The 229,011-nt window shown below is 42.0% G+C and overlaps 5 protein-coding genes and 1 long non-coding RNA gene across 15 annotated transcripts; 4 read left to right on the plus strand and 2 right to left on the minus strand.

Annotated features, from left to right (window-relative positions):
• Nucleotides 1–872: 872 nt before the first annotated feature.
• Nucleotides 873–194,484, minus strand: LOC148318396 (uncharacterized). Of its 7 annotated transcripts, XM_088282998.1 has the most exons (8): nucleotides 194,343–194,484; nucleotides 192,422–192,550; nucleotides 177,586–177,686; nucleotides 169,059–169,258; nucleotides 112,989–113,080; nucleotides 21,706–21,767; nucleotides 1,988–2,065; nucleotides 873–1,318 (listed from the first exon to the last, which is right to left on the minus strand). In XM_088282998.1, the coding sequence occupies exons 4-8, from the start codon at nucleotides 169,082–169,084 to the stop codon at nucleotides 1,118–1,120; spliced, it is 459 nt and encodes a 152-aa protein (XP_088139124.1). In that variant the 5' UTR covers nucleotides 169,085–169,258; nucleotides 177,586–177,686; nucleotides 192,422–192,550; nucleotides 194,343–194,484; the 3' UTR covers nucleotides 873–1,117. The 7 variants fall into 7 exon arrangements, 1 of the variants encoding a protein (XP_088139124.1); XR_015839909.1 differs by lacking the exons at nucleotides 873–1,318; nucleotides 1,988–2,065; nucleotides 21,706–21,767 and adding exons at nucleotides 70,264–70,414; nucleotides 114,737–114,824; XR_015839908.1 differs by lacking the exons at nucleotides 873–1,318; nucleotides 1,988–2,065; nucleotides 21,706–21,767 and adding exons at nucleotides 89,485–91,039; nucleotides 114,737–114,824.
• LOC148318397 (phospholipid scramblase 1) lies at nucleotides 68,293–72,436 on the plus strand. The gene is made up of 7 exons (XM_088282997.1): nucleotides 68,293–68,394; nucleotides 68,807–68,886; nucleotides 69,316–69,358; nucleotides 69,443–69,663; nucleotides 69,819–69,980; nucleotides 70,301–70,462; nucleotides 71,217–72,436. The coding sequence occupies exons 2-7, from the start codon at nucleotides 68,818–68,820 to the stop codon at nucleotides 71,244–71,246; spliced, it is 687 nt and encodes a 228-aa protein (XP_088139123.1). The 5' UTR covers nucleotides 68,293–68,394; nucleotides 68,807–68,817; the 3' UTR covers nucleotides 71,247–72,436.
• Nucleotides 74,500–91,952, plus strand: plod2 (procollagen-lysine, 2-oxoglutarate 5-dioxygenase 2). 3 transcript variants are annotated; one of them, XM_088282994.1, is made up of 20 exons: nucleotides 74,500–74,956; nucleotides 79,607–79,698; nucleotides 79,942–80,078; nucleotides 81,397–81,560; nucleotides 82,945–83,057; nucleotides 83,139–83,202; nucleotides 83,388–83,485; nucleotides 84,011–84,112; nucleotides 85,502–85,627; nucleotides 85,742–85,863; nucleotides 86,072–86,176; nucleotides 86,657–86,782; nucleotides 87,133–87,274; nucleotides 87,826–87,888; nucleotides 88,694–88,807; nucleotides 89,008–89,073; nucleotides 89,232–89,336; nucleotides 90,186–90,332; nucleotides 90,602–90,727; nucleotides 90,889–91,952. In XM_088282994.1, the coding sequence occupies exons 1-20, from the start codon at nucleotides 74,854–74,856 to the stop codon at nucleotides 91,042–91,044; spliced, it is 2,271 nt and encodes a 756-aa protein (XP_088139120.1). In that variant the 5' UTR covers nucleotides 74,500–74,853; the 3' UTR covers nucleotides 91,045–91,952. The 3 variants fall into 3 exon arrangements, with proteins under 3 accessions (XP_088139120.1, XP_088139121.1, XP_088139122.1); XM_088282996.1 differs by lacking the exon at nucleotides 74,500–74,956 and adding an exon at nucleotides 78,178–78,199; XM_088282995.1 differs by lacking the exon at nucleotides 87,826–87,888.
• LOC148318399 (uncharacterized) lies at nucleotides 97,971–98,542 on the plus strand. Its single transcript, XR_015839937.1, has 2 exons — nucleotides 97,971–98,234; nucleotides 98,478–98,542. It is a non-coding gene; the product is annotated as an uncharacterized LOC148318399 (long non-coding RNA).
• Nucleotides 99,547–104,236, plus strand: LOC148318400 (uncharacterized). Its single transcript, XM_088283533.1, has 3 exons — nucleotides 99,547–103,177; nucleotides 103,634–103,728; nucleotides 104,129–104,236. Exons 1-3 carry the CDS (start codon nucleotides 99,547–99,549, stop codon nucleotides 104,234–104,236), a joined length of 3,834 nt encoding a protein of 1,277 aa, XP_088139659.1.
• Nucleotides 194,485–202,634: 8,150 nt separating the features above from the next.
• Nucleotides 202,635–228,225, minus strand: dipk2ab (divergent protein kinase domain 2Ab). Of its 2 annotated transcripts, XM_088283379.1 has the most exons (5): nucleotides 227,493–228,225; nucleotides 227,259–227,330; nucleotides 220,349–221,226; nucleotides 207,913–208,216; nucleotides 202,635–204,627 (listed from the first exon to the last, which is right to left on the minus strand). In XM_088283379.1, exons 3-5 carry the CDS (start codon nucleotides 221,000–221,002, stop codon nucleotides 204,287–204,289), a joined length of 1,299 nt encoding a protein of 432 aa, XP_088139505.1. In that variant the 5' UTR covers nucleotides 221,003–221,226; nucleotides 227,259–227,330; nucleotides 227,493–228,225; the 3' UTR covers nucleotides 202,635–204,286. The 2 variants fall into 2 exon arrangements, with proteins under 2 accessions (XP_088139505.1, XP_088139504.1); XM_088283378.1 differs by lacking the exon at nucleotides 227,259–227,330.
• Between the last annotated feature and the right edge of the window lie 786 nt (nucleotides 228,226–229,011).

Genomic DNA, 229,011 nt, shown 5'->3' on the forward strand with positions numbered 1-229,011 from the left:
CGTGTCAATCACGTTGAAACAAAAGCCGGCTAATAGAAGCAAGGCGATGCAAAAGAGGGAGTGCAAGCCTTTGAGCAGACAGCAAGTGTCACTTTGATGGCCAAAGCATATGGATGTCCCCCCGGTGGAGGGTCACTGCATCTTAATCATGCCCCCCCCCGCCGCCGAAACACACATAATCACAAACAACATCAGAAACATGTCCAATGTCGCAAGGGTCTACTTTTTGACAGCGGAGGAAACGACTGCAGGTTTAAACAGAAGAATTTGCGTATCCTTGGCTTTTTTTTTAACAAAACGGGGGAAAAAAAGACAATATTTCAACATTCGTTCCAAAAAACAGAATTAAATAACGGAAAAAGATTGGTTTTACGAATTCTGATTTTCCGAAAAATTATTTTTATATAACATTTATCATATAATAAGCATAATGTGCAATATTTAGGTGGCCCAAGAACTGCAAATTTGACTCGCTTAATTATGGTGTGGAATGTTAAAAAAAAAAAAAGAAAAATCCTACAATTTATTGCGAATGGGTCGATTCTGTTTTAATTTTTTTTTACATCTCCGTTTAATGAATGAATGACACATGGATTCAAAACTACAACTTTCATCTCAGTTGAAGAAAGAAAAAAAAAACTATTGTTACCATTTTCAATGACACCATCTTGCTTTTCATCTTTCCTATCAAGGCGATGCAGTCGTACTGAAAAAAAAAATTTTGCACGTATGATAAATATTCCAAACCTTTTACTCTCAAACTTGAGCACAATGCAGTGCTGCTGCAGACTGCGATTGAAAATGTGTCAAGAAAAAAATTGGGCTTGGGTCTTGTCTAATTCCTGGCCTGCGTCATTAAGTTGATGCCCCAAATCAATTGTTTCCTGCACACAGCCAGGGTCCGCGGATGCAAGCGGCGAGAGGCCCATTTGAGCGTGCCGGCGAGCAGGAAGCAGCGCCTACCTGCCACTCATTAAAGCCACCAGGAGTCAATAGCAAGCGGGGGGAAGGATTAGACCCCCTCGTTATACCTGCCGCGCAATTAACACTACTTATTCTCCCTAACAAATAATCAAGCGACTGCGCTAATCATACAAACGCTTTACTTTCTTTGTCGTTATTGTGGGGGTTTGTCGCCGGTGGTTTCCAGGCATGAAGGAGCGAGTGTGGACGTGTGGGGGTTACTCAAAAAGGATTTAATGGAGTCTTCCCCCAAGAACAAGGAGTTGCAGCAAGTTGTCTCGTTGAGGTGAATAGAAAAGCAGCACACTTGCGGTGAAAGGGGACTTGACCTTTGCCTTGATGTGTCCCGTTGCCCCTAAAACCAAGCCACCCAAATGACAATTGTCTTTTGTGAAGGGGCGCGCGCCACCGTCACGCGACCTTTTGAGCCTCCCGGACTTGTTTGTATGTTCGTAAACAATTTCTCTTGTAAATCGACACTTGGAAAATGTCGATTAAATCGGATGAAACGTAATGAAGAAATTCTGGGGCTGTCCTTTCTGTGACTCTTCCAGTCTCTCTGTGTCAGTGTCTGAGAACGTTTGGTCCGAGGCCTGGCGATGGCGGGAGTGGAAGTGACCCCAGAGTTTACAGCATTGCCATCAACAGAGAGAGACGGCGGAGAGTCGCAGAAAGGCATAGAGGGTGATGATGTTCATGGGTGATGAGAATTGTTCTTTTTAGCTCCTTGTGGAAAAAAAGTTTCAAGAGGCTCAAATTAAGTCGATCTGTCCAGGTTAAAGTGCATTTTTAGATTCATCCTGAGAATAAATCTTAAGTATTTAAATTGGGTCACCTTCAGGAGGACATTGCCGGATTGATTAAGATACTCATATTAAGTAAAAGGTATTTCAGTGACCATTGTGTTTTTTTTGTCCCCCTCTTTCTTATAGAAGTACGAGTACCAACAATTTTTTGTTGTTTTACAACAAAACGCAATACAAATTCTGTGTGTGTACACTAAAAAAAAGAACAGTGTACATACTATGAAACATGAAGGATGTCCGCATCTGTTCTGGGGTTGCTTTGCTACATCAGCTCTGGTTGACGCCCAGTTGCTCATCTGTGGAAGGAGTTGAAGTTAACTTTTGGTTCTTAAATGTGATTTTGAAGGGAAGGACAGTTGAGGCTAAACCTCCCCCCTTCCTCGCCCCCTTCCCACCCTCTATCGCCTTCTCGCTATAACGTCGTTGCTTTCGCTGGGTGGATCAAAGCCGGCGAAAATTGGTGTCGCCGGGATGAACATTGTTGGCGTGACAGGTTGACAAAGCGGCGGGAGGCGGCGCGCTCCGTCAGACACATCACGCCACAGAAAGGCTGAGAAAAGGCCGAAAGGTGTCGATTTAATACCTCCATTTGAGGAGTGCCAGGCTCCTGTGGCAAGAGGTCAAATTGATGCAGGATGTTTAGACTGGAAAAGTTATTTCGCTCACGATCAAGAGAAAATCAAGGAAGAATGATATGAACCCAATGTATAACCGAACGCCAAAAAAGTAATTAAAAACAAATAAATACACCGGAGCGAAGTTCCAAAAAAAAAAAATAATAATGAAATAGATAACACAACCAAAGCAATAATAGTAACAACAGGAAAAATTTTTTCACCACAATAAAATGATAATATAAAATAACATACCTACAACAATAAATTACAAATCCACCCCAAAATAATAGTTGAATAATTTAAAAAATTATTTATTTTTTATTTTAATGATGAAAAAAAATAAAACTCAATGTCTAACAAAACACAAAAAATACAATTAAATACCACATCATTAAATTAAATGGATAAGTGGAAAAACATTGATTTAAAAAAAGACAACCAAATCACACATTCAAAATTCTTCAATACAAAAATAAATAATAAATCAAAAATAAATAAGAAAAATTATTTGATGTTAAATATCGCATACACAGCCAAAGTAAAATAAAAAAAAAATACAAAGAGCTAAATAAATAAACGCATTCAAGTCAACTTTAACAATGCATAAATAATAAAGGGGAATAATAATGGATAACAAACAATACTCAAAACCAAAATCATGCAATTAAATAATAAAAGATGAAAGATATAATGGGACCAAATAAACATGTGCATGAAGAAAAGAATGGACTGGTCTCCCGACTGTTGTTGCTCCAACAAAAGCTTCAGAGGTTACTGCAGCGCTTGGATAAATATTTGTATTCATTGGAGAAATGAGGATATGAACATGACACATCAGCCCCTCCCGTCCCCCAAATCGTCCCCCCAAGCATGAATGCTAGCATTGTCAGCGGCTTTCTGATTGTGATCCACCATATCATAACCCCCGCGAGGCAAAAAACATCAATATCCCCGAGGAAAAGACGCGTTTCTATGGACAAACTCAAGAATTCTCCAGCATGGCGGGCAGAGAAAAAAAAAAAAAGGAGGTGGGGTGCAAATGAAAGGGATCAAAGAGAATCCACCCGAGTTGTGTGGGGGTTTTAGAAGGGGCGAAAAGACTTACGACTACTTTCCAAGTGTTTTTAAAAAAACTAAATAAATAATTCAAATAAACCGATGGCCGCAGATTTAAGTTTTGTCTGGGTTATCGCCGTTTTTTTACCTCTGACGACACGAAATGTTCCGCAATAAGAATTCATGTGAAAAAAGTTCAACTTAAAAGTTAAATACAACTGAACTGTTCCTTAAAAAAAAAGATATAGATAAATAGATAAATAAATAAATAATAAATTAATCAATTAAATAGATAAATAAATAAATAATAAATTAATAAATTAAATAGATAAATAAATAATACATGAATAAATTAATAAATTAATGTATAAAAATGTACTGTATGCCCAGTACAAAAATGAAAAAAAGTCACTGGGGTCAACATTCACCACAGAGTCTAGGGGTCAAGGGATTGAATCCATGCCCCCTGCTTGCATCATTTTTCTCCAGGACCTCTAGCTTCCTCCCACATTCCAAAAATATGCACCTTCGGTTATTTAAAGACTCGCTATTGTCATTTTTTCTTTTTTTTTTTTAAAACCATTAAAAATATGCTTTAAGTATTTATTTTTAAAGTTAACATTTCACCAGAGTTTTTTTTTTTTTTTTTTAAACATTGTTTTGTCATTGTATTAGCGTTCGCTATCTAGTTGGCAAAACACAGCCTGGATACCCGACGTGAAAACGAAAATGAAAACGCGGCCTGTAAATGAAGTCAAGCTGGCGTGATCTGACGTCTCAATTGTGAGCGCCTCCCATTAAGCGGACGCATCCATCCAGGTAGTGCGTCTGCATGGAAACAAGGCGAAAATAAACAAGGCCTAACAGGAGACTGGTCCCTTTGTTGCGGCTCAGACAGCTGGCCGGCCCTCTATTATCCTCCGGCAGACTGACCGCATCCGTCCTTAAGACCCCCCGACGCCTCCCCTTGCACTCCTCCTCGCCATGCACAAAAAGAGGAGAGGGCTGCTGTGCTCGCTCGGGCCCGGACCTGGGCCTCTCCGGGCATTCCTCGCACTTTCCGGCTGAAAGGAGTGGGAGTTCCAGAGGACGTGGCCCGAGCGGCGCGAGCACAAAGACACCTCGGCATGCCGACTCCTGGCCGGGTAAAAGACATGAAGGGGCTGCCGGGCGTCTGGAGGAGGAGGGGAGGGACCAGCGGAAGTGGTGTTGTGCTTGATTTGTCCTCCTAACTAGCCGTGGAGTGCATTCACTTCACTCAACTCCCAGTGAGGGATTCACTCAGACAACCCCTGACATGCTGTAGTTTTATCATCAACGCGTGGCATAATACACTTGCACCTCCAAAGTGGAACGCCCCGCAAAAAATGTGACAATTTGGATTTCGCGCCATCTAAAGTAGCGTACGGATAATCGGAGCAGTTTCCCGCCTTTTTGGTCCAAGCCCAAATCCATGTCTCTCAAAAAAAGGGGTGTGTAAAGATTATTTGGTTCCTGATTGGTTTAAAAACTGCTTGGGTTAGACTTTACAAATTTTTGTGTGCAGTCAACATTAGTCGGGCCGAGCCACAGTTTCCATGATTGAGACAGCGCACGAAAAAATAGCCAATTAAGCCACACGGATAATGACAATTGGGCCGAAAGTTCACCGAAATGAAGTGAACACCGCTGATAAAGCCAGTTAAAGTAATCCAAGCATTGCTCGATTGAGTCATTGTGACTGACGGCAACAGCATGAGAAGAATTCAAAATGTAAAAAAAAAAAAAATGCAGGGTATGGCACAGATGACAGGTGGGGGGCAAGGTATGTGTTTATGTGGACACGCGGACCCCAACGCCGTTTCAAAATGGCCTCATGATTTACACCCATCATGCTTTTAAAGGGCCCGGATGGTGTTGACAGCTCCACTTGACGGCTTGTCGTTCGCACTGTTTTAATGCCGGCGTGCGTGGCGCGCGGGGCCGCCATTATGCCGAGGAGCTTATGTGCCGCTCCCGCCGCGCGGGCTTGGACGCCATGCGTAAGGCCCCCATGCTTTTATCCTTTTTTTTTTTTTTAACAGCCTGGCTGCTACTTTCCAGCCGTCTTACACTTGGTGTGATATTTCAGTTCATGCAAAATAGACGGGTGAGATTTGGGGCGAAGCGCGGAAAAAACACCGGTGCCACGGGAAAGGAAATCTCCTGACACAGACCCAGGAGTCCTCTTTTGAAGGCGCATTCCGCAGGTCACAGTGCAGACACCACGCGGTTGCCGTGTTTTATCTCGTCAACATTTGTGTAGGCAGCACAAATGCCCCTCGGGCCGAAAAGAGTCCCGCCGCTAGATATTTCCGTCTATACTTAGCCAACGACTTTGGCTTACTCACGTACTTACTTTATCGCAATAAAACATATCGATATTAATTATTTCATATCTTTCTGTGCCTGAAAAAGCAAAACGTGGAGAGTCTCTGTCACCAAAATGCAAGGGTGAATGAAACCATTCAAATCTCCTTTCTCTCTCGCTTTAATTTCCTCTTTGAATTATTGTAATATAGCGACGGCAGATATTGCAACCCGCTTCTTCCTTCTAATTGCACCATATTCTTTGTGTTTTAATTTTTAAAAAAAGGATAAAATACTACCTGTATATGTAGCGCCTCAAAATGTGGTTTGTGCTATTTATTGATTATTATGATTATTTTCTATAATTATTATTTGATGCAGAGATAGTATAGAGATGAGAGTGAAACAATACAATAATTTACCATGTCATTGTTTTGTACAATCCCGACGACTTTTTATCTATTTTTGTAACATGTGAGGCATGTTCAGGCCATGGGTGACAATATTTCAGCTTCTCCTTTTTTGAACATTGACACAGTAACCTGGATTTGTGTCATTACCGGCCTTTTTAACCAGCATTTTTGCTTTAATGTTGTGGACCAGGAGAGGAAATCTAAACCCAGCTGGCTTTATAAAGACAATATAGAAGCAAAGCAAAAAAATTAAGATCTTACTCCGTGTTTTCAAAGTATTCAGTCGTCTTATTGGACATGTGAGGGACTGTGAGAAAAGCGCCCTGAGTCATGTGGACCATCTGGCCGCTACAAACACAAGTGTCCTCTTCAACCCCGCGTGGGAACGGCGGGACTGCACGCCTGGCCTCCGCGCACTGGCCCTTACTCTTCGCACATGTAGGTAAACAATCCCGCCTTGTCTGCGGCCGGGGCCCTCGCCTTTCTACATGGCTGCAGAACATGTGTTGCGGCCACCGTCGCAGCAAAGGTCGGGCCGGTGAGCTATGCTTTGAACACTTCAAAGCTGAAGGATGGGACTGTAGCTTTTAAGTTTTACGGCAGGTGTAAGCAGGGGTTGCTGACCAGCCCAGGGTGGTCTGCTCCCCGGGGCCGCAGGAGGCTGCCACCGGTGGTTCGGGGTACTCTCCGGCAAATAGTGGTGCTGACCACAAGGCCTCCTGTGCAGCAGGGGGCACATTTGGAGTCTTGGATGGTGAGCAGGAGCAGACAGGACACTTCAAGGGTCTCTGGTTTCAGAGGACCCCAGCAGGGAACGTCTGTGGCCTGCGTCAGGCCCATTTGGAAACAGATACATTGGCCGAGAGGATGGACAGGAACCCGATGGCCGCGGCACAGTGACCAGGACGGCGGACTCTCAATGCCCCCCAACCGAGCACAACCGGACCTTAGAGCAAGTTCAAAGGATCTGATGGTGTCATTTTCTGCATTTCATTTGTCTCAGCATCTTCAAAGGTGTCTCACTCTGCTTTAACGCACCTTCTGCGACTTCAGTTTACACATCAATGCCCGAGGATATACACCGACTGATAACTTGGCAAAACGTTTAACCGTTTTAGTTCAAAGTGACGAAAGGCCTAAATATGGGATGGCTAAAAGATTATCCTGAGCGACTATCCTGTGCGTTCGTGATTGTTCCCTTCCCGACGCTTTGGACAACAGTCAGGCCGACAATCGTAAGTGTTAAACCCGCTCCATATTTCTGATCGCGGTCAACACAGAGTTGGCTGGAGTCAGACGCTCCGATTGTGACATGAAACGGGATGATCGCCAATTAGAAAGCTCACACTTGGCACCATGCTGCCTTGCCGTCTTGTTACAACGACAGACGTGTTAAAATGTCGCCGTTTGACTACAGAGTTCAAACGGGCTTAGCTGAAACAATTGGGTCGGAGATATAATTGGGAGAAACGCAGTTTTTTGTTTCCTTGATGGAGACGTGAGGTGGGATTGAGGTTATCTGCCTGCAGTTTGAAGGTTTGCATGTTTTACATGCTTGTAGCCATTTCCTTCAGGTACCTTGACTTCTTCCCACATTCCCCCCCCAAAAAAAGTTAGGGAATCGTCGATAAGTGTGAGACGGGATAACGAGTACAAGCACTCCAAAAAAATGGATGCTTGGTTTCTTCCGTGTCATGACTGTCATTACCTGGCATCCATGTTGCGCAAATACCCACCGTCGGTTGCACTTTAGGTGCACCGAGGCGTGAGCATTTAAAATGGAAACAAAAGTGGCGGAATCGCTCCGCTGGCGACAGAGTCGTTGAAATGGATCATTTCCAAAGTCTGGCAATATTCATAATTATGCGAGCCGGGTACTTGGAAGGCGCCATGTCTTCCGCTTGATGATCCCGGAATGACAGCTCCCATGACAGGCCGCCGCGCAGAGGCGGGAATCCATTACAAGCATAGGGTGAAGCAGGTGTGTGCTTCCCAGATTGATGGCGGTGGCGGAGGTAGGTGGGTGGGGGACGGAGTGGTGTTAATGACACAATAACAAAAAAAAATAAATAAATAATAATTCCTACCATGGCGCTTTTACAAAGCAGCACCACAAGCGATGTCATTTTGTCCTTACAAGATTTTCTTCAGATTTAAAATCAGAAAGAATACAAGCCGATATAGAAAACGGACGGGTTTGCGACGTCACCTACGGGTTCGGAGACGCTTCTTCTGCGACACGGAGATGATCAAGCCGTCGTCGTATCAATTTACAGAAGTTTTGGAAAAGGAATTGCTGAAGCACAAGTTACCCGTGTCAACATTAGAAATCGCACCGGCGTTGCGGGCGATGATAGCATCCCTCTTTATCGCCTCTCTATTAATTCAGTCTTGTTTAAAATGGAACATTTTGCACCACGGAGCCCAAAAATTCTCCCCCCAGAATGTTTAACTTCTCTCCATGTTACTGTTACGCCGAGCTCCCGGCGAGGCATGATTAAAAGTGCATTACCTGGGCTGTGTGATTCCCTGAATGAGGGATGCTAAATTGCTCCTTTTCTCCACCTGGTGATTAATTGAACTTGCCGGGCCACATTTCAAGGCGCTTTGTTTTCCCGTCCACGTTCATCCGCCGTTTATTCCAGACACGTTTCCAACGTCTCACCGGGTGTCCAATTAAGGATTTACATTGTGACAGAATTTTTCACTTTAATTACCATACGTTGAGGGCGCCTTTGACGCGTTTCCTTATTTATCAAACAACACAGAAGAACGGAATTCATCAAGCAAATGTAATTGCGTCTGCTTTTTGTCTCAAGAAAGCATCGAGATGATGATGAACAGCTGAGTGCTGTCTTCACCGGTAACACCGACTGCGGCTCGCACAACTTCAACTTGATGACATATATTGGAACCAACAAGTGACGTGATCCCGTCTGAGCATCCGTCTACGAATTATTTTGCTTAAAACATCGCGTCACTTATCACCTAAAAAGCCTACAAAGAAAGCAGCAAACTTTCATGTGTACTGCAGTGTCAGGAAAAAAAAAAAGATTTTTCTGATTTTACTCATTCACTCCCATTGACGGGTATATACGTCCATTCATTTTACCGATGCTGGCAGCGAATGAGTTTTAATATGAATTAATTGGAGCTCATTTCAAGTGTTTATTTCAAGTTTAAATATCCCGCATACAATCCCCAAAAACCGCCATTGGTGAATTTAGTGATACGACTGGCGTGGTCGGCATTTTCATGCATCTTCAAATTGTCATTTCCTGTGCGGCCTGCACGTTCGAACCAATCAAAGACTGCTGGCCTTGAATAAATGCTAATTGCTTCCTGCTTCCACTTCTTGTGGCTCTGCGGGCTGACGGCACCATCATGACCCATGCAGATACTCCATGAATAATCATCTCATTTCCAGAAAGGAGTTGAATAAATAAGATGGGAATGCTCAGCGACCCCGTGCCTGCAAGTGAGGCCGGCGGTCGCTTGAAGCGAGCTGTGGCATTCCCCGCCTAATGCCCAATTTTCTTGTGGCACATCCTTGGCGTGGCCCTGCAAATATCCTCTGGGTCTCTCCATTAGTCCAGCAGGCCCGCATGCAAAGGCTCCCCACTTAATTTGGCCCGGCAGGACTTTTGTCTCCCCCCCAAGTGGGCGAAACCTGGAAGGCTATGTACCGAGCAAATGTAACAAATCTCTCTCTCTCTCTCTCTTCACCAAGTTCAATTTAGTCATGCCCTGCTGCATCATCTTTTTTTTTTTTTTTTTTGGGGACCACTTGCTGCTCCAATTGACCTGCAAGCGGAGCTGATGAGAATGACGAGAGACCCCAGGAGGGGATCACATCAGGGAAAGCCGTGCGGAGGACGGCTAAGCTGCCATGTCTTTTGGTGGCCTCGCAATGCTTCCAGCCTTGCAAGATCTGTCCAGGCTTGATTCGTTTTCATTTTTCAGACTTTTAGGGGCCTTGATTACATTTCAATCGTCTATCTAACGGGATTTGGAAAAAGCTTTCAATTTATTTATTTATTTATTGTTATTATTATTTTTTTTTTTTGAACAGGAGGTAGGAAAACCGAAATTCTTACATTTTTGCATCGTACCTCATTTTAATTAAGATCATCAAACAAATGTAAATCTCAGACAAAGTGTACTTGCCCGCTAAAGTTAATAAAAGTTTGATCCACCCTCAACAGCAAAAACTGAAAGTCGTGACTTTTGACGAGGCCACTCCAAAATGTTCCCGTCTGAAAGAGTTGTCACTGCGCTCTCGGCGTAATTTACTCGGGGCGGCTGCGCACTACTCTTGCACGTTTTCTACATTTGTGGGTGTGGGGTCTCTCTGTGGTTGATTGGCGCTCGAAAGCTGTATGCTTCACGTGATTTTCACAGTCTCGGATTAAAAACTGAAAGTCAGACGGAAATTTTACAGTTTTGCTGGAGTCACAACTCGTTCCCGTCATCTCGGTCGTTTAGTGTAAAGTGGCAATGTCAGCTGTTTTTTTTTTTTTGTTTTTTTTCTAGTCTTGGCCTTACGACAATATCAAACATGTTTGATATTATCACTAAGCTTTCAGTCTTTGCGGTACACATGGCACTACCAACAACCAATAGATGAGCTCGAACAAAACCATTGGAAACTTTGCGAAGAATCACGAAAGATGATAATTTATTTAAATAGAAGATTTTAAGAAGAGGACCAATATTTTTTTGCACAGAACTGTAGTTGTTGAATCGGTCTAGCGAGACTTTTTTCAATGAGTTGAAAAATAAATCATCTTTGACATAAATATATTTGCTGTATTGACTACATTAACTACTTTTTGACTTCAATATCCGTCAATGGCAGTGAAAGTTAATTGATTTAGTCTTGTCGTTTCCACTGTTTTATAAAGTGAGTCTTAAAAGCAGCCTGCTCTCCTCCGAGTGGACGTCAAATGTCGTGACGAGAACCGCCCCGCTCCGCACCGCCATCCATCCCTCCCTCACTTTCACAGCATCCCACCTCGCAGGTTGCTGTCTGCTCTGTAATTAGCACGGTTTCCGCGGTGACCGGGACAGGGTAATGTAGCGATAATGAGGGAACATACAAACCAGGTGGAGGATGTGGACAGAGCTGTTAAAAAAAAAAAAAAAAAAAAGCGTAATGAGGCGTCGGCGCTTGACCTTAAGATTGGCTGAGGAGAGGTGTTGGTGTTAAAGATGTATGGCTTGGTGGAAAATAGTTCATTTAAGGGCTCACGCTTTGACTTTTGCTTTCGGCGTTGGATTTTTTAGCTGGGAGGCGGTGTGACTTTCTGTGCTTATTTCAATAGGGAATTTATTTATTTATTTTGCTCCAATATTAAAATTAGTTCTCATTGTTGGCTCACTCGTCGTTGCTTTGTAAGGAATTATGAACAGTTCAGAATAGAAATCAGTGTCAGCGCACAACTTTCAGGTTTTTAGGAAGCAATAACAAAAAAAAAATAAATAAAAAAATGCCAGGAAAACCCAACGAGACGAGACTTTTTTTTATATCCATTGGTATGATGCTCGGTACAGTACGAAGGTCGGTAGGTAAGAATACGTATCGTGGGTCGGAAAAAAAGGTATAGATGATGAAACAATGTTTAAAAGAAAGGTTGGTAAGAACTCGGGTCTTCAGATTGGCTCTGGTCCGAAAGATGCCCAACATGGGGGCAAGACAATAACGGGGGTCCCGCTTTGATTTTGCTTTGACTCTGGATGTTATTTGAAGGCGTTGTTGTTACTCAAAGTGCTGACAATGTTCTTGTTTTTGTTTTTACCCAAAACAAAACAACAACAAAAAAATTGCTTCCCATTGGTTCTCAGTGTTTGATCTTTGTTGACTTCGGACTTTTACGACATTTCTGCTTCAGATTGAAGTTTTTCCTAATTTAGTTGAGCAGATCTTCAAACACTCCGGGATGATCGAGTCGAGTTGCTCAAGCGGACCTTTTCTGTGCGCTCATCCCGGAGAGACCCCTGCAGATTTACGGGGGTCTCCGATGTGGAAGGTCTACAGATGTTTGCAAGATGTTTTTTTTTTTTATTCACCCCCCCACCCGCTCTCAGATTATCCCCTGTAGCAAAATCTCATTAAAGCGCAATTTACAGAGCCGCACTGATGTTGCCATCAAGCAAAATTAAAGGCATTAATTTTTCACAGACACACACACAATAAATGATGAAGGACGTTGTGGGGGGAAAAGTATTATCTTGAAATGAAGTCGCATTAAAATAAAAAAAAAAATAAAAAAAAAAAAGACTACGGGCGGAGCAATGGGATTGGACGTGAGGGAAGATGTGCAAATGTGGCCCATTTAGTGGGAGCGTGGCGGTGCGGAGACGTGCACATTACGGGGCCTCCATGCTGGGCTGGCATGAGGGACGAGGGAAATATGAAAGCCCTCATGGAGGCTCGAGCAGGCTGGAGGAGGCTGAGGCGCATGCATGGACACTCACAACTTCGCTTCATACAAGAGCAGAAGTTTTGCAGGGCTTAAGAAAGCAGGAGGCCATTTTGGGCCTAAAAGGAAATAAAAAAAAAAAACATAAATATTGGATAATGTGTAATATATTTTTTTTCATCCATTCGTTATCACAAATAAAATTATCGCCTAATGAGAAAAGCTTGCCCACAATTGAAATTGTGACTATCAATATGTATAGTAAGTAAGGATACTTAAACTCAAAAGTGTACACATATTTATTTTATATTGATTAACTAAAAGTAAAAATGCATTTTTATTTGAAAATCTCAGTCCAGGCAGAACAGTTAATAATTCGTTTTTTTAATAGAAAAATTAATGTACCATTCAAATGGTTCTCCAATGGGAAGAAGGTTGCCCACCATTAAAAAGTGTGTATTAGGTATTGTAGTAAAATATATATATTTCTTTGTTTTTGAGCTTGTGTTGAACACTGGATATCAATAGCAACGGGGATAAAGACATGAAAGAGGTTGGACATTTAATAATTCATTTTTTAATATTACATTTAATTTATTTACTAAAATGATCATCCAATTGGAAAAAAAGTGTGCACACAATAATATAATAACTAATAGAGTACACTAGGCTGTGTTAAAAAAAAAACGTCAATATTTTAGTGTTATCGAAACATTAAATAATTCATTTGAGTTATTAAGATAATATATTATGACGTTTAATTTGTTTTCATCAGATTTTTTTTTTGGGGGGGTGGTGGCTGATGTTCCTACTAAATAATTATGAAAAGTATATGTTTCCATCAAACGTATTATAGAAGCCTCAGGGGGAAATTTAGATGCAAGTTTAATGCATTCATAGTGTTTAATATTTAATTGGAAATATACCCCCACTCCCCACACACAATTTGAAACTATTTTATTATGGCACGTCATTTTAAATATTTAACGCGTGGGAACGTCCCCATATTTTCCAGATAATCATTATCATCCTTTTCATTTGATGACACTTCTCACGAACCTTCGTGCCATCGTTGACGGATGAAACGGAGCACATTTGAATAATAACAACAATAAACTAGAAAAAAAAAATCAATGGAATGTCCATTGATGATGAGGCCTTCATCTTTTATGCAGCGGAAAGTACGCGGAAAAAGCGAAGGGCGTGCAAATCGCAGGCTGACTTCTTGCAAGCTTGCAGACGCAGCACGCACGCGGGGCGGCGGCGGTGATTTATTCCGCAGCTCCTGCACACCACGTAGGGGGACATTAAAAAAGTGGAGCGTAATATTGTAGTCCGCTGATTTATGTCCGCGTTTATGATTCGGAAACGCTGCGATTAACATTCAGGAGGAGGAGGAGGAAGATGAAGAACATTGAAGGCCCGCGAGGCTACCGGCCGTGCTGCATGGGACGACTTCGCATTCAGCAGAAAAACATTATTATTATTATAATTATTATTATTGATGGGCTACTCAAAAAGTAAAAGTCGAGTAAAGTATCCACGTTTTGCACAAATGTGTATTAATTACTCCGGAATTAAATGAATTCAACATTTATGAGTTACAACCATTTGTCGAAATCCTAAAATGACACGAAATTTTGTTCTAATTTAAGCCTTATTCAAGTTTTTAAATCGTGTGCAAAATAATGATGATTTTATGATGAGAAAATTGTTTGATTGACTGAAATTAAAATCAAGACAATTTTATATTAATGCTGCTTTTTTTATACTTGAATACATGTTTTATTTGAATGTAAAATGTTCGATTAATTTTTGTTTTAAATGCAAACATTTTAACTAGAAGAGAAGGCCTATACATGACGCTAAACACTAGTAATCATGTGATCATGTTTATAGACTAAAATATAAAATAAATATCATAAATAAAATATATTCATTATTTTATCAACCCTTTTCGTTGTTCAGTAGTGTAAATAATCGTAATAAATCAATTATTTGAATTACATGTCTTAGGAAAGTAATATTTTAAAGCTATTAATTAGATGTTGTTGCCCTATCACAATTTCACAATTTCAGCGCAAGTGTAGTTACGTTTAATTTGGTTTTAGTGGAGAAAAGGATGCCTCAGCATGCTGCACATTAATAATCCCGAGGTGTGTGTGTGTGCGCGCGCGCGTGTGTGTGTGTGACAGAGACAGAGCAGCACTTGTTTTCGTCCTCAGCTGCGCCATCGAATCAACTAAATATCAAAGATGTTTCCACGAGGAGTGCCTTCTCTTCCTTCTTGCATCCCATCCCACCTGCTGTCGCGGGTTAAGTTGTTTTCAATGCAGCTTCCATTGGGAGGCTGCACACGTCTGCACGCTCCAAATTCCATTGTCTTTTTTTTCCCCCTTCTTCTTCTTCTTCTTTCCCATTTCCTTTCCTCCCCCTCAATTCATCCTCAGATATCATGATAAGCCATCTCTTTTGCATACTAATTTTGTTAGACTTGCCTCCTGCGGTCAGCGTGACCATTAGTGAGAGCACTATGGAATTTATTTGGATTCAATTTGAGGAGGACATAGTGTTTAGAGTAATGCACCTTCTGGCTGTTTTTTTTTTTTCTTCTTCCCAAAGATAAACGTGAGGGCACAATTAACTCCCCCCTCCCTCTCTATCCTCCTCATATTGAGTTACCTCCTATTCCTCACTTAAATGTTGCCAACACCCCTGGACAAAGTTTTTTAAAGGTGAAAGGAAATAGTTTAACATTCAGCAGTGGGATTTGTTTAAAAAAAAAAATAAATAAATAATGAAATGTTGGAAGGGAGGCTGAGGGGTGTTTGAATGGCATGGGAGGGGAGGAGGGAAGGCTTCAAAAGCTGCTTACCAGCAGGGGGCGGCAGCATTGCATTGGAGTGCCCCTCCCCATCACCCCCTCGCCTCCTTCCTCCTGCTTGTGGTCTTTTCAGGCATTATTGGCAGGTGTTTCATGGCGGAGGAATTAAGGCTGTCAACATGTCAGCCGACATCCTACTTGAAGTTGGTTCTTATTCAGCATATCTTTCAAATGTTGCACTCCCGTGTGACAAGACGAGCGTTGAGGAGGAGGAAGTGGGACAGGGTGGGACGTAAAAAGTGATTCAGGTTTTTGTTTTGGGGGCGAGGTGCCCGGCTGGCCCGCACAAGACAAAGGACAGGAGAGACAGTCAGGGGTGCCTTCTCCACTGACCTCAACACTGAAGCACTGACCTTCATTAAAAATGGCAAGTGCAATATTTGTTCCATGAATTGAATTAATTTATTCCCAATCGTATATTCTCCGCATTTTCTGTGGCTTTTCTCAGGTGCGTTTCTTCTAGTAATGGTATGTGGATGTTCAATATTTTTGGTCCAAACAGATTTCGTGTTACCAGATGACTCTAATCTGACCTAGGTTTGAATAATCAGGTATTAAAATTGGTCCGAGATGTAAAGCCACACAGGAAGTTCAGATAAGGAAAATACACCACTGGAAACTCAAACTCACACCAAGCACATGTGAAAATGTAAATTAGGCAATTTCTTTTTTTTAATTTTCTACACATCATACAAACTTTGCTGGTTTTGCGATGTATCACCCCATTATCAGAAAAAAAATCATACTAATAGTGGAGGGCTTTTTTTTTTCTTAATTTTTATGTTTTTTTTCCCAGCCACTAGTATCAGGATTTGTCAGGCCAAAAGAGAGAGCATTTGCAAAAACCAGTCAAACCCACGCGAAAAACATTTTTGATATTATTGAAACTGTCCTTTGGCAGCCGTGCTCAGCGGCCAAACAGCAGAAAACAGACAAATAAACTAATGCAAATGTCCACGTCAGCCAATTGCTGATTACTAATAAAATCTTCAACTGTTGCAACCCTGCGTGCCAATATGAGCAGCTCATTAGAAACGAGTGGTCCAATGAAGGAGGGGGCGGGGGGGCTGAGAGGGCTGGCCGGGCGGTCATTCACAAGATGAATCACACGATCCATTTTTTAATTTCCATGCGGTGGCCTCGCTCCAGAAGCCGGTATGGGTCGCCTTGGAATTGGACGGCGGACAGGCCAGGAGTCTATGGTGGTCACTTAAAGGCGTGATTTACGAGGGTCATTAGAAGTGGGAGCAGCCGGGGGTGGGGATGGGGCAGGTGGGGCGTCTCGGGCACCCTCTGCAGCGAAAAGTCTGCTTCAGAAAACACCATGTGGGCCAGCTCGGGCGGTCGAGGAGTTCGATACCCGGATTCCGTGTTATCGTGTCCATGAGGGATCGGGTTAGGCCAGGTACGAGGGGGGTTCACCGTCGTCCATTTCTTACTGTGTGTCTTGACACTCTTAGTACCCGACGTACATTTACTTTACCCTTCGCACCTGCTCCTCACATGAGATTATGAGCCATCCTCACCTCCGCTCTTACGTCACACGATTATGGCGTTGCACACGGGCCGCTCGTCAGCACGTTTGGAGATGAGTCAGCAGTTGGCACTTGGATCGCATAGGTTGCTGTTCTTTTTGGGAGAATTGGGGGCGGGGCATACACGCTCGATGTCCTTTGACAGATGCAAAAATGCTAGAACATTTCCCGGGGGTTGATTGTTTGCTATTTCAGTAGTTGACACACAAAGAGAAAAATTCAAGTGACTTAAAAAAAAAACCTTTTCAGTTGGGTCCACTTTGCATTGTTTTTCTGTGTGGTTGCAATTGCAACGCAAACATGCTGACCACTCGGCCATTACGCCGCCCAAGAGAGAACCAAGCAAGGTAACAATAAAATCATACTTTTGCCAAAAATGGCAAGAAATTGATGGGACCACCTCCAGAGTGTCTACAAGCCCAGCATCTGTGTCAGATGTTGTTAATTAACGTCAGTATGTTCCTGCCTGCCACTTGGCTTCCTGTCCTTCGTACGAAGCAGATTCCCAGTGAGGAGGTGACCGGGATGAGGGCTGGATCCTCCTGGCGGGGGGCGTTAATCCAGCTCATTAGAATTCTAGTCTTGGGAAAAGGAGACCACAGCATCTTATTTATGTATTTAAATCCATTTTTTTGTCGTTGTTTCCAAGCCAACTGTCTGCTCTTACAGAAAACAAAAATCAAAAATAATGTTGGGGTTGCTGGGGAAAATCGCTTAAAATCGCCCTCGGTAATATATATATATAATTAATTATTATTTGACTTGACGGTCGGTTGCACTCATTTCGAAAGCCCGTAAGAAGTACAGTTCAAACTATTTACTTTGAAAAATCACAAACAAAACACACTCTGGGCTCTGTCATGTCTTGAGGGGATTTTGAATTTAAAGACAGTAAATTATTTTTAATACCCACACAAAAATAATAGGCTATTTTCTAAACGATGTGCCACGCTGGCGCCCGGCATCATCAGGACGCCATTTTCGCCTCCCTGTTGATCTGCTAATTTGCGAGCAAGTGCACCTGGTGCGTGATACGGCGTGCACGGGTGATCGGGAAAATGTCTCGATTTTCCGTCGGCTTTGCTTATTCCCGTGCGGTGCTTCGTGATCAATTGTTCCGTGGTTTTTGCTCTTGCGTTGGGGCTTGGGCCTTTACCAAATGACTGTACGAAACTTCCGGTTTGGAATATTGACTCCCATCAGGCGCTTATCTTGCCCAACGGTGTTTCTTTTTTTTCCAATCCGGCTGGTGTGGGGGTCGAGCACAGTTTGGGGTGGCGCCGCACCTTGCCACTAATTTCAGGGTTAGCAGGAAAAATGCCCGACAGGAGGACAGCGTCACCATGGCAACCAGCTAAAAAAGCACAGTCCACAGTCTTGACAGGGGCCCTCGAATAATCAGTGGTCCTGTGGCATACTGGTCTGCAACCAGTATGGAACAAACATGTAACGCCACATTCAATATGTTTTTCAAAATACATATTTTTAGAGGCAGTGCTGAGGAGATGCCTTTTTTTTTTTTTTTTTTGGTACTAGATGATACGGCAGTCAGGCAGAGGAGAATGACCGCCAACCTTTCATCACGTTCTGAGATGATATAAGCACACAGGTATTTTTTTTTCCCCTCCTCCCCATCCATCTCCTTTTATATTTTTAGATGTGAGCACAATGGACTCCATATCAAACATTTTAAATGATGCTTGAAATACCACTCGCTTGACTTTGATGTCACAGGCAATTAAATCCAACCTTACTCCCTTTTTCCACTGTTAATAACAGCAATCTCGCCGGGGCCCGGTGCCTAATTAATATGTGCTATTTGTCACTTTGCCTTGACACATGTATTTCAAAGTGGGGGGCAAGGGTGGGGGTGGTTGAGGCAGTGGTTCGGGGAAAAAAAGGGAGGGGATGTATGGGAGAAGAGGTAGAACGTCGCTGCTTAGTGACTGTGCAGGTGTAGTGGTTTTCTGAAACGTTTATTTATTTATTTACTTTAATCGCATCTTCATTTCAATTCAGTGAATGCTGATGCCATCTTGTAAAAAAAACAAAAAAAAAACACACAAATCCATTCATGCCAGTAACACAATACAAATTAATCCATTATTCGTGAATGGCTGATATTTTGAGTGACTAATAATTTAATATGTTGCTATATTTAAAAATACTATTACTCACTGTACATTACGCAACAAAAAAAAAATAATAAAGGGAACCAATTTACGTCTTTAACTCATTCACTGCAAGCCCAGGTTAAATTTTTTTTTTTTTTACGTATATATCCGTCAATGGCAGTGAAAGAGTTAACGTTGAGGCATTATGGAATGACGTCATCTACACCTCATTGTCTGGGGGGGGAGGGGGGGGGGGGTGACTCAACAAATGTGCCAAGTCAAATTTACACTACGTTGACGTCACACTTGTACAGATCAATGTAGGAAGTAAAAAAAAAAGCATCCAATTTGAAGAAACAAATGTACAAATGTACAAAGAAGCTGACAAAAATCCAACAGGTTCTGTGAAGCAGAACTACAACGAGTCCTGTAGGTCCCTGCTGCTTTTTTTTTTTTTTTTTTACACAAGCAACCAACTCAGAGATCCGGATAAAACTGAAAAAAAAAATTCAGTTGTCAGAGGTGCCAGCTGACAAACAGCAATCATTCATGCATTCACGCACAATGTAACACTCCCGCGAGAGCTCGTGCCAGCCTCACACGTCGCTGCCGAGCGTGAATTGTATTCCCGAGCTCTCGTCTCGCCGTCAAAGTCTTCGGGATTCACGTGTGAAGAAAGCAGTTTTATTGGATGAACAGACTAATGTAGCATGCAGTGTACTTGCACTAGCATTTTATGCCACATTGAAGGAGTCAATTAATTTGCATAATTCCAAGCGAGCGTGCATTCGGAAGGCATGGCTAGGCGTCCCGTCTTACTCACGCGGCTTCTGCGAAATTAATCATTTTGCCACACAATTAATTACACTTAGAACAATTTCCAAACGCCGTACCCCCACCGATCGGCGTGGCATTTTTTTTTTCCTTTTTTTTTTTTTTTGCGGGAGCATCCCCGCCTGTGAATGAGAGAACACCTAAACAGAGAGACCGCACGCCTCGGGCGGAATAAAATTAATATTTTGTTTCCCATCTGGTGGAATCAGCAGAATTAATGAGGGAAAGAGGCCCGTAGCGACGTACGAGCCAGGCTTCAATCTGCCTCTCTCTCTGCTGCTTGCTGCAGAAAGTGGGCCCAGTTTGGGGCGGGGAGAGGGGGGGGCGCATGGGATGGGTGGGAGGCATTCGATGGACTGCACCAGCATCCGTCAACCACGATGCACTCCGGTGATCACCACCGTCAATTAATAACTGCAGTTGTGTCAATCACAGTCCCGCGTTCTCGATGTTGCCGACACATGTTGGACTAGATATGTCTGCACACTATAGCAGTGGTCACTATCTTTTACTGCAAATATCCATATGAAGAAAAATCCTATTTGACAGTCTCGATTGTTTGAAACGAGATATGACGGCATGCCATTTGTCGGTTTAAGTGATCTAGTTGCGTGAAAACATCATCCAGACTCGGAATTTTAAGGCTGCGGTTTTATGTTAGGGGATCTCATTATCCCCTTTTTTACCTTCAACTACCCCCACCTCCCTATTCGGGAAGCACTTTGGCACCACAAGCAGCGGGTCTTTTGCTTGCATTGTGATGTGAAACGGTCACATGTTCATTTCATTCATTTGCGGCTTCAATTTGCCTTTGAAGGGGGGGGGGGCGAGGGGGTGGCGACACTTGTATAGCAGGATGGGCACTCCAACGGTGTCATCCAATCTGGGCACTCCATTACCTCCATCTTCTACTGAATGTGTGTGCATGAGCGCCCCCCCCCAACCCACACAGACCCCCCCCGCCCCACCATCACCACCACACCCGTCTGTATCGCCCGCTCCATGCGGCACGACGCAGCCTACAGAAGGTGGCAGTCGTCTCTTTGAAGCATCACTTCAATTACAGGGTTTAACCCCACAGGTCAGCCCTTGATTATTTACACAAAGCTCGGTGTCGTCGGGCTGCAAACCCTGTTTTTGGGGCTTTGCCACCACTAAAAAGACGGCCTTCACTTTGAATGGATTGAATTGCACACCGACACTCATCCCTCTCTGACCTGAGGCTGATATTAAATGGTTACACCTCACATACACAAAAACACACCGGTCACGTTGATTTTGTACACCCAAGTACCGCTTGTTCAACTACAAAAACATCCACTTGAGCACTGACCTCACAGGGATTACGTTTACAGTAAAATATCAACTAGTGTTTAGACAGCTATCCTATAAAAAACTATTTTTGATAAAGATGTACATCCAAATTGCTACCATAATCATGTGTGCTACCGTAGTACGAAAGAAAAACTGTAAAGTCAAGTTGATGGAGTTGGTCAAGGTCAAGATCAAAGTCGAATTTGACAAACACCAAGACAGATCTAAATTAAATAATCATTAAATAAAGTCATTTGGTCAGTCTTAACGTTGCAGTTGATGCTGTTGACCTCCAGTCCAGTAGATGGCAGTAATGTTACAACTAGTTACTGTTTAACAAATGTTTTACGGGAAAAAGAGAACAATTTACAGAAGTTACAAACTTCTCTCAGATAACTAAGGAGAAAACAATCACATACCTTGTAAAAACGTGTGGTTGATGCTGTTGTAATCCTGTGACACCTTTTAAGCTGGTCGAGAACTACAAAACATAGAATTAAAAAAAATAAATGAATTAATTATCATGCAAAGAAAAGACTCAAACATTTGTATTTTATTTTTTTCTTGAATGAATGATTACCCACGTCTCATCTCCTGATGTAAAACGTGATCACACACAAAAATGTCTGTAAATAATAGATTGTTTCTCTTATCGGGTTGCTGTTTACCCACCCTCTTCAGTCCCCCCCGTTCCGGCTGCACGCAGCTGGCAGCCTTCTATTGACATGTTATTTTTTTTCATGAGGGCGAAGTGGAGCTGTTATCACTCCTTCTTAAATAATATAAACAGGAGAACGTCAACAACCCAAAAATGGGACGCGTCTTCCATTTGAGCCTTGGATGCACACTCAGAAAAATACCAGGATGCCTCTCTGCACCAACCCCCATAAAAGTTGCAACTGCCAGCTCAGGTGGAAAAATGTAGCTGAGTAAAACATGTATTCAATAAATAGCACGGGCCAGCATGGGGCCTGGGGAAAGTGTGCATGAGACGGAGGTCTGGAGAGAGGAATATAATGGAGGACAAGGTAGATGAGGCATGAGTGTACGTTAAACAGCAGTGTTTGATGCCTGGGAGAGCAAGCATACCGCTGGGAATAGAACTCTTAACTAGCATTGTCTGCTTTCAATTTGAAAGGGGAAGTCAGGCTTGGAATGCATTGTTTATTTTAGGTTTTTAATTGTATGGATCAGCTTCAAATGTGCAAGAGTGGAATAACCGGTCAAAAATAAGACCAATGATCGATCACTGATTTGAAAATGAATCCAAATTCATATTGAGGCAAAAAAACAAAAAAAACAGGACCAAGGAAAATTGAGACCAAATTAAGACCCAGAAACCAAGATTAAGCCTGATCAAGACCAAGCCAAAACCAAGAAAATCTAAGATAAAGGCAGAAGCCACCCAAAGGCAGATCAAGACCAAGAGGCCATGTAGGACCAAAATAGCCAAGACCGAGACGTATTATTTCTCTTGACTGCGATTGAGAAGCATCAAAAAGAGAAGAATGAAAGGCAAGTAAAAACGTATAAATTCCAAGAAGAAAGACATCACTACAAGATTTGTTTGGGGCTAGCTTGATGACAGCACTGAAATCCTATTGGTCTTCTTTTTTGGGAAGCGTCAGAAACCCGGTCTCCTCGTGGGTTAAGAGTTTTCAACAAAGACAAATACTGATAACGCGGTGAAAATGACTCGCGTTTTCCGACTGCATGGAGCCTTTTCCTGAAAAAAAAAAAATTATCTTGAATTCGTACCACCGAAATTGTCTCGCCTGCATATTGCGGACAAAGCATCAATTTGAAGACGTGACTTCTCAGAGTGTGCCAACTGTCATCATTTCCACTCGCTTGTGTTCTCTTTTCCGCCGTCCCCGGACGGAAAAAAAGTGGCCTCGGCATGCGTCACTGCCATCTTGCCATTCCCCACGGAGACATTGGAGTGCGAGATGAGTCTCACCATGTTCCGAACACCAACAGAAGAAGGGCAAGTTTTACTTTACAATGGCGTCACTTGGAATAATTTATCTTGTTTGGATGTTTTTTTTGGGGGGGGTGTAATGGTCAGATTTATAGAGGAATTAATATGGGGCTCATGGACGGAAAGGACGGATGACATCGAGTTTGAGTAAATCCAATCCTTTGGATGTAGGATTTAGTAGCGTTTCGCTTTTTAATTAAGGAACATGGGAAAGATCGATCACTTATTGTTTTACACCACATTAGCATATTCTGTTAAAGAGTCAGCCAGCATAATCGATTTATAACTTTATTCTTCGCTTGTTAGCGGAGTGATTTAGCTCGGTTCCCCGCGCCACGTTTCTTCGAGTTGAGTGATTTTTGGGCGGCATGAAATCAAATGACGGTGACTCCCCTGCACATTATAGTTGTTGTCATTACAGCCCGCAGACAAAAGCCTAATCAGAGACGAAGCAGCCACGCGGCTCCGCTTTATTAGCATCCCTTTATCTCTGATATCATCAGCGGCCGATCATCAACTAAAAGTTAACAGCACAAACCCTAAGCTCCTCGATCTCCTCGACACGACGCACCGCCATCATTTGCAGTGTTGCCCCTCTCCCTTCTTTTTTTTTTTTTTAACATCTTGCCCCCGTGACGGATTATCATTACCTTTTCTTGCAAATACCACGCTCATTACGTTAGTGTACAGCCTAAACATTAGCAGAGCCAGCCTCTCTCTCTCCTGTGAAGAGCGGGAGAGAAGGAGAAGAGCAATGGAGGCAGATTTTTTATTTATTTATTTATTTTTTTTTCCTCCAGCCTCAGCTTTCCAGCCCTGGCGTGCTCGGCTATTAACCACAATGAACGCGGGCTTTTGTTATTAACATCTGTTCATCAGGGATCAGGCCCAGGCCTAATCACCCCTCACACCTTCTGTTTCTGCACAAGAAGAGAGGCAATCAAGGGCATCATTTGGCAGCTGGCAGGAACTACTAATGCTTTTCTCCGGCTCTAACACCCCCCCCCCCGACTCCACCACTTCCTCATGCTCTTCCTCACTCCAAAAAAAAAAAAAAAAAAAAAATCGTCTCCCATCCGCTTATGGGATTCTTTGAAAAAAAATGAAACAAGTCACAGAGAAACAAGCGTGAAGCTTTGCAATGGTCAAAAATGCTCCGGCGCCCTCCGTGGGAGGCTCATCCCGATTTCTAATGTCCGTCCATCCCAGGCAGATGTTCACAGGTTCATATCAGCGACGCCCACCCACCCTCCTCCGCTGCCTCCCTTCCCATTCCATTCCCCTAAACAACATTCAGCGTCTGTGCCAGAGGGAGGGTGGAAAAAAAAAAAAAAAAGAGACTGGCACAGGAAGCGGTCGAGGGGGGGGGGGGGGGGAAATGATGACAGAGTCCACTGACGGACACTGAGCCGGAGACGATAACGAGATGTCAGATTAGCAGTGGGATATTTCGTGTCAATAAAAAGAAAAAAGAAAAAAAAAAAAGACGGCGGGGGGGGGGTGGAATCACAGTCTGGGATTCGCTGTGAGAGCAGAGGGAATGTCTCTCTGAACGTAATACGGCCGCTCAAGTATATGACACACACACACACATCCTCGGGAACCGAAAAGCCATTTTGGGTTTCTCCTCCACCGCAGTGACTTCATTCTGTTGGCATCACGCGCATGTTTATGTGCCACTGTGATGTGTGTTTTTCCGCCCTACCGAGTCTTCATGCCAGACATGAAATTGTTCAATCGGCTACAGCACATTGTGTCTCCTTCTGTTGCCCCAAAAAGACGACAACCAAGAATAAGAAAAGGGAAAAGGGGGCATCTGTGCTTGTCAATAGCATTGAGGACATGTTCTCGTTCCGCATCAGAGGGGATGTACTTTTTAGAGCACAAAGTCGACTCTCGGATGGTTCGGAATAAATCATCTGGCGTCTTTTGAAGATCGCTGACAATTCGAGAAACTGCCATAATCGATCTTGACAATCCTCCAATTAGGAGTCGATGGTCCTCTCAAAATGTGTAGAATGTGTTTTAAGATGATATCTCACTGAGCGGCGAATACTTCTGAGTGCTTGCGAACACAGCAAATTGTATTTAGTGAAACTCCTACTCCTCTCTTTGAGCGTGGCATTTATTTGTTAAAAAAAAAATAACAATTTGGATAAAATGCAAATATAAAAAAATAGAGGCCTCTTGTCATTTTTTTTTTTACATCATATGGCGTCATAATTGCTATCATTTCAATTGACTTAAGTCACCATCCATCCATATCCAAGACAAATGATGGCCAAATGCTTACGTGCACGTGTTCGCACGGGATGCGTTTGCCTTCCTGTTCCAGCAACCTAATTGACTTCAGACTTTGGCGCCAAGACGGGGCTAAAAACAAGCTTTCTTACAACACTTAACCCCCACACAAACACGGCCCCCCTACCTCGTACGCTACTGCTAAGTGTGAGCAGGAGCTCTCTCTAATTAGCCTGTTTGCAGCCTTCCAGCATCACTTTTAATGAGCTATCCGCTCCTCAAGGTCATTTTCATTTCTCCAGCTTGTGTTTAGGTTTGTGTGCATTTTTATTTTCGTCTGAGCTTCTGTTTGTTTTTTGTTTTTTTTCCTTCAATAGAAAAATGTCAACAACGATGCGACCATTTATTTATTCAAGCACTGATTTTTTTTTTTAACTGATTTTTATTTATTTATTTTTTTTAAACCTGAAAGACCCCCCAAGCATGACAAGGGTGGGGGAAGATAGTGTATGGTGTACTCATGTTGACCAACAAAAGCTTTCTGTGAATTTGATTGTGGGAGGGGCATAATGCTCATATTTGGACGGATTTTCCATATGTTCGTACCCCACAACAGAAGCTACAATTATGGCCACGGCCATCTGTCTTCTCTAGGAATGTAATTCGCCGATAAAAAAAAAAAAAAACAGCAGTCACAAAGGAAAAGTAACCAATGTCACACTTTCACTACAAATACATTACCAGATGATATTTGCGTTTCATTTGGAGGAAAAAGGTCCACCGTAATTCAAATTCTAAAGTGTTTCCCGTTTTCCATTCACAGCCGCGGGGGTCAAAGATGAAGCACTCGCTTGACATTAGTCACCAATAGCTTTTTGGTCATGGCTCACGACGTCCACGCTTTACCCCGAACAGACAAGGGTCGTCAATTTTATTGTTTAAAAGTCATCGCGCCCGGGCTGTGATTGACTCGATTTTCTTTCATTTCTTGACCTAACTACCCGTTCAGCTTTCATATGTATTCAAGACCGCTCATTTCCCCGCCGCCGTCGCCGCCTCATTCTTCACTGACTGCTCTTTTCTCCGTAATGGTGCATGGTCAACCATTACCCTCCTGATGGATCTTTTCACCTTGGCGTCACCTACACCTAGAATTCCAATCCTCGAAACTGGTGCAAAGCGCTAAACCTCTGCGTAAATACACGTGCACTTCCAGTGGGAGGCGGCCTGCCCACAGTGGAAAAGATAACAGCCGTGTGGGTCGAAGCTTAGATAGCCGGGGGAGTTCTGGCATCCCTCAGAGGTGAAAAAAGTACTCACAATCTGTATTTAAGATTAAGTATGGACACTTGCGTATAAATAAAAAAAATAAAAAAATAAATTGAACATAAAATAAAATAAAAAATAAATAAACAAGTAGAAAATGATTACAAAAATAAGACACTGATAAAAGGATTTGGCCTACTGATTCAAGTCTTAAGTAAAAAAAAAAAAATTCAGAAAAGGTACTTAAATACAAGTGAATTAAATTATTTTTTAGTTCAACATTTTTGGGATGAAATAAATGTTTAATAATTAATTTTATTTTATTTTTTTAAATCCAAGAGCTAGCTATTCTCAAGCTTTTATGATATCGACACAAGATGTGCAAACTTACAGTTCTGTACAGTATAGTTTCGATATTTTCATCGACAATATAAATCATTGAAGCCAAAAGTATGTGGAAAGCCAAAAAATAGGAATGAAATACATTTTTATGTGATCTCATCATATTGCAGATTTTCACCGACTGAGGGTCGTGTCTGGAAAATATACCGCGTGATAAACAGAGGTTCGATGTATACAAAATCAGTCAAATCGGCCATAAAACTAAATACTAGAGTGCAGATACCTGAAAAATCTACTTAAAGACAGCAAGTATTTGTATTCCCCATCACTGACATCCCTCCTCTGTCAAAGTAAAAACAGTATGGCGCAAACTGCTAAACACCCACCATGTCAACACAAGTAGAGGGCGTGTCAATTCCTCCACGCTATCGACACCAGAGAGGGGAGGGGCGTAACTCTTGTAATGATCTGAAGGGGTAGGGGTGGGGAGGCGGGAATTGTTGACGACGAGAAAGTGACGGATGTATCTACTGAAAGTCACACTAATGATTGATTATGTGCAGATGTGCACATAATGACAGAAGCATACGCCTACGACTGACACGCAAAGAGCACGATTGCGTGAGCTAGCAAAGAAAAAAAAAGTAGGCCGGGCCCGGATGGGTTAAATGGCTTCGATACCCCCTGTGTCGAGGGGGGGGGGGGGGGTGGTGCTCCTGTGCTGTGAGCGATCGCTTCCGCTCTCCAGGGCTCCCGTGTGGGGCCTGGACTGGTGGCTGTTAACTGGAGATGGATGAGCACTCATCCCGCCTTTAGCCGACATGTCTTCCACAGGCACAAAACAACAAGGAAAACCACAACATGGAACCAGGAGAAAGGGGAACCCGCAGGGGCAGACAGAACGATGACGTCAAATCTCCCCCCCCCCCCCCCCCCCCCCAAAAAAAAAGAAAGAAACATTGGAATCTGGCATGTTGTTTCATGGACGGCGCCGCAGAACAGCTGCTTGAACCGCCCAATAAAAGAAATTGCTTCCATGAAAGTTAGCATGCGTAGCAGAGGTTGCCTGTTCCACACTGTTGCCGCTAAAACAACACCAGGCGAAAGTGTGCGTCACGTTTTAGTGACGACGGACACGTTGAGGTGTCGGGTGCACACTGACCCGAACTTGGGTCAACACACAAATTAGCGGGTCGTTGGTTTTTTTTGCGCTTTGAAACCATGTGACTCTCAGCTGACTCCGTCGGTGCGGTCTACGTGTGAGGCCAAATTGTCTTGGATTGTTTTTCTAACCATTAATAGTGTTGGAGTTATCCTTTCAAGACTGGTTCAAACGAGAGTGGAGCTGCTGAACATCTTAACAGCCATCGATGGCCTCCAGGTGCTAAGCCTGGCCCTCTGGCCCAGTGACTGATGAGCCCAACTTGACCCCTTCTCGCAGCTAAAGGGAAGTACGTTGAAAACATCTCGGCACTTTCACGGGGCCGGAGAACCATCCTCGGCCAAGTGATTTTTTTGGGGTGAAATTTGTGTTGATCGTTGACACTGATAGCATGACGGCTTCAAGGCTCAAGGGTGAGGAAGATTGAGCATGCTGGACGGGGATCAGAACGGCATACATCCCTGTGATCAGCTCAGTGATATGGATGGACAAGAATATGAAGGGGGGAAAAAACTTGGCTGGAATTTACCTCCAGATGCGGTTTAGAGTTGATTTAGATTGCAGGATATTGAAAAATCAAACATCGACCCCCGCCTGTACAAAATGACCTCTTTTTGGACCATTACAATCAAAGCTGCTTCAATCGTTACTTCCCTTCTTCTGTTGTCGTTTTAACTTTAGCTATATCAGGAAGAATAGTGGACTGCACTTCTTTATTTGTACCTAAAATGAATGATCACTGTTTTATAGAATGTAGTTTTAGGTTGAATTTTTTTTTTTTTTAAAAAGGCAATTAAATCAAAATCCCTCTTTATTATCATAGTCATCCATTCCCACCGTGGGGAAAATACGCTTACTATTTTTTTTGCATTACTAATAAAAAGGCAATTAAATCAAACATCCCATTTATTTTTGGTTTTTTTAAACCATTATTTGCCTTTTGATTTATTTATTTTTTTAATAATATAAATGAATAGAAAATGTATGTTATTTACATATATCTATATATTCACACACCTATCTATATATTATAGCTCACAAAGCCATTAATATCTAAACTACTAGCAACAAAAGTGAGCCCACCCGTCAGTGAAACAGATCTTCCGTCCCCAATGTCATGTGACTCAGTGTTGCAGGTGTTAGGTGTGAATGGGGTAATTTTTCAGTGTCGTCATTTTAACAAATACCTCTCAGACATAAATCCAGTTCTTGTTATTAGATGTGCACCTAATGAAGTGTCCACTGAGCATCTCCATGGATGCTGCGTATAGTGGACGCCCAATTTATTTGCCGCCATATGATATGTATAAAGTAATTCTGGGCTTGGCTTTTGCAGGCTGTTGTTGCCAGTCGTTAGCCACAGATTAATACTTGGATGGATACTATATATATTGAACCCCTGCAAAAAAAATAAATAAAAATAAACACCAGAATGATGTCACCACTCTTGAGCTGGCGTCCATAAATTGCAGAGATGTAGTGTCGCCAGATCGCGGGCATATGGCCGTGCTAGGACAGTGCTCCTTGTAATGGAGCTCCAGAGCAAGCGCTCCATAAAGATGCCAAGACATGCTTAAATATTTATGTAGATGAATGGAGTCATAAATAAATGGTTAAATGAACGATGGCCCCGGCCGACTCAACGGCAATAGATACGTTATGTTTTATTCAGGGGCCCCCTCGACCGCAGAGAAAGCGCGCTTATTTCCCCAGAAATCTTTTAATACGCCGGCTATCTTTATATTCGATGTTCAGTATATTAGTGCTCCTCTATCTAACAAAGCCCTTTCCTCCCTTTAAAGACACATGAAAGTGGCCCTGTGTGCGTCCCCCGTGGGGCTATTGTGTGTCTGTGGGATCTCCCGCTGCGCTAGACGAGATTGCTGCTTTGGCACGCCCTCTACAGGCCAACACGCGAACTGACAGTAGGGACAAGGTGGCTAAAAGTGTCATTTGAGACCTTTTTAGGATTGGAGTCTGGCTGCATAATTGAAGCAAATAAATATAAGTGATATCCATCATTGTGCATTAAGCTTATTAGACTGTTTTGAAACATGTTGAAGCAGCATTTGGCAAATTATTCTGTAGATTATTGATCTCTATTTAACGACACTTAAAGAACTTGAAATCATTTGCACTGGTTAAAATTGCCGATCTCTCCGGCAGCAATGTGTTTGAGACCTGATGATAAAATTATATATCTTTTTTCTCCTTCCATCGTATTTTCTACCATTTCATTTTAGTTTGCAGTATACTTGATAAAAACAATGATTTATGCGTAACTTTGCCGAGGTCATGACAGAAACAATTTTGGAATGATGTGATAAATTGTCATTGACTGATGCCAAAAGCCAACGATCATCCATCTGAATTTTGTGCTAATCAAAATTAGGATTGTTCACTTCAAGGCTAATGCTAAATTACAATAAGTCATATTATAATTTCATAATTGTGGCCATCTAGTTTTTTTTTTAGCTGCATACAACACTACACCTTTTTTATTTTTTATTTTTTTTAAAAACAGCCTTCCTACCATGCTCGATCACTGTGATTGATTACATTGATTAACTAAATTGTAACGATGGGCTACATTTTGAGACACACTGAATTTTTAAAAGTTTTTTTTTTTTTTCTTTTTTGTTTCTCCACTTCTGCTTCCAACTTTCTTAACGGTATTAATTTGCTGTTGAATAATGCATGGATTTTAATGACAAAATTCATCTCTCATCCTTATATGAATTTGGTTGCACATCCAAATTAGGATTGCTTGGTCGTGGAGCAGCTCTGCACCCTAGTTAGATTATTTACAATTATTCCTGACCTCAAACATGCAATAAAAGTAAATGTATTCACACATTTAGTGCAGAAATGTCACAGTTAACGTGTCAATTGATAAAACATATTTCCCCCTTATGTCCTCTTTGACCTGATGTGAACTTTTGCTTTAGTCACACTAGCAGTTAGCAGCTGCCTCTTAATTGTTCAGTATTTCAACTTCTATTTGCACTCTCCGTCTCGGTGTGCAAATTCAACTTTATGTGCGTATTGGTGTTTGCAAATGACTCCCCGAGGGAACTAAGCTGTGTTTTTATTGAGCGGAATTAAACAAATGCAAAGAAGCAGTCCCGACATCAGAGCAAATACATTATTTTTTTTTTTTAGGGGGTGGAGGAAAGACCATGTAGAAATGTAAAGTAACCCAGCAGCAGTTTGGTGCACAACAAAAATGTCAAAAAACAAAGTGATGTTTTTTTTTTTGGGGGGGGGGGGGGCTGGTGGGTGTTTGCTATCTGCGTGTGTGTGGAGGCTTTGAAGCCGGTGCCGTGCCCCGTGCATCTTTATAGTGGAGCAGCTGAGGCCCCGGCCTGCAGCTCGCCCCAGCGCCGAAGCTCAGACACCAGCTGCATTCACCGTCACAGACCTCTGGCGGGCCTTTTGAAGTACAGACCCCGAGCCGCCTGGACACCGCACAGCCACAGACCAACTCTAGTTAAATTTGTTTAAAAAAAAAAAAGTGAGAAAGTCACTATTTACATGTATTTTCTTTTCTGAAGGAAAAGCAAGAAGTTGTTTGATATCCACCGACAAGAAAAACAACAAGCTGCTCTGCTTTGGGCACTCTGGGGTGTCTGACTGATTGACTGCATGGGCAAAGTTCCCAGGGTCCGTCTTTGTGTCCGACTGCTTTTCAAACAGCCCCAGGCTTGAGAGAGTTTAGCCTCAGGCTGAAAAATGATAAATTAGAATTACATTTTCCCAAATCAGTGTGTCTAGGTTGGACTTGAAAAAGGTGAGCGAGCGAAGACGAGGCTGTGCTTTTTATCACACAGGAACTGAATCAAATCAAAGTATTTGTTCATTTTGGTGGGGGGGGGGGTGCAGGGTGATATTAACATGCCAGTTAAAAAAAAAAAAAAAAAAAGAAAGAAAGTACCTCCTGCTGCTGCGCCCTAGCAACTGATAGGAGACTTTTGGGATTGGATTTGGTTGCCAGTTGACATGTTTGTTTGCATATTAGCAACCAGAAGCTTTGACATTGAGAACGGAGAGTTAATGCATAACCTTGAATGCAGTATGTATTCATGGTCATGAGAAGCGAGGGCAAATTCCCGGCGGACATTGGGCGAAAGGCTGACACCACCAATGACTAGTTGGCAGTCACGACACTAAAGCCACTGGGGTAAACCCAGTTTCTTGCAGAGGATATATTCCAGAACCAAACGCAAAAGGGGTGTACATGCATATGCTGACTAGCTATGGATGTTGTTTAGTTCAAGAAATGTTGCACAAAAACTACAACTAAAATAAAATGGTTTAAAAAAAAAAAAGGAAGGAAAGATCAATGATACTACATTTTACAAAGCTAACAAACTAGAACTAGTGAAAATGGTTATTAAAATATTTTTAAATATTTAAATATTGCTCACAAGAAATACCAAAAAATACAAAAAATGTAATTAAATTTAATTAACTAAAACAAAGCATTTTGGAAAAAAAAAACCTAAAGAATAAAAACTAACAACAAAAAACTAAAATTAAATAAAATTAAAAACCAAATAAAAAAAAAAAAACAACTAATGAAAATACCAAAACAATAATCACGCTGCTAAGGATGGGTTTCAAATAAAAGAAAGAGGAATACTGTAACTGAAGAGTGAACAACAGATATGCAAGGATAACTGTACATAATAATGAGCCAAATGCTGCTTCACCAAGTCTCAAGACAGTCATGATTATCTGCCATGTTCTCCATCAGGTAACGGCCAACCCATCAAAGGTGCACAGCGCCAGGGAAGGATGACACCCGCGTCCAAGACGTGGCTCACTTCACGAGCGTTGTTAGCCTTAAAGCCCTTAAGCAAGCAACCCGCGCATGCTTAATAGTGTTGTGATCGTAAATGCGAGCGCGGCAAAGGTTACTCGTTTGACGGATACGCATGCTGCCGCGCCCCGATTGGTCGTGGGGCAACACTGCTGACTGATGCTGCTCTCCACCGTCGCGCGGGCATGTTGATGGACGAGGCTTACTGCTAAATAACAAGTCGGCTAAGCAGGTGAAATATCTGCTGTTGCGTAAAGGTTATCGCAATATAACTTGTGTGCTGCGATGCAGATCTGCTGCCATAGCACGGAACAACCGCGGTGGGACAAAAGTCGTCGTTGAAATACATTGGGACTGTACTTAAAGTCGATTTTTCAGAAATCTTAACCTTTACTTGAACATGTATTTCTCTGACGATTTTTTTTTTTAAACTCCTTTGTCGGAATAGACTTGTTACGTAACGAATTGAGATCTCAACTTTAGAAAATGTTCCCCTTCATTTGACGGTAACGTCAAGTACAGAGTGCTTTGTTTCGCCACCTCTGAAAAACAACGAGACCTTTGACTTATGTCTTACGTGACTGACTTATAATCACATGATAATATCTATCGACCACCATTGATTTGCTATTAGAGGACCGCTTTAACCCAGATTGATAGCAGCAGATCTGTCAAGTCCAAGGCCATAAAGAGATCATTGACAAGCTCCAATGACCCGTCGTAATGTGCCCCACAGGTCCCCTTCATGGACCGATCAATATCTGACCTCCACTGGTATTATTTACTGGCAACCGCATTGAAATGCCCATTTGGAACATTGATGTACAGTATCTGTCTGGGAGCGAAGGGGCTATTTTGTCCTTAACCTTGAGCTAATAGCCTTTACGCACGTGAATAATGGCGGGTCAGAAATGATTACAGTGCCTCGGCCAGAGCATTTGGTACATAAACTACAATCCAATACAAGAGCTGTGTAGAAAATTCTGGAGTGCTCAAAGAAAATACAGACGTCACCAAAATATTTTCTTTGCGCTGTTTGTCGCTCCAAGTTGGAGTTTGCTGTCAAATTAAAGAGCAAAGTGATTTATTTACGTGTGTATTTAAAAAAAAAAAAAGATTTGCCTTGGGAAAGATTTCTTTGCTTCATGCTAGCAAACAATGCACAACACTCGAGAATGAGTCGCATGAGTGAAACGCTGTTTTTGCACAATGATTACTTGAATACAAGCAGTGGAGCAACACATGTAGACAGAAAATGTAACAATACTCACAGGCATATATATATATATATTTTTTTTTTTGTGAAAACAATAATAATCTCCTGGCTCTCTTTATTATTTTTACGATATTCTTTTTTAGAATTTATTTTGTCTTTTTTTAACATTTATATTTTAGTGATTAACTCATGATGATCAATGACAATATTAACCTGTTTATCTACTAATTTGGTGTTAATCCAAATTGGGATTTTTTTGTTTGGCCGCCGAAGAAGTCCACACTCTGCTCAGTACCATTTTAGTGACAGTACTCAATTTATTGGCAAAGAATTCATTTTAGCTAAAGTGTTGGATCTCATGAGATCAAGCAGGTGTCGGTTCCAATCTATACACAAACATTCAGGTTTGTGTGTATGTGCACCGGAGGTACAGCCGAGTAGGGGGTGGGGGTGCCCCATTACCTGTGCCCTGGGGGGACAGAGTACCTCTCAATGAGTGACCTTTATTACGAGGCAGGCTAGTGGGTCATTGAGTGTGACACATATGTATTAGTCTGATTAGGGCAGTGGCCTAAGCGAGGTCCGCAGGTGTCCAGCAGCATGACACCGGCCTCTCTCGCTCTCCCTCTTTCTCTCCTCTCTCGAATTACGAGCAGATGACTGAAGCAGCCATGTGACCTTTTCAGTTAAGGGAGAAAATGACTTTACATGTCAAGAAGGCAAACGAATGGGGAGCTTTGTTGAGCATGCGTTTTTTTTTTTCTGCGTGGAAGACCAGGAAAATGCTGCTACTGGTGCTTGAGCTTCAAACTAATTCTCACCTCGGAAATGAATGTAAATTAAGTACTCCGATGTCTAAAAAAAAAAAAAAAATAAGTTAGTGAAGTTAAGTAAAAAGAAAAATTGGAAATCTACCATTTAAAATCTAGGTCAACAATTTTATCCCACGCCGATCATAATAATTTAAAAAAAGAACCGTTGAATTTTTGTCTGTCGGTCAAGACAATACGCTTGGACAGGTGACGCGGATGAGTAATCCATTAGAAGGATACCGAATCCCTTGCTCAGCAGAGCACAGTTTGAGCGCGCCCAGCAAGACCCCGACGCGCTCCCGGAGCCAGGGTCTTGTCAAAGCCGAGAGGCGGTATGATGGAGAGCCCTCACCGCGGTGCGCCGGACCCCGACCCTCACCCGCGTACACGGCCACTCGGGCCGCACCCGCGGGCGCCCGACGGTCACAACACAATCCAGATGTACTTCCACCGCTGTGCGTGCGAGGACGCTCGGTGTGCCTGCTCTTCGCGTCAACAAAGGCTTGATACAGATGAAGACATTTCCCGCTCGTCTCCTGTCTGTTCGTCTCACGGGCCTTGGGATATTTCCATTATCGGGGGGGGGGGAATTCACTGGAATCCCTCAACCTTGTCAGCCAATGGCATGTGGCCCCAGAGGACGCCAGGGTTTAACTCAGAGGGACATTAATGAAAAGGCAACCTGCAAAAATATCACAAGTGCACCAGATAATGGCCAGGAGACCCAAAGGCAGCATTTCGTCTCATACATCTTCGCCGATGACATTCGCATTATCCTGCATGACTATCTGTAAACATCGCAATGATTTCTACCAAGGCTGAGAGAAGTATTTTTAAATGAACACGAAATTGTGTGAAAAGAGTCACTGCTATTTCTGTTTTATACTTTCTAACATGTCATCATTCATTCATATTTGTACAGCTGCATTTTTGACAGTAGCACAAGTTAAGCAGACCTCATCAAAATACCATTACCAGTAATTGGAACTCTCTGTGTCTGGCTGCCCTCTAGGTGTTAAAGGCTGTCAAAATGAGTTACGTAAAGGACATGATGACAGTAGATGACAGCGCGCGCATGTGTGTGTGTGTGTGTGTGTGTGTGAAAGGTCGGTCGCTTGGACAGTTCGCGACCCAGCGGGGACATTGGCGCTCCGGCTGGGTAGGTAATGATATCAGATGCTGCACTACACAACAACAGGTGCCTTGGCAGTGCCACCTTCTACCTCCTCGCTGCGTCAATGACATCAGCGCTGACCTGCCGGTTAATTATAGCTCACCCATCCCTTTTCTTTTTGCTCATCAAACGCCAGGCATATTTTTTCGGAGTACAAAGGTACAATACTTTTGCAGAGTTGAAGGGATAGCTGCAGTAACCGTTTACATTATATGTTGTCCATAATTCCTTTAAAAAAAAACAGCATTGAGTCGTAGGATGACCTCAATCTGGGCCACAATGACACGAAACTACTCGAAAAATGTTTGTGATATTATGCTTTCGGGGATGAACCGAACAGGGATGAACATTTCCGAGGACGTCCAATTCTATGCCTTTCTGTGAGTCTTCCAGTCTCTCTGGAGCAAATGGCGGATGACATTTTTTGACAATCTAATTTCAGTGTCATCTTTCATCATTCATGATGTCAAAATGTGAAGAGCTATTTAAATATTCATTCCAACTGAACAAGGACATCCATTCATGGATCCAACACCTGTGAATTTTGCATCAAAGTCAGACGACGTTAAAGGAAACTTGTCATATTTCGGTTCTTTCATAATGTATCGCAACACCTGGCACTAATGACATTAAAGAGCGACTCTGGTTTGTCTTATCAAGAACAATAGTGAAAGGTAGAGGTGTGAGACCCCCCCCCCTTGAATCCTATCATGCTGATTTCCATCTGACCAATTGTGCTTGTCTTGGTGCATTAGGATTCTTGGTCTGAACCAGTTCCATGAAGGACGGTATACAAATCTGTTTGAAAGCCTGCTTGTCTGACCTTTTTGCAAGTAACGTTCTCCAACTATTTGTTTCAGATGTTCTTCATTTGAACAAATATTATAGAGTAACTGCTTACTGAATATAAAATTACAACCACAAGAGCAATCCCACCCCTAGTGGTCAGAAATGGTGGGACGTGCTAATCCAAGTGAGGTTAAAAAGGTATTTAAAAGTCATCAATTTGGCAATCTTAAACTTGCAGAAAGACTGATACTTGGACCATGATGTAACATGTAGGATTCTAATTGACGAAGCGATAACATTGGCAACAGAAAGCGTGACATTGTACTCTAATTATCTGCAAGTACCGCAAACATAAAATCTAAACAGAAAGAATACTGAATATGCTTAAAATGACTATTTAAGGACCCGTCAATTCTGTTGCCCCCGTCCCTCACATGCTCCAGAAGCCTTGTGACTAATTCGGTGGAAGGGGCTCAGCTCCAGGGTGGAGATTGGGAGCAGATTTAGGCGCAAGCATTTGGATGACCATATGGAACTCTTTGTGGCGCCAAGAGACCATGCGGCTCGGAAACCCGATCACCGTCTCCCTGGTGACAGCTGGAGCCTTTGCACCATCAGAACATTTGTAGACTTCTAATTTGTCATAACCAACCTCCTGGGGCAAAGAAATATGCTGCGAGAATTAGGTAAACAAAGTTTTCTGGGACACTGAAAGCGATTGTGAAAAGGGAAGCAGACAGGAATGGGACACAGGGGAAGGGTGTTTTCGGTAATCTCTTGACATAATCCCTCCCGAACCCTCGACCTTGTTCAATGTTGGGCTGACATTGATGAACTGACGGTCTTGAGTATTGGCAATTTCACAACGCAATGAAGTCATAGAGGCTAGGACTTTTAAGCGCTGTATACACAGAACGCCGATCACAGTCAGCAAAGGTCCAATTCTTGCATATCTCTGAAGGACTACCCTGAGCGATTATTCTGTGATGTGGGACACGTCAAGATGGTTGGGGCCAATCGTAAAAAAAAAAAAAATTTATACATATATATATATATATATATATATATATATATATATATATTTTTTTTTTTTTTTTAAGTAAATAAAGTTAACTGAATAAAATATTTAATTGCATGAATTTATTTTTTCGAGCTTAAATTTTGACAGTCCTAATTATATATATATATATATATATATATATATATATATATATATATATATATATCGTGTGTGTAATCGATTTGACCTTGAAATACCGACCACCTCAACACCCCGCCCCCCCCAAAAAAACTAAAACAAAACAAAAACAAAACAACAACATACGTTCATTGTGTTTTCTTGAAGTAAAAGAATGACCCGTTCCAGTCCCTGCATAAATTAAACACGAGAACGCATGAGTGTGTTTCTGTGTCGGGTGTGTGCATGTACCGCTGAACCAAAAGGGTTGTCAGTCGCGCTCAACTCAAAGATCCCGGAAGAATACCTTGGTTATAGCTGCTTGTCTGTAAATATATCCCATTAATATTTCATTGAACTGTTTTTACTCTCAGTGCACCTTGTTGTTTTCTCCCCATTTGTCAGAATGGACCGTGTACTTTATGCTCATCAACTAGAAAATCCCCCACTTCAATCTCCAGCGTGTAAAATGCTTTCTGCCTGAAGGCACAATTCGCTTGTCATTGTTGCACACTCGGGGCCTTGTTTCGCTGTGATGTAATTGTTTTGCAAAACAAAAGGTCTTGCGATCTATAGGGCACCGTAGCTGTTTCAACTCACAGTTAGAGCGCTTAAAACCCTGATTGTTTAGTGAACAAATTAACGACTCTTTAACAGAGGCTGGCGGTAACAGGGGAGTAATTGCTCGAATGGAACCGAGCGTATACCAGCGGGTCAAATAGGTCTTTTGGGCCGGCGGCGGCGGCTCTAAACGAAGACTCCAAGTCTCATTGCACTTAGAAGAGCTCTGGGAAAGGCTTGTAGCCGTGGCATTTTCTACAGGGAAATAGCCTGAGTGTTTTTTTTACTTGCACAGTGGTAATGTTCGCTAATGCTGATGGTCGACTCTCAGCGGGCGGCCTCACAATTCTCAGGTGGGCCTTCCTAAAGCACCAGCTGCATTAAGTGGATGTGAGATTTTTCAAATGCACCACTGCAAACAGGCTGCCGGTTGTGGCGTGACGCTACTTGGGCTGCCAAGTGTTCTTGTATGTTGCCGTGCGTCTCTGACGAAGCAGAATGGGAGGGCTATCAAATCCAATCAGGTCCAGAAGCGATGGATCCTGTTTATTTGCTTCAAGCTGCCACCTCAGGGAGAACAGCAGACGGAAGAGACATGTTCAAGTGGGCATCGGGGACGGTGTAAAACAATATGAGAATAATAGACGCTTGCAGGCGAGTGAGTCCTTAAAGACTTTGCAAACATGACTTCTTCTCAAGTACGCGTTTTTAACGTTAAAACATCCAAGAATTGTCCACACTAACTGCATTGCCTGCTCTGGTGTGCACATCTTAGCCTGACGGTGGCAGTAGTGAGCTACAGGTAGAGTTGAGCGATTATGTCAAAAGAAGTCGATGTAGACTGCACATGTTTTGGTAGAACATTTCTGGTTCTTAAAGATATGATGTTTAGTCATACTCAGTTAAGAGTAGATGTGACAAACAACTTGATGCAAGAAGTAGTCAGTATAAAAAATAAACAAAAAAAACAAGTTGACGTCATTGCGGGGTGTGTAGAGTTTTGATGCAAAATAGTAATTTATTGCATTCTGGAATGAGGGTGTAACAAAATGAGGAAAAAGTCAAGTGAAAGTGAAAAGTCTAAATACTTTCCATCTGTACCGTACAAGATGCAATGATTTATAGCTCAACGTCAACTTTGTGTGACAAAAACAGCTTTAAAAGTGTGAACTAAAACGGCAGTTCTCATTTGTACACAGAAGGACTGCAAATATTGTTGGGTGTTCTATTTGTACCAAGCGAGAGCACTTTTGTCTCTCTTTGAGAGAACTGTTAGTTATCTGCCTGTTCAGGGAAGGCAGAATAAAGCAGTTTCCTGTCGAGAAAAATGTTCCACGCTAGCAGCCAGCCACAAAAGTTGCCGTGAGATCAGAGAGAGGGGTTGAAGAAGAAGAAAAAAAGATGGCTTTAGAAAATGCCTCAGTGGCGAGAGCGAAGAGGACTGTAACTTAGATATGTAGTTTTTCGAGAGAAAGAGCTCGAGAGAGAGCGAGACCGCTATGGATTTTAATCCGTCAGTCGATAAAGGTCAGTGCTCGAAAAGGGCTTTCTTCCCCGGCTCCACATCAAAGTGTAAATCCGCTGATTGCGGGACCGTGAATGGGTAGACAACAAGGCTCCATTTGTGGTCCGTTTCTATGGCGCAGTGTGTGTAAGACCCCGCGTGCGTTGCCACCATAATACAGGGGAGTTTCTATCCGGGGTGCCCCCCCCGCCTTAGATCAATGGGCCGCGTGACCTTTGCATTGTGCTGCCAGCTTGGCCTGTGATGTCATGCCATCTATCCAGTGCTCCACTTAAAGGGGGGGTGCAAAAGAAAAAGCAAAGCAAAGTCCCACACCTTCCTCCCACTGGGCAACAGAAAGGATGGCATGAAAGGCGTCGGCTGAAAATGTATCCACCTGAAACGCGACTTTAAACTTGGCCGAGTAAAAGATGCCACATGGCCACATTGTCCCTTTTTGCTGAAACCTTTTACACCAAGTACCACCTAAATAGTACCAACATCATCACAGCATTAAAATATAGTAGCACAGGACAATGTTGTACCTAAAAAAAAACATATATAAAAAAAATATATATATATATATACAAATAAAATAAAAATATATTTATAAAAATATATATATTTTTTTAAATTAAACATTGCGATCCACCAAAAACCTGTAAACTTAAGAAATATGTCATCAACTGATGGCAAAATATCTGCCAAAATGTTTGTTGATGGTCTGCTAAGATAAATCTTACCAGACAGATTTTCACATTGCACTATTTATGCATTTTTCCTTAAAATCTTCAGGTATTACAAGTATATAAATACAGGACACTCGTATTTATTTATTTTTTAAAGATAGCAACTGTTTAAAAACTCTTAAGCAAAATGTTCCAGTTCCATCTGCAAATATGTTTTCTTAAATTAAATAATATAGTGCCAATTCCATTCCTTTTTTTCTTGTTTTCTTTTGTCTTTTCTTTCTGTTTTTGTAGCGTGAGCCCCTATCACTTTTTTTTTTTTGGAGTGTTGTTCGCCATTGATCTATGGCTATTGAAATCAAAACGTGGCGGGCTGTAGAAAAGAGGAGCCTTCATTGTTCCCGAGTGAAAGGTCCTATTTATAGGCGAGGAGAGACGATGGCAGCTGGTAGGTTCTTCCCTCTATAGAAGATAGAGAACTGTTCACAGAGTTGTGGAGTGTGTTTGAATGGCAATCTAAAGAGGTAGGCGTGAACCATTTGTTTTGCTGTGTTTGTGTTTGCTGTCAACATGTCTGTCTATGTTGTGGGCCGGCCCCGTTTTTACCACCCCCCCCACCGGAGCACCCCGCCCACCACCCCATCCCCTGTCATCAACCCCAAACCAAACTCAGGCGTAATTGTGGCGAAGGACGGGTCGCCCCCGAAAGAGAGCCATCTTTGTGGTTGCGACAGATGTTGTAATTGCCAACTGATGGATCGCTTGTCCGAGACATCATTAGGACTTCGTTGGCCCCCACCGACCCATTGGAGGGGAGAGAAGGGGTTAAAAGAACGACAGAGTAAAGATGGAGCAGGCTCAGGCGGGTGAATGGATGGGAGACGGGGTCGCATATATCAAGCCTTTTGACTGCGGCCTTGGGGAGGTTAATAATGTGATTGGCCACGCGTCAGAGGAGACACCGTCTGGGATAAAAGAGTCGCCGTCCTCTGCCTCAGTGTGATGGCATGAAAACGTCTCGAAGGGAAAAAAAAAGAAAGAAAAAAAAAAAAACAAAAACAAAACTTCAACGGTTTACATCAAAGCCCGATTATGCCCCCTGACGTGCTTGATGAATGGTATGCACATGCACGAGCTCCCACAGAACTTCATCATTTCAAATTGGAACATTCCATAAGCAATGTAAAATTTGACCCTTTAATCCCATAGATAGTTGCCTCCCATAATAAAAATAAAGAGACAATTTTTTTTTCCAGGAGCAGACGGATGGAGTGTTTTGGTAACCTCACCTCATCGGAGAAAAAAAAATACATTTAATTTTAAATGAAAGTGAACAAAAGCATTATAAAAATATATCTGGCTTTGAAAAACCACTGTATTTAGAAAAAAAAAAACATTAACAAGGTTTATTCATTTCATTTTTTTCAAGTTCAACGGGCCGGATTAAAACTTTTAACGGGCCACATGTGGCCCCCGGGCCATAGTTTGCCCACAGCTGGTCTAGACGAATGTTCAGAAAGGTGCATTGCTCATGATATACTCCTCACATTTAAAGAAAAAATAAAAACCTGAATTTCAGCGATAGTTTTATTTTTAAATGATTTGAGCAATAACGCGATATGAAATTCATAATTCATCACCGGGTGGAAATGTGCGTCAGAATCTAAAAAAGAATTCCAAAAAACAGAAGGGGCCACACCAAAGGTCACCGCGGTACGCATTCAGCCAATGCAGTCACACTTCACCCAAGATACATTTGTTTATGCATGCCACTGGATGGCGTTAGGCCCCGCCCCCAAGTACACACACCAAAAGCTCCCCAGAGGTCAATTAGGCCAGACAAGGAGCGTTCAAACAAAGGGTGCGAGAGGCCTGGAGCGGCGAAGGGAAGCACGTAATTAACAGTTATAAAGTACTTTAGTCTGTTAATTAAATTAGTTAATCCTTTTATCAGTAATGCTTTGTTAAGGGGGAGTCTTCTGCCAGTGTCAAACATGGACTCCTCTCTCTCTCTCTCGGTCGCTCGCTCGCCCGTGTGCGCGAAGCATGACTGGCTGCTAATGGAGACATGCTTATGTGTCGTAGTCAAACACTTGAGCACTCCAAAATGACATCGGCGACGTGTTTTTTTTTTTTTGTTTTTTTTTGCTCATTAACTCGGTAAAACTCAGGCATGCTGCAGCCAGTCAAGCTCCTCGACGACTTCTGACCACATTTTATCCGTGATTTGGACATCCAGTCAACAAGAAAACACGTGTACGGATCAAATGCCACGGGAGCATTTGCCGCTTCTTGATCAAATGCCGACATTTGAAGTCAAACGATCATTTTCATGTGCTGCCAAGTCTCATTCCTTTGTCCCTTCTGAAAAAGACCCCCCTCCCTCCTGCCCCCCCCCCCTTTTTTGCCCAAAAAACCCTTCTATCTGTCTCGCACTCCAGACAGTATTTAAATGAGGCCAGCTCACCGTCACATTTATTTTACAGCGCTACTTGAAGTCTTAACAATAACACGCGTGTAATCCCGTGTGATGTCGCCTCACACAGCGCGCGGACGCTTTTCAGGTGCTGCAACCTTTGAGCATCAAATCTTTTTTTTTTTTTTTATTTCTCTAAAAAAAGTGTTTCAATAATCACCTTTTACGGCATCCTGTCGGGCAAGGTGGACTTGCTGGATAGTTGGAAACAAAGCCCTTTGAGTTTTCATTCCATATTCTACGAGAGTGCTGAACTGTTCATGGACTCGTGTCCTGACTTGTAAGACAATTGAGCACGCTAACTGTCGGATAATGAGAATGGACAATTATGGAAAAAAAAAGAATCACGATTATTTCTGATTGAGATTGAAATCCCGATTGTTAAAATGATTATTCATTAATTTAAAAATGTGTTGCTAATCTCACGCTCTCATTTGTATGCGATCGTCCAATGACTTTTAGGGACTAGCGGTGCTTTAAAAATTTATTATTATTTATTTTTTATTTTTATTTTATTTTTTTTCATATAAAGGTACAATGTGCTTAATTTTTTTTGTGTGTGTCTGGTTTTACAGATAACTACAACAAGGGTGTCAAAGAGCTTAACTCATATTTAGGAATGGAAAAATCATATTCACGCTTTCATTTAAGGGACATTCCCAACATCGGGAACTCAAACGCTCCGCGTCGTTCTGCACATTAATAATTTTTCGTCTATTATAACCTTTTCGATCGAGAGAAGCCATATTAAGTTTCAATTTATGGTCAACCCCTACGAGTCTCCACACTCCCGTCAAGACGTTCGGTATCAAAGCACGCCGTGATTGATCGGAGACGTTCCGCAGCCCGGCAGGTCAGCACCCGAGAGAAAGGAGGAGTTTGCAATCAAACAAACACTCCACTCGCACGGAGCGCAGCGCTTGATTTGTTTACTTTGCGTGACGAAAGCGCCGCGCTGATTGCAATCACTCTCGAGCATCCGCCGCTTCGTTAGGCCCGGCGAGCTGGTGATGATGCAGATGTGGAAGCACCTTATGCTCGTTACACTGTGAATGCTGATGTGAATTGTGAGGTGGGGAATTAGCTGGAGTTAATTAAACGCAATCCCCAACATCCTCCGTAATTGTGGCAACAAAAGACAGAACAATGAATAAAATGAAATTAAAGCTGCAAGATGCTCAATCAACGCAAAAAAATACAGACGAAGAAAGCGTGTCTGGAGAGACACATCATATTTTAACACGCAGTGAGCACAAAATTTACATTTTCACACTTAAATGGCAAAGCTCTTATGCTTTGTCCGGCATGGATTCCTCAGATTTCTTTTTTTTATTTTTTTTTTGTGGGTCTACTAATGATGGACATGCCTAACAACTAAGCTTCTACTGGGATGGAGAATATTTATTATTATTATTTATTATTTATTTATTTATGCTCAAAATGGCACTTAACTCATTCACTACCAGCCAAGTAAAAAAAAAAAAGGAAAAATACGTCTTTAGCCGTCAATGGCAGTAAGTGAGTTAATTTGGCCTCTGATGATAATGAACAAACCACGTGAATTTCAAATGTGCAGTGAGAAACGTAATTGTTGACGAATAGATGATCGCTGATGTAACAGATAGAAAAGAGCACCTTCTCTCGTGAAAAAAAAAAAAAAAAACTATTGTTGTTTTGACCTTTTGAAAATTCTTTTCATTTCTCTACCAATGCAATTCCCATATCCCGCCTCATTTTCTAAATACAGAATCGAAAATGTACTTTATTGCTTCTCAGACTCACCCAAAGTCGGCTTGGCATAGGCGACAGCTAACGCGTGAGCCCGCGCAGCATCAGCGTTCAAAAAAGGATGGATGCAAAGGCACTTTACACACGTAAATGTCGATTTTGTGTTCACAAAAGCGCACGCATCTGCTTTTGGAAGAAAGACATTTCCTTGCTTTTTACTTCGATTAAACTTAATGACTATGGGAGAATGTCGGCCCCACGGTGAAGCCAGTTGAGAAGAACTGTCTTATTAGGTATTAAATGTGCCGTCTGTGAAATTGGATTTACCATTTTCGAAGCGTCCAACAACAATGTAACGCGGCGTAACTTGAGGCTATACGTTCTAGTTTACAAACTCCCCCACGCGTGAAAAATTGCTCCCCTATAATTTCTGGCGCTCTTTGATGGGGATTTACGCTCAAATGAAAATGCATGCGAAATGAGCTAGCCCTCTGTGGCCCCCACAGCGTGCAAAGATGGCATGCCGCAATAATCTTAAAAAATGTAATTAAACACAGATAAGATTAATACAATCAGGGAGAGATGATTGAAAGATGCTGTTGTCGTACATGAGGGTGGCGAGGGCCCCCGGGCCCCTGGACCCCCCGAAAAACGAGGCAGCTAGCTGTGGGGAAGGAGGCCCTTTTGCGCTGGGATTATCCTGGGCCAGGTGGGGGATCCTCGTGGTTGGAGCATTTAAATTAGCGCTGAGATGACAACCCCCATTAGGAGGGATTAAAGGCCCGCTGGCAAGCAGAAATGCGCTGCCACAGACGAGCTGGGGGGGTGGCTGGGGGGGGGGGGTATCAGTCATAATGCAGCCCAGGAGGTGTGGCCCAAGTCACTCGCTGTCATTCACCGCATCCAAACTGCACTTTCTGTACAGTGAACTCAAGGTTATTGTGAGGAAGTGAGATGAGGAGCTACCCTGTAATACTGTAAAAACCCAAAAGGATTGAAAAACGAAGACTATAATCACATTCACAAAACTGGTAGCACATCTTTTTCATTCTATTTTTAGAAATGGCATTTTGCGATGGAAAAAGGTTTCATGCGCAGCTGCTCCACCTGCGCAAATTTTGTGGTTAAAAATAATTTCCTACTAATTTCCATTGTGACTTAATTTCAGTCCCTCTCTTGCAAGCTTACGTACAGATGCGCAAGAGGAAACAGTGGGGGTAATTTTGCAACACAAAGTACATTTACAGAATATGGGGAAAAACACCCATCCACTGAAGTTTATCCCAAATCATTTTAGACAAGAGGCGGGATAAAATCAAGGGCAGATCCCAACCCATGCACCAATTTTCTCTCGCACTTGTCCTCATTTAAATTGGAACCTATCCTATCTGAATTCGGTGAGTTAGCTGGTCGCCAGTCAATCACAGTGAACGCAGACAAACGACAAATACGTCCACACCACAGTTCAGAATCTGTGGCTATATATCTCATACGTCTCCACACTTGATGCCATTAATATGCCCGACGAATACTTGAACGCCACTTTATTTGATGAATCACAAGAGGAACACGGTGAAATTTTCATGGTAGGAATGTTCAGAGATCTGTCAACGGGCCCTGTTTTAAGGTATCTATGGTAACAGGGCAGCCTCTATCCTCATTACCCCTCGGTTCACAAGTGAAGCCGCCCAAAGAACCGGTCACCGCAGAAGTCCCTGCAGAGTCTGTCTGCCTAGCGGGATTGTGCAAACGTCAAAAAAAAAAAAGCCCTGTGAAGAATTACTGGCTTATTGCCACCTGACAGCGTCACTTTAATTATTTATTTATTTATTTTTTATTCCAGGAAAACAAAACAATGAACAGCAATCCGATTAAAACAATCTCCCCGAGTCCTGATTAACATAAATCTGCATGAGAATAGCGCTGCATGATGAAACAGTGGTAGGTGAATCCACCGTACTATATGTGGCGCTGCGGTCCTGCAGAATGTTCGGCGGGTAACGCATCGCTCAGCGGGCCTCGAGAGAGACGGGGGGGGGGGGGGATCGTCCACGCTTGGTCGCGTTCTGGCTCGTTGACCAGCGCTGCTCGTCGTAAAAATGTCATCTCCCTCGACGACAGCTTACAAACGAGAAATTTGACCGCCCGCTGGAGTGAAGTGGGATACAAACATACTATTTTTTAACATCTTAACTGACTTTTTATTTTTGGTAAGATCCCACATGACTATAAAAATACAAACGTGTGTCCTTACAGCTCTCATCTTATTGGTGTATTTTCGACGGCCAGCACAGCTCACCATTATGATATTTATAGCCGTACCCGGCAACAGCTTTAAGCTTCAGATCACATCCTGATTGGCTATCGTTCCGTTTCATGTCTTGAGGATCGTAGCTACTCGCAAACGAGCGATGGCAACGAAAACAGGCGAGGAACGAGATGCCCGAGTGTACAACTTCAAGACAATGTATCACGCCATGCTCACGGACGCGGTAGAAAGGATGGGAGTTCAAACAACCATCGGTGCTGCTCGGATGGAGACAAACAAGGAGATGATTAAAAAAAAAAAATCCACAAACAGAACAGAAAGACAACGTCAGATGTCACAGTTTGGTATTTGTACAAATCTCTGAGGAGAAGCTTGCCTGGAGCCATCGCGCCGCTTCCGACAAAACCGAGTGAAGCCGGGCCTTGTCCACCCCCACCCCCACATGGAGCTCTCCAGCGGCAACAGGAAATCAAACAATTAGCGGGAGGGAAATAAAAGGTCCCGTTTCACCCTCAGGCACTTGTAAACACGGTTGTGGATTTTTTGTTTTTTATGCAAAGAAAAGTACAGAGTCATCCTGCAAAGTTTGTGATAGATGTGACATGATTTTCAAGTAAGAAATAGTCTTCCACAAAAAAAATCCACATAATTTAAATAGAAATGTATTTTCTAAGTATTTTTTTTAATGCCACGCGGAACTGTTTTAAATTGTGAAAAAGGGGGTTCGAAAACTTTCTTTTTTTTTTTTTTTTTTTCATAATTCGAATGAGAATTGGCTGTGTTATGAGACCACAAAATAATGTAAAATTTTCAGGACACTTTGAATCATTCTATGGAAGCGTGTAAAAAAAAAAAAAAAAGTTTGCGACTACAACTACTGGTAAAATAAAGACCATTGTGAAATTGATTACAAATGTGGCACCTAATTAAGATTGAAACTACTGTATGAACAGATGTTTGGCTTGGATAAACAACAGTCAGTGACTCTAAGTTGCATGTTTCATCGTCCGTAAATATGCTTGGCCAACTGGGCATTGAGGCTACATTTAGAGTAACATGGAGCAGCTTTAAAGCGTTCAAGAGAAGAAAACATGAATGTTGCCATATTGCTCTCTCTAAGTGCAATTCTTAACTATGGGAGCCCTTCACAGCAAGGAGTTTTTGTTTACATAGAAAAAGAAAAAAAGAAAGCTGGACCGAGCTTGAGCATATTGCACACGGGACCTACTAGGGCATCCCACTTCGACCCCCATGCCACAATGCAAACCCACCAGCACCATCTCAATGGAAACATGGACGTTAATGCAGACGCGAGAAAACGTAAATGTGCTCTCCGTCTAATAAGGAAGTTTGCTGCCAGGGTTTGGTTTTGAGGGACTGTACACTTCAATAGCACAATCTCATTATTCCTGAAAATGTGCAAACTCACTCATGTTTAGTTACGTTTTTATTAAATACCTGACTAATGTTCTATGAATCTAATAAATCTGGATTTGTGGAAAATATGACCAGTGATAGAGAGTAAAATTTTAGCAATGTACAGAAATCTGAATAATTTAAAGTTCATTACCTTCAAATAGAATTGCATTAATTGGCTACAATGATATGAATGACATACAATTAAACTCTTTGAAATTAAAATTAAATAGCAGGGTGAATCTCGAGGTGAGTGAATGGAATGTGCAGAAAACCAGTTTAAGATGGTTTGTGGAAAAACAAAATGCCTGCGTTTGTACCGATGTGGCTGCATCATTAGATTAGAATTATTCATTTACAATCTTAAATTTGTGGGTGTTTATAATGAAAACGACACCAAGATTCGGGTCCACTGACTGACTAGATGACATTTCCACACGAGAGCGTCACTTTTCTAGTGGTGGTCTGGCCTGTGCAGTTTCGATCAGTCTTGGCTGTGCTGGTGCTCTACTGCCCTCCAATGGCAGAAGGACGTCATTGACAGTGTGGTACCGCTCGTCTGGCTGACCTCCTTGTTGCACACTGGAGACGGAGCCAAAGGGGGTTGGACTGGTTCAAAGCCGAGAGCGTCATGCCAAAACCGATGTATTTTCACAGTAATAGAGTCCTATCTTTCAAGAATATACTCCCACGTTTTGAAGAGTAAACGGTGTGTTTTCCAGAATAAATATGACTCCTCTCTTTTTACTTCGGTATCATAATTTTACAACTATCTTTCCGACGTTCAACTTTTTCCTATTGGGGCTCAGGTTCATTTTCAGAACCCCTATTATGCATATATTTTTAATAGGATTCACACAATTTTGAGGCAAGTTGAGAATACCAAAAAGTCTGTTCATGTATATTCAGATTTTACATAGATAAAAAAAAAAAAACAACATTATCTCTATTTAACAGGTGCAGCGACATAGCTCGACAGACTAGAGATTCATGTTCCTACGAGTACCTCAGGTTTGCCTGGTCACTTGTTGCTGGGCAGAATCTATGTGGCTCAATACTTCTGCTTTGTAGTCCAATGAAAAAGGGGCGAATTATGACTCATAATGTTGTGCATTTATTTTCTCAATTTAATCACTATTCTGTGTTGAATATAGTAAATCATTCTAAAGAACATTGGCATTTGTTTAGTGCAAAGTTTCCACTGGTCAAAGCATTAGATAAACACTCGCACGGCAAACTTGCTCATGTGGAGTGTGGTGAGTTTAATCCTGCTCGCAGAACTGTTGGTTGACCACTTGTTGCTGAGCAGAACTCAGATTAGACCAAAGAGGGGGAAAGTAAGGAACAAATAAGAGACCGGCAATAAAAGGAACAGACAATCAAAGAGGTAGGCAAGCACTTTAAGGGCCGCTGCACACTGTGCGATGCGGCGGAACTCCACTCAACCCTCGCGCAGTGTGCACGGTTTTGCCACAAGCTTTCACGACAGGCTGAGTCTCAGCCACTGGATTGGAGATGATTCGTAATATGAATCGCAGTTGCGTGATGTGGTGATGTTTCTAATGATAGCTGATCAAAATGCATTGACGCTTTGATTCAGGCATTTTTTTTTTTAATATCTTGAATGAGGTGCATCAGAACGTGATAGAGGCTCGCACAGGAGTCGGTATGCTAACCTAAGGAACACCTGCCACTTGTGTTCACCATTTATACTTTTTACTTGTTATTTTGAAAACAATACAAGTTTGGAGAGAGAAAATGAAAAGCATATTTTCCCTTTGATATGTTTGGGATGCTTCGAACGATGAAACCAACGCGATGCACAAAGGATCTTCGGCTCATGACGGATTTCTTTTCCTGAAGCGACGACGCAACCCAAATTTCTCAATTTGTCACGAGCCAATTTCACTTATTTTCCCAGAAATCGTGTAAAAGAACTTTTTCCGTGTATCCCTATTACCATATTTCAATCAAAATATTTAAGCGTATTTTCATATTCAGTAATACGTGAGTCATTATGGATGACTCTTTTTTTTTTCACGGCACAATTGCTGTTGGTATTGTTGACAAAAGATTTAAAAATAGTCCTTCTAACAAGCCACTTTTCCCCGAAAGCTTCAAAAACAGGCACAAAGTATGTAGAGTTTAACTGTGCTAAACTTTTCATCGTTTACGAAGAGAGATAAATGTGGAAATTTTTATTTTTTTTTTCTTGCCCAGGCCCAGATGGCCGCGTCACAATGGCGGTGCGGGGCAGGCAGCTTTGATGGCTGTGAGTGATTGATTTCAGGCTTGACTGGCTCTGATAGAGTCCCCTCAGGAGGCGCCTGGCAACCACGGGCCCGCGCCAGAGGCTCTCGGTGCGGGAGAAAACGAGATTGAGCCAAAAATTTCACTTCGGCTCCATCGGCGTCCCCCCATAGAGGTCCAATACACCCTGACCGCTTGCAAACCGCTGGAATTGGATGGATTTTTTTCCACTGGCCTCCCCTTCCAATCGCAAAGTGTTTTTAAAGCAGAGTAATTGGTCCTTCAATATGTCACAGCATGTTACTTGCAACACCAAATGTCTAATTTCAAGTACTATATCCCCTGATAAACTCCCGTTTATGGCTTCAATGTTATGAGTTCAGATTTAAAAATCATTATTAGAAAAAAAAAAATCATCCAAATGTCACAAATGTTTTCCTTATGTTATCAATATCTGGCTTCTTTTTGTCACTCGTTCTGTTCACAACTGTGTTGAATCGTTGTAATTTGCTCTGATGGCAGATATTGACTGATAGCAATAATGGGATTGGACTGTCATCTTGGCGTGACACTTTGAAGCACTGCTGCGGACCCACGAGTTGCACTCATCTAGCCGACAGGAGGACACCTCACACTTCGACATCGACATGTTTTGGTCCACCCGAGTCAGCTCACTTACGCTGCTCCACTACGACGTGATTTGACAATTGATTCACCGTAAAAGTCCCAATCTCTCCCTGTGGAGAATAAGAGGGGGGGGGGGACATTATCATCTGGACCTGCTGGACATGTTTATATGTGCTGGAAAGTTTTGATAAATACAATGGCAGCACAGTGTTCTAGTGGACATCTGTCTTAAAGTTCTGAGGTGCTGCTTTTGAAAATGACTCCCCACTTCCTGTGTGGATTTGCATGTTTTCCTGTACTTGCATAGATTGTCTCGTAATTCTAACAACATGCATGTGAGGCTGATTGAGGACGAAATTGTCACGTGCAGGATGAAGGCCGAGGTGGTCAAGAACAAGACCAAGGCAGATTAAATCCAATCAAACAAACAGCAACAAAATCTAAGAGCAAGACAAGACCAAACCAAGCCCGATCGAGACCAAGAAAAAGATTTAAGACCAAGTCAAGAACAAGAGCAAGCCTGATAAATACCAAGTCAAAACCAAGGCAGTATAACACTGGGCTGGAATCCACAGGACCAGAAGGGATCGAGGTCGTCCAAGAAATAACTGGCGATGGGACCAGGAGGCTATTGTCCGGAGCAGTGTGGGCAAACTTTTTGATTGGCGGCCCACAATGGGTTCTAAAATTTGACAGAGGGGCCGGATCAGGAGCAGATGGAGTGTTTTGGTAAACCTCACTTCATCGGAGAAAAAAAATCAATTTAATTTTAAATGAAAGTGAACAAAAGCAAAATATATGTATTTGACTCACCACGGTATTTAGAAAATAAAACATTAACAAGATTTATTCATTTAATGTTTTTCAAGTTCGGCGGGCCAGATTAAAACGTCTGACGGGCCGCATGTGGCCCCCGGGCCGTAGTTTGCCTACGCTTGGTCTGGAGGGTTGTTGGGGGAATCTTATTGGTGGCTCATGTTCCAGAGGGATGATAGTTGTAACTTAACTAATTATGCTTGCAGGCATTGCGTTTTCCATCACTGATGTTTCTAAAGTTACCCGCTACAAAAAAAAAAGCCATAAATAGAGCAACCCCTCGAAGCGAAAGATTAGCTCGCAATTATGTTTGTACAGCGAATCGCAGCGGCTAATTGCTTTAACCAAATAAACACACTGTGATTGGCCGCTGAGGTGGCGTTACTATGGTAATAATTGCAGTGTGCTGACATTGACATCAGGCAGGAAGCTTTCACCTTGTTTGAGGTATTAACATACTCAGAGAATCTGCTCACTTATTTCATTAATAATGCCTTTAATTGTGAATTTATTAAAGAAGAGATTTTGCAACTCTTTGAAAGGCACTCGTTAAAAGACAATCAGTGTATGTTGAGAGAAACCACAATGCTTCACTATAATGCAGGAGAAATATGAAATATCCCCAACCAATCAGCGATGATCATAGTGAGGTTCTAATTAAACGGCTAAATTGACAAAATATTATCTTATCCTGTTGTATCATTGTTATAATAATGACAAAACACTTTCCCTGCTTTACAATCCATTTTTTTTTCTATTTTAATTCATTCTTTACTCCTTCGTTCAGATATTTGCGTAACCATTATTATATTTCATTATATTATTTATCGGGAGAAATTAAGTGATTTTACTACCTTTGTGTAGGATCAACTTAAGTTACTAAAATTGGTTCCATGGCTAATTAAAGATAAAATAATGTGTCCAAGAAGTTACCGAAGCGATTTGGTTAGGTAGTGGCATTTAAAATACAGCACAATAAAACTCAAACTTCTACTTCACAGTGTGACATCCATTTTGGAAACCTACCTAAGGAACCAAAATGGTTAATTGTCTAAAGAGCAAACACAAAAAAATTGTATGAGTGTTGTCTGGAGATTCAAATGGGTAGTGACAATGAAAAAAATAAATAAATAATAATAATGCATAAGATGGTTCGGTTCTCATGAATGCCGGTTCCTCAGCCGCTGCTGATGGATGAGTTGCTCCAAGAATGGCACCCGGCATAAAAACGGAGCCAAACTAATAATGTGTGTGGCGACATCAGACGGAAGTCACTCCATGAAGTAAAATGAAACACATTCTTAAGACAAACAAACACGACAACAAAAGCGCACATGAACAGGTCATGTCGTCCTGCGAAAAATTTTCACAGACACGTCGAGAGAAACAGGAGGAGGGTATCGTCGTCGTTCATGCTGCCTCGGTTGAAAAAGCGCTCATAAATCTACATGGAGACGGAGGGGCGGGCAGCGAGGTGAGCGAGAGGGCAGGGCCCGCTCTGCCCGCCTGGGGAGTTTGGCATGTGCCCTCCCTGGGCCCCCCACCGACGTGGGGTCAGAGTAAATAAAGGGGGAAGACATGGCGACCGCTTAGCAACCCTTTTGCACCCCCACTCGCTTCCATCCCGTCGCTAGCAAAGTAACAGGAAGTTCTTAAGAGCGCTGACCACGCCCTCCTAGCTCAAACCTGACGCCGAGGTCCGCTCACCAACACATCGGCGTTTCCAATCGGAAATCCACACATATGAGGCAACTTAAATGAGACTTCCGAGAGAGGTGAGCGAGCTTGGACATGTGGTCACGGCAGAATGGCCGAGGAAGTGATGCGAGCCATCCCGGATCAAGTGCGATGACGACTCAGCAAGCTGGCAACTGCTTTACACGTAATAAAAAAACAATAGGGAACCGCGGGGCCGACTGAGCCCGTAGGATTAGCAGCGTGAAACGGGAGCTTAAGATGTTTTATAACGCGACATTTAATGTTCCGTTCGTCTATGGCGGCTCCAAAGGTTAACGCGCTCGCAGCTTGTCCGACGTAGCGCCGATATAAAGCACAGCGTACTCTCGCCATGTGTATGGCGACGGGACAATAATGTACAGCCGGCCCTCCCCGCTTCCATGCCTCCTGCTGGAGGAATTCCCAACCCTCTCTGCAGGTAGCCAGCCAGCCAAGACCGGTAGAACATATGTTTTCCTCCCCTGTTCGGGTCACAACGAGGTCGCTGGTTGCTAGGAAGATTGTGGATTGCTTGCTCAGGCTCGTAAGAATAATACAGTCATATCGAAAAGTGCGAATATGTCGGCATAGTTACAGCAAATGGGCAATGAGAGACGGTCCATTGGCAATTATCCCTCATTGAAGTAGAAAGCGAAGCGAACGTGAATAAATGGATGCTACAGGTGTATGAACAGCAGCAACAATAGTCGGCAGCGTTATATGTAGCAAAAAAAAACAAAAAACTGTTACGCCGCTTCCCCACTACCCCCTCTCTCCACATGCTCAAGCTGGGAAGCACTCTGAACTTTGACCGTTGAAGTTATGAATTTTCTTTTAAGACACAAAGCAACTTGAGGGAAACTTTTTTTTTTTTTTTTGGGGGGGGGGGCGCAATGTACACAGGATATTCATGTTTCAAAGCAAGTGTGGAATTCAATAACCCTTGCCGCTTTGAACGCGTTTGTTTTGGTCCCTCGAAAGCCAAAGTCAAAACCCAAATGTTGTTGACGATACCGCTGAGCAAACATATGCTGCGACTTAACACCCATCACTCACACGTCATGAGACGCAATCGCATTAAATGGGACAGAAATTGACCGCAATACGCTGCTACTTGTGATCAGATAATAATGTGTTTGTCTTTGGACATGGTGAAGCAGCATGTGGCTCATTACCCTTGGTACGCAATCTTGCTTTATGATGGAGTTTTGTTTCTAGGGGTGCGACGTGACCCACCTGGAAAAAGAATTCTTACAGCTTCTTGAAAACACTATAAATGTTTTTTGGGCTTTCACAACCACGCAAAAATGAAGACAAACTCGGACTTCAAAATGCAAAGGAGTGAGATGTCCAATGTCAACATAATTGCTCTGAAAATGACAAAAAATAAATGGGTTCATCCATCTATCTGGCGACAAACAGATTTTGATGATGAATGCCACGGTTCTCTTGTTCTATAAAACATGAGCAAGTCAAGTCAAAGTTTCACAGCGTATCCTTTTTCTGACTTTTTATTTTGGCGGTGTGCAAGATTTGTCTCATGCAAAATGTGCTTTGGCTCCATGAAGGTTGCAAAACGTTCATTCAAAAAGCTACCGCGTCCACCTAGATCGTTTCCAAACACTCCAGAACTAAATTATTCAATCCAATTAACTATGGACGCGGGTCTGAAGTTGATCCAGCTGCTTTTATTTCCCTTCTGGTTAAAAGTCATTTTAAATACATTTAAGTTCCCGTATGGTTTACTTGTCTTCCTGGCAGACAACTAAGACGACCGCAAGACTCCCAGGGCCCGTTAAATGACTAAACAACAACAAGCATCGCACTTAGCCAACCTGTGGTTAATGCTTATCAGGTGGGTGGCGGCCATGACACCGCGTCGACCGCCGCGCGCGACGGGAGGCCTCCTCTCGGCCCCCGTCGCCAGCATGTGGCCGGCGACGGGAGCTGCGAAAAGGCAGGACGAGACGCCCCCCCCCCTCCAACACCATCAACGGCACACTTGCACCTCACTTCCATTTGTTCTTATTACCGCCAGTGCGGAAAGGTGGAGAGGGGAAGGGAAATACGAAAATCGGACTTTCTTAATGTGTCTTTCAGTCCCCAAAAGCCGGAAAAGAAGCCACTCACCCAATCAGTCCTATTGAGGACTAAAATTTAGTCCATCATGCAGTGTGGCCTGGACGCGGCGGATGAATTCGGGGGGATCTTGTGGCAGTGTGCGAAATGCGAGGTAATGGGAGGAGAGTCGTCGTGGTTTGAGTGGAGAAAGCCGGCGGAGGAGGTAGTTAAAGAGCACAAGTGTGCCTGAGGGGTACTCAGTGTATCTGGACTCACACTGGGAAAAGTGTATTTATCAACTTAATAGCGGGTGTCTGATTGAACATGACTATGATTACAGTAAAGTTGTTTCTTCTTTTGGCTCCGATTCCTCCCGCTGCTCTTCCTCGTACTCCCACACGCCCTTCCCGAAACCCAGAAAATTGGTTTCATTTATCGTAAAATGGTAAAAAAAAAAAAAGAAAAAATATATATTTATATATTCATGGGTTGAATGCTAAGAGACAAGCATTCGCCAGTCAAAACAGTTTACCCTTTATGCGACAGAGGAGGTTTTGTTTTCGTCGGCATGAATAAATCGAAAGTTACCAAATCCAAGAAGATTGCGGCGTAAAGCGGGTTCCAGACATATTGACAATAGGGTCTTGATTTGATTTGTGATCAGTCACCTAAGTGCAGATTTGGGGATGTCTTAAAAATGATCCTCTGATGTGACTTGTGGTGTGAGTGCTTTTTCCTCCTCGATCTGCTTAGTCAGCGCCGACAATCGGTGTCAATATTAAGCCTACATGTGACGATTTTATTTATTTATTTTTTTACAGTATTAAAGATGTTTATAAAGCGTATGTTCCACACTTAAGGAGCAAAAGAATAGGCATTAGTCCCAATGTAATTTTTTTTTTTGTTTATTTTTTGGACATTACATTTTATGGAGTAAGAGAATTAGCATTGAGGGGTTAACACATCTGCCTCAAAGTTCCAAATGTTACCATCTAATTTTATTTGAAAGATAAGTCAAAAATACCGTAGTCGTGACTGTTTAAATGAAGTACTAAACTCAAATTCAAATGCGTGGTTAGCGAATCTGCCTCGCAGTTTTGAGGTGAGTATGAATTTCAGTTCTGGTCTCCCTGTGAGGAGTTTGCATGTCCTCCCTGTGCTTGTATATATATTTTTTTTTCTCATGCGGGTACTATGCATTCCTCTCGCATCCCATAGACATCTGTGTTAGGTTTATTGCAGACTCAAATTTTCCATAGTTGTAATTATGAATGGTTGTTGTTTTATATGCGGCCTGAGATACGCGACCCAAGCGAGGGATAAGCACAATAGAAAATGGACGGATGGCAGGATGAACATTTCGAGGCGATGACATAATCCGTCAGCGTTCATAAAAATTTTCAAACTGCCTTTTCTCACAGTTGAATTTGACTTGTGGCTATTTAAAAAAAAAAAAAAGAGGGGGAAAAAAATACAGAGTGAAGTGTGTGACACTTACAGCAAACATTTAGAGCCAAAATAAGAAGACGAAAAGTCCAAATAGGCAAAATGAGAAGTGATGATCGGGGAAGAGCGGCAAATGCATTAACGAGACGAGGAGTCTGACTGGTACAAGTGGTAGAGAGGGAGCCATTTAGCTGATAAGGCAGCCAAGGCCCTTCAGGTGTCTCCTGCTCCACTGCTGTGTAAATGAGCTCCAATTAAACAGGCGGGCCCCCGTGCTCCGGGTCTCCCCGCAGCCCTCCCCAGCCCGACGCATCCCCGAAAAGCAACCACCCCCCACCCCCCCTTGCCCCTCGCTGCTCGCCCGTAAGGCCAAACCCACCCCACGGCTCCTGCAGCTGCTCGCTCACTCCCACTTTCTGTTTTTCGCTCACACTGTGACCCAAAGGTCTGCTTAACTTCTGTGTGTGTGCGTGCTTCTCTACGCTAGTCTGAACGTGTTTGTTAGCCCGCAGCATTTCCGCTTATTGTCAGGGCTCGATAAGTGGCGGCATGGTGGGCGTGCAGCATGGCAGGCTTTGGTTGTTTTGCGTATATTGCAGTAATTTCTCTCAAACTACAAAGTAAGTGTCGATGAAAAAAAAAAAAAATAATAAAAACTTGCAATGGCCCGTTTTATTTGTTTGTTAGTTAGAGGGACTACAAAAAAAAATACTAAAATAAATGAGACATGAATGGGAAATGTACTTTTTTTTAACAGTTTGAAAACAAATATTGGGTCTGTTTTGGCTCATATAATTTACATAATACTGGTCACAACTTGGCAGCTAGCTAAAAAAATGTTAAAAGATTAGTTTTTGCATTTATTTTTTTTGTTTCTTGTTCAGTGGTTTTGTGCCATCCTTGAATGGTACTTTTTAAAATTTTTATTTATATTTTCTTTTATAAAAGTGAGCCGTTTAGACTGGGAAACAAAACTGCCGTTATTTTGAGCACCGGCATATACTTGAAATTTTACGATGTAAGACTGGCATATTGCAATTTTAATTAATTTCATTATCAAGGATATGAAAATGAAACAAAAATAATAATAATAATAATAATCTACCCTGTCTGTGTTTACTATTTTCAACAAGCAAAATTACGTTTTGAAAAATAAATTCAATTTAGCTTTGTGATTGGCCACCATATGATTTGGGCTTAGTAAAAGGTCTGTTGGATTTAATAAAAGCTTTTAACAATCTAAGCATATGAGCCTAGTTTGTACATTCTGGCCTAAAAGTCTGCTGTATGAAAGTGGCATTGGCAGGTACTCAAGGCCCCTGTGTCAGACACAAAAAGCCTTTGTTTCATTCTCTCCCCTAATGTCGGAACAACTAAAATTAGCAGGGTTTTTTTTTGTCCACAGCTTTTGGAGAAGCCTTCAAGCCTTGACCAAACACGACATTAACAGTTTGCAAACATTGTTTGATTCCTCGCAAAGGCCTTTGCCATGCGGCGGCTGCGGGGGGTCCTCGAGCAGCGGGTGATTCGGGCCAATTAGATAAGGTGGCGATTCCGCCGGCCAGATTGGGAGAGTCGCCGCTTGGCTGTGGGCCAGGATGCCGGGGGTGCAACCCCTGATCCTGCAGGAGCCAAGTTTAAATGACCACAGCCTGAAAAAAAGCGACGGAGGGAGCGTTGGGGAAATTAACATTGGATGAGCAGAAGGTTCTGGATCATCACAGTGTTTTGCCGTCTGCAACAAAGCCCAAATGCGACTAAAATATGTTCATTTACGGACAATAAACCAGGTTTTGTAGCCAGTGGAAAACATGCAAACAAAGTCCACATCTTTGGGGGGCCTAAAAAGCACGATACATTATTTCCCTAATTATTATTAAAATTCGGAAGACTGTTAAATAATTCTCCACACAGGCTATTATATAGTGTGCAAAATAAATTCAAACGTATACTGTAATATATAAATACTGTTAAAACACTTTTTTTTTTTATATATTTGAAATGATTCAAACGTATTCTATAAGGCAATGTCTTTAAAGTTCTGGGCGGTGAAAATGAAAATGAGATTTTAGCATGAAAGGGGGCTTTTGTTCCCGGTGGTCGCATACAATTGTCGGGCTTTAGTAGATGTGAACGGACTGTTGGCGGCCTCCCGCCGATCGGGGAAAGGACAATTACCCGTTCTTGTCAGCGCCGCCTCGTGCATAATACATACCTGACATTCTGCTAGCGTTACCTGCCACGTGTAACCAGTCACACTCCAAAATAGTGTGTATTTCAAATTGATGACCGTGATTATGATACTTTAAAAACCCCCAGAAATGCGACATTTAAATATTAAGCCACATGTAATTAAGCAGAGAGACATATTCATCCCCGTTGTTAGGGGCAATTATAGCAATTTCCATCAAGGGATTTCTCGCAGCTTGACTTTGGTAAGGAGCAGTATTGATTAACTTTACACTTAATTGAAGTCATTTTCTTTATTCTCGGGAAGAAGGACAGCTTGACCCGGTGGAGTCGAGTCCCGCTTTGTGTGCCTTATAAAAAAAAGGCCGTTTGCAGGTTTTAATATCCAGCTATTCATTTTCTGGACACACAATTTCACTCAACCACACGTTCAGATCTACAGACAATTAAAAAACATTTGCTTTTTAATTTTGGGAGGAAGCTGACAAACTCGTGCAAGCACGGGGGAAAAAAAAAAAAATGCAGACTCCAACACAGTTTGGCCAGAATCTAATCTCGCCATCCATAATAACTTTGGCCATCCATTTAATATGCCAACGGGGCATCTGTCCATCATTTAATCACTGGTATCCTATAGTTTTAATCAGGTAGCCTGATGGGTTGGCGGACATTATGTTGGAAAAAGTCAGCGTCATTTTGCGATATCGGGGAAGGACAGCGATCGCCATCATTCCCGACAGTCCACTCATTCACCTCATCAACCGCCAGGGATGCAAGCGGTTAAATATGCTCATCATAAAAGACTACAGGTGATCATCACCGTTAAGACTCCACAGAGGAGTTCTGCACAGGTTCTATTTTTAACGTCGACAATTAGTATCAGGCAGTGGTGGAAAGTTTGTTACTGTAATTGATTTGTTGTGATGTTTGGAAACAGTTCGGTATTTTCTAGTTCTGATTTGTTTGATTGATTGATTGTCAATCACTTGTGGAATATGTTATCCGCTCAATGCTGATTATTCTGTCGGAATTCACCAAGGCTGAGTCCAGTGATTTTTTTTTTTTTTTTTTACACTTGGCAAGTTAATGAAAGTGCTGAGCTGGTCATCTCGAGTACACCACACGTGATGTTGATTTCAGGATTTTTACCCAGTATGTGAAGAGGTTTCTTACATTTAAAAAAAATAAAAAATAAATCAATTTAGATCTTCGAATCCCGATATGTGCATACTTCACAAGAATTTAAGATGACATTGTCCATCAAAGTGACAAAGTGCCTCAGTATTTTCATTTACATTACAGCTGCTTTACATAATGACACACTAATGTGTCTCCGTCAGCTCGCTCGATGGCGTCCCCCTCCAGTTGAGACACTCAAATCAAGACATAATTGTCCCCCACTCATAGCACCCACTCACTTTCCCCCCAAATGCATTTCTGTGTAAAGCAATATGGCCGCGAGTGAGTGACACGGGCCTCTCCTGGGCGATGGCGTGACCCGTCGAAGAGATCAACGCCTGCACCCAGCAGTGGTCCCTCCCTCGGAATGTTATTACAGAGAAAAAAGCAAGGTCGGATTGCAGGGATGATGATTCATGGGAAGGCGATTCTCAATTTCTGGACTTTCTTTTTTTTTTTTTTTTTTTGGTAGCATATTGACCTTGGCGTTTCTGACAACAGCATCCATCACGCGCGAAGGCGCTCCAACGGGCAACTGTGCGGCCAAGTGAATCCGATTAAGGGATATTAGCGCTAGATGGATGCCGGACGTCAACGCTGCAGAGGGATAGAGCTCGACATTCTTCATGCATTCCACATTGCACACACAGTGATTTTGACACATTTGATCAACGGCCACATTCGGATTTTGACTCATTTGACAGCGTCTCGGTTTAATTAATTGAATTTACAGGTTGTTGAGGAGGTTTTGCAGACGACGTTTTTAAATAAGCATTGAGTCGAAAAACGAAACGTGAATAAATATATGTATAAACAAAGAAGCGAATGTGGAAAGCAGCGAGAAGATTCAAGAGTATTTCAAAACAGCTGTGTATGAGTTATCGAGGACAATTGAAAGTATTCCGAATGACTGCGACGGGCAGTAAAGCTGATCCACAGCTTTGGCAATATTTTGGCCGGGATACGATGTTTTCTTTTCAGAATGCTCACAAATAAAGTTGATTTTTATTCGTTTTTTCTGGATAGTCCAGAACCACATAAAAGTACGAACGTTGCTAATAATAACAAAAGCAGAAACGGGAGGCATTCCGAAACGTACCGGGTGAGAAGGAAAAAAAAAAAACGTAGCAGCATGGAATAAGACATTAATGTGTGTTGTGAGGACTTGCTGTTCTCTGTTGGGAGCATCCAGCCAATGATCCTTGTTTTCCAAGCGGAGTTGAGTGTGTGTGAACTAAGGTCTGCGTGCGTGGGGGTGTGTGTGTGTGTGTGTGTGGTACACCAAGAACAGAGGAGCATTGTGCACACTGCAAACGTGCCGTCCACATGCTCCCGCCGCTCACGTTTAGCCGACATCCATGAACTTTGAACCCGGCGCCAACACTGATGCACGTCAAAGTGTGTGCCTGTGAGTGTCAGGTTGAACCTTGACATGAGAAACTATAAAAAAAAAAAAACGGTGTAAAATAACTGTATATGCACTGTATTTTTTTTTTTATAAAATTTAATTGTGCAATTGAATATTATATTGAGTGACATTTTAACGACATTATATTTGTCACAACAATTTATAAGGCAGATTTTAAATATACTACAATGGTGCGTACATACAATGTGGTTTAAATTATAATGATATGAACAAATTTTCCAAATCCATAACGCGTTGTAAAATATTTACAAATATTTTCCATTTGTTTAAATGCGTCAATAAAAATTATAAGTGATAGAATTATTCAAAAATATTTCGAAATGATCCCTTTAACCATAATTCTGAATGGTTTTACACGGGACAAAAAACATGTGAATTCAATTTTCTTTTGTTAAAATACACCTTTACAAAATTTTGTAAAATATGACTTTTAAACTTTTGTTTTTTATTTTTTTTTTTAAATAAAATCTTTTTGAATTTCTTCCAACTATACTGAATCTTTAAAACTGAAAATAAAATATTTTCCTAAACTATATCTTGGTCCTTCAATTTTTTTTTCCTCTTAGCAACTGATTTAATCAAAGGTTTCTAAAGACATTTTACTGTATTGTTAGAAATCTGATTTGCCTCAAGCGCACACACACACATCGTAAAGAAAGAAAAAAATAGAAATCCTATTTTCCCTTTTTTTATCAGCCTCAGCGTGATGGTGTTTTTCCACAAAGGAGTTTTACGGCGTGCCAGCATGGCGTCGTGTCCGCCCGAGAGGTGAGTACCAGGTGCGGGGGATTGTTCTCGTGCTGTTAACGCCGCACTGTCCCATATTACGCGCACACACACACACACACACTCACAACCTACAGTCAATTGTATGACAGCACAACAGCTGCAGGTTCAGCGGCTTTGCATTTGTTTCTTATTATTTCATACAACAAGAGCACAAAGCACAGATTTCACTTGCTGTTGGCGGGGGCTTTGGGCAGGGCTGGGGGGGGGGTGAGTTGGTCTTGCTTGAGTCCCACTGCTTCTCAAACGTGGACTTGGAGCACCCCCTACATTCAGGAAGCTATAACGCATGCACTCCTCTCTTCACCAGTGTGGAATTTACTGGGAGTCGGGAGGAGGCCCACCAAGGGTGACAGAGCTCCATCATCAGTTATATAGGCCGGCGTTATGACACCTTCAAAGGGTAAGGAGACTACGGGACAAGCGGGGAGGTTTTTGAGGTTGGACTCTGAGGAATCCCCCCCCCCCTCCCACGAGACAGTCATTCTCTGTTCTGGGCATTTCAGATCCTAGTCCTCTTGTTTTAAAAAAAAAAAAAAAACTAATCTCACACAGCACACATCCCTGAAGGTTTCCATACCTGTAAATGTAACGTGGCGCTAGCGTTTACATAATAAAGTCAGCGTGAGTGCCAGTCGGAGAGCGAAATGGCCGCGGAAGACGCGACTTGACGTTTGCCTCCAAAACAGCTGTGGTGCCTCTTTTTTTTTTTTTGTCTTGTTTTGGAGGGCCTGTTGGCACGACTCCATTCAGGGCTTTCACACCAGTCTCACTCACTTCTCACTCCACGGGCTCTGCCTCGCAGGTCATAAATTAAGCCGGGGATGGAGTGAGGGAAGGGCGTGGAGGTGGGTGGGGTAGCGTTTGGCTCAAGGAGAGATCATATATTCTGTGACGGCTGATGTTTCAAAAACAGGAGAGCGAAGCAGCACTTTAGTGGCTAGAATGCAAAAACAAAGCAACAGATCTGAATCTGTTGCTTTGTTTTTGCATTCTAGCCACATCTTTCATTTTGGGTTATTCACTACAGCAGTGGTGGAGAAGCTTTTTTTTCCCGAAAGGATCACATTTGATTGATGTTTAAATGGACAGATGAGCCAATTTATTTGTAGATAAAGTGAATATGTGTAAAATATTATTAATGAAATCAATCATTTAATAAAATAAAAACGTTCATTCATTCATTTTCCAAATTGCTAATCAATCAATTGACAAATATATAATTATAATAAAGAAATCATAAAATAATAATGTAAAATATAGAATTCATGGAAAATAAGTACAAATTAAATACATGTTATCAAACCAATTTTGGTAAATAAAGGTGTGCAATGAACCGGCCAGGCCAATCGGTTCATTTAGCAAAAGCGAGAGAAAAGTGGGTTTGGAAAAGGATGGTTGTAATATCAGTAAAAAGGAGAAAAGATATTTATTTTCAAAAAGATTTTTACCAAAACAAAAAGAACAAATCCATTTAGTTTGAAACAAGTAGATAATTTGCTTTATGAGTGTAATGGCCTTGCGTGAGAATGCGTACGGAACCATATGGACGCCCTCCACGTCTCCTCATTTCATACACGTTTCTTTTGACATCAATAACGCCGAGGCGTCCAGCAGCGCTTGGGCCCCGTCCAAAACAATTATAAAGTTGCCGTGGAAACTGAGGTCCCGTGCCAGAGCGAGGCATACTGTCTCCGCTCAGATAACCCCCGTCGGAAAGTCACGGCGCACAAAAGCACTTTACGGGGGTTGGCGAGGTGGGGGGGGGGGGGGGGGGGGTGCAGTAAAAAGCAGGGAGGATGGGCTGAGGTGAGGAGACAAAAGCTCGGACAACCATGGATGATGCAACGACATCACGAGAGAATGTAGACTGCACGATTCACTCTAAGAAAAACAATACTGTACAGAAATCTGCACCAAATGGATTTCCTGATAGGAAATAATTGGAATACTGTACAATCTCAAAAACATGGCATACAAAAGGGGTGTGTAGACTTTTTATATCCACTGTAAAGGACCATCACAAAATGCGAGTTGACGACTGACATGCTGCCGTGGAAAAGTACAACCCTGCAAGTTTTGAGGCTCAACATACAATATATTGCACAGTATCGCCGCTTTTATCGAATCATAAAAATGGCATGATTGTCAAGGAAGTAGGATAAAATAAAGATGGTGGATATTCAGAGGCTACCTTGCCCATATTCACCGACTACAACGTACATAGCAGTGATAATACAAAAATGAAGTATTGTTGTAAAAAACAATATATCTATACTATATATCGCTTGCATCAGGCAGAGTCCTTGGAAAATCGTCACTTTTGAGGAAACCACAAAAAATATCTTGTTCAACTATGAACATATCTGCAAAGAGAACAAAAAACAACGTTTTTATATTGGTCAATTATTTGAAATAAATAAAATTTAAACAAAAAAATTATAAAATAAAATAAAATAAATTGCTAATTGACCAATTGTAAAAATTTGTGAAAAAATTTTACATTTACCAAATTGTGACATAGGAGGTTCTGGCCCGACATCGGCGATATACTGTATTTGTATGGCGGCCGGCCAGGTCTTAAAATCTAGTATCTTAAAACCCAGCAACATCCAGGTGCATTTTTGATCAGCTGTAACAATTGCGACGTTGCGATAATGTGCGCCGGCACAAAACCATAGGCTGACTGTGAGCCATTCATGAAAACTAATTGCCAGACCAAGCATTCTGAGTGTACAGGCTACAGAAAGGTTTAATAATTAGCCCCGTGGGGGACATTAGCGTAATAGAAATGGACTCTGACTGTCGCACTAATTTTGACAGTGCAGTGAACAAAATAAAAACAAAATATCAGGGTGAAGTACAACCTAGCCTCTTTTGCGACATGTGCAATTTTGAGCTGGGAACACTGGGACCGGGCGTAATGTATTGTAACCTTACACTAACCTAATGAACAACAAGACAAAAGTGGCATAAATGGGGGATTTTTTCTTTTTTTTTTTTTTTACATCCATCTCGGGGTGTCCTCATTATGCGGCCGACGCGACAAGCTCGTTAGGAGTGCACGAAAGATTACCCGCGCGGCTAAAGAGCATGGCGCAAACGCAAACAGACGGATTGTAAAACAGGTAGGAATGTGGCGAGCACACACACAAAGAGAGAGCGAGAGAAACCCCCGGTGGGTGTAACTGGGCTCTTAGAGTCAGAAAGACAATCTGAGCGGCTTTCAAAGACCCCCTGACTGTCTGCTGTGTTTATTCAGATGGGAGCGGAGAAGACCGGCATTGTACTGCTTTGTTTTGATCTCACTGATGAAGAACATCAGTGTCAGTGCTCTTCTCGGCCATTCCAGGTGATAAAATGCTCCCTTGGTGGTGCAAAGACTTTTTGGTGTGGCACAGTTGAAACAGTTGATAATTCCATCGCAATTCTATCTGAGGAATTGTCGAGCCAGATTTTTTGGGCAAAGGTATGATCACATTTTTTTAACTCCACTTCTTATAAAGATTTCACCTCCTCCACTAATTGAGTTGTACAGGTTTATAGGTCACATTAACTGTGGCAAACAGTTAAACAATTTTATTATTATTATTAGTATTTAAATATTAATTTATATCAGGATAAAAATGTTAATATCACAAAATATTTGAACACGGGGAAGTATTTTTTTTAATCTGCGTAATATTAAGTTGGGGATGCTGTCAAGTTGCACTTAATCAATATGCACAGTTTAATGTCATTGCGTAAATCACCTTTTACTATTATTTTCTTTTCTGTATGGCCCTGAAACTCATTGGTGACAAACACATTTGTCTTTGTTAAACCAGAATTGTTCATTCAGTTCTTGTTTTATACCTCATTAGAATGCCCAGGCCTTTTAATGATGTGGTGATGAAGTCTTCATCAAAAACATGGCTCATGTGGAAAAAGGCATGCATTTCCACATCCACATTTGTCTTTTTATGGCAACGCACCAATGATGGTGCTTGTATTGTTTTTCTGGGTTACAGGAGGTCACTCGGGCAAATTGTGTTACACGAATCAATTAAAAGAAGGTTTAAGCCGTCCGAAACCAGCTGAAGTGTCAGCAGATCTGCGCCCGAGTCATCATTTGTTCTCATTAGCGTTTCTGGGGAAGAAATCAGCACTGCTTGGGGGAATACGGTGATTTTTTACTCGCAAATAGGGAAAGTCGACCCGCTGGCGTCACACAATTTGTAACACAGAGGCACGGTGCACAACTGTGTGTAGATGTGTGTCTGTGTTCTATGTTTAATATGTTGGAATACTGTTGTTTGGAAAATGGAAAAAGGCCATTTGTGCATTCGACTTAGTGGCAACCATGAGGGTGTGCATTATAGGCTCAATACTGTCCTCTAGTGGGCATTAGACAATAATGTTTGACAAGAAATGGTAAATAGTAAATTTGATTCATAAAACTAAAAAGCTAAGTAAAAACGAATGAATTAATTTATTCATGAATTTAGAAAAATAAAATGTAAAATATATTTATAGAATACATATTTTACTAATTACTTGACAATAAAATATAAAAACCAAACAATAATTAATAAATACAATTATAGTAACGTTTGTAGTAAAAGATGAATGTTGCGTCCATGCAATCATGTTCATCATAAATTAACAACTAACTATAGACACATTTCAACTATGATAAAATACACTGTACACAGGAAAATATTCAGAATACGTTTTAGATTAAAAACTTCAATAAATTAAAAACAAGATATTAAAAAATTGCTAGTCTAGTTTTATAGCTACATAATCATAATATCCTATTCGATTTTTTTATTGTATTTGATTGCGTAATCTACAGTCGTAATCGACCACACAGCAGTCTCATCATCATTGGCTGCCCCGAGCAGGAAGTGCTTTGACGTCGACCAATGGGATTAGACGTTTATTCCAAGGGTTTAGTTCCGGAGTGGTCCGTTATTGATGCAAATCGCGGCCCGAAAATCGGTGAGTAGTCGCACTTTTAGCGGCTGAACAGCTGCGTGCATGTGACGTCATCTGACACGCGTGTCCACAGCTGCTCGCGGCGCGTGACAGTGACAAGTGGGGCGCGCGCGCTCTTACGCTCATCTCACTCCTGACGTTGAACGTCGCCATTCGATTGACCCACTTACCCGCCCCGAAACGCACACTATTGCGGACCCGAGTCCCCTTTGAACGTCGTTATCTACCGCTACACAAATAATTATCTTATCTAATGATTATTTATCATTCAATGATGTCTCTCACGTCACCTCCCGGCAGAGCCATGGCATGATTAAAAAACACCTGCCGTGGATCGGTTTATTTATGACTGTCACCCCTCCAAATGAACAGAAGAGGGCGCCAAATGTGACTTTTTACTGTCATTCTTCAACAGGTTGAGAAGACATGAACATGTACGAGGGTCCCAGCCCGGGAATACCAGGTTGCCCACCTGGATTGGAATACCTCACTCAGGTAAACACAACATATCCTCATTCATATGTTATTTTTATGAGCATAATACGGTCACCAAAATACAGAGGTGGCAAATAGATCTTGTGGCATCTACAGTACAGCATAAAAACGTGGTTGAACCAATTGATCGACTACAATTGAAATGCTTTAAAACGTTGTAAATGTAACATGGACATTTCAAACTTGCAGTCAACTAATCAGTCACGTTTTTGAAGTCGTCTTCCAATCGGAAGTGGACTTTTGACTTGCCCCTCTGCTGCAGACGCAGGACTACAGTGTCCTGTGGAGCAGCAAATATGTCGAGCCAAAAATGGAACAATTTTCAAACATCTGTCCAGATCAAAGGATACATAAATAAGACGGTTGTGGAGGAATACAAATATTCACCAATAGTGGGTGTTCACCGCACTGTCGGCGTCTGCTTTTTAGGTGGACCAGCTACTCATCAAACAGAAAGTTGAGGTTGTCGAAGGTAAGAAGCAATATTTCTCTCACCTGTCTTCAAATGATGAAAATCACCCGTGAACAGTTGCTTGTTAACCGCCGTTCAATTCAGCTCTCGTCGGATTCGAGAGCAACAACAAGTACGAGGTGCGTAACTCCATGGGCCAGAATGTGTTTTACGCCGTTGAGGAAAACGACTGTCTGAGTAGACAATGCTGCGGTCCCATGCGCCCCTTCTCCATCCACGTTCTGGACAACTTTGGACAGGAGATCATCACCGTCACCCGCCCGCTCAAGTGCATGTCCTGCTTCTTCCCATGCTGTCTACAGGAGGTGAGATCAGGCTCACATTTCTGCCTTAGGTTGTTGTTTCGTTTTGCACTGAAACCCTTAAAAAAAAAAAAAAAACACTGTTCGCCTAATGGCATAAACTTTTATCAATTACATTGGTCCCAGTTTGCTAAGTGACGTTCAAACAATTCTTATAGCTGGAAGTGCAGGCTCCGCCAGGAAACACTGTGGGGTACGTCGTGCAACAGTGGCACCCCTTCTCCCCGAAATTCATCGTCGCCAATGAACACACAGAGCCGGTCCTGAAGATCCACGGGCCCTTCTGTGGGTGGAGCTGCCTTCCAGATGTGGACTTTGAGGTGGGTGCAGCCAAACACAGCAAACCATGAAACCACCATTCAGTTATGGGCATTTTGTGACGTGCTCAGAGGTTCTCCCGGTTGGTTTTGATTCCATGGCTCAGCTCATAATTTTTTGGGATTCGGCTAAGGTCATTAATACGGAGGCGTACGCCGTCTTTTTCCTCGCGGCCTTTAAGAGAGACAAAACTTAAGTCTGCGGGCAGACAGCCTGGAATTGTTTGGGAATTTTGCCATGTTTAGAAAGCAACAAATCCAAAATTTGTGTCTTAAAGATCCAGATGTCAGCAGTTTGTATCTTTATACGCCTCATCTTTCAGATTCTGACCATGGATGAGGTCAGCAAGATTGGGAAAATCAGCAAGCAATGGACGGGCCTCCTTCGGGAAGTGTTTACAGATTCCGACAACTTTGGAATCCAGTTTCCGATGGACCTGGATGTGAGAATGAAGGCTGTCATGATCGGGGCATGTTTTCTCATTGTGAGTATCCCACTGAGACAAAAAAGGATTTACGGTCATTCATCCGCCTTTCCAGATATTTTTAAGTTTAGAACACTGCTCGAGCACTCAGCATGGTTCCTTTCCTTGATTTTGCCTAATTTATGACATTTTGACATTTTACCAGAACATCCTGAAAAAGTCTGGAAGGCTCAGGGCATCTCAAGGTTTTAGAAAGCAAGATTTAAGTCCTCTCATTCATTCAATATGACATTGGGACTCGGCCATTTGGACTCAATGTTGCATAATAAGAAATAACTGAGTCTATTTTTACGCACTATATTTAATAACCAAGCAATCTGCCAATGTAACAAAAATGTGAATTATTGTTGAGGGTTCTGTTGGCATATTTAAAAAAAAATATTACTTTACATATTGAAAGGTGAGCCGTTATCAGCAAACGTCTGTTCTGTGTCAAGTTAAAGTTGAACGAGCGTTCCTGTGAGATGATGGTTCTCTTTGCTGGCTGGTGGGCGGAAATTTTCCTGTAGTGACCACTCTTTGTAGCGCTTAGCTTACATTTATTTGCAAGTCTGACATGAAAGCAACCGAGCTTCACCATAAACTTTAAAACAGATTTTCAGCTCTCTCTGCTTCTTCCTGGCATATTTGCTCCAATGCGACTTTTCACAGTTAATTTCGAGGACATGGCAGACAATTTAACTTCAGTGCTTGCGTCACAGTCACTTTACCGTTTTTTTTTCCATTAACATCCATTTCTCTCCTTTTCTTGCAGGATTTCATGTTTTTTGAGACAACTAACTAAGGACGTTAAAAAATAAAAAAAATAAGTTGCTGCTGGAAGGAATGAGGCCACACAGTCTCAGAAAAGGCCATAATGTGTCCCAACTGTCCTCCAACGAATTGTGTAAAGAAAAGAACATTTTCACAAATTCTAGGAAAGTATGCCATGAAGATACATACGGTACACGTCCTTAGGTGCTGCAGTTGTTTGTTTGTTTTTTTTAAACTCCTTTTCAGCTTGTTAACATGAGGAAGCCCCTCCGAATGGACTGTATAGCATTATGTAACACAGTCCTCAAATTGAAATTGTGAACTTATGTAGTGTTTTAACAAAAAAGGACTTATTGAGTGTGTAGTTTGTGATTCCACAGCACGACACGTTTCTGCACTTGCTTTATGTATGTGTGCTTTAAGTGAACTTTTAAGTGGAATTAAAATGCAATACTTACAAAAGCTAATTGGTATTAAGGATCTCAAGTGTAATTTTCAGTCTCCGCCACATGAGGTCGCTAGCTCTTCATGTAAGGCACACTGCCAATGAGCGCTTTTTTTGTCATTGAAATAGTGTATATTTTTGGACAGACTCAGGTTTGAAATGCATGCTACTTGAATTTCGTGTCGGTGACTGCTCACTCACTTGCAACTGACTATGGATTGTACACCGTTGGTTCCCTGGATGGTACACATTACACGTATTGTAGCAAGAACTCTGGAACAATTAAGTTACAAATTGTAATTACTGATGTGATTTTTTTTGTGCTGCAAATGAACGTTCTTAATGTTTTTGTTTGCTTTGGTTGAAAAGAATATGTTCAGTTCAAGAAAAAATATTATTATTAATAATGTGTGTATCCCTCTGCAAAGCTTTTTTATTTATTTATTTTTTTAAATCAGGGATATTTTATGGATATTGTTGATGCATTTTGCTGTCTGTTACAATTTCCTGGTGGCATGATTTATAGAAATAAACGTGACCAGTGTTCTTTGATAAGCTTGTGCTGATCATGTGTGTCCTGTGTGGTGGATAAAAGATGCTACGCCACCTTCAGGCCATTTTTTTTTTTTTAATTTACTTTGTGAGTAAACTACACCCATAATGTCTTACGTTTAAGGTACTAATCAGTTTTGTACAAATGCTAAGAGCTTATACGTAATGAAACGACCCAATGAATGTGAATAAATGGTGCAAATAGTGGAAATGTCAATTAAAAAAAGCAATTGTCCTGAATTGAATGACTGTGCACAACCATCATCTTATTTTGTGTATCTGTGCACAAGGTCAACAAATAAACAAAGTCAAGATAGTGACAATTTCAGATTCAGGATGTAAAAGAGGGATGTTTATTTGCAAACAATCCAGACGGACTCCACTGATGGAGTGGGAAGTAACTGCGCATGCAGAGAGACCAAAGCTCTAAAAATAAAATCATTCTTTACCAGTTATGGTGCAATTTCGGTAAAGAGGAGGGAAGCGGGTGTCTTGGAAAATTGACTCGCCGATGCAATTGAAAATGCAGCCTTACCACCAAAGAAGCGTAACGTCATACTCGGATTTTGCCAAACCACAGACGGTTGCGTGGCTCAAATACTCTATGAAGCAGATCGCTCCCAAGAACAGATGGAATTTTTTTTTTTTTTCAAATGACGTTGATGGCATCCATCTTTTGAGGAAGCACTCAACTCCACCTGGTTTGTCACTTTTCTTGTTTTACGTTCCTCATCCCTAAAGGAGGTTTTCTCACTCATCTTCACGGTAGACGTCTCCTTGGCAGTCTGGTGCATCATCTGTTTCTTCTTTTATTTGATTAAAAACAAACTCCGACGGATGGTGCCAGGAATCGAGAACGTTCCATGTAGTCAGGAAGCCGCCGCACTTTTGCTCATGTGAGGACAGCACGGTCTTGGATGTTTGGGGCTCGGTGACACCCAAATGAGCTTTAATCAAAGTGCGGCGCCAAGAAGATGCCACCTGCGTTTCAGTAACGTTTGCGCTCTGCCGTCTCAAGTCTCCCGTTCGCCAAGTAGACAGACCGTGAGCAATTAAACGCAGGTGCTGCTCGACATCAGGGTTTTCACACGACCTCCTTTACCGCAGCAGATTTCCTGCTTCTGTATTTCGGATCTTTTTTTTTTTTTTTGCGTGGATAGTGGTGTTGTATGGCAACGGGATTAATTATAGGGTCACGAGTGCTTTAGAAAGTATCTCACAGTGACTGTTCCGGCTGGAATTGCCCCAAGAGCTTTTGGACACTTTGTCAAAGCTTAATGAAATCCATCTTTCTCCTAATGTTCAAAGTTCGTTTTTTTTTTTTTTTTTTACACTGGATCCAGTGCATTGAGAGATGCAGCAAGGAGTTTGAACTGTGTCATATTATGACACAATAATTTCCAAACATCATCCCAACACTCACAGTAGCATTACTGGCATGCTGAATTATGGCAAAAAAAAAACAAAAAAAAAACTCAGTCGTCGTCACTTTTTGTATTGTAAAATTGTCTGGCATTTTCTCACTGGACAATTTCAAGGTATTTTGGAGAAGTAATCTGTCTTGTTAAAAAAAAAAATAAAAAATTAGCTGCCCCACATTCAGACCACAGCCTTGTGATGTCATTAAGAAAAACAATTTGAGCAGAGCCTCGCATAGGAACGATTTGCCAGATGGGACAAGTCAGTCATAATGAGGAGTGAGACCTCAACGAGCCAAAGTTGCGGTTTCAAGTTCAGGAGGATCTTGCGGCATACGCTGCATGTACTCGGTAACAGTTTCATGAAAATTGAATCGTGCTGTTTGGATGGTGGTTCGCTTTTCAAAAAAAAATACAAATGTATGCCCGGAGTAAGAAGTGTGTTGACGCGTTCCTTACAATCCGAGCCAAATCCATTTACTGTCCACTTAGACTCATTACGGACTATTTAACAGTTGGGTAAATTTAATTGCAGTGACAAACGTCATGTCAAAGCCCTAAATTAGTTTTTAACAAGGATACATGGGGGTGCAAAAAATATTTTTTTTGTCAGGCATGATGAGGACAAACATTTACACTCACCTTCCATTCTTGGAAATTCAAGTTTTATTATATTTTCATGCAAGTATAGTTGAGGTGAGATTTTCTGGCGTACAGTATCTCCCCCACAACTGAATGAACAGTGTAGTAGTGTAGAAGAAGGGGGAGTGGTGTGGCAAGGGGGAGGGTGTCATTATGAGTGTGGAGTTTGTCAAGAGGAAAGGGGGGGGGGGGGGGTCTGTTGGGGTCTCAAATACAGCGGCGCTCGGCCACACTTTCACGCTGGACGTTCGCGTGTCAGGCACTGCTGCTATCTCCCTTCCTCCTCATCCAAGAATTCAAACACGCTCTCGCCGCGACTGGACCGCGCACCGCCGCATCAGCAATTAACTACCGGAGTCGCACCCTCAAAAGCAAACTTGGAGCCAACTCCTCATGCCTCCTCACTATTACTTTTAATTGCAAGAGAGCGCAGTAAGAAGAAGAAGAAGAAGAAAAAAAAAAAAAAAAGGACCTTCGGGGGGTTTTACTTATGATTCAGAGCACCTCGCGCCGGGCTTGGAGGCAATTAAGTAACGTCCACTCTAGACCACCTCATTCGGAACCACGCACCCTAAACAGCAATGGAGTACCTCAAGTTTTGCGTTGTCTTTTCGTGCTGGATGGCGTGCGCACATTCGGTTGTGTCCACTGACACACCCCGGGGTCCTGCGCCGATTCCTAATGGTAAGACCGCAGCAATCTGCACGTGATGTACGTTTGAGATATGTCAACACCGGGGGGGGGGTAGGGTGGGTATTTTTCACAGTGAGGGATTTATTCATTGTCAATCCCAATGCATCTGAAAACTGTTGGACACGCTTTGCACAAATGACTCCAGAAAGACATTTGAGTATGATCGCCATTATTTGTGTGATGTAAGAAGTGCGGAGGCAATTCAACTTTTACGACTTTCATTGCTCCTGCAACAGGTTACGATCCCCTGCAGCCTGTTTAGTTGGTCAAACTGAGGGTCGGGTCCAAAATCGGATCCGTTTTAATGCTGTGACTTGTTCTACGAATATTCGACAATTTATGATAAAATGGAACTGCATTTGTTTGCGAACCATATCGCAAAGTTATGTCAATAAATGACTTGTTTTATTGTGGTCCACGAAGAGGAACCGCATTACTAGCGGGAAAATGTGAGTTAAGTGTGCTACCAACTCATGTAGAAACAGGCGCCAGCAACATTTAACGACCCGTTTCAAAGTTATTATCTCATTAGCGCGTAAGGAGCACAACTGGCTCCCAAAAAAAAAAAAAAAAAAAAACATCTGTTTTTGTTAGCGTGTTTTGTCAAAGTGAGTACTTTTCGTTTTGTACTTTTTCATGGCAGTTTCGCCAATTTTAACTGCTGGGAGCGACACGTAAATGACCACAGTCCAGTGATGCTCGCGAGATGACCAACACAACACAACAACACACGCGATGACAAACCTCGGCTGACCATCTGCTTGCAAAGTTTGCAGGGTGCACTTGGCTGTCGGCTAAATGCCACCTCTGCAAGTATTTGCCTGCACACTGCTTCTTTATGACTCGGAGCACAATGGGGCTGATTCTGCAGGGGTCAGGCCACCTGTTGGCTCGCCCCGTTTTGGAAAGTAACGTAACATTCAGAGAGCGGCGAAAACACCCTGCCCCCAACGCGCCGTTTGACTTCCTGAATGAAGCCTTTGACTAATTTTACTGACGTCATGGACGTCACACCTTATGTGTTAGAACACAGCAATTTTAAATGTCAATATGGCAAATATAAAAGCAAGTATTAAACAAAGTGCGGAATACTGTCAATCCAATTTTTTCATGATATTTAGCGCTACTTCCACCGCGTTAACACTCACATTAGCGTGGCACTTAAAGAGGCCAGGCAATCAAAACAGAATTTTCTTGGCTAAATATTTTGCCACGTTTCCGAGTATAGAACGTTTTTTGATAACTACCAACTAAGAAAATAAACGTAAGTTTGCAATGTGGTGTGAAGGTTTGTGGTTGACTGTGACAAACACTCAGCTCACAAAATCGACATGCTTTTCGAGATGCTGCAAATTTGTCAACTGTAATTTTCAAGGAAGGAACGGAAACTCCTCCTATGGTTGTCCAAAATGTATAATCTCACTCTCAATTGTCTGCAGCTCCTTTTTAACACACCAACAACTCTTTTGGCAGACAACAGCTGCAATCATACAAAAGAATACTGCCAGTAGCTCACCCAAAAAGTCTGTCCAGTGTCTCCTTTTTAAGGCAAATATGCACAGTATTGTCTCGTCTGTTTTTTTTTTTTTTGTTTTTTTTTTTAGTTTTAACTGACTAAAAATGGTTCCTTTTGGCAGCCTGGCACCTATTCTTGTGCTTTACATATCTGATGTGCCACTTTTGGCCACGGTAGACGCAAAAGTCCACATCGGTCTATGGCACAACCAAATGCAATCAATCCTGTTTCATTTGATAATTGAAGGTTTAAGTTAACTCAACAAATAAAGACCTTTCCGAATTTTCATTTTCCTGCAAGTTTTACGGCGTTGCTATTATATTAATTACAATGACTTTTTAATTCGAAATAGACATTTTTCATCCAGTGGACAACCAAAACAATGACATGGCAGTCTGCAATCTGTTTTTTTTAGTCCTCCCGTCGTCTGTTAAGCCAAGATAATCGCAACCACATGGAGTACTCGACTAACAGTACATGGGAACGGGCTTACAAATTGAATTGCCGATTTGTTACACACTGAATAGCATTTGAAAGCTACATATAAGATGTGCCGTACAATATATTTCATCTTATCGCAAAATGCATATCATGCATATTTTACAGGCAACATGCAAAGGTCAAGTCTATTAAACAGAAGGATTTTTGTCCTGGACGTCTCGTCAAACAGGAAATATTCTGTTATTCCCGCGTCCGGGTGCAGATGACGTTCCCATGCTCCACATTTCCACCCATCTACGTGGGTTTCGCGGGAGCCTGCGAGTCACACCGTTTGCGCATCAAAGTGTGAATGTTTACTTTGGACAGATGTCTGCGGTACAAAGAGGGGTGGGGGGGAGCTAGAAGTCCAATGCCCTTCTTAGACAAGAGAGCAGTGAGAGTTGCATTCCTCACCTTCTGTGGACACTTTGTGTTTACTCTGACGAAGCATTTGTTTATTTATTTATTTTTTTTTAAATTTAACTTGAAGAGTCCAATAAAAGCCAGAGCCAGAACTAATGAAAGACCCCCGCCCCACACAATATTTTCGAACAGCTTGCATAAGAGATAAATAGCCTGCGATTTACTACTTTACGTATCAGCAGCTCATTTAGATGATTCGTGATGACATAAAAGTTGTCATCAAGGTCTTACTGGATGAGAATAAATGAAAGCCAAGTGGATCACAAGACAGTGTAATTGTGCACACCACTTCAAACGTATCCCACGGTTAGTGTTAATCACTGCATAGTTGTTTTAGTTTTGTCTTCGAGTGTTCAATAGTGTTTATAGTTGTGGTCATAAAAAAAAAAAAATTAATTAATTCTAGCAACATTCCTGACTGTGGATTATTGTGTATTTCTTACGTGCCGAGTAGCATTAATAAATGGCGGGCGGAATGATCACATTATTTTAAAAAAAAAAGGTTGAGCGATCAGATCATTTACACGAGACAAAGATGACATCATATTCATCTACAAACAATGTTATAGTATCGACACGCTGTTTCCAGCCATTGCTCGCACAAGGCTACTGTGAATCCCAAGTCCCCCCCCCCCCCACCTCAAAACTGTGCATGGAACATTTGAGAGACTTTCCAAAAATGTCTTGTCTCAGTAGTGAAGGAAAAAAAAAAATGCATCTGTTACATCTGTTTTGAGAACCAAGACGGGTTGCTTATTCAAGGGAGAGAAACAGCACTGACATGCATGTTCACCTACGTGTTTACATGGAGCAAGGTGTGTTTAATTTCTATTCCCCCTCAGTTGTGGAAATTCACTAAAGTTGAGTCAAAGGCAACTGAACTTCTTTTTTGAGAGATAACTGGAGGAAAATGTCAGACTAAAGCTTACCAATTGACACGATGAGCCGGGTCATTTTCAGTAAGTGCACGATGACCGTTGCGAACCAGAGTTACTGGCGATGATTTGTCTTTATTCGGTTCAGTTCACTTATCTGACTGTAATTACAAAAACAGACCATGTTACAGAGTTGACATAAACCTCTTCTGGGAACACGCTGATGTGTTTTTTCGTCTCACATGAGCCAGGAGGTCAGCGGGTGAGATGACAGCATGCCTTAACGTCTCGCATCTGCATCAATTCTAAATCGACGGGCCCCATCCTCAAATTTACACAGTGGCCGATTCTCTCTGCTGTGCTGATGTTGCTTTTTGCCACAGCAGGCAGGTGTTTTTACAGAAAACACCCCCCCACACACTTATTTTGAACAGTAGACTCAGTCTTTGACCAAGCGCTGAAAAATACATCACACTGGCCAAGCAAACACAGATCCAGAGGGGAGCAAGTGGACATCAACATGATTCCTGTTCCCTGTAACGGTTGCATCATCTGCCGCCATGTGCATTTCCTGGAACCTAGTTGCAAGTTGCATTTAATAGCCCCGATGGGAAAACATTTCAGATCTCATGTCGGCAAATACTTTACAAAGTATATCAAACCCTCCAAGAACCATCAATTTCCAGTATGTTATAGACCAGCATGACAGCACTGAAAATGTTTCCCAGATGTATTTGAGAGGATTACCCTACTGACACTGCACTACGTAGTTTTACAACTTCAAGCCATCATAGATTTGCCTGTGATTAAAAAAAAAAGACAGTGCGGTGTTGCATATGAAACTTACATTGTCTGAAAGACCCCCCCCCCATTTTGAGGGGGTCTAAGAGTAGCTCTGTGATACTTGCAACACTCAAGCAAATTAATCAACTGGTTTAATAAAAAAAATCAATAAAATTCATGAGGTCAGTGTCAATAATTTATATTTGGTTTCACCCTTCCTCAACCTCATATTTCAGCACAGAGTCACTGGGATTGTCGGCAGTGGTTTGTGGGAGTTTTGGGAATTGAAGTATGATAGCAATCCATGTCCAAAGGCATCTGTTTTGGTATCCAATTGAAACAGCCACTGCACATGCACATCTTGTTTTTTTTTGGGAAGGAAGCAAGTTGTCTGTGTCCACGCCCACAACGGCGCAAATGCCCTTTTCCAAACTGTGAAACGGCAAAAATATCAAGAGAGGAAATGCTACCTTGGCTAAATATGGCGAAATGTGTTTCTAACAAATACTGTGTGCTAACTTTACCAAACAAATACCTGATTGAAAAAACTTTTTTTTCCCCCAGAGAAATTGCTCGTGCTAACCGTGGCTACAGAAGAAACGGATGGCTTCCTCCGCTTCATGCGATCTGCAAACTTTTTCAACTACACTGTGAAGGTGAGAGTTGTTTTATTGTAACAATGCAACAATGCATCATTTCACACTCCTCAGCGAGGGTCTATTCTACACTTTAACAGTTAAAAAAAATTGCGAAAAAATTGATCTTGCAGGGAAAATCCACTCAAAACCCTAAATGTCTCCTTTAAATAAAGATAAAGCAATGGGGGGGGATTTTATCCCTACTTAAAAACTTTGACTGTCTTGTGCTTGACTTGATTCGTGGAATTTGTCCTGTCACAGGTGTTGGGAATGGGAGAACAATGGAAGGGCGGTGATGTTGGCCGCTCCATCGGTGGGGGCCAAAAAGTCAGACTACTGAAGGAGGCCATGGAAGGTCTAGCTGACCAGGAGGACCTTGTGGTCCTCTTTGTAGATAGGTACGTGGCATTTTAAGCATTTTCAACTTTGATTGACGGCATATCAGGAGCACAACACCTTTCATTTTTTTTTAACACCCATACTGAGTCTGTCTTTATATTGCGACAGACAGTAGCAATTACTTCTGAGAGGTGTTTCCGCAGATTTGAATCTCTTTTTATTCTCGTAAAGTTGTTATTATAGGGCAAAGCACCTCACACAGACTGCAGGATAATTTATGAGTTTCCAAAACCGTGTCAATGTAGTTTGGAAGAATGACAGCTTTATGAGCCAAATATGGCCAACCGAGGAGAGCGTGATAATGTATGTAATGTCTTGAATACAAGTCGGCAGAAGCTCTTAAAGCAAAATTGTATTTTTAATCGTAAAATGAGATTTATTGTGATCAGCGTTGTTTTGCTTTGACAGAACAATCCAAAAAAATATTTCTGGATTAAGAAATCAAATTTACATTTATTAGTGACTAAATTGTGATTGAACATTAGCATTGATTTCTTCGGACTTCTCAGAAAAGTCTAGTGATCCGACAAAAAATTAAGTATAAAAGAGGACGTACTTTTTTTAATTTTTTTTTTTGAAAGCAACCAAGATAATTGTGCTTATCCAGGAGTTGTTGCAATTAATTAGCAGTTATTCAGTGAGCTAAAGGAGCAAAATCGACGCTGCCATTTTGCTCTCAAAGTCAACTTATCTTCCAATTTCACCCGACCAAACATTTACACTTCTCCAATCAGTAAAAAAAAAAAAAAAACACTGCAGACTTAATTAGGGTCCAGTGAGTTTTGGCTTTTTTAGGCCCACTTTAATTTCTACACACTTGTTTTTTTCCTATGTTTAAAAAAAGATTATTGCACTCAAAGAACTCTCTCAAAATTCTCAAAAGCCAGAATGGTTAACCAGAAACCATGAACATAAATCATCAGTATTCTTTTTGAGATAAGAACTTAAAATGCATTCACTTTCTGCCAGTAGATCCCTAAAAATATTTCTTCTCACTTATCTTATCTCGCAGGGTTAATAAAGGCGTGGTTCCTTGTATATACTGAGTGAGCGCTTTGTCACTTCAAACATTTGGAGTTCCCGGGTCGTCCCGTGCAAACAGTCAGGCCCAATTTCTCCTGTCTGTCACAGAATTCTAAAGGCCGAGCAAGCATCAACATGGTTTGACGAAAGGTCATGGAAGGAATGCTCACCAATGTGAAGAGTTTACTCGTTTAAGAAAATATTTGTATCAATGGGGCAATAAGGCGCAGCGCTGTGTGGGACTGACCTAAAAAAAAAACTGTTATATTTCATCTTCCCCTTTCCCCATTCTAGCTATGATCTTATCTTCGCTGGGGGACCACAGGAGATTCTCAGGAAGTTCCAACTAGCCAATCACAAAGTCATTTTTGCTGCAGAGGGGCTGATATGGCCAGATAAGCGACTGGCTGACAAGTATCCGTCGGTCCGCAATGGCAAGCGGTACCTCAACTCAGGAGGTGGGTTCCAAAATATTCCAAGTATGCTAGGAATTTGCATTTATTTTGGAGTTGTTGTGACTCCTTGCTTTGGTCACGATTCCGGTGACCAGACTGCATGATGCAAATGGAGCATAGAGTTGCCTTATCACGTCACACCCGCTTTTTTTAGGACCTTTCCCGGACAATCCAACTCATGTTACTTTTTTTTTTAGTTTTCTTCAAGACAAATATATTTTGACTGTCATTACTGTTTTTTGGAATGCACACTCATAGAAAAGTAGGAACGACTCACAACTTGGCCAATGACTAGCTGTTACGCATCACAGTAAAATCATACCAAAATGCTTGGAATTATATCGCGCAAGATGAAATTTATTTTACATACAAAAATTGGGGTAAATCAACGCAGACAAAACTAATCGCAAAAATATTTATCATAGTGCAATCAAAGTGTCATGGCTCCGGCTGCATTCTGCTAGGTCTCCAGTACACATAATTACAGCTTTTACTGTGGTCGTCAACATGGTGTGACCTCCCATACTGGAGTCTGGCCGCCTTCACTTTGATCACAGACTACTTTTAGCTTTCGTTTTCACCGACATGACATGTGGCTTTGTCTTGGCTTCCCATAGTTTGCATGAAATTACTAGGTATGCTAGCATTCTTACGGCTACGACCAAAGTGAATATTTGAACGTTTGAGCCTCTTGACTCGGTACAAGTGCAGTCAGTGTTGTTCGATTGGAATCAAAATTCAAAGTGTGTGTGAGTAGATGCAATGCCACTAAAAAAAAAAAAATAAGGCTTTAAATGTGTTCTGGGGTTACATATAAGAATAGGATTGCTAAGTTTTACTTTTCTAATATTGGGACGCACCCCAAAAGGTAATTATTTTCCAGCATTTCTGGCCGTTGCTTGGATTACACCCAAAAAAAAAAATTTAAAAATTTTTTTTTTTAAAAAAGCATCTGCAAAAAATAATAAATAAAATTTAACTTCACTTCATTCTCATTTTTTGGGGAACTGAATTTGAATTGCAACCTGTTCACAGTTCCCGAAGGCTTTTCTAAATCAAAGTCTCAACCCTACAATCAGTCCATGTGGTCAGTATCCTCGAGGTATACGATCACATGGGAAGAAAGTGGGCGTGGAGATCGCCATGAGAACATACATTGAGATGCGTTTTACGAGCACACATTGTCCTCGATGTGCTCCCGTCAGACATTCAAATCATACGGTATCGTACGTTCAGATTTCCTGAGGGATAAGAAAGTCTCGACTCGGGAACAGTGGTGACAATTACACATCGGCAGACTTTATGGTCCTGGCTCACAGAAGTGACGCAGATATATAATTTGAATTCAGCCGCACTGTTTTACACTGAAAATGTGTTTCACTTGCAGGAGTAATTGGGTATGCTCCATATATAAACCGAATTGTTTCACAGTGGAATCTTCACGATAATGACGATGATCAGCTTTTCTACACCAAAATATTTGTGGACCCACTACAAAGAGTAAGTGTTGAAACTCTAATAATTCTGTGAAAATAACATTTTTCTCCGACAAACAAGACTCACTTCATCCACGTCTGTTAGGATTCGCTCAACATGACACTCGACCACAAGTGCCAGATTTTCCAGAACCTGAATGGAGCAATTGGTGAGAAACCTGAGAGAGTTCCTTTTTCGTTTCCTGCTAATGTGTGCTCTTTTCAAGATTGAAATACAAAGTACAGGATTGGCTTTCAACTCTAAGAAATAACTTCTGCTGTTTGTACCCATGTGTTATGACAATTTCCATAACCTGCTCTGACATACCGTGTCTCGTGTTCACACTTTTGGCAGACGAAGTGCTTCTCAAATTTGGAACCAACCGGGTGAGAGTTAGAAACACGGCGTACGACTCTCTGCCAGTGGTTGTCCATGGCAACGGGAACACCAAAGTGAGTCACAAATTATACTTGAGTCACGCATCAAAAATCCAGGCCGGAGATCGATAAATCTGATCGAAGATGACGCCGCTTATGTCGAGCCTGACACTCATTCTGTCGACGCGCCGACTTAAAGATTTCTAATGCGTTTCCCACTCACTGAGGAAATGTACACACTGTTCCTTTCTATTCATGAGTCACACAATTATTCATTAGGGGGGAGAACTCTAAACCCAAGCTAGGCCATAATGCCTCTGTCTCTTTCCACTGTTCTTTGGAATAACAGTTTATAGCTCATACTCTGGCATTTTCTCTTGACTTCCTGTGTTATCAAACCAAAAGTGCTCAGTCATTCTACCTAGACGTTTCAACAGCTGCAGAAAAAACTCAAAATGGTACACAACATTACACCAATTCAAGCACGCTGAGCCCCACCAAATGTTATATATATATACTGAACCAGGAAAAATGCTTGAATTGCTTTTCATGCTGACATTAATCGTCCGTAACCGGCTTTGAATTCTCTCCCACGCGCAGATGTACTTGAACTACTTGTCCAACTACGTGCCCAACACATGGAACTATGAACAAGGCTGTGGCCACTGTGACGATGATGTCGTGGATATGTCTCAGTTGAAAGTAGGTCTTCCCTTCCTTCGTTTTTGTCTGTGTTATATTGGTCTTGTGGAAAGTTTATCTCCAACCTACCTCCCAGTGCTTGTAGGAAAGGCTGAAACACAGCCAGCCAGCCATCCATCAGTGACTGTCTAGACAGTTGGAGGACGGCCCTGCTTGTCCTATTTCTATAGATAAGACAGATTGTTACTGCCACCCACACCCCTTTGCAAAAATAATCGGTTATTTACCGACTGGACCCTTTGGAGCCTTTTGAAAAAATGTTTAAATGCAAGGGAAACTACTCCGGTAAGAGAAAGCCAGGCACCGCTGTGGCGCAGGATATGGCTTCTGTGGTTTTCTGAAGGGCTCATTTAAAGGGGTGTCACTGCTGACTGCTGACTGCTGACCAGCCTTCCTTTTTGCGGGCTTGTCAGTATAGGTTTTGTCCACAATCTCCAGTTATAGTGGTCATGTGGAAAATATGTTGCGGAGTTCAGCCAAGCGTGGCAATGCATACTGGGACCGGAATGGTAGGAACTTGGAAACATTTCAAGTTATGTGGGGGTGTCCGTTTGATGATAACCAAAATTGGAAGCATATCTACGGTTCCAGTTTTTGCATAGTAATAAAGGTGTCCTTAAGGAAACCGTTCAACGATGATTTACAATATTTGCGATAAAAGCCCTCAGCTCTATGCTTTGCAAAAAAATGTGGGTATCTTGTCACGGAAGATGACAAGATTGCGTTCAGAAAGAAGTTCTGCTTGATTCTATGTATGTTTTTTCTTCAGAATTGTGATACACAATTTGAGTTTTACTGCCAAAGACAATAACCAGTTAGGCAACCACATCCCGGTGCTTTATTTTGTGTAAAAACACAGCGTGGACAGTTGTCTGCTTTCGGGTCAATTTCCGCCTCCCTGCACACTGGCAGAATTCCCAAAACTCCCATCGTGTGCGTTAAAGCCAGACATTGCAAACCTTCAAATTAGTTGTCTTTTCATCCCTGTCCCAAACCCTCGCTGTGAACTGGTCACAAGGAGTTGCAGTCCAGGGTGAACGTTGAAGCACAGTTGTTTGGGCAAATGTTTCCTCTATAATCCTGTTTTTTTTTTCCCACTAACTGCAGAGTATATAGGCGCGTCCCTGAATATAAAGTTAGACGTGGCGACGTGGGGAAAAAAGTTCTTGTCAATCCCTCACAGGAAAGAAAAGAAAAATCTGAATCGGAACTTTGCATAGATGTCACGAATATTTTTCCTTGCAAGTTATTGTTGAAAATGTCGACACTTTATACCATATACAGTACGCAAAGCAGATTTTTGCAAGTATGGTCTCTTTATTCCAAATAGTGCTCCATTTGCCGGACCTCATGTTTACATTTTTTTTTTGTTCCGTCAAATTTCAATAGGAGTACCCCAATGTGCTTCTCGGAGTCTTCATTGAGCACCCAACGCCATTTCTTACTGAGTTCTTCCAACGATTGATGACATTGGATTATCCCAAAGATAAACTCAAGGTTTTTATCCACAATAATGTGAGTACTTGCAACCGGAGCCGATGCCCTTTTCTTTTTTTTCTTTTTTTTTTTATTTCAAACATTCATCCTACGCATGGCTAACTAATCTATTAATGTCCGCCCAATTGTCAGGAAGTTTACCACGAGAGGCACATGCAGAGGTTTTGGGAGGAACATCGGAACGTGTTCAGCAGCTTAAAGGTCGTTGGACCAGAAGAAAATCTCAGCCAAGGAGAGGCCAGAAATATGGCTATGTATGTATAAATGTAAACCAAAAAAAATAAACGCTGTCTTTGGCGTATTTTATATTAGAGACTTATTCCAAAAATTGAATAGAATCCTTTTTTTTTTTTTTTTTTTACATAGTTTTGATGCATTAAAAATTAAAAAAAAAACTAATTTGCTAACAATTTGCAGCTTTTAGTGCTGGATTTTAATAATGATTTATTTCTTGGTCTTTAGGGATCTTTGCCGCCAGGATGCCACGTGTGACTTCTACTTCAGCATAGACTCAGACGTGATGCTCACCAACACGCAGACGCTGAAGCTCCTCATTGAGCAGAACAGGTAATGCGTCCGAAGCTGGAAAAACCTCCCGTGTTGCTGTGAAGTTCACAGGACTGTTGAATTTATTCTCCGTGTGGTAAAACCGCAGGCACATTGCAGCGGAGTGACACGAGTTTAAATATAATCTGCGCCGGCTTCCTGTTTTTTTGCCGACCACATGGAAATAGCGAAAGAGTCGAGTGCGCTCACCCCGAAGTGCCACTTTGCTTTATGCAAAAAAAAAAAAAAACAAACATGCAAACTCCTGTCTCCTTTCTGCAGGTCATAAAATGAAAAGAAAGCATCCCACAAAGTATATCTCGTCGCTGTGGCCGTAGCTTAGCGTTGCATGCAAAGCAACAATCTTCCTGGTTTATTTCAAGGGACTATGTGGGAAGTTGCCAAATGAAAAGCAAAAAAAAAAAAAAAAAAATGGCCTAAGTGGAGTCGCATGGTGACTAACACTGATTTCTAGTACACCTCTTGCCCCGCCCCCTACAGGAAAATCATCGGCCCCCTTGTTGCTCGCCACAACAAGCTGTGGTCCAACTTCTGGGGAGCGTTGAGTCTGGATGGCTATTACGCCCGCTCCGAAGATTACGTCGATATCGTGCAGAGAAAACGAGTGTAAGTACGACGAGTTTTAACCTCCGCATTATCCAAACGGCATTCCGGTCCGTAACAGATTCACTAAATACTCTCCTGACCAATGACTGTCAAATGGACCACATTTTACTGGCACAAAACACTTGTCTGTCTAAAAATAGACTTCTAACTGCATCCTGATGTGAGCAAACGAATAAACCATTCCCCCTCGCCAGCCCAACAACATTAAAATATATCATCCATGCAATAAGCAGCAAGGCCAACACACATTTTCATTCCACCGCCATACCGCACACCTTTCGACATGGCTTGTAGATCTCCAGATGGACGTCAGAAGACTGCCTCATTTCACGACGCTGTGACGTTTCCAGGGGTGTATGGAACATTCCATACATGGCGCATATCTACCTGATCCAGGGGGCTACTTTGAGGAACGAGTTGAAAGAACGAAACTACTTTGTTCTGAAGAAAATGGACCCTGATATGGCTTTGTGTAAACACGCCAGAGAGCTGGTAAGGACTACTTTTGATGTCGAGGTATTTTTGAAGCCGAGACATCTTATAAATGATGTGAATCGTGACCTTATAAAAGTCAACATCGGAATGGAAGGTGATGAACGGCAAGTATACGTTTGAAACGCCTCTTATGTGTTGTGACGGCATGATGTTGCGTTCATGTGACGTCAGCTTTGTGTGTCCCGCTCTTCTGCCTTTCCTGATCACGCGAGTCCCTAATGTTTTTTTGTTTTTTTTTTTAACCAATGGCTGACCTGATCCAAGTTATCCATTTCACAATTCCAACATATAAACCGTTTCTCATCACTGCTTCACGCTATTTGCATGCCACCTGCGCCCTGCACGGCAGTCCAACTTGGTCCCTTTTGCAATCCTGCATGCATTCCGCCCGCTCTAACAAAACATCCGCTTCGGAGGGAATCTTGCTTCTTTTCCAAAGCAGCCCCCCCCCAAACACACACACAATGTTGCTCTGGTATACCCTGTGTCTCATTCTGAAATAATAACTCATGTTATCCTATTTACATGATGCTTCTCCTTCGTTTTAGACCAGTCAGAGAGAAAAAGAGTCCCCTTCTCCGGAATCATTCCATATGCTCAGGCCCCCAAAGGTTTCCATTTGTTTTGATTACTGTTGTTATCTGAAACATCAATTTCCAACAGGTTAGCACTCAGAAGCCATTCCAAGCCTCCAGCTTGTGATCATGTTTGGGTGGATGCTGACGTGTTTCATAAGCACACTTGGATTTCATATGAGTTCTTCGGGAACATTGATACATCATTGAGTTGATGTTGAACAAAAACAGGTTGTTCTGAAGCTTAACCAGTTTTACTGTCCTAATCATCAAGGAGAACGAATGTCAAAAAAAATAAATAAATAAAAATTCAAGACCCCTGTCCTGATGCTTGACCGTAAAAGCAGCTGTTTCATCTTGATACACCAATCAATATCAGACTAGGCTCTTTTCAAACATTGTAAACCAAACTTTTTATGACGGGCATTATTAAATTCATACAGCAAGATTACGTTTATAAAAGCCTAGTCTGATTTTGAGTAAAAAACCTCCCTCTTGCCTCCCTATAGAGGAGAATATTGCTCCTAGAATTGCATCCCCCCTGTCACTGTTCTCCCACCCTTCCTTTCACTTCAAGAAATGTTCCCGCCCCACCAACACCCACGTGAACGCCCCCTCCTGAGCCACTCTTATACCACCCATAAATAATCTTCGATTATTTATATGGCTTCTGTTTCTGCTCTCCCTAAATCAGACAAACAAAAACATTTCAATTTGCTTTCAGAGTGCTAACCGATTATTATGTTCAAATACAAGATCGAATAATGTAAAGCTGGACCTTCCTGTGAGACATTTCTTTGAAGTGTCTTAAGTGTAACTCACTCTTTCCTGTCTCCTGCAGGGAGTCTTCATGTACTTAACAAACCGCCACGACTTTGGAAGGCTCCTTTCCGCAGCCAATTATAACACTTCTCATTATAACAGTGACTTGTGGCAGATATTCGAAAACCCCCTGGTAAGTCGCTACTGCCGTTACCTTTAATTTGCAGAGCTAAAGAGTAACCACCTGCGAAGCTTCGTCCCCATAATGAAAAGTCATGAGATGCGACTCCGTGCCATGTGGCTCCACACGAGATTACTTGTAGGGGGAGAGGATTAGTGGTGCCTGGTATTCAGGTCATCAAAAGGCCTCTAATATGGAATTGCTCTTTGCAGGACTGGAAGGAGAAGTACATCCATCCAAACTACATGAAAATCTTCACAGAGAACTACTTGGAAGAGGTTTGTGGGTCTTTTGTTTGCTGACAAGAATACAGTATGGCTGAATTCCATGCAAGGATTCCAGCATCTGTTTTGAATATAAAGAATTCGCATTGCACTACGGACAACTCAAGGTGAAAGTGGGACTTCAAATGTAAGTCTGTGTGTTTGGTCCGCAGCCTTGTCCAGATGTGTTTTGGTTCCCGGTCTTCACAGAAAAGGCCTGTGATGAGATAGTGGAGGAGATGGAGAACCACGGCTCGTGGTCCGGTGGCAAACATGAGGTCAGTCCTGTTAACGGCTGAAGACAGCGCTGCAGTCAATACACACATACACTCGCCTTTTCTTCATTCACACAGCAATGCAAAGTAAACCAAACAAACGCATTCGTGTTTTGGAAAATTTGACCATTTATTGCCTTTGGTGGGAAGGGTGGAGCATGGTCTAAGAAAGAGACTAATAAGTCTTTGGATCTGTTAGACATTGCAAAAACAGTCCAGAGACTCTGGCCAAAGAATACCGATGGTATTCTCATTTGAAATAAAAATAAACCATTTCGTTGCCTCGTTGCAGAGAAATGGTGCCTGCATCAAATAATAAAGGGCAATTAAGAAGTGAGAGCAAAGAATTAGAGGCATGCCCCGTGATGACTTGTAAGCATTTTTTTTATGAGGGGGGTTTCTTTGTTGTCTGATAGACGGGCGGGCCATTACTCTGAAGGTACCATTTTTTTTTTTTTTGCAGGAGGCGGCTGGCTCGTATATAAAGTGGCGTGTCTAAGTTTATGATTGCCTACACTGCATGAATACAGTCATAAACGGTGTTATGATGTTGCGTTGATTACACCTATGATGTCTTTACGTTGTTAAGACATTGATAATTAAAGTCCGGCCACTGGGAGCAGTAGAAAGGGGGTTATGTCGCAAGAATTGCAATAAAACGCAAGATAACTGACCAGAGAGGCTCATTACAGCACCAAAGCTCTCATAAGTAAATTGTCAATTAGCGACTCAGCGTATTTTAAGAAAACAGCAGCCTGGAGGAACAACCAGCAGGATCTGTCCACGAGGAGGTTTAATAACCAGCGTTTGTGTATTTTTTTTATTTTTTATTTTTTTTTTGGGGTTCAACAGGACAAGCGGATCGCCGGTGGCTATGAGACAGTCCCAACGGACGACATCCACATGAAGCAAATCGGATTTAACAAGGAGTGGCTTCACTTTATCCGAGAGTTCATCGCACCTGTCACGCTAAAAGTTTTCTCTGGATACTATACCAAGGTCGGTAAAGACTCCAGAAAAACAAATGAGGTGCTTAACTGCCCTTTCCTACTCTTCACCACTGCGCTGTCCTGCACATCTGGGAGGATTCTTCTGAGAGTCTTCCAAATAGGTTCCATATATGACCCGTTAGAGTTTAAAAAAGAGTTTGGGTTTGAGGTCTTGTGACACCCGTGCCATTCAACTTCAGTAGCAGAAAAGTTGTCAAAAACAGGTGATAGGTGAAGACAGCTGACAACTAAGTTTTTTTTTTTTCCATGCCATTGCAGGGTTATGCACTCATGAACTTTGTAGTCAAGTACACTCCTGAGAGGCAATCCTACCTGAGGCCCCACCATGACTCGTCCACCTTCACTATCAACATTGCCCTCAATAATAAAGACACAGACTTTCAGGTAAGACCATGCGTAAAATAGCCGACAATACGCCGAGCCTTTGAGAATTAAAATTAAAAAAAAAAAATCTGAAGGAGTAGGTTAAATTATTTGTTGTCAAATAAATAATATTCTGCAGCACAGTGGTTTCGAGTCACTAAAGTCGCACTGCTTCTTCTTAGGGTGGCGGCTGTCGTTTCCATCGGTATAACTGTTCCATAGAATCACCTAGGAAAGGTTGGAGCTTCATGCACCCAGGAAGACTGACTCATCTCCACGAAGGTCTACCCACCACCAACGGCACGCGCTACATCGCTGTGTCTTTCATCGACCCTTGAAAAAAAAAAAAAAAAAAAAATGTCGGATTCCACTGTAATTGAAACGTTTGACTCCCGTTTGTTTTGTGCATTTTTCTGCCACTGTTTTGTACATAGGAATTTTTAAAGCCATTTGCTTTAAAAAGATGAGTGATTGCATTAACCCAATCTCTGTCAGACAGAGTGTTGACTGAAAAAGGGACGTGGCAAATTTTTCACGTGAGGTACACAAAAGAGAAAGGCGTATTGCTAGCGGGGTACATCAGATCTTCATTTCCAGTCATTAAAACAAGTCACAGTTGGCATTTTGGCGGTATCAGGCTAGCGTGCAGATTTTCTTTCGTGTATCTGATGTATTAAAAGTTGGAAAACTGAACATGATTTATTGTGTTTAAAAAAAAAATAATAATAAACTAACTGGTGCTATCAAAATTCTGTTTTTAGACAAAATGTAATCGGTGACGCAATTGAGTCGAGATTTTTGTGGTTCAATCTATTTTTTTATTTTGCACAGCAGAAATATAAAACCGGTCAGCAGAACTCACTGTGAGTTTTGTTTCAATTAAGTCTGTTACTTGAACGTTTGTCACTTGTCACGTCTTGATTTCAGAAACAGAAATCTGAGAAAAGAAATGTCTTGTGTAAATGAATTTTGCAACTCAGCATATTTCCTTTTTAATTTATTGCCAAAAAGTCATTAAAAAAAAACAAGGACATTTCATTGATTCCGATTATTTCTATTTTGAAAGTGCAACGATCGACAACTAATCGATTCTCAAATTGAGTGAATATGGAAAACCGATGAATCGTTTATTCAGCATGTCAATAGAAAATATGATTTATGTAGTCTTCCATGAAAGTGGACTGATTATATGTGTTGAATCAACATTCTTGCCTATTTTCTAACATGTTACTGACCAAACCAGTAACTCTATCATAAATAATTACTGTGCATTTTCTGCACTGTCATATTGAAATAATGTCAAGTTTTTTTAAATAAAGAAATGGCAATTAAACCATGTTCTTTTTTAAATCCGATTAATCGGTTAATCGACAGAATGATTGACAGGTTAGTCGATTATTAAAATGATTGCTATTTGCAGCCCTATTTGTGTCGAATGAAAATGACGTATTATTTAAAAACCCCGCCCTCCGCAGCAATACTGCTCTATGTATGGAATGGATGACTCACAGCTGGAGACAGCTGTCCTCTACTTACGCAATATCAACTTCCTTTTAACATGTCACATGCAAAAATAATCACGCATGCTTCTGAACTCATGCGCTGTTTAGATGTTGACTGATGAGCTCCACTAGAGCAACTGCAGTTCAGTTTACCTTGGGGAAAAGAATATACACACGCATGTGTGCACATGAAAGTTGCACACATAAGGAATGTTGGAAGAACACTGGAAGTGATGAGGCAACATATAGAAAGTTGAGATTTGTTTATGTTTGTGCACCACTGCGATGAAAGATTTCTTGGAATGTGATCTGGTTGGATAGACTCAATCTAATTTCTTGATGATTATGCTCACCAAGAAAAAAACGGAACACAATTCGACCTCCCCATCACTTATGGTTACATTCTACATTGAGGCCAAAAACACACACGCTTCTTCTTCACCTCGACCGAACGCAAAACGTATGAGGAGCAGCTCTTTAATGGGTGAGGCGGGAGGATTGGGGTCAGCTCTCTTCCTCAAAGAGCCCTTTGTGGCCATCACTTCCCTTGGACTACCTTGTATCCAGCCCGTCTGAAAGGTGACATTGATTGCAGAAAAACCTCCGCAAACTAGCAAGTTTCTCACAGAATTCTTTCTATCTAGGGGAAAAAAATAACCACGTTAAAATCATTCCTTAAGATATAGCGGGCGGGTTTTAGTAATGAGATGATTGCATGCTGAGATCATTTTCTTCAGTGAATTCTGGGAAAATCCAGCTGGAGACAATGTTTTCATAGTCAAAAAGTTTAGAGGGCTGCAAGCTCAACTGGTAGCCAGGGCGTGTGGGCTCGAAGGATGGGAAACATGCTCGTATACAAGACAATTGGGCCGTCATGAACCATGGACTCGAAAACAGTCCATATGTTTTAAATGAAGTCGATGAAAGATATGGCGTTCCACAGAAAATTATCCATAGTGAATTATCATCCTCTGTGGCCCACGACTGGGAATACAAAAGACACGTCAACCTGAGGACTTTGCGCACTTCTAATGATATCTATTTAATATATATACACACTTTAGAAGTTTTTTTGTTACCCCATAGTTACAAAAAAACTGTAATTTGGATGTTCCTTGGCAACAAAAGACAGAACATGCGTTGGTCATTATCATTTATAGCCAATTACGAAAACTCTTGATCTTAATCAGGCGTTGTCTCATCACAGCGGAAAGACGTCAAAATCAAGGATTTGTTATTTTTGGTGTTGTCATAATATAAAAGATTAATAGCGGATCACGCTTTTCCCAGAAGTGCTTTGTTAAATGAATCTGCAACGGAGCAGCCAATACACCAACACTGCAAATAATAAAAAAAAAAAAAACAGTTCCTAATTTGGGAAGTTGCCACAATCAAAAATAACAGTACAAAGTTTAATGCTTTCTAATAGGGATGGCATTGTAAAGGATTCTCAAGAAGAAAGAATTTTTTTTTTTTAACCTGCTGACTTTATCTTGCACCTAATGAAGTTTCCCGACAGCTCGAAACATGTCAGCCTTGTTTTCAACACCTTAGCCAAGTCAACTTTTGAAAGACCTTCTGTTGCTTTATATATTCAGCGACAAGGCACTGCAAATGTAAATCCAGACGGTGCCTTTCACTTTAATTTTTGGGAGTTTGGCTTTAAAGGAAATTCCAACACTTCATGAACTTTCTCTTTTGAAAGCTTTAATGGGCTTGTGAAAATGATATTAATTTTTGGTGAGGATGTCATGTAAAACCGACTGTGCTTATAATTGTCCCATCAACCTTAAGAGGACCTATGATAAAACAAAATCAGTCCCAAAATATCAACTATAGTCGGGTCTACGCTTTGGAATGGTCTTTTTTTTTTCTTTTTTTTTTTTAAACAAGCCAAACTGCTTACCATCAGCAAACTAGGTGAAAGTACCACTTAGTCAAATTACACAGCGGCCTCGTCAAGCGTAATCAGCGACTCCACCCACTTCGACAGATATTGATTTACGAAGAGGACAACATAGATGAGAGATGGGGAGTGGTCCAAAACCATAGAACCTCCGTTTAGAGCCGGCAAAGAAAAATACAAGTTACACTGCAAGAGCTATTCGGGGATACTTTTAACGATCAGTCAGTCGGTTGGTTTCGGTTAACGTGCCTACCGATGAAAGAATGGGTGTGTTTGGTGTTCCGGTCGAAGGATCGTTGTGTGGATAAGAGGAGTAGGAACCCAAAAGTTCCAGAGTTAGTGCAGACATTTTGGAGCCACATGCAGAGGGGGACTCGGGTATTTAAAATCTAAAAAGAGATTCTTATGATATGACACAAAGTCAGAAATGCATGGCAGTAGACAGTTTAGGTTTTTGGGCCACTTGCCGGTACAATCTGAAAAAGGGGCGATTGCAAAAAGCAGGATGGTTTTTTTATCCTTTGACGACGCGGGTGCATATGCACCCCATCACAGGGATTATTTAAGTCAACTTGACAACAAACAAATATCCCAAATTAGATGTTCACCCAAGAACAGATGTTCACACTTGTGCCACGTAGCTCGATTGCAGCAGCGCAGCTTCACATCCCGTATTCCTGGTTTGGGTTCTGTCGGAGTTGCTGTTTATTCATCGCTACGTGGTAATTTTAGGTTCTGCTTCTTTGGCTCCTGATTGCGCTTCTTCCACAAGTCAGTCCAATTCGGAAGAATTGCCCAGAAGGGGCGTATTTCTTCATTTTTTTTTTTTTTTTGTCAAACCTTTTGCCCTCTGAGAAGTTGACAGAAACATAACGGCAGTGGCAGACTGACGAAGCGGCAACCACAAGAGCCATCTGAACAAAACCAGCAATGATCCATCTTGATCCTCCTCCATGGCACTCTGGCTCGGACATAAAAGACAAACCGCAAATGTGGCATTTTTCTCTTGGATACTTCCACTGAAGAAAGTCATCCAAGCTGGACATTGCGATCCGTGGCACGATGCCGAGCCCGTCTTGCTTCACTCGGGTCATCTCACCGTGGACTTGCTTTATTTTTACTTTGACAGGTTGTCGTGAAAGGATGATTTATGATCATGGTCAAAGGCTATATAATGCCCACGGAATGCATTTCCAGAGCCCCGATACCAAAAAAAAGCTGGGTTTTTTTTCCTCACAAGGTGTATAGCTTATGCACTAATCAATCCTAAACACAAAATATTTGAGAATTATTTATCCAATGTTTATAGTACAGTACGTAAAGTACCGAAAGGGAGGAGCTTTACATGCTGCTGTACAGTGACTGCTTGAATCAGAATTCAGAGCGATTTGGAATTGAATTGGAAGAATACAAAATGCATTCAAAAAAAAAAAAAAAAGCATATTCCAAGGGAATCTCCGTTCTAGTTCTTTTTGCGTTGTCATGTCTCATAACTGATAAAATTGGTTGATTTTGTGTGATGATTTTGCACTATTTATTTTTAGTGAGTGAGTGTGGCTGTTTGTTTGTTGTCAGTTTGAAGAATATTTCAATTCGCAAAGGCTGTCCATACCTTCACATAGCCCACCTACAACAATTGCAAATTGGAAATGATCTACAAGTACTATTTTAAAACAACAGTTGAATGCATATTTGTGTGTGACATTGCACTAATTTGTCTTTATAATCGCAAAAATCACTCCACTTAGCCTTTTAGCGAATTTTAAGATGTCAGGAGACACGTGGCAGTTATCATACAGTATACACAAGAAAAGGTGCCGCACTGTGTAATAACCATGTTATAACAGTCTCGACTGGCGCCACATTTAGTCTCGGAAGGTCAAGTTGTGAAAGCGCGTGCCGAGCGCAGTACCAAACTTAAGTGCCGGTCATTACGGAGCACCAAGGACCACCCCCACACGCTGCCTCACTTCCTCCCTCAACACATACTTAATAACAGAGGTTAGCTACCAAAGGGGAGCGAGAGGAATCCCAAAGCTCTCTCAAACAACACAACCTCCCAAGAATGAAAAACTTTAGTTTTCCCTTCCTCTGCTCGTTCAAGGTTCTTGTTGCTGAAGCTATACCACCCATGATTCTCACAGAACAACTTTGTTCGTAGGGGTTCCTCAGTAAGGCCAAATATTTTGGTAGCAGCCCGTGCGCTTATTTACATGGCAACGTTTCTCAATAGCTATGATTTATTGCCAGAAAGTGGAGCTGCCTCACACATCTGGTTCCACTTCTGGAACTATGGCTTAATTTGCTCAAAACATTGTTAACACAAACCATTTTAACGGATCCCGAAGTAACTTTATATGAATACTGAAAATTAACCCAAGAATCTGATTTTGGATTGGGTCTTATTATTCGGATTCTGTCAAATAAAGCTTGAGGTCACAAAGCTCAAAGACAATTTTGCTATGAAATGTTAATCTCATGGCACGTTTATGGTAAAGAGTAAAAATACCGCCAGGTAAAAATAAGATGCAAGACTAATTTAATTTAGTCACGAGGCTGAAATAACTGAGGTGAGTTTGTGGTTGCCGAAGTGCAAATCCACTGGCAACTTCCTCTAATTTTCGCTTGACGGCTGAATGTAACCACCAACTTATGTCCAATTGCTTTCATAGCCCAGGCGCTGTAAATCACGATAGAATCTACCCAAACTCTCTTTAGTAAGCTATCACCTAAGGCACATGAATCTTTTTTTTTCTGTTGATTTATATTGATAATGAGAGGAGCGAGTGATTGTCGAGGCCAGACCTTTTCTTCAAACTTTCCGGGAATTATTTTGTTTGATCAAAAATAAATAAAATAAAATAAAATAAAATAAATAATTGAATAAATAAATAATTGAATAAATAAATACAAATAATGTCCATATCACATAATTTTACAATGTTGTATACCAAACGAATCGGGTTAAACTGCATATGAATTAATAATAACCGGGTAACGCAATCTTGCATCCATCTATCCAAACAACCTTTAAACTATGAAACAAGTCGTGATGGGATGAAACGTTATAAGCAATGATGAATAAATATGTCTACTCTCCATTATGTATCAAGTTAAATATTGCAAGGGGGTCAGAAAATGTCGATTTTACCTAAAATACCAATTGTACCAAATTAGGATAACGTACTGACCAGTGATTTGAAATGTTGCGGTTTGGCGTCATTAAGATCCACATCGAGACCATTAAGGAGTTCATCATTTTTCAAGCCTTTACCCTAATAGAAAAAGTGAATGTCCCAACTACAGGCTTGCAAATGTGGACCAATACGAAAAGAAGGCATGAACATAATGAGTCACGGTAGTCTGGGCAGGCCTGACATCATTTCCTGTCAGCCACAGTAGGTCTGGAATGCAACACCCCCCTCCCCACACCCTTCTTAGGCACACAGACACTCACCAGTCACAAGCTCAAATGCAAGTTTTGATGGGGCTTTAAGTAGCACACAACAACAATAAGCCACATACCCATTTTGGATGATTTTCGCGACGGCTTGTTACAGAAATGCACTATAATTCCGCCTTGTCAAATTGCAGGATAATGCCCTCCTCTGGTCCCACAAAAACAGGCTCTGGGTGTTTTTTCTCCATTATGTCCCAGTGTGGATGGAACATTAAGCTTAATGCCAAAATGGTGATGTTACAACTGTGAAGTGATGAAGTACTGTTGCCATCCCACAGAGAGGGAATGGAGAAGAAAATACAACACTGAAATGATTTGAAGTGATATACATCATCCACAGTTACTCACGCATGCACTGCAGAGCGTGACTCACTAGTTCACGACTGTAACGAACTCACAAGTGCATTTGTTTGATACTTTATTTTGAAGTTATAATTTGGATGCCATATGCTTTTAGTTTGGTGCGCTTCCGGTATGAGCAGGAAGTATACATTAACATTACGCTATTTAAGGGGGCGTTTCCAAAGGAAAGGAAAGGAAAGGAAGGAAAAGGAGAAGGAAAAGTTTAACGATCTTGACATTGCCGATCAAGAAATCAGTTTTACGCAATCTAACGGAAACTTTCTAAGGCTGCAAGCACCTGGCTGGAATGGGAACAAGGTATTTAATTGTTGTTTTGTTTCATCGTTATTTCGTTGGCCGTGATTTACCCATGCACAGGTGTTTCATGACATAATTAACTGCTGTCACTCTGACAATAGCGTCCATTTGTCGATTTTGTAGTATTGCGGGTTTTTGTTGTAACTTTATTTTCTCACGTATGGCCAAAGTAGTTACATGGATTTGATTGCATGCCGTTGAGAGCTCTCATTTATGTTTATTATGGTTTGTTTTACACTGTAGCTCTTACGGTGTTTCCACAATGAAATCAAGACAACAAAAGGAATAAAAGACTCTGTGGAACATCAGTACGCTTCACCATTGTCTGGCTGGGTTCGCTACAGTAAGAGCTTAAACTACACCGCTCCGTGACGACCTGTTGCTTCCACGAGGGGGCGTGACAGCGGATCTACACGCCATGCCCGGCATTGCTGCTTCATCGCCTGGGTACCTGGTCTCATCAGCAGAGCATGAGGCAGCACACCAACGCTGAAACTGGGCAACAGTCTCATAAACTCGGTGCAATGGTCAAGTACAGTCACGATCACTGACTTTGATGCTGAACTTCCGGTAAGCTGAACACATGAACAGCTTCCTCGACTGGAACACTGAACATTTATAAACACATCAAAGGAAGGAGACTGTTGAGATCTACAAAAATTGGACTATTTTGGCATACTCTTTATATTTAAGGATTTGTTCTATTTGCATTGATTCAACAGCATGTGCCATTTCAAGTTAAAATATTTCATTCATCCATATTTGAGCGTGATAAGTGTTAGTATATAATTACTTAAACTCTAACGTTGTCTCTTGCACTACAGTTATTTGAAATTGGGGCTTAATATTCACTGTTATTTGAAAGCTTGCACCTGTGTTTAATATATGCTCGTTAATAGAAATTCTGGCTGTTGAGGGCAAAATTAGTAAATAGTGACTGAGAACAAATTCACTCCTGATTTGATAATTCTGAGGGTTAGTGATGTCAAAGTCAGATAACACTAAGGAAACAGAGCAGATGGATAGTTCCCAGCATAAAGTTCCCAATCTCCAGAGTGAGCATCATACAGCTGTGAGTGCACTTGAGGAATCACACTTAAAAGAAATGAACAAAGAAGGTCAGTCTGATAATCCAGGTGAACTTGCAAGCACAGCGGCTGGTCTTCGACGTTCTGAGCGTGCACGGAATCCTACTCAGAAAATGCGTGCACTACAAATGGAAGAATTTAGCAAAAGGGAGAAAAGACGCATCTCCATGTATGAGAATTGGAAACTCACGGTACGTAAAGCAAGACATCAACTTAAGTCGCCGATGACGGAAGATGAGCTCTGGCCACTTATTGAGGATCTTAAAAATGCCAAGGATGATATTATGGACATATATTTTGCAATTAGGGAGCTCTCCACCCCAACCATCGCAGTAAGAAGACGAGTTGATACTTGTGAATCCGTTACCACAGAACTGATAATCATCGCCCACAACAGAGCAATAGATGATGAAGGGATGTTCAATGAGGAACAGGAGAGACACCGCCTCCATGAACTACTACACCGCGACTATGGAAGGTCTGTTTTTGGGTCTTCTGTCTCCTCCACCTGCCACAGTAAGTCTGACCAGCACTCTGCGACTTCAGACATGACAGCTAAACGTGCAGAGGCAGCAGGCGAACTATCGCCGAAGGAGATAAATTATGAGTTGATGATAGCAGAAGAGAAACAAAAGGCAGTGATAAGACAGCTAGAAGAGCAACAATTGACAGCTTTAGAAGCACTCAAAGCACACAGGCATGAGTTGCATCGTTTGCAGGCAGAAAAGGAAACACAAAGACATGATTTGCATTGTTTGCAGGCGGAAAAGGTAGTACGAGTAGCTAAAGGCAAGCTGAGCATGTACAATAAGGAAATGGAACGTGAAGCTCTTGACTGCCTGGGCAAGGAAAAGGACCAAGACGCCAAAATACTGCCGGCAACTGCTGTCCCGCCATTGCCGGCTGCAACTGCCTCTCATAACGAGATTTCCACTCTTGCTCAAGTCTTTCAAGATAGCTTAGCATTGAATAGGCTCCCAGTTCCTGAGCCATTCATTTTCACTGGTGATCCCATGCGATTCACTGAATGGAAAGCAGCATTCTCCTCTCTTGTTGACCAAAGAGTAATCACTCCTGCTGAAAAACTGTACTATTTAAGGAAATATGTTGGTGGACAAGCACTTCATGTCTTAGATGGGACCTTCTTCCGAACTGATGATGGGGCCTACCAGGATGCCTGGAACAAATTAAACCATCGCTTTGGTCATCCATTTAGCATACAAAGAGCATTCAGAGCAAGGTTATCTAACTGGCCCAGGATTCTATCTAAAGATGCCGAAGGACTCCGAAACTTCTCAGACTTCCTTAATGCCTGTCGAGATGCCATGCCTCACGTTAAAGGCCTTGACATATTGAATGACTGTGAGGAGAACCAGAAGCTGGTCCAGAAACTACCAGATTGGGCAGCTTCGCGCTGGAACCGGCACGTAACACAAAGCCTGAATGAAAGACAGGAATTCCCGAGTTTCAAGGAGTTCGCAATATTTGTGTCTAGCGAAGCAGAGATTGCCTGTAATCCAATCACATCCCTCCATGTACTTCGTTCATCAGGTTCTAATCCTGAGAAAAGAACAGCCAGAGACTTAAAGACAAACAAGGCTAGTGTTTTCGCAACTAACACAGCTACAGATGAAATCCCAAAGACAGAGCAGAAAAAGTTGAAGTCCATATGCATACTTTGTCAAGATGCGAAGCATCAGCTCCATTCATGTTCCAAGTTCAAAGAAATGTCACTGTTCGAACGACGCAACTACATAAAAGAAAATAAACTCTGCTATGGTTGCTTGAAATATGGCCACGGTGCAAAGGAGTGTCGTCATCGCCTCCTCTGTGACAATTGCAAAGGGAAGCATCCAACAGTTCTTCATGACTACAACTATAAAAAGGAAAGGTCTTCCACAGAAATTAGGTCCAGTCATGATGCTACTTCACTCAGTGTCACGAGCAAGGGCGTGTCCTGCACAACAATGGTGGTGCCAGTGTGGGTGTCTTCCAAAGCTGATCCAACTGTGGAGAAACTTGTTTACGCCATGCTGGACACCCAAAGTGATACGACATTCATCAGCCAGGAAGTGAGCGACAGCCTCAAGGCTGAAAGACACCCAGTTAAGTTGAAACTGACTACCATGAGTGGCACAAACATAGTCATCCCTAGTCAAACTGTTTTTGGCCTTCGTGTGAGAGGATATAGCTCTGCTGTTCAGGTTGATCTTCCAGTTACCTACACAAAGGATTGCATACCAGTAAATCGCGCTCACATTCCCACTTGCGAGACTGCTGAGCAATGGAGTCATCTCAAGGGAATAGTAGATGAGCTTCAACCACTGAAAGACTGTGAGGTAGCACTTCTGATAGGCTACAACTGCTCTCGAGCCATGGCGCCTAGGCAAGTAATTTTGGGAGGTGATGAGGAACCCTATGCTATACGGACGGATCTTGGATGGAGCATTGTAGGGAGATCATCACAAAGCTATGAGTCACAGAGCATGAGCCGCCTGTGTCACAGGGTAATGGTAAAGGAGCTGCCTCCAGCGACACCGGCCGATGCTATTCGTATCTTAGAATTCGACTTTAAGGATGGCAAGGAAGACAGCAAGACGGTGTCACAAGATGATATCATCTTCCTCAATATGATGCAAAAGGGCATACGGAAAAACACACACGGCCACTATGAAATGCCTTTGCCCTTTAAAAACAGGCCCCTATTACCTGACAACAAAAATGCTGCCAAAATACGCCTCAACCACCTTAGAAGAAAACTGCAGCGGGACGAAGAGTATAAGGAAAATTACGTCAAGTTCATGGAGGAAGTAATTGAAAAGGGGCATGCAGAGCAGATCAAGGATGATGGAAGTGATGGTGAGAAATGGTATATTCCCCATCATGGCATTCGCCATCCAAAGAAGCCTGATAAGCTCCGCGTTGTATTTGATTGCTCTGCCAAATTCAAAGGAACTAGTCTAAATGACCACCTCCTCTCAGGACCCGACATGTTGAATAACTTGAGCGGTGTCCTCATTCGTTTTCGTATGCACTCGATTGCATTCACCTGTGACATCGAGAACATGTTTCACCAATTTCACGTGGATGAGTGCGATCGCAACTTCCTGCGCTTCCTGTGGTGGAAGAAAGGAGACTTACACTCACCGCCCTCTGAGTTCCGTATGAAGGTACACTTGTTCGGCGCCGCCTCCTCCCCCGGCTGTGCAAACTTTGGGTTAAAACATCTGGCTAAGGAAAACAGCAACCTCTTCTCAAAGGGTTCAAAGTTCATCATGAGAGATTTCTATGTTGATGACGGCCTTGCAAGTGTTGGGAGCAAAGAAGAGGCCATTGAAATTGCTAGAGAGGCTCGTGAACTCTGTGCCATAGGTGGCCTCAGACTCCACAAGTTTGTGTCAAATGACCGGGATGTCCTAAAGGGCATTCCACTTTCCGAACGGGCAGTCAACGTGGCAAATATGGATCTCTCATTTGATAACCTACCACTCGAGCGAGTTCTTGGGATCCAGTGGAACGTAGAGTCCGACTGTTTCCAGTTTCGTGTCAGTCTCAAAGAACAACCTACCACACGACGTGGAATTCTGTCCACAGTTGCATCCCTGTTTGATCCCCTCGGGTTTGTGGCGCCAGTCTTACTCCAGGCGAAGATCATTCTTCAGGAAATGTGTAGACGGGGCACAGGCTGGGATGATCCTCTTGCTAATGAGCTTCAACCAAAATGGAAACAATGGAGGAGTGAGCTTGCACAATTGCATAATGTTACTATTCCCCGCACTTATTCACCTGCCGGATTTGGGAAAGTCATGAAGATGGAGCTGCATCATTTTTCAGATGCTAGCTCGAAGGGGTATGGCCAGTGTTCCTATTTAAGGCTTCAAAATGAAGAGGGAGATATCCACTGTGCATTAGTTGTAGGAAAATCTCGCGTAGCACCTTTAAAGGTCACAACCATCCCAAGGTTGGAACTAGCCGCTGCAGTTGTGTCTGTCAAAATGAACAATATGCTCAAGGAGGAGCTGGGATCTACAGTTGAGGAGTTTTTCTGGACTGACTCCAAGGTAGTCTTGGGGTACATAAAAAATGAAGCTCGCCGATTTCATACCTTTGTGGCTAACAGAGTACAGATTATTCATCTCGGCACCACACCTGATCAATGGAGGCACATTCCGACCAGTGAAAATCCCGCTGATCACGCTTCCAGAGGCCTCAGTCCAAATGAGCTTCTGTCCTCCACCTGGCTCACCGGACCAAAATTTTTGTGGGACAAGGAAATTATATTGACAAATGAAACCCAAGAGTTGATGATAGGAGACCCTGAAGTCAGACAGGGCCTAACACTCATCACAAGAACGGTGCAAGCAAGCCTGATCGATCGTTTGTCCAAGTTCTCATCCTGGTCACAGGTTACACGAGCAGTTGCACGGATTCTACGACGCATCAGCAACAACAAATCTAATAACCTTACCACTGTAACAGAACGAGAAGCAGCAGAACGTTGCATAATTAAAAACCTGCAAGAGGGTGTTTATCAAGCGGAGTTGAAATTGTTACATAAAGGGAATTTCTTACCATCTCGCAGTCGACTGCACTCTCTTGATCCATTTCTCGATAAAGATGGCATCCTCAGGGTGGGAGGAAGGTTGTGTAACTCTTCTCTTCTGAACTACATCAAGCACCCGGCAATCATCCCAAGAGATCATCACGTTACGAAGATGATTATTGGTCATTTTCACGAAAAGATAAAACATCAAGGCAAAGGTCTCACAATTAATGAAATTAGATTCAACGGTTTCTGGATTCCAGGGATCAACAGGGCAGTATCATCATACATTCATCAATGTATTACTTGTCGACGGTACCGAAAGCCCACTGAGGAGCAAAGGATGGCTGATCTGCCTCCTGAACGCGTAGAACCATCACCCCCCTTCACTTACTGTGGCATGGACTGTTTCGGCCCATTCGCCACAAAGCAGGGAAGAAGGGAGATTAAGAGGTATGGTCTTCTCTTTACTTGCCTTAGCTCACGTGCAGTTCATCTTGAGATGCTCGAAGACATGTCTACTGATGCTCTCATCAACGGTCTCCGATGTTTCATTGCCATACGAGGTGCGGTTCGACAAATCAAGTCCGATCAAGGCACTAACTTTGTGGGAGCCAAAAATGAACTTAAGGAGGCTTTAAAGGAAGTCGACTCGGATCGGCTGGCTGAGTTTCTTTCAGAAAACCAATGCGATTTTTGCATGAATGCACCTTACTCGAGTCATGTTGGAGGGGTCTGGGAAAGGCAAATAAGATCAGTGAGAAGCGTTCTACGGTCCACACTTGCCCATTCACCTGGCAGGTTAAATGACGCCGCACTGCGGGCCTTCTTCTACGAAGCTATGTCAATCATCAACAGCCGACCGCTGACTGTTAACAACCTCAGTGACCCCCATAGCCTTGAACCACTGACTCCCAATCATCTTTTGACCATGAAGACTGTCAAGGCCTTGCCTCCACCTGGTGTATTTGTGAGAGAGGACATATATGGTAAGAAGAGGTGGCGACATGTTCAATATCTGGCCGAGCAATTTTGGAGTCGATGGAAACGAGAATATCTGTCCAACATAGCTCTCAGACAGCGTTGGCACACACCAAGGAGAAGGAAAAAAAAAAAAAGAGACGCACTCTGGAATCAGTGGAGATTGAACAAAGTATCTGAAACTACTATTGACAAAGATGGGCTTGGAAGGAGAGTTAAGGTCTGCCTTGTAGACAAGGAGCTCGGAAAGATAGGAGAGCGTCTCCACAAGCTGTCCACAGTGGAGCGCCCAGTTCACAAGCTAGTCCTGCTTTTAGAAGCTGATTAGACTCACTCGATAACTGAAAGTATTTTGCTCTTGCCCAAGTTATCTCATTAGAGAAATTCTATTTACGGTCAGAAATCATTCGTACCTAATGTAAACCAAATACCCTTCCATTATTTACTAATGATTTGGTGGGAGTGTAACGAACTCACAAGTGCATTTGTTTGATACTTTATTTTGAAGTTATAATTTGGATGCCATATGCTTTTAGTTTGGTGCGCTTCCGGTATGAGCAGGAAGTATACATTAACATTACGCTATTTAAGGGGGCGTTTCCAAAGGAAAGGAAAGGAAAGGAAGGAAAAGGAGAAGGAAAAGTTTAACGATCTTGACATTGCCGATCAAGAAATCAGTTTTACGCAATCTAACGGAAACTTTCTAAGGCTGCAAGCACCTGGCTGGAATGGGAACAAGGTATTTAATTGTTGTTTTGTTTCATCGTTATTTCGTTGGCCGTGATTTACCCATGCACAGGTGTTTCATGACATAATTAACTGCTGTCACTCTGACAATAGCGTCCATTTGTCGATTTTGTAGTATTGCGGGTTTTTGTTGTAACTTTATTTTCTCACGTATGGCCAAAGTAGTTACATGGATTTGATTGCATGCCGTTGAGAGCTCTCATTTATGTTTATTATGGTTTGTTTTACACTGTAGCTCTTACGGTGTTTCCACAATGAAATCAAGACAACAAAAGGAATAAAAGACTCTGTGGAACATCAGTACGCTTCACCATTGTCTGGCTGGGTTCGCTACAACGACCAATCAAGACCGAGAGCTCTCTCCAGGTGGTTGGAAACTACGTGCGAACCTGTAATGTAGTCATCGTGGCTGTATCTCTACAGGCTTTCTGCAGCGTGGGATAGACAGCTGGTTAGTGAAGAACAGCGGTGGATGGCAGCTAATCATGCTAGGCTGCTCTGTATGGATCGGATATTATGGAAAGCCCGTAAATCATTTAGACACTATGGTACCAGAAAATGATTGATGAGCCTATATGAAGCCATATTTTTTTTTTTTCTTTAACCCAGCCTTTTGAGCAGTTGCGTTATCAAGAGTCCTGTCCTATTTATTGAATTATTTTAGCAATTTATGCCGCAAATTTGGTTAAAAAAAAAAATGTATTTGATTATCTTATTACATTTTACTGTAAATAATAAAATAAAAAAAAGAATACAATTTTAGTAAAGCTGCAGTAAAAATAAGTCAATAAAATATTTCCCAAAAATATTTTAATACATATATTTTTAATAAAGATTTTTTTTTAATTAAATGTGTACCCTGAGAACAAAATTTAGCCCATCCCTGACTAGTTAGCAGCCGCAGGGGAGCTGACATATGGCAAAACACATTATGGACTGGTCGCCTGTCAATCACAGTGCACAAAGAGACAGAATGTAATCACACTTGTCACTGAATCTATATTTTTTCTTCATTTTAGTACTTATACATCTAATGACACCGGAAATGTTATAACAGCTGATCACGGAATACAGAGAAAATGCGTCACAATCTATACTATACTGGGGCCACAATTGTGTCCGTCCCTCCAGCCCCCAAAAGTCAACACAGCTGTCCAAACTAAACGAAGGAAAGAACAACACGTTTGCTTAGCAATATACACCTGGTGCCAGTATTAATGAGAATTCCTGTGCGTAAACTGCAGAGTTAATTGGGGTCAATCCCAGGCCAACAAATTTGCCTTCAAACAAACTCCACAGCCATCTCATTTTGTCTGTCCACACATTAAAAACATGGAGTTAAAAAAAAAGCTTTGAAAAAGTCTTCTAGAATCAAAAGTCTAATTAACATTTGCTTCATCCAGTTTGCCTTCAAAACTTGGGTGTGAAGATGTGGTCAATATAATTAACAACAAAGCAAAATTCCAAATAAAATACTAGTTAGGGACTGCGTGCCTCGCAGCAGGTACGCCCCCTTGTGGCCAACTGAGGTTATGTCTCAGGTTTCTTTAGATCAGAGGTTCTCATACCGGGGTCCCTGACCCCCTGTAGTCGTCTAGCCAAGCTAAATAGTAATAAGAAATAAATAAATAGTGCTGTATCATTCAAATACAAAATCATTGAGGCCTAGCAAGCCAATAAAACAGACTTTACTTAATGTAAAGCAGTGCACGGCGAATTTCAATTGAATTTGGTGAAACTCTTTTTTATTAAATGTGGTAAGAATAATTGGGTTGAAAAGTTAAAAAATTCGTGATTTAAAGGGCATTTAATCATGCTAATTGGAGTCATGTTAAATTTCCTTGGAAAAAGTTGTCCCATGCAAAAGGGTGCCTGTAACCACAAGGTTTAACAGACGAGGTTCAGTAGCTGAATTTCTCCACACTGAATACGCAATTTGAAACAAACCCTCGCGCGTAGTTAATGGCTCAAAACATGCAATCATTCAAAATGTTAAATCCTATAAAACAGCAGCGCCGCTTCCTTTGCAGCACACAAGGAGGCGCCAACGAGCTGCAAATGGTTCTACCAAACTCCCAAGCGGCTGCGAATGCCACAAATAACTGAGCACCTAATTGATGATGTGGGTTTTAAGTTTATGCTCCATTCATCCGGGGCAAACTGGGTCATAATGTATAAACATCATTTAATAATAATGCCAGTTCATTAGTGCAATAACCAAGCAATCTCTTTCATCAGCTGAGTACGAGAATGCCAGTGGGGACCTGAAAGCCACATGAGCTGGGGGGTGGGTTGTGGAGAGAGATGTAGGAGTTGGGGACGGTGGCGGGGAGGCCAGAGAGGGGCAAACAGCAAACAGTAAATGTGGCGGCTTGGCGGAGTTCTGCTCCCTCCGAATCGGTGATCAAAACTGAGAGTCAACTGTAGAGGAACCATTTGGCACTCAGCGATTTCGCAGACAAAGGCAAAGAACGATTGGAGCATTTGCTCTCTGTTTCCTTACACGCAAACTATCTATTTTCAAACCTGCATCAAAAAGATACAGAATAGAGGCATGGAGCAGACAAGTTGGCTAAATTACCTACGGTAGTATCGAGAAATTATAGACTGCTGGAGTATAAAAAGATATTAAACGGCAGAAGCCATGACGTGGCGTGCAAGCGTTGTCTGCGGTGTAATAGGATGTGAGGGATTCTTCTCAAGGTGGCTTCCAAATCGCTTGGAGATGAGGACACTTATCTACCAACAGTGCGGTCCTGAGAGGCAGCTTCTGGTGGCAAAGGGATAGAATTGGCTCTTGGCTGCTGATTTATGGTGGCACCACAAGCACTTTGCTGCCATGTTATTTTAGCCGCTTGCGAATACTGAACACTGACTTATATGGACACCGAAAATGTTATGTGCGCACGAGCAAACAGGCAGAGGAACTACATCCTTAAACCAGAATGGCACCAAGTAGAGCTCAGTCGTCCTTTATACAAATATACAAATTTCCCGTGTCTACCTGAATATATGTCATCTGTGTCCGTAAGGCAACAAATGTCAAAATGAAATATCGATGGATGCTAGATTGAGACATTCCACTTCCTGCACACGCTACACCAGAATCACCTTATCTTCTTCAAAATGCTTCCAGAGTGATTCTTCTGAGGTTGATCCAAACAAATAAGCAATAACAGGCAAACTGATCTGCAGCCATCCGTTCATAAGCTCCGTTGTCAGTGCTGGCTGCAGGAGGAATTTATCCTGGCCAGAGGAGGCAACACGAACGGAATAAAAAGATATGGAGATGACAAGTTGCGACACGGTCACAAATTTCCGAGCGCCATCATCATGAATAAACGGCAGATGGGAGCATATCGCTCATTGCACAGCCGTGCTGACCTGAGTCACGCTGAGCCATTCAATTACATTTGTTTGGCTGCGAATAAAGACGACACGGTGTTCAGTTTTCGACCATATAGCTCAGCAGTATGAGCATGAATATAATTCCACTAATGGCACAAAAATGGAAAATAATTCGATTTATTAATGATTGACAAAGTCTGCAAGGCGAACGCAAGGGACCTTAATGGCTGTATTTAAAGAGCAATGTGAATCTTTCATTCATTTTTACAAAGGGAAACATGGCCAGTTTGAATCGACTCCCGCAGAGGTATTCATGACAAGATTTTTTTTTTTTTTTCAATTATTCAATGTGGCTTCAGTTTGTACTGAATCACACCGATTGCAACGAGGTTGACCGTCTTCCGGGGAAGGAAGCGGGTCGCCGTTACCCGGTCAAACAGGACTTTGGGGGTGGTGGTTGGGATCCATGTTTGTCTACATCAAAGAGTATTTCGCTTGGTATGTTTCGAACAGATGGCAGGAAGAAATGAATCATGCACTGAACATCCTTAATGCACTGTCACTCGCGCCGTCGGGAGAGCCCAGAATGCAGTCTTTAAAAACAGAGTGTGTGATTGTGACAATGACGGACCACTATCAAATGACACGACGAACCAGTTTTGGTGAGCACCAAGAAAAAGAATTTCAAATAAAAAAATGTGATTATTTTTATAATAATAATATAATATTTATTATATAATATAATTAAAGTGAAATTGGTGAATAAGAGGATTTTGTATTTAATTTGTAAAAAAAAAAAAAAAAAAGAAGAGTGTGCTAAATGATGACCTACATATTCTTAAGGCGCTGAGCAAACAAGTTCATTGCACGTAACTTGGAAAACATTGAATGCAGTCTTCGCCAGAGACCCCTCATCATAAATTAAACTTAGTGCGGCACAGAATGGTTTCACCCGATGGAGTTGCCGTATGACCTCTGCGGCGAATAAGGTTGCCACAAGCATGACCGTCTCATTTATTAAAAATCTTATTATTATTTATTTTATTTTTTTTGTGGAGGTACTACAATATTTGACACACATCTGTTATTTAATGTTTGGTCATCAAATGGACTGAAAAAGTGTTCCAGTGCTGTCCTGCTGACATCACCAGCAGGGAGGAACTATGTTGGTGTGGCTTTTCTCACATGGTTGGACTCATTATATGCATGAAGATAACGTGTTTTATTGCTCATGCGATATGCCAGTATTATTGTGTATGGTCCAAATAATAGTATAATAATTGAATGGCAAATTATTCTGCAATTCCCACTGCCGCTTTTCCGTCAATGTGCTTTTTTTTTTTTTTTTTTTGTCTGTGTGTATTTTTCCTCTGGAGATCGACGTTATTCAACAACGCAAAGATTATCTGGTTCATTATTCTTTTTGTTATGAAGATTCGGTTTTCGGTTTCATGCCGTTGAGACTCTCGTTGTTGGGACGCGCGCAGTGGGAGGAATGTTGTTTACGGAAGTAAAACCGCAGCCACTCTCTGAGGTACGCAAGCACTTTACATTACAAAAGAGGGAAGCCGCGACAGGGAAAAGTAATTATTCACCTGATATTTTCCATTCAGTCAGACAATCTGACTTCCTGGGTTGTTCATTCTTCCTGCCTTTGTATGTGAAATGATACTGAACACAGAGCTGACTTTAATAAGGGAGAAGGCGGCGAGCTCTCCACGCCCCACCAATCAACAGTCCACCAGAAAGGCAAAAAAAAGGCATACCAATTAGGAAGTCATTATTTATATTATTCACAGCTAAGAAAAGACATGAGGTGATTTTTTTTTTTTTTTTTTTTTGGTAGACGACAGACAGTTTTGGTCGAATTTACCGGGCGAACTCTTCATTCATATCTGTGCTTGTCACAGACAGAAAATGTCCCCAAAGCATCACTCGCGGTTGCGCAATGAATTCAATAACCTCAAACATGGCCTCAGGCACAACTGGTATTGCTTCCTAAATAATGCAAGTTAATCAGCCAGGCAGGCATTTGAGTTGCAAAAGAAGTTAAAATCAACAAATCACAGTGTTAAAAAATTTTTTCTTGGAATATAAAGACCTTTTAAAGCTAATTAAGGTATATAATACTCAAAAGTATTTTTTTTAACATTGATGCTGACCCACACAATCAAATGTATTCATACTATGCTTCAGTCATTTTTAAATCTAATCGCTTAAAGTAACAGTCCCATTGGTAAAAACTATTGATCCTTTTTTAAAAATCCATCTCAGCGCACTAGAAGCAATGTAGCCAAGAGAAACCCAGCAATTTTAATTTTGGTCATGAATATAGGTCGGTCCCACAGAAGAAGCAGCTATTTGCTCAAATGGGAGGGCATTCCAAAATTTGGGAGGAACTGACGGCAGACCGCAGTGCAGCCAGAACAAAGAAAATAAACATGATATTTACCCAGAATGGAGAATAAAGACAATCGTGGGCTCTGTAAGTGACTATAAAAAAAATTGTGACTGGATCCTAAAATTAACAGCAAGACAAAAAAAAAAAAAAAAAAAAAACCCAGGAGTGACCCAGGCGGACCTATGAAATCTAAACAAAGACAAGTGGCAGCATTCGGAACTATTTGAAGATGGTCGAAAACATTTTTGACAAGATGGCACACATAGAGTTTTGAAACGGTTTTACATTCTCTCCAGTGGAAACCATATTTAAGACCCAAACCAGATTGCTCTAACACGCGGATTCAAAAGGACACCTTGCCCACTTTATATTTCAAATCAAAAAGAATCCCAAGGCCATAACTGCTCTCAGAAAGAAACAAAAATACTTGAAATTTCCAGTCCATTGAGTGCACTAGTCTCTACTCATACTGTTGGAAAATGAAGGCGTTATCTAATGAATTCATGTATTAATCATGGCTGGCTGCAAATGTTCTTGTGCGCCACAGTTGAAAAAGGTCAGATTGCTCTTTTCCAGTTAGACACTGCATACTAATTCTTCAAACAATGCACAGACGATCTCAATGAACCTTGAATTCAATGTTTCTGTCGCTCAACAGTTCCACATCACTTGGTTGAAATTACGCAGAAGTCTATATGCGTGTTAGTCAAATGGGACGGCAGCAATGTCGAAATACGGTTGGGCTAACTCATGAATACAGAAGAACCTAAATGAAACGCCGCAATACGGTCCGGGACGCAATTTGTCGGTTTACGTATATGTGTATATATTAAAAAAAAAAAAAAAAAAACTCATTTTGTCATTCAAATTGCAACTTATTCCGATTTGAGTGCATAGGGAGAGAAAGAGAGAAAATTCATTTTAAAACATAAATATAAATATTCCAATGATCCCAAAACAATGATTACCTTTAAGAATAAACGCTTTACATTATTGACTTACCTTTTTGACTTACCTTCTCAATCCGTAAAAATAGCAATTATCAAACACTAATGAGACCGCTTTCATTTGTCAGCTAAAGGTTTGCATAGCCACTCAGAAAAAAAAAAACAACAACGCCAACGACACAGGCTTAACTTGACAGCTCACTGATATTCAAAGATACAGAGAAGAATCACAATCACATTTTGAAGTAAAACTACAACTGATTTAAATAAAAATCAAAGGATGGTGTAAAAATATTATAAAACGATTGACAGCCCCAATTTCCTAAATTTCAAATTTTCATGCATGTTGTCAGAATCATGTTATGATAAATTCCGGCAATACTGTATTTTGAACCGGGCTCCACTTTTACCAGCCAATACTTGCTGCCATAAAACGTTAATAGAACAATAATTTGCACTGACAAATTTCGTAGAGGTAATAAATCTTCCCATGAGAAGGCGCTCTTAGAATAAAAATCATGATGCTTCTGTCAGCATTCCTACAAGAAAAATCATTTCACTAGCGTCTATTTATTTATTTTTTTTTCATGACTGTGCGTAACCATGATGAAAGATGCACCAGGATCGACGCTTCAGTTTGGAGCTTGACTTTTCTTTTGACTTCACGGTTACAGAAAAAAAGGTTTTTAATAAACTTACTTTTGCGTTCTCTCGCTTCCACAGGATGAAGAAGAAGGCGGCCACTCTTTCCTGGTGGCCATCTCACTTGTGACACGCTGCTTGATGGCCATCTTAAATCAGAAAAGTCAAATATGATTTATCCTCGCGCTCCTTTGAATGACAAAAACAGAAAGGATTTTTTTTTTGTAAAAAGGACAGCAAAGTTAGCCTTTACTGGTTAAATGGTTTGACTATTTGAATGTTATGTAGTAGCGTTTGTTTTTGTCTGTTTATTCGTTTATTTTGTTTTTTTGCAAGACATTGCATTCTATGAAAACTAGTAGTCATAAAAGATATTTTGAATGTTATTTATTTGGCCACTTGGTATTTGCTTTACTATATTTTTTGCAGTTTTCTTCATAAAACGTGTTCTGTTAATAAATGGAGATTAGACTATTGTTGTGGCCGCTCCGTCGTGTTGCACAATCGCTCCTCTTTTTTGCAAGAGATTCGAAAGACAGCTTTTGTTTACTAGGGCATTGCAGTTGCTGCTTCTTCTTTTTTTTATGTTCTATCAACATACTGCAATGTAATTGTTTGATTTTATGACGTCATCTGTCAACCATCGACTCAATGGAAACGTTGCTCAAGTATACACTATACAAACTAAAGTTTCAAGTGTGCGTCTTGCAACTGTTTGTGCACTCTGGCTCAATATATTCAGTTGAATCGAACTCAAAAAGATGAGAGCAAGGGTTAGCATCTCAAATACAAGGCGTGTTGAAAGGAGAGATAAATATCAGTGCGCTTTAAAAGCAGATACACGGCTCCAAAAAAAATAACACAAAACTCATCTCAAGAGCTACAGTACATCTTAATGAGATGGAGCACTGAAATGGAGTGCGCATTATGGATGAAATGAAAGCGAGCAGATTGATTTTAGATCCAAACATTAGCTTCTCGCATTTGGTTATTTCTTTTTTCTTTTTTTTTTGGCGGGGGGTGGAGGAGTGAAGCTTTTGAAGTTATCTCTCACTTGAGAATTCATTCCGGAATGAGAGAGGAGCGATTCAAAAGAAAAAGTGTTCTCTATTGAGGTTTCAAAAGGTAAGTGATGTCAGCGCATCAGAGCCGACTCAATCCGACCGCTATAGCTAATGGGCTAAGCGCTCGAGATAGAGCTTTGGATCAAACAAGTCATTCAAGGGCTCACTTAGACAAGTAAATATTCCACACTCTAGTCCAAAATAATAGGAGGCAGCACAACACCGGAAGATGCAGTATGCTCCCTTATTATAGAAGGGCATGAAAAGGTTATTCCCAATCAAAGATAGAGAACATCAGGAGTCAAGTGGAAAACTGTTTTCACTTAATTTGTATGAAAATCATCTTGTGAATCACTCACATATCACATTTGATACTGTGAGAACAAAACGCCCCCAAAAAATGGGAGCGTTTAAGGACATTTGAATATTTGCAGAGAAACAATGTTTGAAGATCTGCCAAAAGCATATCACGAGACATAAAATGAGATGCACAGTTTAAAAAAATATTTAGTAGGTGTGCAGCGAGAGAGTGGCAGTCACACTTTTGTCACTTGCACAATGCTTTGTGTAAGAAACCAAATGAGCACAACATCATGTAACATAATTGTCCCTGCAATTATCATTTTTATGAAGCTGGGTTAAAAATTGGACCGACGCATGCTGGCCCAATTTTGGCCCATATTGGGTTGTTTTTAACCCAGCAGTTTTTGAACAGAATAGTTCTTTTTTTCCCCCCCTTACCTCCATCCACTTGTTCTTTCTCATTTACTTTGTACTTGTGCTTCAAGACGTGCTCCTTTTTGTAAAGCTTTTCCTGTGAATGTGTGCCCTAAAGATACAGTGAATGGAAATTGATTAACTCCGTGAATCAGGTGGCTTTGCATTGTGGCTAGGAACAAAGATAAAATGCCACGAAAAACACAACTTCACATTTCTTTCACCAACAGTATTTCGCGTCGTTTACTTATTTGTTTCGTATAACACCGGTTTCTTTTTAAATTTTACCTGGATAAGGAGCGTCACTTGGTGATTTGAGTCAAACAAGCGTCGTAGGGAATAGCGTAGCTCTACAGCGCGTGAATAATTCGACTGTACCAAAAGTTCCAATATCATAGGGGGGTGAGGATTTTTATTTTGTTTGTTTGTTTGTTTTTCGGCTATTTTTTTAAAACATTTTTTTCTGAAATGGACTGATCAACGTGCGTCGCTTCATTTTTCCATTGATATTTGATGATTATTAGTTATTCAGAGATGGCAAATGCAGTCTAAAAAGTAAAACCCCTGCCACAGTTTGGGTTTAGCCACACGTGCTTCTAATCGATAGGGCGCTTATCTGCCGGTTGAGTAGATGTTTAATTGTTGTTGTAAATATGCATTGTACATTACATTAGTATATTATTTACATTTATTTTCCGGAGTTCATTCAAGCATGCACACATCCAAATATTGTGAATGAAGCATGTTCTTAATTATTGACCATTCTAATTTGTGTCCTTATTTGTCACAATATTTCCTAGTTAACCCAATCAATCGATCAATAAATCGCATTCTCTCTCTTTTTAACTGTTTACAATATTTACAAAAGGAAGTCTTATTTGAATATGTCCTAGAAATACAATAATTGTCCAGATTTGCACCTACAGCAGCATACAGTAGCATGAATAACATTTTTAGGCATAAAAAAGGCAATTAGTTTTTTTTTTAATTTATTCGGACCCATTTGCAAGAGGTGTGAAAAGGAACAACGAAAAATGAAAAGTCAAGTTGATACAGTTCATCCAAATGTAATAAGGGATACAGGGGTACTAATGAAGTTACGATTATATTTGGACATAAATGTTAGGGGAATAATATATTGGACAGGGCACATTTCTGAATGATAAAGTGAAATATTTTTTTCAAAAAACAGGGAGTGACTCTTACACTATATAAAATTGACCTGTTTTTCAGTGGCAGTGGTTAAAACGAAAGACACTGAACAGATAAGGTAACTACGCCTGATCCTCAGAACTCATTCGCCTGTCCTCCAACTCCACAGCACAGTGAGCAAGCAATGGTTGAAGCACTTTGACATGAAATGCAGAGCAGATGGCACTCTGCGGGTGGCAGCTGGCCATCTCTGATATCGGAGGCCATGCTGCGTGAGGCTGGGTCCGCCTTGATTGGTGCCTGCCTGACCCGCTGCTCGCTTGATTACCAGTGTCACATGCGGCGGGACGGCAGGTCTTCTTGTTTGTGTGCTGACAAGATGCCTGTAAAATTCACTATCAGTGTGGATGTGAGCGCATGTGGTCATCACATCGTTTGACAGCAATGCCGTGGCTTGACATCTCTGTCAAAAAAAAAATAAAATCATGCAGAGTGAGGGAGAAGATCAATTCTAATGTGCATTTTAATGTGATAGTCAAAATGAATTGCAGGATGTCAAATAACGAGGTGTTTTCATATTCTCCATCCACTTTCTTTAGCGCTTGTCCTCATTAGGGTCACGGGGTTAGCTGGAGCAGTTACAGTAAATCCAGTGAAGCTCAATATGTCATTTCTCATTTTTTCCATTTTTAAAACAGTTCCCAGTCTTCTTCCCCAGTCCAACACTTATAGAATACAGTATGCAGTATTTTTCCATCATATTTCTTGCCATGATTTGGGGCGAATAAGTCTCAAGTATTGAGCCAGATTTGTTTGTCGGTTTAAATTCACACTTGATGGGTGTGTAGGTACTCCAGAGACCTAACTATTTGTGAACAGTCAAATTTCCATAATAATTCCTCGTTCGGTGCTGTTTTTTTTTGTTTTTTTGACTCCCTTCATTTAGCCTTCACGTATCATCATTAGTGTAAAATGACTGATTCCCTCACTCGATCTTGAAATATGAGCAGATGTGGGCGTTGATGACATTTTGAGCCGATCGTTGTCCTTTTGGAAATGTTCGAGAAGTGCATAAATGTTTGCTTTATGTAAGCGATCCATCAGGTCAGCCGGCACGGCTTCATGCTCATTAGAGACAGCTCCTCTGTGTCGCTTCTATTCACAGGTGCTCCTGTCATTCTGTGACACGTATCGATATTGCTATCGATCCTCTTAATACCAGTAATCAAACCAATGAAGGCTGAAAAAAAAAAAACATACGGGCTCCATTTTGACTGAAGGAAGTCTTGGGCGAATTATACTTCAACAGCTCTAATTGGATTTAACTGACAACGTGAAATGAGCCACAGACAAGACGCCGGCTGAAAAGTATTTGATTTCATCATTAATTCTTCAACAGAGCAGATGATAAACCCGATGAAACGTTGTGACATGTCGTCATCTCTTGTGTTATTCTTAAAGGCGGCGTTCAGTCCCTCAACAAAACCAGGCCGCCTCCCCGCAGATTATATCGTCCCCCTCGTGGGGAAGTGGAGTTTGGAATATTGATGCGTGTCGGAATGTGATGCATTTTGTTAACAGCACACAGCCAAAAGACAGTAAATGTAACGTGAGCCCCCGGGAGGTGGAGTAAATGGCCCAAGCTTGCAGTTAGTTACTTCACATTCGACTAGAATGGAATTTAGTGGAGCACAGACCTCAGCACAGGCCACAAAATAATGATGTAGTAATCCTGACAAGGACGTCGTTTTTTTAAATTGCAGATCGTTGATATATGGGAAGTGTCTGGTTTAGTATAGAAGGGCACCCGGACCACATCAGGACCAAAGACCTCCTCGTGAGCACCTCTGGCACACTATACACCAGGGGGGTGGGGGGGCAAATTTGGGTTCTAAAATTTGACAGACCAGGAGCGGCTGGATGGAGTGTTTTGGTAACCTCACCTTATCGGAGAAAGAAAATACACTTCATTTTAAATGAAAGCGAACAAAAGCATTACAACAAAATAAATGTCTTTGAAAAACCACCATATTTAGAAAATAAAACATTAACAAGGTTGATTCATTAAATTTTTTTTTAAGTTCGGCGGGCCGGATTAAAACATTTAACGGGCCGCATGTGGCCCCCGGGCCGTAGTTTGCCCACGCCTTCGATACACGGACCTCACAAAGTGAATCCCATTGATGATAGGCAGTGGGCGTTTGAAACGAAGGCTCCGGGCTTCCTACAGCATCGAGCTGTCCACAAATCTCCTTCCATCAGGGATGGTACGACCCTGCAGCCCTCGGCTCAGAATGGCCGACGCATCAACGCTGCCCTTGCCTCTTTGCTGCCTGCTCGCCACCGCTTGCCTCTCGCTGCCACGAGCAGATGTCGCACATGCCTCCTAGCAACCGCTGCAGCTGCTTCGCAACCAGCCCGAAACACACATACGCACACACTTTCTCACCTGCTCTACTATAGCACTTGATTCCGCAGCCGCAAACGTGCATATAACCAAACATATAAACACTTAATCTCTGCTAAAAGCTGAACATGCATAAATAAGAGCATTTACTGGGGTATTTGGTTAATATCCTCGCGTCAGATCAAAAATATGAGCAAGTATTTGTCACCTCACACAATTTGCATGCTCATACGTCGGAAAATGTCACATCTCTGCCTCCATGTTTGCGCCCAACTCACGGAAGCTCACAGTCACTGTCGAAACAACTCTCAACTTTCATATCAAAACAATTGTCGTGCTTAAATGTGGGCCATTTGGATTTTGATTATTTTATGTTAGGCCCCGCCCACGAGCAAGAAGAAAACAATTCGCGGCCCACAACCACCACCCACCGCAACGATAAATAATAAATTTTACATTGCGAAACAAACCGACACTGTACAATTCATACACGCTGCACGCAATGAGCAAGGAGAGCGCCACTGCCAACTACTGGAGGGGATGTGCAATTACACTTTATTGTGGTATGGCTGAAAAAAAGCAAGTGGAGATATAATAAAGTGAAATATAAAGTGCACGTTTGCTTCGCGATTAGGGATCTCGAAAATTATTTTGGAAGGCCTTGGCTATATATAGAACCAAGGAGACATTCTCAACGCTTAGTTAACCAAGTGTGAAATAGCTCCGGCGAAGTTAAGGAGGGGAACAACTATTAATGCTGATAAAAACGGGACGAGGTGCTCTCAAGGTGAAATGTGACTGAGCACCAAGAAAGTGATTTATGTCACCTTCGCCTGCAATCCGGGATAAAGAGCCTTCACACACCACAACACACACACACCCCCCCACACACACACACACTTTTTGTAGCCTCGTCTTACTTGGACTTATGATTTTAAGGGCACAATATTAGATCCAAACGCTGCCGCCGATCCACTTCTAATAACACCATACAGCTCAGGTCTTGATTCTGGAGCTCAGAAATTCATTTTAACGTGACCCTGCGCGTAATCTCTACAATCTGTCGTTTCGTCAGCGGTTGCGATATTTTGTCTCCCAAGGCTTTGTGACACCTGACTTTGTTGTGGTGATAAAAGTTATGACTTTACCGAGAGACTATTAACGGGAACTCGTAACTCTTTATGGCATCTTGAATGTTGTAAATAAGGATTTTTCTCATCGCTGCAACCGGGAAAAGATTCTGCTCAAAGGTTGTCATAATGGAAAGAGAAGCCTGTTTTTGAGTGACGGTATCGCACGTTTGATAATAAAAATAAATCTTGTCAAACTGCTTGGCATTGTACACTTTAGATACGTTTGAGACATTTGGTATGTGCCAAGTTACGTACGTACAAATAGCGATGTGGAAATGAAGCTTCAAATTCGCTTCATGAACCAGTTGTTGTATTTTTGAGTCCTGTAGATGGCACTGTTTGATGAAATAAAGGGTTTAAAAAAAATGTGCTTTCAGCCCAATGTTGAACAGAGAGTGCCATCGGCTGGAGTTCAAAAATACTACAACTGGTTCACGAAGCAGATTTGAAGCTTCATTTACCCATCACTATGTAGAAATATCGCCATTGTATTACGACTTTGTAAACTGCATCAAATGCTTTGACAATTTATGAACGGAAAGACAGCACCGCTGGCTTTCTAGATGCCAACGCTTGCTCTGGAAAACTGGGTTATATGTAATCCTTTTCTTTCAAGTCTGGTTTGAAACATTGCTCCCTTGCGTCATTATCCTAACATGAGATACGGAGAATCTTACATAGAGGACATGTCCAGGGTTTGTCACATCCCTAATTGGGCAAATCAACGTGCCCCGTGGATCTGCTTTATTAGCCTAATCAGCTCTCTCGGGGAGAGACCCGTAGCATAAGACCCTTGTCAAATTGTTAATAAGGTCCTTGGTCAAGATCAGGTCGGAGCGTTGCAGACTTCTGGTAACTTAGCAGAAGGGCGGAAAGACAGCGGGGGGGGGGAGTCTTTGGAGAGGAGGTACTGAAGCTCGGGCTGAGCTTGAAAAAGAACCTTGCATCGGAAATCTACGCTCAAGGTTACATCAAAGCTCCTGGACAACAGCTGCGCTCTCGTCCGCCGTCCAAATGAGCTGGTACACTACTCTGAGGTTTATCCCCCACATGTTGCCCCATGAATAATGAACGCCTGGGTAGAAATATGCGCATGCACATTTAATTCCGCCGACAAACGTGGGAGGATATTGCCTCGGCGAGCGGCTGCTCATTTCAATTAAACAACATAACGCTCCTCTCTTACTTACCCTGATGATTTCTGGTGGCGCAATAATATAAGTTGAAATTGCTGCAGTTGCTTACCACGACCCCCGCAGATAGCGCCGGAGTTCACGCAGCGCGCGGGAAGGGTTCCACTTAAAGTTTTCAAGGAGAAATGGAATGTGTTCATTACCAAACAGAATCACAGTCACAGATTAAAGGCGTGTAATTGAATCGAAAGAAAGATATTGTGGCGCAACAAAACACAATTAACCATAGTGAGTGGGGTCAAAAGGCTCCTGTTTAGTAGACTCATGAAAAGTTAACAATATTTGTCTGTTTGTGAAATTTTGGAATAAACTGTAAATTCATTATATAACTTAAAGGTGCGCTTGATTTGACCTTTTCTACACCTTATTAGTGAGGTATAAGAAATGTTTGGTCCTCACCACAAAATATTTCGACTTTCCTATATTAATACTTGGAAAAAATAATATAATTTCCACTAACAACCCAGAATAAAGTTAGCTGGCAAATGAAGCTCAGTCAAGAATTGATCAACATACTTCATTGGCCTCAATTACTACTTTCCTATTTTGCCAGCGCTTTGGCGCCATTTAGTGGCATCTGTTAGGGCAGTACAGAAAAAAGCACCCAAAAAAATGTACGAGATTTTCGGCAAAAAGGAATTGGAATAAAGAAGTCAATTCCCGAATAGCAAACTGCACTGTAGTAAGGTTTCAGCGTCCGGGTATATTTTTCCACAAAAATCGGAGTCAAACATATTGTACATCTGAAGCCTTCCAGGTACCTTCCACAAATATTCTGAAAGCTGTCACCTTCAAAAAAAAAAAGAAAGAAAGAAAGACACATGGATGAGATTTATAGCGAAAAAGCGGTGCAGGAGCGGCTTCCCAAGGAGAGTCGAAGCAGATCTCCCAAGCAAAGCCACGGAATGATATTTCCCTTAGTAGAAGCTTTGCTGGCTGGCTCTCGCTAAGCCGCCGCAAAGACGGCCTTCGTGTCTCACCTCATGTGGCCTTCACAGGGGCAGCGGCAATGATCCACTGCACTTCCAACTTCAACAAACACTCGTCTGATGACAATAAAGGGAATTCGGATTCTGATTTTACTTCAGGCACTCGTCTCCATCGAGGCCAGTCACAAGTCCATATTCATTTACGTTATAACATTCTTATCCAGCCACCACAAACCGCTTTGATATTAAAGCACCTTGAAGCTTCGTTTTTGATGTTGTCCAAATACCGACTTGTATTTTTAAAAAGTCGGCTGCGCAGACTACCGTTAGCATTAGCCTTAGCTTCCGGTAAGCAACACGGTCGACATGACGGACGTCGTGGAGAATTTGTCTTTGACCATGTGTTCATACATCTAGACGACAAGAGCGGACATTCGGATGCCTCGAGCATCATGGATTTAAGTGAGATTCGATTATATTCAACGTTCAAGGTGCAATGACGTAAGAATAGCGTTCGGAGGTTAGCCGATCAAAATTCAGGTTTCGTTCAAACCGCAGGAACAGAAACCGAGTCTCCCGCCCATCGACAATTAAGTTAAATGTCATGTGATGGCCGTCCCTCATCCTGTCACTTTCGCCTTGGAGGAGCTTTGCGCTCTCCAAGTGTCCTTCCCATTTGGACGCCAGCCTCACGCAAATGTGAGTGAATAAATTGCCTCTCACATTAAGTGAAATCTCACATCATGATTCGGTCGTTTAGAGGAGGAAGTGTGCGCGCAGTGAAGCCAATTGGGATAATATTAACCCAATGACCCTATTTTTTTATTTTTCTTTCCGCTGCCGTAAAGTAATTTCAATTTCCCAGCGTCCCTTGAGGTCATCGAACTCGCCACGGGAAGGTAAACTTCATTTCCATGCTACGGGATATAGCTTTGCAGCACATGGCTATCTCCTCATAATCAATTATCTGAGCTCTCACGTCAAAGAACACACAATTTTGATTGGAGCCCTGTTTTCCCTTTAATTGCAGAGAGAAAAGACAATTTGATCCGATACCCTCGGGCGGGATTTTTTTTTTTCCCACACTCTCCATAAAAGAGAATTATTCAACGAACCCTCCAAGGGAAAAAGTCGATCATTCCCAATAAGTCACAGAGTTGTTGTCATTTTTCGGTCACGCTCAGGAGGACCGGAGGGTAATGTGGATTTTATGCCAGACGCTTGGCACTGTTTTTCCTTAAAGGCGGCGATGAAGTGACGTAATGGCGAGATTGTATTCATCAAGGTGTGGATGGACTGCATGTCTTGCGCTTTCCCAGAAATCAGCATTGCCTGCGTGACACTTGATTTATATTTTTAATGGTTTCACCTGAATTGTGGTCAAGGGTAAAAGTTTTGGGAAAAATCCATTATCGGATCCGTTTCTCCTCACAAGGTTCACAGGCTATCGATAGCACAATATAATTTATAATTATTGAATTGGTTTTAGCGGGTTTCATTAGGCGATGTGGTGAAAAGTTCTGACATCTCTGCTATGGATAAAGAATAACCCGTCCTGCCAAGGACAATCATAGATTCAGTTTGTTTTGTTTTTTTGCGTTGAAATTTGGCTCGCATCGCAAGCGTCATAAGAAACTGACAAATTAGGCCCCTTCTGCTTTTTGATTTCAACACAGCGCCATGACTCAAAGTCGTGCTGACCTTTTACAAGCAACATCTGTGGGGAATTTGGATTTATGTTTGCCCACGTGGGCCTTGTGCCAACGCACTGGCCGCTGTTTTTCTACCATTAAACATGAGTTATGTCACACTTCGCATTTAATCACATGCTTTTTTTTCTCATTTTATTTCATTTTTTTTTTAACACCAGGCCAAAGCGCAGACCTTGGTCAATGATTCACTGCGAGCCGCTCATTTGACAAATTATACCTGCAGACGCACTTAAAGGTAATGTTTGCGGGCCCGGAGGACAAAAGACTAACAATTCCATTAAACGTTTTCAATTGACCTTCACGGATGTTGCTTTCTGCACAGTCAATGTTCACAACAATCAATATGGCTGCTATTAAGCGATTACTCATTATTTCCAGAAAAGTCAGTGTTGGTTGGGCAAACTACTTTCAAACCTGCAATATATGACATTTGACTACTGACTTTCTCTTGAAGCTAAATTATTTTAATGACAATTTTTGACATAAACATACAAAAATATAAATTAATATAATATAATATAAATATAAATATATATATATATATATATATATATATATATATTTATATTTATATTTTTATATATATATATATATATATATATAAATAATACACACACACACACACACCCACACACACAAGGGTACATCGGCCAGCTTCGAGGGCAAAACACACTTTCACGGTCCACTGGTGTGACGGAGGCACATGCATTACCGCCACGGAGACTCCCCGAATTGTCTCAATGGCAAAAGTGACAAAGTGTGTTGTGCAAACCCGTTTTACACTTCAACATCAGAGTCAAACGTGTCCACAAGGAATTTTGAGAGGGAAAAAAAAAATAAAAGACTCCCAACAAGGTTGATCACATCGGTGAAATTAATAATATTTTAGGCCTAAATAGCCCCGAGGGTGTGTAAACTTTTGCAATGGTGTCAGTTATAGGATGCTTTCAAGTTCAAAACGTGAATTTGTCAGAGGAAAATTTAAGGCAAATTTCACAGCAAATAAACATTGCAACAAACTCTATTTCATGCATTGTTATGTTTTAAGAGTAACACAAAAGTTGAGGGTGTTAGAATACCTAATGCGGAATGTTACATTAATGGACTGAATCAGGTAATGTGCATTGTATTTAATGGAACATAAATTTCAGAGCTGGTCGTATCACGTTAGCTTAACAATATAATAAAACTTTGTTTTACACAAAATGAACTTTTTAAGCAGGGTGCTTGGCCTCATTCCATACATATACATAAATACATTTCAGAACCATTCATACCTCATTTGTATAAATTATTTTCTTATGCAACATGAGGAATTGCGGGTACAGCCTTCGACAATATTCTACTTTATAAATGAATATAGTAATGACAGAATTGTTGCTTCAATTCATTGGACATTGCGCCGCTCCTTCTGATGTGCACGTTTTAACCACCTGGGGGCAGTATTGCACAGACAAACTGATAAACTCTACCTGGACATGATTTAAGATCCTCAGTAAGATGCTATATTAGTTAAAAATACCTGTGAATATTTTTTTGATTATCTGTCTACACAAAGTTCTTTTTTTTTTAACGTAATATTCAAAGAAAGTTTATGAAAGTGGTTAAGCAAGAACTCCATTGATTTTGCAGATTACTCAAACCAAGAAGGAAGTGGGGAATTTTTTTAAGTACATTTTGTCATTTATTTTAAGTGCTCGAACATGATCTGCACAACATCTTAAAAAGTCAAGGACTGAGGACACTTGTGGACTCTGTGAGGTTAACCTGTGAGAAAAACCCAAGTAAAAGCAATCTGCATTTTATTCAACTATTCGATACATACATTGCTTGTTTATGGATGTTTCGAGTATCTACTGAGGGACCTTCGGAGATGAACGACCCTATTAAGAAAATAAATAAGAGCCCGGAAAGACACTTAGCTTGACCAAGAACAAGCATTAAATAATTACTGTAATTCACTTAAGTTTTTTTTTTTAAGCCGTGTAATGATTTTCCGTTTCCCTCCTTGCACAAAATTGATCCAATGAGAAGAGGCCCAAACAAATGGGAATCTTCATCTATTTGCAAGAAAAGCATTCAAAGGAGACATAATATGGATTTTTGCACAATTTGAAAAAAAAGTGTTTTGTAATTTCTACTTTGTTACTTTCCCCAACTAATCCCAGGATACAAAGCTGAAGTTGACGAGTCAGTGGTAAGGGTGAGCGCGAGCAAATTAAAGGGGCAACTTCTCTTTCTCCTCTACGGCATCAAATCAAACGATCGTTCCAAGGTGGCTGACAGCCACCATCCATCTTTCCGAGCTGATGTCCGCAGGCCGTAATCACGCGGCGGCGCCACCGTGCCACCCATCTCCCGCTCACCTCAGTCGCGGATCAAACGAACCTTTTGAAGAGTGCGCTTCCTCTGTACTTTCCACAGGCTAATGAATCAAACCGGCCTGTTAATCATTGCTCTTGCAATGCAGGAAATTGAAATACATGATAAGGTTTTTTATTTATTTATTTTTTAAATATGATTCTGCAGGTGTTTGATTCCGGCTTGCAAATGTCACAACACTGGCATAATAGGAATTGTGGGTAATTGTAAACACCGTGACACCAGCAGGCACACATTTGCATAGGCAAAACAAAATAAAAATCTCATTTGCAAAAATTGGTTTATATAATGATTCCAATAAGACGTCACAGCGGGGGAGGCGGGGTGTTGATGTCGCTCATACTGATAGTGCAATTACTACGATTATTTCCAGATGAGCACAACTAATGTAGTCAATACGTGGTTACTGAAAGGTAATTACACCAAGGTGACGAGTTGACTGCTGAGGCATGGAGTTGGGAGGTTGGACGACATGCGGTTACATATTTTTAAAGAGAAATTAACAATGTGTAATATATATATATATATATATATATATATATATATATATATATATATATATATATGTAAAATAATTCATCACATAGCCATTTACTGTCTGGCTTAAGCCGTTGCAAGAAAAGTGAGTACACCTCTGAGTGAAAGCATCAAAAAGAGTATTACTTCAAAGAAAAAAAAAGTGTGTTTGAATTCGTTACCATGTGATTTTTTATTTTTATGTTCTCAAATAGTTGGTTTTGGAAGGTAAGCACTGCAAGAGTTTTTTTTTTGTCCAATATATGTAAAAATGTAGCATACCTATAGATAAAAAATTAAAAAGAAAAACATTCCTTTTTTATTTAAAAATATGGATAAAATACAATATTTCATTTTTATTTTTGTATTTTATTTTAATTTTTAAAGAAATTTTTAAAGGCTTCTACAACAGTAATGTGTTAAAAAAATGTGAATATATATTTTCTATATATATATATATATATAAGTGTAATGAATGGTGGCCCCAAAGGCCTCCATTATAAATGCTGTGATGATTTAAGATGTGCATTTTAGCTGTCAAACATACTTGGTGATTTAAGTTAGTAATGAGTAATAATGTGTCATGTCGACTACTTCATCCCCAGTACAAACCCCCAAAGCGAACCTTTTTCTCTCGGGAGATAATGAAGAAGTATCTATTTTACGGCGTCAACAAGCTGCAAATGAGGTGGAAATGCCAAATATGAAATTGACTTAAAGGACGCTCCCATTCTTGTTTTGGATCGATACTCGCTGCCTGAGTCATGATGCTAAATGAGAAACAGGCGCCAAAACACAATCGATGACACTGGCTGCCATTTGTTCTCCTAATTTTTTCCCACCAACCCAAAACGCTCTTATATCATATACCGCACTGACATTTACATTTCTATGCTCGTCAAAGAGATGATGACTCTTCAGAAATAATTTTAGTAGCCTAAGGGGGGTGGGGGGGAGGGAGATTTGTGTCCAGTTCCTGACTGTACAACCCCAGTGGTCTTGAGCGTTAAAAATTCGACTCTACACTTTCTGAGTATGAAGGTGGCCACAGTAGATTTTGCTGACATAGTTCAATCCCTAGTGAACTGTCAGCCTTCTACAGGTGAGAAGCGGCGGCCCCAAACAGTCAATCATTCCTAAAATACAATGTTTCTCGCTTTCCTCTTCCTCCTACTTAAATGTGAATTTGGGTGTCAAAATTGTTACCTGCCTCAGTGATCGATGACGTGCACTGTCAGGTTTGAAGGAGATAGTAAACACAAAGAAAGTTTGGGCAGGGGGCACTTTTTAATGGCTTGTTTACAAATAGTTGGGACTAAAACAAGAAATTAATCTATTTTTTTTTTTAAACTATCTTATCATTCCAAATCAGCAGTCATCAAATCAATTTGTCGTCAGTGGCAGGTGGACAGAAAAGCAAGTCAGAAAGTCCGAGCTCACCGGGGGCGCGCCATTCTCCAGAGGGTTTGGACATGGTGCTTATATTTGTCAGACAGAAAAGCCATCACACGGCGTAACGAGATGTCGGGGAAAACGTAGCATAAAAGTCAATGACCTCATTCGCTTTTTTTTTTTTCCCAATCAGGCTCTTTTGTTACACTTGGGGTCAAGGTTGAGATGGTCACAATAAGATTGTGCTATTTTTAGCTTGGCAGGGGTTCCAGATTGCGGAGCATCTGTGCTGCCGGAAAATCGCTTACTTTTGTCTGAGGCGGAAGCGGAGTAATAAAGCAAGACCAGTCTGGAGCTCTTCCTTTGGGGTCAATTTACACACAATTTAATGTCGAGACAAAAAAAAAAGTGAAAATGGAAAATTGTGAGAGAGCGGTTGGTCGCATTTTCTTCACATCCCGGCATGGTGGCGCACCACCGATCGCCCACAAAATCGGGAAATGAAAGCATGCCTTCCTCGATAACAGAATCTCTCACAAAAAAAATACATAAATAAATAAATAAAAAGGTATTCCATATTAGACATCTCGACATCTGCAAAAACCTGGATTTTTTTTTTTTTTTAAATATATCCGCTCCCTACACCATTGCGAGAAAGCTGGTGCACCCCTTATTCACTGCAAAAACTTGGACAAAATGTAAAACATATAGTAAGGGGACCGGCATTGATCTAAATTTAAACAATCGAAACAAAAGTTAAAAAAAAAAAAAAAGCAATTACTGCATCTACATCATTTCATACCCCCCCCTCTCAATTGCCTTCATGACGAAATAAAAAAAAAAAAAAAATGAAGATAGGTGACCTTTGTAGAACTTCACAACAAAGTTGGGACATCCCCTGATCCTCTAAAAAGCAGGCCACATCCCTCTCCACCGTACAAAAAACAAAACGTAAAAAATAAAAACAAAACAAAGCTTTCAACATCTCCAAACCAACATTCTGGAGACCTCCCCACTTCCATATCTCTGACCTGCACATACCTGAAAAAAATCCAAACAGCAACATTGTTGGGGTTTTCCAGCAATACATCAACTATCGCCCCAACACTCAACCGGGCGACCCAGAAGCGAGCCAATGGCTTCCATGAAGCGTTCTTTTCACAAAATGAAATAAAAGCTGGCCCGTCTTCCAACACGGGAAGAGCGATGAGGTCTCTTGAACAGAACACGAAAATGTCTTTTGGCATTTGACTGCCAAGTAATAAAGCTTAAACGCCAACGGGCTTTATTAAAGCCGAGATCCCATTGTGGCAGATTGTGATGAATCACCTCTTTCAAACCTCTCACAGCCTCGTCTTGTTGTTTGCAACGACACAGCTGCCAAAGCGTTGACCCACCGACGGCGTCCAGCACCTTTACTCGACTTCCAAATTGGCTCCAAGCACAAACTGGTGTTCTTGCTCTGCCCTCACACACGCAGGAAAAACATCTCCATGTTCCCGACATCTAATCCCATTTGACTGTGGACGGCGTGCTGGGTCGGTGGGTGGGGGGGGGCGGTAAGCCGCTCTTTCTTGCGGGCAGCGTGAGCCGTGTTGATGACGAGGTGGCAAAGGAGCGTGCGGCAAGTGGCACGCAACGGAGGCACCTGCAGACCGAGGTGGAAAAGGTTTCTGTCCAGCTCTACAATTTGTGAAATCCGCAAAATAGAGCTAAATTTAAATTGCCTTTACGCGTGTATTAAATCAGTTCGGGAACGTGATTTATTTTTTTTTTCTTTAGGACTTTGAACACACTTTCTAAATAATACAGACACATTTAAATACATACAATATAGGCCTACAGACTGACCCAACTGTGTTCACAGTAAAGAAATCCAGACAATAAATATCAATAATCATACCCAAAAATGTACATTATAAAATGAAACGACAGCTGTTGTTTTTTGTCGGCATAAAATTCAGGATGAAAGACGATTTGACTCAATTGTCAGCAAAAAATATTCATCCATCCATCCATTATATGTCCTGCTTGTCCTCACTAGGGTCTCGGGGGGTGCTGGAGCCTATCCCAGCTATCTTCGGGCAGTAGGCGGGGGACACCCTGGACTGGTTGCCAGCCAATCGCAGGACACACATAGACGAACAACCATCTACGCTCACAATCATACCTCAGGGCAATTTCGAGTGTCCAATCAACCTTCCATGCATGTTTTTGGAAAGTGGGAGGAAACCGGAGGACCCGGAGAAAACCCACGCAGGCACGGGGAGAATATGCAAACTCCACACAGGAAGGCCGGACCCGGAATCGAACCCACGATCTCTGAGCTGTGAGGCCACCGTGCTAAACATTTCATTTGAAAGATCAATCTCCATCTCCATTTTTTTGTTTAGGATATTTAGTTTTCTGAATCGGTTCTCCTGTGGACAATCCAAGCGTGCAACGTTGAAGCAATTCGTCTGTCTTTCCAGGGACTTTTTTTTTTTTAAACAAGTCAGCTCAGGCTGGAGTTAAAAGGTTCGCACTAGTTAAAAGCCCACTGCGCATCGTACGACGAGCTGCCCCGGGGTGTCTTTGAAAAATCTTTCGTTTCAGACAATTAGGGTCAAAGTTCTTTTTTTCTTTCCATCTTTTCTCAATTTTTTTTTTTTTTTAAATAAAGATTTGATCGTCTTCGCAATTGGACATTATTGAATTAAAGTATATCTGGGCTTCCCATGAAGATGTAATTATACTGTCACAATTTTTTTGAAAAGCTTCTCTCAATCCTGACACCACAAAGAAAAAAAATGACAATCTGATCTGTCCGTTTGCACGGCTCAATTTGCCGAACAAGCCGACTAATGGCCACTTAATAACCATCACCATGGTACCCTCACTGCTTGAGCTGAGTGAAAGCACTCAGATGGCTTTGTTTTCTTTCTCTTTCTTTTTTTTTTTTTTTTTTAAACCAACGTTCATCAGAAGCTTTGGACTATTTGAACTCAGAGAGGCAGCGCATAAGGGGCTTAAACCAAGAACCTTTTTTTAAGGCAGCTGACTGATAACGTCAACGGATGAAAGAATTCTTCAAAACAATTGAGAAAAAGCATCAGGTCGGAGCTGGCGGAAATATGCTCACTATTCCCGGGATATTTAATAGTTAATTGGCCAAATGTGGTCTTTCAAACACATCAAACCCCTCTTTAAAGCATTCATTTCCAAAGCCTTCCACTGGTAGCCGAACGGACCTTGAATCATCTGTTTTTCCAGTGACGACGGCGACAGCAGGGGCACGGACGGGAAGGATAGAATATGTTGCAAATCCTCTTATCTGCAATGAAACTCGTTTTCTTGCATTTCTTCCTTTGCGACCACACAATGACTGCGAGATAAAAGGCATCAGGAATCACGGAGTGGTACGTGTTACCACGGCAGCAGAACATTCGACCACACTTGCGCTGGTTAGACAAAAATATTTTCATTGAGTTAAAAAATGTTTTTCGAATATAATTCATGCGGTCGTGCTACTTGACAATGTCTGCAGTTTCAAAAAAATTGCTGTCGACAAGGATTTTATGCTGAACCCTCCATATTTTTTAGCTATGGCTATTTTAGGAATAGCGATAATTTGCAATTGTCTTCAGAGTTCAGAGTTCAAAGTAAACATGGTAAAGTTGCAATTAGTGGATATGAAGCATGCAAATAAAATAAGATGCCAACAGAAGTGAAGGCAAAATGCTTTTAAATGCTGGTCAAAAACTTTTCTTGTTTCCTCATACCTTTGTTTAAATTCCTTTAATGATTTTTTTAATTTGTAATTTTTTGGGGGTAATTTTAGAGACATATATATTTTTTTATTTATTTAAAATGTGTATTTTCTTATATATATACTTTAGTTATTTTGGTAAGACAGAAATTTTTGGGGTAATTTTAGAGATTTCTTTTTAATTTTACGTTTAAAATATTTGTAATTTTTTTCTCCATATACTTTAGTTATTTTGGTAAGACAGAAATTTTTGGGGTAATTTTAGAGACTTTTTTTAAATTTTATTTTACGTTGAAATATTTGTAATTTTTTTCCCATATACTTTAGTTATTTTTGTAGGACAGAAATTTTTGGGGTTATTTTAGAGACATATATTTTTTTTTATTTTACCTTTAAAATATTTGTAATTTTTTTCTATTTACTTTAGTTATTTTGGTAAGACAGAAATTCCCTTTGGATTGATTTATTTACTGTGCTGTGTAAACGACACCAAAGCTCCCGCTGAGCCACTTACGCAGATTCGCCTCATCTTTTGGGGTGTTCCAATACACGTCCAATGTGTTTAAAAAGTGTCTTTGGAATAAGTTTCAAAGTGTGCACGAGGGGTGAAACTATTATTCTTCCCACAGTCCAGTGTAACGTCTGATCGACAGGAGATACGCAACACGCATTGTAATAGCGCAGCACTAAATCAGTGTAAGACCTGCAGGAGCTCCACTTCCATCTTTCCAGCAGCGGAAAAACCTGCTGAAATTTGGCCCCTTAAGCCTCAGCTCCGTACGTCTCGGCATGCTCTGATTTACCACAAAGTGTGTCATTACGGCGAGATGTGCGCATATACTCTGCACACTACTTTTGAAGCACCGGGGGCCTACTCCTCTAAGAATTGTTTTTTTTTTTTTTTCCTAAAGGAGCTATCGAGATGTTTACTTTTATCTCTTGGCATTGACGCTGCACCCACTGAAACGTCCTTGTTAGTACACGTACACACAAGGATGACTTTGCGCCGTGCAGCATATGGAATGCTAAACAGGGATTCTGCAGCCTATGAAACAGGAAATGGTGATACACGGTTGTTGCGTGATTATGTATTTGCTAGAAATTTTTGTTCATCTATCAGTGCCAGTGACGTACGGTGACGGGCAGAACAATTAAACGGTCACAGGTATAATTAATTGGTGTATCCACCCACCTGTTGCCATTCAAACAAAGCATTTTTCATGCGTTTTTTTTTTTTTTTTTTAGATTAAGCATTCCCCTGATAACAGCAACGTCTTTTAGATTTGCTTTGACAGTCGGCAAGTTTGAAAGCGCAACTACTCTTTGAACTTTACTTTGCAGCCGCGCTTGTGCATACAAACCACATAGCCATAAAAAGTTGAAAAACATGAAACAAAGAATTTCTACATTTTGCTTATTTAAAACAACCACATTACTTTGCATATATTTACTATTTATTTTTATAGTTCATATAAAAGTCAGCTGGCTTAGGGCTAAACATGCAATACAAAATACCACAGATTGGCTAACGAAACTTGCAGTGCTATAACCCTTTAACTCATTCACGACCAGCCGAGTAACAAAAAAAAAAAAGGATCTTTGACGTCTTTAGCCGTCAATGGCAGTAAGCGCGTTAAGCTTATATTCTTTATCTTCTGCAACAAAAGACTGCTATTACTGCACCTTAGTCAGTTGTGGTTTGTTCTTGCTCATTACTATTATTAAAAATAATGAAAACTAGGTATTGGTACAAATAATTTTATTTTCTTGTCTGCGGGTGGTTGAAATGTTCCCTTGACTTGTTCGTGTACTTTTGATACTTTATTAAAGTGTTACTTGTGTGTAGTGGAAATGTATCTTCTTATATTTGCTTTGACGGTTGGCAACATTTGGAAAGCATGCGATTGCTTATTCCCTGCATAATTAGTAAAGTATTCCTTAAACAAAAACACAACTTTTCACCCGTCAACACATTACACGTCAACAACGGGCAAAACATCCGGTGTGACAAGGGAACGAGAGCGATATGCTCAATTTTTCTCCGGGTGATGTGACAATGCAACGAGGGGGATTTAGCTGTTAGTGCACTCAATTAGCACGTCTTGTTCAGCTGCACGATGGTAAGGTCTCGGCGGGGGTTACACATATTACGAGCCATCACTCAACAAAACGGGCGCACGAGTGGAGGCGCTAAAAAGAGGCTCTCTACCACTTTGCAAGTTTAATTGCAAAAACAATGGTTCAGGTATCATTTGTGACGTGTTGATATTTTAGATGACATCCCCCCAGCACAGAAAGTGCATCTTCACAGCTTCAAAGGGTAAAAATAAATAAATACAAATTAAAAAAAAAAACAATGATCAAGAAATCCAAAATAAATTGTAATAAATTGGCCTTTACAATATTAATACATCGCATAGGGGTGTAATAAAAACCAAACTGAGTCGGAATTTTTTTTTAATTTTTTCAACCAAATGGAATCGTCGCACTTTAAAATGTACCATCCTTCAAATGTTACCTTGAGATATGTATTAAATCAATTTTTATTGGCGGGAGACTCCTAATGTACAAATTATATATACATATATATGCATATAACTATACCAGTTTTCTGCAGAGACTCTCCACACTTGGCTTTCTAGTCACAGCTACAGTATACATGAATTCATAAATCTAGTTCAGTATTTTTCTAAAACAATATACCTATAAAGCTCATCGACATTTTCAGTGGGCTGTTACTTCTGAGAGAATTCAAATTTTGAATCGCAGGGAAAAAAAACAGTCAGCCATACATAAATCGTACTGTAACATATCTCCTCTCAAAGTTGCAGTCAGTACTCTGGCACCAGCATTTTGTGGCAGCTGGAGAGTCATTAGAGACTTTGTGGAGCAGCCTGCTGGCGAATAGAACATTACCACGAAACCAGCCTATAGAGGTCTACAAAAGAATGAACTACTTTGTCAAAAATTGCTGTCAGTTTTAGTCGTTGGATTCTAATAAAAGCATACGAGCAACTCCCTTCTGGCGTGCAGCTTGCAAAGGTTTCCAAAAGCAGATATTTTCAGCGTCATGCTGTTTTGGCTTTCTTCCTCTTGAGTCATCGCGCACTGAACCACACGGCTGCGTGTTGTCATGCTCGTGTAATTTGAAATAACGACAGCTTGATCTCATCTAGCGAGGCAAACACCATCGCAAATCCTATTCAGATGATTTACTATGACCGTATTTTTTATTTTTTTTATTTGGTTGGGGGTGCGCGACGCTTTTATTCCATCTACGGAATGTCACCTTGGACCGCATCGCACAATCACTCACAGGGATAAACAGGGAAAAAGAGATGCCGGGAAAGAACTAAATGCAGGTTTTGAAAATGCATCAATGATGGCATCTGGAATGAGACCTGTCAGAATATCCATCATCCTTGTCAGAAATAAAAAATAATCACACCATCCCTCTAGAGGCCATTTAAAGAGGTCACATATTAAAAGTCAAACAATACCGCGATATGAATACTAATTGTACTAAATTTGCCGCCACATCATTAAAGGTTTTATTTGCGCCAGCTGTTTCCATCCAAAGGCTCCAGGATACAAATGATTTTGTTAAGTACACAAGTAGAAATGTTAAGAACGAAGGCAAAGCAAGCACACTGCTTGTCACACGGGCGACAAACACATTACGAAGTAACCTCACAGCGCCGGGGTCGGCAATCTTTGAGGAAATGGAGGCCACTCTGCATTCAGAGGAGCGCATCCCCCCCCCCCGCCCCCCGAGCACGACATTAAGTCAAATGCCTCCTCCTCATCCCTCCGAATAATTTGCCTAGCCTGACCTCTGTTGAGTTGATACCTGCCGAACGGCACATACGCCGCAGTGGTGAGCAAGTCCAGCAGCCTGAATGATACATGAGCTTACGAGTAAAATTTAGTGAGGACCGCATTATTCTTGCGGTGTGGGTAAAATATTGCAAAAAATAAATAAATAAATAATAAAAATTACACTCTTAACTCATTCATGTTTTCAAAAAAGTAGTCCCCGCCTCCCAAAGACGTATTTATACGTCTAAGCCTTTTTTTTTATTTTTTATTTACGTCACAGCTCCATGTTTGTATAATATTAGAACACAATATTCTGTTCGCCTTGCAAAATCCGTCAAAATCCAGTAAAACGCTGGAATTGAGGGGTTTCCTCTTGTGAACATTTCTGGGATTAAATGAGTTAAAACTATTGGGTCTAAAACAAGACAATTTTGTTCAATAATTGGGACAACCCACTATAATTCTTTGAAATTAATTTTAGAAAGAAAAATTAATGTGGAATCAAGTGAGTCAAATGAGTTGGTCAGTCCACAAGTGTGCTATTTTTACGTCTTGACCAATCTAAAGTGTTGAAAAAGACTTGAAAAGTGATCATTTTGGAGGTACAAGGATTCGGCCTGACGCCAGCGATATGTAAATTATCCAGTATATTGTACCCTACGTATATTTACTACATTGTATCATAGTAAAAATATTCAAATCCATTAAATATTAAAGAGGGTTCCAGCCCCTTCTCAGATGTACTCATTTAATTAAATGTGGCTCGGCTGAAATTGCAGAAACTGTTAACAGTGGTGCTGCCGGGTGGGCGTCTTGATTGAATAAGGATTTTTCTGTCATGTGTGAAGGCGAGGTAACTCCAAAACCTCCTTTCTTTAATCCCAGCAGAGGCCCCCGGTCTACTGACAGATCAGGAAAGTGCAAGCAAAAGAAAAGAGCCCGCCTGCCAATTACCTCCCCCCCCCCCTTTCCCAATAACGTACGCTCAATGCTTGAGTGACAGCGGCCCGCCTCCGAGGACCTGAGTGGGCTGCCATTAAAAAGCTGAGAGTCGCAGGTTCCATCAGTTTACACACGACTCTGCCACCGAGCGCTTTGACGTCGTAGGCGGCGTGGCAATAAAACGCTATTAGAACCGCGCCGCTTAGCCCCGCCGTTAATGGGATTATTTCACCATGTGTGATTATGCCTCGGGGAAACTAATTCACATTTGATGGAGAATACAACATGCTGGTCGACTTACAGTTTGCTCTCTTAAGATATCCTGAGGAAGCTCTGGCTTGAGTCTTGGTGGTTTGTTCCTGGACAGCCTACCTCAGGGGTGGGCAAACTTTTGGATTGGCGGCCCACAATGGGTACTAAAATTTGACAGAGGGGCCAGAGCAGGAGTGTTTCGGTCACCTCACCTCATCGGAGAAAAAAAAAATACTTTTACATTTAATTTGAAATGAAAGTGCATTACAACGATTTATATGTCTTTGAAAAACCACGCTATTTAGAAAATAGAACATTAACAAGGTTTATTCATTTCATTTTTTTCAAGTTCAGCGGGCCGGATCAAAACGTCGTTTGCCCACGCCTGGTCTACCCTATTTACATCCATCTGAAGGAAAAGGTGGCGAAGGTGCGCGAATAGTCGGGATGCTAATCCATCAGATTCCTCGATGAAAAAAATCCATCGGATAAGATAATCGCTTCGAAAAAGATTCACAAGCCTTCAAATAACAGGACTGTGAAAAGTTCAGCCAGACTTTTCAAATGGTGCCATGACCTGGATTCCCATCATGGTTGCTGTGGACTATTTTGAGCAGCTTCACAATGTTTTGCGGCTCCATCCAAACAAGCTGATTTAGCAAAGCAGCCCCAGAACACAAGAAAGACTCGTTTCACACTTCTTTACTGTGTTTAAAGAACCGCTATCTTTTTGTCATTGTTTGTCCACAATTTTCCTACGCTTGTATACATTTGAGCTTGTAAAAAGACATCTAATCATTTCACCCTGAAGAAAAGAACACCAGTATACGTGTATTTCTTTTAAATGGTACATGGGCCTCAGGTCAAATTGAGCAATCGACGAACGATATACAATAAGTGTCAATTTGAGAGCCAGTGTGACAAGAAACCTGTTGCGAAACTTCCAAGAGGCACAGAGTACAAAGACGTGAAGAAGACAGTGGAAGTCGCCCCCCCCCTGCTGATGTACTGTAAGTGTCCACTTTTAATGGGCCATTTAGTGCTCATGCCTCGGCGATAATACTGAGAGAATTACAGCTCGGGCATACAATGGAAGGCATTGAGAGCATCAGAAAGCGACCACCTGTGTCTACTCGGCAGCTGTCAGCGTCGAGCACTTTACCCACAACAGAGAGCTTTGTTGACGGAACGCAAACAATGACTGAACTGTGCCAGAACAAACAGTGGAGAACATTTGAATGAGTAGTGTATCAACACATCAAAACAAACGGGGGTGGGGCTAATCACAGGAGTGAAGTGTTATTAGTATTCTTTCTTTTTTTTTTTTTTGCGCTGTCCAAGGGCCTTGAACTCAATTCCCTTTGTCCCGCTTACGGATCGATCTTGGACGCAAATCTCATTAAGTGCTCCAGTAAAGAGGCTCGTGCATCCTGTTTCATCCCGAGTGGAAGGGCAATGCGAGCCTGCGGACCCTCCAGGAAAATCAATGGAAAACAATGAAGGCACACTGCCAGACTATCCCAGATAGGAACTATCAGCACCAAAATACATGTAACAGGAAAATGAAAGATGAAAAACAACAATGCACTCTTTCCATGTTGAAAATAAGAAATGATCGTCCAACTTTGACGTCATACAACATCCGGTTTGTGACGCTGGTAAAGCATCGTTTAATGGCGTTTTATTTTGTTTCCTCACTGATTTTGGTGCTCTTCCTCTAAGATGCCACAAGATGGCGCCATATGCCTGGTTAATACGAAAGTAGCAATTCATGTCGAGGAAGTTGAAGTAAGAGAAACATTTGCATGGAAGGAAGGAGGCAGGTTTAGTCTGGATCGTTAGTGGAGAATGCAGAGTGAGCCCTGCCACGAATAGCGTACATCTGCTAGTAGTTCTCAAAAAGGTTTGGAATTGCCTATAGGGTCATAAGACGGTCTCAAGTTCTATTTGACACTGCTATGGTCTGACAAATTGAAGCCCCTCCCCCTTAGTTCAACATTGCTTGCAATAAGATATGGTCTATTTACTGTTCAAATTATTAATATAGGAAATTATAAGTATTTTTAGGGAGGCGGTCAATGACTTTTCATGTGGGGGTCAAGAGGTTTTTAGTATGGTCGCGCATGTATGGACCATTAAAGGAGTTTCTCTGAAATGTTGTTTATTTCACTCGCAATGATGTGACAATATTTGCTTTCAAACATCCGCTCGGCAGCGACTTGACTTAAAGCAGAATCCGTGGCCAAACTCTCCAGGGAAAACTCATTTCGCTCCCACCGCACGGCCCAAATTACACTGCCAATTACTCGGAGTGAAGCGCCGCGCCACGGCGGGTTACTGTCAAATTATTTTTTTCTCATTTCCCCTCCTTTTCTTCGCAGGGAAAACAAAATATTTCACATGATTACATGCAGGCGTGAGCACCCGCAGCATTTCAGGCTGAAGGCTCGAGGAATTATGTCTCGTGCCAAGCCTGGTGGCGGATATCGCAATATTGCATTAGTGAGGCCTATGCCAAAACACCAGCAGAAGATTTTAATATTTCGTACATGGAACTCTATTAATTTATTCCCAATATTTTATTCGCATCATTTTGCTGCGTTGATTTAGTCGCACTCCTTCCAGAATGTGTAAGTGGTGGTTAGATTTTTTTTTTTTTTTTTTATAGATCGTCAACCCCGTAGGTCGAGGAAAAAGTAACGAGCCCATTTTATCCGTAGAATAAAGTCAAATATCATCAGTCCTCAAGTGAAGTACAGATACTTGGAAAAATGTGGAAGAATGAGAGACATTTACTTTTCGTAGGCATTTCTGTTCCAGGAGCACCTCCTCCCTTCATGCTCGGAATATGAATGTTATTTCCACCGAAAATATGACGAGCACACATTGTGGCCTTTGGCTTCTAATAAGTGACGAACAAAAAAAAAGTGGTTAATGGCGTTTTCCCGGCAGATTGGGAGTCGAAATGAATCTATAATCGACAAGAACAAATGGATCGCGTCGAATGTGCAATGCTGGTGAAATCTCGGTGTTATGATATAAAGTACACTAAACATTTCCAGTGGGCGTTGGAGTGAAATATGGCTCCAGTGCGAGTCTTTAAAACATTCCGATTAGTGTTGCCACTCGCTGTGACTCACCGGGGCGATGAATAAAACGCTTTGCCTATATTTAACATCTTATCATGAACTCACAAAGGGAGCATTTCAGTGCGCCACCAGCAAAAAAAAGCGTATTCAGCCGAGCGTCACTATTTCATCTTCCCCCCCCTATCAGCAGAAATTCAAAGCGTGCAGATTCCTGCCGTTTCCCCGTAATCTTCATGACTGTTACACAGGAGAGAAAGAAGCTGCATCATCTTCATTTGTTCAACTTCTCTGTCGTGACTGCGGGAAGCGAGTAGGTGATGCATGTTATATGAGTTCTTTTTTTGTTGATCATCAAAAATGTTTTTTGTTTTTTTTTTATACCACTGGTGATGTGTTTTTCAATTTTCTAAGAATGAAAGACATTTTTAATAAAAGACATTATAATATATGCAAACTTACTACACATGAAATCCCAAAGACCATATACTCGAAAATAATAATAATATCCGCTTTTCGAAGAGGATAAATAAATAAATTGCTGCTTGCTGTGAAGTTTGCTGCCAACATAGTTTGTGCATCGTGTGTGCACTCACCCAACACGGAACAATATAATCCATAAATTTCAAAAAAATAAATAAATAAAAAAACGTATAAAGATTTGAAGATGAAACACATTAGAACAGGGGTGTGCAAACTTTTTGATTGGCGGGCCACAATGAGTTCTAAAATTTGACAGAGGGGCCGGACCAGGAGCAGATGGATGGAGTGTTTTGGTAACCTCACCTCATCGAAGAAAAAAAAAACAAAAACATTTAATTTTAAATGAAAATGAACAAAAGCATTACAGCAAAATATCTGTCTTTGACTCACCACGGCATTTAGAAAATAAAACATTAAAAAGATTTATTCATTTAATTTTTTTCAAGTTCGGCGGGCCGGATTAAAACGTTTAATGGGCCGCATGTGGCCCCCGGGCCGTAGTTTGCCCACGCCTGCATGAAATTATATTCATTAATTATAATAGTCGATTTTTGCAGAGGATAATGCTCTCTCTGCACAAGTCGACATGCCATTTCACATTATTATCAATTGCGGCATCCTGCTGTGGGCTATTTACATTTTAAAGCTATGTAAAGTTCCACTTTCCCAAGTAAGGGTTTACACTGCAAACACGCAACCTCTAACCTCGAGCGCAAGCGCAGGGATGTGATGCCGCGGCATACCAATCAAGCCACTTATCATTCAAAGCTGAGCGGAGACACTCGGATGTGCACAGTCCCACATGAAGATGTTTTTCCCAGTTAATGAAATGTCAGTCAAGCTAATGAAACGCTACAGCGCTCGACCTACAGACGAACCCGGACGCGTCTGTGCTGACATTTTTTACCTGTGTCATCTGGTTAGGAAATTGTCTTTTATTGTATAATATGCATGACCATTTTTATTTATTTAGTATTTTATTATTTATTTTATTTATTTATTATTATTAATTTTTACCATATTTTACTATTTTTTTATTTTATATAAAAAAAATATTTTCCAGGATTGTGAATAACTTTTTCAAATTTCAAAAACTGTTTGAACATTGAAGCTCATTTGTCACAAAATACACCAAAATTTTTCACCAAATTGTTTGCAGGAGACACGATTGAACCCATAAGAACGACCCCAAATGACGTGTAGCAAAGCCACAGGAAAAGGTTTAACAGGAAACGGCAGCCCATCGCATTAAGGCGACAAACATCATCGGCTGCTGTTAAAGAGTTCAGCCAGGCTAATAGGTTTTTTATTGACTGGCAGTCGGGTGGCGCAGGGTAAACAGAATGTCCTCCCAACCCTGCCGGGGGGAGTCCACGGCCCCCAACTCTTCCCCTCTTTTTTATTGATACAAGGCCGGCAGGTTAAGATTCGCCAAAATGTTTGCACTGCGAGATAAAAATCACTCCATCCGAACCAATGGCGTGTCTTTTCTGGAGGGGCAGTGGTTAGCATGCCACGGGGGGTAACACCACCATTATTGGACTGCACTTTCTTTCCAAGAGGACTCCATTTATCTCCGTGGTGGTTGATTGGTGGAGATGTCTTCGTTTCGAAGCCGTGTTTGGGTTGACATTTTGAAGACTCTCAGAATGTCATGTTTGGAGTCTGGCCGAGCGCTTGCTGTCACGCTGAAGGCAAAGCAATCCTTTAAGAAGAAATTATGTCGCGGGGGAAATATTCGGTCCTCTTTGAAATGTGGGAGGAGTTACAATGCAAGGGACTGGCCCTTGGACTTCTCGTCTCACCACTTGCCCACCGGCTGCGCTTGAAATGAGACTCCGGATAAATTATTTGACTGTCTGACTCATGTAATTTGAGGGAATTTAAAATTCTGACCCGTGGGCTTCATTCCACACCGCTTGTCCGACTTGCACACACCCACTTGCACCACTTGGAATCAGCTTGGAATGAAAGTTTTGATAGGCTAAGTCATGTTACCTGGAAGGAAGGAATTACAATGCAAAGAAACGGCCGTCGGTTTTCTCTCCTCACCGCTTGCCAACCTCAAACCCACCTACTTGCTCTGCTTCCAAAGCTACTCTGAATGTGATTGGCTGAGTTGTGTGACGTTTTATTGAGGACGTCTCGTCATCCATTATGCATCTGAGAGAAGGCGCCACTCCGCCGCCGATGCAGGCAGAATAAAGATTCCGACTATACGAGGCAACGAAGACATAAATAAACAAAAAGCTGACACCTCCTGTATATTTATTGCTTTAAGCAAATGCAGTCTGCTGTGATACGATTCTTCAGAAGGGAGAGGTCAAGATTCAAGTACGATGGTGAGGCTTCCTGCCAATTGACAGCCTCACACTCCGGCAATTGTAATTAGGTCCGTGGAGACAAAAACAACGCACCGGCAGCAAGATATCATTATTTTCTCATGCCCCTGTCAGGAGCTACGCCTATACTCGCTTCTGGAATCATTCAAATTACATCGCTTACCACTGTATGATTTAAAACATCAAAAATATGGCTTTGTTGTCCGTGCTTGTTTTCATCCACAGGAACAAAATATTGACATTTTCAATTGAAATGAGTAGGTGATCACAGATGAAGTCGTCCGGCGCATGCAATCTCTTAAATTCAATAACGCCACACCGACAATAAATTAACATGGTGACAAATTGGATCTGCAGAGAGCACACTGCACCATTACAACCAGCTTTTGGTCTAATGTCTGGTCTAATATAGTAAACTAGTTCATTTTACTGTAATTTCATTTTCTGGGAGGGATTACTAAAAAAGACAAAAATGAATATATATATACATTAATTTTCTTCCTCGATTTAAAAACCAAAATTAAATGAATCAACAAACATTACATGTTGTTGCGACAGTGACAATGTCAACGTGACTGAAGCACATATTTTATTCACGACAACTCACAGACCCATCACGGCTTTTCTGTGTCACGAACTGCATGTCTTTTTGTCCCATTAGAGCCACCATACATTCTGCATGTAATACATCAGCCACAACACGCTTGTTGTCAATTTACACACGATGCATAATGTAAATGTCACTCCACGAGGGGGAAGAAACTCTTTTCAGACGTTGTAGCTCGCCCGCCCACGCAACTATTTCTATTTTTCCTCCCTTGCGGATTTGTGACCCTTATGCATTTTTAATAAAAACAGAGAAGAAACATGATGTGAAGCCACTTTTCGAGATCTCAAGTAGGGTTATAAACAAAAAAAAAAAAAGCAGAGACAATTTACATCAAAAACTTTGCTTCAACAAACAGATTTGCTCCTGTTCAGTAAGCAGAGTACACAAATACTGATAAAATGGCCAAATTTGAGCATAATTGTTCTTTCTGATCAAAGTAAAAAAAAGGCCGGATTGTCTGATGTCGCTCAATGATTATCTTGAGTGATTATCATGTGGTGTGCGAGATGTGTTTTTTTTTTTCCCCCTCGCCAATCTTTTTGGGGAATATGGTCAAGGATGAAATGTTGGTCATCTTGATTACACGACACACAGTAATTAATCAGAAAAGTCACATTTTGAAAATCGGTTAAAATGTAATTCAAATGCAAGGCACAAAATAATTATTTTTATTTGATCATTCTTATTTTTATTTTTTTTTTCTTGCTCTTCAATTACTTCATTTGAGGAGCAACTTTTTAATTTTGAGGAGATTTTTTTTCTGCCGCAGGCTTTTTTTAAAAATATGAAAATATACTAAATTAACAATCGGCTTCCTTTTTCAATACATTTTTTTTTATTCACAATGTGAATAGCAGAAATCTATATTTTTCCGTCTAGAAACATTTTCAGTCGGGCAAATTCAAACACCAATACACAATGTAAATTTCCGATTTCTGAAAGGGTTCAATACTTTTCGCCGTCAGGTTTTTTTTTTTTTTTTTTGCGCTTGGCGGAGGACGCTTCTGTAGTCTGTGACTGCCTTGAAATAAATGTTGAGACAACAAGTTGAAGTGCAACTTTTTACCGCTGCCCTTCCTCAATCAGCGGAGATCATTAAAGGGGGTTCATTGACTCATTCAAACATTACCCAGAGAAAATGAACCTGCTGAATTAGCACCAAAAGGAGCATGTTTCAGCAAAAATAAAAGGAAGTTAATAGACTCGCAAAGCACAGCAAAGAGGCAGCAGATATTCTTTAATGGAAATAATTCAGTACATCCTAATTCGATGGGATTAACATTAATGTTTTGCAAGTTGTCTACATTTTCTACTCGCGCCTGTTCAACATGCAGCATGACAACTGAATTTGCAGCATCTTCAGACCGACGCTTTTTTTTTTTTAATGCAGTGCGCTCGTTTTGAAATATCCCGGGGCAATGTTGTCTGCGTGGACAATAAATCATGCGGTAAAATCATAGGTGTCGGCCTTGAAGCAATCGTAGGCCTATAAACGTTTCCACCGGGGAGCTCGCTTCCGTCCGATGATTTGCGGAGAGAGAACCGAATCAAAGCTGCATTGTCCTATTTAAGATTTAGAGAATAAAACAAAAGATGGTTTTATATAGTCAAGTCTTCTAGTTCGAAATCCTTGTTGGTCAACCTTATGAGGACATATGGCTGGACACCTTCAAGACGGATCAAAATCTGACTACAATCAACCATGATTCAACACGTCGATGTGAACCCGAACACCAAAAAGCGATCAAAAGAGTCTCAACTATCCAAGGCCTAATCCCGACATCTGAACTCTTACCTTAACTGTCTAAGACTCAAACACTACATCGCAAACTTCACCTGAGCATCTAAAACCTAAAACTTACATCGCACCAGCACAGCTCATTCACTACCAGCCAAGCAAAAAAAAATTAATAAATAAAAAAAAAAGATTTTGGACGTCTTTAGCCGTCAATGGCAGTGAATGAGTTAACGCAGGGACCTTGAAATGTGGGCCCCGAGAACCTCATGAGAGTTTGCCCCACATCATATGTAAACGCATTTCCTTGTCCACACGTCAGCAGATAGGAGTAATGTTTGTCGCGGGGTCAATTGCCGTCCCACAACATGCTTTGCTTGCGTTTCTATTTCAGCTTGCTCAACAAACTCTTGCGTTCGATCAATAAAACTAACCCCACGACACACCTTAACCCAATGTTACACGGTTTCGATTTCATAAAAAGCTGGAATAACCTCAAATTCAACTGTAACGGAGCATGTAAGGACTTTGTGTTTCACTTGTTTTGATCACCTCCTCCCGAGTCGTCTATTGAATGCAAGCATCCATTTCCTCGGGTTGTGCTTTAGTATAATATGTTCTGCGGGGAGTAACTGAAGTTTCCGACATAAATGATAAATGTTCACGGAAGCTGGAAAACAATACATCCACTCATCCTTAAGACGGTCTTCATCTCTCATCTATAAGCGCTTCTTCCACACATACATTAAAATCCACTCGTAGGTGATATGTACAAAAGTGATGGCAAGCAACGTGGACTCCATTTCTTTGACAAGTGTAATTTGAGGCGCTTGGTTGTGATCGCCTGAAGACTGCCCACAATCTCCATCCCTACTCTTTATGACACAAGCAAGTGCCGCTCCTGGTTCACACTTCATTACCCGCGGTAATGCAGCGGCACAATGATGTATGGAGCTCTTCGCCGCATCAAGACTCGCTTCCGGCACAAATGGTCCAAGAAACTTGTAAAAGGGCTACAAAAAAAAAAAGTACTTCCAACACCGGACTGGAACTTTTTAATTCCTTTTCAAAGTTGGAATCACAGCAGGGTTACGAGGCGTACATATATACCGATTTTAACATCTTCACTGATAAAAGTGGTGAAATGTGACCTGAAAAAAAAAAAAAATCACTGGTAACACATCAATACCACCAATTAAACACCCGGGAACGCTCTAAATCGTCCTATAATTGTGAGTGCAAATGTTTTTTTTTGTCTGTGTGTGCGTCCTGCGATTGTCTCGCAACCAATTTACCCCGCCGACTGCCTGAAGACAGCTGGGATAGGCTCCAGCCTGCCCGCGATCCTTGTGAGGAGAAGTGGCTTGGATAATTGTTGGCTATTCAAACTTTGTTGACGGATTGAAAGAGAGAGACAATGCTGTCACATTTTATGTACAAGAGTCTCAAAACACCTTCAGAAAACCGTGAGAACATGCAAACGCCGAGTAGGATGAGCTAACCATTAGCGCAACATGATGCCCCTTAAGACATTGCAAAAAAACGTTAGCGTCAATCTAATGAGATTGAATGTACCTACAGATAAATAGAAAGACCCCTAACAACAAACCTAAAATTGTTTGACAGAAAAAATTCTATCAAATAAATCACCATTTGCTTCTTCTCCAGTTGCTTAGGTGGTAGCGACATGGACTGTCAGGAAATAGACATTCTTGTAATTCAAGTGTAGAAGTGAAAATATAAAGCTAATACTCTTCTGGAGGTGCCTGCGGTGGGCTCATTTTATTGCTTAGAAATTGAAATAATGACACCAAGCTAGTCTGTGAATTGTGACATCCAGGGAAGATGCGTTTTGGGTTTATATGCACAGCTAGCTAGCTAGCGGCTAGCTAGCTATTTACATGTTGCAGTGCTTCCTATTAATGATAAACTCAATTATATTCAAACAGGTAAAGTATTGACAAACAATGCTATGATTTTCCTTTACAGTCTTTAATCTGAAACCAAATTTATTGTTATTTTGTGGCTGTGTTATTTAATGATCCTGCGACCAAACCAACCAGCCAACTAATGATGATCAAGTCATCTTTCTCTGCTTGGTGTAATATTGTGGTAGTTGTTCACAGTAGCGCAGCATTGCTTTCCATAAATGTTGAATTTTACAATGTGCTAAATGCTCGCAGACATTCTTTTAAGATTAATATTTCACGCCAACATCGAAGCATAGAGAGTCATTAAAACCAAAGTGTGGCATATATTTGCGACAATGGGAACTGAGTGCGTCGTGGCGACACGCAGTGCAGCATGAGCCGCTTCGGTTGGTTTTCACGACCCGGAACGTTATAATCCCCCCGTCAAACCTTGCCGGCTCTTGTTTTATTCTCCCCTTATAATTTTACTGGTCCACTCGGGCCGCCTTTTTTTTTTTTTTCATGAGTCACCTAATTCTTTGCCCAGATCACCCTCCAGAGAGTGTCACGCTTGCGGTTTAATTGGAAGTGTGTAGCGGCCCATACAAAGTGTAGATTGAAGACGCAGTTATAAAGATAAAGGGGGATTTGGAGGATGATGCGACACCAGGTGGTGTTTTCGCCGCAACAACCTGAAATGACCTTGTAGGGCAAGATAACAAAATTAAATATCCTATAGTTGAAGCAAGACATATGTACAGAGGGTGTGTGTGCGTGTGTGGGGGTGCGTGTGTGCGTGTAACATATATACACAGAATAGTTTTGTTTTTTTTCCAGCCTCATTAGAAATGTTTTGGCTAGTCAAAAATGATCTCCTGCTTTAGATATTGAATCATGGTGGTAAATTGACTGCAAATATGCATTAGCTTCAAGCAGGTGCGCAGCCTTATTGGAGGTGCAAATTTCCGAATTTTAGTTTACTGGAGTAAACTTTTTTTTTTTTTCGGTGGGTGGCTGAGATCAAGATACAAAAAGCACAAAAGTAGGATATACTATACATATAGTTTATATACTATAATATATTATATAATATATACTATATATATACTTATCATACTTTAATTTATTTGCTTTTATAAAACGATAATGGCATGAACACAAACAATTACTTAAATGATTCATAATTATTGTTATTAATATTGTATATTATTGTGATATTTAATTTAGATCTATGGTCTAATTTTTAATCAAGAAAAAAAATATATATATATATATAATAAATGCAAATATTAATAATTAATATTCTAAATTATATGTAAGTACACAAAAAGGTTCAGAACTATACAAATGTTTTTCCATTAAAATCAGTGTTGTATAAGGAATCAAGTCTTAAGTTGGTCCATGGTGCTATGGAAGCGAGTGAGAGAGAATACTGTGATACATTTTCCAGACATATTCATCATTAATACTGGAAATTTTTAATGAGGCCGCCACATTAGCCGTCCAAGGGTTAGTTATATGTCGTCCTCCGCAGACTGATTTATTGAGCTATTTTACCAGGAAAAATAGCGGCGGCATGCAGTCGCACACGTTCTGAGAATAAACGTACAATTTTAATACACCAGGCAAGGTGAGGCAATGTGCAGCGTTTGATCAGGCAGGACTTTGAAGCCTGCCGAGGGTCCTGACGGCCAACGCTGCACAGAAAGAAGACCATCTACAGATATATCACAATATCAAAAGTCTACACACCCCTGGAATTCCAGACGGGCTGCCAATTTTTTTTTTTTCATGCAAAAATCAATGAAATGAAACCATCAATCATTCAAAACTTTTTGGGTTGATGGTTAATTTAGTCAGTGGTGAGAACATTATTCCGATTTTTCCAATGACCTTTATGATCCTAATAATTAAACATAGCTGTCATGTATGTGAATAAATGCCATGGGAATTACTAAATTTTTTAACGTTTCAACCTAACGATTCATGATATATTTCTCAGCATCCACGAACAAAATTTTTTTTACACGAATAACACTATAATGTACAGCATAAAACAATTTAAGCAGTTGGTGCATTACAACTAATTAATTGCAGCTCGTTCTGCAAAGTAAAGCATATTGTTTGTCTACGTGTGTTGCTGCACCGTTTGAATTCAAATACCAGTTCCTTAAAGTGTTACATATAGAAGCTAACTATTATCTCTTCAATGGCGTTAAACTTTCATCAAATGTGTTTTTGTTTCCAACAGCGAGAGGAGGCCGAACCGCTTGTCAAAGCCTAACATCGGCTTCAACTTGAGCGGGATCAAACGATGCCGATTATCCCCGCTTTAACCCACAAAGGCCTGCAAACAATGGTCACATCGCAGCATCAAAGTCGGGCTTCTAATAGCTCTGTATTTGTTAAAAGCTGCGGTGGAGCTGAGAATTACAATTATTACCATTCCCCAGAGGGCACGCGGCCCGTTTGCGTTTGTGAGAGGGTCGGCGAATTGGGCGCACAGTTGGCACAAAATGGCTCAGAGCAAATAAAAAAAAAAAAAAGAAGGAAGCAATTCAGCAATTATGTTGATATAATACACTCATTTCAGGGGTTTCAACACAATAGTTGCAAACAACATTCAGCCTTCGAGCTGCTTCTAATATTTTGATCGTGTTATTTCGCTATGCTAGAAAACGAGACAAAATATCGGACATAGCTCTCTAACATTATGCAGGCGGCCTACGCTAGTCTTTGGTGAAGCAGCAAGTGGCTCAACAGCCAGGTTGACTTTTTGATTAATTTTTCCATGTAAATGAGAAGCTTTGGTCACGAGTCAGCTCATATTTTTTGGACATGATTAAGAATTTAATTTAAGTACCCACTCACTGGGTAGCTGTGGATTTGGAAATGACCGCGTGACTTTTACCCAACATTGGGTTAATTTTTTGACCCATCACATTTGGGCTGGTCTCCCCGAAAAAATTACAAGAGACCAAAGTGGCATAAAGTACATTATATTTAATATCCTTTGAGGTATTTTTATGCGAGCATCTCACAGACGTATTCAAGACACATGACTTTTAATAAAAATAAAAATGACTGGATGCAGATGAAAGAGGCAGCTGCGAGGGAATGATTACGAAATGGCTTGTGCATTTGTTTTGTGCCAACCTGAAATTTACGCCCGTGTGTCCCGGCAGCTGGTTTAATTTTTTTCATCTCACTGCAAATATCTCAGCGAAGAAGGCCGTCTTTGTTGCGCCGTATCGCTCGTTACATTAAAAGCCCGAGAGCGGCTCATCAACTTCACTCAGAAAAATTCTCTTTTTTTTTTTTTTGGTTTGGTTTGTCGCTTTATAGTCGTCACTGAAACCATGATGGAATTTGACAAAAAAAGCCCTTTTTGATGTCTCCAGATGTTTCTGCTCTATTGATTAATAGCGGGAAAAATAAAAAGGCTCTCCAAAAGCACAAATTAATAAAATAATATATTAAAAAATACATATAATCGCATTTTTAACATTTTTGTGTTTAGCTGTTCGTCCCATTCACCAAACGGCTGAAAGTGTCAACTTCTCTCTCCTTTCCCACAAGCAAAGTCATTACAGTACTTTAAAATCTGTGCACCAAAAAAAAATGGCCGACTCCCTATTACTCTACAAGGACCTGACTTGACAATGTCCAACTGAATGCTCGACAAGTTTAAATGAGCCCATCTTAAAATTCATGAGCATTCAGGCCCCTTTGTCCCGCGCGGTTCCTCTCAATTGGTAGCGCCGCGTACAATAGCGTGAGGCTTATTATCATACCCAAAGGTGCGAGCGTGGATCAAAGACAAGAATGTCCTGTTTAATATTTCGACCTCATTAAAGGACACATTTTTTGGGGGGGGGGGAGCGGTGGCCTTTAAGTGTCTATGTCAGTTGCAAGCGGCGGTGTGTCCTTTGCTCTGGAGCAGAAAGTGCAATATTAATAGCCAAGGTGAGGGAAGCCCTTCGTGGATGAAGCCCGGGAAGTGCGAGGGCCTGTAATTGGTCTTCATGTGTCACCTGCTTGACTTTGACATGTTCTCCCTCTCAGGGAACATACTGCAGCTATTAAACTTACCTCGCCGTCTATATTAATCTCACTTTTCGAAATGGCGCAATCCACTTTTGCCAGTGCATCGTTAATGGAGAAAATTCGGTCGGGCAAATCACAGTATGAAAATGTGTACCGAAGCCCAGAATTTGCTGAACAGGAAGTAGAATACTGTCAATGGATTTGAAGACAAACAGCATGAAAGATTTCAACCTAAGCAGCCACGACAACCCTCATCTCAAAAGTACACAAACCAGAAGAACCGTTGACAGTGCGTTTGAAGAGCTTGAGGTGTTACTAAATTTGTCGCATTCAACAATTGTGAATTTGTATGTCATGACTGATGTTGAAATCTCACACCAAATCCTTTCCAACCAACAGCAGTGGATAATCAATTATTTTTCGAATACATTAAAACTGTAGCGATCTGCCTTCCGCTGGGGACTATTCTCGTCCTACTTCAAATTCAACCGGTTGTTATAAAGTAGACCTGTTCTCTTTGTCATAGAAAAATCAGCAACGACAACACAGGTCACTGTTGAGGATGGCGACAACAACAAAATATAATCAGCGCTGCCCCGATGCTCCTCCTGGCTTCTCGCTTGTCAACACACTGTCACTTAGTGGCAACAGCATCATTTGAGCGCTTGTCACGATTATGCATATGAGTCCATTATGTGCACATTCGCCGCTTTTTGTGTTTACAGGACCTGCTCTTCTTTTGAGAGTCAAGCTCGACGCTGTGCACGCACCCACAATCCAGTAATTACCTGCACATCAGATAATGATGATGGGATGATTTAATTTAGAGAAAAAGAGAAAGAGAAAAAAAAAAAAAATCTAGATTTATTTTGCGTATTTTCTGAATTATGGTGCGCCCCCTAGTGGTGAAAGAAAAATCCACAGAAAAGCTGCACCGTTGTATTAGCCGCATGGTTCAAAATCGAGGAAAAAAGTTTGGGGGGAAAAAAAAAATGTCGCATGCATTGTTGGGGCTATTCATCATGATGTCAAGTAAATTTCAAACACGACTCAAGTGGTTTGGCTGAAAGTAACAATTGGAGAAAATTGGCCCACGTTCTCCTCCCTGGCATGAATCGCATCGGCGCATCTCCCATAATGTGAATGCACGCTTGGATTGCAGCCGTGCGACGTAATCCCTTACGCGGTATAAAGTGAAGCAAATGGTTTATCGACCGCTGCCCGGACAGAACATAAGAGTGCGAGGTGAGATGTTAATAAAGGATGAAGCTTTAATGAGATCACGCCCACACTCGTGTCAGTCAGACGGCAACATGCTAGATCAGAGGTGGGCATATTTTTGCTTTGATTTGTAAAACACATGTGCCTCATCGTTCAGAGGTTTTTTTTTTGTTTTGTTTTTTTAAGTAGTTCTCAGTTTCAAAAAGTCAGGAATCTCTGGTGAGACTTGGTTGGCCGGATTAATAGAACAGAGCCATAATTTGCTCAGCCTTGTGCTCAGTGGTACGACCCAGTCAAAGTGGTGGTACGGCAACTTAAAAAAAAATCCATTGTCCGCGGGACGCCAGCAGTGACAAGTGACATTTTGCTCCCGTTTTTTTTAACACTGTTTTTCTAAGACTCCAACACAGTCCAAGTTGGCCCGTATAAGTTTTATTAATGAGATGAATCCAAATTGATCAGCGGGGCCTTAGAGAAGATTATCAAAAGCATTTGAGGAGCGAAAGCGAGAGAGAAAAACGATCGATTCCCAGGATGCTTCGCAAGCTTTCCCACTGAAATCTCATTAAGGATGAGGAGGCACGCCGCAGCCCGGCTTTGAGCACTGTTTACCATCTTCCGCATAGGATTTTCTAATTACGCCAGCGGGATCGATAGCGACCTAGCTAACATACTTGGTGAGTTTGACTGTGAAAGAAAAATTAAAAAAATACTTTTCAATTGGAAAGAAAGTGTCCTTCAGAGCTTTTGTCTGACAGGCCTGGAAACAACTTTTTTTTTTTTTTTTTTTTAATGCGACGAGGAATTCGGGTCAGGTTTGCGCTGATAGAAGCATGATTATCTCAAGGTTAGCCCACTTACATCTTGCCGTCTGCATTTTAAATCTTTTTACAAGCCACTGTTGGAGACAACATTGAAGTTGGCACTGAGTTAAATGACTGTTTATTTGAAAAAAAAATATCAGCAAAGATGCACCATTGGCTAATTTGTCGATTGACCACAACCTGCCGTCGGTCGCAAAAACGGCTAAAGAAGCTTACTTTTGACAGCCTAAAAAATGTTACATTGTTGAAAGTGACTGGTTAAAAAAAAATTTAATACCACAGTCATATTATTTTGACCAACATACTGTATGTTGACGATTATATTTTGTCCATTATGGATTTGAACAGCTGCCGTTTTAGTCATTAGTCTGTTCGGCACATTAGCGCTAGCCTCATGAGTCCAAGTTGCATGTTGTATCAATGTCAAACCTGGTAGGGTATTTTTATTTTTTTTTTAATTCAGCATTGGTTTATTTATGATAAATCATCAGGAAACGTCACAATCCACATGTTGACTGTCAAAAAGGCGTTTGTATGTGAAAAGTGCGAGCGAGTGGCTTTACAACCTTTCGCATTCAACCCAGGCAATGCGGCGAGAGACCTGTCAAAAAAAATTACTGCCACTTCCAACATGCTGAAGCAGTCAATTCGAATACGCATAAACGTTTGCTTTATGAAGCGTGTCGCCACAGGCTAATCAAAGGGAAAATGTCAACGCCGATCACAGCCATTTTTCAACCACCGGTGGTGCATTATGTACATATTGATGAGGATGAAAATTAATTACTCAATGATCTGAAATAATGTTTCCTGATCGATCACCGTGATCAAACTGGCATCCGCAGCTAGTCAATTGACCGCAGACTGTCTATTCGGGCATTTTGAACACACAGAGGAAAACTGGCTCGAGGTAAAGCAAGGCAACCGCTGGCATAGTCGATTGAGAAAAAAGTTACATAAAGTAAAGATTAAAGCTCAAAGACAAACAATGTGCTAAGTGTTATGTATAAAATAATGTGACACCGCCGTTAGCTTGTTAACCACAATGTTAATCTAATGCTACACGCTGCCTTGCTAGGCTACTATTCGTGGTGTTAGCTTGTAACATAGTTTCCTCCCACTAACTTATGACTCATACTTTTAAATCCATCAAAAATAAACAGATTAAAACAGACGCGCCTTTTCTGCTTCTGTTGTTAGCCATTTCAACAAACAAACAAACAAAAAAAACCACTACCTGTGATGTGAGGCAGAATTACTAATCTTGCTGCTAGCAAGTTAGCATGGCGCCAGCAAAGCTAACAAGGTTATATGTTGACTGTTATAAAGTTTCTAAAGGCTTGTTTGTTTTTAATAATTGTTCTGTGGTCAAAAAGGTCAATTATGACATTGCCCTTTGCAGTGTAATCCTTTTTGGGACACAAATAAGACAAAGTCTCAAACCCTCAGTGCAACACAGCCTGCGTTTATTGGGCGCAGACGCTATAACGCAGGGCAATAAAAGCAGGCGGATCTTGCTGAGTACGAGCGCGAGGGTGCAAGAGGGAGCTGTAGAAGCAGTATCGACACGCGGCGGATATGCTGCCTTGAGGCCCCTCGTCAAACTGTCTGCTTTGAAAGCCATCTGCTCTAATTAGCTATGGATTGTGCAGTACAGTGGCTCGGGTTCATTGTTTTGGCGCTGTGGCATTTTTCCAAAGAGCGAGTGTTTGAGAGCAGCTGCTACTAGCCTCTGCAAAACACCACAAAAGATAAATAAATAAAACAGTGAAGTTGGCCCGAGGATTTTCTTCGGGTTAGCATGTGACAGACTATTGCCCGAGGGATCGGCCATTTGTCACATTGCAAAACGAGAGATTCCTCATAAGCAGGCAAATATTCGCAATCCTGCAGCTTAAACCCTCATTATGACTGTTTTTATAGACGTTTGGAAGTGACAGTGGAAGAAAATACACCGAGTCTTTCCACAAGATTTTGGTGTGTGTCTGAATGTTGCTGTCGGTTCCCCACAAAATTGGCGCCTTGTGTCCCAGATTTTTACTATGTTTAATAAAGTGAGGCTACATTGAAATTTCTCCCGTTTTAAACTCACTCTACTTCAGCATTTGCCTTTAACACAACTATCATGGTGCTTCGACTTAAGTGTAGAGTGTGAGTACGTTCGCCAGCCACTCAAACAGCATTCCGAAACATTTTGCTTTTGGACATAAATTAGAAAGTGACGACTTTAAAGACCCAAGTGCTTCTGGTGTTATTACTTTTAAAACAATATGATATTCTGTATTGTTCATTAATGACCGACCCCCCCCCTCTTTAAATAGATTACACTATCCCGCTCCCCATTAAAGCCCCATTAGCCACCATTACAGCGGCCCAACAATAACACTGGAATGGGGATTGCAATCGCAAAAGCGTGGAGGTTACATCACCAGCTCGCCGTGCGTTAGTTGTAGCCCGAGCACTCTCTGTCAACAGCGTGGCTAATGACGAACGACTGCATTCATTTTGTTTAAGTGCAAAACATCCATTCTGAAACGGGCTTTAAAAGCGCCCGTGTCAAGACGAGAAATATTGACTCTGCGCCTGCAATCCTTTTCCTTCTCATTCCGCAACAGTGTGATAGATTAGCGGTGTACCGAGTCAACGGACGCTCATTACCACCAGCGAGAAAAAAAAAAAGAAAAGGGCTGAATTCAAAAGGCGAAATGCTAATGATTTGCCGCAACTTTTGCATTTTTGTATGAATATTTAAAAGACAACAACCAGGGGGGAAGGCAATTAAAGGGGTGCAAGTACACAAGGCGAGTTATTTAGCCTGCCTTGATTATTTCCCATTTGAAAGCCTTTTAAAAGACGAAAATAAGGATGTATGCCACGTTGTTGCGGTGACATTACAGCGCCGCTTCTCCTCTCCTTAAAAATCACAATTAAAACAACATTGGACTAATTTCGAGACGACATTATGGCATCGTTTGTGCATTGCGGCGTGCTTGCTGCATGATTGCGGAAATGCAAAAGAACACTCGGCTTGTGCACTACAGCTCTCGTGTGTATGAGTGGGTGTAAAGTGCAAACGTTACAGTTGCAATTATACATTATTTTACAGACATTATAGAGATGAGTAATGCAATAAAAGCACACAAACTTTCTAGTGGGACAAACCTACAAAGTACAAATTAAAAAAAAAAAAAATTTGTAATCAATTAAAGGTGGAAAATTATGCATTGTTTCTGCAATTTAATCCGTTCCCATAATAATAATAATAATAATATACAAGAAGGATCAAGAATTAGAGTGCTTCCTATTCACGGGTTAACCATCATCTTGATACCAAAAATTATAATGATTAATATTTTGAAGCTTCATTTCGTCACAGCCATGTTTATTTTAAAAGTAATGCTTTGACGCCAGCATGAGACATCAAAACGCATATTTTTAGGATACCATGTTTAAACTAGTGCGACGCATCGGACGTATTATTGCAAATGATAGTTTGTCTTCCACTTTTCAGGATTCAGAGAAGGACGCAACACGCGTCCCGTACGAATAACGGAAGATAACTGTAACGCTATCACGTGACTGATGCAATGCAGCACAACGCTTTGTCTTCCCCTTGAGCCACGTGAATATATTACCGGGCTGGCATGCGTCTTGTGTTCGGCGGTAATAATAAGTGCTGATGGATGTCGCTTAAGGCCTATTAGCTGAATCATGTTTGTGTATTCGTGCAGGAGCTGGACGGCTTTTTATGAGAGGTCCTTGCCAAGCGCGGGACAGCGTGGGCGGGAGGAGACGGCGCTGTTTTGGGAGGACACGTAGGTCGAGGATTACAGCCGTTTGCGGTTGTAGACGGGGTTGTTTTGCCACTTCGCAGATGGAAATATGCAAATTAGTATTTTGTGATTTATGTCTTTTAATGCGTTGTGCATAATACTAATGCAAAATATACATGCGAAGCGAGGATATTTCTGTCCACTTGGGGTTGCCAGCCTCACATTCTACACTTTTGTATCTGTGACTTGAATGTGTGGCTTTGGCTACCGTATGATTTTGCAGTAACAGTGCAGCTGTAAAATACGATATCGCGAAAAATTCACGATATAAAATTAGCAATGAGCAACTTCCAAATTCACAAAACAGTGAGACTAGGGAGTGTTAAATGTGACCCGCAATCTGAGGGGTATTGTTGAGCTTCTTTTTGTATATAAAGTTTGAAAAAGTGTTCTAACGCAGTAATTACTGAGTAATTACAAAGAGGTTCACGGCCTCCCTATTGTGGTACGTGAAATGAGACTCTATGTTACTTTAAAAAAAATGAGGACATTTCAGTTGTATTTAACTTTGAAGCCCAATACAGTTGCATTTAATCTTTTAGAAGTCTAAAAAGCTGTAGAACCGCTGGTCGAAAAGAACCAGAGTTAAAAAAAAAAAAAAAATGGAAAAAGTCATCCCTTGCAATCAAGCGCTAATTGAATTCCTAGTGAAAGGGGCGGTCCCGAGTCGAAATATGACGGCACATTTTTCTGACCGTCACTCAACACCCCTCGCGTTACTTGACCGCCAATATGGCTGCCATAGGAGAGCTACGCTACAACCAAGACGCATTCGGTGATATATAGTCCTCAGCCCCCCTCAGCCAAATTGCACAAACACCATTACAGTTTCCTCCCATAAAGGCTCGTGCAGGGAGTATACATTTTTGATTAGTGTTCTGCCAGGCAAATCTTTTAATGCACTATTAAAAGCGCCTGTAACAAATAGGCTTGTCACCGATATCCGACGCTTGCAACTACTTAAAGTAATTGGGTTTCCGTGCTATGAAAGAGCCATTTCGATGAAGAGTGTGGGCTTCCTGCTCACAACGGGGAAAAAGGATGCGACGGTGGCGGGAATTTATGGATGTGCAAAAACAACGTCGGGATCGCAACGCAAAAGCGGCCGTAACGCTAAACGGGCCATTTTATTTCCGCTAGGATATGCGAAGATAACCGATGCTTCTGCTTCTTGGTATTATTACAGTGATTACATCTCGTACATCTCAATGCTCTGCCTTAACCAATCAGCTTCACTCTTACAGGACGTTTGGGGGGAAAAAAATGATTAATGTTTGGAGATCCATTCATCTTCCACGAGGCGTTCGGCGGGTCAAAGTGGATTGAAAATATCAACCAGCCAACTTGACGATCTCATCTTTTGACTTTTTATCAGTGTTAATATTCCAGGATTTTATACACACGTCAGTTTTTATTAGCGCCAAGTTTTGCCCGTGGTCTTTTAAATATCTCATTTACGAAGAAGAGGGCAGGATTTATTTCTTCTTTTTTTTCAGGACGCTTCAGTTTGGGGGAGGGGGGGATTGTGTTCCCTTTTTGTAACTGTGAAAATCTTTGAATAATTATCATAAATTTCTTAATTCTTTACTTTTCTTTTAAATGTCTTAAATCATTTTGTTTGAAACGTTTTTAGACACTGTATTTTTTTTTTGTGAAGCACATTGAGTTATCTTATGTTTGAAATGCACGATATATTCAAAGTTGAATTGCCTTTTTTTATGATTCAGAAGTAATAAAAAAAAAAAGAAATGGAGATAATTTAATATCGCAAAATATATATTTATTTATTCATTTTCATAAAATGCTATCTGTGGTGCTAGCAAGCTTAGCAAGCTAAAATTCAAATTCCTTGCCGATATCTCGGGCCGATAACAAGCATGACCTGCTGCCTAACTAACGACATTCCCAACACAACTTTCTCACAAAGCGTGAAGACATTAATCACAGTAACAGCGAGAAACACCCACTCCGATGATCAAATCCATAACGGAGAGGCAATCAAACGGCGAGTAGTGCTCTCGAGCCCACTTGGGGGAAAGGGGCTGACATGTAGGAGTGTGACGGCTTCATCGCTTTGCTCAATTAATGTGACAACCGTGCTGCTTTGGGTTCCTCGCCGTTAGTTTGCTATTAAATGATCAGTATTTCACAATAAAGTGGGGCTATAATCAGGCCTTACCTGATTTCGACCAGAAGCGGAAGGAGGGGTCGGTGGCGGGGGGGTGGTCTTATACGCATTTCAATGCGGCGACGGACTCTTGAATATCTGCAGGCGGGGCTGTGCAGTCGATCAAGGAAATTTAACAAGACGGAAAAGTTCACATCTCGAAGGCCAATCTGATTTCTTACTCCTGCTTGAGTATTTTATTCATGAGGCCTTTAGCGTGAATGGAAAATGAAAAAAAAAAAAAATCTTGGGTTGCTCTGTTATTGGTTGCTGGCAGGGTCACGGCTCAGTCATGGCTTTTTCCCAACGTTTAAGCGAAGCCCCTGTGAGTTTTATTTTTACAGTGTATGACATCACACTATGGCTTTTCTTGGTTTTATATATTTATATTTATATATATATATATTTTTTTTTTTTTGCTGGACAGGCTTCAACCACGTGGCGAGATTGCAACCTCAAGGTGCTCATGTTATCTGCAGGACTGCGTATTCCAGACTGACTGAAGCTTTTTTTTTTTTTTTTTTGCTCCCAGCCTGGCTTGGAAACGAAAGTTCTCACGGGGATGGACACGACTTCCTGTTTAGGCAACAACAAAAAAATGTTGATGGCGAGTGACATCGACTGTAGCTGGCTGTTCATCGGAACAAGATTTGGATTCTTCTGCAAAGGAATGTTTGCAGGATCTCTAAAGGCGTATTGGAATGGACCGAGCAAATATGTTTTTGCAGTTGATTTGAATTATGTGTGGAATTTCAGCAACTTGCCGTGTTAGATAAATTGCTTGGCGTTCTTTAAGGATGAATAATGAATATCTCAGAGGGGAAATTATTTTATCCTACAGCCTTCAGCCAAAAGCTGAACAATTTAGCATCAACTCCACCCGCTGCATTTCATATATATATATATATATATATATATATATATATATATATATTTTTTTTATTTTATTTTTTTTAAATTAATTAATTAAATAATTTATGTATTTATTTATTTATTAGGGGTGGTCATCTCAAATAAAATATAAAATACAATTCAATACATATATTGAGACATGGCATGTATTCATGAACAATACATTTTTATGTCTAATATTTCAATTTGGTTCAATGAAATCCAATTTTCCGATGAATAAATCACAGTGGACTAGAGTATTGCATGTTTTTTTTTTTTTTTTTTTTTACACACGCTTGACTCATATTCTGACAGGTACCATTATCAATAAACAACCGTGGCAATTAGCCGGTGAATTTCTTTGTAAGTGAGCAAACAGGGGATGAAATAATGAATTTCCCCACTGTAGTAAATACTGCTGTGCGGCTGAGAACAAATGACTGTAGCACCAAACAAAACACTGCATTTGACTTGTGCAAAAACAATCCGCTTGGGACACTTCAAAGAGTTTGCTCTGAAGCAAATAAATGCGCAAAGGCAGCTAACCAAGTTTAAGAATTGTATCCTTCAGTAAGATGGGGCATAAGCTTGGATTTAAGGATCGACTAGCACATTGGCTTCATCTGCTGCTGACAGGCTGTCAACATGTTGAAGTGCCAGCGCCATCACAAGTTGTGCAGTTTGGAGCTCGGGCTGTTTAGTGGAGGCAAGTGTTTATTTTTAGGTGGATGCCAAGTGACTAATTGGGATGCAACATCTATTATGAAACAATTATTGTAAAAAGAAAATGGACTTATTAGTCTACATCGGCGTGTAAAGTAACGTGAAACTCAGATCATCTTTTTTCCCCTGATGAGTAAAAGTGGCGTTATCGGAGGGAGCCGTTTATTTTCCTCAAGTGGATGATGCACCAAATGACACCTTGGAATTTTTTAAATGGATGAACACGAACATTAGTTGCAGCGTATTGATGTTGTGCATATTGTTTAGGTGCTTGTTTTGACTCGCGACACAGCTCAAATGGGCTCAACGTTTAAATATTTTATGTATGTGTATATGAGCTGAGATAATTGCAGTCGCTGCTGTTTTATTTTCCTGAGGAAACAACCGGGCCATTAATTGGAGGAAGGTGTTTACTCTTCTAAATCGGACAATGCACCCAGCGTCAATTAGAGGAATGAACGCTTCTTGGAGAAATATGTTATACAGTGTTTGTTGTTATGTTTACTGTTTAGGTGCTGCTCTTTTGCTTAGCAATAGAGTCCGAATGGTCTTGACTATTTATTATTGCGGTATGAGCTACAGAATCTGTGAAATGAGAGAATTAAATGGATTTTTTTTCCCCTTGGTGGGCATAATTAGCATATATTGGAAGGAGGCATCCATTTTTCTAAAGACGATGACGTAACCGGCATCTAATTGAGGCAGACTAAGATCATAAAAATTGTCTCTGGATCGTGTAGGCTTCGGAGACTGTTTAGGTGCTGCTGTTTTGGTTTACAACAGAGTTCAAATCAGTTTTATTATATTATTTGTCCGAGTAATAATGTCTATAAAATGCAGTAATTTCAGTATGCACAGTACCCTTTTTTAATTTTTTTTTTATAACACCCTAAGGTGAACTAAACCGGAAAGTAGTAATTGGTGAAAACAATCACACATATTTTTTTTTTTTTCGCGGTGGGCAAAAGGCTTTTTTTTTTTTCAAATCATGCAAGATAACATTTGTGGAATCGAATAGAAACATCCTTGCCACGCCAATTTCCGGTCCCAGAAAACATTTGCGATAAAAGCATAATGAAGGCCGCGCGTGTGTATTTGCGCCGGTTGTTCAGACACAATTTTTCACTTCCCACCACCCTGCTGCCGTGGGCTGCGATTCAGTGGCGCTGACCCACATGTCACCTCTCCCCCTCCTCCTCCTCCGACATTCAGCAAGGCCGCCGGAGCGTAAGCAGCGCAGTGGCGGCGGATTAAATTTAGGGGAGGGGGGGTGCGATGTGGCGCCTGATGTGAAAAGACATCTCTATTTATTCCCCAAAACATTCTCAAACGCGCTGACACGTGACGTAACGCGAAGCGACATCGCCGCCGCGGCCGCCGAGCGCAGTGATTCGCGCTGGAAGTGTTCCACATCGCAGCGTGGCGGCGGTCGAGCGTGCACACTTCAAAGTCGCGCACAATTTGCTCCGGTTTCATCCCATATCAAAGGATTCCGAAATGGAGCTCAGCAGCGCCCCCTAACGTCAAATTATTGAGAGGAGCTCAGACACTCTTTCTGTCTCTCGCTCACTCGATCAATATTGTAGAGTGGCTCGTTGTTTGTAAGCATCCGCAGTCTTTCAAGGGGCCGCCTTCACCAATAAAAATGATCGACAGCATTTCAGTAAATGCACAAGGAAGATTATTTTGCCGCCTCTCAAGGAAAAATACACAAAAGTGATTCACACACGCAAACACTCACGCAGTGTCTGGGGTGCAATTTAAATGTAACAAGGCCTCCAGGTTGGTATTCATGCGTGCCACGATGTTTAAGATGAATTACTCCGCAGCATGGAAGAATGCAGTGGATGAATTTATTTATTTTTTTATTCTGCTCATCTTACATTTCCCTGACATAAATATTGTTTTTTTTTCTTTTACCTTTCCCTCACCTTGCGCGGCACAGAGATGGTTGATTGTGCGCTTTAAGAATAAATTCAGTTGTATGATCACTGCTGTTCAAATGCAATCTCAACCAAGCGGCGGGAAATTGATTTTTAAATGATCATTTTTGCAGTGGACTTACGACTTACTGTTATGACCTTACATGTGGGACAGGACGGCCACAGGTGCAAACGCCGCCTCGTCAAGGTACAGCCACTACAATATGTACAGCATTTTTTTTTTTTGCTTATACACATTTTAGGCACGTCATTTTTGTGTGGGAGTGTTTAAAGCATGTTTATATGTCTCCGTTTTTTGCAGCTTTTCAACTATTTCAAGTGGGCATGCAACTCATCCGACATGATAAACAGGGTTTGACCACGGTCCAAATGAAGAGGAAGCACCCGACCGTGTTTTCAATCAAGTCCAAGCTCACTTCTGTTGTCTATTATAACTTCCGGCTTGTGAGGCCTTTCCTCCACGGTCACGCCCTGCAGATCAATGACTAAACTGGCCCAGCCTGCCAAGAGACAAGATCAAGTCTATAATAACACCGTCACTCCATCTTGCTCCGCTGCAGTACATTACCTACACCCCACCCCCCATTCTCAGCCCCGCCCCCCTTTCTTCACCCTGGAGGGATCTTCATTAATGCCCGGGATTTAAATCAAGTACAGTGCGCTGGCCTGGTAATGAGATCACAGCCCGAGCAAAATGCGGCCCGATTTCAATGCTAAACACCGGTCAAAGACAAGACGGCGACCTCAATGGATTCCGGTGATGTGCTGAGAAGGAAGAGTAAAAATAAATAAATAATTACAATAATACATTTTGATGGTTAGCTGACTTTAACTATCAAAATTATTTAATCTATATAATAAAAATAAAAATCGGCATTCAAAACCAGCATATGTTTAAAAATTTTAACTTCACTTCACATTTAAAATTTCAATTCAGTCACCTTTACATTGACTCGATTAAATTATATTTTTTAACTTGCAAAATTATACTCCCACAACTATGCCTACAAAGACATTTTTAAATTATTATTTTTTTTTTTTTTAAACATGCTTACTTAATTTTGTGATCTACAGGTCAAAACGTTGTAATTGTACAGGAGAATATGGATTAAAAAATTAATTTCATGATAACCCAATGTCACTCCCCACTCTGATCCCTCAACGAGCTCGAGGGGCAGACAGGGAGGAGGTTGCTGAAAAGCCAAACTGATTCAAACTAAAAAAAAAAAAAAAAAAAAAATGTAAATGCACTAATTAAACATGGAGGCCGGGTTGCAAAACTTTCCTCCCAACTGCGCCTGCCGGAGCGCACCCCGCCGGCTTTTACGCTTTCATTACAGCGCACAGTCGAGCGGAACGTACCATTGTAAGCAAACAGCATCCCTAAACCTGTGGCCAAACTGAGGTCATAATAAGCCCAGAGGTGGACAAAAAGTTCTCAGAAACAATGTTTTATCCTCACGATCAAGTCTCAAATCAATAAGATCATTCCTTTTATTTTTTCCTGTCACCTTCCAACATTAGAGGAAGCCTGCTCGGAACAACAAGCCCTCATCGACTGCAAGCTGCTTGGGCCATGCATTGCGACAGACAAGGATCAAAATCAATAGACGTCTTTGTTGTCAATTAATCGGAGGGAGCAACGCGTCGGTCCGAGCGAGCATCTGTCAAGCCGCTAATGGGATCCCGAGCTTCGTATTTCATCGGCTGATGAATTCATACGGCTTTCAATTACGCGCAGCAAACTAACTTATTCATGTCAGCCACAGAGGACGAGTTATACACTCGATAAGGGCAATTGTTTTTCTCTCCCTTTTCTATACAGATCATTAGCTTTTAAAATAAGAAAATCGATTCCTGGAATCCATAAAGTGGACCGCGGCGGGGGATTTTGGGGGCTAAATGTATTGGCAACGAGTAGGCAGGCACACAAATGTATGAGTCAACTGCTCCAACGCCCACCTGGTTCATTGCCACCGGCGTCGGGTGTTTAGTTTTTAATGAAGGGTCGAAGAGTGAATATGAGGTAACTGCACGGCAACGACTAGCGTGTAAACGTACGGAAAAAGAGAGGAGGAAACCACATCTAGCAAGAGCTGTTTTTCATTTTGTCAACACTCCTGGTTATTGGGGTTTTTTTTTTTTCACACAATGATGGGTCAGTTTGTTTCTAACATTCCATAATGTATTTATGTTAATACATTTATTTTATTGAACTACTGTATGCTAGAAAAATACAGTGCATGTGTATTTATTAATATTATTTGACCATAGTACACCTTATAAAAACAAATATCTCCATTTATGGCTTCTTTATCTTCCACATTACCGTATTTCTGGACTATAAGGTGCCCCCGTATATAAGCCGCAGCAACTATAAAATAAATAAACTTTGCTCATCAAAACAGAACAGAACCAAAAAAAAAAAATTTAAAAAATTGAGATTTATTTAGCATATTTTCTGAACTATAGAGCGCCCCTACTGGTGAAAGAAAAATCCACAGAAAAGTCACACAGCTGTATTAGCCGTACGGTTCAAAATCTTGGAAAAAATTAGCGGCTTATAGTCAGGAAAATATGGTATGTAAAAAAACTAAAATCTCTATTTTTAATTTGTATTTTCATTATTTTATGATAATGTAAATGTCGGGTTTAATCAGGCCCTATATCAGCTTGATTCTGAATTTTGAACACAGCCGCATTTACAGACCACAGTTATAAGAGGGTGCGCAACCACTTTATTTTGGTTATTGTTCATATTCACGGTAGAAAAAACATATTGAAATGATTTATCTTGATTTCATGTTTCATACTATGCCCAAAAATGCATTTTAACAGGGGTGTGTAGACTTTCCATATCCATTTTGGCTACACGCATCTCCTCCATGTGCGTAGTGTCCGCTCCAGTCGAATAGGATGGAGGTAAAGACAACAAACATCCCGTCACCGCGGCTATCGGGAACTCATTTGTCGTGCCATCAAAACAATGCGACGGCAGAGACCTGTGGCTGTCATCGGCGCTGACGCGTGAATGGCTTGCGCAGGAAACAGGCCGTGTAATTATCCTCTCCACCACTTGTTCCCACCCGTCGCGTCCCGACATCAGTCACCGAGGTCCGCGGTATTGAATTCTGATCGAATCTCACTAAACAAAAGCCGCCGTGCTTCACGCGTCGCCGTCGCTGGCGATCGCTCCCGCATTGGAACATTGGATCAAACACAGACGGGCTCTTCCTCATATTGGTATTCCAATCATGCGCTCGATACACGATGAAGCAAGCGACCAATATGTAAGAACAACTGGATTAGACGGCGCTTTCACAGCTGATAGAAGGCATGATACATTGATTCCATCCCCGGAGCGGCGGCGCTGTCACATTATCAGCAAAAACTTAGCATAATGTGAAAATCCCGCACGCTAAATTGAATGTCAAAATGCGACAAAGACGGCGTGCTCACCTTGGACGGAATGCAAATGCAAGCGGCGCGCAGATGCATGTCCAAATCTACTTAACGCTGGCGAGTCGGCGCCAGTGTGCGCCGACGTTCTGAAAAGCGGCAACAGTGACCTTTCGTATGCTAATGCAAACGTGTACAGTGGCCTACAAGAAGAGACGGGGGAAGGATGGCGATATTTTATGAACATGCCGGCGCAATTGCAAAGCGAACCGAATGTCACTTGACCCGGGAAAAACACTGTTGTTATCCCAGCCTGGATAAAAATGCATCTTGAAAACAGATTTCAAACTTTAATGCTGTCACATGAGCGACTAGCGCTGCACACAACCTCCGTCCGATTTGCTACTTGTCTCACATGACAAGAGTACACCAAGGATTGGTCGTCAGCCAATCGCAGGGCACTTAATTAAAACACATTCAATACCAAAAAAAAGAAAGGATCTTTGACGTCTTTAGCCGTCAATGGGAGTGAATGAGTTCAGAACTTGGAGGCAGAAGTGCTGCTGAGGTTTTGGCTTCATCAAAGTTAAATAGCAAAGAAAGTCCTAGTCCATATTTAATCATTTGTCTCTGGGAACGGAGCGACCAATGAGGCCAACGACCGCAAAGACAGCCTTGGGAAAGCGCGTCACGACCAGTGACTCGGAAGGACTCGGCATGACGCCGAGGCAGTGCAGCCAGTCGTGACCAACGACCATCACGGAAACGGCCACAAGCGTTCGCCGGGGAACTGACCTTCCCTCCGTCCAGGGCGTCGGGAAAAGTTAGATTTGGATTTTTTATTTATTTAATTTTTTTAATTCAGCGTGCAGATGAGGATGGGAAAGAAGGGCGAATGTGCCGTGGGTCAGCCGTGTCGAAGTCAGTTAGCACCAAGCGGTCACACTTGTTTCAGTCAAGGTCCGTCGCGTACCTCCACCACCGTCCGGACAACTTGTAAGCTTGGATGTTTTATTACGCCCGCTCCAACAGAGCCGTCAAGATAAACGTGAGTAAAGAGAAGGCGGGGGGGGGGGGTGGCTGTCAAAAGCAGCTAAAACCAATTACTTTTAAATCAGAATATCACCATCTTCATTGCTGCTGTTGCCCGAAAGAAAAGCAGGGCCCTCGAGCGAGCGCGATAAGGACACCTGACGTCTGCCGCGTTCCCCGCAAGTTGCTGAAATAAGGAAAAAAAAAAAAAAAAAAGGAATGGCAAAAAGACAATCTAGTCTTTTTTCTTTTTTTTTTTTTTTAATATTGTCAGGTTTGTCCTTTTAAATTAAACCTAACTGACAACATTCACATTCATTATTCCGAGTCTACGGGCTTTTCTTTCCGCTATCAGCTCGGCTTTGCCTGTTGAATTATTCAAAGAGGCGCTCCACTGTGGTTCTGCAAGGCCACGGAAAAAAAAAAAAATAAAAATGTCACACTGTAATAGTGCATGTGTCATAATATTAACACATATTGGATTATATTTCGGTTTTATAAGGCAAACATTTATAATATTCTAAAAGCAGTACTTTTATTTAAAACAAAAAAAAAAATCGTAACACCAAATGTGGACTTTTTATCTGAAAAATGTCTTAAAATGAAATGTTCTCCATTAAAAAAATTTTTTTAGCTTGGTTGATATCCATTGAAAAAAATCAGGTCGAAAGTTTGAGGTAATTGAAATGCATTCTGGTTTGACATGATTTTCCACTTTTGAAAAATAATTTGACCTTGTTTAACGGATAATATCTCTCCATCAAAAATTTCCCAAACCATATTGCCACTTTGCAATAAAAAGCAAGGACACACTTTGTTGAGCATTTTGAGCTGAAAACAATAACAAAAAAAAAAAAAAGATTTATATACTTTCCAAATGGACCTGTTCCCAAACACGCCACCACATCCATGTCGACAACAATCGAATAAGTGCCGCCGTAACTATAATGCAGCTCTGCTTAACTTAATAATTAAACCAGATCCCAAAACTTTGAAGATCCTTGTATCGTTCCTTTCGACAGCAATACCTCGCATTCACACACTGGTGGCGCTATCGAGAAAATCTACGATAATTTACTTCTCTCGTCTTTGCTGTGCTCGACACTAATTTGTAACCTATCAAGGGGCCACAAAAGACAAAGGTAGTTTCCAATTACGCTTCATCACAGCCACCCATCCCTTGCAAACGATCCGTGCGCATCATAAACCTCGGATGCAACCCTAAAACAAGTGTGACCTTTATGCAAATCCCCAAATCAATCAGCGAGGCCGTTAAAGCGTTAACAAGCTCGGGCCGTCCCGTCGTTCCCTCGCCCTGGTAAACAGGTCGTCAGCCTTAAGGGGGGCCCCCCTCGGCCTCGGGTGCCACCGGAGCTCTTAATGATGCGGAAAATTAAAAAGGTTTCGGCTGGAACAGTCAAAGCTTGTTACCTTGTGTGAAGGGCTTGTTCGCTGTTCACCTGCTTTGACGCGCCGAACGTGGACCGGAGCCAACACGCAAGGTCTAACAAGGTTTATTATTAGCATTCCAAAGACACAAAATGGTAAAAAGCAATGCAGTGGTGCTAAAAATTTCATTATACTGAGTTATTCCCAACAGTCTATTCCAACTGTGGGCAAACTACGGCGCGGGGGCCACAAGCGGCCCGTTGAACGTTTTAATCCGGCCCGCTGAACTTGAAAAAAATTAAATGAATAAATTTTGTTCATGTTTTATTTTCTAAATACTGTGGTTTTTCAAAGACATATATATTGTTGTAATGCTTTTGTTCACTTTCATTTCAAATTAAATGGGTTTTTTTTTTCTACGATGAGGTGAGGTTACCGTGCAGAAAATATATGTATATATAAAATATATATAAAATAATGTCAGTCCATTGAAAACATTTTCTATATCGTTTTGCGACCGGCCTCACCCGACTGAGGGTCGACGTCTCCCAAGGAAAAACATCAACAACCAGTTGACCCTCAACCATGTAATATTTACTAGCTTTTTCCTCCCCTGGCGTCGCACAAGGGTCTCCACTCATGCTCGTAATAAGTATCCCCATGCAGGAGGCCAAATGTAGTGTCACGTCCAAATGCCACTTGCCAGCGGTTTAATAAGTACAACAAGTGATATAGTGCTCACCATCCCTGCGGACCACTTAAAATCTAACAGCCAGCTGCTTTGTCTTCATATTTGTCTTTTTTTTTTTTTTGCTCCAAAGTTTCAAATGAAGCCTTAAAGAGGTTTTTTTTTTCTCCAAGCAGGGGGGAAATATGACAAGTGTGTCAATATCACAAGCCCTCACACGCTGGTTAAAATTCAGAAAGAAAGGGGCGGATTGTACCGCTGAGGGTCGCCAAAGGGGCTCGGCGGCTCCTCTGATTGGTTGCAAAGGGAGCGGGAAATTGCGCTGAAAATGAAGACCTTTTGCATCGACCCCAATCATTCCGCTTTGCAGCTTCCCGACGTGCCCCTCCGAGTTTTCCCGTATTACTGCCTTGGAATTTACAGGCGGGATTATGAGAAAGATTTACCTTGTGACCTCTGTCCAGTCAGTCATTCTGTAAATATGTCCAGGCGCTGGGAAATTGGCGCCTAAGAGGCGTCGCGGTTGAGTCGGGATTTCGCTGCCGGAGTTTGCTGGTCGGCATCAACAATCGTTACGGCTCAATCTTCCAGGCCCATATTGTCTTTTTCTTTCTTGTTTCTTGTGTTTTGAGCACACTGCGTCGCCCTGTGGGTGGGAATGAAATCAAAAATGTGAATCTGCAAAAAAAAAAACAACAAAAAAAAAACGATATAATCGCAGTTAAGTCCTTAGCCTTGGCGGAGTTCAGCACGACATCACAAAAAGTACTTATTTGTGTTTGAAATATGTTTGAGCATGTTTTTGTCCAATTTACTAATGTTGGCCTTTTCAAAAAAAAAATAAAAAAATACCGCAAATGTACTCAAAGGGTGTTGGAAATGCATTCTCTGCAAAGGCATAGAAGATCCCGCCGTGCTAAAAGCATCACTGTCAGAAAAACTCAAAGCATCAAGGTCCTGAAGACTGTGGACAATCCTGGCAAGGAAAAAGCTTCAGTAATGGACAGAAAGTGAAAGTAATAGCTGAGAGCCTTTTCTCGCTCAAAGCACATGTTGTTGATTTTGGCAGAATATCATATTTCCCCAATTTAGGCATTGTTAATTAAAATCCGATTTGTGCCGGGATTGCACGTACAAGCCTAACTACCTGCATGGTCGGATGCTCCTTTGGCTAAATGAGGAAAAAAAAAAAAAGCATCGCGCTTGTGAAAAAGCCGTCTTCCGACTAACTGACCTTCAGCTCGATGCGTACGTGTGTTATCTAACGGAATGTTTCCTGGACACATCAATTCCCTTGATAGTGTGAGCTGAACTTCCTCTGGCTTTTTAATGTTTGTTCCATCGGGACCTGATGCCATCATTGTAAGACGATAAGAAAGTGACGTCACCCACAACATGACGTCAACGTCCCACCCGAGGGACCCGACATCGGCCACCCACACACACATCCAAACTGCAACAAAGTTGTCTTCAAAGAGTGTGTCTTAACATCTTAAATGGACATTTTTGTGCCCAGAAAATTCGGCCATGCGACAGGCCGCTTAATACCTAAAGCAGGGGTGGGCAAACATTTTGATTGGCGGGCGACAATGCGTTCTAAAATATGAGAGAGGGGCCGGACCAGGAGCAGATGGATTGAGAGTTTTGGTAACCTCACCTCATCAGAGAAAAAAAATATATTTAATTTTAAATGAAAATGAACAAAAGAATGACAAAAAAATATCTCTCTCTCTCTGTCACACCAAAATATTTAGAAAATAAAACATTAACATGGTTTATTCATTTAATTTTTTTCAAGTTCGGCGGGCCGGATTAAAACGTTTAGCGGGCCGCATGTGGCCCCCGGGCCTTAGTTTGCACACACCTGAGCTAATGTATGATGTCACCAGGTAAAGGAATCCCAAGCAATAATGTTGATAAACGTTCACACATCAGTTAATCATTCAATCAATCAATCAGTCATTTTTGATCGCAAATTCTGCCTAGCAACAAGCAGTTCATAATGAAGCATACGATGTCACTTAAAAGAATCCTTAGAAAAACCCTGAATCTTCTTCTGCCGAGCAACAAGTGTTGCTTCATACAACATGATTTGTGATTAATATCCCCGAACTATCCTGGAATCTTTCAGTGGGATGAGTCCATTTTTTGCCCACCCAATTCTGCCTAGCAACATGCGATGACACCATGAAAACAAATCCTGAGCAACACTGCAGATGACGTGTCACAGTAAATGTTTGGAAACATCTTGGAAACTTAACTGGAGAGTCACATGCATCATATCTTGTAGTTTGTTTGAATGGCTCGGTGGGTGCTGCTGTTTTGGTTATCAAATGATTGAGGAGCGCCAATAGCCTCAAAACTGAGCCACAACAAATACCTGTTTATTTCTTTTTCCAATAGAGGCGGAATGGAATGTTTGGATTGAGTCAGGTAGTCTCGAGGGATGACCACTAGTTGACGCAATACGGTAATAGAATGGAATAAAATGGAAGGAACAGCAATAGAAGCTAAAATCAGCCATTCTGAGTATCTAATTGGAAATGTGTTGGAAAGCCATGTCTAATAAATGTTGCATTAATGGAAAGAAAATGTTGCGATCAAACACAGCGGCGGCGCGGCGCGAACAAAGACAAGCGCTGACTGACACCTTGATGCTACCGCTCTAGTTCATATAACTCGCACCGGAACGCACATCGGCTGGTACATCACTCGCTCTCTTTTTGTGCGCTTGATATTTGAGCGGTGGGTGTGATCGGAAATCTCTCTCATCTACTTCCACCATCCAGAACACCCCACCTCACTTCGCCCCCCCACACCACCCCCCTGCTCAAATGGAGAGCTGCGGGGGGAGGCGGGGAGGGGAGAGTGGCAGGCCACGGCTGCTTCCTTCACTTACCCACCACTCATGCATGATTGAGAGGCTTGTGCAAGCTTGAAGGACTGCATCATTTATACTGGGCTCCTTCAAAAATCAAGTGGCGAGCGACAGCTGGTTAATATTGACAGAGCGAGGGAAAAAAAAAAAAAAAAAAAGAATAACCGCAAGAGCAGGTAAAGCCAAAATGAAGCCAAAGTTGATCCCTTCTGCTTTCCCAATGCTACGGTACCGTAACAGAGTAAGATAATCCAGGGATGAGAACTGCTATGGCTTCGAATCGTTAGCTGTGATCAACCAATCAGAAGACAGAAAAATGCAGATGTCAATCTAAATAGTAAATCTAAATAGTAAAAGAATGTTTCTAATAGTTTGTATGAGGTACGTGACATATGACAGAATTCACGATTCCGAAGGCCATGGGAAGATTATATTGAAAAAAAAAAAACACTCAAAGAAGCTGAGGTGGCATCTGCTGACAGGCAAACACACTTTAAAAGCTTCATTCTCTTTTTGTCGCAATTTGCCGTCGGGAGAAAGCAAGGCAGCAAATATTGATCGTTTATGTGTGTGCGAACCGCTCGCACGTCAAACGAAAGACGCATCTGTTAGGTCGATGCGTGGTGTCAAACCTGGCGCGCAAGCCACCTCGGGCCATCGATGACATTTGAACTTCTGCTCAATATTTGTTATCTATCAAGTGGGGAACGTTTACCCTTGAGTACAAACGAGACAGGACAAGCACTATGATAATAACGTACAATTTGATCATAACTTGTATGCAAGGAGACAGCCGAAATACAATCGGATGGCAATTTGGGAGAAGTGTTTTTTAAAGCATAATAAGCACTTTTCAAACCGCTATTGTTCCACTTGTCTGACATGTCCGAAATAGATGCCGCACTATTGCTGTTGCACTTTCGAAAAACAGAAAAGCTGTTGTTAAATGTCATTTTCCTGTCATTAAATCTGTCCGAATGAGAAACAAAGCCAGGGTACATGCCGGACTCTGATTTTTGGCGTCACATCCATAGCGGTGATACATTTATGTGAGTTATAACCGGCCCGCTGAGGGCAACTTTAGCGACAAAGTGGCCCGTGATGAAAACAAGTTTTGGACCCGAGATCTGAGGAGTGCTAATGTAAATGGGCCTAAAGTAGAGTTTCAAAATTTTCCCTCCTACTTGCCTGCTATCGAGTGATGTGGTCATTGAATGACCTGATTAATGATTGGAAGCAATTTCAAGTAGCGCCACTTATCCTTGGAAAGTAGATAGATCTGTCCAGAACATTACCGTTGCAGAATTCTGAGATTCATCATGTAGAGCAGTTGAACGACCGCCAACCCTCAGAGCGTCAAACACCGATCACTCAACTCTGCTTTTTTTGTTGTTGTTGTTGTTCTTGCCGAAGCTCTCTTCTCCTTCCCTGGTTGAAGAGATGCAACGCTTGCACCTGTCAGTCACAGCTAACAGTGGCAGTTTGATGCTTTTAAAAGTGTAACACGGTGCTGTGATAGGGAATAGAAAGCCCACGCTCAGGTTCTGGCTGCTTACTTGTCGGCTTTCCGGTGGGAAACGGAGGCCATTGCTGTGTTTACCGTTTCCTCTTTGAAACCTTTGCTCGCACTTTACCGATCCCCCAAGACTGGAAACAACAATGGAGAAAACATCAGACGGCTTTTCGTTCTCAAAAACAGGACGCATGAATCAATACATGCTATCCCAGTTTGTTGCGTGTGCACTCTGACATCATGTAACAAAGGTCACAAAGGCTAAAGTTTCGGAGATTAAAACTACAAGTTGATGAAAATCCATAAGAATTTAGGCAGGGGCATTTGAATTACTGTATTTTTACAACCATAAGGTGCACTTTAATGTCCCTTAACGCATTCCAGACCGCATGTTAGCACACCCTGCTTGTCAATGTCTGCTATTGGTAAAGATGCCTGGCTCTAGAGCTAGCATGCGCGAGCTAGCATGCGCGAGCTAGCATGCGCGAGCTAGCATGCGCGAGCTAGCATGCGCGAGCTAGCATGCGCGAGCTAGCATGCGCGAGCTAGCATGCGCGAGCTAGCATGCGCGAGCTAGCATGCGCGAGCTAGCATGCGCGAGCTAGCATGCGCGAGCTAGCATGCGCGAGCTAGCATGCGCGAGCTAGCATGCGCGAGCTAGCATGCGCGAGCTAGCATGCGCGAGCTAGCATGCGCAAGTCACTTTTGTACTGCATGTATTATAAACAAAGGAGAGCGAAAGAGAAGCACAACGGACAAGTAGAACGAGAAATGAACTCAATGGGGTAGTCCATTGCGGCTTTATTGTTTGTGATTGCAGTAGTGCATCACTGGGAAAAAAAATAGAGCAGGTTAAACAATTTTCTCTTCTTACTGTCAAGGGACTCATCTTGAAGGAGAAAATTTGTCTAAAAGATCTTTGCAAATGCAAATGAAAGCCCCGTCGGGTGAACCCTGACATCCGTTGGGATGATATGATATGCAAAACATACTCAAGCAGGAAAATGGAGTGTCGGCTCCATAAATCAGCGTGAAGTTCCGTCAGATGGAATCCCCGAGAGGAAAGCGGACGGGAAAAGATGGGCCGAGACCAAGAGGACGGCTTACACCCGCAACTACGCTGAAAAGACTGTGAAGGGCAGCGAGGACAGTCATAAATAAAGAGTTAAAAGGGGATGAATAAAAGATCCAGGGTGGAATTCTCCCTGCAAAAGCAGTCAGGAGTGGGACCATCCCCTTCACTGACCCACCGATTCGGAAGATTCAACGCACGAGGTTGCATCCTCGAGGCCGTGACCTTCTGTGCATTGTTTCAGATGGCAACCAGTGCTCCACAACATCCAACTTTGAGGTAACTAGGCCGCCACATCTTGAGGCTTCTTGAGAAAAATCCACAACATGGCCTTTTTTCTAAATTACTAAAAAAAAAAAAATAGAATAAGAACCGCTCCAGTATATTCAAGTCACATAGACGCAAAGCATTCAAGTTTGCTATCCCGCAAATAGCATTCAACATCTGGCCGACATTTTTTTTTTTCTAGCCCACCCTCATACAACTTACATGCATGTCGTTGCCCTTTACCGTGTCACGCCGGTCCATCCTGATGGATCACCTCCGGACTGCCTCCCCTGCATGATCCGTCTCAAATTTCTTAACACATCGTTCATTTGCATTTGCCTGCTTGCACCTTGCTCGTTAGCAGCAGTTGGGTTGCCGCCCCAACATGGCCCCCGAGGGACTCTGTTGATCCTGAAGCTTTTTTTTTTTCTTTTTTTTTTTAACTCTTCGCTCAATACAACCGCAGCCCAGATTCAAATTCATCCCAGATCGAGCCTTCTCACAAGATTACTGCAAAAAAAAAAAAATAATAAATACTCGTACTTTGTATTATTGAAAGGTGTAAATTGTTCCGGCAGACTTGGAGAAAAAAAAAAAAGGTGCAAAAATGCTCACTGAGCATATCATAAGTGGTGATAAATGATAAGCAACACCTTTATTCTGAGATGTTTAAAACTTTCTGGTGTGTGAATAATGAAAGCCTGAGTCAAGAACTTTTTTTTTTGTTTTTTTTACTTTAATTTCTTCCAACTCAATCATAAAAATAGATTCTACGAGAACATAACGGGATCCTAATCGACAGTGTGGCATTATAATGACCATCCAACTTGCCGAATTTAAGAAAAAATGCGTGGCGAGATGAAAATGCAGGCCGCAAGGGGGGAACTTGCCCACAGCCTCCGAAGCCTCAACAGTGAACCGAGCGACATGGCGCATCAAACGGGCTGTGGAAAACAAACTTCAGCTTCAGCCCCGCAGCTGCGCAGCCAGGAACCTCCACAGGAAAATCAAGGAAGCCGTCAAGCGGCCGAGCGGATCGCTATCAAACACAAACAAACTCCTCAGCCTGAGGAAATAAAAGATCCATCTTGCTCCTCGGCCCTGCCGTGCTGTTTTTCCGTCAGCAGGTTAATGCTTTATGGTGCCGGCGTCGGGATTGTTGTGCGTGGGCCTTTGATCCACTGGAAACCCAACAGGGACTCAAAGGCCAAAAAAATAAATAAATAAATAAAAACCCTTAGGATGATGTGAGGTAACATGGATGTGCTTTTTTTCATTTTATGGTTTATTTAGGTAGGCAAGCCTGCTTCGTCGACTTTTGTGATGCTCGCTTCCCCTCCGGGCGACAAGCTGACTTCTTAATCGTGAAAATTGCGGCTTGATTGCTTGTGGTCTTTCTTTCTAAATCACTCCAGCGAATGAGGTCCACAGGTGAGCAATTTCTCAACAACTTGGAGGGGTCAGTAAATAGCCAGTGAGCCGTGGTTGATTCTGCGTTTTTCACATTCTTTCTCATGAGGGTTTTCTGTATAAGAGTGATAAAAAGCCATTTCAATGATTTTTCCAGAAACTTTTGTCCTCACAAACCTCGACTGAGTGCCTTGATTTGTTCCGGAACCGCGATTGTGAGTCAGAAGGCTTGAATCTAGGCAGAAAGCTTCGTGAAATTTGCCAAAATTTTACCTGTGCGTCTGACAATTGGTGTAGTCAGGTCAGGTTGACACCTCGCTCCGCCCACACCCGTGACTGGGGCTTACTTGGGCAAATTTAGCTTCAAAGCAAAAAGACAATTTTCCAATTTTGTGCATCTTGATAAACATGTCGTCACGTTTTTGTGTTAATCAGAGAATCTTGTTTCGGCGAGCAATTTCTTTTTATTTTTATTTTATTTCATTCTCACCAAAATGGCAAACATATACAACAAGGGTGTGTAAACTTTTTGATTGGCGGGCCACAATGTGTTCTAAAATTTGACAGAGCGGCCAGACCAGGAGCAGATGGATGGAGTGTTTTGGTAACCTCACCTCAACGCAGAAAAAAAAAATAATAATAATTTTAATTGAAAATGAACAAAAGCATTATAACAGAATATTTAGAAAATAAAACATTAACAAGGTTTATTCATTTCATTTTTTTCAAGTTTGGCGGGTCGGATTAAAACGTTTAACGGGCCACATGTGGCCCCCGCGCCGTAGTTTGCCCACACCTGATATACAACATAAGCTTAAGTCCACAATCCTGTTCCTCGAGGGCCGGTCTCCCACCCGTTTTGCATCCCACCTCGCTGCAACACACCTGATTCAAATAATCGAACAATCAGCAAGGTCTGCAGAAGCTCGATAACGATCACGTGTTGCAGCAAGGAGGGACGGAGAATCGGCAGGACAGCAGCCCTCGAGGAACAGGATTGAAGCCCCCTGATTTAGGTGTCCTTGTGACTTTTTTGCGCAACCTGCCATGATAAACAAGTCACACAATATCATGTCAATCAGGGAATCCAGTGTCGGGGGTGGGGGGAGGGGCTAATGTGGCAACACTGGCACCATTTAAAGCAGTTTCCCAGTTCTGTGCCATTTGAATGCATCAATTGTGGAAACAGGCAGTCGAGGAACAAAAGCTGCCTATCCCTCAGCGCTAGCGCGATGTTCCAAGGGGTTAAAACAATATCCGCAGTGATAACTGCAACGGTGAATGGGAGTGTGAGATTTGCACCGGTGATTATTCCGTTAGACGCTGCCGCCACTTTGATGCGTGATCATACTGTCGATGGCTCGGGGAGCGCACAGATAAAATGGCACCTTCCGTAGTCGCGCCACCCACACTCGCTCGCGTCGACGCTCCGCTCTAAATCCCCAAAGTGTTTGCCCTATATGCAGGAGTAAAGGAGAAAGAAAGTGCGCGGGAAATGTCAAGGCTGCTTTGAAAGCAAACCGGGTCGCTTCGTGTGCCCGAGGGGGGTCGCGGGAAGCGGAATGACGTTCCTCGCTAGCGGGGAGGAATGTTTGTAAAACATCACTGTTTCCACATCAGCCGTCCTATGCCGTCTTGTTCTTGATTTTTCGGGACAGGAGGGACCAAAGAGGACACAGAGGTGTCGAAACACGCTGGCAAACACGCAAGTTGCGTTCGACTTGTTACCTGACACACAAGTCGGAGGCAGGTCGTCAAAAAGTGCTCTCGCATGCGATACATCGAGGCCAGCGCGGTTTAAACATTATTTAAGGCCAGCTCAAAGTTACTCACTCTCAAAATTCATCTCTAAAGCCTGTGCCAGGCGTCTTCAATCCTGTTCCATCGAGGACCGGTTTCCTGCTCGTCGTCCATCCCGCCTTGCTGCGACACACCTGAATGAAACGATCAAATAATTAGCAAGGTCGTCAGAAGCGGGATAACGATTCTGATTACTCGAATCAGGTGTGTTGCAGCAGAGAAGGGACGATTGGCGGTGACAACAACAAGTCCCCACCGTGCCGCCCACTTTCCACTCCACTCTCGGCGATGGCGCCACGTCGCTTCCAATGAAGAAGCCGGACAAACAAATTTCATTTGCGCTCATGCTTGGTGGCTGTTTGGAATCGATCTACCTGGCGGAGATTCGAGCCGCCAAATTACAGACAGCTGCATGGAGGAAATGTTAATAGACTTGGCGTTCACTGCATGTCGAATGATGTCGCATTACGGGGGAGGGCAACCTTTATGTCAAGGTCATGCTACGAATAAATTCATGAAAAAAAAAAATTGCCACAAGATATCCACCCATTTTGTGTTCCGCTAATTGTCTCCCGGGTCAGCTTGAGCCGACGACAGCAGACATTGGGCGAGAGGCAGTGTCAACCCTGAAGGCAGCCGAGACGCAATTGAAGGCGCAATGAAGCCATTTTGCAGACGATAAGCCACTAATTTTTTCCTAGATTTTGAACCATGCGGATAATACAACGGTGCGGTTTTGCTGAGGATATTTTTTTTTCGCCACTAGGGGCGCTCTATAGTTCAGAAAATAAGCTAAATCTTGATTTTTTTTTCCCTCTTGGGTCTGTTCTGTTTTAACTAGTAAAGTTGTTGCCATGTTAAAAGGCACAATCTGTTTATGCACCTTTATGTGCATTCGCAGTAGAAAATTGTTCTGTACATGCAGTAAATAACTACTTTGGTCAACATAGAAAACTGTGGCTTATAGCCTGGCGCAGCTTGCATATTATTATTTATTTATTTATTTATTTTATTTTTTTAAAAAGAGTTGATACTGTTTATATAAAGTGTGTCTTATAGTCCGTAAAATACGTTATTTGTGGAACTGGTTATTTTGGCTTCAATTCCACAGCTCCTAATTTTGAGCCTAGACAGCTGGCGACTCTCAACTGCAATGATTTTTAGCACGGGGGTCTAAATTTGATGGGCGTGTTGATGATTTATTTTTATGAAAAGGTATGCAAGGGCGTGATTATCCCCATTGGGCTTTTGATATCGTTGGAAGCTCCAGTTTCACAAAAATGTCTCGTAATGCACGTTAAAGATGAATCCAAAATTGCATCCGCAAAATGATAAACGTTAATTTATAAGCCAATAACGCTCGCACGGGTTTAAATGAGCTGCGACAACAAGATGTCCGTTTGCTGTACGCCAGCAGGGAGGTAAAAAAAAAAAAAAAAAAAGAGTGAGCACAAAACTGTCGCCGTGACGATTATGTATGTTTTTCAGGTGGGTACGTCCCCCGATGCCAAAAAAAAAAAAAAAAGTGTTGTCATTGTTCGATTACCCCAGAGGGGCGTAAAACACAAAATGTACTCGCAACATGTTCCGAGAATTGTGAGAAAAGCAGCATTTTGAAACAAAAACTCACTGCGCCCTTACGTCCGCAATATTTTCCTGGATGCCAACTCGGGAAGCCTTATTCTTTTTCCCGTCTTTTATCCATGAAAAAAACAGGAAATTAGCCGATCACCACCTTGCGTGCGTTTGTAAACAGTACAGGCGGAAATGCGAAAACAAAAGCATGCTTTTGGACCATGCTCATTGCAATCTTTATGGAAAGGTCAAAGGTGAACAGAAGCGCAGAGATTCTCATCCTGAGTCGAAAAGACGCCAGCTGGGTCCAACCACGGCTGTTTCTAGGTCATGTTTTGCACCGTTGCTGGGTTTATATTTTTAGATTTCCACTTCCTGTTACCGGTTCCAGCATTCCGAGAACAAAAGACTTTCTCATTCTCATTTTTTTTCTCCATTTGCAGCATTCACCTCAGTTATTATACTAATTTGCATACAACTGGTGTGTGTGGATTTTTTTGGAAAAAAGAAATCTATATTTGTTGCATCCTTGTAGCCAAATCCAATTGGCAGGCCTTGGCTAATATCTGCACCTTTGGTTATTAAGCCACGCATCGGCGAAATGAGAGCACGCTGAGGTAAATTGAGGTGAGTTATTCTTGCGATTGGCTTATTAGTGAGGACTCAAAGCAATATATTACAAAAGACAGCGCGGCTATCTGTAATAGGAACGGAATAAGGTCTTTGTCAGCAGATAGGCCATGTGTCGACTTCCTTCACCGCCGCCGCTTGCCTTAGAGATTAAAAAAAAAAAAAAAAAAAAACATCAGCAAAGATAGCAAACGGGATCTTTATGAGGCAAATTAGGCCTTTGCTGATAATTGCTTTTCTCAATGTCGTGTAAGTGCGCTTTGAATTAGCGGCCGGGCATTCACAGAGCTGATTAGCTGGCGACGGTGCGGCTCTCAATCAGCTCTTTGGATTGGACGATGGCCACGGTTTGGCTCGCCATTTCCGACCTGAAAGAACACGGGATGCTTACAAGCCAAAAGAAGCGAAGAGGAGGAGCTGCCAAGAGAACCTCGACCTTCGCGAACGGCGTCACATGGTGCGGTTGACCGATAGAAACGTATTCATCGTGCGAGCGAGAGGAGGAGCCGCCGTTATCTGATCTGAACAGACAATTTTTTATTCATGTGTGTATTTAGGCACTTTTGCGGTTAAGACACGCCACTTTATTCATATATGCTAATGAGGCTAATTGGTTTCTGGGATTTCATAGTTTGCTTTTTGAATTGTATGTCAGGACCGGACTTTCTTTGATTTCTTTTTCAAATTGCATCGCAATTCAAATGCTCCAACGTCTCGAAGAGATTCAGAAAAGACAAGCCATGCTTCTTTTTTTTAATTAGCGCCCCAGCGGACTACACCCTGCCTCATCATTCCACCTGAACTCCAGCCCTCGGCATTAATTGACTCGGCGGAGTTGTCACCGGACTTCATTTCCTCGTCGCGCACCTCCGGGCGACTTCACAGCAAATATCGAAGTGTTTAACGGTGACATATGGGAAAAGTCCTGCTGGGGCTAATTTATTTTTTTTTTTGGACGCTCCAATTTTTTCCATCCTCGCTGCATGCTTTATAACTTGCGCCTCCCTCTCTAGCCAAGTCATTACGGATTTAATTGTTCTTTTGAACTGCCAGCTCGTGGCACGCGGCCCTCGCTCACCGTTTCCATGCAACTGTCAAGAGGATCTCCATTCTGCCTTTTGAATGATCACATGGGCTGTGTTGGAGGCAAGTGAGGATGAAACAGGCCAACAGCAGCTTTGGATCCAATGATACAACCAATGTAACTTTTTTTTTTTACCAAGCTGATTTATTTCCGGAATTAATTCCGTTTTTTTTTTCCTCCAAATGACCCAGCAACACATTTTAATGGTTTCATTTGGCCATAAACAGGCTCTTTGTTTCATGTTTTGGCAGCTGTCAAATTCATGTACAGCTCAACACAAACTGTACCAGAGAGGATGGAATCTTGACAAGAATATAGTCGGAATATTTCGAGCATCAAAGTAAAATAAATAAAGTCATCTAAAAAAAATCTAAAAAAGTATTTCCTCTCTCTCTCTCTCTCTCTCTCTCTCTCTCTCTCTCTCTCTCTCTCTCTCTCTCTCTCTCTCTCTCTCTCTCTTTCTCTCTCTCTCTCTCTCTCTCTCGGGGGTCACTTGTACTGTATGTTGTGTGTGCTGTGTTGGGGGGGGTTAGCAGTGGGGGGGGGGGCAAAGCAAACAGATATGTTCCTGCCTAAGGCTACACTTTGGGCCTATTTTTAGAGTTACTACACACTTAACAGTCATGTGACCCGGCAGGAGTTCAGCCTGACAAGCCCTGTTGAACTTGGAAACTCTTGAGGGGATTTTCTCAATGAAAGCCAGCCATTTTTTTTTCCCTTTGGCTGAACCTTCTAGCCTTCTTATTCATGGCTATTGGGCGGTACCATCAATCCTGGCCCGCTGGAGATTATCCACTTTCTTTGGTGTAAGCTGTATTGATCATTTCTAGTATGAAATAAGATGTTGCATGTAGCGATAATTTTTAAAGCAGTACTTTGCTTCGCTTGCGATTTTTTTTTTTTTATGCTACAGTATTGTGAATTCATGTGCTAATGTTTTTTGTTACTTTATAGCCAGATTCTAACTTGGATTTCTGAATCATAAAAACTGAAATATCACTCATTCTTTCCACATTTATTTGACATTAGCCATATTTTAAAATGAATTTTGACGTCTATAATGTCACTGCCTGACTGATAAGTGACGCGCTTAAGCGGCAAAATGAATGGCAACAAAAAGAAGAAAAGCTTTGTTGACATTTGCCGCTTCCTGGGTTACAACCGCACTTTGAAGGGCTTTTAGTCTAATTACTTTTGCCACCTCCACGACTACTACTTTTCAAATTAATGGACCCCCCTAACCGTCTATCAGCTGAGCACGTTTAGCAGCGTTCGCACTCATTACAATATCTCTGGATTTAATCCATTGCAGTTTAACCCCTGCAGCACTTGAATAAACTTTATGCAGATGTACTAGCTTAGAAGATTGCGGCCTTTTTTCGTAATCAGTTATTGGAGAGACAAATATGTCAACAAGGTCAGCTTGTGCTTTGTTGCACTTTGTTCCGAGACCTCATTTTTCCGGAACAAGTGTTGAGCGAGCACAAATACAGCTGCTTACGTTCTGGCGACACAGAGGCATGTATATGACATCGCTGCTAACCTAAATTCGCTCGCTCACAAACACAGTGACTTGAAATATGCAACTTACAAAAGATTTACTTTCCATAGCTGCGACTGCAGTGAGCCATGTCCAAGCAAACACTAACAAGTCTATTTTCCATAATATTTCTCGTCAAAGTGAAGCAACACATCATTATCTCGTGGCGTGACTAAGGACGGTTTGTAGCGTTCCACTTGGCATTGCAATGCGGCATGTCAGGGGAGCAGAGACAGAGCGGAGCATAATTGAGCCCCCCAGATTAGATTAATTAAGAAAACGCCAGACAAAAGACATTCACAGTTGTTTGGCGGCTTGCTCGCCATCAACGTCGGCTTTTGGTGACGCGCCAATTAAAGACGACATACACGATGGTATCGTTAGCGTCCACAGCGTTGGACTTTTGACACAACTCTGCTTCCAGTAGGTGGCTGCCAATTGCAGGGAAGAAGAAAGAATCCTCGCAAATGCCAGAAATAAGTCTCATACGCGGGGCTGGGCTGGCGAGGGCCGATTGTCCTGGCTGCTTTTATTTTTTTGTACCGCTACGCTAGCTGGTTTTAAATGTAATTAGCTGTCAGGGCCAGTGAAAGCTGGCGCCTAATTCCCTTTCTCTATATTTTTTCCCCTACCATGAGCGCAGGCTCCGTGCGGCGAAGGCTCACACTGACAATAATTAAAGCTCTGCCTTGCCGACTCGTATGTGCATTTGTTTTCGTATGGTCCACCACACGGACCCGCGCACGCACACGCGCGCACTGACACACACACACACAAGCAAGCACGTATCCACAGGAGTAATTCGCTTCCCTTGAGGGATTTGACCATTTGAAAACACGAGACCGCTGCACTCTACCGCCCCTCCCTCCCCCTCTTGTAATTCTTGTTACCAACTTTGGTGCTGTAAGATGTTCTACTTCAGCCGGCTCATTACAAACTTTGCCCAGTAGGATGCAGTACAGTTATAACAGTGTAATAGCAATGTAATAACAGGGTATGCTAATTACAGTCCTGCTGTTTTATTATTAATGACTGACAGTGTCGGGTAAGATCGAAATTATATAAAACTTAAGTAATACCATGAACCATCATATGTAAGGAGTAGGGACAGAACCATGCTAAAAAAATCCGCTAGTAATTGATACGTTGCGTAAACGGGTGTGTAATTGCCGAGTGATGCCACAAGATGGCGGCATTGGACTACTTTTGTCAAAATGAACCGCCTCACATCACGTAAATATAGTTCCTTAGCACCACGACACACACACACACACACACACACCCCCACACCCCAACGCACGCGCATCCACGCACACACGCAAAGCACATGCACCTACACACACACATGTACAACCCCACTTTAAACTCGCGATCCGATCGTAGCGAGCCACTCCATTATTTATGACAACACAATTTTAAACTTAGTTTAGTGGATGCCGTCGTCCTCCGGCAACATCTTGTCTCCTAGCGTTCCGACAATGCACGCAGCGGGGAGAGGAAAACAACACAAACGCATTTAAACATTGAACAAAAAGCACGGGCAGACGCCTTCTTGAAACGAGCGGCCAGAAAAAGTATCGACTCGCTCTGACGAGCCTCAAATTAATTTTCCTCTCCAGTCGCCGTCGTTCAACATCTGGGGTAGTGGGTGGTAGTCAGGCGGGGGGGGGACGACATCTGTTGCCATATGATTATCTTTTAGCGCGCGATCATCATTATCATTGTCAGCGTGTCATTGTGTGTACAGCAGGCAATCAGCCTCGCCGCCCGCTCACCTGAAAAGGGGGGTCGGCAAAGGGTTGCGTAGGTGGGCTGCATTTTTAAAGAGAATGAGCCGTTCTGACGTCACCGTATCCTCTTCTAAGGCGGGCGAGAAAAGAAATGCTTCATCCTATTAGCGGCATACTTGTCACCATAGTAACTCTGACAATGGCGCACTTGCGATCAAGATGTTCTGCATTTGCAAAAGAGGTGCGCAGATGTTAGAACTAATTAAGGGTGCTGAATACATTAGGGCACTGAGTTGGTTTTGTTTTTTCCCCCAGTCCATCATGAGGCTGTGGATTATTTTAAATTCATAGTCCTGCTTTGCAAGGTTGCTAAACAATCATCCAACTGTACTTGAAGATCGATGTTGTGCCCTCATTAGGAATAATTGTCCTTCACTGTTAGTAATAACGGTGTTATTGAGCTGTAATAAAAGTGTAATAACAACTATACTGTTACGGTAAAGTTGCTTTCTGACATTAACCAAACACAGCTAGGGTGGAATTATGTTATGTTCATCCTTCTTGAACCAGGAAGTAGCCTGATAATAAAAAGACAAAAAAATAAACAACCTAACACAAATGTAACTTTGGCCCGAAGCACTTTGCATTGCAACCTGTGAAGGACCTCGTCCTATAATCAGCAATTAGAATCTAATAACATAGCACAAGTCAGGCAGAAAATAACAGTCCACTTTGCTGATATGTTTGCTTGCCTGCGATCACGCCGAAGCCCCCGTGTCGCCGCACGTGCGGATCACAATGCCGGCGATAAAGCGCAATAATCAAATGTGCTCCCGCGAGGGCCCGCCTCGTTCCTCGCTGCAGGAAAATTAAGTGTCCCTTTTGATCCGTGTGGCTGACTCGCGAGCGTGTAGAAAATTAAAAAGAGACGCCTGCCGCACCTGCCTGGAGGATAAAACAATTCTTCCTTTTTATGCTTCATAGTCTGAGACTTTATTATCTTTTCTCTAAACGGAGCAGAGTGGGACGTAAGTGGATTTTCTGGACCAGGGTTTCTTTGTGGTGCCAGGAATAGGGGTGCGCCAGCTCAATGTAAAATATATGTGACTATGCTCAGCTTCGATTTGTCAGAGAGCAGCATGACAGACACAGTATGTTTTTTATTACACCACTATCACAGCTTAATTACAGTGTTATTACACTGAGTAAACAATATGTGCTCTCAGGGGACAAACAAGGGGTTTGTTTGTTGGTGATAGGGGTGCACTAACTGTCAGTGTGATTTTGAAGGTGGTGCAAGACTGTCTGTTCTACATAATTGTAATAACTATGTAGTAACATTGTAACATTTGTTATATATAATTTTTCTCAGATTCAAGCATTTCCCCTTCTTGTGTGATACTTCCTTGTGTCTACATTAGCATAAGTGCGTCAGTGATCTACTTGAGGTTGACGTGTTTTAATGGGGGCAACATTACCACTTCACAGAGGACACATGTGGTGGTGGGATGTCGAGGCAGGCCGGGTTGGGGAATGCGGTACAAAGAGAATGGCAGAGAGGTGCACACCATAACCGGTCCTGTCGCCACTTAATAATGCAACGAGGTTTGAAGGAGAGAACTCGGCGTTCGTCATCCTCAAGTCGATGGTGCAGCCATGGCTTTCCACACCGACTAATTACGTCGAGATTCCCCACAATCGCAGCATCCACTGCGGTGCCGAGCTGGGTCATGGTGTCCCCGAGGGCACAGAAAGGACTTTTCACGTGAGTCGCAGGCAAACAATGCAAGTCCTGAGGCTGCTGTCACTAAATCACATTCAAGTGATGCCATGAACAAAATACGGCCGCAGTACAGTAGTTACTATGGCTGTCTTTCGCAGGGAATTTTTTTTTTAATCTTTTAATTAAAAACCCACATAAAAAGTTTGCATTTTCTATTTGCATTGTCAAAGAAATATAGTGGCACCATCAAAACGCATTAGCAAGCCGCAGTTAGCTAATATTAGATCGTTTTTGCGGAGGATAAAGAATATAGACCAGTTGCTGAAAACGTTATATCACAGTGACGCAGTCGCTATCCGTCACTACCAGCGGCGTGAAAATTTTTTTTTTTTTTAAATGGTCATCTTTTGGCAGTAAATTAGTTAATTATATGATTATTTGGTAAGCACAGTGTACTGATATCAACTCCGAGTTCTGTTTTACAACAGTTCACAGATGGGATATTTTTTTTATTTTTTATTTTTTTTTTTTTGCCACATGTCGAAGCACTTTAAAAACCTTGTTTCCTCACACTGCTCTGAACAAAAGGCACGGAAATATCCATCGGCGGGTCTTGTGAGGATTCCGGACCCACGTTGCAAGTGTGCATCATCCTGGCTGTGATTCAGCCTGACACTTTTGGAAACGTTTGTTTCGTGACCAGAATTTTAAATGCACGAGGCCCTGTTTGCGGTTTGGGGGGGGGGGGGGGGGGGGGGGGGGGGGCTCCCTGAAGGAGAGGTTAAATCTGAGTGCGGTAAGCCGAGCGGTGGCAAAACGGCAAAATTCACACGCTGGAATTAAAAAGTTTAAAAAAGAAATAAAAAAAATGCACGGAGATCAATGCTTTTCATTGGTTGGTGACAGTTCGGCTTTATTTCTATAACTTGTTTGATTACGCTTTGTACTTGATAAAATCACAACTTGTTATTTGCGAAAATGTAAAATTAGGAGGGTCGGTGAAGTGGCTTTTTATGTGACATTTTTTATTCGTACTTAACGTTAAAAATTCAGCCTTGGTCTGTTTGGCTGACAAAAACTGTTGCTTTGGCAATCAAATTTCATTCAGAAGCACCACAATTTTCGACTTCCAAAACGCTCCCAAGTAGACCCGCCGCGCTTTCGGGCTCGTACGGACCATATGCCCACATCCTCACACCAAGCAGGACATATGTGTGTGTTTTGTTTTTTTTTCGCGCCACCTCTTTGAGATACAACAATCCCAGCGGATTCCCCGCTTTTGCTTTGTGCGCAGCCCGCCCTCAACATTTTGGCACCGCCGACACAGTTTCCGAAAAATAGATATCGGATGGAGCCCAGCCTGGAGCATGGTTCCATTTCTAGTTAGTCATTTTTAGCACAATTGTGTAACAAACAAACAGACGGGCAAGCGATGGTGGCCAAAAACAAACGCGGTGAAATCTAACAATGGACTTTGTCATATTGTAGAGGAGATTCAACAATAGCATAAAAAAATAAAAAACAGGAGCGGCAACTGTACTGAGGCAGATAGTCCAGCGAGCTGTACGTTAAGAATAGATTTGGAGAATCAAAACATTTGCCTCGCAGAATATTTCAGCCCCGTCCAAGCTCTCAGTCCCAACAAAAATGAGCCGTATAAACAAGTGCTACTCAGTAGCAGACGGATGCGTCCACTTTTTTTTTTTTTTTTTTTAATTGCAAGTCCAAACAACGATAAGTCAGGTCTAAGGAGTTGCGACGTCTCGCCTGTCTGGAGCAGATGGTGCTTTATGTATTTATAATAGTGCAAACATTGTAAGAAGCTCTCAGTATTTGGAACCCTCGCACGCTAATTAGGCTGATGGATGTGATTAAAATGCCAGCATGTTATTTTTTTTGGGGGGGAAAAAAATAAATAAATAGTACCAATAAAAAAATAGCAGAAGGATGTTTGCATTGGCTCCACCTGGCATTTTGGAACAAGGCACTCGCTTGTCCGTGAGGAATGTCTCGGAAATATTAATGACATTTCCCAGCAGAGTCGTAAAAAGGCGGCGAAAGCGGCGAGCTCGATGAAATCAAATAGGCTCGCATACATCCCGCCATCATTCCAACGCGACTTCCTGGGCAATTTATTGGCTTCTTTTTAATAGCGGCGGCTATTAAGACCCGAGCAGGTGATAACGGGCTCGCCGTCGCCAAAGAACACATTAGACATTTATTTGCACTACGCAGAATCATCTGGAAGGACTGGCCAATGATTTTTTTTTTTTTTTTAATATTCTTTTTTTAATTATTCTGAATTTGTCTCCCCTAACCCCCCCCCCCCCCGTTTTATGAGTCGTAATATTTCCTGAGGAAAAAAAAAAAAAGTCAGGTCTGCTGAGTAAATTCTACTTCTTAATCTTCTTGCGTCTATCTAATAATTTCAATATTTAACATAAATGAAACACAAGATACATTTCTTTGTAATTTTACGACTTTTTTTTTTTAAAAAGGAAAACATTGTGGCTTCAGTACCGTATGCCTGCAGTTTTTTTTTGCTTCCCTTCTTAGAATAATATTATAAAAAAAAAACTTTATTCCAGTACATTCTGAGGTGTTTTTTAAAACATTAATAATAATTTAAAACAACATAATTTTATTGTAGAGTTGCCTTACCATACAACAAACAAAATAAATAAATAAAAAAATAAAAAATATATATATTTTTGTTGTTTTTCAGGGTCATGAGAACAGCCTGACTGAATATTTTAAGAAATATATTGGTTCAATTTTCATTTATTTTGTATTTCTATTAGTTAAAAAAATGTAATTACGTTCATTTGGAAAAATAAATACTAAATTGTACAAAAAAGAAAAAAACTTTTAGATAAGTGACAACAGAAAAACGTCCTCGCTTAACACTAAACACTTCCTCAATTATTATCAAAATAAATTGGATGAGCGTGGCGATAAATAATCAGCCATTTAATTCCACCTCTTCAATTAGCGCAACGTGATGTACGAGGGAGGGCGAGATTTATCTGAGAGCGACAGACGCCGCGGCTCGCCGCTCAACCTTGTTTCAGCGTGACGGAAACTTCTCTGGTTCACTCTTGAAACAAACCTTTCCACGTGGGTGAAAAAAAAAAAATCCAATCCAAATCAGAACCGTGTTCTGCTTATTTGCGTCTCTCTCTCTCTCTCTCTCTCTCTCTTTCTCTCTCTCTCTCTCACTCTCTCTCTCACTCTCTCTCTCTCTCTCTCTCACTCTCTCTCACTCTCTCTCTCACTCTCTCTCTCACTCTCTCTCTCACTCTCTCTCTCTCTCTCACTCTCTCTCTCTCTCTCACTCTCTCTCTCACTCTCTCTCTCACTCTCTCTCTCACTCTCTCTCTCTCTCTCTCTCTCTCTCTCTCTCGGGCGAGCAGTGGAAATAGGAACATGTGCATCCTTTACTCATAGCTCAGCGGGAGCTTGGAGAGTTTAATCTCGTTGGTGAGCTACAGTTCCACCAAGACCATTTCAAAGTATACTTCAGGTTGAACAGGGAGCAATGTGTTCTTGAATGTCCTCTTTTGTGTGTCCCAAAGCTCGGGACACTAAGACACCACATTTATTAAGGTTTGTTACATTGGCCTCAAGCGGTTCGGTGTAAACATGTGCACTAAATCACTCCGTCATCTTCTCTCCTATTGGAGGAGATTAGATGACATCATGGCGATGCTGCGAACATTTTTTAATTCCACGCCTCGACACCCAGCAAAACTCCATTCCACACGATGTGTCCACAGCATGCTGAATACTGCTAAGTGCAGTGTGAAAAGGGGTTAGACTCTTGGAACTAAGGTGTCCATCTGGTTTTGAGGTCTAGATTTGCAATTGTTGGTGAAAACTGTCATTGTGAGTACGATTTTAAAAATCTGTTGGGATAAAAGTCGCTATGAGTCACTTCCACCTGCAAGTTTTGTGCATGCTATTTTATTTCACGTTCCAACACCTTTGAAGAGGCTGACCTCCTTCCTGACGTTCCTCCAATTTAGACTGAGTCCACATTTTTAAAGGCCTTCACAAAATCCCACAAGTGAGGGTCAAAGTACTCCCAAAAAAAAAATCCCAAAACTGTAAAATAAATATTTTACTGCCGAAAGAAGGTTAGCTTAAAATAAAGCCTTACAGCATCGAGGACAAGCTTGTTGAAGTTTAAAAGCTGCCCCCCTACACCCGCCCCCTTTACTGCCAGTCTGCCACTCTTCGTTTTAAGCTCTTTAAGATAAACTCTTTATGTTTAAGTAGCGCAATCCAACGCGGATGGAAGCTGCTATTGGATCTCCGTCGAACTTTCTTTAGATTTGATCTTTGATGGAGTTCCGGAACGCGTAGCCGGTATTATCCCGGCTTCGACTGTGGCCTCAGCAATGGCGCCATTGTTTTCCTCGATGTGTCGATGGCCGCGTTCCAACGCTATCTCCTTTTGTCTCATCATCGCATCTCTCTTTTAGTGGAAGCAAAGCTCTTCTTATCTGTCCTCCGTTACTCTCCCATTTTTTTGGGATTATACAACACTCAAGGTTTTTGATTCTTTCTTCCACCCTGCCTTCCTACCTCACTTCTTTATCCCCCTCCTGCCCCCCCCCTTCATTTTTTTCTCCACAGATAGTAGGTCAATATTCACAATAAGCTTCTTACCCTAAACTCTTCTTTCTCTCCCCGCATGATCGCAGACTCACGCTACACGAAAAGAGTCACTCAAACCGATTTTCCACATTGCATCCATCCAGCCCGAGCAGGACATCAAGGGGTGTCCGACTCTTCGGAAATGGAAGACTTTAAAAAAAAAAAATAAATTAAAAATAAGGACAGACTAGACCGTATATATACACTGTGACGAGAAATCATCCAATCTTTTATAAATTAAATGACAAAATGTGTTCTTAATTATTACTGTTAAAATAGCTGTCAAAACGAGCTTTTATTTATTTATTTATTTATTTATTTATTTATTTTTGTATGTGCTGAATATTGCTGTTAAATTAACTTGTAATCCAATTGAGTTACTTTTTGCAATTTTTGTAGAAGTGGGAGTAACACGCTCACATGTCAGATGTTATCAGCGAAGAGACACTAAACATGCTCGCAATTGACTTTTCGATTGCACCCAAAATTAAGTCCCGCTGATACGATTCACAGTGCAAAAAAAATAAAATAAAAAAATAAACACACTGAAATCTCAAATGAAAACCAGCCGCTCCTGTCGCCGACTCCAATTACATTTGGGCTTATCGGCACCAGAATACACACTCCAGAGCAAATTCAAACCTCCTTACTTAACACACTTACGCGTACACACAAAGTGTTATTGAATTGGACCGCATGCAGAAATCACTTTCCTGACTGCACCGCCAATCTCCCCGTACGAGAGAATCGCTATTTCTGAACGTCTAATAAGATGAACCCTCACACTAAGATAAGGAGTCGCTCGGGTGTGTGCTGAACACACACACGCACACACACACACACGCACACACCAACCTTACTAAGTGATTCTGTTCTTCATTTGTCTCACAAAGCATTCAACTTTTCAAGCTTTTTTTTTTTTTTTGTCGCTCCCCAAAGCAGCACGGTGTCTGGTTAATGGATGATATTTGATTCTGGTGGCGTTCGCTGTTTAGACTGGCTACTTGAGAAGTTTTAGTGGTCAGTGCTTGAGGGAATGGTGAATTCTTGGTTTCCATATCTTATGATAATAGAGCAAAAAATATGATTGAGTGGAAGCGCCAAGGTTGAACACAATTCGTGACGCATGTTGATTCTAAGTTATTAAAATATCCAAAGGAATATTGGAAATAATGCATAAATTCAAAATGGAAGTATAATTCAAACTTTTAATTTAACCTGCCAGTTATGTTTGGTATTCATGCGTGAACACAAAAATTATGAATTTAAAAAAATGGTTCAAATTTTTTCCCTCTTGGCCAAAACTGAAAAAAGTAGCCATTAAAAAAAAAAAAAACTGAAAAGAAAAGCTAATTTTTTGGCGATTTCACCCAAAACATTTGAACAGGGGTGTGTAGACTTTTTATATCCACATTTTCTTCAAGACACACAGATGCTATTTATGCCTATTTTTGGAAACACCTTCCAACCATGACAACGTCTATTTATAACTCCTGATTGCCTGATTAGCAAAATCACAAACTTTGGCGAGCTTGCATGCATACAAATGATTACAGGCGGACCGATTGGAAGACTTCCGTAATAACTGCGCTCAGTCGGGCCAGGCCAACGTGATCGAAAATTCCAGGTGCAGGCGATGGTCAAGCGGGCCTACGTTTAATCTACTCTCGTCTCAAACGCCTGTAATCCTCCGAGAACACAAAGCAATCTTATTTCGATGCCGCGACCGCGATAATCATCTCCATCTCCATGTGAGGCCAACACGCCACTGTGCATCCTGTAATTATCCTCCTGCGCACAGATGGCGACGTTTGATTGAAATCGCATTTTGGGGCGGGGGTGGCGAGCGCCGCCATGAGTAGTTTATCGACGGGCTTTTCGGTAGAATGGTAAAGTAGCAGATGGAGATGTAGGTCAGAAAGTTTTACCTCGTGTTGCACTCGTGCCGATCCCGTTGCGATAAACGTGAGCGCGCTTCAGGACGCCTGCACCCATGCAGCGACTCCCCATCGGATCTCCAGTCCCCTTCTGAAGTTCCTGAGTTCCTTTGGAGTTGTCTGTAGAGGCCCATGTTAGAGGAATTACCATAGAGCAGGGGTGGGCAAACTTTTTGATTGGCGGGCCACAATGGGTTTGAAAATTTGACAGAAGAGCTGGACCAGGAGCAGATGGATGGAGTGTTTTGTTCACCTCACCTCATTGGAGAAAAAAAAATAGATTTAATTTTAAATGAAAATGAGCAAAAGGATTACAACAACACATATCTGTCTTTGACACACCTCAATATTTAGGAAATAAAACAAACAGGTCATTCATTTCATTTTTTTCAAGTTCAGCGGGCCGGATTAAAACGGTTAATGGGCCGCATGTGGCCCCCGGGCCGTAGTTTGCCCACACCTGGAGGGGCAATAATGGGGGGAGTGGGGTGCGTGAGTGAGGCCATTTAAACAACAGGTGTGTGCGACGCTCACGGGAAACTCGATGAGCAGAAGTACTTCTTGGCAGCTTTTAGTGTTCAGCGAACGAAAGCTTGGTCAGCTAAACAAATATTTTAATTTATGGTTTTAAAGGTTACTACCTTTTGGGGGCTTGGTTTGTGTTGTGTCTAAATTTCAGTGAGCTCTTTCACAGAAAAAGTTGCATTTTATCAGCAAAAAAATGAATTAAAAAATAAGCAAGGCGATTAACGGACAATCTGAAGTGACAAAGCTCTTTAGCCATTTTTTTTCCTAAACATTTCTGCCGAAGCTTTGGTGCGTTAATGCAAAGAGGTTAACAACGAGCTTAATGGTGTAATCCCAATCCTGTCTGGCGCACACGCCGAATGTCCTCCCTGTGATTTGGCTGCTGAGACGGAGGTCAAAGTTCAGCAAAACTCCTCGGAAAACTACCCCCAAGAAGTTAACGGAACCAGCACAACTTGACATTCCCGCCAGTGACCTCAACGCCGTCGGCAAAGGCCTCGGGCTCAGACCCTTTCTCGTTCTCTCTCCAGTTCTCAAAGCTGCGACCCACATTTATCTCTCAGGCTAATCCTTTTGTTTCCCCGCATGGCCTGCGAGCACCTAACCGCATCTAATCCGCGGCGCCGGCTTTATTCCAGCATTCGATTTCATCTCGTTCAGGCGCCTTTCCCGATGATCGCCTTGTTTCCTTCTCATTAATCGCTTCTCATGTCTCATGCCGCTTTCATGTAATACGAGGGCTCACGCATTCTCCGTTGGAAGTTGTGCCAATATCGAAGCGCCATATTAAAGTGGGACATACCGAAAATTGACTTTTTAATAGCTTGTGGAAACAGAAGCGGGCCCATCACGTGTAAAATGATCCAACAAAGTAAATCTTGAGTGGCTGCCTGTTTCTGAGAAGCATCTCACTGGAAAATCCACAAACAAAATGTGACTATCGATTCTTTATTTTGCCTCCAAATTCTGGGGGCGGGAAAAAAAATCGGCATCAAAAATTGGTTCATGAAACATATGTAGCACCTACAATATTTTTTTCCTGAACACATTCCGTCCAAATATTCCCCAAAACATAAGCAAATTGGTGAATCTGCAAAATGCCGGACCGCAAATATATTGTACAACATTAATCATCCAAATGTTTGCATAAAGTCAAACTTTTCCTTCACGTGAATGAGCCTATTTGCACCGACAGCTTGACTCAAGCTGTGTTCGATCTATTTCTTAACGTCCCTGGCATGCACCTGTGGCAATAATGAGCCTGCAATTTCCTGCGTGACTCCTTCAAGAGGTGGATTTGGTGCTCGAAAGGTTGAATAAAGTCAGTCAAGCCAGAAATAAACACTTTGACATTTAATCAAAGAAACAAGTGAAGGAGACTTACGTGCGCAAAGTGGGAGTCAAAAGAGTGAGTCAACAAGAGGCCGGGTCGAGACAATCACTGACAGGAAGTGAAGAGCTTTTCAAAAGAAAAGAATTGGCACAAGGGCGACGTTCACTGGCAAACTTTGCGGGCTCTGCAAAATTTGATTGCATTCCATCTCAGTGCATTAATTACGAACAATCTTTGGCGGTCATTAAAAAGTTCCCGCAACATACTTGGCTGAATTTGAGGGTATTCAATTATTTTTATTTGAAAAAAATAAATCCACATTAAAAAAAAAGACGTTTTTACTTCCTTTTGACTGATATTGTTCACACTTTAAAATGAATAACATAGTTAAAACTGAATTAAATACTGTCGAATGTTAAGAATTCAATCATGTTGATTGTGTGAGATGTCGCCACTAGGTGGCAGTAAAATACAGTCTTGTAGACAAAATGAATCAAGTTTGTCGCTTTTGGCGGAGGATAAAAAATATATGCCTGTGAAAATTGTTATATTATGTTTACGGTCGTGTGTTGCTGCACTTTTTGTTTTCATAAATTCATAAATGCTACTTTTATTTTTCTTTAAAAGTGTGTAAACTGTTTTCCCGCTGCACTCAGCTCGACTTCAAGTTGAATTACCCATTGAGGAACTGCAATCAGTTTCATAAATCAAAACGAAATGAATACCCCGAAAACCTTCCACCTGTTGTGCTCCAATTATGGAACAGCTGTTTGTGCTTTTGTCCACACAAAAAGTCACCCAAAGTGAGAAAAACACAAACCCCGGCAGCTCACCCAACAAAAACAGCCGGTTTGACAAAAAACATCAATACTCCATTGACTCGATCTCCACTCTGCTGAAAAAGCTCCTTTAGCACTATTTAGTTTGTCCCTAAAAATAAAACTCCCGTGACAAATTAGAATGCGATTAATTGCCAACATAGTCTTTATGAGCAGACATTGAGTAATGTGATTTCATTTTGACTGCAATTTTTTTCAAATCCAAACTGGACAAAATGTGGTGCAATGATTTAATGATTTGTGCTAATACTGGCATATTAATTCGGATATTGATGTTGGGTTTTTTTTCAGTCAAAATAACTTCAGGGGATTTGGGGTGTCTGGCCTCTAATCACGCATCACTCGTCAACAAAATGGCCGTTTGGCCGCTTCGTGTCTCAGCATTCAAACAAGAGCTTTCACTTGCTGATTACTCGCTCTCTTTTCAGCCGCCGCCGCCGACAACAACGGGCAGAGCTTTAACCGTCTGTCATTCCGCCTCTTCGTTGGAGGCTTCCATCGCCGTCGTTTGAAGCGTGAGCATGACATGCTCGTCTGCTTCACGCAGCGAAGCATCTCCAGTGACATTTTTGATGACTTCATACAGAGGTGCCCTTTCTGTAACCTGGAAGAAGAATAAAAGTACACATTTGGAAGTGTTTTGCAGAGATATATTTGGTGTAGTTGTGACTTTATAGCTGTGCTGGAGGAGGTTTGTGATTGACCAGAAAAGTGTTTCCCGGCCCAGGGTTCACATACCACGACGAGAACGTGAGCACATTGCAGGGGGTTTGTAAAAACATCTCATAATTTATTCCCAAAAGCAATAACTTGTGACACAGCTGCACCAAAATGACAACAGCAGCATGTCAGCTCAAGTGTCTCATTTAAGCTTGGATGGCTGATGAAAAGAAAGTTAAACTGGCTCTGAATATTTTGCTTGTGAAGTGAGATTGCAAGTTTAAATGCCTGTTTAAAGAGGACTTGTTCAAAGAAGCTCCATTTTTCATGTTAAATGTTACATTAAATGACATAAATGCATTTTTTATGTCAATTATGTATTTATTTTCAAAGCAATATATATATATATATTTTTAAATATATATATATATATTTTTTTTTCTTTTTTTTATTTGTTTACATATATATATTTTTAAAAATATATATATATCTATATATTTTTTTATTTGTTGTTTAAATATATATATATACATATTTTTAAATATATATATATATATATATATATTTTAGATACATATATATTTTTTTAATATATATATATATATATATATATATATATATATATTTTTTTTTTTAATATATATATATATATATATATATATATATATATATATATATATATATATATATATATATATATATATACATATATATAAAATGGATGGTGGTTGTTCGGGTTTCTACAAGCTACGTTGGTGAATGTTGCATCAAGAGGGTCCTTTTATTCAGTTTGTCATGTCAGAGCTGTTCTATTGGCGCAAAAGGCTTTCACAATCCAGAAGTGTTGAAAAGGGACAAGCTATGTCGGAGAGAATCTGCGTCCTCGACCTCTCAGGGAAGCTCGGAGCAGGTTCAGGCCACGCGGGTTGAACGCTTCCGTGCTGTTGCTTTTAGTCAGACGTCACCCAACGGAGAGTTGGACAGTCGTCGGAGCAAATGTTCCACTTTGGCCCGCTCGATGTGTCGCGAAGTGACGGATGCTTCCAGACAGAGGCCGGCTGCTGCTGTTGCCTTTAGGGGGCGAATCTGGAACCGCGGCGAGAGAGCTTCAGTGGTTAACCTAGATTGTTCACGCAAATTTAACGCATTCCAGATCCAACCGGAATATAAAGAAAAAAAGTTCAAAATGGATTAACTCACATTGTTAAATGAGAACACATTGCATCCTATCTCCTCATAGTGAATTGAATCCAATCGGAATCCCACCGATTTGAAGTGAATCGTTCCACTTTAAAATTAAATTAAAAAATAAATAAATAGAAATTCTCCAACATGTCCTCAAGTTTAGGCAGTGTTTTTAATGTTTTACAAATGAACTTCACTTTAGTGTATCAACTAAGAATACTCGAAAAAGCATGGCGACAATCTGAAGGTGGAAAAACTTTTTTCTTTTTACATTCAGCGCAAATGTCATCATCTCTAACACGCTGACTCCTCGTTACATCTCGCTTGAGTCACAGTGTGCCATATGGAGAGAAATGCATTATGCAAAAAAAAATATATATATATATATATAAAATCCTTCAGGAGATTAAGCATCCCCTCCTGCTACTTGATCTCGTCATTGCTGGATAATAGTTTGTTTTCAGCAGGGGTGGATAATTGATTTTTCTCGATTTGGAATACAGTTTTCAAAATCACAACCCAGGGTGACGGCTAATGTACCTGGGGACAAGAAGATGGCGAGCGGTGATGATGATGATGATGGCGGTGTCGGTGGGGAAGGAGAGGCCATGATGAGCTTCCAATCGTCGGGCCAAGCCAGTTCGGTCTGCGGCAGATGATAATGTGCCTTGTAAACGGCCGCACGTCCCGGGATAATGACAAGGCGAGGCGTGCTGGGCTCCTGCCGGATGGCGCGAGTCTGATGGCGCCAATGACCTGTTCTCGGTTAAGAGCTGGGATGTGGGAGCCGCTGCACGGCTCCATTAGCGTGGCGTCATGAAGAGAAAAACAAGGGCAAAAAAAGGGAGGAGGGGGAACAACTCAAAAACACAAGAGGATGATTAAAAGTCAATGTCAGCTAACAGCAAAAGGAGGCGGGAGTTGAATAACGAAAACTTTGCGATTTGGCAAAATAATTTTGAGATTTGAAAACCGCAAAATCTCAAAAACAGCAGTTTTCAGTGATGCAGCCTGCCTGAGGTGAAAAAGCTGAAGTTAACAACCACACAAATTTGCCGATGCAATTTAAAATCACTGTCCAATTTCAAATATGCCGAGGGTCCCAAGTCAACAAGGGGGGGGGGTGGAGATTTACAGTAGCGGAAAAAATTTTAATTATGGAAGCAGCATTGATTTGTGAATACAAATGAAAATGTGGAATACCGTGAAAAGGTCAGAATGCTCTTCAATATTTGTAAATCCGTGTAAGAGAGGGCGAGACTTTGTTTTGATATTTTCACAGCACCTTGCCCAGCTGCCACGTCACGGAGGAGAAAGTGATCACGACAATATTCAGAATGGCTCGCTCACAGTCCCAAATTCAGAACTAGGCAGATAAAATATTCAACTCTGTTGTTTAAATTCACATATCACGGGGAGCAAGGCACTCCAGAAACTACTTGTAGACGAGCAATTAAAAAGTCCGTTTCACATAACATGACATGTTTAATATTGAGTTCTATTTGTGGCGTAAAGCAGACAAGTAGCGTTTGCGTGAGTTCATTACGTTATGAACCAGCACCAGCGGGGAATAAATAACCAGAATATTCACTCGCGGTGACTTTGAAGTATGACATAGACCAGGTGTGGGCAAACTATGGCCCGGGGGCTACATGCGGCCCGTTAAACGTTTTAATCCGGCCCGCCAGATAAAGGAATAAACTTTGTTAATGTTTTATTTTCTAAATACTTTGGTGTCAATGGCAGTAAATCAGTTCATGTACTTTTTGGCTTCTATATCCGTCAATGGCAGCGAATGAGATGAATAAATAAATGACAAGTTTAGAGATTCGTGAGAGCCGTTAGCTTGAACCTGCTGCTCTCCGCTGCCTCAGCTAGTAATAATTTCCTAGACAGCCTCTGGACACATTGAGCAACTAAAACAGCGAAGGCCGCCTCTCCTCATACGGGATGGCCTTGAAAATGGCAATGTCTTTCAGAAAAAAAAAAGAAAGAAAAAAACTCACAAGCAGACGACTTCCAAAGCCTATTTAAAAGCGCACGCCTGCGGCTAATTAGCGGCCGAACAGACACTCGAATAATTCTGAACTGCTTTTTCCTCAAAAAGGTCAAAGTGAAAATTGAATATTGCAGAAGCACTTGGAATGAATTAATCACATTAGGGCAAATGTAGTATTCAGTCCAAATTGGATGATAACTATCAAACCTCCATATTTAGTGATGCACTTGTCATATTTAAAACAATTAGATGCCAAAAAAAAATCCGACTAATTTTTTCAAATACAGAACCTTACAGGTTTTGTGAAAGAGTTCCACCCATCAATTAATTTTCTTTTATGTTTAAATGACCTTAATGGAATGCCTATCAACTTTCTGTTCACTTTTCACTCGCCTTAAGGAAGAGTTTAGAGTCGTGACACACAAGGACAAAAGTGTTGAGGATAGAAAAAGCCACATTGGTCATAAAAATAAATTGAACCTGACGAAAGTCACGAAAGCAATGAAAATGAGATATTGCTTTTGAATTGTGGTTCAACAGAATTATTACAAAAAAAAAAATCATGAATCAAGCCAGACAAAAATGATGGTAGCACTAAAAAAAAAAAATTTGAAAATGATTTGACCATACGGATATGTTCAGCAAATTAACATCACAGACGTTTTCAAACGTACCGCAATTTTTTTTAAGCGTGTCTATGCAAAAAAAAGCCTTTTTTTTTTTTTTTTTTAATTCAGCTTGTAGGTACTCTGTTTTTTTCCCCGCAAATCTTCCTGTTAGTACATCTCCAAACTGGTTTACTTTCCACCCCCACAAAGCCGCTTGCCAAAGCCCGCTCGGGCGGCGCTTTACAAACTTCGAAGCCTTGTTTTTTTTGTGTCGAGACGGTTGCGCGACATCTTATCTAAATGAGGCATAGTGGACGCGTGACATAATCACGTTGAAGGCATGCAAGCAGACTGCCAGGAACATTGCTCCGAGCAACTCCTGTGTGTTGCATTAGTGATGATTTAGCAGGAAGGCTCCTCGGGTCCCGGATTGCTTCCCCTGAGCCGCGGCCAAGTCCGGAAAAGCTCGACCCCCCTTAAAAAAAACAAGCAAAAAAAAAAAAAACAGGGTGCACACAACTACACAAACGTACACACTTCACAGGCTGTTGTTCATAACCTTCCGCTCACACACAGCCCACCTCCTTTTTCAGTTCCCAAAAAATAAATATAGGTCATTCCGGGACTAAAAATGGCTCTGTGGGCCTGAGGCTTGCCAGAGCATGAAATAGACTTTACAGCACGTCCAACCAAGAAACTTTGCTTTTTGTTGTTGCCCATTTTTCATCCCGGCGCGTCGCTGTAATCTAACATATGGCGTCCACATCCACCCCCACTACCGCACTCACACAAGCCCGCCTTCCTTTTAGCTTCCGACCTGAATAAGATATCAGCAGTGTGCCAGGTTCGGGAATATGACAGGCGAGACGCGCACATCCAGATAATATGGTTGCGGAACACTCCCGACAATGATATCCACCTCTGCCTTTCACACTTGTCCCGCGCTGATAAGCACCAACGGGGGTGGATTTCAAATCTACGGCCTGGAAGAGCGCGCCGATTCGGCATAATTATTCCTAGCATGCTTGTACAAATCCCGCAATATAAACTTTGACGATCGCATAATCGCAGCGTCATGGATTGAGCTGGTTAGGCATCCAATCAAAAACATATCAGAAAACAAAAATGATTAATGTAGATAAAGCGCAGAAGAGAACCGATATGTTCCTGCCGAATAGAAATCCGATTTGTGTAATGAATGAAAACGTACTTAACAAACTGAAAAAAAAAATACATTTAATTTTAAATGAAAATGTACAAAACCATTACAACTAAATTTCTGTCTTTCACACACCACAATATTTAGAAAATAAAACATTAACAAGGTTTATTCATTTAATTTTTTTCAAGTTCGGCGGGCCGGATTAAAACATTTAACGGGCCGCATGTGGCCCCCGGGCCGTAGTTTGCCCACGCCTGATTTAGTTCCTCCAGTTTCCCTGTTGTGATGTTGAAACATGTACTGTAGTGAAGCCAAGTCTTCATGTCAAACAACCGCAAGAGATGTGCAAACAAGATTGTTACTGCCTTGAGTTGGTAATTTAAAGCTTGCATTGTGGAATATGCCTCGCCATCTGTTGGAGCCTTTTTACACAACTTCCAAATTGCTTCAGATGAACACACGGGATGACGGCCTCTCAAGGAGAAACAGAGGCACACGAGCACAAACACACAAAAAAAAATGGCCGAACATGTTTCATTCCAGAGCAAATGCAGAGTCTGAAGTTAATTTTTAAACATCAGCATATCAATATTTTGTCCCATCCCCAGTGCTAATATATACTTAGCTAAGAGCAAACCTGCAGCTAAAAGCGTCTCAATGGGGACATTTTAGCAGCTCTGTTTGCTTTCCACGCACTCAGCAAACTTTGTCTCAAATTATTATTTTTTTCGCCTTACCAAGCATTCTCGCCAACCGAGTCGTAATGTTTAAAACTACCGTGGCCGCGTCTGAAAATGGCCTCATGTTTATTTAAACCTCGAGGGCAGCGGCGGGGGGGCGCGTCTGTGGTGTTTCCCTACACGCAGCCAGCCGACCCTGGAGCCATTCATCAGGCCAGTCTGAGCGTTCTAGAGACTTGTGGATGGTGTGTGAGTGTGGGGGTGTGGGTGGGGGGGTTGGTGGGAACTGCGGACGCCACACAGGGCGTGACGTCATGCAAAGCCCGCAAAACCAAAGGGTGGGTCCAAGAGAGGAAATTACAGGACGGGAATGTAAAAAGTGTCATTTTCTTTCTGTGTTTTGAGAAATGCATTGAAACGGCCAAGACCACATTTGACACAACGGCTCATGTGGTTGATTTCAAGTCTACACACCCTTGTTCAAACGTCAACTTTTTGTGGGGGGGGGCAGGAAGGGGTGGATGAGTGCAAATTTTTTTCCACCATTATTGCAACCTATAATCTGTAGAACTATCTTTGAGAGGGGAATCTAAAATGAAAAACTGAGAATGAGGTTGCATAAGTATTCACACCCTCGTATAAGTGGGGATTGTTGCTGTCCGTGTTCCAATTAAAATTCTATTTCATGTTAAATGAGAGTCAGCACTTACTTGCCACCACTTTAAGGTCCAATGATCAACCCCAAATGATTTCAGATTTCCTAGTAGGCTTTTTTTTTATTTTTATTTTTTTTTATAATCCCGCCACCGTGGAGGGAATCCAAATATTTTGCATGAATGGATTCTTTGAATATCACAAAAACCTAGCATGTCTTACAGGGGTGTGTATACTTTTTATATCCACTGTATACCCTTTGGGTTTACTCTTTGAAAAAAAAAATAAACATACACAGGATCTCCAAGTCGCTATTAAAACACTCCACGCCGCCTGGCTTAAAAACAGTCTTGATTGTAGACAACAAGAGGATCTCGGCCCAAAGGAGCCCAAAGATGTGAAAGATCAAAACAGGAGGAGGAGGAGGAAGGAAACCGGCCAACGTTGGACTCAGTGGATCCAATTTTAGAGTGAAGTGCGGCCAAAAATCTCCTACAGGACTGTGGAAATAATAAAATAACACTCAAGAAAGAATCAAAAAGAGCGCAAACAAGTGTACATTTCTATATATAGATATATAGATATATATATCTTCTTTTATTTCAATAATTAAACCCACTAAAAGTTGCAAGTACAACTTTTGAATGAAAGGCACAGGAACAATCAGACAAGGCTGATATAATAATACTCCAAAGGAAACGGACAGTACAAAAGTGGACAGTTAGTCACGCACGTACAAACTCATCGAGCGGGGCGGGGAAGTCACTTCGAAGGGGACGAAGGGAAACGGATCGGACACAACAAAGAGGCATGTTCAAAAAGCCAGGAGCCAAACTATTCTTATGTTTGTTTTTTGTTTTTTTTACCACCCCCCACCCCTTTTTGTATTGCTTTTCTAAAATTATCACGGGTGATGTCATACAGAAAGTTGACGCGACACTCCGCTGGCACGGCTCATTCATGAGAGGGATGAGAAATGAAAAGTACAGGGCAGCTTCCCGAGAGCTTTTTTGCTGACAGAGAAGGACGACGAATGCAAAAAAAAAAACAAACAAAAAAAAAAAAACTTAGTGCTTCCGCAAATAGTGGCGTTGATGATGACAAATATTTTCAAGATAATTGCTGAAAATGTGTGCAGAGAGTAATTGAGATTGAAAATGAAAGTTCACAAGTCACAAAAAAGATTCAGTGTTCCGTATTCACGGCCACTATTTGCGGAAATAGCAAAAAAATTCAAAATTATCAATAGAAAATTGTTAATGAGTGTGAGATTGCAATTTTGGTGGAGGAACACGTTTAAGGAAAGCACCCACCACTTTGCGTTTTCTATTTTACCCCTCAGCCTCTTTGGTACATCGGCTTTATCGTCACAGGACTGTGCAGTTATCACCTTTCCTTTCCTATGTGGGGATCTGTTTTTCTCGCAGGTTCCTATTAACAAAAGGTGGTCAAGGAGAAAAAGATGATTGCCACAAAAATGAGAGACCCTGAAAACGATGCGACTGATTGGAGCAGCAGACATATTCAGACTCATCCACAGAGGGCTGCTTCCCTCAGTTCCACCTGACAACAGGAGATTCACGCTACCTCTGCATTCTCTGCAGCATGCTACTGAGAGGAAAAAAAAAAAATTAAAATCAAGATCAGTGGTGCAGCAAAAATGTAAATGCACCCATCCATTTAAATCTAGCCATGAAAGAAAAGTGGGATAAAAAAAGGATAGATCCCGCAGGCAAACTTTCATAGGTGTTCGATTTAATGTTGTCATGAAACGCGCTGATGAAATGAGGCGGCAAGACGAGGGATGCGTGTGTTCACGTGGTGATGGTGGTGGGGGGGGGGATTGGGGTCAGCGCCGCTTGGTCGCACATGTTGCATTAGCCTGCGAGCAAAGTGTCGCTCAGAGCCCGCCCCCCCTTTCCTTTTAAGATGACGCAACAATCCGAGAAGGTTGCTCCTGATTCCTATCCTGCCCTCTGCATCCTGGTTCCCGGCGGAATCTCGTTAGTGGCAGACTCCTCTTCGCCGGCAGCAGCAAAGTCAGTCAGTCAATAAAACTGAAGGGTCTTCCTATCGCAGGAATTCGGGACGCCGTCCTGCTCCAGTGCAAAGGGGAGCTAATGACATCAAGGATCTCAAGTGTTTGGAGCTTCTCAGGGGCTCGGGATCCAGTCTTTCAGAGCGCCGGGCTGACGCCAACTCCGTCAATTACCTGGCGGGCGAGGAGGCGGCCGACAGCCGCGTGAGATACTCGCGCAGTTCCTTCGCTGCCTGGAAGCGGCCGTAGCGCTTCTTGGGCTTGGTGCACTCATCCAGCAGGGCCTCCAGCTGGCCGTCTTTGGCGATGTGGGCGGGCGGATCGTGGAGGAGGCCCCCGGTGGTGCCCCGCCACGTGGCATAGCGAGATAGCAGGTTCTGGCACACGGCGTAGTAGTTGTGGTCCACGGTGACCCGAGAGCACAGAGAGTCCTTGGAGAATGACAGGCAGGCCTCACGGTCGCACTCCTCAAAGCGGCTCTCGTACCACACGTCGTAATTTTCCGGCTTGTCTGCATGGGAGGACAAAGATGAGTTGCTATGACAACGTAATCCCAATTTACTTCCACCAAAGAGCAGGTGATTTTGTATCCTGCCAACAATTTTTGATACCTACTGCGATTATTCATATTGGGTAGAAAGGGTGTCTCGCTATCATCTATACTGCGTTTAGAGTGAGATTGTATTGTGCGGCATGTCTTAAGGTGAAATGTCATGGCAAACTTGCTGCCATATTTAAATGTAACCGGCTCAGAAAATTCTGTCAAATTCCTTTGGCACAATTAGTAAAAAGACTGCTGTACACAAATGCAATTAACTGTTCTACCAGAAAGCATCCATCAAAATCGAGGATGAAAAAAATAAAATGGAGCTGATGGGGCCAAGGCGCAAGGCTTTTCAGACTCCAAAGAGACAAAACCGGGAACTATATTTCATCCCACACGGCCAAACAACCCATCTAACCTTTTCATTTGGCACAAATGCGCAATTCTCCAGATTTATCAAGCAAATAAAAATTCTTTCGGAGGCTCATTTTCTTACCACTTTTCTCTGAAGAGGAGAGTGCATGGTGTGCGGCAGGAGGGATGCGAGAAAAGAAGCAGGAATGATGAAGAAAGGGCGGCGGGAGGGGGGTTGATTGGTAAACCCACCAGAGGATGCAAAAACTTACTCGGGGGGCTTCTGTGTTAATGTACTTCTCCTCCGGCTCATCACAGCAACTCAATCAAACCATCAAGCGCTGCCCTGCATGGAAATGAGTCCACGTGTGTGTAACCCCCCCCCCCCTTCCCCAATACAGGAGGGGGTGCATCAACATCAATCAGTGAGGTTGATTAAGATAGATCTCCTTACACGCGAGTGTGACTGACACACACGCGGCGAGATACAAATGTGCGCTCAAGCACTGCGACGAGGTGACAGCAATTAATGTTTCCGCACTGCTCCTCGCCACTGATTGACAGACGGCATCGAGAAAACGTACCATTCCGCTCGGCCACACTAACACACACACTTAAAAGCCGAAGGACGGACTTCATAAAAAGAAGACGAAGAGGTTCTTCTCAAGGATAAAGCTGAGCTAAGCAAAAAGAAATAGTAAAAAGGTTTTGGCGGAACGCAAAAGAAGCTCATCACTTTCTTTTGTTGGCCCTAGATTGCGGGCGAGTGTGACAAAACGTGCAGCTCCAAAAACGGAGATCATTTTCCGTCCAAATGGACTGGAGAACACGAGACGTGTGCATGGAAGGTCACGTCGTCTCTGTTGTTTCGCGAGGACGTAATCGCTGTTCCTCTACGAGCACTCCTTGTCACGGGGGTGCGAACTTCAAAAAGTTACTGTTTGGGCACCCTTGACATTTACAACAGCAGGAACGTTTGTACCTTAATGGTCCTGGGAAAAGGTACAAAATACTCCCTTCCGGTTATTAGGGGCTGTATTTTATAACGATTCACAAGCACCATGAGTGCGTTACACAAGATCACGTCAATGTCTGCTCACCGACAATCTTATTTATTGTCGTCTCTTCGTCTGTCTAAAAAAAAAAAGTGTCTTGAATTCTAATCTAATATTAATGAGTTGAAAACAAGGACTCTACAGAGGCTAAACTGTTCGATCTGAGGGCGTCAGGTCAATGGGTAAAAAAATAAATAAAAACACCCCACGGTCAGAAGGTGAGGGAAAGTCAAGCAGGTTGAGTTGCAACGCTCCGTGTTTGAGGGACTAGCTGTTGCTCCCCAACGAGACAAGGACAGCTCCTCCTTTTAGTAACTTTTGTTCCGTCTCAGATGCTTTGTCCCTTTTTTTGTGTTTTTCATTACGGCTACAAAACCAAGTGTGATGTGATGTGATGTGACGATCCATTAATATTAAAAGCACTTCATCCATAGAATATGTCAAATACATAAATAAGAACGCTCTTGTACTTACGAGAAGCCTGACAGAAAAAAAAAAAAAAGCTTTTTGGACTGGCGCAATTAGTGTGGATGCACCCCAAGTTCCTCAATATCCTTTGAAGTCAGTTTTTGTTGGCCTCGATGACAAGGAACGGCCTCCATTGCCGTAATTGACGGTGTAAAACATGCTCCATCCAACGCACGTTTGACTCGCAAATCAATCGGCCTCGCTCTAATCTGATGACATTCAATTATCAGATACTTTGGGTCTCAAGCACTAATTGTTCGACATTGGACCGTTTGCTTGTGTGTTCAGCGACGACCGCCCGGCGTGCGCCAATGACCTTGTAATACCGATTACTGCCGTTGTCATTGGCGCTTCCACCACGCTGAGCCGCGACACTCGGCGCGCTCGCGAAACCGACACGACGGAGGCCCCATAAACTTGCTTGACGCGCTGGCAAGCAGCTTGACTTGTCAAGCTGCTCAGGATCTGCCAGACACAGAGTGTCAAGAGTCAGAATTGCGTTTTCAGGCGAGTAAAGCGACACAGCGTGACAACATATGGAACTTTCGGCTCTCGGCTATAAAAAAGGGAGCAAACACACTAACAACCGGGGCGATGGTGCGTTAACGGGGTTCGAATTGATCATCGGGACCAATTCGTCACAGGAATCCTTTTTTTTAATCTGTAAAAGCATATATAATACAAGTTCACACGCTCTCTCTAACACATACGCAAAACCCTGACAACCCTTCATATCTGTCACGGGGAGCGCTCGGTGGAGCCTGAGCATCTCGCGACACAACAGTCCATCACATTAATAGGATTTCTGGAGAAAGGGACAAAGCAAAAAGAAGTGACTGGGTGGTCCTTCCTTTCTGTGAAGCAGGAGGACCAAGGGGTAGGATCTGTCATGCAGTACGTGTGATGTATAGCTCCGTCCTTGTTATGAGGTTTATTTCAAGAAGATGGGGGGGTGGAGGAAGGCAGCTCGTTATCGGGACCATCTTTCCTTTGATGGGAATGAGCATGTTAAGGGCAGAAGGACCGCATGCTGGATGAGGGAGGATATTCTTAGAAAAGGAGGTTTGGACGACGCAAAAGCCCCTCCCTGGAGACTTTCCAGAACAGCTTCGGCCTCCAAAATCGACACTTGATAGGTCGCATACACAATCGAGTGCGGTGTTTTACATGGCATGCAGGCTTTTGTCGGTGCTCTATTGATTAGCGTTTTTTTTTTTTTTAAGACCAGAACCACAGTTGATTATTATTAGTTTTGGTTAACTGACAGTTTCGCCACATTAGCATAAATTGTTAATGCTTGGATACAGCAAACACAATCACAGCAAGAAATCAGGAATAGACGGCCAGAAGGTGTTTAGGTAATGATGAGACTCACTCTGCTTGATGAGTCGCTTGTCAGCCACGAGAACGTTCTCGGCGTCGACGACGATGACCTTTCCGTCGCGGGGGCCGACGGCAAAGTTGTCGAAGCTGACGTCGAGCAGGTAGAGGGCAAACTCGAAGTCGTTGTTGGTCAGCTGCTCAGCGATGTCCATCAGCTGCCTCGCCAGGTCCACGCGCTTCTCCCATGGCGCGTTGTAGTGGCTCCACAGCTCTTCACCCACGTAATTGACGGCCACCACGCGCCCGCACGCCCCAAGGTACTTGGCGAAAGGCCAGCCTTCGTCTGATGGAAAGCTCTGGGGACCACAAACATCACAGGAGAGAACAAACCTAAGTTGAAGGCGGATGATTTAAATATAAGGAAGTGAGTTGCAGGTATGCCTGGCAAACAGTGAAGCCAAATTGCCACGCGTGCTAACTTCCTCATTGTCGGAAAGCACTTGTTTAACTTGCAATATAAACTGGTTTTCCTCTTACAAAGAGAGAAAGGGAATAATCCCGGACATCAAACGCAGAGTTGCCGTGCAGCCTTGGGTAACATTTGATACGGCAGTGTAAGCACAAGATTTGAAAATCTGCCAAAAGGAGTGCATGAAACAGAGCCAGCGCTAGCTACAGAGGATTAAATCTAATAGAAAACGAGCCAGCTTGCGTTGAAGCCCTGAAGCAACGAGCTGATATCCGCTGCCTGCGATTCCAAAAAACTGATAGGTTATTTGCGGCAGCTGAAGGTTTAGGTGGTCATTGTGTGCTGATTTCAACCCCTGCGTGATGTTGCTTGTTGCTTAACTGCGCTAATGCAGCTTGGGCAGGCGAACAAGACGTCAACGTCTCCTGCAGGGTGAGTGTGATAAATAATTACAGGGAAATACTGCCAGAAGGGTGAGGCTTCCCCACACAATTTCATTGAGCGTTAACCTAACGGACTGAAAGAGAACTGGCAAAGTATGCATCATGTGCAAAAAGCACAAAATTCAGTCGGTGGAAAAGTTACAGTAACAATTCCATCACTAAGAACATTTTTTTTTAATCTAGTTCTGCATGTGACCAATACAAATGCATTAAAAAAAAAATCACTTTTTTTTCCAGTAATTTATCAGTAATAAAGTGAAAATGAGTGGAAATGTGAACCTTTACTTCACAAGTCACTTTGTAATGCACCCCTAATATTTCATCACGGGGGGGGGCCACTGTGTTCTGTGAAAAATAAAAATAAAGTTAGTGTGGAGCCCTGATCTACGGTTATCACAACAAAGATGTTTATGCAAAAGTATTTACAAGGACGTTATAAATAGCTGTTGCGCTGAAACTATTCTCCATTAGCGGCAACACATGCCGTGCCGAAAACACTGCCTTGTCATTAAAACGCTATTACAATTTCAAAGCAGTTGAGGCTTTAAGTGAGGCTCTAGTTTTCAAGAAATGAGAAGAAAAAAAACAGCACGAACATGTTGGGTTTATCCAAGATTTCAGGAACAAACTGTTAAATGGTCCTTTTGCAATAAAGTTAGCACATTGTCCGGGTGTATAATGTACCGGATGGGAGGCTTAACAACCGGCCGCAACTTCCTATGTAACGAATACCACAAAGGCTGCTGTTTTTGGTAAGGCGGCCGCCGCATAAAGTGACAGAGAGGAGGGAAGAGAACTCGTGTTTCCGAGTCCTGAAAGCCGATAGCGTTGGTGAAATGTCAGGGAACACGGCACGTCACCGCTGGCAAGGTGTGAACTACTCCTGACCGCCGTGTCGCACAGTCACTCGAGGTAACGTGACGCTCGGTCGGCATTCGGTGCCTGCAACCGAGGTTTTACATAGGCATGGCAAGCTCACATTAAATATTGATGAAATACAAATTATTTAAACGTATATGGTTATTCACACGGATGGCTGCACACTGACAGCTTAGAGAAGTTAATGCATGTAAGGGTATATGACCAAAAAAAAAAAAAAAACACTCCAGTGGGTTGGTTGACATCTTAAACAGAAGCCGCTCTATGACAAAAAAAAAAAATCTACACAGGCACAGAGAGAGCAGAAAAACTTTACACACAAACTTTTATGCTTCAAATCGGAATCGAAAGGGCGACCTTGTTGCAGTGAGACGGCAGTGCTAACCACTCTTCCAGCATTGACTAAGCTTTAATTTGCCAAGTGAACTGAAGACAAAAGCATTAGCCCAGTTAGTGCTGAAGAACATAAGGCGACAAGCCAAAAACATCCCCACGGAAGCCATGCCCAAAATACTATTGGATGGACAAAAAAAAAAAAAAATTAATATGGATGCATATCCTAGGCAAACATTGATGTTATACTTCTGACAAAAAAAAAAAAAAAAAAAGATGTTGGTTTTAGTGGTGTAAATGTACACCCTACGTCGGTATTTTGTTCTGATTAGTGCTACCAAAATAGATCAAGACCACAAGGGGAGAGCAGGGACACGTCGCAAGCCGTGCAGCCTCGGCTCGGCTGAATCATTTCCCAGAGGTAACCTAATCAATTGGGGCACAGACAAAACTTGTGTCCAGGAAGCACAATGGGCTTCAAGCAGCCTGTCACTCCGCTTGGACCTGTCATCCTCTCTCTTGGCAAGGACTCATCCCCAATTCTGCGCTCACTTTTGGATTAATAGCCTCCCTCAACAACTTTCTGCAGTCGGAAAATTGACAGCCAAGTGGAATGTGGAAAAGCAAGATATTTTCGTGCAAGCCGAAGTGTGCAATGCTTTGTTAAAAAAAAATGACAATCTAGAAATTCCAGGATTAAACACCAAAGAGGCTAAATATCTAAAATGGCTTTCTAAACATACAAAGAGGGTATAGAAAGATTAGATTGATGCCGGATTATTAGGTGGTACATCCCTATTAAGGCCTGCTTCCTTTGACCCAAATTCAAACCTTGGATTGCTCCATGTTGATGCAACTCTAAGCAGCTCTTGGCCATGTTGACAAAACTTAGCATGTCCAATGTGATGGCTAAAACAGCTTTGCACAAAAAAAAGAAAAAAAAAATCCTCCCAACTCAAAGCCCCTGGCACCAGGTCGGGAAGATGAGACAAGAATGGAGGAAGCCAAACCGAGGAAGAGAGTAAACCAGCATAGACCTGCTCGCTAAACACTATCGCCCCTCTTTCTTTTGTTGTCAGGTTGCAGCCTGAACGAGTGCAAAACTAGAGCGTCAGAAGCTTGGGGGATGTATGGCGGGCGGTGGGGGGGATGGAAAAGGATGATTACCCTGAGGCTACTTTCAGACTTACTGTCAGTGTCTGTTATGAGAAGGCCTTCATGTCTGTCGGGGCTCGCATCTCCTGTTCTTAACGTAGATGCTGCTCATTCAACACTCTGACGGCTCTCAGTGTGCGACGTCAATTACCGAGGTCTTCACCACTCGTATGTGGGTGCCGTTTTCAATGAGCTGCCTATATTTACTTCTGAAAAGCAATCGGGCTGAAGGCGAGGACTACCGAGTGGCGTACATGAAAGACTCAACTTCCTATTGCCAAGCTTGATAAATACGCCGCGTGTCCCACCAATCATTCTCCCTCAGCGCTCTTTAAACGGTTACTCTGAAGAAGCCATTACCGTCTGCAATGAGGCGGTGAGGGGATATTGGGGAACAAAATGAGCTGGATACACTACGGTGCCATCTCTGAGCAGAATTGGGAAGTTTTCTGCGTGAGCGTATGGAGCACACAGGTGGCAAATTTGACCATTTGTCTCTCCCGGTGATGTAATCTTATTTTAAATATGCTGAAAGCGCAATACTGGTTACGACAGATTGCTGCAACTTTGAATGGCTTTTTGTCAAATGCCAAATTCTGTCCCTGGCAGTGGTTGACAATCTGCTAGAGCTGGGCATGCGCGGAACATTTTTCTAACTGCGGTTTTCAAATAGCAAAAATCGCACTGCATGGGCGATGGAAAGTCAACGTGAATGACTTAAGGGCTTGCACTAGGCCGTTTTTACGCTGCTTTTCGCAGCGCTGTGTCCTATGGGTACAGTACTGATGATTCAGCTTTTTAACATCGTATCAGATATATAAGAGAGAGGGTCACTCTCAACGCTCCACATTTAATTAACGTAATGGGACAACCTGCATCAGCTGCATGAATGCACACTTTGGAGAGCAATGTCTGGCTAAGATAAGCTCCACCTGAGAAGCACAAGTAAGTAATTTGCGGTTATGCTGTCACGCCTCTGATTTACCATGGAGAGTGCGTTGAGTCGCCGCATGCGGTCCTCGATTTACGTCAGGCCTCCGAATTCATAGCCACGTCGGAATATGCTGTAGCCTCTCGCTAACGCAGCAGTAAAGTCATACAGTAAATGTTTTTTATGCAAACCACTTAAAAGGACACTTAGTATAAAATGAAAAAAATAAATAAATGGAAGACAGTCTTAACTGAGCATGTCTCCTTATGCCGTGTATGTTCTTATTAATTACATTAATAATTCATAAAGCACGTTCATCACTTCAAATCAGCAAAAACTACGGTTGAGACAAATCAAGCTTTTTGGAAGTGTGCTTTGACCAGTGCCGAAAGCTCAACGCAAGAGAGGGGGCACGTGTAAACGCAACAAAACCTCCCAAACAAGCTCAACGGTGGGAAAATCTAGCCAGTGCGAGATCACTTTTGCAGCCGTCACCATAAATTCTGCTGATTGGCATATGACAGCAGTCAAGAGTTGCCAATCGTTTGTCAAACGTTTGTCAAGGGAGTCCGCCAACTCATGCACGGTGTGGAAAAACCCTTTAACATGTTGAAGGGAGTACAAAAATGCTCAAATAGCCTGCAACGATTGCCCACCGCGAGCTGAAGTATTGTTAGAAACGCAATGAACAAGGCTGCCAAATACAAACACAAACACCCCCACCCCCACACACACACACACAAGTGTGTTCTTATTGCAGGTGACCTCACAGTGACTTCTAAGCCCAGCTCTTCCTAATCTAATGTAAAAGGTAGCGCCGGTGCACAACAGCAGCATTGAGTGGGGACGTGTGCGCTTTCCGCTCCCCTCCCTTTAATACAACAGACACACTGGCGTCCTCCCGGGGGTAGTGGGGGGTGGTATTGGAGCGGGCTGAAATGAAACGGGGCCACAGACAAATGGGCAGCCTCGGGAGGAGGAGGATGAAACGAATAGAGCGAGCGGCACAGGGAACACACACCTGCGTCCTGACATCTGCTGACAAAGACGTGCCCTTCTACTGGACAACTTGGGGGAGGGCACGGCCGTGCGCGCGGGACGTCGAAAGAGGCTCTTTGTGCGCGTGTTTGTGTGTCGACGTGAAACTGTATCCCGCCGCATATGAATGAGAAAATGCAACGTGACCAGGGCTGATAACAACCTCTTTTCAGGGGCCGAGTAAACATCAGCGACTCCCAAGATATTGCCTTGGCTACCCTGCAAGAACACTGGCCAATCAAACGAGCACACATACACACAAGTGAGCAAATACTGTGGCGCAGAGCTGCGTTTATACATGAAAGCTTTATAATAAATACAGAAAAATAAAAAAATTAAAAAAAAAGAAGACTTCAGCTTAGCAATGGTGGCTACTTAGTGGAAATTAGTAGTGTGCCACAGGAGTCGTTAAGGGTGCGGTTTAAATTCTCAACATTTTCTGCCCTTGACTAAACCCCCGTTTTAAGAAAAGCAAGTCAAGACAGGATTCTGGAGGGGAGTCCCAAAGATCAAATGGCAATGCGGAGGAAGTGCGGAGGGCAGACGTGTTCGTGTCAGACAACAACAGAACTTCCAGCTATTACTCAGCTGGCTTATAATAGAGGCTCATCTTCTAGGCGGCGTCAGATGTTTCATCTGTGAAGCTGGGACTGCCATGCTGGAGTCAGGAGGAGGAAGGAGGGGCAGACATTTCTTATTCACCTTGTGCATATGGAAGATGTGCAGTGAGCCCCTTCTGGCATTTTGGGGGCAATTTGAAGTCTCAAATCCAGTCTGGTAGCCCACAGCAAGCGCTCACGCCTCACTAGGGAATTTTAGGGAATCACATTAAAGGCTCCATTCTAACACACACATGCAGCTCGACATTTCTCTCCGGGTAGCATCCGCCCCCAAACTTGCTCATTGCCCTTTTTGTTCCATCCACCATACCTGCCTTTAAGGGCAGCCTTTTTTTTTTTTTTTTTTTTTGCTTTCTCAAAGCTGTAAATTCCTAGTCAGCAAACTAAGTTGGAGGAAAGTATTTGCACATTTTAAGTGTCAGAGCTTAGAGACAAAGGATGTGGAGAGTGGTTTGATTACGAATGGACTCGGCCTGCCTCATTACTATGGACGCTGTTCAAAGACAGCAAAGTCACCCACTGTGGCGCTTGCAGCCGTCCTGGGAAGAGGAGGGAAAAAAATCGTTTTGTAAAGACAGACTGAAACTAGAAAAGAATTCCAAGCGCGGTTGGTCTACTTTACATTTGACCGTATTGCACATTTTAAATATATTGCCCATATAATTAATGTTGGTCTATTGTGATGAATGCAGTCTTTCCCCTCCCTCCAAGAGTGATCCACACACACACACACTGCTTCCTTATTTATTCATTACGCGTCAAAGCGCCTATCAAAGCATATCAATTAGCTAAGCTTCAGCACAGAGCTTGAAATCCATCCATCCATCCATCCATTTTTCAAACGGCTTATCCTTCCTTTTTAATATTAGTTATTGGCTCTTGCACTAGAGACTGCTTTTATAGTCATTTTGGCCTTTTTAAATAAAATGTCACAAATGGCAAACTGTAAAATCTGTATGGGGAAGGAAATGCTTGCGATCCATCAGCTTGTACCAAAAAAAAAAAAAAAAAACAAATGTTCCCATTTCACATATGGCATTATCTCTAGGGAGGAAAAAAAACGGTCAGAATTTCTGACCACAGACAGAAATGGTTGGGCTCCATTTGAGTTTTTTGTTCAAAGTGTAGTGGAGAACAGAAATGAAGAATGGGGGAAGGCAAGAAGGAGACCGACCTAGTGGTTTCTAATGATAACTGTGTGTTGACCTGAACCTGAGCCACTGAGCACAGACCTCATAAATCCCCTTTAGTGGGAAACCCAGGAATGTAGAAAGTCAAAGGCAGTCGGTGTTGAATCAGTCTGGGTGGTTGTGCCGCCCACGCAGACCGGGGGAGGAACCCAACTGGAACTCGAAACTCAGTTCCGAGGGCTGTGCGTTTGAGGTCGGCATCAAGGGTTGCGCGTTGCAAAGCAGCAGGCAATTATCTTGGGGGGACCACAGAGCACCGTCAACTGTTGCGACTGACCCTGTCCTCTAAACATCGCTGCAGATAGAGACATTTAGCAAGTCGGTATTTAAGCGAATTTAATGAACCAAACAGTCACTGAGAGGTTACAGTGTCCCAAGGCAGCTGCACTTCCAGTGAGTAAGAGTGAATGCAGTTATTTCAAGACGCTGCATTATTTGAGCATATTTTCTCTGACAGGAACTGACTGCCTTGTTCTTTAAGTGAGTGACAATTTAGTTACCAAGGGGAAAGCTGACGTGCTAAAAAGCACATTCTTACTCTAACGTCGACACTGGAATCTCCAGGGCTTTCGGAAGAGCAAATGGATGCTTTTTACTTCTCCGTATTGGTTGCGGTCATGTTAAGGGGGCGTGAGGAGAGCTCCGAATTGGGTTTGCCTCTCCGGCGATGAAGTTCTGCTTCCTCAGGAAGCAGGCCAGTGGACATAACAGTGGGTTGGGTAGCAGGCATAACAGAAGGAAGCTTGGTTTTGGGGGAGTGGAGGGGGGTAATGGTGGGTGGTACAGGGTGCTTCGGAGGGGGTTCAACCACAAGCATTTACACCTCACCAAACACAGCTGTCATGCATGTGTGTGCGTGTGTTTGTTGAGGATTATGGTGACACCAGCAGACAGGCTCATTCAAATGGGAGACAACACCACAAGGCCCTTGGCTTGTACCACATCGACTCCCATCAAACCTTTCGTTGCCCTCCCGCCTTCCACCAGGGACGCCGTCCAATGAGGGCATCCAAAAGAGGGGAGTTGGGCCCGGATAACTCCCTATCCTAACAGGATTCAGTCTGTACACAAAGGCCTAGAAGAATAATGAAAGGGGGATTGGGAACACTTGAAGCCGGGTTAAGCGGCGTAAACAACTCCACTCTTATGCGCTAAGGAGTGTCACGATCCCCGGGAGCCAGAAACCAAATAAGATATTAATCACTAATGACTATTTACTGATGGACCTCAGCCACTGAAATTGCCTTTAAGGGATGGCAGGCAGACACGCCACAGGATTGTGTGAATCCGCGATTACGGGAAAAGAAATAAATATTGTCGGAAAACTAAAATAAGGCTTTGATTGCGTTTGCACATGAGGCGTGTCCCATAAAATGTGCACAATGTTACTGCAAAGGGTTTCCATGACGGCAGAGATATTTCTTGCCGATGGCAAGTATTGGAATTGGCTCCTGGTTTTGCCATAAATTGATCTTTGGCGAGTCACCTTTCAGTTTTCACCTTGGACCTTCAATGTTTTGTTTGGCTTCAAGTAAGAAAGTGACGATTGGGATTGATTATCCAGAACCTCATTAAAAAATAACAAGCAATGCAGCCAGACTGTTGGTTGAAAGAGCTTTGAGTGTTTACTTTCACATTTACGTTAAGATCCTGCTGTCAAAATTCTTAGCAGGCATCAAAGGTCATCCATCAAATATGGGAAGCTCTTTTTTTTTCCTGCAATGCGGTGTTGGTGACAGATGTGGGGGAGGGGGCTGGGGGGAACAGATGGCTACGCGACAGGATCGTTCTGATGAGCATGTCGGTGTCAGCCGAGGCCTGAGTGTTAAGTGAGGAGGTGGTTCTTGGGAAGGTGGCAACGGAAAGGGAGGGGAAATGGGCACAGATTTGAGTCTGGAGGAGATGAGAGTACCGCTGGCTGAGTGAAACCCACAGCCTGTCAGTTGCTATTCTCAGCTTCACTGAGCAAAACGGAGCGGAGGACCAAAAAGGGTGCGAGCGCAGTCACATGTTCTTGGCCCACTCGCAAGGCTTAATGATTTGGAATGGAAGACCGGGTAAAATCAAACTAATTTCCGATTGGGCCAGATGTACTGTAGCCCATCAAACGCGAGCATCACCTGATGAATCAGTGACTCATTAAGCCAAAGGAGAAGCGCCAAGAACGGCAAATAGGAAGAAGCTTTATGAGTAAGGGTGGGGGAGAGAAACGAGATCAGCGTTTCTAAATGCATACATCCCAAGGCATGTTCTATCTAAAAAGGGAGTGCAACAAGCTCTGCGCCTTTGTAGTGTGGTACCCACTCAGATACTTGTCTGCGCGTTCAAAAATTTCCACAATTCATTTCACACGTATTTTGCACAGCGTTTGTATGTGGCGATGTGTTTTGTTTTTTTTTCTTAAACATGAACAGCTCCAAGGAGAAATCAATTTAGCTTGCCATCAAACAACTGACAAATTCCCATCTCTGACCTGCCCCCAGCAATGTTTGTCAACCGAACCGGTCAGTTGCTAAAGAGCATTTCCTAAACTGTACTTGGATAATTAGAAGGAGCATTAGGGCGTAGTAAATTTGTACATTACACTAAGCCCCTGTTCCTTAACTCGAAAGGCGCTCATCAGTGCGCAAATAATTTTTCATGTTCACAAATCCCGCTGTAGAGAAGGAGGGCAACACTGCAAGCTCAGCAGGCCGGTGTAGATTACAAGCGGGAAAAGAAGACCGATTCATTAACATATGCCTGAATCAATTCCCCCAGAATTAGCCCGGGGCATCTCTTTATGACTTGATTTTCGTGTCAACTTAACTATGATGTCACTATTGAATAAGCGGTCAAATCGATAGGCAACCTGTGTCACCATCGGATGACAGAATCATTTTTTCCTGGTGCAATAACGTACAGACAAAAACATAACACAGCTGTAGTTTTAGAATCATGATTCTTTTCAAGTGAGCATTTCTATCCAAGGTTATCCGCATTTATTAAAACTAAGTAATTACACGGTTGTAGCGACTAATGGTGACACTCGCCGCAAAAAAAAAACAAAAACCAAAACATTTCATTGAATTCAAACTTAACTCCGTGTAGATGCAGGATAATCATTAACTTGTGGAGGTCAAATCTTTTCAATTGAAAGCAGTGATGTTTATCAAGACAAAGCATTGCTTTTAGCTGAGTTAACAAGAGAAAGACATTGCACCAGGCTTTTCTATTTCACCATGGTCATTTTTTGTCATCTAAAAATATTTATTCCCCATGGCTAAATGGTCTTGCACGTGACAGAGGAATGGAGGCCGTGTTTGTGTATGCACTGCGCAACACACAGAAACGGGCCATTGTTGGCCTGAGCCAAAACAGCACAGCAGATTGTTTCCCACTGACAAAGGAGGTCTGGTGTCTCAGTGAAACAGGGCCGATTTACTGCCAGTGGCTTCAAAAGAGCAAAAACACAAGCCATTCCGAGAGAGATGGAGAGACACAGCTCGGCTCACTGAGCAGACAGTAGAAATGTTACGCGCATTATACAAGTGAATAAAGCCAGAGGAAAGAGACGCACTGCCAAACAATGACAGCAGGAAATCAGTTGTAATAAAGACGGTCAACCTGAAAATGATAAATCTTGGGATGAACATCTCCGCAAAATTTACTGAAGATAGCAGCGAGGCAAATTTAAAACACGAGCGTAAGAAAAACAGACATCAAGGTGCTATACATGTTCAATCTCTATAAGGCCCATTAATTCTTCATGGTCAACTGCTGCCCGGGCTTGCACACAATGTCATTTAGTGTTTTTTTGACCAGCGATGCCAACCCAGCATGAGAATACGCCTTTCGGTTGACAGATTCCACCGTATATTATCAATGCCAACCATCTGCTACATTGCTTCGGCATGCCCAAGTGACCCAAAGGATCTCACCAAAGCGCACTGATTATAAGGCAATGGGATGATACTATGAACACGAATTGGTGTGGTGTGGGTCTGAATCACATAGCCCTTGGCTAGGGGGGTAGAATGGCAAGAGGCCAAAGTGATGAAATATTCCAGAATTTGTGGAGCATAGATTAATACGCTGACAAAAACAGGAGACCGACACAGGCGGATAGAACAAATGAGACAGAAAGGAGAGGGCGAGGGACCACACAATGCTAATCAGGCATTATGGATCAACTGAACATAAAAGCATGATCTCGCTTTTTGTCTTGTGGAATGCCTGGAGGTGTCCGACGTGATGAGTAAAAAGGGCGCAAGGACTTGTAGGTCAGCCCGAAAGTTATTGAATGTCTACATGGGCTGCGACCATTGTTGTTCTGTCGCGACACGGTCAATGCTTAGATTGAAATTGAAATTGAAATTGATTAGATGCTTGTAAATCACAGAGGGAGCCGAAAGTGGCCGCAGTGAAGGGGGATGCTTCTATAACCTCGTGTCGCCTTTCTGCCAACCAGAATGATAGGATACAAAACCAGCTATCAAAGAGCATGAAAGGTAAACAAACTGGGCGGAGGCTGTGACGAATTAAAATAGAAGGCGACTTGGTGCTCACGGCTCACTAGAAATCTCATCAGGTATCAATAAGCAGGATCCAGACAGATTTGAGAATCATCATCTCGAGTACATCACACGCGATAAGAGCAATAACATTTTGAAAAGACCCACTTGATACCGCTTGTATGCAATCTACGTAACGAAGGCCGGGTTGCTCGTCTACATGTACCGACGTCTCACAACAGCGCAAATAAAAAGCAAAACAACTTGAGAAACATGATTCACCGTTGACAGGACTTGTTGTCAAGTCCTTCGGTTGGTCGGCGAACACTTCCGTTGTCTTTCAGCACATGAACACCTTGAGCATTAAAGCAGAATATGTCAAAAAGTCCATGTCAAAAAGAAAAAAATATATTTTTATAAAGCTAAAATAAACTAAACGGAAGTTCCCAGGCAAGTGATTTAAATACTATCATCCAAGCGCCATCTCCCACAAATGACGACAGCCCACCGGACACACACATGTATTAAAATTAAAAACAACTTGGACCATTTACAGATGCAATCGTGAATAATTCAAATATGCCCTACATATGGTGTTAAATATGCAGTATTGCCGCCAGCAAAAACCTCTCATCTTTCAGGAGGCTATAGCTCTCAAAACCATCTTCTGGAAGACTGCGAGCGTTGCCAACAATTCTGTGAGGGTGCAATAGTTCCTCCTAAATCTACATATAGAAGTGGGAGGAACAGAGGAATTACTCAAAAGATAAATGGTACTTAGTAGAGCGCCTATTTCCCAGACCACCAATGAAGAAAAAAAAAAAATTATTCCAAACAGGAACCTGCTGTAGTGCTGTCCCTTTACCGGCCTGTGCCGCACCACAATGGTGGATAGGAATGAAGATCAAAGGTCCAAATGCAAGGAAACGAACAATACCTGCAGGACAAGTGGTTCCGGGTTGAATGCCAAGGTCATGAGCAGCTGCATCCTCTCTGTGTCCTTAAGGTTCTTAAGTAGAAAGCTGCCAGAGTCTTTGGTTTCAGCGTACCGTCGAACCACACGGTCCAGCAGCCGCTGAGATGGGCAGTGTACCAGGTCGGACCAGCCCTCTACCACCTCGGGAGTCAGAAGACGAACGTCGCCATTGATCCGAGCAAATTCGGTTTTGTACATCGCCTGGATAAGATCGCAGCGCGGCCGGCCCGTGGCCCTCTTGCAGATCTTTTGATCGATCTCAGCTAGCTCCTGGTTGGAGCCGAGCCGCTTCAGAACGATGCGACGCGTGCCTTCCCTGGGCTCCCCGTATTGGGCGAAGTAAACATTCTTGACGTTAAAGATATCGAGGAAACGCAGGCGCCCCCACGTCTCAAACGAAACCTGGCCGTTCATGAATTTGCGGCACCAGCTCGTGCCGAAGCAGGCGGGACACTTGTTGAGGTTGATGAAGCGTCGGTCCGTGAGCTCGTTCTTTTGGAACGAGGCAAACAGATTGTGGGTGTTCATCAGCAAGATGACAAACAACCCCACCACAAACAGGAGCTTCAGACAGCGGTACACGCGGCCAAGTTTGAGAGGGAGGAAGCGCAGCATGGTGGGGACGGGACGAAGTGGGGAAAGGGCGGTCTTGAGGGATTTGGCGGAGGGAGAGGTATCCAGATGGTTGTCAGAGAGTTGACTTTAATGCCTTTCCGTCATGGTGCATCGGGTTGGCATCTCGAGCCACAAGCTGGGGCGAGGTTGGAAATCCCTGGCAGTGGCTGGTGAGTCATGTTCAACCAGGCTTCCTGTTTATGGGCAACCTTCAGCCAGCAAGCCTGTAAGCAAATAAAAAAAAAAAATCATCAGAATAGGTCACAATAGAAATGAAATTCAAAACTAATTATCCACTTTGTTCACGGCTTACTAAATGACTACGTAATGTGTGCTACCTCGCAGGAGGCCCCATTTTTGAGAATAAATTACCAAAGAAAGTCTAATCATTCCGGGTCACGTCAGAGCTTTCTATACCTTTGTCCATTGATGAGATGGCACACGGCCAACGCAATAAAGCTGCCAGTGCCTGTTTTGAACATTTTCCTTTTGAGGAAAATCATTTTATGTACACTCGCAGTAAACAGATAAATATAAGCAAGGAGATGCTGGGGGATATAAAGCCAGCTATCAAATGAAGAGTAAAATGCCTCCCTCTCAAGAGCAAATCAAAATGCAATTCTATCACTTCCCTGATCCGGCCTTGAGAAATGCAGCGAGCGCTCATTGCATTGTGAAGAGAGCAAAGTTCAATCTTTGATCAAAGTTGGCCTTCTTTAATAACGCTTCATGATTTAAATAAATAAATAAATAATTAATTAAAAAAAAAATTACCTTGTCGTTCTCCTCACGCTCGTAGCCAATAGGCAAAAAAAAAATAATAATTTGAAAAGCGCCATCAGGAAAAACTTCTCCAAGTCTGGCACAAAGGACCGTGTCAAGAATCAAGCATAGAACAAAGACACTAAAATCTGGGATTAGGGACAAGAGTTTATCCAAGACCAAATCATATTAGACTCCCAATCAGCTTTTGAACAGCTTTGAGATTTGAGATGCTTCAAGAAAGACAATGAGGCCAGCCGTGCAAATTAGCATTCTTCAATTAGAGCTCATTAGGACATGCCTATTAGGACGGCTGACTAGAGACAGGGCGCGGCTAACGAGCAAGCAGATTAGTGTGGCGTGCGCCGACTGATTCCTTGTGTTCGGCCTTCCAGCCGAGTAGACGAGATGTGGGCACGCGACGGAGAGCTCGAGGTGGCCAAGTAAGAGGCGGCAGCGACGGGAGCAGCGACGGGGCCTCCGATAAGAAACTGCACCCACTGCCGTCTGAGCCTATCTTGGCCAATATTGCTAAAAATAGACCAAATCCAATTAAGGGGAAGTCGAGACAGCTGCACTGCATGATTTTTTTTGTTTTTTTGTTTTTTTAAAAGAGGAAACAAGATTTATGCATGCTGTCTGTCTGCTCTTGCCGTAAAAACTCGGTGAGCATATAATGTACCATAAACAAGATGGAAAGCCTGAATGGTGATCTGTCACATCTGGATGGCATTCAATGATTTATTAAATCATAAAAAAACATCACCACTTTTAGGGCTTTACGAGTGAATAATGTTGAGGGCATATTTAGTATACAATGTCAGCAGCACAATACTGTGAGTTATGTCGGATGTGGAAAAGTACAAGGCAATTCTTTAGGATTTATAAAATCCGAAAACTGCAATACACTAAGCAAGCAAAAAATAAATAAAAAAATGCACCTCAGCATCACGCTGGCTTCCACCAAGTGTCTCCAGCGTGATGAATGAACAATAAAAAGAATAACCTCTCAGGAGCTGTGCCCGCTCTGCCCGTGCTAAAAAGCCAACACCATAATTTGTTCAGGTCCTCGGAAAATAAAAGTTAAAAAAAAAAAAAAAAAAAAAAAAATCAATTTCTCCGAGATAATCGTATTCAATCGGGAAAAGAAGATGAATTGGTGGAAAGAAAATCAGAACAGCAAGTCAGCCAACAATAAAATGTCGATACAGGCCAAAAAAGGATACCTTTTGCATTTCACTACAAGGAATGAATATCTTGACGGGGTAGGGCGGGGGGTGTGAATATCGCGTTGCTTTAAGATATCGAATCAAAAGCCATTTAGCTTCTGACACAGGCGGTTAGGGCATCGACGTGGCAGCCGGGATCTTGGGAGTAGATATAAGATTTAACTGGGATCAGCAAAGCAGTTTGAAGGAGCGAAGAGGGGGAGCGGGGAGAAGTCACTCACCTCCGCGGAGAGCTTGAACAAGCCCCTGGACAAGACCCGGACACGGTGGAGTAATGAGATGCGCGGCCAGGCGGCTAACAAGCTAACACGTAGCGTCTTCACGTCTCAAGAGAACAAGTGTTAGGCCTCAATTATCTACAGAGCGTTACCTGGATTATGTCAATGACCGTGTCAAGCGCGTGCAGCACTTTTTGTGTCTGTTAACGAGAGGCAACCGGAGGCCAAAATACATGCACAAATAAACCCTCGGTGGCCTTTTCTTGACAACGCAAATCCGGCGTGAATACAAGAGAAATCCACCACTCTGCAGCTGGTGCCACACGCATAATAACAGTACAAAACATCCAGCCTTAATGCAAGCCTTTAAATGGCAAGTCATAATGTGGATATTATTCGCTGGTAATTACCCTGCTACGCTGCTGCTCGTGAATTTTACACCTGCAAAGCTATTAACTCACTGCGCTTTACAGTGTGCCATCACGGCTTGTGATACACAGAGCGCTTTGATTCTTTGGAGTTGCCATTGGCAAGGCTGCCTCCTCGGGTTCTTGACAAGGGGTAAAGCTCTAAATGGTAGCCAGGCGCTCTGTATTCTGTACCAGATGTTGCCCAGCAGAATAGAAAGGGGAGTGAAATTTAAGGTTGGGGGATGAACCTCATGGAGGCCACAATGTCAAATTAGCCTAAGTCGAGTCTCCCACCCTGGCGACGCCTCGTCTCTCTTGGCACGCCGCTCAAAGGGAGGAGGAGCGATAGACAATACCGAGCGGAAAACCCTGTTTAGAAAAAGCACCAAATTACCTAAAGTGGGGGGGATAACTTTTTTCTCGCCGGCTTCTCCGGTGAGCACGAAAGAGAGGCAAAGAAAGGCTGGCAAATCAAAGGGCGCCCCACTCCTCATGCATAGGAAATGAGCCTCGCATGCAAAATGCAAGTTTCAAGTTGGGGCAGATGCCAAGAGCCGCAAAATGCCTCATTACTGGGAGAGAACGGGGACACGATAAAGAGATGGCTCGGTCCCGTGTTGACTTAAAACGGAATGACAAAGGTTGCAACGGGCAGCGGATAACGCTGTAAGATTCCAATATTTCAACTCGTCTTCAACGTCGAGGTTTGACAGGATAAAGCAGATAAGATAGGGAATTTCCTCTAGGGATAATCTCCTCCGTTGTTCGGCGAGTAAAACTGGATTGAGATTAAGATATTAGAGGGCTCGGATGCGATGGGATGAACCGATTCTCTTTATGGCACCTGATGTGAACTTTTAAGTCCAAATGTGGGCACAATAGCAATAGTTGAAATGAAGTCATTACATGTTTAAGTCCATAAATTGTCAAATTCTCAGCCGTATTCTCATCCTCAAACACATGTAAAGAATCAGAATAGGGGTCACTACGATATCCCACTGACATGGATTTGATAGTCAAATTGCTATTGATCTGCAAAGTCTGTAATTGGCGGAGTTTTTCTGCAATACTTGTTTGTATCTTTTTCAGAAAAATAGAAAAGAAAATCATGACATTTGGAGATACAAAATGAATCAAGTCTTAAAAGCAGTTGAGGAGAAAGAGTGCACTACTTGACTGCAACCTGCAGAGTAGAGATAGACGGGCACGATAGCCAATATTTGGAGCCAATATTCATTTTCAGAAATATTATGTTGACTGAAAATTTGTTCAGATTCGCGTCACGTTGATTTTTCCATCTCAATTTATCAGCCACCAGTCTGGAACAAAAACAATGAGCAAGGCGATTTCCCCATTTTACGACTGAGGTCCATTCCTACGGCGGCAAAGCAACGATCATTTCTACCAGTTGGAATGCGTCACGATCAATCACTAACCTACCCTAAAGCTATTTTTACACTATACATTTGTTTGAAAAACATTAGAATATGATGTAATCTTACTCAGCTGCAGAAATAAGTATATTGCGCAAATTCGTTTCGCTGAAGACCCTCTGTATATACTTGAGGCCAATTTATATGAGCCTTAAAATGCAACGCTTTGAAAACAGGTCTGAGTCTGTCTGTTAATTGTTTTCAATTTTCATTCCAAGTTTTCATACAAAATGTTTACTGTAGTTATGACTCTATTATTGTGCTAGAGTACGTAGGTTAGGGATAGACTACATCACGATATAACTTGCAGAGTTACAGAACCCGAAATCTGTCTTTAACTGACGACCCCCATTAAAAAAATGGATCGGAAATTGTGCCTCAATGCAACTTTTAGCCCACCTTCAGCAAAGGTTAGAGACGGCTGAGCAACTTTTGCAAAATGACATGCATGTTACGAAATCTTTTAGGGCCACAGTTTCGTGCTAGGTACTGACATGAGTACTATTGGCCAATCCTAATGACATTGGTTGGGACAAGTGCTTTCTCAACTCACTCTGACGAAATAATTTCCACAAAAGTTAATGAAATGTGGCACAAAGGTTAGGAGGCTTTACTTTATGACGAGGTTGTAGTTTGACAAGATGAACATCGCCAACTAGTGGACTGGCATGCATACTGCAATGGGTCATACTGCAACTTGATTTGACAACTGAGTTGTCTGAACAAGTTTTTATTGGGTAGTTGTGTCAACATACATTAAAGGAGTAAAATACAGAAGAGAACTAAAGTCTGGAAAACCCACACACAAAAAATGTTTATCACCGTTTGCTGGCGGCTTCAGCCGAAAGATCAGGCTTCCACTTTCCCAGCCCGGCTGTCATTGCGACGCGAGGCTCCAGTTGCCAAGGTTATCGACTGGGGGAGTCAATAATGTTTGATTGCAAATACAAAAAAAAAAAAAAAAAAACTCACAGGAGGAGAAAGAGCGCGGGCGGCCGGCAATGAGAGGATCCTAACAACAGTGGCGTTTTAAACTCCTAGAGGAACATTGTCTTTTCAAAAATCAACACCAATTAACAGCAGCCTCCCTTCTCTTCTCCCAGGGACATTATTAATCCAGGGATCTATTTGTTTTTGAGGAGCTCGGGGTTATAATGTGCGCCACTCTTTGAGGTCCGCATGCATATTTAGATTGATTTCAAAAGACTTAGCTGATGTTTAAAGGCTCAAGCAAACCAAACAGCAGTTAAAAAAAATGAGGAGGTATCCCTAAAATAGAATTGTTTAGTCCCAGGCCAGCGTTCCAACAAGACGGCAAATTGTTAAACAATAAAAAGAACTCAACACGTCGCCACTGTGTTATTTTGTCAATGGCGCAGCCAAGCCAGATGATCCAGGTAATTACGAAATCTTTTTGACTCGGTGACAAATCGTTGATACAGTACAGCGGTTCATTGATTCATTAACACACTTTTACACACTTCTAATTTGGCTTCAGGGCTTGATGTCACAAACCAAAGCGCGCGTTTCCTGGGAGAGCTTTGAGGCTACAATTACAAGGCAGCCCCAACCACCCTGCGTCCTGACTAACAGTCGCCACAAATATTCTCATTTGAGGGGAACAATGAGAATCTTCATTAGAAATTCAGTTCCATTATGCGGGCAAGGGACTAGGATCGCTGCGGGTGGCATGGACGTTTCATTTGCATGCAAAAAGGTCTTGTTTCATTTTGAATTCCGGCACATTTCTCTAACAAATAAGCAACCCGAGTCATGCAAATCCTAATCATGTGGATGTAAATTTCACCGGCAAGTGTGTGTCAAAATTATAAATGGTTATTTATCAAGAAGGGGTTTCCACACTTGAGGTCAGGACCCAGAATGTGACTAACTGTCAGAGTAAAATGTTATAAGTAAAATTTTTATTTGTGGAGTGTTTTTTTTATTCCTTTAAATGCTGTTTTGGAAAGATGTGACCTTGCCTTATTTGATTCTTGAGCTGGATGAGACACAGTTGTTAGGATTTGCTCTGCATTTTAAAACAACCCGTGTCCAAATGCAATAAAACCAGATGATTCTACCAAATTTATACCAATTTTTCCATATGCAAATGCTGCACTATGTGCAAAATTGAGTTTCAAATGACTCAAAATACTTATTTTGCAACAAAATATCCAACACGGCCGTTTTGGTGGTTATATTACCCTTCTTGTCACCACTCAGAGAGGATGAGGGCATCTGATAAGAGAAGAAATGATCTTATCGGCTGGTTTCATCTGAGAAAAAGCAACACAAGTGTCACGCGAAGCCTCGTGGAAAAGAAAAAAAAACATGGAGCCAAGTAAAAATGATACATTCACTTTAAAGTGTTAAACATGCATGCAAAAGTCGAACTGAGTCAAAAAGATGGAAGTCAAGTTCAAGCCAAACCAACAAACCTGAGAGACTTTTCCTTCTTTCCTGGATAAGTGCAGAAAAGAATAACAGCGGACGCTCGGCTCTCACTCGGTCATTCTTCAAAGTTGAGGCGTGGGATGATTAGGACCACCACAAGGCAACAAAATGAACAACAAAAGGCAGTTTCTACTGGGTTCGGTTCCCATGGATCACTACACGCGATCTTCTGCTCCGTCCCCAGTAGCGGCGCTCCGTGCATGTAGCCAGCTAGCCTGCTAGCGGCTCAGATAAACAGTTAGGATGTCGAATCTTAACTCTTCGTATACCGGCTCCTCCAACGTCCTCCTCACATAAGAGACCAGCATTAGTGTAGCGCGTGGACGTCCATGTGTCCGCGAAGCATGAGTGCCTTTATAGGAGCAAAAAAACGTGTTTGCTCTCCGCTCTTCACACCCGAGTAGCGGCTCACTACTCGCCTCATCTAACCACAATAGGTTATCTCGCGACTCGTTTTCCATAGCAGCCTTTTTACGACAGCCGCCGTCTGTTTACGCCCATGTTTCCATAGCGACTCGTCCAACGTTTGTTTCGACGAGAACGCCGCCCCCCAAAATGAAAAGTTTGTCCTAAATTTTAACGCCACATTCGCCCGCTTCCTATGACTATAAGTGCGAGTTTATTATTTTATGGTAGTCGTGGAAATATTGTTTAATTATAGGGTCCCATATGGAACGAAAAACAGTTCCAAAACGTGGTCCTGAAAAAAAAAAAACTGAACCCAAACGCACCATGTGGGGACATTTACAATAATAAGCGAGCCACTCGTTTGTGTAACCGACACAACACTTAGTTAATTGGACTACTTCATCATAGAGACGGCGTTATTACTATGTAATCAGCGAAGTAATGCACATGCCAAACACAATTCACACTAGCCGGATGACTAATTGATTAATTAGCTGCTAATGGCTGGCTCACTCCCACCAAATAGGACAGTGACAGCGGCGAGTCGATATTTCCGGTTAAAGGTCCACCTTTGAACGCGAGCGTGAACTACTTTGCCGTTACCGCCACCTTGTGGTCAAAAGTGAGAACAGCCACTTGAGGGTTTATTTTGTTGTTTATTTTGTTTTCTCCGGTATTTTGCTTGGCAACTAAAATACGGTGATTACGACATTTACGAGGATCAACGAACAAAGCACGAAATGATGCGCAAGCATGTTAAAATTTAAGAGTTCCTTAAAAAAAAGTTTGAAATATGCGCCCAAACAAGAGTTGAATTTTGCTCACTGTAAATAATAAAATTCATCCATCCATCATCAGAGTAGCCTTCATTTTTTTATATACCTCTTTAATTGCAGTTTTAAATGAGCATTCCTGATGCATCCAATTTTTCGAAATAAATGACATTGTTAGTCAGTTCACGGCTGAATTCAATTATTGCTTTGCATGTGTGTGTGTAAATTAATGGTTGCCTCGAGATATTTTTCTCAATTTACATACCAAATCCTCACAATGAGATTTGGATAAAATTAGTCATTGTTTGATTGCATTGCATCG

Source organism: Idiotropiscis lumnitzeri, chromosome 19 (genome assembly GCF_059441095.1).
Source record: "Idiotropiscis lumnitzeri isolate Australia: NSW breed Sydney's pygmy pipehorse chromosome 19, RoL_Ilum_1.0, whole genome shotgun sequence".
NCBI classification, from domain to species: domain Eukaryota; kingdom Metazoa; phylum Chordata; class Actinopteri; order Syngnathiformes; family Syngnathidae; genus Idiotropiscis; species Idiotropiscis lumnitzeri.

Excerpts from the sequence above, each read along its gene's own strand:
- LOC148318397 (XM_088282997.1), top strand. The coding sequence starts at position 68,818 with ATGAACATGTACGAGGGTCCCAGCCCGGGAATACCAGGTTGCCCACCT. Across the intron at positions 68,887-69,315 it reads GATTGGAATACCTCACTCAG|GTGGACCAGCTACTCATCAA; the intron begins GTAAACACAACA and ends TCTGCTTTTTAG. Across the intron at positions 69,359-69,442 it reads GAAAGTTGAGGTTGTCGAAG|CTCTCGTCGGATTCGAGAGC; the intron begins GTAAGAAGCAAT and ends CGTTCAATTCAG.
- plod2 (XM_088282994.1), top strand. The coding sequence starts at position 74,854 with ATGGAGTACCTCAAGTTTTGCGTTGTCTTTTCGTGCTGGATGGCGTGC. Across the intron at positions 74,957-79,606 it reads TCCTGCGCCGATTCCTAATG|AGAAATTGCTCGTGCTAACC; the intron begins GTAAGACCGCAG and ends TTTTTCCCCCAG. Across the intron at positions 83,203-83,387 it reads GAACCTGAATGGAGCAATTG|ACGAAGTGCTTCTCAAATTT; the intron begins GTGAGAAACCTG and ends CACTTTTGGCAG.
- LOC148318400 (XM_088283533.1), top strand. The coding sequence starts at position 99,547 with ATGACGGAAGATGAGCTCTGGCCACTTATTGAGGATCTTAAAAATGCC. Across the intron at positions 103,178-103,633 it reads TGCTAGCTCGAAGGGGTATG|GAGACCCTGAAGTCAGACAG; the intron begins GCCAGTGTTCCT and ends AGTTGATGATAG. Across the intron at positions 103,729-104,128 it reads AGTTCTCATCCTGGTCACAG|GGATCAACAGGGCAGTATCA; the intron begins GTTACACGAGCA and ends TCTGGATTCCAG.
- LOC148318396 (XM_088282998.1), bottom strand. The coding sequence starts at position 169,084 with ATGACTGACTGGACAGAGGTCACAAG. Across the intron at positions 113,081-169,058 it reads GACTGGACAGAGGTCACAAG|ATGGCCATCAAGCAGCGTGT; the intron begins GTAAATCTTTCT and ends TTCTGATTTAAG. Across the intron at positions 1,319-1,987 it reads GACATCCTTCATGTTTCATA|GGGCAACGGGACACATCAAG; the intron begins GTATGTACACTG and ends GCTTGGTTTTAG.
- dipk2ab (XM_088283378.1), bottom strand. The coding sequence starts at position 221,002 with ATGCTGCGCTTCCTCCCTCTCAAACTTGGCCGCGTGTACCGCTGTCTG. Across the intron at positions 208,217-220,348 it reads CGGAACCACTTGTCCTGCAG|AGCTTTCCATCAGACGAAGG; the intron begins GTATTGTTCGTT and ends TGTGGTCCCCAG. Across the intron at positions 204,628-207,912 it reads CAAGCGACTCATCAAGCAGA|ACAAGCCGGAAAATTACGAC; the intron begins GTGAGTCTCATC and ends CCTCCCATGCAG.